Source organism: Ranitomeya imitator, chromosome 4, assembly GCF_032444005.1.
Source record: "Ranitomeya imitator isolate aRanImi1 chromosome 4, aRanImi1.pri, whole genome shotgun sequence".
Taxonomy (NCBI): Eukaryota; Metazoa; Chordata; class Amphibia; order Anura; family Dendrobatidae; genus Ranitomeya; species Ranitomeya imitator.
Genome location: NC_091285.1, coordinates 572,793,990 through 573,082,275, shown reverse-complemented (window position 1 = coordinate 573,082,275; position 288,286 = coordinate 572,793,990). Strand labels below are relative to the sequence as shown.

Here is a 288,286-nt window from a genome sequence, read left to right as displayed (position 1 = left end):
TCATGGAACATGAGGAGTAATTTCAGCCCACTAGAGCAACCAGCAAAAAGGAATCACATATCTGCAAGCTGGACTAAGACAAAAATTAAGCAAAACGTGGAACAGGAAAATCAAAACTTAGCTTGTCCTGAAGATAACAGATGCAGGGAGCAGAGGTAAAAAGACACACTGATTACATTACTAGCCGGCGAGGAAATGACAAAAAAGCCAGGTTAAATAGGAAACTCCCATAACCTGATGGAACAGGTGGACACCAGAGACCGCAGAGAACACAAGTCACCCAGTACCATCAGTAACCACCAGAGGGAGCCCAAAAACAGAACTCACAACAGTACCCCCCCCTTGAGGAGGGGTCACCGAACCCTCACGAGAACCACCAGGGCGACCAGGATGAGCCCTATGAAAAGCACGGACCAAATCGGCAGCATGAACATCAGAGGCAATCACCCAAGAATTATCCTCCTGACCATAACCCTTCCACTTGACCAAATACTGGAGTTTCCGTCTGGAAACACGAGAATCCAAGATCTTCTCCACAACATACTCCAATTCACCCTCCACCAGCACCGGAGCAGGAGGCTCAAGCGAAGGAACGACAGGTACCTCATACTTCCGCAACGACCGATGGAACACATTATGAATAGCAAACGATGCCGGGAGATCCAAACGAAACGACACAGGGTTAAGAATTTCCAAGATCCTATAGGGACCGATGAACCGAGGCTTGAACTTAGGAGAAGAGACCTTCATAGGAACAAAACGAGAAGACAACCACACCAATTCCCCAACAAGAAGTCGAGGACCCACGCGGCGACGGCGATTAGCAAACTGCTGAGCCCTCTCCTGGGACAACTTCAAATTGTCCACTACATGACTCCAAATCCGATGCAACCTATCCACCACCATGTCCACTCCAGGACAATCAGAAGGCTCCACCTGACCAGAGGAAAAACGAGGATGAAACCCCGAATTACAAAAGAAAGGAGAAACCAAGGTAGCAGAACTAGCCCGATTATTAAGGGCAAACTCGGCAAGCGGCAAAAAGGAAACCCAGTCATCTTGATCAGCAGAAACAAAACACCTTAAATAAGTTTCTAAAGTCTGATTAGTTCGTTCCGTCTGGCCATTCGTCTGGGGATGGAATGCAGACGAAAAGGACAAATCAATGCCCATCTTAGCACAGAACGTCCGCCAAAATCTAGACACAAACTGGGATCCCCTGTCAGAAACGATGTTCTCCGGAATGCCATGCAAACGGACCACGTTTTGAAAAAACAGAGGGACCAACTCAGAGGAGGAAGGTAACTTAGGCAAGGGTACCAGATGAACCATCTTAGAAAAGCGGTCACACACAACCCATATGACGGACATTTTTTGAGAGACAGGGAGATCCGAAATAAAGTCCATGGAAATGTGCGTCCAAGGCCTCTTCGGGATAGGCAAAGGTAACAACAATCCACTGGCCCGAGAACAGCAAGGCTTAGCCCGAGCGCAAACTCCACAAGACTGCACGAAAGAACGCACATCCCTCGACAAGGAAGGCCACCAAAAAGACCTGGCCACCAAGTCTCTAGTACCAAATATTCCAGGATGACCTGCCAACACAGAAGAATGGACCTCAGAGATGACTCTACTGGTCCAATTATCCGGAACAAACAGTCTTTCCGGCGGACAATGATCAGGTTTATCCGCCTGAAACTCCTGCAAAGCACGTCGCAAGTCTGGGGAAACAGCCGACAAAATCACCCCATCCCTAAGGATACCAGTGGGCTCAGAATTTCCAGGGGAGTCAGGCACAAAACTCCTAGAAAGAGCATCCGCCTTCACATTCTTTGAACCTGGCAGGTATGAAACCACAAAATTGAAACAGGAGAAAAACAGTGACCAACGAGCCTGTCTAGGATTCAGACGCTTGGCAGACTCAAGGTACATCAGATTTTTGTGATCAGTCAAGAAAACCACACAATGTCTAGCACCCTCAAGCCAATGACGCCACTCCTGAAATGCCCACTTCATGGCCAAAAGCTCCCGATTACCAACATCATAATTCCGTTCAGCGGTCGAAAATTTCCTAGAAAAGAACGCACATGGCTTCATCACTGAGCCATCGGAGCTTCTCTGTGACAAAACCGCCCCCGCTCCGATCTCGGAAGCATCAACCTCAACCTGAAAAGGAAGCGACGTATCTGGCTGACGCAACACAGGAGCAGACGAAAACCGGCGCTTAAGTTCCTGAAAGGCCTCCACAGCCGCAGGAGACCAATCAGTAACATCAGCACCCTTTTTAGTCAAATCCGTCAAAGGCTTAACAACACTAAAAAAATTAGTTATGAAGCGACGATAAAAATTAGCAAAGCCCAAGAACTTCTGTAGACTCTTAAGAGATGTAGGCTACGTCCAGTCACAAATAGCCTGAACCTTGACGGGATCCATCTCAATAGTAGAAGGGGAAAAAATATACCCCAAAAAAGAAATCTTCTGGACTCCAAAGAGACATTTAGAACCCTTTACAAACAAAGAATTGGCCCGCAGGACCTGAAACACCTTCCTGACCTGCTGAACATGAGACTCCCAGTCATCAGAAAAAACCAAAACATCATCCAAATACACGATAATAAATTTATCCAGATATTCACGAAAAATATCGTGCATAAAAGACTGGAAGACAGAAGGAGCATTAGAAAGTCCAAAAGGCATCACCAAATACTCGAAATGGCCCTCAGGCGTATTAAATGCGGTTTTCCACTCATCACCCTGCCTTATCCGCACAAGATTATACGCACCCCGAAGATCAATCTTAGTGAACCATTTAGCCCCCTTAATGCGAGCGAACAAATCAGTCAACAATGGCAAAGGATACTGATATTTGACTGTAATCTTATTCAAAAGACGATAATCTATGCAAGGCCTCAAGGAACCATCTTTTTTGGCCACAAAAAAAAAACCTGCTCCCAAAGGGGACGAAGATGGACGGATATGTCCCTTTTCCAAGGACTCCTTAACATAATTCCGCATAGCAGTATGCTCTGGCACTGACAGATTGAACAAACGACCTTTAGGGAATTTACTGCCAGGAATCAAATCTATAGCACAATCGCAATCCCTGTGAGGAGGAAGCGAACTGAGCTTAGGCTCCTCAAAAACCTACCGATAATCAGACAAAAATACCGGAACCTCAGAAGGAGTAGATGAAGCGATAGAAATCGGAGATGCATCATCATGAACCCCCTGACATCCCCAGCTTAACACAGACATTGTTTTCCAGTCCAGGACTGGGTTATGAGTTTGTAACCATGGCAGACCAAGCACTAAGACATCATGTAAATTATACAGTACCAGGAAGCGAATCACCTCCTGGTGAACGGGAGTCATACGCATGGTCACTTGTGTCCAGTACTGAGGTTTATTCATAGCCAAAGGTGTAGAGTCATTTCCTTTCAAAGGAATAGGAACTTCCAGAGGTTCCAGACTAAACCCACAGCGATTGGCAAATGACCAATCCATAAGACTCAGGGCAGCGCCTGAATCCACATAGGCATCGTAGGAAATGGATGATAAAGAACAAATCAGCGTCACAGACAGAATGAACTTAGACTGTAAAGTACCAATGGCAACAGACTTATCAACCTTTTTTGTGCGTTTAGAGCATGCTGATATAACATGAGCTGAATCACCACAATAAAAACACAATCCATTTTTCCGCCTATAATTTTGCCGTTCACTTCTGGACTGAATTCTATCACATTGCATTATCTCAGGTGCCTGTTCAGAAGACACCGCCAAATGGTGCACAGGTTTGCGCTCCCGTAAACGCCGATCAATCTGAATAGCCATAGTCATGGACTCATTCAGACCTCTAGGCGCCGGGAACCCCACCATAACATCTTTAATGGCCTCAGAAAGACCATCTCTGAATTTTGCAGCCAGAGCGCACTCATTCCACTGAGTAAGCACCGACCATTTCCGAAATTTCTGACAATATATTTCTGCTTCATCTTGCCCCTGAGAAAGAGCCAATAAAGCTTTTTCAGCCTGAATCTCTAGGTTAGGTTCCTCATAGAGCAAACCCAATGCCAGAAAAAACGCATCCACATTGAGCAACGCAGGATCCCCTGGTGCCAATGCAAATGCCCAATTCTGAGGGTCACCCCGCAGGAAAGATATAACAATCTTGACCTGCTGAGCAGGGTCTCCAGAGGAGCGAGATTTCAAGGAAAGAAACAACTTGCAATTGTTCCTAAAATTCAGAAAACTAGATCTATCTCCAGAAAAAAACTCTGGGACAGGAATTCTAGGTTCAGACATAGGCGTATGTACAACAAAATCTTGTATATTTTGAACCTTAGCAGCAAGATTATTCAGGCTGGAAGCCAAACTCTGGACGTCCATGATAAACAGCTGAGGTCAGAGCCATTCAAGGATTAAGAGGAGGAAAAAAGCAGTCAAGCTGCATTTAAGGCTAGGCAGCAAACACTGAGGAGGGGAAAAAAAAAAAAAAAAAACTTCCTCAGACTACTTTTCCTCCTACTTCAGCCAAAACGATGACCCATTTTTTCTGGCCGGCTATACAGTCATGATCCCAATGGCAGGGGATCACAAAAGGACAAGCACAAAAACAAAACAATCTCTAGGGTGATGGAACCTGAGCTGACCGCGATCCTGAACCTAAACACACAACTAGCAGTAGCCGGGGAACGTGCCTACGATGATTCCTAGACGTCTCGCGCCAGCCGAAGGATTAACTTCCCCTATAAGAAGAAACACAGACCTCACTTGCCTCCAGAGAAACACCCCACAGAAATAGCAGCCCCCCACATGTAATAACGGTGAAATGAGAGGAAAGCACATACGTAGTTATGAAAATAGAATCAGCAAAAATGAGGCCCGCTAAAGCTAGATAGCAGAGGATACAAAAGTGAACTGCGCGGTCAGCGAAAAACCCTTCAAAAAACCATCCTGAAATTACTTGAACTCATGTGCCAACTCATGGAACATGAGGAGTAATTTCATCCCACTAGAGCAACCAGCAGCAAGGAATCACATATCTGCAAGCTGGACTAAGACAAAAATTAAGCAAAACGTGGAACAGGAAAATCAAAACTTAGCTTGTCCTGAAGATAACAGACGCAGGGAGCAGAGGTAAAAAGACACACTGATTACATTGCTAGCCGGCGAGGAAATGACAAAAAAGCCAGGTTAAATAGGAAACTCCCATAACCTGATGGAACAGGTGGACACCAGAGACCGCAGAGAACACAAGTCACCCAGTACCATCAGTAACCACCAGAGGGAGTCCAAAAACAGAACTCACAACAGGCCACCAGAGTTCCGGACTGCGCTGGACTGACGCCCGCACGTGCGCAAGAGCCCGAAGGATCTGCGGACGGCGCTACCAGCATCCCGAAGGCCGGCATACAGGCGCCCTGCCTGTGCTTCCAGTGCCGGGACGGGAGTGGGTAAGTGGATCTTCTATCAACAATCAAAAAATAAAATAAAACAAAAAATACCGCCGTGATTCTAGCACAAGGGTTCCCATCAGGACAGGAAACCCAACTGAAGCGAGGGAGAGGTACCGCCCTTTTATTTCAGTAGGTTTCCTGTCCCGACTGGGCGGATCCCTCTCTCAGGTGTGCTGTCATGGGAGGCGGGAAAGTGGGGGTGCATCTCATAATCCAAATGTAGCTTACCAATAATAATAAAATCAATATGTTAATATTAATATTGAGCAGAATTACCATATTTTGCGGACTATAAGATGCACCCCAAATTTTGGGAGGAAAATATGTTTGTTTGTTTTTTTAAATAAAATGTTGTTGTGTCTTATAGTCCAATTTTACGGTAACTTACCAGAGGGAGGACAGCTGTAGTGGAGCCGGGTGTCAAAAGGCAGGGTTGCTGTTGCAAGAGGCTGGCGGTGGTGGGAGTGGGGCGATGCTGGGGGTCCGGTGCTGGAAGAAGGGGTGTCTCGGCTGTGCAAGGCTGCGGGCCCTGGGCTTTCGCAAGCTACCATAAAATTGGACTATAATATGCACCACTATTGTATTTTTTTTTTAATCCTATTTTACTCCACAAAATGGGTGCGTCTAATGGTACAGTGCGTCTTATAGTCTGCAAAATAAGCTAATTCTGCTTAATATTAATATTCACATATTTTTATTATCATTTTATATTGATATTCATTTTATCATGTAATATTAAGCAGAACTGAGTATAGTGACTAGCTGCTACTGCTAACAAATGTTATGATGCGGCTTATTGTAACATGTATTCTTATTAATAGCATCTAATAAAGCCACATCATTTACTGTTTTTATAGAGTTTATAAAAAGTAACAAATCATACTGATACATTCAGCCATTGTACCTTGATCTATAGCTCCAGACACATTAAGACGCCCCACATGTACTGCATAATGGCCGCCAGAGTACTCTAAACATAGTATGATGGACCCCACAACCCCTCACATACAGTAGTATGAGGCCCCCACACACCGTATGATTGCCCCGCAGCTTCCCCACGCAGTATGATGGACCGAACACTTCCGACTCACGGGCATCTCGCCACTGTTCACAGTAGACTATTCAGGCATGCTTTTACAAGTGACTTTTTCTCTCCAGCCCTGGATACAACATATTAACGTGTATAGAGATTATATTCATATACAATAGTATAGACAAAAGGTGGGTTGGTCAATTGCAAATAAGAGATCGGCTGCCTTTTCCTCTGGAGCAGACCACATTACTCCCTACTGCATGAGAAAATTCATAGTGTATCAAGGGATAGCACACCGACAATAGGCACAAAAACAATTTTTTTTTTAAGTGTTTTATTTTTCTACCTTCATATCCCCCCAAAAAAGTTATCACACCACGAAGTGAAATATAGCAACGTTTCGGACAACATACCCTTCGTCAGGCTAGGCATAGTGTAGTAGCTGTTTTTTTCTGACTCAAAGTCAGATTACGGGATCACCGGTAAGGCCAATTTGTGGGACGCGGCACACTCAGTCACAATTGCTCGGAGAAAAGAAGTGCACCCCGTTGTGAGCATAAACAGTTCTGCATATTCCCTTATGAGCAGCTTTCTTATACCATTTTCAGACAAAGGTAGTTCTCATTGGAAATTCCACCAGCCGACCCTTCTCACAAGCATGATGAGATTTTAGCTATTTAGTCTTTCCCAGTGTACTACCCATAACATGGATTTTTTTTTAGATCTTTTGCATATGCGATAGGAAAATATTAGACCAAATATGAAACCTTAAGAAAAATATTAAACATAATATGAGACTAATTAATACTAAAATATAGAACTTACAGAAATATTAACCCTTCTACATCGAGTACGGTACGTGTGGAATGTCCTTCTTGATGGAAACAAAAAGAAGCAAAAATGCACTTGTAGCAGTGTATAAAGGTATGGAATCACTGGTCTGTCTAGGGATCCAGAAAGAATGTGAAAATTACTATTGCAAATAGGAAAATTACCCAGTGTTACACCAAGCAGTGGATGCAGAGGAATGCGGAGTGACCTTTTTTCGTCCAAGAAGACCATTTCACACATACCTTATAACCTGAAGAAGGGTACATTACCTGAAACGTTGCTATACTTCACTTTGCACTGTAACAACCTTTTTGGATCTGTGAGTAGAAGAATAAAAAACATTAAAAAAAAATCCTTTTTGTGCCTATTCTTTATGTGCTATTGCTTTACAAACAATTAAGTTTCTGATATATTTATGCTAATGAGCAAAAGAGTAGCAATTTTTGAAACTTTTGACTTTGACTCCATATCTTGAATCTTGAAAGCCAAAGATGGATTAACAAAATACTAATAAAATAATAAAAATAAAAATTTAGATTTTTAGGAGAAAAATGGTAACAATGCAGTGACATAACAAGAATCTGCATAACTAATCATATGCTAAGTAGCTGCAAGTCAAATTTATGTATGAGATAGCAAGAGGATTGTCTACAAAATGATGGTAGTTTCATGTTCGCAGCAGTAGTGGATGGTGAGATATGGAGCCTGGAAGTCAAAAATTCAAAAGATTGTTACCTTTTTGCTCGTCGGTGTATCTAATAGACTTAGCATTTTTGAAAAATACTCCTATCGTAGTAAAATATTTTTTTTTCATGATCTAACAGCTGAAAATTGGCAAACTTGGTGTGTTGGAGAAGTTGATAACCACAAAGTACTGGTCATATTGGTTGTGACTCGACTTTTCCTGTACAGCCTTGGCTAAAAGTTTTCAGACTGACACAAAGTTTGGTTTTCACATAGTTTGCTTCTTCATTGTTTTTAGATCTTTTAGTCAGATGTTTCTATAATTTCTGAACTTCAATTATGAGCATTTCATAAGGTTTTAGTTTAAAGACAAATGTATCAAGTTTATGTAAAGACTCGATATTTTCGGTGTTGACCTTTATTTTTGAAGCCTTATGTAATTCGCCCTGACAGCTGGTCCTCAGCTTCTGTGCCAAATCCTGACTGATGACAAGCCGGTCTTACCTTATCAGTGCTTGGAGTTACCACAATTTCCGTTTTCATCATTGTATTTCCCCAGGGTCGTAGCGAGAAGTTGCTCTTGGAGGATGCTCCGATCCCATTCTTTATACGTTACAATGTTCTTAGGTACAATTGTGAGTGAGCCCCTCCATGAGGAAGCTTAAGGGTATGTTCACACGTTCAGGATTTCCATCCTTTTTTTTTCAGGACAGTTTTTTTAAAAAACTGCAGCTCTTGGCAGAAAACGCAGGTCCTTTTTTTGGTCCTTTTTTTGTCCTTTTTTGATGCGTTTTTTGATGCGTTTTTTGATGCGTTTTTTTATCCTTTTTTTATGCAGTTTTCTATGCAGAGACTGTGTTTCCTAGGAAGCTTTTTAGGGCTAAAATGGCTGAAAATACCCTACCCCTACCCCTAACCCTACCCCTAACCCTAACCCTAACCCTACCCCTAACCCTACCCCTAACCCTAACCCTACCCCTACCCCTAACCCTACCCCTAACCCTAACCCTACCCCTAACCCTACCCCTAACCCTAACCCTACCCCTAACCCTACCCCTACCCATATTCTAACCTTAGTGAAAAAAATTTTTTTATTGTCCCTACCAATGGGGGTGACAAAGTGGGGGGGGGGGTGTCATTTACTATTTTTTTATTTTGATCACTGAGATAGGTTATATCTCAGTGATCAAAATGCACTTTGGAGCGAATCTGCCGGCCGGCAGATTCGGCGGGCGCACTGCGCATGCGCCCGCCATTTTGCAAGATGGCGGCGCCCAGGGAGAAGACGGCCGGACGGACACCGGGACGCCGGGTAAGTATAAGGGGGGGAGATTAGGGCACGGGGGGGGCATCGGAGCACTGGGGGGGGCATCGGAGCACGGGGGGGGCATCGGAGCACGGGGGGGTGGGATCGGAGCACGGGGGGGCAGCCACACTCCGCCCACGCACTTCCGCCCGCTCCCCCGCACTTCCTGCTGCAGCGGTTCTGCACATCAAATCGCAGTAAAACCCGCAGATATATTTTTGATCTGCGTGTTTTACTGCGATTTTGACCTCACAATGGAGGTCTATGGGTGCAGAACCGCTGCGGTTCAGGAAGAAGAATTGACATGCTCCTTCTTTTTTCCGGGAGCTATTCAGCGCGGCTTTTTTTTTACAATTTCCGGACCATGTGCACAGTGTGTCCTGTTTTCCATAGGGTACAGTGTACTGTACCCTGCATGGAAAACAGCTGCGGAACCGCAGCGGCAAAACCGCCGCGGTTCCGCGGTAAAAAACGCACTGTGTGAACATGGCCTTACTCTTGGCGTGACACAGGACTCGAGGTAGCGCTCACCTCTTCTCTTCCAGAAAACCATTTTTCCAGAGGAAGACCTCTATTAGGCCCCTTTCACACATCAGGTTTTTGCCGTCAGGCACAATCCGGCAAATTTTGAAAAAAACAGATCCGGCAAAAGTTTTTCTTATAGACTTGTATTAGTGCCAGATTGTGACGGATGGCCTCATGTTTCATTCGTTTTTTTTGCCAGATGCCTCCAAAATTAGTTTTCTGGCGGCCAGAGAAAACGTACAGAGGAACGTTTTTACTGTCCGGCGAAAAAACGCCCAGCGACGGATCCAGCGAAAAACTCATGAAACGTGAGGTGAAATGATGGAATCCGGCGACCGATTCAGTTTTTTTTTTAAAGAAATCATGCATTTTCCATTCTGGAAAGTCTCTCTCTTGTTTGATGTAAGGCATACCAATGTCTCGGTACTGGTACTTTGTACTATATGTAATAAATCTGCTGTGCAGGGAGTTTTTAGAAGTCATGTGATGACTGGTCGGCGGAGTAGTTAGGATGGGGAGGAGAAACTTGTTCCTATTGGTGTGTCACTAATTAGTAATGTTATTTAAACCTGCTGTTTGCACTATGGTGGTATGGAGCGCCCGCTAGGACCGTGGGGTACTCAGTAGCGGGCCGGTTCTGTTCTTAAAGGGGTGGTCACAATGGCAGTGACCCGGTCTGTGGTCCTGGGCGACCAGTAAGAAGGGGTTAATGAAAATGGGAATAAAGTCTAATATAGTAATGTTCGTGACGCCATCTGTGGTATTTGGCTAGAGATGGCCAACGCATCTTAAAGGGGTCCTCTGGGCATGATGGTATGGCAGCAGAGGTGATGTAGTTCCCAACAGGTAGAACTTGGTCCACAGGGCTCCCGATGCAGTTGGTAAAGATGATAAATGGTGAAGTGCAGGAAAAAATTGGAGGACACAAGGTTGCAGTCTCTTTACCTTTTACTGATGCAGTTCAGGTACAGGTTACAGGTGGTCTTTGGAATCCGGGCAGCCTGGAAGCAATTCGGAATCCTCCTAGCCAGGTGGGGTTGGAAGCCTTCCTTACTGCACTGTATTTTAAGTTCCTTGCCCTCTGAGACTTCACACAAGGTCCTCTCTTTCTCTCTGTCCCTTTTAGGTGGACACTACCCACATGGCAGGCAACTTGAGCCTTTTTACAGGTGTCCCTTCTCGTGGTGACTCGGGGCTCTGTCTGCTGCTGTGCCTTCGGGTGTAGTGGTGGCCAGGAGACTTGGAATCTCCTGCCCGCCGGTTCCTGCTGTGGGGCATATAGTTACCCCCACAACCTCGGAATTCCGGCCTCCGGTTTCTTGCGCTTGGTCCTGGAGGGAGCTCACTCGCAGCTCCCCTCCAGTTTCTCTTTTCTCCTTTGCTTCTTCTCCCCTCACAATCTCTTAACCTTCGTCAGGCTGCATAATTTTACAACGTTAACAGTCTGCAGAGGTACAATTGTACCTTCATATATATTTTATTGAAATTTGGCCAAAATATTCTGGACCAAAACTGCAGAGATGTCACAAAATTTCAGCCCTCTACGGCTTTTCGAAAAAAAAAGTTATTGCAATTTTAAAACGGAATATTTACAATTGTACTTACTCAGCCGGACAAAGGATAAAGACTTTTCAAAAACCTGACCTGCACATCCAAACATAGACTAAGTGTGAACAGGTGCTGAACCTAGAGTCGCCAACTCGTATATACCGTATATACTCGAGTATAAGCCGAGATTTTCAGCCCAAATTTTTGGGCTGAAAGTGCCCCTCTCGGCTTATACTCGAGTCAATGTGGGTGGCAGGGTCGGCGGGTGAGGGCGCTGAGGTATACTTACCTAGTCCCAGCGATCCTCGCGCTGTCCCTGCCTTCCTCCCCGTCTTCTGTGCTGCAGCTTCTTCCTCTCTTCAGCGGTCACGTGGGACCGCTCATTAGAGATATGAATAAGCGGCTCCACCTCCCATAGGGGCGGAGCCGCCTATTCATTCCTCTAATCGGCGGTGCCGGTGACCGCTGACAGGAAGAGCTGCGGCACCGAAGACCAGGCAGAGGGACAGCGCGAGGATCGCCAGGACTAGGTGAGTATGTCATATTCACCTGTCCTCGTTCCAGCCGCCGGGCGTCGCTCCATCTTCCCGGCCGGCGCCTCCATCTTCCCGACGTCTGCGCTCTGACTGTTCAGGCAGAGGGCGCGATGACGCATATAGTGTGCGCGGCGCCCTCTGCCTGATCAGTCAGAACAGAGACGCCGGGAAGATGGAGGCGCCGGAACGAGACGCCGGGAGCTGCAATCAAGGGAGGTGAGTATGTGTTTTTTTTTTTTTATTGCAGCAGCGGCGGCGGCGGCAGAGATTTCTATGGGGCACAATGAACGGTGCAGGGAGCAGAGCTGTGTATATATGTGGGACATGCAGGGAGCAGAGCTGTGTATATATGTGGGACATGCAGGGAGCAGAGCTGTGTATATATGGGGGACATGCAGGGAGCAGAGCTGTGTATATATGTGGGACATGCAGGCGGCAGAGCTGTGTATATATGTGGGACATGCAGGGAGCAGAGCTGTGTATATATGTGGGACATGCAGGGAGCAGAGCTGTGTATATATGAGGGACATGCAGGCGGCAGAGCTGTGTATATATGTGAGACATGCAGGCGGCAGAGCTGTGTATATATGTGGGACATGCAGGGAGCATATGGCACCGTATATGGCACAGCAATGGGGCACAATGAACGGTGCAGAGCACCGTATATGGCACAGCAATGGGGCACAATGAACGGTGCAGAGCACCGTATATGGCACAGCAATGGGGCACAATGAACGGTGCAGAGCACCGTATATGGCACAGCAATGGGGCACAATGAACGGTGCAGAGCACCGTATATGGCACAGCAATGGGCCACAATGAACGGTGCAGAGCACCGTATATGGCACAGCAATGGGGCACAATGAACGGTGCAGAGCACCGTATATGGCACAGCAATGGGGCACAATGAACGGTGCAGAGCATCGTATATGGGCACAGCAATGGGGCACAATGAACGGTGCAGAGCACTATATGGGGCACAGCTATGGGGAAATAATGAACGGTGCAGAGCACTATATGGCACAGCTATGGGGAAATAATGATCTATTTTTATTTTTGAAATTCACCGGTAAATGCTGCATTTCCACCCTAGGCTTATACTCGAGTCAATACGTTTTCCCAGTTTTTTGTGGCAAAATTAGGGGGGTCGGCTTATACTCGGGTCGGCTTATACTCGAGTATATACGGTAGTTAAATAAATAAGGCAGCACACTGCAGCGCTAGAACATACAAACTTGAAATACGAAATTTGAACTGCATTACTGCACTAGAAATATGAAAAATGAGAGCGTTTAGCGTATAAAAATGGCCAATTTTATGTGTACCTGGTAGCCACTTTACGGCATCTCTCTTATACCAGGTCCTACGCTTGCCTTACCTCGCTGAGAATAAACGTCTACATCTGAATGGGTACATGTGAAACCTCTTCCTAGACAAACTCTCTCTCTCTATGGAGGGGTATTGGACCTGCTGTAATTAAAACACCTGTGGCTAGAAGGCGGAGTGCACGATCAGAAGGCTAGAGAATACATTTCAAAAACCTGACCTGCACATCCAAACATAGACTAAGTGTGAACAGGTGCTGAACCTAGAGTCGCCAACTCGTATATAGTTAAATAAATAAGGCAGCACACTGCAGCGCTAGAACATACAAACTTGAAATACGAAATTTGAACTGCATTACTGCACTAGAAATATGAAAAATGAGAGCGTTTAGCGTATAAAAATGGCCAATTTTATGTGTACCTGGTAGCCACTTTACGGCATCTCTCTTATACCAGGTCCTACGCTTGCCTTACCTCGCTGAGAATAAACGTCTACATCTGAATGGGTACATGTGAAACCTCTTCCTAGACAAACTCTCTCTCTCTATGGAGGGGTATTGGACCTGCTGTAATTAAAACACCTGTGGCTAGAAGGCGGAGTGCACGATCAGAAGGCTAGAGAATACATTTCAAAAACCTGACCTGCACATCCAAACATAGACTAAGTGTGAACAGGTGCTGAACCTAGAGTCGCCAACTCGTATATAGTTAAATAAATAAGGCAGCACACTGCAGCGCTAGAACATACAAACTTGAAATACGAAATTTGAACTGCATTACTGCACTAGAAATATGAAAAATGAGAACGTTTAGCGTATAAAAATGGCCAATTTTATGTGTACCTGGTAGCCACTTTACGGCATCTCTCTTATACCAGGTCCTACGCTTGCCTTACCTCGCTGAGAATAAACGTCTACATCTGAATGGGTACATGTGAAACCTCTTCCTAGACAAACTCTCTCTCTCTATGGAGGGGTATTGGACCTGCTGTAATTAAAACACCTGTGGCTAGAAGGCGGAGTGCACGATCAGAAGGCTAGAGAATACATTTCAAAAACCTGACCTGCACATCCAAACATAGACTAAGTGTGAACAGGTGCTGAACCTAGAGTCGCCAACTCGTATATAGTTAAATAAATAAGGCAGCACACTGCAGCGCTAGAACATACAAACTTGAAATACGAAATTTGAACTGCATTACTGCACTAGAAATATGAAAAATGAGAGCGTTTAGCGTATAAAAATGGCCAATTTTATGTGTACCTGGTAGCCACTTTACGGCATCTCTCTTATACCAGGTCCTACGCTTGCCTTACCTCGCTGAGAATAAACGTCTACATCTGAATGGGTACATGTGAAACCTCTTCCTAGACAAACTCTCTCTCTCTATGGAGGGGTATTGGACCTGCTGTAATTAAAACACCTGTGGCTAGAAGGCGGAGTGCACGATCAGAAGGCTAGAGAATACATTTCAAAAACCTGACCTGCGCATCCAAACATAGACTAAGTGTGAACAGGTGCTGAACCTAGAGTCGCCAACTCGTATATAGTTAAATAAATAAGGCAGCACACTGCAGCGCTAGAACATACAAACTTGAAATACGAAATTTGAACTGCATTACTGCACTAGAAATATGAAAAATGAGAGCGTTTAGCGTATAAAAATGGCCAATTTTATGTGTACCTGGTAGCCACTTTACGGCATCTCTCTTATACCAGGTCCTACGCTTGCCTTACCTCGCTGAGAATAAACGTCTACATCTGAATGGGTACATGTGAAACCTCTTCCTAGACAAACTCTCTCTCTATGGAGGGGTATTGGACCTGCTGTAATTAAAACACCTGTGGCTAGAAGGCGGAGTGCACGATCAGAAGGCTAGAGAATACATTTCAAAAACCTGACCTGCACATCCAAACATAGACTAAGTGTGAACAGGTGCTGAACCTAGAGTCGCCAACTCGTATATAGTTAAATAAATAAGGCAGCACACTGCACTCCGCCTTCTAGCCACAGGTGTTTTAATTACAGCAGGTCCAATACCCCTCCATAGAGAGAGAGGTTTCACATGTACCCATTCAGATGTAGACGTTTATTCTCAGCGAGGTAAGGCAAGCGTAGGACCTGGTATAAGAGAGATGCCGTAAAGTGGCTACCAGGTACACATAAAATTGGCCATTTTTATACGCTAAACGCTCTCATTTTTCATATTTCTAGTGCAGTAATGCAGTTCAAATTTCGTATTTCAAGTTTGTATGTTCTAGCGCTGCAGTGTGCTGCCTTATTTATTTAACTATATACGAGTTGGCGACTCTAGGTTCAGCACCTGTTCACACTTAGTCTATGTTTGGATGTGCAGGTCAGGTTTTTTAAATGTATTCTCTAGCCTTCTGATCGTGCACTCCGCCTTCTAGCCACAGGTGTTTTAATTACAGCAGGTCCAATACCCCTCCATAGAGAGAGTTTGTCTAGGAAGAGGTTTCACATGTACCCATTCAGATGTAGACGTTTATTCTCAGCGAGGTAAGGCAAGCGTAGGACCTGGTATAAGAGAGATGCCGTAAAGTGGCTACCAGGTACACATAAAATTGGCCATTTTTATACGCTAAACGCGCTCATTTTTCATATTTCTAGTGCAGTAATGCAGTTCAAATTTCGTATTTCAAGTTTGTATGTTCTAGCGCTGCAGTGTGCTGCCTTATTTAAAGGATAAAGACTGTCTGACTCTCCTCTCAGGTGCTGCAGAACCTCGTGTCTGCACGGCTCCAGCTCTCCTCACAGACTCTCCACTCCTCACTCAGATTCCGACTCCTACTAATTCCTCCTCCAGCCAGAATATATATAGGGAAGCTACCCTGAAACCGGGTCTAGAGCTCCCCCTTCTGGCCTGGAGTCAGAACAGTGTTGTGTGTACGTTGCCTGTTAAAGGGAATCTGTCACCTACTTTTTGATATATAAGCTGCGGCCACCGCCATCAGGGGCTTTTCTACAGCTTTCTGTAATGCTGTAGATAAGCCCCCAATGTAACTTGAAAGATAAGAAAAACAAGTTATATTATGCTCACCTGAGGTGGCAGTCCGGTCTGATGAGAGTCGCGGTCCGGGTCCGGCGCCTCCCATCTTCATGCAATGACGTCCTCTTCCTTGCTTCCTGTTGCGGCTACTGCGCAGGCGTAATTCTCTGCCCTGTTGAGGGCAGAGCAAAGTACTGCAGTGCACAGGGCTTCTTTGACCTTTCCCAGCGCCTGCGCACTGCAGTACTTTGCTCTGGCCTCAACAGGGCAGATAAAGAACACCTGTGCAGGAGCCATGACAGGAAGCAAGGAAGAGGACGTCATTGCATGAAGATGGGAGGCGCCGGTCCCGGACCGCGACGTCCATTGAACCGGACCACACTGGACTTTTTCTTATCTTTCAGGTTAAATCGGGGGCTTATCTACAGCATTACAGAATGCTGTAGATAAGCCCCTGATGGCGGTGGCCGAAGCTTATATACAAAAAAGTAGGTGACAGATGCCCTTTAAAGGGATCCTTGTCGCTTCCAGGCATGGCATCACCCTCCCTGTGAGGAAGGCAATACTACTGTAACAACCGAATTCCTGGGGTGTTACAGGTACGCCTGATGAAGACTGGTGTTTTCGAAACGTTGCTCTGTATTTGGCAGACTAAAAAGATTATTTACTTCACTCAAGTTTGGATGCCGTCTTTCTATTCTAATGATGACTAAGGTATCCAAGTGAGCTCTTTGGAGATCGGGACACTGCATCCATGTGGGTATGATGACCTGGTTCCTAGCAGTCCTTATAGAATGCTGCGAGTAACTTTCTACTTTTAAGTATTTTTTCAGATGTCTCAAACAGACTGAAGCTTCATCTGACAAATGTTGCAGCATTTCAGGGAAAAAAGTATTATAAGAGCTGCCCATGGAGCAAGTGACTGGTAGGAAAGGACGGTACGTGGCAGCTTCTCCCCACCAGCGACTAATGACTGACGGGCCCCTCCCTTGACATGCATGTTTGGAATCATCACTAAAGGGCAGCAGACATGGAGCAGCTGCCAAGGACCAGCATTTTCTACTAGTCACCTGTACGGCATGGTCCCTGGCGGCTTCTAGTGTATGCTTCTGCGTTTCAGAGTCAACCATACATGCCCAAAATCATAGCCACTAGTTTGGGCCAGATGTACCTGCTGTCAGGTTCTCTTTAACCATTATAGCGCCATTTATTCCATGGCACTTTACATGTGAAAAGGGGTATACATAATAGAAAAACAAGAAAAGGAGGAGAGACGATCCTGCCCGCAAGGGCTCAAAGTCTAAGATGTAATAGCTTAACCCCCTAACGACCAGAGGATATTTTGTTTTTGCATTTTCACTTTTGGTACATGGTAAGGCATTGCTGGACTTATCTTTTAAAGGGCTACATGTGCATACAAATAGTACAGGGGTGGGGTGGGGTGGGGGTGGGGGGGTGACAACCCGCAGATTTCATTTAAGACATTATTCACACAGATTATATTCAGTTATTTCCATACATTATGCGTATAAGATGCAAATACATCATGATTAGAAAGAGTTTTTCAAGTTCTCGGTCAGGAAGGATGTACAAATGTAGAGATTTTGCCCCTTTGCCCATATAGGAAAGACTAAGATGGTGGTTAAGAAGAAAGTTGAACATATTGGAGGCATTATAAATAAGAGATATTTCGATCTCTGACTTGCGTATGAGACTTATCTGGGTGGTCTTGGGACCACTTCATCTTCTGCAGTGGAGGCCATAAGTGAAGAAAGGTTACAGGAACAGCAAAACTAAAGAGGAGCACAATGTATATACAGGTCCTTCTCAAAAAATTAGCATATAGTGTTAAATTTCATTATTTACCATAATGTAATGATTACAATTAAACTTTCATATATTATAGATTCATTATCCACCAACTGAAATTTGTCAGGTCTTTTATTGTTTTAATACTGATGATTTTGGCATACAACTCCTGATAACCCAAAAAACCTGTCTCAATAAATTAGCATATTTCACCCATCCAATCAAATAAAAGTGTTTTTTAATAACAAACAAAAAAACCATCAAATAATAATGTTCAGTTATGCACTCAATACTTGGTCGGGAATCCTTTGGCAGAAATGACTGCTTCAATGCGGCGTGGCATGGAGGCAATCAGCCTGTGACACTGCTGAGATGTTATGGAGGCCCAGGATGCTTCAATAGCGGCCTTAAGCTCATCCAGAGTGTTGGGTCTTGCGTCTCTCAACTTTCTCTTCACAATATCCCACAGATTCTCTATGGGGTTCAGGTCAGGAGAGTTGGCAGGCCAATTGAGCACAGTAATACCATGGTCAGTAAACCATTTACCAGTGGTTTTGGCACTGTGAGCAGGTGCCAGGTCGTGCTGAAAAATGAAATCTTCATCTCCATAAAGCATTTCAGCCGATGGAAGCATGAAGTGCTCCAAAATCTCCTGATAGCTAGCTGCATTGACCCTGCCCTTGATGAAACACAGTGGACCAACACCAGCAGCTGACATGGCACCCCACACCATCACTGACTGTGGGTACTTGACACTGGACTTCAGGCATTTTGGCATTTCCTTCTCCCCAGTCTTCCTCCAGACTCTGGCACCTTGATTTCCGAATGACATGCAAAATTTGCTTTCATCAGAAAAAAGTACTTGGGACCACTTAGCAACAGTCCAGTGCTGCTTCTCTGTAGCTCAAAAGTGGCTTTACCTGGGGAATGCGGCACCTGTAACCCATTTCCTGCACACGCCTGTGCACGGTGGCTCTGGATGTTTCCACACGAGACTCAGTCCACTGCTTCCTCAGGTTCCCCAAGGTCTGGAATCGGTCCTTCTCCACAATCTTCCTCAGGGTCCGGTCTCCTCTTCTCGTTGTACAGCGTTTTCTGCCACATTGTTTCCTTCCAACAGACTTACCATTGAGGTGCCTTGATACAGCACTCTGGGAACAGCCTATTTGTTGAGAAATTTCTTTCTGGGTCTTACCCTCTTGCTTGAGGGTGTCAATGATGGCCTTCTTGACATCTGTCAGGTCGCTAGTCTTACCCATGATGGGGGTTTTGAGTAATGAACCAGGCAGGGAGTTTATAAAAGCCTCAGGTATCTTTTGCATGTGTTTAGAGTTAATTGGTTGATTCAGAAGATTAGGGTAATAGGTCGTTTAGAGAACCTTTTCTTGATATGCTAATTTATTGAGACAGGTTTTTTGGGTTATCAGGAGTTGTATGCCAAAATCATCAGTATTAAAACAATAAAAGACCTGACAAATTTCAGTTGGTGGATAATGAATCTATAATATATGAAAGTTTAATTGTAATCATTACATTATGGTAAATAATGAAATTTAACACTATATGCTAATTTTTTGAGAAGGACCTGTACATTAAAGGGTTATTCCCATAATATCACTCACCATCAGTGGCTTAAAAACCGGCAATAAAACTTGTCAAATGCAATCAAATTTCAAGATCACCCATGAAAATCTGCATTTCAGATTTCTGGTTACCTATGGATACGTCCTATAATTTTTTTTTTTTTTGACAGGTCGCACATGCTCAGTATATACAGTCATGGCTGAAATTCTTGGTGCCCTTGAAATGGTTCCAGAAAATTATTGCACTTACATGTTTTGTTACATACATGTTTATTTCCTTTGTGTATATTGGAACACCACAAAAAAACTGAGGGAAAATAGCAAATTGGACTGTATGTGCTATTCTTCTAGCAGTTCTACTGTGCAGTGATGCAGTGTCGCTCCATCCTCACTGCACAGGGTGGACATGGGCTGTGTGCCGGCGGCTATTCTCCACTGTGACTGAGCTTCTTGGCTATATGACTGGACAGAGAAAACAACTAAAGGTTTTTCCCACTAAAATCAGGAATATTGTCCATATTTGCCATAATGAGGTCTCCTGTCTATATTCCTTTATCTGTATGGCTTGTAAGACAAACTGGTTACTATGGGCAAAAAATACAATCATTTTTTATATAGTACTGGTGAAACGAAAGCTGTCCTGTGATGGGTTGCTATGGAAACAAAGAGCACACATAGGGGAATAGATCTGAAACAAATACAGAATTATTTGGTGTAGGAATATAAAGCTATACACAGGTTGGTGGGGACAGAAAAGAATTACATTTATTGATATAACAATTAATAAGATAAACTGATTAAAATGTACTTCAACCCCAGATGAAGCTATTGCGAAACGCACGTCAGATGTTTGGTGAGTGAGCCACGGTATTTAGGGAATCAGTTTTTCTACCGGGGTAACTTTTGGGCCATTGTGATCTACCCTGCCCTGTTACTTTTGATAATTTGTGTTTATTTATGTCCTCACATCTTTGAGGCGATACCTTTGCCGCATACTTTTTTCTATACAATTTATTGCTGGCTCAGCCACCATTTTTTTTTCCATGTGTCTATTTATTCTGGCAATTTTATGTTTTTTAATGATTTATTTGAACATGTGAATGTTTATATCATACACATTTAATTTTAATAGATAAAATAAACTAATCAATACATTTTGCCACACCGCTGTCTTCTCCTGTCAGGAGCGTGCAGGGAGCCTGAAGAAGCGGATACCTGTGGGAAATGTAGTGTATACTGGTCACATGGTCAGCACTAAAGGACGGAGCAGGTTATGCAGAAATGGACCTATGTAACCAATGAGTATCAGAAGACAGGGCTGATTTACTTTAAAGAGGTTACTCAGTAACAGGGAGTTTGAAGAAAAAAAAAAAAAGACTCTGGGATAATCCCTTTACGATAAGGCGAGTTCCCAGAGATTTAGGAAGAAATTTGCCTAGTCTCACAAATTCTAATTTCAAAATTTGGTTATAACTTTACCTCAAATAAAATTTTGTGTCCCTTTCTTAATTAAAGTTACATGTTAATTGGGCTGTGTTGAACTTTCGTGTTCTTGCAGCTCTTTCCGTGAGATTGTTTCTGAGATACATAATAGATGTAGTTATATATACACAGCAAACAACCTCGCGACTGGAACTACGTGTTTTGGTCCTTGAGTATATCTCCCCCTAGTGTTATCTTCCATAATTACAGCATAGTCCATTTAGTTATACTGCTAGTATTTTGTGTGATTCAAGCCTAAATTACATTTACAATATGTCCAAAAGAAAAAAAAAATTAAAAAAATTCTAAATCCCTTTAATCCCTTCGCGATCTTGGACGTATAAGAGCATCCAAGGTCAGGTCACTGCCATTGCTGCAGGCTCCGAATGTGACCCGCAATCTTTCCCTGCACATGACAGCTGATTTGATCAGCTGTCATGTGCCTCGAACAGCCGCAGAAGAATCCGAGATCCACCCACGGCTGTTAAGCAGTTAAATGCCGATGTCAATCACTGGCAGCAGTATTTAACAAGCGCCATCTGGAAGCGCGTCACAAGACCCGCCCATCGGCACCCGTTATGTATAGCGCCAGTGGGTTGTCATGACAATCAGGGGGTTTGCAGGAGACCCTGGTTCCGGTCAATGTGAATCTCCTAGGAGATCGTGATTTCTGCTACACATAGCAGTGCTTCAGCCCAGGCGATTGGATGATCGCAGCTTCAATTGTCCTACAAGGACTACTGAAGCCAGTAAAAAGAAAAGTTGTAAAAAAAAGAAAATCTAAAAAATAAAAAAAGCACAAAAGTTCAAATCCCCCCCTTTTGACCCATTCAAAATATATTTTAAAAAAATCATGTTTGGTATCGCTGCGTTCATAAATGTCCGATCAAAATATAAAGAAAATGAACCGGATCTGTAGACCGCATAACAACAAAAAGTCTTAACGTCAGAATTATGCTTTTATGGTCACGTATCAATGAAAACGTCAGCTCAGCGCACTTAGGCTATGTGCACACGTTGCGGATTTTGCTGCGGATCCGCAGATTTGACGCTGCCCAAAAAACAATTGTGGAATTGCACTCTTTTTTTGCAATTTCAACGCACTTGGAATCTTTTTCCTTTTTCCAGCACATTTTATGGTAAAATGAATGGGGCTATTCAACTGTACAACTTGTCCCGCAAAAAAACAAGCCCAAATAAGGCAATATAGCTGGAAAAATAAAGAGGTTATGGCTCTGGGAAGAAAGGGAGCAAAAAATGAAAGCGCAAAAACAAAAAACCCACGGCTGTGAAGCGGTTAAGCGAAATATGTCTGTATTGGTGACAAATTTAATATTTCACTGGAGTGAACTTAAATTTCAAACAGGATCCAGCCACTAATTAGTTAAGCCTTACGAAGGAATATGTACCCATAAGGGGACATTCACATGATGTGGTTGTAGTTTTTTTAGTAAAAAAAAAAACAAAAACTGGATGCAGTAATGAAGTTTGAACTTCCCATACGGGTCATATCTAGATTGCACAGCCCAAAACATGAGGCTGCGACCCGGCTGTGGGTCCTTATACACAACCTAAAATCATTCTACCAGGCTAAGCAGAGAGGTCACATAAGTATCAACTCATTGTAAAAGGGAACCCATAAGCGGGATTTACCCCAGTAATGCTCTGCCAGCGCAGTATTAGCTGCCAACAAAGATTTCATTATCATGCACTTATCACCGCAATTTTGAAAAAAAAAGATAATTTATGTAAATGAGCTTAACGTGTCACATTGGATGCACCTCATCCAGGCAGCCAAAAATGCCACCCCGTATTTGTAATGTTAATGCGTCACAATGCTTCAGCATATTGTCATGTGGGACAATTGTATTCTTCCAACTTTAGAGTACAACTGGAGTGAGAATTGCACCTTTTTTGTATCTTTCTAAGAAGAAGCTGGTATACTGGCAAAACGCGCGTCGGGATACGTCCTATAGTTTAGAATGACGTCAGGCAGTCAGGATCTAAATAAGAATACACAAGGCAGATCGCAGCACCTGAGCGATAAGCATTGAACAGTGTCTGGCTTACAGCAGAGATTTTACACAGCAACGTGCGTGTTTCATCCCGCTGGTAATACTCTACGTGCCATGGTACACAAGGGGAGTGATCGCGCCTGAAACAGCAGGGTTCATTCATTATCACAGCCGCAGGATATCAATACTGGGAGCGGCTCTCAGGCAGCGATCAGCCCCTTTTGGTGGTGCGCTACACAATTGGTATAATCTAAGCGATAATTTAACTTGCTCAATACTGAACGTGCGTCTTCTTAATCCACCTGCTAACACGCTATGTGTCTTGGTATGCACGGGGAGTGATCGCGCCTGAATTTGAGAGCGGTGTTTATTACAGCTGCCACAGGATATTAGTACAGATAGCGGCTTTCAGGCAGCGATCCCTCCAAATAGATGTATGTACAGTAATTTTATACACATTTTAATAAATGTGGAATAAAAGTTAAATTTTAGTTACACAATCTTTTTTTCTTTTTCTGTATTGTACTCCACATACCTTTGACTACATTTTGTAAATTGATAAAAAACAAGTGGGGCAGTGGGTAAGAACGAGATTTTCATCTGTTTGTCTGAATAACATTGATCGTCTAAAATGTGCAAACAAAACATCACAGCGACACTTTACAAACAAGCTTTCATTTGGTTTTAATATGAAAAATAAATAGTTTCCACTTTTTATTGCATCCTATTCAAAACCATAAAACAAAAATACAACCCTGTAGTAATGTCGTTCACTAGCAGCACAGCCTGAAAGATGCCTCCTGCGTGCAACACCACAGACTGCAGTTACCCGCTTGTCCCGAGAGGAGATGACTAACAAGTCACGTAACGCTGGGCTCTTCAATCCGATTGTTTCAAAGCTGTCGCCCAGGTGTTATTACAGGGGGCCGTGGGAACAACCCATCCACGGGGAACACTGCTGCCATCTGGATGGTCAGGGGGAACCAAGAACTGATCCCACTCGTGTCTGAAAAAAAAAAAAAAGGAAAACTGTGAAAATGTTGTTTCTGGACAAAAAAAAAAAAAAGTTTTAAACTTTATTTTACTTAAAAGACAGTTTAAAGAAAATAAAAAACAGCTGCTTACGTGCCTTTAAGTCCTTCACAACATTTGACGTATCTATGCATCATGGTCCGGTAGGGCTTCCCAACCAATCACGTAGATATGTATGTCATAGCGATCGTGCGTGGCACAGGAGCTGTGCCGGCACCATCGCCGAGCCCGGGGGTCTCCCCTAAACACTGCAATCCATATTAATCGCTACATTTAGGAGGCTGGGAGCCCCCTCTCCTATACAATCGCGCCCCCACAACATCGCAAGGGCCCAATTGGCGTCATGGCAACCCAAGTTAGTCATGATGAGACATGGTCTAATATAATTCTGTCAGCGCAGCACTGACAGGTATAATGCACTGCAAATTCATTATAGCAGGGATCACACTGATAAAAGTAAAAGTCCCATAGAGGTACTAAGAAAAAAAGTTTAAGAAAGTTTAAAAAGCAAACAAAGGAAATAAAATAAAAATGAAATATTATACCCATAAATATGTATTTTTATGTATAAACAAAAAAAGATACACATACACCGCTCAAAAAATAAAGGGAACACTAAATTCCCACATCCTAGATATCACTGAATGAAATATTTCAGTTGTAAATCTTTATTCATTACATAGTGGAATGTGTTGATGATGAACGTAAATCACATCTAATGTCCCAGAGAGGTCTGGAGTTGGAATGATGCTCAAAATCAAAGTGGAAAATGAAGTTACAGGCTGATCCAACTTCAGTGGAAATGCCTCAAGACAAGGAAATGATGCTCAGTAGTGTGTGTGGCCTCCATCTGCCTGTATAACCTCCCTATAAAGCCTAGGCATGCTCCTGATGAGTCAGCAGATGGTCTCCTGAGGGATTGTCTCCCAGACCTGGACTAAAGCATCTGCCAACTCCTGGACAGTCTGTGGTGCAATGTGACGTTGGTGGATGGAGCGATACATGATATCCCAGATGTGCTCAATCGAATTCAGGTATGGGGATCGGGCGGGCCTGTCCATAGTTTCAATGCCTTCATCTTGCAGAAACTGCTGACACACTCCAGCCACATGAGGTCTGACATTGTCCTGCATTAAGAGGAAACCAGGGACAACCGCACGAGCATATGGTCTCACAAGGGGTCTGAGGATCTCATCTCAGTACCTAATGGCAGTCAGGCTACCTCTGGCGAGCACATGAAGGGCTGTGCGGCCCTCCAAAGAACTGCCACCCCTCACCATTACTGACCCACTGCCAAACCGGTCGTGCTGAAGGATGTTGCAGGCAGCAAATCGCTCTCCACGGCGTCTCCAGACTCTGTCACATGTGCTTAGTGTGAACCTGCCTTCATCTGTGAAGATCACAGAGCGTCAGTGGTGAATTTGACAATCCTGGTGTTCTGTGGCAAACGCCAATCGTCCTGCACAGTGTTGGGATGTGAGCACAACCCCCATGTGTGGACGTCAGGCACTCAAGACAATCCTCATGGAGTCGGTTTCTAACCGTTTGTGCAGACACATGCACATTTGTGGCCTGCTGGAGGTCATTTTGCAGGGCTCTGGCAGCGCTCCTCCTGTTCCTCCTTTCACAAAGGCTGAGGTAGCGATCCTGCTGATTGGTTGTTGCCCTCCTACGGCACCCTCCACGTCTCCTGGTGTACTGGCCTGTCTCCTGGTAGTGCCTCCAGCCTCTGGACACTACGCTGACAGACACAGCAAACCTTCTTGCCACAGCTCGCATTGATGTGCCATCCTGGATGAGCTGCACTACCTAAGCCACTTGTGTGGGTTGTAGAGTCCGTCTCATGCTACCACGAGTGTGAAAACACAACCAGCATTCAAAAGTGACCAAAACATCAGCCAGAAAGCATTGGTACTGAGATGTGGTCTGTGGTCCCCACCTGCAGAACCACTGCTTTATTAAGGGTGTCTTGATAATTGCCAATAATTTCCATCTGTTGTCTATTCCATTTGCACAACAGCATGTGAAATTGATTGTCAAACATTGTTGCGTCCTAAGTGGACAGTTTGATTTCACAGAAGTTTAATTTACTTGGAGTTATATTCTGTTGTTTAAGTGTTCCCTTTATTTTTTTTGAGCAGTGTATTTGGTATCGCCGCGTCCAGTCCAATTCAATCTATAAAACTGGCACACTAATTAACCCCTTCAGTGAACAACATAAAAAATAAAAGCGAGGGAAAAAAAACGAACGAAAAAAATAGAATAAATGCGGTCAAAACGACTAATGCAAATAAGAATGGTATGGCTGAAAACGTCATCTTGTCCTGAAAAAAACCAATGACATAGAAATTGATTAGTGATTAGCGAGTATGCTCGTTACTTGGGTTTCTCAGAGCATGTATTCAAGCTGTCTAGCAGCCGCAAATCATGCAGCTGCGTCGACATAAAATCTCCGAGCATACCAAAGTACTCGGAGACCACCTGAGCATGCTCGGAGAAACCCGAGTAACGAGCACACTTGCTCATCACTAAAATTGATCAAAAAATGTCATGTGCCTGAAAACGTCTAATCACTTATACTGAATGAGGAACATTGTAAAAAATAAAAACAATTCTTCACCTGCTGTTGATTTGTTCATTCTGCCTCCCAAAGATCGCAGTAAGGCTCAGTTTACATTTATCCTGCACTCTACACTGAGAACTTACAATGGGGTTTCCGTGTAAATCACTGAAATATGTGATTCAGACATAACCTCTGGCAAAAGATTCCCTATAATGAGGCAGATGAAGGCATTGTGGACACCTCAGGACCTGTGATCCAGCGGTGTCCATCTTTTGAGGGTATGTTCATTCCCATGGTCAGTAAATGCTGTGGTATGGACGATGCGTACATCCGCAGCGTCCAGATTGTTTCCGCATAGTGGATGCCCACTATGCGTGCACTGATGCCCGTGGTTGCGGAGATGGACATGCGGCGTGTCTTTCCAGACCACAGCATGTCAAATCTCAACTATACAATGCATTGGAGGCGGCGATTCCACATGGTTCAATGAACACTTGCGTAATCACCTGCGTTCAACAGCTGGCAGCGCTTTGGACGCACCGGACATGTGCTGCGTCCAAAGGGCTACCAACTTTACAGACTCTGTGCACATACCCTCAAGCGTGCATAAAAGTTCGGTCGGCCAGTTAGTTTTGAGCATTTCTGAAAAGAAGGACAACGCTGAAGAGAAGCCAGACGAAGTCCAGAGTAACACTGCTGCCGCATTATCATAAATGGATCCCTCGCGGTTTCATCTGAATTACATCACTTGGAGAGTTAAAGGGAAATTCCGCTGCGCTCAGCATAGGGCGCAGGATAAATGTGATACAAAATGTTATGCAAAATGTTCCCAATAAAAGCTTCAACTCAATCCACAAAAAATACAAGACGTACGTCATCTGTAAATGGAAATATATGGGGCTTCCAGATTACAGGTAGCACAAAGGCTTTGGAAAAGCTAAATGGCTAGCAGAATTATTTAGCGATGAGCAAATGTGCTCAGATAAGTTGTTATCCGTATCTTCGGAGTGCGCTAATACTATATTGTTTTTAGATGTAGAATGAAAGCTGTCCCCGCCCACACCACCACAGCTTTCTGTGTACACTGTATATTAACCGTATAATGCCGGTTTCACACGTCTGTATATTATCGGTACTGGAGATATCTGTATGTGTAATACTTGCGGCACACTTGTGGCAACCGTGTGCCGTATCAGTACCACTTGGACGGCCTCCGGGGAAGAAGCGCTAAACTAAACGCTGTTACCCAGCGCCAGGTGCTGAAGACAGAACTCATCATTCTCCCCTAATTTCTGGCGATCGGCGCGAGCAGAGGGGAACGATCAGACTTATATTCAAGTCACCGCCATGTCACAAAGGTCCTTTGCGGCACGCAAAGCATCCCTGGGAACGGAAGCCGCCGCATGCATCACGGAGAGCCGGGAGAACTCAGGGGGCCGTCGGAAGGTAAGTATATCCATATATTTTCTTTTTTACACGAATATGGATCCCAGGGGCCTGAAGGAGAGTCTCCTCTCCTCCAGACCCTTGGAACCATCTGGGACCACTCCTTGCACCATATGCGGCGACCTCAGAGCTCCTCACATGCCGTACACGGCGTATAAGACGACCCCTGACTTTTGAGAAGATTTTCAGGGGTTAAAAAGTTGTCTTATACGCCGGAAAATACGGTAAATAAAACTCCCACAACCTAAAATTTCACTCAACATGCTCATGCCAACTGCTGGGTGCACGTAGTATCCATTCAATGCAGATGTGTCAAAATTTGCAACACATCTCCAATGCCAGTCTAGGCACATGAGGATGTGTCAGTATATAAAATGTCTAAAAGACTCACCGGATCTGGACGAGGGACACGACGGAGTGCTCAGCTTGCAGGTAATACTGACGAAATGGCTGTAGAGGTGGCAGACTGGGCAGAAACTCTAAGATAAAGGAAGACATGAGAGTGAGATAGTCCCAATACAAACGCCATCATACATTGGATACTTGTTACCAGAGATCTTTTGTAATAGAGAAGACAATACTGTTGATATAATTGCTAAAACAGACATGATATCCCATGTTACAATGCATACTTCTGCTATAATCCAACAACAGATTATTTGACCCTCTCGCTGATATTCTACGGCCTATTCACTATACAAATGTAATACTTCATTCAGGATCAGATGTGAACAGAAATTATTGTAATTATCTATTTTGAGGCAGAAAGGAAAAAAAAAAAAAGGATCCCCGTGCAAAGGGTAAGAGGCCTGACAGTAACCGACCTGCGTCACCAAACAGTATGCAGTCCAGCTCTCGCTGCTTCTGCAATGTTTTCTCCCTTTCCTTCTTCAGGCTCTTGTCCTTCGCTCTCTGCCGCTCCTCCTCTTGCTCTCCTTCCAGTATGACCCTCAGAGTCTTCTCTTCTGCGTCATATAATGCACTTCGCTTGTGCACCAGCGTCCGAAGCCTGTTTATGTGATTTGTGAATGTTTCGTCGGCGGACGGTGGGGGACAGACACCTGGAATTAAAGCCGTGGTTAAGGATCGGTTGGAACAACAGAAGCTTATTAAGTGCCGCTCAATCAAACACTGAATTAAATATTTCTACGGTGTCCTTTGCCTATCTGAAGAAAGTACTAAGGAAAGAAACTTCAAAGACCTAGATCCTCCCTACCTTTTCTTCCAGCAGCTTCTTTTCTTAATTTACGAAGCTTCTCCAAGGACTTTAAAACATCTAGCATTTTTTTCACATCATTTTGCTTCTTCCTCACCTCCCCCAGCACCCAGTCAGCGGTGGCTTTCAGCTCTCGTTCCTGCAACGAGCAAGAATAGGATAAAACAAGTCACAAGAAAAAAAAAAACCCACTGAAATCAAGAAGAGGTTTTCATGTCAACATAAAATAGGTGATGTTTGTGAAGAAAAGTCATAGTAACACAGAGGGGCAACTTCACTACTCTCTTTATTCATGGAATAACCAATCTAATCAGTTTTTATGAAGAGGTAAGCTATAGGCTGGACCACGGTGAGTCATTGGACGTGGTATATCTCGATTTTTCCAAAGCGTTTGATACCGTGCCGCACAAGAGGTTGGTACACAAAATGAGAATGCTTGGTCTGGGGGAAAATGTGTGTAAATGGGTTAGTAACTGGCTTAGTGATAGAAAGCAGAGGGTGGTTATATATGGTATAGTCTCTAACTGGGTCGCTGTGACCAGTGGGGTACCGCAGGGGTCGGTATTGGGACCTGTTCTCTTCAACATATTCATTAATGATCTGGTAGAAGGTTTACACAGTAAAATATCGATATTTGCAGATGATACAAAACTATGTAAAGCAGTTAATACAAGAGAAGATAGTATTCTGCTACAGATGGATCTGGATAAGTTGGAAACTTGGGCTGAAAGGTGGCAGATGAGGTTTAACAATGATAAATGTAAGGTTATACACATGGGAAGAAGGAATCAATGTCACCATTACACACTGAATGGGAAACCACTGGGTAAATCTGACAGGGAGAAGGACTTGGGGATCCTAGTTAATGATAAACTTACCTGGAGCAGCCAGTGCCAGGCAGCAGCTGCCAAGGCAAACAGGATCATGGGGTGCATTAAAAGAGGTCTGGATACACATGATGAGAGCATTATACTGCCTCTGTACAAATCCCTAGTTAGACCGCACATGGAGTACTGTGTCCAGTTTTGGGCACCGGTGCTCAGGAAGGATATAATGGAACTAGAGAGAGTACAAAGGAGGGCAACAAAATTAATAAAGGGGATGGGAGAACTACAATACCCAGATAGATTAGCGAAATTAGGATTATTTAGTCTAGAAAAAAGACGACTGAGGGGCGATCTAATAACCATGTATAAGTATATAAGGGGACAATACAAATATCTCGCTGAGGATCTGTTAATATCAAGGAAGGTGACGGGCACAAGGGGGCATTCTTTGCGTCTGGAGGAGAGAAGGTTTTTCCACCAACATAGAAGAGGATTCTTTACTGTTAGGGCAGTGAGAATCTGGAATTGCTTGACTGAGGAGGTGGTGATGGCGAACTCAGTCGAGGGGTTCAAGAGAGGCCTGGATGTCTTCCTGGAGCAGAACAATATTGTATCATACAATTAGGTTCTGCATAAGGACGTAGATCTGGGGATTTATTATGATGGAATATAGGCTGAACTGGATGGACAAATGTCTTTTTTCGGCCTTACTATGTTACTATGTTACCTGTAATCGGATAATAAAGGGACAATATCAGTAATATTAGGTTAATGTTTAAAGGGAACCTGTCAGCAGGCTTGTGCTCAGTAAACTACAGACAGTGTCAGGTCGGTGCCATTATACTGATTACAATGATACCTGGTGATGAAATCGGTCTTGTGGTTGTTGTTTAAAGGGAACCTGTCACCCCGAAAATCGCGGGTGAGGTAAGCCCACCGGCATCAGGGGCTTATCTGCAGCATTCTGTAATGCTGTAGATAAGCCCCCGATGTTACCTGAAAAAGGAGAAAAAGACGTTATACTATACTCACCCAGGGGCGGTCCCGCTGCTGGTCAGGTCGGATGGGCGTCTCTGGTCCGCTGCGGCGCCTCCCATCTTCATTACAAGACGTCCTCTTCTGATCTTCAGCCACGGCTCCGGCGCAGGCGTACTTTGCTCTGCCCTCTTGAGGGCAGAGGATAGTACTGCAGTGCGCAGGCGCCGAAAAGGTCAGAGGCCCAGCGCCTGCGCACTGCAGTACTTTGTCTGCCCTCAAGAGGGCAGAGCAAAGTACGCCTGCGCCGGAGCGGTGGCTGAAGATCAGAAGAGGACGTCTTGTAATGAAGATGGGAGGCGCCGCAGCGGACCGGAGACGCCCATCCGACCTGACCAGCAGCGGGACCGCCCCTGGGTGAGTATAATATAACGTCTTTTTCTCCTCTTTCAGGTAACATCGGGGGCTTATCTACAGCATTACAGAATGCTGTAGATAAGCCCCTGATGCCGGTGGGCTTACTTCGCCCGCGATTTTCGGGGTGACAGGTTCCCTTTAATCTTTATTTGTAGTTTTCAGTTAATGATACACTCATGTTTCAGGGCGGCCTGCTTAGGGGGTCTGCATGTGGTGCTCCGCGTAGATATTCATATTGTTGGCTTCTGACAGGTCACTGATCCCTCAGTGTCCTGCCCCCTATTTGACATAATGCATAGAATATTGTTGGCTATTGTGAGGCTTAGAACAAAAAAATTTTTACATCCAGCAAAATGGCACCATCAGCGGCCCCTGCACAGTAGCATGTATCTCTTACTAATAGATGCTACAGCCCAAGCGCCGCTGACATTTTGCTTGAGGGAAAAGAATTTGGCTGCAGCTAAATGGTGGCGGCGACTGCACAATAGCATCTATCGGTAAGAAATATTGTACATGCTACTGCGCAGGTGCCGCCGCCATTTTGCTAAATGTAAATTTCTTTTTTTTTCTAAGTCCACAATACTATATGTATTGTGTAAAATAGGGGTTAGATCCCTGAAGGTGCAGTGGCCTGTCATAAGCCCAAACAGATGAATACCTAAGCAGAGTACCACATAAAGACCCCCTGCAAGCAACACCATAATACAGGAAATAAATATTGAACACGTCACCATTTTCCTAAGTAAATATATTCCTAAAGACGCTATTGACATGAAATTCTCACTAGATATCGGGATCAACCTATTAAATCCACACAGGCGAAGAAATCAAACCGTAGATGTCCACAAATTACCGTAAGTTCTGTGTAATAATGAGAAATCACAAAGGGAGAAAGTATTGAACCTTTAGAAATATATTTACTTAGAAATTTGGTGATGTGTCAATACTTATTTTACCCGCTGTATATAAAAGGCGGCTACCAAATACACTCACGGACCATGTCTAAGGTCGCTAAGTGCAGAGCTAAACAATCTATCCCAACATGCGACACGGACAGCAATTTCAATGTGCACTAAATAATTTTTAGGTTGTGCGACTGCTACGAGGGGCGTTCTATTGTAACATACTGTTCGGGGTGGGGGAGGGGGACAATACCAAGTGAAGTAACGGGCTGAACTCTCACATCCCTAGTGCAGCTTGGCCCTCCAGTAGGTCATTGATGGCTCTTAAACATTTTTATTCGGTTAAATCGGACTTAAAAGAGCTGTTCTCAACATGATAAATGGTTAAAATTGCAAAGTGATTATTAAAACAAGCAACTGCAATTTAAAAAGGGATTTTTCATTTTATTCTTTACTGCATAGGCTACCGGTAGTCAATCAGCGAAGGCCGGAGTCCTAGAGCCCAGGGCCGGAGTCCTAGAGCCCAGGGCCGGAGTCCTAGAGCCCAGGGCCGGAGTCCTAGAGCCCAGGGCCGGAGTCCTAGAGCCCAGGGCCGGAGTCCTAGAGCCCAGGGCCGGAGTCCTAGGCAAGGACTGCACCACTTACCAATAGAGCTTGCAAATGCTTGAGTACCACAGCGCTCCTCCGATGCTGCAGATGCAAAACTACCTATGCTTGCTATATTGGAGATCGCACAGTGTGGGCAGCAGGACGCCTATGTCGCTGGTCTGAACTTTCTATCAAGTAGAAGTGCACCCCCATCCAAGTCCCCTGGCAAGCAGGAAGCCAGGAGTCATGGAAATGGTGCACTCCTGAAGATTTAGACAACTCCTGCTCAAATGCAGCCGAAATCTTGTATGATGATCCTATACGTCTGGATGGCAGCTTTCAGAAAGCCATGTGCCTACTGTCCATACTATATCATTGAGATGGACAGACTGCCAGTTGTACAACAAATACGCTGTATCTCAATCCAACCTATTTTCACTAAACCAGGTACCGAGAATGAAAATGAGAACTACGCAGACACCCACCCGTTTCTTCTCCTCTACTTTCTGGATACACTGCATCCTCCACAAGTCAATCTTAGCCTCCTTTTCGGCAGATCGCTCTGCTGCCTCCTTTTCTTCCTCCTCAGCTGCTTGTCTCCTGCGCTGCCTGCGAAGCCTTTTCTTGTGCACTATGTCTAATTTCCTCTTGACTCCCTGGATATAGCCTGGCTTCTCCAGCTCCTTCAGTTTCTCCTCCAAGTCTACCCGAATATCTGCGGCTTTCTCATATTCGCGTGTCCATGGCTTTCCTCCCTTGTCAAGACTTTCCAAAGCCTGGCACAATGTATCCAGCTGGGATACCAATCGAAGGGCGCTGTACATCAGCTCACGTGCTTCTGCTACCGAGGGAGCCTGAACCGCAGCAGTCTTGGCTGGAGGCTCCTTTCTCCGGCAGGATAAAAAGCTGGACAGCCAACGCACAAAGACGTCTTTATCTTCAGGTCCACCTTTCTCCATTGCACATGTCTGCCGGTCCAAACACATAAAACTGTCCTGAATATACGGGGTGGGCTGAGAAACAAATGGGCCACCAGGCTGCAGCAACAAATTTGGGTCTCTCCGTCCATCTGGTATCCCATGCTGAAAAAGAAAAGGCCCATCATGCTCAAAATTCCTACCAGCAACCATTCCTGAAGGCAGAGGACCCGGACTTTGCTGGTTTAGAAGATGGTGACGAAAATGTGTGTTGCCCAGAGCGCTAGGGACCCCCAAATCACCCTCAATAGATTCACAAAAATCAGCAGAGCCTGCCAGTGGGGGGGCAGCATAGGAAGGATTGGGGGGATTTCCATGCATTGGTGGTAAGTGATAGAAGCCCTGCTGTGGGTTCTCAGGTGTGGGTGCAGGCTGGGTGCCTGGGGCCCTGTAGGTGAAGGCGTTCGGTCCGGTGAGGGCTGGCGCCCTGTAGGTGAAGGCGTTCGGTCCGGTGTGGGCTGGCGCCCTGTAGGTGAAGGCATTCGGCACAGTAGGGGTGTTTGGAGCATACAATCCAGGCTGGGGAGCGCCACAGGACGCCCCGGGCTGCGGCCCCTCACTTTGCAGATAACTTCCCAGCTGTCCGCCACTATGAGAATACGGAGCTAATACTGGATCCGGACCTCGGAGGCCTCCGGGACACTCGCTTCTAGGTGGGGACCCTCCGGAATACCCGGGGAGCTGATCGGATAGGTGATGCGGCCCCCCTGACTGGCTTATAGGGTCCCAGCTACTTGCTCCTTGAGGACCTGCAGGTAAGCACTGCTGGGGTCTGGTGCCCAGTGGGGGCTCCGGGCCTGGATTTAGCATTATGCCAGCGTTGCCATAGTGGTCGCCAGCTCTGTGCAGGGTGCCAGGCCCCATGTCCTGTGTCCGCCCTGCCGGCACCGGAGGGTGAGGTATGCCGGGCCTCGGGCCCCCGTATGGGAACACGTCCGGCCGCGGGGGACCTCCCGGAGGCAGCGGCCCCTGCAGTGAGACACCTCCCCGGCTGTCTGCGGAAGACGCTCTCTGCTCCGGCCCGGCATCATACGGAGGCCTGATCTCCCAGGGGCCGGCCCGCTGTGCTCCGCCGCCCGGATAGTAGTCCCGGGGATGCGGCTCTCCGCTCCGTAATGGCGGATACTGAGGGAACCTCTGAGGACCCTGAGCCGGGAGGTCACCATAATGGGGTCTAGCCCACGTCCCGGTCACCGGCGGCAGCGGCTCCCTCCTCTCCATGACAACAAGGAAGCGGGCAAAGCAGCGATAGGCGGCAGCGGAATGGGCGACAGCGACACAGTGCGGAGAGGAGGAGGCGCTGCCTTGTTTCATTACAGACGTGGTCAGAAGTGACACCCGGCGGCGGGAGGTCCGCACTGCAGCTCTGTACTGTTATTACTGCACAGCATTCATTTCATTTACATTCACCACCATCCCAGTCCTCGGAGTAGCCACACAGAACTAGTGCCCTTATTGCCCCCTCACGGAACTAGTGCCCTTATTGCCCTTTCACGGAACTACTGCTCCCACACAGAACTAGTGCCCTTATTGCCCCCTCACGGAACGAGTGCCCCCACACAGAACTAGTGCCCTTATTGCCCCCTCACGTAACCAGTGCCCCACCCCAGAACTAGTGCCCTTATTGCCCCTCACAGAACTAGTGCCCCCACACAGAACTATTGCCCTTATTGCCCCTTCACGGAACTAGTGCCCCCACACAGAACTAGTGCCCTTATTGCCCTTTCACGGAACTACTGCTCCCACACAGAACTAGTGCCCTTATTGCCCCCTCACGGAACGAGTGCCCCCACACAGAACTAGTGCCCTTATTGCCCCCTCACGTAACCAGTGCCCCACCCCAGAACTAGTGCCCTTATTGCCCCTCACAGAACTAGTGCCCCCACACAGAACTATTGCCCTTATTGCCCCTTCACGGAACTAGTGCCCCCACACAGAACTAGTGCCCTTATTGCCCTTTCACGGAACTACTGCTCCCACACAGAACTAGTGCCCTTATTGCCCCCTCACGGAACGAGTGCCCCCACACAGAACTAGTGCCCTTATTGCCCCCTCACGTAACCAGTGCCCCACCCCAGAACTAGTGCCCTTATTGCCCCTCACAGAACTAGTGCCCCCACACAGAACTATTGCCCTTATTGCCCCTTCACGGAACTAGTGTCCTTATTGCCCCTTCATGGAACTGGTGTCCTTATTGCCCCCTCACGTAACTAGTGCCCCACCCAAGAACTAGTGCCCTTATTGCCCCCTCACTGAATTAGTGCCCCCACACAGAACTACTGCCCTTATTGCCCCCTCACGGAACGAGTGCCCCACCCCAGAACTAGTGCCCTTATTGCCCCTCACGGAACAAGTGCCCCCACACAGAACTAGTGCCCTTATTGCCCCCTCATGGAACTAGTGCCCCCACACAGAACTAGTGCCCTTATTGCCCCCTCACGGAATGAGTGCCCCACCCCAGAACTAGTGCCCTTATTGCCCCTCACGGAACAAGTGCCCCCACACAGAACTAGTGCCCTTATTGCCCCTTCACGGAACTAGTGTCCTTATTGCCCCCTCACGGAACTAGTGTCCTTATTGCCCCTTCATGGAACTGGTGTCCTTATTGCCCCCTCACGTAACTAGTGCCCTTATTGCCCCCTCACTGAACTAGTGCCTTTATTGCCCCCTCACGTAACTAGTGCCCCACCCCAGAACTAGTGCCCTTATTGCCCTCTCACGGAACTAGTGCCCCCACACAGAACTACTGTCCTTATTGCCCCCTCACGGAACTAGTGCCCTTATGATGTTATGGAAATTTGGTATGGATAAATCTATCCCTGTGTGTGCTGCGGCCGTTCCCAATAAGACTGAGTATTTTGAGCACTCAAGAATGGACTGTACACCATTGTGACAGAAAAGCATTCCACTGACGATTTATTGTACATACATAGTTTTATAATTGCGTATAGAAAGGGGTGGTTAGTTAATTACCATATTGTCTAGCTCCTCTGTTATTGGTTTTCTAAATATATATGGAATTTTGTGATTAATGCACATATGAATGCTGATTAAGCAACTAAAATGTAGCTCTCTGCATCTAGGACAAAGTTGAGACATCTGATCAGCACTTAATACATCTGGCGTTCTTCTGCTTTTCGGGTGTCTGGAAAGCACCGAGAAACCATCTGGCCTAGCTCATGTGGTCAAATCGAGCAATTGATTATAAACTAGCTGAGTATATATTAGCTGTGGATATATGAGTATATATGATTATAGAGGAGTCTACATTCAAGTGAGATCTACATGATATACTGTATATATTTCTATCACAAGCCCCCCTTAGATATCACTTGCCCTAATCCTAGCCTCCTGTCCCAAAGCGCTGCAACTCTTTTATGCTGCCGGTGAACTGGCGTATGCCTAGCGCATATGCCCCACTCCGTACAGCCTTTTCGCAAATGGGCGGTCAGGAGATCTGTCCCTAACGGGGGTGCGTTGCAATCATTCTCTTAGTCAATAGCATGTGTAGTGTATTCTTTATCAGGTAGGTCATCTATTCAGTCAGGCAGGGCATCCACAACATCATTCTGGCCTGGGTGTCATCCGCTTGTAGGGGAGCTTTCTTCCAATGCGATGAGTGGATCCAAGTGGGTCTTCCCTCCAGCTTCACAGAGGTTGGTGTCATCAGCGGCACTTGAAAGACCATCAAATCTCGGATTGAGTGGTGTTCTCCTTACAAACTTTTTTTTCATCAACACCCAGTCTCCTGGCTTCAAGGAGTGCATACCGGACACTGAATCTGGATCTGGCAATGAAGAAAAAAAACTTGAGAATGGATATTAGCAAGTTTCTTGGTGAGTTCAATTACATAAGCAGACAAAGTATCATTTTGCATAATCAACTGCTGAGGGAAAGAATACCCCTAACCTGGGGATAGATCCAAACAAAATTTCATATGGTGACAGCCTTTCTGGGCCTCTGGAAGTGTGCCTTACACACACAGACTTTGTTTGTCTTTTAGGCAACTTTCAACATCCTGTGTCCCATTCAGTCTTTCTACTTTCTCGCTACTCTGGGGATTGTATGGAGTGCGTAGGCCTAAGTCTGACCCTACTGCTGACCAGATCTCCCATGTGAGATTAGCTGTGAATGTGGGTCCCTGGTCATTCTTTATCACTTCTGGGTCCCCGTATCTGCACATCTCATCTCTGAGAGTAGCTTCTGTGCAGTAGTCTTTGCTGACTGGTTCCTCACTGGGAAAGCTTCTGGCCATCCTGAGAACACATCCACGACCACAAGGGCATATTCGAATCCTCCACTTGGCATCTGGATGTAGTCTATCTGGATCCTCTGGAAGGGGTACAGTAGTCAGGCAAGATGATGTATGGGAACTTTCTCCATTCTTCCAGGGTTGCATTTGCCGCAGGTCAGACAGCTGCTAGAGAATTTGGCTGTTAGGGTGGAGATCCCTGGAGTGAAACAATAAGCACCAATCAGATCATTCATCTGTGTCTTTGATCTGTGTGGGGCCCATGTGCCCACTGGACAACCATAGGGTACATGCTTCGGGGTAAATAGGGTTCGTAGTCCATTGAGTATACCCTTCCTTCTTCTTGTGTTGCTCCCTTCCGCATCCAGCATTCCTTCTTGTCCTTTTGGGGCTTGCTCTTGCATCTTTTTTAAGCAGATCCCAGGACGCCATCTGGTCAGCTTTCTTGTCTTCAGTCATCATGTAGTAGCCATCCGGCTCTACGACCTCTCCCACTTCTCCATATTGTCTTCCTTTGGCCGCCATATCCGTCATGTTATTACCCCGTACCTCTACTGTGTTCAATTTTCCATGTGCTTTGACTTTTAGTACTGCCACCATTTTTTGGAAGTTGGAGTGTGTCCAGCAGGTCCTTGATGGCTTTATGATGCTTCACGGCTGTTCCGCTTGCTGTGATGAAGTCTCTTGCAGTCCAGATGGGTCCAAAGTTGTGTGCTATGCCATGTGAGTACCTTGAATCGGTGTATATGTTCGCAGTTTTGCCTTCTGCAATCTGGCAGGCCTTCATCAGTGCTATCAGTTCTGCTTCCTGGGCTGACAGACTAGGCGACAGACTTCTGGACCACAGGATCTCTTGATTGCTGGTCACTGCACATCCCATGTGGAATCTTCCTTCATCATCTGCAAATCTGGAACCATCCACATAGAGGATCAACTCTGGTTTGGTCAGTGGCTCTTCTGCCATCTTGGGTAGTCCTGCTGTTTCCTGTTGCATGATGCTGAAGCAATCAAGGTCATCCGTCCGGAGCAAATCCAGATCCCTGAGGAAGGTATCATGCAAATTTTGATCAGAATTTTGATCTGATGGTCCATATCTGTATCCCCCTTGGGAGTGGGAGTTGAGGACTGTACATCTGGAGATGGTGACATTGTCGGGCAGGATTAGAGAGCACTAGAGGCGAAGATGCCTGGCAGTGGAGAGATGTTTTGGCTGGGTTCGGTTGAGGATTGCTGAGATGTCATACGGAGCCAGGATTTCCAATGGATGTCCAAGAATAATGTCAGCAGTCTTGTCCAGGAGGGCGTGTGCTGCAAATGCTGCGCTCATGCAGGAGGGGGCTTCCGTTGCAACTGGATCCAGGCGAGCTGAACAGTAGCCCAAAGGTCTCTGCTTTCCCCCCTGAAGCTGCGTCAGGACTCCAGTAGCAAGGCCTAAGGCCTTCTTTTTCCATCAGGTAGAGACGGAATGGCTTTTCGTAGTCAGGTAGACCTAGTGCTGGCGCTGAGACTACAGAGCCTTTTAACTTCTTGAACGAGCTGAAGGCTGCATCTGTCAGGAGGAACGGGGTTACGTTGATGCAATCATACAGAGGCTGCATTAGGACTGAGACATCAGGGATCCAGGCCCTGCAATATGAAACTAGACCAAGGAAGGCCTGTAGCACCTTTGGAGTTGTTGGAGGAACCATCTTCTCCACTGTGGTCTTCCGGTCATCTGTCAGGTGTTTCGTCTGGTGAGCAATACAGTATCTCTGGAACGTAACTCGCTTCAGACACCATTTGACTTGGTTCTTTGAGACCTTGCAGTGCTGCTCCGCCAAGTAGAGTAGGAGAGACAAGGAATGGGCTTTACGCGTGTCAAAGTCAATTGCACAAAGGAGTAGATCGTCCATGTATTGTAGCAGGGTTGCTTCTACATGTTCTGTGACCCAGTTGGTGAGGACTGTGGACATTGCTTTGGTGAACTGTGAAGGGCTGTTCTGGGCCCGCTGTAGCATCATATCCATGTGTGCTGTCCCCCCTGGTGCGTTAAGGCAAATAGGTACTGGTCTTCCGGATGAAGGGGAACACTGGAGAAAGCACTAGCCAGGTCGGTCACTGTGGACACTTTTGCTGTGGTAGGCACATTTGAGAGCAGAGTGTGCAGATTCAGCACAATTGTAGTTTCAAACACCGTGGCGTCATTCACATCTCTCAGGTCATGTACCATTTTGAACTTGGCTGTCTCTCCTTTTACAGTCTTTTTCTTGACCGGGAAAAGAGGGGTATTGCAAAGCGATGTGCAAGGAACAATGATTCCTCTTTCCGGGTAGATCTTCAGTTGGTCAGAGACAGCTTGACTCTGGGCAATGAGCAGGGGATACTGGGCCTTACGAGGATATGGAGTGCCTGGCTTGAGCGATACCCGCACTGGGGCAACTTGCAGTTTTTTCCACGTCTTGGGGTCCCTTAGACCAAAGACTTTCTGGTACTACGTCCAGTACCTCCTTGGGTAGGCCTCCGTCGGTTGTTTGAGGTTCCTGTAGGGCCGCCAGCATGATTCTTCTTGGGTCAGGGATGAAGAAAGAGTCACAGTCCCATATTCCTGGAACACCGTGGTCGCCTTCAGCTTCTGCAGTAGGTCCGCTCCCAGCAGATTAAGTGGCAGGTCCCTGACACCACAAACTGACCCAGGATAGAGTGTCCTGGCTTAGTGCACACACTCAGAGGCTTGGTGGGCTGGGAATGTCTGACTTGACCATCAATGCCCACACAAGACACAGAGGAGTCTGATAGGCAGGTAGGATCGGGGAGTTCCACATGTCTCATCACACTTCTGGCTGCACCACTGTGCAGAAGAAAAGATCTGACAACGCCATCCACTTTCCGAGTAATTTGAGGTATTGGTCCTGCAGATGGGTTTTTACATGTCAGGAGCGTAGTGTCTTGCAGACCTGGCTTGCTTGCCCCTGTCCTATGGACGGGGTACTTCACTGCCTTCTGTACTTCCTCCTTGACCTGTTTCTCTGGACCAAATCTTGAGTTGCATGGGTGCTCTGCACTGGTTCCGGAAATGGCCAAACTTGCCACTGTTGCAACACTTGACACTTCTTCTGTCTTTGTAGGGTGGTTGCGCTTTCAGGTCAGTGGTCACCATGAGGGGCCGTCTTCTGCACCCCTGGTTGGGACTCAATCCCTTTGGCTACTGTGGATAACGGCATGATGGGCACTGTAGCGGCAGCGGGGTCCGGCCTGCTAATTAAAGCTGCGGGGCCTGGTGGTAAGATGGGGCCTGCAGGTGTGTCCGTGGCGAGGCCCAGGGGTGCCATGAGACCGGCGGCCGCATCCAACCTGAGGTCTTGGGGCATTACAGGGGCTACGACTGCATCTACCACCACTTCTTCCCCCTGGTTTGACATAGCTTCTCCCCTTTGCTAACCTTATTGAGGTCGGTGTCTCCTCTTCGGAGTCTGCAGCGGTTCTTCCGGTGTGTCGCTCGGCACAGGAAAGGAGAGTGAGAGAGGAGGAGGAGAGAAAGAGTGACAGAGATACAGAAGGATAGAGAAGAGAATTCCTCCCCCCTCTGTGCAGTCTTAGAGGGCCTGGTTAGAATAATGATGCCCTCTCCCTGTAGGGAGGGACGGGACTCGCCACATACTGCGCAAAAACTCCCTATACCATGGATTCTGCTGAGAGCAGAGTGCACAGGTCTAATGTATGGGGAGGCGCTGATGGCTTAATACCTTTCCCCATTTTATACACATAAAAATCACTTCCTGGTTTGCTCACATATCTTTCTGTACCACCGAAACGATGTAAGTTCTGCTGCTACTGTATACCATGTATTAGTATTCAGCAATTTAACATCAGCTAACTTCCATTATTTTCCTTTCTACGTCATGCCATTCCACAGCTTGAATTCTGCCATTCTTATGAATTTCACATGCTTTATACCTTCTAAAATTCTTCACACACTTAACACCTTCGTGTTCTGCCACTATCTGGGGGGCCATTTTCTCATCAGGAAGTAAAAGACCCTCCTGTTGCTTGGCCATCTTATTCCCCATGGCAAAAACAAAAATGAAAAACAAACACAAAAGAAAAAAGAAAACAACAACAAACTTCAAAAAAATTGGTATATAAAAAAAACACATAAAAACAAAAAGAAAAGAAAACCTTCAAAATGTTGGTACAAGAAGTTGAACCATTAAAATTTTGATACAGGAGGAAAAACTTTGGAAAGCTTAGAAAACTTTAAAATGTAAAAAGACAGAAGGAAAACCTTCAAAAGAGTAAAAAATTAAAACGGCTTCTCTTTTTTTTTTCAGTGCTCAAACGCAGCCAGACACACATGCTTCCCCTTTTCTTATGCTGCTGTATCCAATGTCACTAAAATCATACAGTGGGGCAAAAAAGTATTTAGTCAGTCAGCAATAGTGCAAGTTCCACCACTTAAAAAGATGAGAGGCGTCTGTAATTTACATCATAGGTAGACCTCAACTATGGGAGACAAACTGAGAAAAAAAAATCCAGAAAATCACATTGTCTGTTTTTTTTAACAATTTATTTGCATATTATGGTGGAAAATAAGTATTTGGTCAGAAACAAACAATCAAGATTTCTGGCTCTCACAGACCTGTAACTTCTTCTTTAAGAGTCTCCTCTTTCCTCCACTCATTACCTGTAGTAATGGCACCTGTTTAAACTTGTTATCAGTATAAAAAGACACCTGTGCACACCCTCAAACAGTCTGACTCCAAACTCCACTATGGTGAAGACCAAAGAGCTGTCAAAGGACACCAGAAACAAAATTGTAGCCCTGCACCAGGCTGGGAAGACTGAATCTGCAATAGCCAACCAGCTTGGAGTGAAGAAATCAACAGTGGGAGCAATAATTAGAAAATGGAAGACATACAAGACCACTGATAATCTCCCTCGATCTGGGGCTCCACGCAAAATCCCACCCCGTGGGGTCAGAATGATCACAAGAACAATGAGCAAAAATCCCAGAACCACGTGGGGGCAGAGGCGTAGCTAGAGCTTTTGCCGCCCGGGGCTGTTCCCGAGTTTGGCGCCCCCCCCCCATCCCCCCCCCAGCTCAATACACACAAAGGTTACCAAAAATGGTTTTCCTGTTTTGTAGAACTTAAACTGGGCCTAATGGTGTCACCCCCACATGCCACACCTGTGACTTAATACCACCACACCATGACCAGGCCACATAGTGACCGAATAATACTACATACAAGGGACAAATACCACCGCACCATTTCCAGACCACATATTACCACCACATAGTGACTGAATACTACAATACTGATCAGTAATAAAAAAAAAACCACAATACTATCACCATAAGTGCCAGTATTCACAGGAGATCTGTACTTAGTATGCAGTGTCTGTGTAGAGGTAATACAGAGATCACTGGTGACATTATACACAGGACCTCTATATAGTATACAGTGTATAGTGTCAGTGTATAGGTAACACTGACTCACCAGTGACGTCTCTAGGTGAAGTCCTTCATCTTTCATCCAGCACAGACCGCCATCATTCCTTCCAGCCAGGACTCGTTTCTGCAGGAAATAACACAGTTATCTCGAGCTCCGCTTGCAGAACACATTACTTAATTTTTCACAACTTCTACATTACACCACATGAAGAAAAAAAGGTGATATAGTGTCACTCTGCACAGTAACAGGACCGCCCCCCATTTAAAACAGTATACTCAAAAAATAAAATAAATACATCACTGCAGTAACAATATCCCTTAATTATCCCCTATGGTAATAATATTCCCCACCCTGGCCCCGTTTATCTCATTCCTGGCTCCAGCCATATGTTGTCGTATCCTGCCCTCATGAGTATCCATTCTACCCCATATGATCTCCCCATCCTGCCCCACCAGCCTCCATCGTATCCGTCCTGCCCCATGATCCAATCCTGCCCCGTGTCTCCAATCATGCCCCGTATCTACATTCTGCCCATGCCTCAAGTCCTGCCCCCAGTGTGTCCAGCATATTACCCCCATGTTGTCCAGCAATCTGCCCCAGTGTGTCCAGCATATTACCCCCAGTGTGTCCAGCAATCTGCCCCAGTATGTCCAGCATATTACCCCCAGTGTGTCCAGCAATCTGCCCCAGTGTCCAGCCTTTCCCCAGTGTGTCCAGCAGTCTGCCCCAGTGTGTCCAGCATATTACCCCCAGTGTGTCCAGCAATCTGCCCTCAGTGTGTCCAGCAATCTGCCCCAGTGTCCAGCCTTTCCCCAGTGTGTCCAGCAGTCTGCCCCAGTGTGTCCAGCATATTACCCCCAGTGTCCAGCATTGCCCCAGTGTGTCCAGTATATTACCCCCAGTGTGTCCAGCAATCTGCCCCAGTGTCCAGCATTGCCCCAGTGTGTCCAGAAGTCTGCCCCAGGGTCTCCAGCATTGCCTCAATGTGTCCAGAAATCTGCCCCAGGGTCTCCAGTATTGCCCCAGTGTGTCCAGCAATCTGCCCCAGGCTCTCCAGTATTGCCCCAGTGTGTCCAGCATTCTGCCCCATAGTCTCCTGTACTGCCCCAGTGTGTCCAGCATTCTGCCCCATGGTCTCCAGTATTGCCCCAGTGTGTCCAGCAATCTGCCCCATGGTCTCCTGTATTGCCCCAGTGTGTCCAGCATTCTGCCCCATGGTCTCCAGTATTGCCCCGGTGTGTCCAGCAATCTGCCCCATGGTCTCCAGTATTGCCCCAGTATGTCCAGAAGTCTGCCCCAGGGTCTCCAGCATTGCCTCAATGTGTCCTGAGATCTGCCCCATGGTCTCCAGTATTCAGAGTGTCCAGCATTCTGCCCCATAGTCTCCTGTACTGCCCCAGTGTGTCCAGCATTCTGCCCCATGGTCTCCAGTATTGCCCCAGTGTGTCCAGCATTCTGCCCCATGGTCTCCAGTATTGCCCCAGTGTGTCCAGCATTCTGCCCCATGGTCTCCAGTATTGCCCCAGTGTGTCCAGCATTCTGCCCCATGGTCTCCAGTATTGCCCCAGTGTGTCCAGCAATCTGCCCCATAGTCTCCTGTATTGCCCCAGTGTGTCCAGCAATCTGCCCCATGGTCTCCTATATTGCCCCAGTGTGTCCAGCAATCTGCCCCATGGTCTCCTGTATTGCCCCAGTGTGTCCAGCAATCTGCTCCATGGTCTCCTGTATTGCCCCAGTGTGTCCAGCATTCTGCCCCATGTTCTCCAGTATTGCCCCAGTGTGTCCAGCATTCTGCCCCATGGTCTCCAGTATTGCCCCAGTGTGTCCAGCATTCTGCCCCATGGTCTCCAGTATTGCCCCAGTGTGTCCAGCATTCTGCCCCATGGTCTCCAGTATTGCCCCAGTGTGTCCAGCAATCTGCCCCATAGTCTCCTGTATTGCCCCAGTGTGTCCAGCAATCTGCCCCATGGTCTCCTATATTGCCCCAGTGTGTCCAGCAATCTGCCCCATGGTCTCCTGTATTGCCCCAGTGTGTCCAGCAATCTGCCCCATAGTCTCCTGTATTGCCCCAGTGTGTCCAGCAATCTGCCCCATGGTCTCCTGTATTGCCCCAGTGTGTCCAGCATTCTGCCCCATGGTCTCCAGCATTGCCCCAGCCCCAGACAGTCAGAAATAAAGAAAAAAAAAAAAAAGTAAAATCCTCACCTCTCCCGTTCCTAGCGCAGGTCCGGTGCAGTCAGCGTCTCTCCGGCTCTGCGACGCTCAGGACAGAGAGGCAGAGCGGCGCGCACAGTAGTGACGTCATCGCGCCCTCTGCTCTGAGACGTCGCAGAGTCAGAGGAGGCTGCAGCTGCCGGCGCCGCAGGAACCAGGAGAGGTGAGTATAGAGCGGGGGGCGGGGGCGGGGGCGGGACCCGGGGGTGGGGGGAGCTGGCCCTGGTCGTGGCGGCGGACGGCGCCGCCCGAAGATTTAAAGGGGCGTCTTTTTTTTTTTTTTTCATCTTCTTCTCCTGCAGCGCCGGCCGCCCCCAGCATTGTGCCGCCCGGGGCGGACCGCCCCCCCCGCACCCCCCTTCCTACGCCACTGCGTGGGGGGACCTAGTGAATGACCTGCAGAGAGCTGGGACCAATGTAACAAGGCCTACCATAAGTAGCACACTACGCCACCATGGACTCAGATCCTGCAGTGCCAGACGTGACCCACTGCTTAAGCCAGTACATGTCCGGGCCCGTCTGAAGTTTGCTAGAGAGCATTTGGATGATCCAGAGGAGTTTTGGGAGAATGTCCTATGGTCTGATGAAACCAAACTGGAACTGTTTGGTAGAAACACAACTTGTCGTGTTTGGAGGAAAAAGAATACTGAGTTGCATCCATCAAACACCATACCTACTGTAAAGCATGATGGTGGAAACATCATGCTTTGGGGCTGTTTCTCTGCAAAGGGGCCAGGACGACTGATCCGGGTACATGAAAGAATGAATGGGGCCATGTATCGTGAGATTTTGAGTGCAAACCTCCTTCCATCAGCAAGGGCATTGAAGATGAAACGTGGCTGGGTCTTTCAACATGACAATGATCCAAAGCACACTGCCAGGGCAACGAAGGAGTGGCTTCGTAAGAAGCATTTCAAGGTCCTGGAGTGGCCTAGCCAGTCTCCAAATCTCAACCCTATAGAAAACCTTTGGAGGGAGTTGAAAGTCCGTGTTGCCAAGCGAAAAGCCAAAAACATCAGTGCTCTAGAGGAGATCTGCATGGAGGAATGGGCCAACATATCAACAACAGTGTGTGGCAACCTTGTGAAGACTTACAGAAAACGTTTGACCTCTGTCATTGCCAACAAAGGATATATTACAAAGTATTGAGATGAAATTTTGTTTCTGACCAAATACTTATTTTCCACCATAATATGCAAATAAATTGTTAAAAAAACAGACAATGTGATTTTCTGGATTTTTTTTTCTCAGTTTGTCTCCCATAGTTGGGGTCTACCTATGATGTAAATTACAGACGCCTCTCATCTTTTTAAGTGGTGGAACTTGCACTACTGCTGACTGACTAAATACTTTTTTGCCCCACTGTATATCTGAAAACAAGTATGTCACAGCAAAAATGATAGATACCATTTAGGTTCACTTCTTCAAAAAAATGGCTACACTGTAGCACTACACAGAATACAGAAACAGGAAACTGCAAAAACTGATGTGACAGTGTGATTTACAATGGATATATCTTTGCTACAGCAGGAGGGGAAGGGAAAAAAACCTTCTCTATAGAGTTGTAGGCATTTAAAGCAGCAATACATGACATGAACAGAACTGATACAGACGTCCGGGAGATGCCCTTTTTATTATTCTGTGACACGTGCAGGCCGTTCTGGGAACAGACAACTATCAATCGCACTGGGCACACATATGCCCGGAAAATTCTACCACCCGTTCTGAATGGCTCGCCGGGTACGGGAATCTGTGGCAGCTCTCTAAGCTATCACCATCCAAGCCTGGAACATGGGACTACCTGTCTCGGGACCACCTGTCCCTCCTGCTGCACGGGAATCTGTGATAGCTTATCAAGCGATTTGACCTCTTGCCGTCTGTTACCCAGCAACCACAAACAAAACAGTCACCGTTTCAACTGTCTCCCGGATCTTATACAAACATGAAACACATACACGGCACACAGCAGACACCTTGACTTATATCCCAGGGTTTGGATACGGGCTTGGACTCTTTACACTACCTGGGAATGCAGTGGTGACCACACCTGACCGGCAAGAGTGTTGTGAATTCTGCTCTTGGGTTCCCTCCAGTGGTTGTTGGTGGGAATGCAGTTGTCTCTGACTCGCAGTCCTGGCCAGGTGTATCGGATAATTACAATTCTGACTGGGATATTTAGGTGTGCAGGATCCTTTAGCCCTTGCCAGTTGTCAATGTTTCTCTGGAAGTGTTGGATCTCTGCCTGGCCTCTCCTGCTTATCTGCCAGTTCAGCAAAGATAAGTGTCTGTTTCTTTTCCTGTGGCACACATGCAGTGTGCTTATTTTCAGTACTGTTCGTTTGTTTTTCTTTTGTCCAGATTAGACTGTGTCTGTGTTTTCTCAGTCTGGTTGGTTTCACTGGAGTTGCAGATATACGCTCCTACATCTTTAGTTAGATGTAGGAAGTTTTTTTTGTATATTCTGCTGTGGAGTTTTTGAAGGGTTTTAATACTGACCGCACAGAACTCTGTCCTATCCTGTCCTATCTAGCTAGAGTGGCCTCCTGTGCTAAATCCTGTTTTTTCTGCCTGTGTATGTTTTTTCCTCTCCGACTCACCGCCAATATTTGTGGGGGGCTGTCTATCCTTTGGGGATTTTCTCTGAGGCAAGACAGTATTCCAATTTCCATCTTTAGGGGTATTTAGCCCTCCGGCTGTGACGAGGTGTCTAGGTGTGTTAGGTACACTCCACGGCTACTTCTAGTTGCGGTGTTAAGTTCAGGTTTGCGGTCAGTATAGTGGCCACTTTCTGCAGTGAAAGTGCTCATGCAGCTCCAAGGTCACCGGATCTTAACACAAGAGGTATAGACCTGGACTTGGCACATGGGACTTTCAGGTAAGATGATAACATTTTCTTACCTTACTTATGGAGCTGCGCAGTCTCCATCCCTTGAGCCAAGGCCAACACCTCTGTCTCTCTGGTCAGCAGGGTCCCCTGTGTGTTTCATCCATTGCCTCGCGGTAGGCGCCAGATGTTATGGAAATTTGGTTTGGATAAATCTATCCCTGTGTGTGCTGCGGCCATTCCCAATAGACTGAGTATTTTGAGCGCTCATCAAGAATGGACTGTACACCATTGTGACAGAAAAGCATTCCATCAATACTGATGATTTATTGTACATACATAGTTTTATAATTGCGTATAGAAAGGGGTGGTTAGATAATTACCATATTGTCTAGCTCCTCTGTTATTGGTTATCTAAATATATATGGAATATTGTGATTAATGCACATATGAATGCTGATTAAGCAACTAAAATGTAGCTCTCTGCATCTAGGACAAATTTGAGACATATGATCAGCACTTAATACATCTGGTGTTCTTCCGCTTTTCGGGTGTCTGGAAAGCACCGAGGAACCATCTGGCCTAGCTCATGTGGTCAAATCAAGCAATTGATTATAAACTAGCTGAGTATATATTAGCAGTGGATATATGAGTATATATGATTATAGAGTATACATGCAAGTGAGATCTACATGATATACTGTTATATTTCAATCACAATTGCCCCCTCATGGAACTAGTGCCCCCACACAGAACTAGTGCCCCACACATTAGTAGTGCCCTTAGTGCCCCCACACAGAACTAGTGCCCTTAGTGCCCTCACAGAGGACCAGTTCCCCCACACAGAACTAATACCCCACACAGAAGTTGTGCCCTTAGTGCCCCCACACAGAACTAGTGCCCTTATTGCCTCTCAGAACTAGTGCCCCCACACAGAAGCAATACCCCACACAGTAGTTCCCTTAGTGCCCCAACACAGTACTAGTGCCGACGCACAGGACTAGTACCCTTAGTGACCCCACACATGACTAGTGCCCCCCACACAGAAGTAGTGCCCTTGAGATACCCCATCGTTGGGTGAGCTGATGAAATACTTCCTCGTTTAGCACCCACTCGGTCTGCTGAGAGAGTCTGCAACTTTGTTCTGGTGACCCCTCTAGTGTACCTCAGAAACGAAGAGTATGGTTTTCTCTACCCATTGATATACAGGTCCTTCTCAAAAAATTAGCATATAGTGTTAAATTTCATTATTTACCATAATGTAATGATTACAATTAAACTTTCATATATTATAGATTCATTATCCACCAACTGAAATTTGTCAGGTCTTTTATTGTTTTAATACTGATGATTTTGGCATACAACTCCTGATAACCCAAAAAACCTGTCTCAATAAATTAGCATATTTCACCCATCCAATCAAATAAAAGTGTTTTTTAATAACAAACAAAAAAACCAACAAATAATAATGTTCAGTTATGCGCTCAATACTTGGTCGGGAATCCTTTGGCAGAAATGACTGCTTCAATGCGGCGTGGCATGGAGGCAATCAGCCTGTGACACTGCTGAGATGTTATGGAGGCCCAGGATGCTTCAATAGCGGCCTTAAGCTCATCGAGAGTGTTGGGTCTTGCGTCTCTCAACTTTCTCTTCACAATATCCCACAGATTCTCTATGGGGTTCAGGTCAGGAGAGTTGGCAGGCCAATTGAGCACAGTAATACCATGGTCAGTAAACCATTTACCAGTGGTTTTGGCACTGTGAGCAGGTGCCAGGTCGTGCTGAAAAATGAAATCTTCATCTCCATAAAGCATTTCAGCCGATGGAAGCATGAAGTGCTCCAAAATCTCCTGATAGCTAGCTGCATTGACCCTGCCCTTGATGAAACACAGTGGACCAACACCAGCAGCTGACATGGCACCCCACACCATCACTGACTGCGGGTACTTGACACTGGACTTCAGGCATTTTGGCATTTCCTTCTCCCCAGTCTTCCTCCAGACTCTAATATATTGGTAATGGTGTGCACTCGAGTCTGGGACACGGAGGTGCTGGTATAACGGACCGTGTGATCCAAGTCAACAAAGTATAGAAAAATACCGCACACTCGATTTTGGTATGATGCAAAAGAGGTTTTGTGCCAAATTTATTTAAATGCAAGGTACAAGAAGTTGCCACATTGAAAGAGTGAAGGAGAGAACCCAACGTTTCAAGCCTTCCCGGGTCGTATTCATGGGGTTGCTTTGTATAGGGTCAAGTAAATATCCTGTGTCCCAAGTATATGGAGCCTGCTAGGGAAGGCTGTCACACTGTTTAAGGCTTGTTCCTAAGTGTGTTGTCAGCGGCGGATATCCCCACAGCAGGGCGCGGGAGCACCGCTGACAACACACTTAGGAACAAGCCTTAAACAGTGTGACAGCCTTCCCTAGCAGGCTCCATATACTTGGGACACAGGATATTTACTTGACCCTATACAAAGCAACCCCATGAATACGACCCGGGAAGGGTTGAAACGTTGGGTTCTCTCCTTCACTCTTTCAATGTGGCAACTTCTTGTACCTTGCATTTAAATAAATTTGGCACAAAACCTCTTTTGCATCATACCAAAATCGAGTGTGCGGTATTTTTCTATACTTTGTTTCCTCCAGACTCTGGCACCTTGATTTCCGAATGACATGCAAAATTTGCTTTCATCAGAAAAAAGTACTTGGGACCACTTAGCAACAGTCCAGTGCTGCTTCTCTGTAGCCCAGGTCAGGCGCCTCTGCCGCTGTTTATGGTTCAAAAGTGGCTTTACCTGGGGAATGCGGCACCTGTAGCCCATTTCCTGCACATGCCTGTGCACGGTGGCTCTGGATGTTTCCACACGAGACTCAGTCCACTGCTTCCTCAGGTTCCCCAAGGTCTGGAATCGGTCCTTCTCCACAATCTTCCTCAGGGTCCGGTCTCCTCTTCTCGTTGTACAGCGTTTTCTGCCACATTGTTTCCTTCCAACAGACTTACCATTGAGGTGCCTTGATACAGCACTCTGGGAACAGCCTATTTGTTGAGAAATTTCTTTCTGGGTCTTACCCTCTTGCTTGAGGGTGTCAATGATGGCCTTCTTGACATCTGTCAGGTCGCTAGTCTTACCCATGATGGGGGTTTTGAGTAATGAACCAGGCAGGGAGTTTATAAAAGCCTCAGGTATCTTTTGCATGTGTTTAGAGTTAATTAGTTGATTCAGAAGATTAGGGTAATAGGTCGTTTTAGAGAACCTTTTCTTGATATGCTAATTTATTGAGACAGGTTTTTTGGGTTATCAGGAGTTGTATGCCAAAATCATCAGTATTAAAACAATAAAAGACCTGACAAATTTCAGTTGGTGGATAATGAATCTATAATATATGAAAGTTTAATTGTAATCATTACATTATGGTAAATAATGAAATTTAACACTATATGCTAATTTTTTGAGAAGGACCTGTATTTGCCCAGCTAGGGCCTGTAAGAGCTGGCCTTTTGGACCCCCCCCCCCCCCCCGATGCTGGAGAAAGGAGACTGTCGTGATGTCCGAAAAGATCTTCACATGTTGATCTCTGAGAATGTTCTGGCACTGCTGGAGCATCTCCCTCACAGCTCTTAATTGGATGACCTTCTGCATTCTTCTTGTTCCTGCATTCTTCTTGTGTCTTGTAGGTATTGACCCTCTACTTTTGCTCCCCAGCATAGTTGACTTGCGTCGGTAGTAACCTGGATGAATGGGGATAGGATACATGGTATCCATTCCTGGAGTTGTAATCGGAGACATCCACCATGACAGAGAGGATCTGGCTACCTTCACACTTCCGTCGGTATGGGGCCCTCGCCATGCGTCGGCCCGACGGACGTTGTGAAATAAGTGAACAATGGGGGCAGCGGATGCAGTTTTTCAACGCATCCGCTGCCCCATTGTAATGTCCGGGGAGGAGGGGGCGGAGTTCTGGCCACGCATGCGCGGTCGAAAATGGCGGACACGTTGCACAACGGATGCAACGTGTGGCCATACGTCGCAATGCATCGCTAATGCAAGTCTATGGAGAAAAAAAACGCATCCTGCGGGCAACTTTGCAGGATGCGTTTTTGCTCCAAAACGACGCATTGCTACATAGGCACTTTCACACTTCCATCAAAGTAGCCTTAGATCTGTGGATATGCTCACTTTCTTATATAGTCCAGACAGATGCCTGTTCCAGGCTGACAGAATTGCTTTTTGCAGCCATCTTGAGGGGACCTGACTCCACCACACTCTTGAAATGCAAGATATCATCAATCCTAGGATTCTCAAAGCATTTCTGACCAATACCGCTCTTTTCCTCTTAAAGGATCGAATCCAGTTTCTGATTTCCCTTTTTATAAGGGGTAGAGAGGATATCCTGCGATACCAGTTGAGGAGGACTCCTAAAATAGTCTGGGCCACATGCTGGTTGAGATGATGCGTCAAGTCTGCCACCAAGAGGAGATCATCCTGGTATGGGATAACAATTATCCTGTTCTTTCTCAGGAAAGCTACCACCTGTTGTTATCTTCGTAAAGATACATGGTGCTGAGAACAGGCCAAACGGTAAACACTGGAAGTGGTGGATTATCCCCTGATATTCCAGTGGAAAACTCAGGAATTGCTGGCAGGCAGGATGAATGGCCACCTGATAATATGCGTCTCACATTTAGAGTGCACATTACTGAATTGCTCCCTATTAATGAATTAGTTGTTTTTATCGTCTCCATCCTGAATTTTTTGTAGCTGACCCACTGATTGAGGGGGCTTTAGGTTTATGATGGTAATGTATTTTCCAGACGGCTTTTTTTTAATAGAGAAAAGGAGATTTTTGTGTACTCACCGTAAAATCTCTTTCTCTTAGCCTCTAATTGGGGGACACAGGACCATGGGTGTTATGCTGCTGTCCACTAGGAGGCGACACTATGCATAATCTGAAAGTATACACCCTTGGACGGCGTCAGCCTTCGCCAGTTTTGTGCAAAAGCATTAGGAGGAACGTAACATGAATAACATAACCATGCCTATAAGAAGGCAACTATGTACGAGCTCAACCAAACAATATGAGAACTCAACAGTAACAACGGCCTGGAAGGGCAACAGGGTGGGAGCTGTGTCCCCCAATTAGAGGCCAAGAGAAAGATTTTACGGTGAGTACACAAAAATCTCCTTTAGGCCACATTCACACGTTCCTTTTTGTCCCGCGGGTTTTCCCACAGCGGATTTGATAAATCTGCAGGGCAAACCCGCTGCGGTTATCCCTGCAGATTTATCGCGGTTTGTCCTGCGGGTTCCACTGCGGGATTTACCCCTACTATTGATGCTGCATATGCAGCAATATGCAGCATCAATAGTAGTGTTAAAAATAATAAAATCATGGTATACTCACCCTCTGACGTCCCGATCTCCTGGGCGCTGCAGGCGGCGGTCCGGTTCCAAAGATGCTGTGCGACCAGGACCTTCGGTGACATCACGGTCATGTGACCGCGACGTCACCGAAGGTCCTGGTCGCATAGCAAACCTGAGACCGGACGGCCGCGTGCAGCGCTGAGACTTCCGAGGGTGAGTATACATGATTTTTTATTTTAATTCTTTTTTTTAATACAAATATGGTTCCCGGGGCCTAGAGGAGAGTCTTCTCTCCTCCACCCCGGGTATAACCCGCACATTATCCGCATTACTTCCCGCATGGTGGGCACAGCCCCATGCGGGAAGTAAGCGAATCAATGCATTTCTATGGGTGCAGAATCGCTGCGATTCTGCACAAAGAAGTGACATTGTCCTTTTTTTCCGCAGCAATTCTGCGCGTTTTTTTTCGGGGTTTTCCGCATCATGTGCACTGCGGTTTCTGTTTTCCATAGGGTAACATTGTACTGTACCCTGCATGGAAAACAGCTGCGGACCCGCAGCGGCAAAATCGCCGCGGTTCCGCAGTAAAAAACCGCATAGTGTGAACATGGCCTAACTCTGTCGCCTCATTGGGGGACACTGAACCATGGGACGTCCCAAAGCAGTCCCTGGGTGGGCAGCACACGAGGGACTGAGGAAAGAGCGACATGGGGAATAGCCATCTCAACTTCAACCGGGTACCCCGTAATAGGGGGCCAAGGAAGGAGCCATGCCGGGGGTCTCACAGGAGACCCACTTTTTGCATCTGTAATCCATCCGAAAAAAAACGAAGTAAAAAATCTTAGGTGTGCCTCCTATGCAACACTAAGCAAAAACTGGAGAAGGCTGACGCCGTCCAGGGGTGTATACTGCAGAGGAGGAGCCACGGTTAATCTTTTTCAGATTATGCATAGTGTCGCCTCCTATTGGACAGCAGCATAACACCCATGGTCCTGTGTCCCCCAATGAGGCAACAGAGTAAAGAGAATAATAATGGCCCTGTTGGATTTCTGAGAAGGGTACTGGACAGATTGCCCCGGATTCTAGTAGATACCTGACATCTCCCCAGAGTCTTTGTTTTTTTGTTTTTTTTCAAAGAGGATGGGGATTGAGACATGGTGTGGAGGTACTTGTGTGTGTGTGTGTGTGTGTGTGTGTGTGTGTGAGAGTGTGTGTGTGTGTGAATTATATTTTGTAACTTTCCCCTTCCACCGATTTTCTGTGATGGCCTGCTACCTCTTCCAAGAAAAACTGAAGACGCACCCCATGACTTCTCTGGCGTCAGGCTCTCCCTGAAGGGCCCAAAGTAAATCTGGTAACTATATTTACCTTACTTGGGGTAGTTCCATCTTCCCGTTTTACCCTTCCCCCTGACATCTGATTTCTAGGATGGATGGGGTTTGTGAAAGGAGTGATTCTTTGTGGATCTTTCTTCAGTAAAACCTTTTTTTGTCATCAGAAGCCCTCTCTAGAATTTCATCCAAGATGGGCCCGAAGACATGAACACCTGAAGACGGGATGAAGCAGTTTACTTATGGATTGGCTAGCACTTGGCCATGTTTTCAGCCAGATAGCTCACCTAGCTGAGTTAGACAAGACGTTGCTCATGGCTCCAAACCTCACAGATTCCGCCGACAACTTCTCTAGGGGTCTTGGATTTTAATTGAGCTGTTAGCTCATCTTTCCAAAGGCACATGGACCTAGCTACCGAGGTGGCGGAGATCTTGGCCCTAATGATGGCGGTTGATGCATCCCAACTTCTTTTTAGCAACCCCTTCAGCCTTTCTATCCATGGTCTTGGAGACAAGACTAATCCTCAAACTGTATTGAGGTTTTCTTTGCCACTCTGGCAATAGGAATGCCAATTTTTGGGATTTCTTACAACACTTTGACTTCCTTAGGATTGAAGGGAAGAAGAGCCTTAAAATCCTTGGGAATGAAGAGTCTCTTCTCTGTATCTCCCCATTCCTCCAAAATCATAGTGTTCGTTGACTTGAAACACAATTTCATTGTGTCAGCAGTCCTTTGAACATCTCATCCTGTACTGAGGGCACTACTTGGGTATCTTCAGTCATCATGCTACTCCACACCGCCCATAACAAATCATCAGTATTCTCGGACGAGATAAAAATACTTCTTTCCTCTCTTTTGAGGTTATCTGGGGAGGATCTTCCTCACCTTCTAGGTCTTGATAGGAAAAATAGAATTAGACCTACCGGTAATTCGGTTTCTAGGAGCCTTCCACGACAGCCTAGGAGGTTGTCTCCATATCCTAATGGGGGACAGGAAGCACAAGAGGTTAAAAGCCCCTCCCACCTCCCATTAACCAGTGACTTACAACTGATACCATAGCACCGGTTACCTTTTAGGTTCTCAGAAAAATATCCAAGAATGTCGGGAGAGAATTAATGCTGTCGTGGAAGGCTCCTAGAAACAGAATTACCAGTAGGTCTAATTCTATTTTCTCTAGTTGATTTCCACGACAGCCCAGGAGGAATGCCAACCAATTCTGTATTTAGGGAGGGACCACAGCCTGGAGAACTTTCTGGCCAAAGACTAGATCCCGGTTGGACCAGAAGTCCAATCTATAATGTTTAGTAAAGGTGTGTAGAGAAGACCATGTTGCAGCCCTGCAAATCTGCTCCATGGATGCACCAGCCCTTTCAGCCCAGGAGACAGAAGTAGATCTGGTGGAATAAGCCTTTAGGCCTGCAGGTACCACGACATTCTGAGCTAAATACGCTTCAGTTATGGCCTTTTTTATCCAGTTGGCAATGGTATTCTTCGCTACTTTTTGCCTTTGTTTCGGCCAGATAAATGAACTAAGAGATTTTGGTAAATTCTGAAAGATTTAGTTTGTTCTAAATAGTATAAGACTATGCGACGTACATCCAAAGTATGGAATCTATGTTCTTCCGGATTTGTAGGATTGTGACAGAACGATGGGAGGACTATGTCTTGTGATCAGTGAAACTCTGACACCACCTTTGGAAGAAAACATGGATCAGGTCGGAACACAATGGAATCGTCTCTAATGCTGAGATAAGGTTCCCTGATTGAAAGGGCTTGTATTTCCCCCACTCGTCTCGCAGTAGATGTGGCAACTAAGAAGGCTGCTTTGCAGGATAGGAGCTGAGAGGAACAAGAAGATAATGGCTCAAATGGAGGAGCCGTAAGGCCTTTTAGGACTATGTTTAAGTCCCATAATGGTAAAAAGATTTGTTGTTTTGGATGATGTCTTGATGCTGAGACCATAAACCTTTTTATCCAACGATGACCTGCAAGGTCTTGGTCGAAGACAGTACTCAAGGCTGATACTTAAACCTTTAATGTACTCTGCTTTAACCCCAATTCCAGCCCTTTTTGTAAAAAGTCTAATATTTGAGAGATATTAGGGTGGAAGGGGTCAGGATTACAAGGGTGACACCATGAGAACCTTTTCCAAATTTTGCTATATATAGCGTTAGTGACAGGTTTCCTGGATTTTTGTAAAGTGGAGATCACGGATTCCGAGAGTCCTTTAGCTCTTAGCACCTGGGCTTCAGTAGCCAGGCTGCCAGGTTGAATTTTTAGGGGTTCGGATGATGAAATGGACCCTGAAGGAGAAGATCGTCTGATGTTTGTAGAAAGACTGAACCATCTACTTGTAATTCCATGATGAGATGGTACCAGCTCCTCTTCGGCCATGCAGAAGCTACCAGGACAGTCGGGACCTGATCGTCTTGGATCTTCCGGAGGATCTTTGCAAGCAATGGTATTGTAGGAAATACATGCGCTAACTGGATCCTCCATGTATGGGCAAAAGCATCCACTTCCTGAGATTTGTCTCTGAGGTCTAGAGAGAAGTAAGTCTCCACCTGTGCATTCCGACTTGAAGCTAACAGATCTATGTCGGGAAGGCCCCATCTGTTCATCAATATCCTGAAAACGTCTGTCTTCAGGCTCCATTCTCCTGGTTGTAAGTCGTGACGACTTAGGAGATCTGCTTGAACATTTACCGACCCCTTCAGGTGTATTGCTGATAATGAGAGATGTTTTTCTGCCCAGCAAAAAATTCTGCTTGATGCATCTCTCAGGTAGTTGAACTTCGGACTCCCTTGGTGTTTGAGATGCGCTACAGTCGTTATATTGTCCGAGTACACTTTGACATGTTGACCTACGATTAGACTGTTTGCAGCTAGAAGGGCCTTCTCCACCACCATCAATTCTCTGAGGTTGGAAGAATTGGAGCTTTCTTTCTGATTCCAGTGACCCTGGAATGGGACTTGCGATACAACAGCACTCCAGCCTCTTCAACTGGCATCTGTTGTTACTGTCACCAGTGGAGTTTGTATCCAGTCCACACCTTTGAGAAGGTTTGTTTGGATCACCCACCAGGTTAAGGAGGTTTTTACCCTCCCTGGAGTGTAGACCCTTCTGTTTAGGAAGTTTGGATTTCCATTCCAGTTTTCCAGAATGTGCGCCTGCAGAACTCTGGAATGGGCTTGAGCCCACTGGACTGACTGTATGCAGGCCATCATACACCCTAGAAGAGACATCGCTGTCCGTAGAGTAGGGGACCTTTGTTTTTTGAAGTCTAGAACTTTGGATATCAAGTTCTTCCGGTGATCTTCTGGTAAGAAAGATTTTTGGTTTTCCAAGTTCAAAAGGACCCCCAAAAACTTTATTATTTTTTATGGCAAAGATGAGACTTCTTTAGATTGGGTACCCAACCCAAGGGTTGTAGAATGTTCAGAGTTCTGGAAACCCTCTGAGAATTTCGGCAGAAGGACCAATGATTAGAAGGTCGTCCAGGTAAGGTACTATGGCGACATCTTGGTTCCTGATATGAGATACGGCTTCCTTCATGACTCTGGAGAAAACCCTTGGGGCCGAGGAGATCCCGAAGGGAAGAACATTGTACTGAAAATGTAGAATCTTGTGATTCAACTGAACCGCAAATCTCAGATACTTCCTGGGACAAGGATGTATTGGGATATGAAAATAGGCATCCTTGAGATCTATTGTTGCCATATACGAATGAGGAGCTATCAGAGGGATGGCTGATTTTACTGACTCCATTTTGAATTTGCGGTAGGTGATGTATTGATAATCCGGGCTTGTCCGGAGGGCTTTTTTACCATGAATATATGGGAATAATGCCCCTTTCCCTGTTCGTTTACTGGGACCATAGAAATTGCTCTCGAGGTCATCAGGTCTTGTAACCTTGATATCATCAATTTTTGAGTCTCCCGAGATGACGGGGAGGTGACTCTTAGGATCCTGGGAGGGGGAGCTTCGAACTCTATAAAACGACCCTGCTGGATAACACTTAAGACCCAAGGGCTGTTGGAGATATTCCGCCAACTGTGAACAAAGTACAAAAGCCTCCCCCCTACTGGATCAGAGTCATTGCTTTTCTTGCTGTGGCTGCTGGAGAATAAGGATATTTTTGGGTTTCCCCTTGGCATAGCTCCATCTACCAGTTTTCCCTTTGCCCTTAGCCTGGGAGGGCTGAGACTGGGCGGGCCAAAAAAAACACTTTCTGGGAGGTCTCTGTTCAGGATGAGTCTTTTTCCTGTCTGTGGCTTTTTCCAGGATATCATCTAATGAAGGCCCAAAAACAGTCTCCTTTAAAGGGGATGGAGCACAATTTTATTTTTGAAGTGACATCTCCACTCCACATCTTGAGCCAGAGAGCTCTTCTGGCTGAATTTGTCTGGACTAAGGATCTGGCGGCTACACGAATAGATTCCATGGAGGAGTCTGCAAGAAAACCAGTTGCTCTATGTAAAATAGGCAAGGAGTCCAACACCTCCTATCTCGGAGTTCCCTGAGAGATGTGGTTCTCTAATTCTTCCATCCAGCGGAAGAGAGACCTGGCTACACAGATGCAATATTGAACCTGAGAGCTGAAGTGGAGGTTTCCCAGGATTTTTTGAGTAGGCTTTCAATCTTCCTATCTAAAGGATCCTTTAACTGGGAGGAGTCTTCGAACGGCAGGGCAGTCTTTTTTGTCACCTTAGCCACCCGAACATCTATTATTGGGAGTTTCCTTTTAATTGAATCTTCATCCAGAGGAAACCTGTGTTTAAAGTCTGACAGGGTGGTTTGCCGTTTCTCTGGAAGTTCCCACTCATTATTGATCATATCAATGATACTCTTATGTACGGGAAAGCCAATCTGTTTATCGGTATGTATGCCAAATAACTCATCCTGTATACTCTGAGGAACGGGTTCCTCTTTTAGCCCCATAGTATTCCGCACTGCGGACACCAATTCTTCCATATGTTCAGAAGAAAAAAGGTATTTTCTGATTTCAGAAGTTTTAGGAGGTAAGACATGCGTCATCCTCAGTTAAATGGGAAGATAAGAGCCATCAGATTCTGAGTCAGAATATTCCTGGATCTTTTTCTTGAGAAGCGATGGACCAGGTGAGGGTGGTGGTGGCGGGGCAAACGTGTCTAAAGAGGTTTGAACCTCCTGTCTAACCAAGGAACGTATCTATTCGATTAGTGTATTTTGTCCATACAGGGTTGGCACAATTTTTTCTCCCATTTTAAAGGGCAATTTTTCATTACATGTAGCGCATTTGCGTTTAGTGGTGGATTTATGGACAGGCTTGTCTCTCTGAAACGAGAGAGTATGAGAAGGTATACTAAGACCCACCCTTAAATGGGACCCGTCCCTGCCACAATTACTGGGGCTTGGGGAGCGCTGGGCTCTGCAGCTGCAGGGGAAGACGTATCCATGCTGATCAGGCTTCCCTCCGACGTCTTCTGCAGCTTTATATCTAATATATAAAGGTGTGTAGGTAGGTGTGTGTGTGTGTGTGTGTGTGTGTGTGTGTGTGTGTCCGGGATTGGCATCTGCACCGTCGCAGCTACAGCCACAAAATTTTGCACAGTCACATCTGGACCCCGAGAGCATCATAGGCTATGTTGTGAGGCAAAATTTTAACCCCACGCGTTCCAATTCTCCAAACAATTTTGCCCCTATCTACATAATGGGGAAAAAGTGGAAGGAAAAGTGTTGGAGGCGTCGCAGCTACAGCAACAAAATTTTGCAGTCACACGTCTGGACCCTGAGAGCGTCATAGGCTATGTTGTGAGGTGAAATTTTAACCCCACGCGTTCCAATTCACCAAACAATTTTGCCCCCATCTACATAATGGGGAAAAAGTGAAAGGAAAAGTGTTGGAGGCAAATTGACAGCTGCCAGATGTGAACAAGGGGGACTTAAAGAATGAGAGCGATGGCGCCAAAGAGTATATACCATACAGTTGCTAAGGTGGGGCCCCGACATGGGATACTCACCACACATGGGGATATGAGAACACACACAAAAGGTGCCACAAACTACCACGTGCTTGAACACATATGCCACCCTTAGCACACATTTCAGCACACATACACCAACCTCGCCACATAGAAGTCAAAACAAAAGTTGCCGCTCAAAACTCGCCACACGCAAAACTCACCTCATGGAAAACTTGCCACACGCAAAACTTGGAAACGCTTAAAAATTGCCACATGCACAAAAGTTGCAACACATGCAAAAGTTGCCTCACACAAAACTTGCACATACTCAAAACGCGCCACACGCAAAACTCGCCATGCGCAAAACTTGCTGCACACAACTTGCTACACTAACCTGTCACATGCAACTCGACACACAAAAAGTTACTACACGCATGTCGCCACACAAAACTCATCTCAAAAAAGTCGCTACATGCATGTAGCCACACGCGACTCAACACACACAACTTGACACATGAAACTCACACACAAGTCTGGTATTATCCTTCAAAAATAAAAATCTGATTAATAAGCAGACAAACTACAAGAGCAACAAATGTACCATATAGGAAATACGGCAGCTGTCAGTCACATGACCTGTCTATTATGTGTATATGTGAGCTAATATATACTGCCAGGGGGAGGGCTTCCTGTTGGCTGGGGATTTATCAGGCTGCCAATTTAGCTTACAAATACTGAGGTAAAAATACTGACCAAATAACGTGTGAACGAGGTCTAATACAGGAGGAGATGACACAGGTATACGCTATACACAGGAGGAGATGACACAGGTATACGCTATACACAGGAGGAGATGACACAGGTATACGCTATACACAGGAGGAGATGACACAGGTATACGCTATACACAGGAGGAGATGACACAGGTATACGCTATACACAGGAGGAGATGACACACAGGTATACGCTATACATAGGAGATGATGACACAGGTATATACTATACACAGGAGATGATGACACAGGTATATACTATATACAGATTACACACAGGTATATACTATATACAGGAGGAGATGACACAGGTATATACTATATACAGGAGGAGATGACACACGTATGTAACGGGGTCTACCAAGCTGGGGTACCTCTTTCAGTACCACCCCGTGTTTCAGGAGGTCCACTCTGCTTTTGCTAGATTCTGAATGAAGGATGCTGGCAGGAATTTCTTGATGACATGAGAGCATATAAAAGCTGACTGCTTCTCCACGTATTTCCAGTCTAAGAACACCCTTTATTTACAGCACACAGAATATATAACACAGATACACAGGGCAGGCCAATAGAAAAACAGCAGGCCAGACATACATTACAATAGCCGCAGGGGGCCGGAGCCTGCCGATATTTACTGTGGGAATTACAAACGTGGGGGAGTGTTATGACCTGATGGTCAGAACAATAATGGACCTGGTGGTTAAGAGCACACGGAATGACCTGATATTTACTGATAATAAAGGACGAGCTCTGGGACGTGGGAACTCTGCTGACCGCAATCCCTAATCCTATCAAACACACTAGAAATAGCCGTGGATTGCGCCTAACGCTCCCTATGCAACTCGGCACAGCCTAAGGAACTAGCTAGCCCTGAAGATAGAAAAATAAAGCCTACCTTGCCTCAGAGAAATTCCCCAAAGGAAAAGGCAGCCCCCCACATATAATGACTGTGAGTAAAGATGAAAATACAAACAGAGATGAAATAGATTTAGCAAAGTGAGGCCCGACTTACTGAACAGACCGAGGAAAGGAAAGGTTACTTTGCGGTCAGCAAAAAAACCTACAAAAAGACCCTCCTGTTATGAACAGGTGATTCAGAACCACAATGAACCTAGTGGTTAAGAGCACACAAAGTAACCTGATAGTTACTAACATAGGACGAGCTCTGAGACGTGGAAACTCTGCTGACCGCAATCCCTAATCCTATCAAACCACACTAGAGGTAGCCGTGGAGCGCTCCTGACAAAAACCTAGGCGCCTCGGGCACAGCCTGAGAAACTAGCTAGCCCTGAAGATAGAAAAATAAGCCTACCTTGCCTCAGAGAAATTCCCCAAAGGAAAAGGCAGCCCTCCACATATAATGACTGAGTAAGATGAAAATACAAACACAGAGATGAAATAGATTTTAGCAAAGTGAGGCCCGACTTACTGAATAGACCGAGGATAGGAAAGATAGCTTTGTGGTCAGCACAAAAACCTACAAACAACCACGCAGAGGGGGCAAAAAGACCCTCCGCACCGACTAACGGTACGGAGGTGCTCCCTCTGCGTCTCAGAGCTTCCAGCAAGCAAGAAAAACCAATATAGCAAGTTGGACAGAAAATATAGCAAACAAAAGTAACACAAGCAAAACTTAGCTAATGCAGGGCAGACAGGCCACAAGAACGATCTAGGAGAGAGCTAGACCAATACTGGAACATTGACTGGAGGCCAGGAACAAAGAACTAGGTGGAGTTAAATAGAGCAGCACCTAACGACTTAACCTCATCACCTGAGGAAGGAAACTCAGAAGCCGCAGCCCCACTCACATCCACCAGAGGAAGCTCATAGACAGAACCAGCCGAAATACCACTCATGACCACAAGATGGAGCTTGACCACAGAATTCACAACACCCTCCGCACCGACTCACGGTGCGGAGGCGCTCCCTCTGCGTCCCAGAGCTTCCAGCAAGCAAGACAACAATAAAAATAGCAAGCTGGACAGAAAAATAGCAAACCAAAGAAATACAAGCTGGAACTTAGCTTCTGCTGGGAAGACAGGTCACAAGAACGATCCAGGAGTGAACTAGACCAATACTGGAACATTGACAGGTGGCATGGAGCAAAGATCTAAGTGGAGTTAAATAGAGCAGCCAGCTAACGAATTAACCTCGTCACCTGTGGAAGGAAACTCAGAAACACCCACCAGAGGAAGTCCATGGACAGAACCAGCCGAAGTACCGTTCATGACCACAGGAGGGAGCCCGACAACAGAACTCACAACAGTACCCCCCCCTTGAGGAGGGGTCACCGAAACCCTCACCAGAGCCCCCAGGCCGACCAGGATGAGCCAAATGAAAGGCACGAACCAGATCGGCAGCATGAACATCAGAGGCAAAAACCCAGGAATTATCTTCCTGACCATAACCCTTCCACTTGACCAGGTACTGGAGTTTCCGTCTCGAAACACGAGAATCCAAAATCTTCTCCACCACATACTCCAACTCCCCCTCAACCAACACCAGGGCAGGAGGATCAACGGATGGAACCACAGGCGCCACGTATCTCCGCAATAACGACCTATGGAACACATTATGGATGGCAAAAGAAGCAGGAATGACGAAATGACACAGGATTGATAACCTCAGAAATCTTATACGGACCAATGAAACGAGGCTTAAACTTAGGAGAGGAAACCTTCATAGGAACATAACGAGACGACAACCAAACCAAATCCCCAACACGAAGTCGGGGACCCACACAGCGCTGGCGGTTAGCGAAACGTTGAGCCTTCTCCTGGGACAATGTCAAATTGTCCACCACATGAGTCCAAATCTGCTGCAACCTATCCACCACAGTATCTACACCAGGACAGTCCGAAGACTCAACCTGCCCTGAAGAGAAACGAGGATGGAAACCAGAATTGCAGAAAAACTGCGAAACCAAAGTAGCCGAGCTGGCCCGATTATTAAGGGTGAACTCAGCCAACGGCAAAAAGGACACCCAATCATCCTGATCAGCAGAAACAAAGCATCTCAGATATGTTTCCAAAGTTTGATTAGTTCGTTCGGTTTGGCCATTTGTCTGAGGATGGAAAGCCGAGGAAAAAGACAAATCAATGCCCATCCTAGCACAAAAGGATCGCCAAAACCTCGAAACAAACTGGGAACCTCTGTCAGAAACGATGTTCTCTGGGATACCATGTAAACGAACCACATGCTGGAAAAACAATGGCACCAAATTAGAGGAGGAAGGCAATTTAGACAAAGGTACCAAATGGACCATCTTAGAGAAGCGATCACAAACCACCCAAATGACCGACATCTTTTGAGAGACGGGGAGATCCGAAATAAAATCCATAGAAATATGCGTCCAGGGCCTCTTCGGGACCGGCAAGGGCAAAAGCAACCCACTGGCACGAGAACAGCAGGGCTTAGCCCGAGCACAAGTCCCACAGGACTGCACAAAAGAACGCACATCCCGTGACAAAGACGGCCACCAAAAGGATCTAGCCACCAAATCTCTGGTACCAAAGATTCCAGGATGCCCAGCCAACACTGAACAATGAACCTCAGAGATAACTCTAGTAGTCCATCTATCAGGGACAAACAGTTTCTCCGCTGGGCAACAGTCAGGTCTATCAGCCTGAAACTTTTGCAGCACCCACCGCAAATCAGGGGAGATGGCAGACAAAATTACCCCCTCTTTGAGAATACCCGCCGGCTCAGGAACACCCGGAGAGTCAGGCACAAAACTCCTTGACAGGGCATCAGCCTTCACATTCTTAGAGCCCGGAAGGTACGAAACCACAAAATCAAAACGGGAGAAAAATAACGACCATCTAGCCTGTCTCGAATTCAACCGTTTGGCAGACTCAAGATAAGTCAAATTCTTGTGATCTGTCAAGACCACCACGCGATGCTTGGCTCCTTCAAGCCAATGACGCCACTCCTCGAATGCCCACTTCATGGCCAACAACTCACGATTACCAACATCATAATTACGCTCAGCAGGCGAAAACTTTCTAGAAAAGAAAGCACATGGCTTCATCACCGAGCCATCAGAACTTCTTTGCGACAAAACAGCCCCTGCTCCAATCTCAGAAGCATCAACCTCAACCTGAAACGGGAGCGAAACATCTGGCTGGCACAACACAGGGGCAGAAGAAAAACGACGCTTCAACTCCTGAAAAGCCTCTACAGCTGCAGAAGACCAATTGACCACATCAGCACCCTTCTTGGTCAAATCAGTCAACGGTTTAGCAACAGTAGAAAAATTAGTGATGAAGCGCCGATAAAAATGAGCAAAGCCCAGGAACTTTTGCAGGCTCTTCACAGATGTCGGCTGAGTCCAATCGTAAATGGCCTGGACTTGAACAGGGTCCATCTCGATAGTAAAAGGGGAAAAAATGAACCCCAAAAATGAAACCTTCTGAACTCCAAAGAGACACTTTGACCCCTTCACAAACAAGGAATTTGCACGAAGGACCTGGAACACCATTCTGACCTGCTTCACATGAGACTCCCAATCATCCGAAAAGACCAAAATATCATCCAAATACACAATCAGGAATTTATCCAGGTACTCTCGGAAGATGTCATGCATAAAGGACTGAAATACTGATGGAGCATTGGAAAGCCCGAATGGCATAACCAGGTACTCAAAATGGCCCTCGGGCGTATTAAATGCTGTTTTCCATTCATCGCCTTGTTTAATACGCACAAGATTATACGCCCCTCAAAGATCTATCTTGGTGAACCAACTAGCCCCTTTAATACGAGCAAACAAATCAGACAGCAACGGCAAAGGATACTGAAATTTGAGTGTAATTTTATTGAGAAGGCGGTAATCAATACAAGGTCTCAAAGAACCATCCTTCTTGGCCACAAAAAAGAACCCTGCTCCTAACGGTGATGACGACGGGCAAATATGGCCTTTCTCCAAGGATTCCTTTATATAACTCCGCATAGCGGTGTGTTCTGGCACAGATAAATTGAACAATCGGCCCTTAGGAAACTTACTACCAGGAATCAAATTAATTGCACAATCGCAATCCCTATGAGGAGGTAGGGCACTGGCTTTGGGCTCATCAAATACATCCCGATAATCCGACAAAAACTCTGGAACTTCAGGAGTGGAAGATGAAATAGACAAAAATGGAACATCACCATGTACCCCCTGGCAACCAATACTGGATTATGAACCTGTAGCCATGGCAACCCCAAAACGACCACATCATGCAGATTATGCAACACCAGAAAACGGATATCCTCCTGATGTGCAGGAGCCATGCACATGGTCAATTGGGTCCAGTACTGAGGCTTATTCTTGGCCAAAGGCGTAGCATCAATTCCTCTCAATGGAATAGGATACTGCAAGGGCTCCAAGAAAAAACCACAGCGCCTAGCATACTCCAAGTCCATCAAATTCAGGGTAGCGCCTGAATCCACAAATGCCATAACAGAATAGGATGACAAAGAGCAAATCAGAGTAACGGACAATAGAAATTTAGACTGTACCGTACCAATGGTGGCAGACCTAGCGAACCGCTTAGTGCGCTTAGGACAATCGGAGACAGCATGAGTGGAATCACCACAGTAAAAACATAGCCCATTCCGACGTCTTTGTTCTTGCCGTTCAGCTCTGGTCAAAGTCCTATCACATTGCATAGGCTCAGGCCCATGCTCAGATAGTACCGCCAAATGGTGCACAGCTTTACGCTCACGCAAGCGTCGATCGATCTGAATGGCCAAGGACATAGACTCGTTCAGACCAGAAGGCATGGGAAATCCCACCATGACATCCTTAACCCCTTTACCCCCAAGGGTGGTTTGCACGTTAATGACCGGGCCAATTTTTACACTTCTGACCACTGTCCCTTTATGAGGTTATAACTCTGGAACGCTTCAATGGATCCTGGTGATTCTGACATTGTTTTCTCGTGACATATTGAACTTCATGACAATGGTAAAAATTCTTTGATAGTACCTGCGTTTATTTGTGAAAAAAACGGAAATTTGGCGAAAATTATGAAAATTTCGCAATTTTCCAACTTTGAATTTTTATGCAATTAAATCACAGAGATATGTCACACAAAATACTTAATAAGTAACATTTCCCACATGTCTACTTTACATCAGCACAATTTTGGAACCAAATTTTTTTTTTGTTAGGGAGTTATAGGGGTTAAAAGTTGACCAGCAATTTCTCATTTCTACAACACCATTTTATTTTAGGGACCACATCTCATTTGAAGTCATTTTGAGGGGTCTATATGATAGAAAATACCCAAGTGTGACACCATTCTAAAAACTACACCCCTCAAGGTGCTCAAAACCATATTCAAGAAGTTTATTAACCATGGAATTTGTACTACACGAATACTACCGGTAGTAGCGAAGATAATCTCTTTCCTCATATAATTACAAATTATTCCAGCCGTGCGTGACTACCACGTATATCAAAGGCAATTACTGCCCAGAAACAAAAAATGCATGATAAGGGGTTAATTACCCATGGTATTTGTAGTACCGTCCAGGACACGACCTCTCTCCCCGACGCGCGTTTCGCGAGAATGGATCTCGCTTCCTCAAGGGGAAGGAAGGAAGCGAGACCCCTTTGCGTTTTCGCACCATAGGGATCACACCATCCGTTATATTTTCATGCTTTATTATTGTATGTGATACTTTATAGTTCTGTGTATTTTTATATTTTTTGTATTTAATAAATGATATTTTTAATACTAAAAACTCTAGTCCTCCTATATTTAACAAATTCCACAAATGAACATTTTCAGTTCTTTAAAACATATCAAATGTTTAGAAATTCTTCTGTGCCTAATAATTTTGAACAGTGCATTTTGAGTTTTTATTCATTTTGGAGATTATACTGTAACGGGTGATGACTTATTAGACTGACTCATTTGCACCGACCATTTAGGAAAATCCGAGAAAAATGTCATCTGCATAATAATTTGGAACATAGAGTATAAGGGAGATGACAAACATGTATATACTGTGGTGAAAATGAGGGGTGTGAGGTGAAAATGAAAAGGTGTGAGTGCAAAATGAGAGGAGTGAGGGAAAATAGTGGAGTGATCGGAAAATGACAGATGTGAGGTTAAAATGACAAGTGTTAGGGGGGAATGAGAGGAGTGAGGGGGAAAATGAGAGGCATGATCGGAAAATAAGAGACGTGAGGTGCTATAACTAACCACAGATATTTACTATACCCAGGCAACGCCGGGCTCTTCAGCTAGTAGAAAATAAATGCTGCCCCAGCGCCTGGCAATTAGCCGTCCCCTCCCCCTCCGCAGTCCCAGGCAGGCGTGCGAGGATGCAGCGTGCCTCACACGCCGTTCGGAGGTCCAGAATCCCAGACGTAGTAACGCTCCTGTACAGGAGCGCCGACCCGGAAGTGAAGCGCCGAAGCACCACGTGACTTCCGGGTCGCTGAACAGCGCACATAGAAGGGGGAGACGCCGGAGAGCTCAGGGAGGCCTCCGGCAGGGGGTCGCTGGTCCGCTTTACCCCCGCAAGGGGAAGCAGGAGGACCAGGAATGCGGTCCCAGAATCCGGAGGAGACGGGAGCAGAAAGAGGAGGAAGCCCGAGGCCCGACCACCACTGCCCGGCACAAGATTAAGGTACCACTGCCAGAGCCGGCCACGTAGCGTTCCAGGAACCTCTCCATGCCCCATGGGGAACAGGAAAGACACTGGTTAATAGTAGGTGGGAGGGGCTTTTAACCTCTTGTGCTTCCTTTCCCCCATTAGGATATGGAGACAACCTCCTGGGCTGTCGTGGAAGGCAACTAGAGAAAATAGGAATATATTTCCTCCTTTGATGATTCTAAATTCTCCAATCTTGCTATTTTTAGGACGTGGAATATTGTGAACAGTCAGGGGTGGTATCTAACCAAAGTCCATGATCTAGTCCTCTTCTTGAATCATAGACAGCATGTTGGACATAAAAGAGGACTGTTCCTCTTTAAGGATCTTCATTATGCAATCCACAGATAGTTGTTTATGTGCTTTGGTAATTTAGTGTTACATGCTGGACATCTCCTTGGTTTCTTTTGAAAGGAGAAACCAGATCCAAAAAGGGGGCTCCTCTGTCCTAACTTTAAAAAAAACAAAGACCTCCAAAGCTCCAATGGGGGATTAAATAGGGCCAATGGAGTTAAGATACACTGCCCAGGATTGTTGGGATGGTGCATCTGAGCGAGCAGGATTAACTATGCACACCCAATACACCTGTAAATACCATTTTTATAGGATCTTGCCTTATCACAGGTGTTTAGGAAGTTCACCATCCGAATTTCCCTTTGTTCCATGTTGGAATGCAAGCTGCGCTGTCGAAATCCGAGGTTCCCCTCAAAACCGAAAATTTCACCCTGGACCGCACGACACATCAAAAGGGGCCTGAAAGGCATTCCACACTGGATCGCAGGATCGTGGCACTGGAAGCACAGCCTGAGGATGTAGCGTGGTGCCAAGAGCCCGTAGAGGGAAGCAGCTGTCCTCAGAAGCCACTTCCCGCTCCACAGACATGGCTGAGGGACCCCTACCAAGTGAGGTATCAGCCTGGAGCATCTTCACAGCAGGGAAGGAGAGAGATTGATACCCCCCTCCCCAGTCTCCCAGGTAAACATTTCCACCAATGTGCTCTCCTCTCTTGCCTTTGATGGTGAGGTGGAGGGGGGCTTTTAACCTCGTGTTTCCTGTCCCTAGAGGATGTGAAGGACTAACTGCTGTTGTGCCGTCATAAGGGACGTCCTGGGAAAAACATGCTTTGTTCCACCTTGCAGCCATTATTACATCGTTTTCAGCTCAACATGAAAGATTGGGTAAGATGTTCTCTTTAAAATCGTTAGAATTAAGAGTATTTTAGTGTTTCTACATTCAGATTTTATTTTTTTACATTTGTGTTTTCGTCCTATTTTTGATGTTGCTTACAAATCGTATTTTTAAAAATACGAAAGAAAAAAAAAGTAGGTGAAGGGAGGTCAATGTCACAGACTGGTCACCACCATGGGCAGGTGCAAGATTCCAGCATACTAATTCTTAGACATGGGAGTACCCGAACAGTAAGGTTCAACATCCGTACCGAACACGGACTTCATTAGGAAGTCTGTTACTGTTCGGGCTTGATTCCCGACCACCGGGTGTTTGTCACGAGCGCGGCAAACACCGCTTTTGATCAACGGTGAAATCATCCCCGCTGGTCAGATAGCCGTGGTTCCCGTGCCATCAAAAGACAGCGTGAGCGCTCAGCTTTGATTGGAGGTATAAAGTTTACTGCCGGTCACTGGTGTCAGCTGATGGGACTACTGTTCCCATCAGCAGACGCCTGCTGCTGCTAATAACAGCGAGAGCAGGAGTGGCTGATGGGAGTATTCATTAGCTGGCTCCTGCGCAGTAAATAAATACGGTAATTAAAAAAGAAAATAAATACCGGCATGACTTCCCCTGTATTTTTGATAACCAGCCAAGCAAAAGCTCACAGGTGGGGGCTGCAACCCTCAGCTTCAGCAAGGCTGGTTATCAAGAATAGAGGGGACCCTACTTCGTATTTTTTTTTTTTTTTTTTCTTAATAGCTATATTTGGGAGCAATTTTTTGGATTTTTTTTTTTTTTATACATACATACATAGTCACCCACCAATGATTGCTGTTCTTTTACACTTTAAGGACTAGACCTAAGCGGGCCTTAAAGTTTACACATTTTTCACAGGCATGCACCAGGAGCCATAAAATAGTCATGCCTTGTAGATGTAGCTTTAGAAGGTTTTTTTTTTTAGTATTTGTCAGTGGCATACACCCAAACCAATACCACATGTCATAACTCTTTATGGGAAGAAATAGAACAAACAAAAACACACAGTCTCTTACTTTAATATTTTACGCTTTTCATTTGCTAGTCCTTACTTTATTCTGTGGACCAGCACGGCTATGGTAATATCCCATTTATGTCATTTTGTTTCTGTAAAATGTCTGAAAACATTCTGTTGGCCAAAAAAAAAACAAAAAAAAAACAAAAAAAAAAAAACCACACTTGTTATGGTATCGCCAAGTTTGGAGAGTCATAACTACCATAATACTTTTCTGGCAGCAGCGCTACCCGAGAGCTTTTTTTTTTTGTTTTGGTACGACAAGATTTAGTTTTCATTGATCCCATTTTTGGGTATATATAAAACTTCTGATCATTTTTATATTACAGTTTGTGAGGGGAATCAACCAAAAAAATAAAATAAAATTTTTTTAATTTGTTTAAAGGAACAATAAGACGAACATGAAAGTCCTTCAGCGTCAAACATTTTGGCTACAGACGTTTATTCAGGTGAAAGTTATATGGAATTAACATTATCTTAGCCAAGTTTCTGTGAAATTCTAAAATCATAAAACAGGAAAAAAAACAAAACAAAAAAAAAAAAAACAACCAAACAATTAGCAGACAAGTATTTTTTCTATAACTTAAAAGCTTTTCATATCAACTCTGTCACTACTGTGGGGTCCGCAGCATGATAGAATACATTTCCAGCAGGAAATTAATTACAGGAAAAAAAAAAATCAATCAAATATGATTGCATGAAGAACCAACAATCCCTTTACTATAGAGGTTAATATGGGAAATGCAGAATTTGTAGAAGGGTTTTAATTAGACCGGCTACCAGCCTGAGAACTAGCTATCTAGAAGTCAGCTGCCAGCCTGAGAACTAGCTTTCTAGAAGCCGGCTGCCAGCCTGAGAACCAGCTACCTAGAAGCCGGCTGCCAGCCTGAGAACCAGCTACCTAGAAGCCGGCTGCCAGCCTGAGAACCAGCTACCTAGAAGCCGGCTACCAGCCTGAGAACCAGCTACCTAGAAGCCGGCTACCAGCCTGAGAACCAGCTACCAGAAGCCGGCTACCAGCCTGAGAACCAGCTACCTAGAAGCCGGCGACCAGCCTGAGAACCAGCTACCTAGAAGCCGGCTACCAGCCTGAGAACCAGCTACCTAGAAGCTGGCGACCAGCCTGAGAACCAGCTACCTAGAAGCCGGCTACCAGCCTGAGAACCAGCTACCTAGAAGCCGGCTACCAGCCTGAGAACCAGCTACCTAGAAGCCAGCTACCAGCCTGAGAACCAGCTACCTAGAAGCCGGCTACCAGCCTGAGAACCAGCTACCTAGAAGCCGGCTACCAGCCTGAGAACCAGCTACCTAGAAGCCGGCTACCAGCCTGAGAACCAGCTACCTAGAACCGGTTACCAGCCTGAGAACCAGCTACCTAGAAGCCGGCTACCAGCCTGAGAACCAGCCATCTAGAAGCTGGATACCAGCCTGAAAACCAGCTACCTAGAAGCCGGCTGCCAGCCTGAGAACCAGCTATCTAGAAGCCGGCTGCCAGCCTGAGTACTAGCTATCTAGAAGCCGGCTGCCAGCCTGAGGACACTTGGTAATGGACAACAGATGCAGCATGTTGTATTGTCTCGGTTCCGTAGTCCATGTAACATCTGCATTTAGAGCGAGTATAACTTCTTTTAGGAAGGTGCCTATATTATACCATCATGCACGATAGTTTCCATTGCATTATGTCAAGTAGTGAAAAAGAGGGGCCATAGGCACATGTAAAGCATCCATTGGTATGAACCTATGCCAATGGAGGTAAGGAAGGGGGTCAAGGTGTTACCCATATTCCTAGTAGATATAAAATATAGCATTGGTGGAGAACAGCACTAAAATCTTTAGCATTCATGTAAGATTCCAGTTCAGACATAACATTTAAAAAAAAAACAAAAAAAAACAAACAAACAAACAAACCAGGTCTCTGAACATACTTGAAATACCAACACTAATGGAAATGGAGTTAGTGATATGGCAAGACCCCCATATGTAGCCCCAACATTAGAGATGGTGTGACTCAATTCACACCCAGTCCAGAAGTCACACGGTAATCTGTGACCAACGCAGGGCTCCCGCTGTCAGGCACAAATTACCGGCATGGCCACTGGACCAGTTGATAAGCACCACCTCTATCCAACATGTTTTAGTGGTGTGCACATCTGCACTACAGAACTGTAAATGAACCACGGCTATTCCCAGTAAATTAAGCTTTAGGAAATGTTAACAAAAGGGTCCTTGTGTTATAAAAGCCCCAAATAATGTACACTGGTACTGTCTGACTTGTAGAAATGCTGCTCTCTACAGTAAAAATGTGAAGTTCCTTAAAATTAGTTTCTTGGTTTGTTCTCCCAAAAGCGAGTTTTCCCAAGTAATAAAAGTTACACTAATTATTGTGAAAAGTGTTTTTCGCTAAAGGGCAATAAGCAATTTTAACACTGAAGGAGAAGAGTGGTGAACAGTCTAATTGTTTGCTGCATCAGCCTGCCGAGACCAGCCCTCCTCCTCCACTCCAGAGTCGTACTCCTCCTCCGTCACTTCTTTATTTTGCGTTCTAAGGAGAAAAAAGTGGGAACAAATTATGTAGATTCAAGACAAATTATCCTCCATTTCATTTTCATTTCATAAATTAGAGGCAATGTAAAACACAAATGCGGAGTCAGCTTCTAAAAAAACCCCCAAATGAATACAACACAAGAAAACTTAAGTCTGTACTGACAGAATGACAGAGACCTTTTCGGCAGTAGCAATGAAGGAGTGTCATTGACAGAGAGGTGTCATAAGATTATACTTTACAGGAAACAATGGAGTGCAGCCCCCCTGGCAACGATCAGCAGCCCAGAAAGCGCAGGACTGATCACATCCTTTATATTGCTAAAAAATCATTATTGGCAGTTCATATCCCCGCGTAAAAGGGGATCTGCTACTGACAGTATGCAATTCTGCTGAGGGCCAAATGATGGTATTGATGTTCATTCTTTACAGTTTGCATCCTTAAAGGGGTCTTCACACAAACAGAAGTTCATTTTAAATCAATAGATCTTGGAATAATACTGGGATCTACAATTTGATGTGTTTAAATAAGATGTCCCTGTGCTGAGATAATCATATAGGTGTCCTTGCTGTGTACTGTGTAATGGCCGTGTCTGACCGTACAGGGACATGGTCTGATCATACCACAGCTCCTGGGCAGGGGAGGGAGCAAAAAAACGGGAGTGTACAGGCATCACAGCACGAGATCACGGCTGATTCTTTCTAGCCTAGAGCAGAACTCAGCAGCCCCTAATCTACCAGGGAGAAAAAAAAGTTTCTTATTCTGCCCATCAGTGCAGGTCCCATTGGAAGAACCTCCAAAGAAACCATGCATCACCAACTGTGGGTAGGCAATAATATGTTTTAACCCAATAACCCCTTTAATGACTACCTGCCAATTCGGTTTAGCCATTACACAAGTACTGGTTCATATTTCCCATAAAGCAGCAAGGACTTTGACTTACCTAATATAACCGGGCTCCTTTTTACCTTCAACCACTTCCTGGTCCACCTCAACACAAATTATATCAGAGTTTGGAACTTCAAACATGGGCTCAAGCAGGAGTTTTTCCTTTGAGGGAAAAAAAAAAAAAATGTTACTTTTTCTCCTACATAAAAAGACAGCAAGGTAGAGCTGCAGAGTTTAGCTTGGAGGTCACAGAGGCGCAGCTAGTGCCCCGTTACATCTAGGTCATGTGCCTGTAAACTGGCAGACACCCAACAAGGGAACAGATTGTGTTCGCTCCGACCTACCATGATAGAGCGGAGGCCTCTAGCACCAGTTTTACGTTCAAGAGCCAGTCTGGCAATAGCCCGCAGAGCGCCTTCAGTGACATTTAATTCACACTGAAAAACAAAACATGAATTACAGTGAAAAGATAAAAACGGGGGAAGGGTAAAAAAACAAAAAAAACAATATGATCAAAAGTAATTTAAAGCAAACCTTGTCCATGCTGAACAGAGCCTGGTATTGTGGCACCACGGCATTGCGCGGCTCTGTGAGGATGCGTACAAGTGTTTGTTCATCAAGGCTGTGGAGGGGCACCACTACGGGAAGGCGGCCCACGAACTCCGGGATCATACCAAACTCAATGAGGTCCCTTGCTTCCACGTGGCGCAGCAGCCGGTCCTTCTCTTCAATGTCCTGTACTGCATTCGATTCAGCACTGTTATTCGCCAGATCTGCTGCTGCAGCGGCTCTACGGCCCTTCCCCAGATTAGAGGCGATGCCGAACCCCAAATACTGAAGGGCAGAGAGAAAACAAAAGGGTAACATGAAAAGAAAGGCAGTATTAGGCTGCCGTCACACTAGCAGTATTTGGTCAGGATTTTACATCAGTATTTGGAAGCCAAAACCAGGAGTGGAACAAATCGAGGAAAAGTATAATAGAAACATATGCACCACTTCTGTATTTATCACCCACTCCTGGTTTTGACTTACACATACCGATGTAAAATACTGACCAAATACTGCTAGTGTGACGGCGGCCTTAAAGTGTACTTTATACAATGCCGGTAATATCTGCAGATGTACATTTCCAGGTAACCACAGCCTGTACATGTGCATTACCCATGTGGCACAGCATGGACTCTCCTCTGTGCAGAAAGGTCTTTAGTAGTCCCCGGAGGAGAAATCCACATCTGCCTTGAAAATAAGACTTGGCTATTTTGTCCCCCAGAAATCCTATAGAAGTATATGGATAAAGCTACACACCTATGGCTATGCAAAACCCTCATCTGTTATCAGACATGAATTCTACGTGGATGTCTCAGAAATAACAATAAGGAGGTCTGCCATGTAAGATTACACATGATTTCCTGACTACAAGGTCCTCCCGGTGATCAGAATGAGATCACCCAATTCAATTCTCTTGTCAGAAAATACACTATTTTGTAAAGCTAAAACCAGAGCGCGAAGAACAAAGAACACGTGAATGAATATTCTCTTGTGAACCTGGTTTGAAAAATAGATGTGTGTTGTACCTCCGATCACAAAGGCATTAATGGATATTCATACACTAGATGGTGGCCCGATTCTAACGCATCGGGTATTCTAGAATATGTATGTAGTTTATTTATGAAGATTTTAGAATACATTGAATACACAGGATTCGGCCGGCCACGACCAATTAGCGAAGCGTGGTTCAAATCCCGCGCCAATTCGCAGCCAGACTGCGGCTGTCGCTGATTGTTCGTGGCCGGCCAAGGAGTATATACACAGCCACGTAGTATATAACAGCCCACGCACGCAGCGTATAACACAGGCCACGCAGCGTATAACACAGGCCACGTAGTAAATAGCAATGTGGGCATCATATCCCTGTTAAAAAAAAGAATTAAAATAAAAAATAGTTATATACTCACCTTCCGTTGGCCCCCGGATCAAAGCGGTCTGAAGAATGCATTGCGGTCTCGCGAGATGATGACGTAGCGGTCTCGCGAGACCACTACTGTTATGTTTGCTAATGACAGGTGTTATGAAGGCAATCCAGAAACACAGTGTGCTTAGCGATCAGAGCGCACACAGTGATCTGACAAATACCCAAAAATACAAGAACGAGCTCTGAGACGTGGAAACTCTGTAGACTGCACACCTGATCCTATCCTAAACACAACTAAAAGCGGCTGTGGATTGCGCCTAACAACTACCTAGGCAACTCGGCACAGCCTAAGAAACTAGCTAGCCTGAAGATAGAAAAATAGGCCTGACTTGCCCCAGAGAAATTCCCCAAAGGAAAAGGCAGCCCCCCACATATAATGACTGTGAGTAAGATGAAAAGACAAAACGTAGGGATGAAATAGATTCAGCAAAGTGGGGCCCGATATTCTAGGACAGAGCGAGGACAGTAAAGCGAACTTTGCAGTCTACAAAAAACCCTAAAGCAAAACCACGCAAAGGGGGCAAAAAAAACCCCACCGTGCCGAACTAACGGCACGGCGGTACACCCTTTGCGTCTCAGAGCTTCCAGCAAAACAAAAGACAAGCTGGACAGAAAAAAAGCAACAAAAAAGCAAAAGGCACTTAGCTATACAGAGCAGCAGGTCACAGGAACAATCAGGAGAAGCTCAGATCCAACACTGAAACATTGACAAGGAGCAAGGATAGCAGCATCAGGCGGAGTTAAGTAATGAAGCAGTTAACGAGCTCACCAGAACACCTGAGGGAGGAAGCTCAGAAGCTGCAGTACCACTTGTGACCACAGGAGTGAATTCAGCCACAGAATTCACAACAGTACCCCCCCCTTGAGGAGGGGTCACCGAACCCTCACCAGAGCCCCCAGGCCGACCAGGATGAGCCGCATGAAAGGCACGAACAAGATCGGAAGCATGAACATCAGAGGCAAAAACCCAGGAATTATCTTCCTGAGCATAACCCTTCCATTTAACCAGATACTGGAGTTTCCGTCTAGAAACACGAGAATCCAAAATCTTCTCCACAATATACTCCAATTCCCCCTCCACCAAAACCGGGGCAGGAGGCTCAACAGATGGAACCATAGGTGCCACGTATCTCCGCAACAACGACCTATGGAATACATTATGTATGGAAAAGGAGTCTGGGAGGGTCAAACGAAAAGACACAGGATTGAGAACCTCAGAAATCCTATACGGACCAATAAAACGAGGTTTAAATTTAGGAGAGGAAACCTTCATAGGAATATGACGAGAAGATAACCAAACCAGATCCCCAACACGAAGTCGGGGACCCACACGGCGTCTGCGATTAGCGAAAAGTTGAGCTTTCTCCTGGGACAAGATCAAACTGTCCACTACCTGAGTCCAGATCTGCTGCAACCTATCCACCACAGAATCCACACCAGGACAGTCCGAAGACTCAACCTGTCCTGAAGAGAAACGAGGATGGAACCCAGAATTGCAAAAAAATGGAGAAACCAAGGTAGCCGAGCTGGCCCGATTATTAAGGGCGAACTCAGCCAACGGCAAAAAGGACACCCAATCATCCTGGTCTGCAGAAACAAAACATCTCAGATATGTTTCCAAGGTCTGATTGGTTCGTTCGGTCTGGCCATTAGTCTGAGGATGGAAAGCCGAGGAAAAGGATAGGTCAATGCCCATCCTACCACAAAAGGCTCGCCAAAACCTTGAAACAAACTGGGAACCTCTGTCAGAAACAATATTCTCAGGAATGCCATGCAACCGAACCACATGCTGAAAGAACAAAGGTACCAAATCAGAGGAGGAAGGCAATTTAGCCAAGGGCACCAGATGGACCATTTTAGAAAAGCGATCACAGACCACCCAAATGACTGACATCTTTTGAGAAACGGGAAGGTCAGAAATGAAATCCATCGAAATATGTGTCCAAGGCCTCTTTGGGACCGGCAAGGGCAAAAGCAACCCACTGGCACGAGAACAGCAGGGCTTAGCCCTAGCACAAATCCCACAGGACTGCACAAAAGTACGTACACCCCGTGACAGAGATGGCCACCAGAAGGATCTAGCCACTAACTCTCTGGTACCAAAGATTCCAGGATGACCAGCCAACACCGAACAATGAAGTTCAGAGATAAGTTTATTAGTCCACCTATCAGGGACGAACAGTTTCTCTGCTGGACAACGATCAGGTTTATTCGCCTGAAATTTTTGCAGCACCCGCCGCAAATCAGGGGAGATGGCAGACACAATTACTCCTTCCTTGAGGATACCCGCTGGCTCAGATAAACCCGGAGAGTCGGGCACAAAACTCCTAGACAGAGCATCCGCCTTCACATTTTTAGAGGCCGGAAGGTACGAAATCACAAAGTCGAAGCGGGCAAAAAATAACGACCAACGGGCCTGTCTAGGATTCAAGCGCTTGGCAGACTCGAGATAAGTCAAGTTCTTATGATCAGCCAATACCACCACGCGATGCTTAGCTCCTTCAAGCCAATGACGCCACTCCTCGAATGCCCACTTCATGGCCAGCAACTCTCGATTGCCCACATCATAATTACGCTCAGCGGGCGAAAACTTCCTGGAAAAGAAAGCACATGGTTTCATCACTGAGCAATCAGAACCTCTCTGTGACAAAACCGCCCCTGCTCCAATCTCAGAAGCATCAACCTCGACCTGGAACGGAAGAGAAACATCTGGCTGACACAACACAGGGGCAGAACAAAAACGACGCTTCAACTCCTGAAAAGCTTCCACAGCAGCAGAAGACCAATTAACCAAATCAGCACCCTTCTTGGTCAAATCGGTCAATGGTTTGGCAATGCTAGAAAAATTACAGATGAAGCGACGATAAAAATTAGCAAAGCCCAGGAACTTTTGCAGACTTTTCAGAGATGTCGGCTGAATCCAATCCTGGATGGCTTGGACCTTAACTGGATCCATCTCGATAGTAGAAGGGGTAAAGATGAACCCTAAAAATGAAACTTTCTGCACACCGAAGAGACACTTTGATCCCTTCACAAACAAAGAGTTAGCACGCAGGACCTGAAAGACCATTCTGACCTGCTTCACATGAGACTCCCAATCATCTGAGAAGATCAAAATGTCATCCAAGTAAACAATCAGGAATTTATCCAGATACTCACGGAAGATGTCATGCATAAAAGACTGAAACACAGATGGAGCATTGGCAAGTCCGAACGGCATCACTAGATACTCAAAATGACCCTCGGCCGTATTGAATGCAGTTTTCCATTCATCTCCTTGCCTGATTCTCACCAGATTATACGCACCACGAAGATCTATCTTAGTGAACCAACTAGCCCCCTTAATCCGAGCAAACAAATCAGATAACAATGGCAAGGGATACTGAAATTTAACAGTGATCTTATTAAGAAGGCGGTAATCAATACACGGTCTCAGCGAACCATCCTTCTTGGCTACAAAGAAGAACCCTGCTCCCAGTGGTGATGACGATGGGCGAATATGTCCCTTCTCCAGGGATTCCTTCACATAACTGCGCATAGCGGCGTGTTCGGGCACGGATAAATTAAATAATCGACCTTTAGGGAATTTACTACCAGGAATCAAATTGATAGCACAATCACAATCCCTATGCGGAGGTAGAGCATCGGACTTGGGCTCTTCAAATACATCCTGATAATCAGACAAGAACTCTGGGACCTCAGAAGGGGTGGATGACGAAATCGACAAAAATGGAACATCACCATGTACCCCCTGACAACCCCAGCTGGATACCGACATGGAATTCTAATCCAATACTGGATTATGGGTTTGTAGCCATGGCAACCCCAACACGACCACATCATGCAGATTATGCAACACCAGAAAGCGAATAACTTCCTGATGTGCAGGAGCCATGCACATGGTCAGCTGGGCCCAGTATTGAGGTTTATTCTTGGCCAAAGGTGTAGCATCAATTCCTCTCAATGGAATAGGACACCGCAAAGGCTCCAAGAAAAACTCACAACGTTTAGCATAATCCAAATCCATCAGATTCAGGGCAGCGCCCGAATCCACAAACGCCATGACAGAAAACGACGACAAAGAGCATATCAAGGTAATGGACAGAAGAAATTTGGACTGTACAGTACCAATGACGGCAGACCTAGCGGACCGCTTAGTGCGCTTAGGACAATCAGAAATAGCATGAGTGGAATCACCACAGTAGAAACACAGACCATTCAGACGTCTGTATTCCTGCCGTTCAACTCTAGTCATAGTCCTATCGCACTGCATAGGCTCAGGTTTAACCTCAGGCAGTACCGCCAAATGGTGCACAGATTTACGCTCGCGCAAGCGTCGACCGATCTGAATGGCCAAAGACTCATTCAAACCAGCAGGCATAGGAAATCCCACCATGACATCCTTAAGAGCCTCAGAGAGACCCTTTCTGAACAAAGCTGCCAGCGCAGATTCATTCCACTGAGTGAGTACTGACCATTTCCTAAATTTCTGACAATATACTTCTATATCATCCTGACCCTGGCACAAAGCCAGCAAATTTTTCTCAGCCTGATCCACTGAATTAGGCTCATCGTACAGCAATCCGAGCGCCAGGAAAAACGCATCGACACTACTCAATGCAGGGTCTCCTGGCGCAAGAGAAAATGCCCAGTCTTGAGGGTCGCCGCGCAAAAAAGAAATAATAATCAAAACCTGTTGAATAGGATTACCAGAAGAATGAGGTTTCAAGGCCAGAAATAGCTTACAATTATTTTTGAAACTTAGAAACTTAGTTCTATCTCCAAAAAACAAATCAGGAATAGGAATTCTTGGTTCTAACATAGATTTCTGATCAATAGTATCTTGAATTTTTTGTACATTTATAACGAGATTATCCATTGAAGAGCACAGACCCTGAATATCCATGTCCACACCTGTGTCCAGAATCACCCAAATGTCTAGGGGAAAAAAAAAAAGTGAACACAGAGCAGAAAAAAAAAAAAATGATGTCAGAACTTTTTCTTTCCCTCTATTGAGAATCATTAGTTTGGCTCCTTGTACTGTTATGTTTGCTAATGACAGGTGTTATGAAGGCAATCCAGAAACACAGTGTGCTTAGCGATCAGAGCGCACACAGTGATCTGACAAATACCCAAAAATACAAGAACGAGCTCTGAGACGTGGAAACTCTGTAGACTGCACACCTGATCCTATCCTAAACACAACTAAAAGCGGCTGTGGATTGCGCCTAACAACTACCTAGGCAACTCAGCACAGCCTAAGAAACTAGCTAGCCTGAAGATAGAAAAATAGGCCTGACTTGCCCCAGAGAAATTCCCCAAAGGAAAAGGCAGCCCCCCACATATAATGACTGTGAGTAAGATGAAAAGACAAAACGTAGGGATGAAATAGATTCAGCAAAGTGGGGCCCGATATTCTAGGACAGAGCGAGGACAGTAAAGCGAACTTTGCAGTCTACAAAAAACCCTAAAGCAAAACCACGCAAAGGGGGCAAAAAAAACCCCACCGTGCCGAACTAACGGCACGGCGGTACACCCTTTGCGTCTCAGAGCTTCCAGCAAAACAAAAGACAAGCTGGACAGAAAAAAAAGCAACAAAAAAGCAAAAGGCACTTAGCTATACAGAGCAGCAGGTCACAGGAACAATCAGGAGAAGCTCAGATCCAACACTGAAACATTGACAAGGAGCAAGGATAGCAGCATCAGGCGGAGTTAAGTAATGAAGCAGTTAACGAGCTCACCAGAACACCTGAGGGAGGAAGCTCAGAAGCTGCAGTACCACTTGTGACCACAGGAGTGAATTCAGCCACAGAATTCACAACACACTACGTCATCATCTCGCGAGATCGCAATGCATGGAGCGGTCACCGGAGTGTCGCGAGGAGCGGGAAAAGCCTGTTGTGGATCCGAGAACAGCATCAGAGAACATAGGCAGCATCAATAGTAAAAAGTTGGTCACACAGGGTTAATAGCAGCGTTAATGGAGTGCGTTACACCACGGCATAACGCGGTCCATTAGCGCTGCCATTGACCCTGTGTGAGCGCTGACTGGAGGGGAGTACGGAGCGGGCACTGACTGCGGGGAGTAAGGAGTGGCCATTTTGCCGCTGGACTGTGCCCGTCGCTGACAGACAGAGGCTGCGACCAATGAATATCTGCGACAGATATTCACTGGGATTTGTGGAAGGGTTTCAGAGTTATTACCACAAAGTGACACTGGTCAGATTTTAAAAGTTTGGCTCGTTCACTAAGAGGTATTCCTATCTCCAAGATCCTATCCCAATATGTAGTACATAATAATAATTATATTAGCAAAATACCTCCAATTAGAAATGTAGTATAGTTTTTCTGATTCAGGTGTCTTTCCTCATATGCAGGCACTGCAGGACCTTAGGTAGCAACTAGCTAACTGTCACTATATTACTTGGTCGTAACCATGGATACCTAAGGTTCTGCAAATGAGGAAAGACATAGCGAATCAGAAAAAACTATACTACATTTCTAATTGGAGGTATTTGCTAATATTATACCTACTACATATTGGGATGTGCTCATAGAGATGATAGTACCCCTTTAACTTAAAGGGAACCTGTCACCCCCGGGCGTTTGTAACTAAAAGAGCCACCTTGTGCAGCACTAATGCTGCATTTTGACAAGGTGGCTCTTTTAGTTATGCTCCTTGCACACGCTGAAATAAACACTTATAAAATGTGCCCCCTCATACCGTGAAATCGCCAGGGAGGCGGAACTTTCCCCCCTGGTCCTGGACACTATCCATCAGAGATGTGAGGCATGTATACAAGGTAAAGCATAAACCTCTGGATTGGGACAGACCTTTTCATTCTTCCTCCTACTGATAACCCTGTCCAGGCCGTTGAAAGCCCCAGATGCTACAAAGAGGATGTTTGTAGTGTCAACTTGAACGGTTTCACCACGGAGCTTCCTAGAGTTTTTCTCGGGGACATTGACAATGGTGCCTTCAAGGAGCTTCAGCAAACCCTGAAAGTGAGAACAAATTAGCAGTTTTATGTATTATCAAGTAGATCTAATTGTGTACATACTGCAGAACGCAGTAAAGAAACATGTCGTTTGGTAAGATGTTAGCCTTTGAACCAATAAAATCCCTGTTAATGTTTGACAATTCTGAAAACAGAAATTAAAAAAAAAGTTTACAAATGTGTCTACATGAACATACCGTATTTTTCAGACTATAAGATGCACCTTTTTCCTCCAAAAAGGGTGAATATTCATTCCTCTAGTAGTGAGCATGCTGTTCTCCTCAGTGCTGGCTCCTGCAAGCTGCCGGGCGAACACGTGTTTCCGCTACTAGAGGGAATGAATACTCACTGCTTTCCACTCCAATGGGCGGAGAGCAGTGAATATTCATTGATCTTTAATAGCGGCCTCAGTGGCAGGAGCCACAGGCTTCCTGCAGTGGCTGGGCGATCAGTGTGCCTGTTATTAAAGATCAATGAATATTCACGGCTCTCCACACCCATGGGAGAGGAGAGCAGTGAATATTTCTTCTCATTAGTAGTAGGCACATGTGTTCGCTCGTCAGCTGCAGCCAAAAGTGTGACTGCTATTAAAGAAGATGGGTATTCATTGCTCCACACACCCATTGTGCCGGGCGTGGAGTGTAGCTAGTATTCCTGCAGCTGTCCTGCTTGTAAGCAGCGAATGAAGTCACTGCCATGCGCTGATTACAAGCATAAGTCAGCTGATGACATCAGAACATGACACTGATGGAGCGGAGGGAAGGCAAGTAGAATGGTTTATTTTTTTTTTTTACGTTTTTCATTGTTTTTCTATTTTCCTTCTAAAAAACCTAGGTGCATCTTACGGTCCGAACAATACGGTAAGTGCCAATATACAACTACAAAGGCTACTGATCAGATTTACCTGCTGCACGCCTTCTCCACCTACATCCCTGAGCTGATGGATGCCAGGGACACTGCCAATCTTGTCAACCTCATCCAAAAATACAATTCCTGAATAACAAAAATTACAAAATGAATTAAAAAAAATGTGAGTAGTATTTTCTATGCCAAACTTCAAAAATTAAATGTTCTAGAACCTGCAAGACAATGAAATGAAAGCTGAAGCTTGAGCAACAGGGTAGTTAACATTGAGAAGGCGATTTAATGTCCCATGCTGAATGCCGAACATGGACTTCTCCTGGAAGTCAGTTTCAATGTTCGGAGATCCCAGAGAAGTCTAGGAGGAGAGAGGAGTGAGAATTTTACAGCTCCAAAGTTTGGTTCCCCATGGTTTTCAATGGAGTTTAGGTTCAGGTCCAAGTTTGGGTACAGCTATGGTAGCCGAACCGAGCTATGGACTAAAGTTTGGGTCGGGTATCAGAACCAGAATCTACATCAGGTCCATTTATCCCTAGTTACAAGCTCTAATTGGAAATGAGGAACTATGGCCGAAACAGACTTGGAGCAGGCGAATAGATGAGAGGCGATATGATATGAATTTACTGACAGGACGTAATAGACGCACCTTGTTGGGCCTTTTCCACATTGTAATTGGCATCTTGAAGCAGTTTGGCAACCACAGACTCTATGTCCTCTCCTACATACCCAGCCTGAGTCAGGGTGGTACAGTCACAAATGGCAAAGGGGACATCCAAACACTTTGCCAAGGTCTGTGCAAGAAGTGTTTTACCTGTAGGAGAATAAAATATAAAATAGTACCCGTACTTATTACAGTTTGACAAGCATAATTAATGGTGCTATATAAATGAGTAAAAAAAATAAAATAAATAAAGTGTAACAAATACAACATACAAAAAACCAAATCTAAATGATGATTATAACTCTGTAGTGTGATCTGATGCCATGCACTAGCTACAAGTTCAGTTAACCATGAGGGCCATTAAGTTGCCTTAGTTATGCAGACACACAGGATGTGATCAGATATTAGAATAATACAGGGCTATGATCCCTATATAGAGCATTGCATGTGCCACGTAGTATATAATGCAGAGTATTCTGTTTAGGGGCCACTCCTGGTACTTTAGATTATAGGAACGGATTTATAGCACCCACTACATACGGCCATCGACCGATAACAGCCGACTGGTGGGGGATCAGAAACCTCCACCAAGCAGAAACTGTAACCTATGCCAACAGCCCCTTTAAAAGACTTTCTTGCAGGTTTGGTGTGAGCGCTAGGACAACTACAAGTTGGTTAATACTGGCAACACAATCACCATTGTTCAAACCTTGGCAATATAATTTTATTTATACTAAACCTCATTTCCTAAGAACCGAGATTTATGGGGTAGAAAACACGCGAGAAAGCCTCTTACCAGACCCGGTCGGTCCGAGCAGCAGGATATTGCTTTTCTCTAGCCGGATGTCGTCATTGTTGGAGTCCAGCACATCACCTCCTCGCCTCTCCGGGGGCATTTGTTGGTTTACTTGCTGTTGCATAGATGCTCCCAGGGCATTGCCATGCGGACTGATCCCAGCTATCTGCAGTAGTTCTGGAGGGAGAACACACAATCTAGCTCAGTGGACTCCAATGCTTCAGATAACAATTTAACCGTGTGTTCAATCGTCAAACATTTGTGCAAAACATATCCTCTGAGCCGCAAACACCCTACGATGTGACAAGTGTTCGTGTCATCTCTTGACGTGCACAGAGAGGGACCAGGAAGAGCTGGCAGACATATTGTTAGTATGACAAGTCATGCGTGGAGAGCTTTGCATATGTCCAGACCGTCCAATCAATAAAACATCCAATATTAAGGTAAATCTTGAGTCTTAAGATGATAGTCACGTGTTTATTATAGGAAATATACCAGAACGGTAAGCTATGGAGGTAATCTGTGGCTGCAAACACACCACCTGATCATACAGTCTGCTGAGGAAGAAGGGGAACCACAAAATCCAGAGGGAGCAATGTCGCCCGAGAGAGAAGACTTACTTGTAAATCTGTACTCATCCTCCCGTCTTCTTATCTCTAACTCTACAGAGAAGGGATTGAAACAGTGACATGAAGAGATCATAAGCAACCTGCTTACAGAAAAAACAACCCAGTATTGGTAGAGGTCCTCTTCTGGGCCAGATCAGCAAGTCTACAGGAGCTACATCAATTCCTGTAGAAAGGGGAAATCTGGCCTCGGCTCCCTAACCTGTGGACACATCCATGTTGTATTAGAGGAGCACAAGCATCTCACAGCCTTGGAGAACAAGTACAAGAATGCTTATACTACGTGGTGACAATTGACTGCTGTAGGCAGAAATAGAAAAAGGACTATAACATGTAAAATAAATCAATCTCAAAACCACATTTACTGGTAACAAGTACTGCAGAGTGGTTTGGGTCTTGGACCGGTGTCCTACATTGGTCACAAATAAAGAAGTAGAGGATCTTAGTCTTTTTGTTGATCCCATTCAATAATCCTATGGGTGTGTACATCACTACTATTGGCATTACCATGTCCAGGTTTGAGCAATCAGTGACAGGGGGCTCAGACCACTACAGGTCAAATGAAAGAAAGAAAAAAGAAGGATCCTATGGATAGCATGCATCATTATGGGCAGTAGGATCTATGCCCTGTCATACTTAGGACCCATATGTTTATATCAGTATGTCTTTTTTTACATATGTAGGTCTATATATTTGTACTAGCAGTATATATGTATTTTGATCATTTCAGCAGTATTATGTTACGTGGCTCTGTGTAGCATGCAGCACCTTGTGTATTACTTATGCTATTTATGCAGTGATTGTTTTTGAACAGACCTTATGGGGGAGTTTGTTTGTGCATTGGTTTTAATATGTTTGTTACCAATAAAGTTGTTCCTTTTTGATATGTTCAATAGGTGGTGTGCGGATTTCTTTGGTGGCTTCTTTTTTCCTTCTTTCATTTGATGTTGTTATCAGCCACTTTCTTGCACACCCGTTATTTTGATATAGACTGATTTACATGGTAGTGCGCCAGCTACATTGTTGTAGACCACTACAGGTCAATAGTGCTTGGCTGCATCATATCAAAAAAACATTAAAGGGAGTCTCTCCACAGAATGACCCGCTATCTCCACCAACCCACCCCTTTTCTTTGATTGACAGTTCTGGCTTTTCCAGTACGTGGGAAGGTAAACTTAAAAAGGGATTGTCAGCACAAAATAACTGCTCAAACCAAGTACAGGCACTCGGTGCTCCATGGAAGGGTCAAGTATTTTACCATCTTCCCACCTGCTTCGTTTCCATCCATCTCCAGCTTTCTCAGGCACTATGAAGCCTGAGCTGTCAATCCAATAAGGGGGAAGGAGGAGATGGAGGGAAATTAAGGGGTGGGGTGGGAGGAAGGTGTATTTAAAATGATTATGACACTTTTCCATCCTGTTTTATAACCAGTTCTAACAGTATTTGTGCAACAAACATCACACTGAAAGCATCACTCCAGGTTTTTTTTGTTTTATTTTACTTTTAGAGTGGTGCCACTAATGGAAGTTCCATGCCCCATGTCATATACTTACCAGCTGCAGTCTTCATCTGTTCTCAGCACCGATTCGGCCGCTTTTCAGTAGTTTGTGACCTCTTGGATCTGGAAATCACAACTCAAAAGAAGTCTCAGAGCCAGAATGAACCTCTCGTAGACTTACATTGAGAGTTTGTGATCGTTACCTCCGACTTCTGGTCAGTCAGAAAATGCGGCCACAAGATAGTGAATCAGGACCGCAGCAGCACCGGGAATAGCTGAAGACTGCAGCTGGTTAAATAGAATACTAGGACCAGGGACCTTACATTAGTGGCACCCATTCTGCAACAAAATCATAAAAAAAACAAAAACAAGAGGAGGGGTGCTTTAACATTTAATAATTCACTTCTCATGACGTCTGCACACAGCAAAGTCCAGTTGAGCCAGCATGACGGAAAGGTAACAGAGGACAAACATGCCGAAGAGAAGGGGCAGAGGTTAATCAGTGTAAAAGGGCAAAGAAAAAGCATACAATACAAACAGAAGCTGCTTATGATCCAGACTGGTGTAGCAATGGAGAAGAAAAGCAAAAGCGGATGATGATATTTATACCATTATACCAGTCTGAGACTTTGTGGTCGGATGCATATATCAATACCTAGAAGCAGGACGGTGTTTGCAGAAAAGAGGACAAGCCTATGGCCTGAAACAGAGGCTGCCAGACTGAGGACCGAGCCGTCAGCATGTCACAGATCTCTCCACTACACGGAGACTGCACATCCGGAGATGACATGACCATGACTTGGCCTGAAGGCATGAGCTCTGTACAGGCAGGTACAAAAAGGAGTTTAGGCAGCTCCGCCAGATCCATTAATTGGGTGCAAATTCAAAGCTGATACCTGGTTACCAACTGGATTATCCAGTGGAAGGCAAATCCAGCTCACACGTGTGGAAAACAGGATTTTTGGTTGCTTACCGTAAAATCTGTTTCTTGAAGCCTCCATTGGGGGACACAGGAACCATGGGTGTATGCTGCTGCCACTAGGAGGCTGACACTATGCAAATAAAAAAGTTAGCTCCTCCTCTGCAGTGCACACCCCACCGACTGGCATTATACTCTTCAGTTAGTGAGAAAGCAGTAGGAGATAATGAACAAGGTTGAAAAACCATAACCACAAACTTGAGAACTGTAAACGTGAGAACAGTCATAGAACAGATAACAACAGAAACATTGGGAGGGAGCCGTGTCCCCCAATGGAGGCTTCAAGAAACAGATTTTACGGTAAGCAACCAAAAATCCTGTTTTCTTTATCGCCTCTCATTGGGGGACACAGGAACCATGGGACGTCCCAAAGCAGTCCCTAGGGCGGGAGAAAACAGACTTCCATCAGGTCAGAGGACTCGCCACTGCCGCCTGCAGGATCCTTCTGCCTAGGCTGGCGTCCGCCGATGCGTAGGTATGGACCTTGTAAAATTTGGCGAACGTGTGGATGGAAGACCAAGTTGCCGCTTTGCAAAGCTGTAGGGCGGAAGCCCTGTGGTGCACCGCCCAGGAGGCGCTGACTGCCCGGGTAGAGTGAGCCTTAATCCCAGGAGGGGGCACTCTGTTCTTGACCCGGTAAGCCTCCAAAATTGCCATTCTGATCCATCGAGCAATAGTCGCTTTGGAAGCCGGCTGGCCTCTGAGCGTGCCATCAGGAATGACAAAAAAAAGAATCCGTCTTCCGGAAAGAGGATGTTCTATCCAGATAAACCCTCACTGCCCTGACAAGGTCTAGCTTGTTCAACGATCGCTCCAGAGGATGAGTCGGAGCTGGACAAAAGGAAGGTAGAACGATGTCCTCGTTGAGGTGGAAGGTGGAAACCACCTTAGGAAGAAAAGAAGGTGGGGGTCGGAAGACCACCTTGTCCTGGTGAATGACCAAAAACGGAGAGCGGCAAGACAGTGCCGCCAGCTCGGAAACGCGGCGAATGGACGTGATGGCCACAAGAAAAGCCACCTTCCAAGATAAAACTGATAGGGAGATTCCTCTAAGAGGCTCAAAGGGAGAAGCCCTTAGAACGTCCAGTACCATGTTTAAGTCCCATGCCTCCACAGGGGCCCTGTACGGCGGGACAGCGTGGGCTACTCCTTGAAAGAAAGTCTTAACCTGTGGCCGAGAGGCCAAGGTCTTCTGAAAGAGGATGGAAAGCGCAGAGACCTGACCCTTCAGGGAGCCAAGAGCCAGGCCCGAATCCAGTCCTGCCTGAAGGAAGGCCAAAAGAGAAGGCAGGGAAAAAACCATAGGCGGAACGCGGTTGGACTCGCACCAACGGAAGTAAGCCTTCCAGGTGCGGTAGTAGATCCTGGAAGACGAAGGCTTCAGAGCTTGAATCATGGTGTGAATCACCCAGTCCGAAAGGCCGGACGCTCTTAGAACCGCGGTCTCAACAGCCACGCCGTTAAACTGAGCGACCGAGAATTCGGGTGGCAGATCGGACCCTGGGACAGCAGATCGGGCCTGTCTGGAAGGCGCCAAGGAGCGTCCGCGAGAAGGTTGACGAGCTCCGCGAACCAAGCTCTCCTGGGCCAATCCGGGGCGATCAGGATGACCGGCACCCCTTCCGCTTTGATCTTCAACAGTTTGGGAAGTAATGGAAGGGGTGGGAACAGGTAGGGCAGCTCGAACTGTGACCAAGGAATGGCCAGAGCATCGACGCCCACTGCGAGGGGATCGCGGGACCTGGAGACGAACTGCGGAACCTTCCTGTTGATTCAAGACGCCGTGAGATCCACATCCGGAGTCCCCCATCGAAGATAAATCTGATGGAAGACCTCCGGATGCAAGGACCATTCCCCTGCCGCGAGGCCCTCGCGGCTGAGGAAGTTGGCGGCCCAGTTGTCAACGCCGGGAATATGCACCGCGGATATCAACGGAACCGTTGCCTCTGCCCAAAGGAGGATCTTGGATACCTCGGCAAGAGCTAAGGAGCTCCGGGTCCCCCCTGATGGTTGACATATGCCACAGCCGTGGCGTTGTCCGTCTGGATCCGGACTGGAAGGCCCCTGAGGATCCTTTCCCAGTGGCGGAGGGACAGAAAGATGGCCCGAATTTCGAGGACGTTGATCGGCAGAGATGACTCCTGCGGCGACCAACGGCCCTGAACCGTCAGGTGGCGAAAAACCGCACCCCAGCCGATCAGGCTGGCGTCCGTTGTCACAACCTGCCAGTGAACCGGAAGGTAGGACCTGCCCTGGGAGATGAGAGGTGACGTCAGCCACCAGTTGAGAGACCGCTTGACCCGAAAAGAGAGTCTGATCGGCCGATCCAGGGAGAAGACAGACCTGTCCCACTGAGACAGAATGGCTTGCTGAAGGGGTCGTGAATGGAATTGGGCGAAGGGAATCGCTTCCAAGGTAGCTACCATCCTCCCCAGAACCTTCATGGCCGATCGGAGGGAGGGAGGCCGAGGACCCTGGAGCAAGCGTATGTCCCGACAGAGTGGATCTCTTGTCCTTGGGAAGGAAGACTCTGGTCTGACGAGTGTCGAAAAGCATGCCCAGAAAGATGATGCGCTGAGAAGGAATAAGGCAGGACTTCTTCCGGTTGACCAGCCACCCGAAACGGGCTAAGGTGTCGAGAACAATGGACAGGCTTTCGTGGGCCTGACCAAAGGACGGAGCCTTGATGAGGATGTCGTCGAGGTATGGAAATGGGACCAAGCCTCTGACTCTTAAGATGGCCATCAGCGCCGCCATGATCTTCGTGAACACCCTTGGCGCGGTTGCGAGACCGAACGGCAGGGCGACGAACTGAAAATGATCTCGTTGCACTGCGAAGCGCAGGAAACGGTGATGTCCGGGAAAAGCGTTTGATGCAGCGAAGCGACGAAAAGGCCGAAAAGAGCGAAACTGCCGTCTAGGAGGAGGGAGACGAGGCTTAGCCTGGGGGAGAAGAGAACTTGTACCCCCGGTGGCGTCCTTAATGATTTGGTCCAGCTGGGAACCAAAGAGACGAGAGCCCTGGAAGGGCAGACTAGTGAGGGACTTTTTGGAGGACAAGTCCGCCTGCCAGGCCTTGAGCTAAACGGTCCGGCGGATAGCAACGGCATTGCTGGAAGCCTGAGCCGCACAAGACGCGATATCCAGGGAGGCGGAAACCAGGTATTCACCAGTGTGGGAAATCTGGTTGGCAAGTTCCGCTAATTGCGCGGGAGGTGCCCCGTCCAGGATACCTCGCCGTAGATCCTTGGCCCATTTTGAGATGGATTTTGAAGCCCAAGTGGAAGCAAAAGCTGGACATAGCGCTGCTGAAGCCGCTTCAAAAGCAGATTTCGCGAAGGATTCTATAACTGTCGTTAGAATCCTTCAGAGATGCTCCGCCGGACAGTGGAAGCACCGTGTTGGTGGACAGCCTGGAAACAGGGGGATCCACCGAGGGGGAGACCGTCCAATTGGCGGTAAGTTCTGGTGAAAAAGGATATAACACCCCCAGGCGTTTTCCCCTCTGAAAACGTCTGGTCGGATTCTCTCTCTCTGGCCAAGATTTCCTCGAATTCAGGATGAGGAGCGAAAAATTTTGAGGGTGGTTTGGCCCGTCTAAACGAAACCCCCTGATCTGCGGGTTCCGTAGAGGGATCCTTGATGCCACAGGTTTGGTTTATAGCCCGAATGAGGTTCTGGACCGTCTCACTCATGGTGGCGATTTGGTTAGGATCCAGCGCCGAAATATCCTCTGAGGGCGCATCACATAATGCCTCGCCTGACTCAGGGGAGGAGGATCGGTGGGACACCAACCGCGGGGGAGGGCCATGCGGCGAGATGGAACGCGAAGAGGAGTCAGACCGACGTTCCTGTCTGGACCTTTTGTAGCTTAGCAAGGAGGGCTCGGGCGGCGGTTCCTGCGACCCGCTGGCCACGGCAGGGGTCTGCAGGGGTAACCGATCCAGCGCGGACACCAGGGTTTGAGATACCCGTGTTAAATCGGCCACCGATTGTGACAGACGCGGCCCAGCCTGGGATGGGGGGGGATCACTCTCGGGCGGAACAGGCGGGGGATCCTGGGCGGTGGGAACAATCGGGTTGCTGCAGGACTGACACAGCGGGGAGGACTGACCTGAGGGAAGTTTGCTGTTACAGGACGAACATGCAAAGTACGTGACTAAGGCAGAAGATGAAGAAGTAGGGGGGCGAGAGCGGCCCCCTTTAGAAGACATTTTGAGAGATCCCTGAAGATGCCAGTGGGTTAGGGGACAGTGGGGCAGAGAAGGGTGTCAGTCTGCAGTGCAGCTACTCACGGACCCGGTCCTGGAAGATGTCCCACTTGTCCTTGGCGGAGAACTTCCCTGAGGTGCTGTATTCTGCGATGCTGAGCCCACAGAAGATGCGAGCGAAGGAGCGTGGCGCGCTGCGTGAGGCACTGCGCGGGCTGCTGCTGCTGTGTGAAGCGGTGCACACCGGCCGAGAGTCCCACGAGGAAGGGGGTGGAGCCAGACGCAGAGGCGCCGGTGGGCATGGCGCAGTATGTCGGGCGGGAAAAAGCCCGCCTGCAGGAGCGGAAATGGAGAAGCCGAAAACCGGAAGTAGGCCCCGGCCGAAGCCGGGGCCTAAATTAGGGACCGGTGGCCGAGAAAAGGAGCCGCGGCGCCGAAATAGCGCGCCGGGACAATGCGGCGTGAGGAAGGCCAGAGCGATGCGCCGCAGGGGGAAGTGGCGCGACCGCCTGCAGGGCTGCGTCGCTGAAGGGAGCCGCAGATAACCACCTCCTGCAGCGCCAGAACAATGCGCCGCAGCGAGAAGCGGCGCGACAGCCTGCAGGGCTGCCGCGCTGAGGATGTGCCCAGTGTAAAAACCGCAGCGCCGGTCTGTTGTGGAAGAAAGTGCTGGCCACAGGGGATAAGAGCGCGGTGGCCTAAAAGGGGCCCCGCGCTGAGACAGAAGGCCCTTGCAGAAAAAGGGAAGAAGAAATACCGGCCGCGCCACTGGAAGATACAGGCGATGACCGGGTAAGGCCTCTTTCACACTTCAGTTATTTGGCATCAGTCACTACCGACATAGTGACGGATTGACGGATCCGTCACAATTGTTGTAAAAACGGTTCTAACGGATCCGTTTTTTTGACGGATCCGTTACTTGGGGGTTGTCTGGGAAAAGTATCTTCTTTTTGGAGCATGCGCAATTGAAAAAACGGATTGGGGCGACGGATCCGCCGAAAAAACGGTTGCGGCGGATCCGTCACCCATAGGCGCCCATTCTATGGAACGGCGGACACGACGGATCCGTCGCGATCCGCCATTTCGGCGTTGACAAAAAACGTTTCAATGTCCGTCTATTTTCAGAAAACGTCCGCCAAATTTCGACGGATCCGTCGCATGGCGGATGGAACGGACGACCATCCGTCACAATCCGTCACTAATGCAAGTCTATGGGAAAATAACGGATCCGTCAAAAAAAATTGACGGATCCGTTATTTGAGGAAAATGGCGGTTTTAGACTGACGCCAAATAACTGAAGTGTGAAAGAGGCCTAAGAGAGTCGACAAGGAGCCCCTAACAAGAAATCCCCCTATCAAAGATCTGGGATGGGAAGGGAGAGTATACTCACCTAAAAACATCCCACGCTGGTACTAACCTTGAAAAGGGTTGAGACGTCCAGGGGCTGATGGACGTCCTCGTCTCCTCAACCGACAGGCTCTGGTGGGCGAGTGGGTGGGGGACGGAGCCAGGACCGGACTTCTGAGAACGCTTGTGTGCTAGGATCTTGGTCCTGGTGAGGGATCTACGAGGATACGGGGTGGCAGTACACGCCGTACTCATAGTCCACCTTGTGGGACTACAGGTGTGACTGCTCACCCTGTATCCCTCCGGGAAACCTAAGGGTCTAATGAAAGTCCCGTATCCACCTCCTACTGACACTAAAGGTACCTTCACACATAACGATATTGTTAACGATATCGTTGCTATTTGTGACGTAGCAACGATATCGTTAATGAAATCGTTATGTGTGACAGCGACCAACGATCAGGCCCCTGCTGGGAGATCGTTGGTCGCTGAATAAAGTCCAGAACTTTATTTCGTCGCTGGATCTCCCGCTGACATCGCTGGATCGGCGTGTGTGACACCGATCCAGCGATGTCTTCACTGGTAACCAGGGTAAACATCGGGTAACTAAGCGCAGGGCCGCACTTAGTAACCCAATGTTTACCCTGGTTACCATGCTAAAAGTAAAAAAAAAAACCAAACACTAGATACTTACCTACCGCTGTCTGTCCTCCAGCGCTGTGCTCTGCTCTCCTCCTGTACTGGCAGTGTGAGCCGGAAAGCAGAGCGGTGACGTCACCGCTCTGCTTTCCGGCTCACAGCCAGTACAGGAGGAGAGCAGAGAAGCAGAGCGCAGCGCTGGAGGACAGACAGCGGTAGGTATCTAGTGTTTGTTTTTTTTTACTTTTAGCATTGTAACCAGGGTAAACATCGGGTTACTAAGCGCGGCCCTGCGCTTAGTTACCCGATGTTTACCCTGGTTACCGGCATCGTTGGTCGCTGGAGAGCGGTCTGTGTGACAGCTCTCCAGCGACCAAACAGCGACGCTGCAGCGATCCGGATCGTTGTCGGTATCGCTGCAGCGTCGCTTAATGTGAAGGGGCCTTAAGCTAAACTGAAGAGTATAATGCCAGTCGGTGGGGTGGACACTGCAGAGGAGGAGCTAACTTTTTTATTTGCATAGTGTCAGCCTCCTAGTGGCAGCAGCATACACCCATGGTTCCTGTGTCCCCCAATGAGAGGCGATAAAGAAAGTGTTTTTATGCCAGTATTCCAGAATAAGATAAAATAGCCCCCTCATCCCTTTGAGACTTCAATTGTAGTGAAGACGTGACCATAAATCACATACAGGTCAGGTACATGAGATGGATGCAGCCGCCACAGATACCACCGTAGGCATCAGGAAAGTTAACCAGCATGACTCCATGCACATACTAACAGGCCCGAGCTCACCTCGCGGGGTCAGAGACGCCTGTTTCTCCACTTCTGCTTGCTGCCTTATGTTAACTGGGATGTTATTGTATATCCGCTTGTAATGATTGTACACAGCTACGGCGAGAACCTTCTTTGCAAACGACTGGCCCACCACATATTTGTCGAGGTAGTTATAGATCTGCAATAAAATGACAATTACTCAAAAGCGAATATGGCTGCTGAGGTCATACAATGGGGGTGTTATCAGTGGAATGATAAAGTGGAGAAGTAAAAAAAAAAAAAAAATACCTCTATAAACCTAGCATCTTTTTTCCAATACAAATGTTTTTGTTTAGTTTTCTGTTTTTTTTTTTTTAGTTTATTGACCGTATATACTCGTGTATAAGCCGAGATTTTCAGCCAATTTTTTTTTTTTAGGCTGCTGCCATTTCCCATGGTGGCTTACAATTCTCCCATTCCCCGAGACCCACAAACAGATCTGGTGGTTGAGTCAGCATACTCCTGTCCCCACAATGCACTTTCCAGGTCATCCCCCCAGTTCCATCGCTCTCATTCCCTTCTTTTGAACTCCACACCATCAGGCTCTTCCGTCCTCTCTCCCTCAGGGTATGTGCACACGTCAGGATTTCTTGCAGAAATTTCCTGAAGAAAACCGGAAATTTTCTGCAAGAAATCTGCATTTTTTTCGCTTTTTTTTTTTTTTTTTAGCATTTTGCAAGCGTAATTAGCTTGCAAAATGCTAACTGACTGACAGGTTGGTCACACTTGTCAAACATAGTGTTTGACAAGTGTGACCAACTTTTTACTATAGATGCAGCCTATGCCGCATCTATAGTGAAAGATAGAATGTTTAAAAATAATTTAAAAAAATTAAAAAAAATGGTTATACTCGCCCTGCAGACAGCCGATCTCCTCAGCGGCGTCCATTCCTATAGATGGTGTGTGTGTGCAGGACCTTCGATGACGTCGCGGTCACGTGAGCAGTCACGCGACCAATCACAGGACCGCGACGTCATCGCAGGTCCTTCACACAGACCATCTATAGGAACAGAAGCGGCAGCATGCAGCGCAGAGAGGCGGGAAGACACCGGGGCCATCAGAGGGTAAGTATATAACTATTTTTTATTTTCTTTTTTTTACGAATTATATGGTGCCCAGTCCGTGTAGGAGAGTCTCCTCTCCTCCACCCTGGGTACCAACCGCACATAATCTGCTTACTTCCCGCATGGTGTGCACAGCCCCATGCGGAAAGTAAGCAGATCAATGCACTCCTAGGTGTGCGGAATCCCTGCAATTCCGCATTTTTAATGAACATGTTGCTTTTTTTTTCCCGCAATGCGATTTTTTCGCGGAAAAAAAAGCAACATTTGCACTAGAAATGCGGAATACACTGTAATAGGAGGCATAAAAAAGCTTTTTTTTTTTTTGCGTTTTTATAGCGAAAAAACGCAAAAAAACCCGCAAGAAATACTGAACGTGTGCACATGGCCTCAAAGTAGCGGTCATATACCGGCCCCCAGGGTCACCCACCCACTTCCTGGAACATTTCTCTGCCTGGCTGCCGCACTTCATGTCCTCAGAACTACCAACCCTTATCCTGGGAGACTTCAACATCCCCATAAACAGCTCCACTTCCACATCTGCATCCCAGCTTCTATCACTAACCACTTCTCTAGGCCTCTCACAGCTCTCAACCTCTGAAACACACAAAGACGGTAACACCCTGGACCTGGTTTTCGCCCGCCTCTGCTCAATCTCCTACGTAGATAACTCACAGCTTTCCCTCTCTGACCACAACATTCTCTCTTTCACACTCACAAATCCTCGCTCACCCCAGCACCCTCCTACCTACCATTCAGTCAGAAATCTACATGCCATTAACCCTCATACACTTTCAGACTCCCTACACTCATCGTCCCCAATCTCTTCTTTTTCCTGTCCTGATCTGGCTGTACATCACTTCAATAACAATCTTAGAAGCACCCTTGACCAAGTAGCTCCCCTCACTCTCAGAACCTCCAAACACAGAGTGAAACAGCCCTGGCTCACATCGCAAACCCGATTTCTCCAGCGATGCTCTAGGTGTGCTGAACGCTTATGGAGGAAAACACGCACACCAGACTTCATACACTTCAAATTTATGTTAAGGACCTATAACTCTGCCATTCACCTCGCCAAACAGACCTACTTCACCACCCTGATGATCTCACTATCCAATAACCCCAAGAAACTTTTTGACACCTTTCACTCCCTCCTCAGGCCAAAAGCACAAGCCCCTATCACAGACATTTGTGCTGATGACCTTGCCTCCCACTTTATAGAGAAAATAGACAATATCCGTCAGGAAATCCGCTCCCAATCACAAAGTTCAGTGACTCCCATCCCGCCCTGCATTTCCCCTGGCTCACTCTCCACATTCGATCCCATCACAGAAGAAGTCGTCTCCAGGCTCCTCTCCTCTTCTCGTCCGACTACATGCACCACCGACCCAGTCTCTCTCTCCAGTCGTCACAACTCACCTAACTACAATCTTTAATCTCTCCCTCTCCTCTGGCATTTTCCCCTCCTCCTTCAAACACTATCCTTACTCCATTACTAAAGAAACCCTCCCTCGACCCATCCTGCACAAACAACTACAGACCAGTCTCCAATCTCCCCGTCATCTCTAAACTCTTGGAGCGACTGATATACTCCCGCCTTACCCATTACCTCTCCACTCACTCCCTCCTAGACCCTTCACAGTCGGTTTCCGCCCCCTACACTCGACAGAAACTGCACTCAAAGTGACCAATGACCTTCTGACAGCAAAACGTAACAGTGACCACTCTCTGCTCATTCTTCTCGACCTTTCTGCAGCTTTCGACTACTCTCTTGGCTCTAGTCACTTGGCATTAAGGACACTGCTCTCTCCTGGTTCTCCTCCTATCTTTCTGACCGCTCCTTCAGTGTTCCGTTCTCTGGCTCCACTTCATCTCCTCTCCCTCTCACTGTCGGGGTACCTCAGGGCTCAGTTCTTGGCCCCCTTCTCTTCTCTCTCTCTACACGGCCCCAATTTGACAGACCACCAGCAGATTTGGCTTTCAGTACCATCTTTATGCCGATGACACAATTATACACATCCTCCCCTGACCTTACCCCCGCTGTACTACAGAACGCCACTGACTGTCTGTCTGCAGTCTCCAACATCCTGTCTGCTCTCTATCTGAAACTCAACCTCCCAAAACTGAACTTCTGCTCCCGCCATCTACTATCCTCCCTAAATCTGACATTTCCCTCTCCGTGGGTGGCACCATAATAACACCCCGGCAGCAGGCGCACTGTCTGGGTGTTATGTTTGACTCCAATCTCTCCTTCACCTCCCATATACAATCTCTTGCCCGCTCGTGCCGCTTACACCTAAAGAACATCTCTAGAATCCGCCCTTTTCTCACCATGGAAACAAAAACCCTCACTGTCACCCTGATCCTTTCCCGCCTGGACTACTGTAATGCCCTACTAATTGGCCTCCCCCTAACTCGACTTTCCCCTCTCCAGTCTATCCTTAATGCAACAGCCAGGGTCGTCCATCTGGCTAGTCATTACTCAGATGCATCCGCTCTTCGCCAGTCGTTACACTGGCTGCCCATTCATTACAGGATACAATTCAAAGTACTTGTTCTCACCCACAAAGCTCTCCACAGTGCGGCACCCCCATACATCTCCTCCCTGATTTCGGTCTATCGGCCTAGCCGACCGCTGCGCTCTGCAAATAACTTTCGACTAACCTCTGCACTAATCCGTACCTCCCACTCCCGACTCCAAGACTTCTCCCACGCTGCGCCAATCCTCTGGAATGCTCTACCCCAAGATATTAGGACCATCCACAATTTGCATAGTTTTAGGCGCTCGCTCAAAACACATTTGTTCAGAGCGGCCTATCACATTCAGTAATCAAAGTCATGTTATGTTTGTGTGTGTGTAGCCCATTCACTATCCCCATCTATCCCCCACCCCCTGAAGATGGCTGGACCATCATTGTAAATACACCATTGTAAATACACACCTGTACTTTGTATCTCCCCCACCTCATTGTAGATTGTAAGCTCTCATGAGCAGGGTCGTTTTATTTCGCTTTAATTATTGTATTGTTAACGTTGTTACTTATGACTGTTGTATTTGAAACTGTTAAACTGTAAAGCGCTGCGGAATATGTTGGCGCTATATAAAGATTATTATTATTTAGGCTAAAAGTGCCCCTCTCAGCTTATACTCGATTCATTGTCCCAGGGGGTTGGCGGGGGAGGGGGAGCGGCAGCTGTCACATCGTATTCACCTTTTCACGGCGCAGTCTCTGCTTCTCAAATTGTCTCTGGAGCCTGCAGCTTGTTCCTGTGTTCAGCGGTCACATAGTACTGCTCATTAAAGTAATTAATATGGACGCAACTCCACTCCCATAGGAGTGGTCACGTATTTATTACTTTAAGGAGCAGTACCACGTGACCGCTGAACACCGGAACAAACTTCCGGCACACGCCGGAGACCACCGGAGAAGGGACATGCAGACCATGCTAGGAGAGGCGAGTATGACGGGGGAGGGTAAGCCATGAAATATTTACCTGTCCCCGTTCCACCGCCGCGCTGTGTCTTCCCCGTTCACTGACTGACGTTCAGGTCAGAGGGCGCAATGACGTGGTTAGTGTGCACCCTCTGCCTGAACAGTCACTGCAGAGACCCGGAAGACACAGTGGCGTGCGGCGGTGGAACGGGGACAGGTGAATGCAACGCCGCTGGGTTTATACCTTGTTTCTTCGGCGTTACTTTTGGCATGTCTCTGCTTTAACCCTTGCTCATCTCCCCCTAACTTGCAGGGATACTGTAGTCTGTTACCTGTATGGATGCGGCTCAGTTCCCTGTGCTGCTGCGTAGCTGTACATGTGCTGTGATGTCTTTGATCTGCTGCATGACCACTCGCATGTGCAGTCCCTGGCTGCTGCTGTGGAAGCTTGCAAGGTCCTCTGCAGCTGGTGCACAACTTTCCACGTGTGTTCAGGCTAGCAGTCACTGCCAGGTGCCCTAAGCCATAGTGTCTGTGCTGTCATGGTTTCTGTTTGTGCTTGGGGTGCGCACGGCCTCACCTACCCTGCTTTTATTAGGGTTTGTGTGCACCTGTGTTGCTTCCTCAGCCTGTTGCTGAGGGGCAGCTCCTATATAAAACTCCCTCTTTCCTGTTGGGCATTGCCAGAGTATTGCATTGTGTTTCTGTGTCTTGCCTTGTGAGTTAGGTACTCAGCTCCCGTTCTGTCTGCAGCATGTTCTGGGAGAGCGGATACTTGTCTTCCGCTTGTTCTGGGCACAGAGTACCCAGATCCGCTTATCCTGGAGGCTGCATATCCAGTACCTGATACTGTTTGAACTGTATCCATTGTTATGTGAAGTCCTTTTGTGTCTGACACCCCGTACCCAGTGACTGAACGTCCTGGGCGCATCTTTAAAAGATGGAGTCTGGTGTTTATGCCGAGCCCTTACTATGCTGTGCTCAGCCTGCTATGCGGTGCTAACCCCGTCTTGGGTCCAGCCGATGACCTGGGCTGCCATGCCAGTGTCCCAGATGTCTATTCGTATTCCTGATGCCCAGTCTGTGCCCTGATGCCCAGTCTGTGCCCCGATGTTCCACCAGTTCCCCGGGGTCCAACCCGTGATGACCCTTGCCATCATCAGAAGTCCATCTGAGGTCGGTGTGTAATGTTCTCCTGCTGAGCCTGTGCTGCGCCTGAGGCCTGAGAGAGGCCATCCTAGCATGCCCGTGCCAGATAACCCTGGACTTCATCAACCCGTGATGTCCTCCTGCCTTCGTTTGTTATCCGGAGACGTGGGCGTGTACCCTACTCTGATGTGTGGAATCGGGATCCTGACTTCATTATGTTTTGCTATGTACTGTGTTTTCATTTAAGTGAATTTTGTTTCTTCATACCTGAAGTTGTGCGGTGTAATCTAGTTCTGCATATTGCCATCTTGTTCACATGCTCAGCTGCCACAGACCCTGCTAGCTGCGCTTCCCTAGTCTGGGTGGGTTCAGGTTACTTTATGTGGTCCAGTGGGTCCACATCGTGTTCCCATTTGGGACGCTCGCCCATGTCGTCAAGGTTTGGCGACGTGGGGGCATCGGCTCGGCGCGTTTACGGTCGCAGCCGTAACAGTGAATATCGCAAGTGCCGGTGTCCTGAGCCAGCGGGGACTCCGGCACCTGACCCCCAAAGATAGCTGGTATCCCCTCCTGCTCAGGACACTGGCACTCGGTGCCCAGCAATGAGAGGCGAGTATGTATTTATTTTGTTTTTTAAATAATCGCAGCAGCATACGGGGCATATTACTATATGGAGCATCTTATGGGGCCATCATTAACCTTTTATGCAGCATTATATGGGACATATTTTAACATGGAGCATCTTATGGGGCCCATCATGAACTTTATGGAGCATTATATGGGGCTCCTGATTCAATATGGATATTCAAAAAACACTTAACCAACTGATGTCTTTTCGCAGTTTTTTGTGGCAAAATTAGGGGTCTCGGCTTATACTCGGGTAGGCTTATACTTGTTTTTTTTTTTTTATTTCTTTAAAATACTCACCTCCAAATTCCCTACTTGTTTCATCAATATAACCAGTGCAGCAGATTACTGCCATGGGTGGCCTCAGCAGTCACTGGGTCGGGATATCATTGCTATAGCAAAAATGACAGACTGGCGAGGCACCTGGCAGCAGAGAAACAGGAGTAGGGGATAGGGGGGCAGATTTTTGCATATATACTTATTTCTACAGTATCTGAGAATTTTGTGAATTTCTTTTTACTTTCCAGACAACCCCTTTAATTGTTCAGTAAAATCTGGGCTCAGTAAACAGAACCCCTCCCCCCTTTAATCATCCATTAAGATCTAATCAAAGCTTTGCTTTTCTTTACTAAGATCTGTCAAGACACTCCCATACCCGTCACATATCACTAAGCGAAGGATAATAAATGCAAATATCCTGAACAATTGAGACTATTTTGCATAGGAATATTTGTCCCCCCTATTGCATACAATGCCATACAGGACATAGTTCTTAATCAATGGCTGATTGTCTACAGGTATATATGATTGCTATCAGTCTTACAATCAGCTGACAAGTCAATTATTAAAGGGAATCTGTCACCTAATTTTGGCCCTATAAACCGCCATCAGGGCTTATCTACGGCATTCCGTAATGCTGTAGATAAACCCGCCCTCCCCCTTCCCCGATGTAACCTGAAAGAGAAGAAAAACAAGTTAGATTATACTCACCTGGGAGAGACGGTCCGGGTCCTCCCATCTTCATACGATGACATCCTCTTCTTTGCTTCCTGTCGCAGCTCCGTTGCAGGCATACTTTATCATCCTGTTGAGGGCAGAGCAAAGTACTGCAGTGCGCAGGCATCGGGAAAAGTCAGAGAGGCCCAGCGCCTGCTCACTGCAGTACTTTACGCTGCCCTCAACAGGGAAGATAAAGTATGCCTGCGCAGGAGCTGCAACAGGAAACAAAGAAGAAGACAACATCGTATGAAGATGTCCGGGCCCGGCGCCTCCCCTCGACATCTACAGCATTCTGTAATGGGTAAGCCCCTGATGGTGGTGGCTGCAGTTTATAGGGCCAAAATTAGGTAACAGATTCCATTTAAAAGGGGTTTTCCAGTTTAATCACCTATAATGAAAAGTTATGCAACTTTCTACCAAATCGTTCTCCTTGAAAGGAATTGAAACACCTAGGTCAATTTGATTTACTGTATTTTCCGGCATCTAAGATGACTTTTTAGCCCCTAAAAATCTTCTCAAAAGTCGGGGGTCGTCTTGTACACCGGGTACGGAGCTCTGAGGTCACAGCATATGGTGCAGGGATCGGTTCCAGATGATTCCCAGGCCCTGTGATCCATATTCACGTGTAAAAAAAGAAAAAAAACAAACAAAAAAAAAAGCGATATACTTACCTTCCGACGGCCCCAGAGTTCTCCTGTCTCTCAGCGGTGCACACGGCAGCTTCCGTTCCCAGGGATGCACTGCGCAAAGGACCTGAGATGATGTCGCGGTCACACGACCGTGTCGTCACACGGGTCCTTCGCACAATGCATCCCTGGGAACAGAAGCCGCCGTGTGCACCGCCGAGAGACAGGAGAACTCTGGGGGCCGTCGGAAGGCAAGTATATCAAAATTTTTATTTTTACATGAATATGGATCCCAGGGCCTGAAGGAGAGTCAGTTCTCCTCCAGACCCAGGGAACCATCCGGGAACGCTCCCTGCACCATATGCGGCGACCTCAGAGCTCCGCACACGCAGTATAAGACGACACCAGACATATAAGATGACCCCCGACTTATACAGCGAGTATATCCCAAACTCTATATTTTAAATGGAAAAGTTGGGGGTTGTCTTATACGCCGAAAAATACAGGTACTTCCTCACAGCCGAGCTGGGGGAATCACAGCCCACATTGCCCTGCTGCAAGGACCAATAATTTTTTTCTCACAAAGGGCTCATGAGTGCACATTACTAGGGTATGTTCATACATGGCAGAACTGCAATTATTTGCAATTCTTCCCTTCATCTGAATAGGCCTTGCAGAAATCCATGCACACGCTACAGAGACAATTGTACTCATATGTAAGAAATAGGTTTGAAAAGCACAAAATCCTCTCCGGTTCAACACTGGGTCTCTGCCACTGAGGACGGTGTCTGCAGCCAATCACCGGGTCCATTGGCTATAACCATCTAGACGGCAGGAGCCGCTGAGCCCAGTTAGAGACTACAGCAACACTACCACTACAGCCGAGTAATGTAGAACAGGGCAGAAACGCAGCGCTGGGCCTGTGACGGAGAAATAAACCACAGTTTTTTTTTTGCACAACGAACTGTACATATCAGGAAAAGTTTTCTGAAAGGATATAACCCCTTTAAAAAGGTTAAAACCACACACCGGTCAAGATTTCCAACGAGGATCTTGACCTAAAACCACATGTATATGCAGTATGTTGTGCACAATGCTGAGGATTCCCCACACACTTCATATAATTCATCCACAGTTATATACCAACTAGATGGTGGCCCGATTCTAACGCATCTAACTGCATAGGCAGCATGAATAGTAAAAAGGTGGTCACACAGGGTTAATAGCGGCGGTAACCGAGTGCGTTACACCATGGTCAACGCTGCCATTAACCCTGTGTGAGCGCTGACCGGAGGGGAGTATGCGGATGCCGGGCACTGACTGCGGGGAGGAAGGAGCGGCCATTTTCTTCTGGACTGTGCCCGTCGCTGATTGGTCGCGGCAGCCATGACAGGCAGCTGCCGAGACCAATCAGCGAATGAATAACCGTGACAGACAGACGGAAGTGACCCTTAGACAATTATATAGTAGATGTCTCCTATGAGAGGTATTCGGTCTATACAGGTTTTACAAGCTAAAAAACTCATGCCCACACGTGTAGCCAATATGCGGCATATAGACTTCACCAGGTATCCACATATACATCCAGATTCATACGTGTGCATGATCGCACACCTGCAGCTTTTCATAGATATATTTTTTTGCAATAAAACTGTAAACACCCTTTAAATTCAGCTCATTTTTGCCCCCTTCATAAATAGCCAGTTGTACACATCAGCACCCGTGTCTCAAACCAATCCCAAAGACCGCATTACAGCTGGGAATATGGACTATTTGACCCTCAGGGAGTTATTCAGGGCACCTTTTTGGGTGGTGGAGGAGGTTTCTGTTGAAATGCTAGTTTCACAGCTTCAGCAGCAGTCTCGGGCTCTCGGTTTATCGATTTCTTTGAATCTGCCTCTGACAGAACGACAAAGAAGTGGTGACATTTCTCACACTTGACAAATCGGGTAGAGGCTGCAGAGAGAATAGGCACAAGGATTTAGTGAAAGTTGTCAAAGACGAGGTCACATTGTGTCAAAGCGTAAAGCTATACGAGAACTTACAGACAAACGTCTCTACATGGGTGCACAGGTCCCCACACTTCGGGCAGCGCAGCTGATTGCCACCTTTCCCTGAACTGCCAGAAGACTTCTTACCACCTCCTTCATTTACGGTTTTCTGCTCATAGAAAAAGTGCATCAAGTGAGTGACTAAAATGAAGCGCCAGCATCACAGGACAATGGGTTTCCAAACTAATTGTACCTTTCCATCGCCTGATCCATCCTTGCTGGCACTATCTTTAGAGGCAAAATACACAGTAGTCTCTGAAAAGGCTCGAAATGCTATCTTCCTCCTAACAGGGGCATCAAGAGTTCCAGGTCTTCTAAAAACAGACAGATGTCCACGACTGCAAGCAACTCCTATAAAAAGAAAGGCAGAAATCTGTCAACTTACTGTTACAAGCAACGGTTTATACCGCAACATTACATGAAGGGCATTATGAAAGGACACCAGAGAGATCAAGCAGAATCCCTCCGCTGCCACCACGTGAGGAACCCGCACCTCGCCATTACATCAGGGAGATCACATGATGTGGTCTCCTCACTTGCACCAACGTGACATTCCACACCCCCTAGGGACACGCAAGGTCAGCTTGGCACAGACACCTCCAGGGAGTGAGAGGATGTGGCACCACACTCGCTCACAAAGCCGACAGGCTCAGTTCACCAACATCATTGAAATAGAGCACTCCCAGCCTGGTATGGCTGCCAACAGTTTCTTGTTAGATATAATCCCATTAATGGACTGGGCTTATATCGGGCCAGAAACCAGCCCCGGTATCATGGAAAGTTAATCCGAAAAGCGGGCCTGTGGATTCGTGGCTCGAGATAAAAGAGCAGCCCATGGTTAGGTTTATATATTTAATGGCCTTAAGAGCACACTAGACAATACATTATATACACACAAAGGTTTCACATATACAATGGCCAGATTCGCAAATACAATAGTGGTAGGACTAAAGAAATAAGCAGTATATACAGGCGCTTCTCACAAAATTAGAATATCATCAAAACGTTAATTTCAGTTCTTCAAAACAATAAGTGAAACTCATTATATAGAGTCATACCAAACATCTATTTCAAGTGTTTATTTCTGCTAATGTCTATGATTTGGGGGTTTTCATTGGCTGTAACCCATAGTCATTATCACAGTAAATTAGAATAATTAACAAAAAAACACTTGCAAAGGCTTCTTAAGCATTTAAAAAGGTCCCTTAGTCTGTCCAGTAGGCTTCACAATCATCGAGAAGACTGCTGAATTGACAGATGTCTAGAAGGCAGTCATTGACACTCCACAAGGAGGGGAAGCCACAAAAGGTCATTGCTAAAGAAGCTGGCTGTTCACAGAGTGCTGTATCCAAGCATATTAATGGAAAGTTGAGTGGAAAGAAGAAGTGTGGTAGAAAAAGGTGCACAAGCAACCGGGATAACCGCAGTCTTGAAAGGATTAAGAAAAGGCCATTCAAAAATTTGGAGAAGATTCACAAGGAGTGGACTGCTACTGGAGTCATTGCTTCAAGAGCCACCACACACAGACGTATCCAGGACATGGGCTACACAAGTGTTACATTCCTTGTGTCAAGCCACTCATTACCAATAAACAGCGCCCGAAGAGTCTTACCTGGGCCAAGAAGAAAAAGAACTGGACTGTTGCTCAGTGGTCCAAGGTGTTTTCAGATGAAAGTAAATTTTGCATTTCATTTGGAAATCAAGGTCCCAGAGTCTGGAGAAGAGTGGAGAGGCCACAATCCAAGCTGCTTGAGGTCTAGTGTGAAGTTTCCACAATCAGTGATGGTTTGGGGAGCCATGTCATCAGCTGGTGTAGGTCCACTGTGTTTCATCAAGACCAAAGTCAGTGCAGCCGATTACCAGGAAATTTTTTGAGCACTTAATGTTTCCCTCTGTTGACAAGCTTATTGGAGATGGAAATTTCATTCTCCAGCAGGACTTGGCACCTGTCCACACTGCCAAAGTACCAATACCTGGTTTTAAAACAACAGTATCACTGGCCTTGATTGGCCAGCAAACTCACCTGACCTTAACCCCATAGAGAATCTATGGGGCATTGTCAAGAGGAAAATGAGACACCAGACCCACAATGCAGACGAGCTGAAGGCTACCATCAAAGCAACCTGGGCTTCCATAACACCTCAGCAGTACCACAGGCTGATCACCTCCATGCCACGGCGCACTGATGCAGTAATTGATGCAAAACGAGCCCGACCAAGTAATGAGTGCATTTGAACATACATTTCAGTAGGCCAACATTTCAAGCTGGTGTTCTAAAGTATTCTAATTTACTGAGAAAATGACTTTTGGGTTTTCATTGGCTGTAAGTCAATCATCAACATTAACAAATAAATACTTGAAATACACCACTGTTTGTAGTGACTATATATGAGTTTCACCTTTTGTATTGAAAAACTGAAATGAATTAAGTTTTTGATGATATCCTAATTTAGCAAGAAGCACCTGTATGCCAATTACCAGGTGATGTCAGATCAAGAGTGCCCTGGGCCGCAAGGGGGCATGAACTGCCAATTGGCTCCTAGGTTTCTCACTTTATGGATGTCCTAGGGAGCGGTTCTGGCACCATTGGATCCAACCTGGGCCCGCACTATGCGTGGGGACCAAAAAAGCCTTAGCTACCTGCTTCTACTAGGTGTTCTATGTATCTCTATACCCCTGGGTGCAAGAACGGGTCGAGTCAGGCAGGTGTTCACCATGTTCTGGGGATCTCAGGAATATACGCAATGAATGCTTAGTATTTGGATGCCTTTCTTGAAAAGTATAATGTTACAGGTTATATTAGATTTCTTGATAGGGCGTTGATCCAGGGAACTAGTCTGATTGCCGTATGTGGAGACGGGAAGGATTTTTTTTCCCCAATGTGGAGCTTACTCTTTGCCACATAGTTTTTTTTTTTTGCCATCCTCTGGATCAACATGTTAGGACATGTTAGGTTAGGCTATGGGTTGAACTAGATAGACTAAAAGTCTTCCTTCAACCTTAATAACTATGTTACTATGTTACCATGTATAGCATCCCCATAACCCCTTATGGAATCATGTTTCTAGAATGATCTTCAACAGGACTCTATATTGCAAGCTAGCCTTTGTCCTGCTCGGAGCTGCTCAAGGTGCGAGATTTGTCACTCACATCCACGGATCCCCGTTGCTGCTAGCTGAACACTGAAGGGGAGTTTTATAATCCCATGCCACATAGGATAAAAATAATTGCCATGAAATTATATCTCCAATATTCTTCATAGACATACAACACAAAAAAGTCAATTAAAAAAAAGGAAGCTTACAAAGACCAGTTACACCACTTTACGACAAATCCTAGGCATTTTGCTAATTTTTCAGCCCATGTTCTCCAGTCCTTCACAGAAGTCCCAGGTTTCCACCGAGAAATCATCCAATTAATTGGTAGCAATATACTCTATCAAGGACAGAAAGAAAATGGCAGACAAAGAAAGTGACATGATCGTCCCATGTTGCCATCTATGTCATCATTTTTGTCACAGGGAAGAACAATTAAATAATCAAACACGGGCAAGATCGTTCACATGATGTTAACCGAATGCCTGACGGATCCCAATGATTTTTGCAGTTGGTTTCCATAAATAATAAAATGTGACAGACGCTTAGACAAAAGAGGTTATTTAAAAAAAAAATCCACAAAACAAACCACACTAATGAAAATAGTCTGAACAAAATGATGGGATTCTTAACTGAATATTTTCCAGCACAACCTTTTGAGGCAATCACTACACACAAACAAAATTTATGCAACTCTCAATGAGACTCCTGCACCTGTCTACAGGAATTTTGACCCCCTTATCGTGAGCAGACTGCTCTTTGTGTCTCGGATGTGAAGGCAACTTCACCAGACTGCAGGTTTCAGCTCCTTCAACAGACATTTGATGAGATTTAGAACAAAGCTCAAAGAAGCCACGTCAGAACAGTCCGATGCTTGTCACTTAGCCATTGTTGGATGTTTTTTGCTGTGAATTTTGGGCCTTTATCCTGTTGGAGAAACCATGAGATAAGGCTCAGACCAAGCTTTCTGACACTGGGCAGCACGTTTTGCTCTAAAATGCATCGATAGCCTTAAGACTGCATTGTACCATGCACAGATTCAAGACCCCCCTGGGCCAGATGCAGCAAAGCAGCCCCAAAACATGAACAAGCCTCCTCCATGTGTCACAGTAGGGACAATGTTTTCTTTGAATATGTCATTTTTGAGTCTGAATATAAAGCTGATGTGACTTGCCAAAAAGCTAGTTTTGTCTAATATGTTCATTCTCCCAGAAGCTTTGTCACTTTGCATTTTGGCAAATTTCAGTCTGTTATGTTAAGGATTTGCTTTCAACAGTGGTTTCCTCCATCGTTTTCCCTGAAGTCCACCAAGACAACAATGGATGGTGTGTCTGATACGGAGGTACCCTGACTTTGGAGGAGTTCTCCTCTAATCTCTTTGGAAGTTGTTCTTGGAGCTTTTGTTGCCATTTGTATTATCTGTCTCTTCAATTTTCCTCTTGTGGACAGGTAATGGGAGGTTGGCTACAGTCACGTAGACCTTCCGAATAATATGTGCAACTATACACGGTCCATGTTCAGTGTGGTCAACACCATGATAACAAACATGCAAAGTAATAGAGAAACAGCATGCTATACAAAACAGGATCACCAGAAAAAAAAATTAAATACGGTACATTTTTTATTAATGCAAGCTACAAAAGGTAATTAAAAAATACAATTAAAAAGTCAAAAAAGGATTACACACATTGGCCCAAAATAGGGTGACAAGCCCTGTCAAACAGCGCATCAATGTTATTATGACCTCAATATCATATAGATTGGATCCAGGCTTGAAAATAACATTAATTACAGAATCAGATGAATGGGAGGATCAGCTGCTTGGACTTATCCGGAGGAGGAATGCAGAGTGCAGCCAGCGTGTGTATAGACTCATGGGCAGATGGCAAAAACAGAAATCAGGAGTTTTCAACGGGGTGGAAATGAAACGTGCTCTGCATTACTCCTCCGGTAAGTCCAAACAGCTGATGCTCACATGTATATAAAATGCATGCTACACACCCTTACTCACGCACTCCTGAGGAAGCCACGCTTGGATGGCGGAACGCGTTGGGCGTTATGCCCAGTCATTTGCTTTGACTTTTACCAAGATCCAGGCCACCTTGCATCTTTATTGACTAACACCACTGACATAGCCCCATGTACACAGGTACTAGCCCCCTTCTTTCATTGGAGGTTTCTCTCAGCGCTACCACCACTTTATTTAAATCGGACGTTGTGCCCTGTCATTTGCTGGCATATCCTGCATTCTAGCATGCATACAGTGTATGTGTTAGCCAAGTGACGATCACTTCAGCTATCACTTGGGATGCACTGTTGCATATCTTCTCCATATGTGACTAGTGCATGTTATTGATGTGCTGAAGCTCATGCTTATCAACTACCTGGTGGTGCCAATACCAGGATTAATGCCTTTTTAGGTTTTTTTTCAGCGCATGGTGACTTTTAGGCTTTGTGCACACATTCCGGATTTTTCGCTATAAAAAAAAAAAAAGCAATAAAACCGCGAAATAAAAAACGCATCAATTAAGCATCCTATCTGCACCGTCGCAGCTACAGCCACAAAATTTTGCACAGTCACACGTCTGGACCCCGAGAGCATCATAGGCTATGTTGTGATGCGAAATTTTAACCCCGCGCTTTCCAATTCACCAAACAATTTTGCCTCTATCTACATAATGGGAAAAAATGAAAGGAAAAGTGTAGGAGGCAAATTGACAGCTGCCAGATGTGAACAAGGGGGACTTAAAGAATGAGAGCGATGGCGCCAAAGAGTATATACCGTACAGTTGCCAAGGTGGGGCCCTGACATGGGATACTCACCACACACGGGGATATGAACACACACACAAAATGCGCCACACACTACCACGTGCTTGAACACATATTACCCTCAGCACACATTTCACCACAAATACACCAACCTCGCCACATAAAAGTCGAAACACAAAAGTCGCCACTCAAAACTCGCCACGCGCAGAACTCACCACCTGCAAAAACTAGGCTCTTGCAAAACTCGCCACAAGTGCAAAACTCACCTCATGGAAAACTCGCCACACGCAAAACTTGTACACACGGAAAAATTGCCACATGCACAAAAGTTGCAACACATGCAAAAGTTGCCTCACACAAAACTTGCACATACTCAAAAGGCACCACACAAAACTCGCCACGCGCAAAACTTGCTGCACACAACTTGCTACACTAACCTGTCACATGCAACTCGACACACAAAAAGTTGCTACACGCATGTTGCCACACAAAACTCATCTCACAAAAGTTGCTACATGCATGTCGCCACATGCAACTCAACACACACAACTTGACAAACGAAACTCGCACTAAAACACACACAAGTCTGGTATTATCCTTCAAAAATAAAAATCTGATTAATAAGCAAACAAACTACAACAAATGTACCATATAGGAAATACGGCAGCTGTCAGTCACATGACCTGTCTATTATGTGTATGTGTGAGCTAATATATACTGCGAGGGGGAGGGCTTCCCGTTGGCTGGGGGTTTATCAGGCTGCCAATTTAGCTTACTAATACTGAGGTAAAAATACTGAGCAAATAACGTGTGAACGAGGTCTAATACAGGAGATCACACAGGTATATACAGGGGAGATGACACACAGATATATACTATATACAGGAGAGATGACACAGGTATATACTATATAGAGGAGGAGATGACATACAGGTACATACTATATACAGGAGGAGATGACATACAGGTATATACTATATACAGGAGCAGATGACCTACACGTATATACAGGAGCAGATGACCTACAGGTATATACTATATACAGGAGGAGATGACATACAGGTATATGCTATATATAGAAGATAACAGGTATATACTATATACAGGAGGAGATTACATACAGGTATATACTATATATAGAAGGAGATGACATTCAGGTATATACTATATACAGGGGAGAGGACATACAGGTATATACTATATACAGGAGATGACATACAGATGTATACTATATATAAGGGAGATGACAAACATGTATATACTGAGGTGATGAGGTGAAAATGAGAGGTGTGAGGTGAAAATGAAAAGGTGTGAGTGCAAAATGAGAGGAGTGAGGAAAAATAGTGGAGTGATTAGAAAATGACAGATGTGAGGTTGAAATGACAAGTGTTAGGGGGGAATGAGAGGAGTGAGGGAGAAAATGAAAGATGTGATTGGGAAAATAAGAGAAGTGAGGTGCTATAACTAACCACAGATATTTACTATGCCCAGGCAACGTCGGGCTCTTCAGCTAGTGTGTTTGTGCGGATATATATATATATATATATATATATATATATATATATATTTTTTTTTTTATTTCAAACCTGGATCCAATCTATAGGATACTGAGATCATAACATTGATACGTGGTTTGACAGTGCGTGTCACCCTATTTTGGGTGATTGTGTGTAATCATTTTTTTACTTTTGTTTTTTAATTACCTTTTGTAGCTTGCATTAAGAATTTATTTAAATATTTTTTCTGAGGATCCCGTTTTGTATAACATGCTCTTTCTCTATTACTTTGCACACATTGTCCTCTTCATGCTAAGGAGATCCTGAATTTATTTACAGTGGTGCCCTCTGATCCCTTTCACACATACCATGATACCAAAAAGAACAAGGACTACTTTTTTCCCCATCTAAATAGGCAGAAAGACTGATTACAAGTTTGTAAACCTTAGAGGTGCCAAATACAGGACACCTTAGTTTAACCCCTTAATGACCGCCGATACATCTTTTAACTGACCTGAGATATGAGAATAGCCTCCCCATACAGGTGACAATCCAGCAGCTGTCGGCTGTACACTATAGCTGACAACTTGCTGTATCAGCCACGATCAGTACTGTCACTGTCCATATCTGTTTAACCCCTTAGATGCTGCTGTCAATAATGACTATCATATAAAGGTTTAAAAAGAGTGTGGCTTCTCCCTCTTTATCCCCATCAGCACCCTGAGATCATGATTGCGTCCTGATGTTTGTCATGGCAACTCTGTGCCAAAATAGCGGCCTTTGAGTCTGCCGGCTACACTCACCTGTTAAAAAGTCAGCGACATTTAGGTGGTAAAAATCAACTTTTTCATTCCTGTTATGCCACATTGTATTAATTCCCGAAAAGCACCTGAGGGGTTAATAAACTACCTGACCGCAGTTTTCAATATGTCAGGAAGTGTTGTTTTTAAAATGGTATCAGTTTGTTTTTGTTTTTTTTTGGGTGGGGAGGGGGTTTTAGTCCCTAAAAACATTTTGTAAAATTTCCTTGAAAAAAAAAAAATAAAATAAAAAAAAAAAATGAGAAATTACTGCTACATTTGTAAACCTCCTACAATACAATGCTAACAAAATAAAAATAACATTTTTCAAATGCTGCTGATGAAAAGCAGACATGTGGGAAATAATATGTATTAATGTTTTTGTATGGTATGACTATCTGAATTAAAGGGATAATCATTCAAAGTTTGAAAATTGCAATTTGTTTTTATATGCCAAATTTCAGATTTTTTTTATAAACACAAAATATATCAAATATATCAACCCAAGTTTACCATTATAAAGTACGTGTCACCAAAAAAAAAAAAAATATCCGAATCACTGGAATTTGTCAAAGCGTTCCAAAGTTATGATAAAGTGACACTTGTCAGATTTTTAAAATTTGGCTCTGTCACTAAGGGGTTAAAGGGGTATTCCCATCGCCAAGATACTATCCTGATATGTAGGTGGTGTTAAAATACCTCCAATCAGAAATGTAGTATCGTTTTCCTAATTCGTCATATTTCTTTTCTCATGTGCAAGCATTGCATGACCTTAGGTATCCATGGTTACGATTACCAACAGCTAGCTAATATCACTACTGACACATGCCCAAAAATGATGCACAAAAGACGACACTGTCAGCACCATTATAGTCTATGGCCTTGTTGGCACATATGTCCAAATGCCGTTTTGTGGGGAGTCTGGACGTAAGCCACGAAGGGAACAACAAACGCTCCCAGTTGGGCTAATGAACCTCTTACAGTGAGAAAGAGTCTCATGGTGCAGAGACAAGTTCACCGCAGTGAAATTCTCCCGGTGAACTGACATCGGCACTCACTGTGCTAGCAGTGATCTCACCGCAGTTCATTAGCCGAACTGGGAACGCAGCCTCAGTGAGTGGTTGTAACCTTGATGAGATCACCACTGCTTGCGGCAGCTCATTCTTCAGTGGTTCTCAGTCTGGACGGTCGCATCTTGGCACCGTCCAGGTTGAAAACCAGTGATCTCCACAGGGATCACGGCATGTGACAGAACAACAGAGAGGTGAGAGATAGTTTTTTTTTTTTAATTTCATTACAGGAGACAAGGGCTTCAATGGAATGGGCGTTAGGAGAGTATAAGGCCGGCGTCACACTAGAGAGTTTTACGAACGTATGAACGTAGGCGCAAAAACAACGCATTGAGCACGGACCAATGTTTCTCTATGGGGCAGCTCCTATCTGCCGTATATTGCTTGACCGTATTTTACGAGCTGAGAAAATCGCAGCATGCTGCGTTTGTCAGCGTACTGTGCAAAAAATCCGGCAATGGGTCATTCCATATCAAGTGACCCAATTATGAATATTTTTTTTTACCCAACGTCTTTAGATTTTTATTTATTGTTTTTATGAAGGACAATTTTAGTTAATTACAAATTAAAAGTTTTGAATTTTTTTCTTCAGTTAATTTTTTTTTTATAGATTTCTAAAGTTTTGAAAAAGCGTGGATTTTGGCCTGGTATGGCTTTACATTTTTTATCATATCTCGGGATAGAATTAAGATAAAGAGGTGGAAGAGGCATCATTTTTCTCAGAACGGTACCGGCTTTCATTTGATATGTCACAAGACTATGTTTCTTTATATTTTGTTTTGGAGAAATCAAATTCAAAATTTTGATGCACAGTTGTGAAAAAAGCGTAGGTTTTAAAATTGTGAAAACATGCATGTGTGTTACATGTATTCTTGATTATACTTGTACAGGGATTCAACTTGGGACCTATCAAATTTGTATTTTTTTTTAAGCCTTGAATCATCTGATTTTATGTTTGTGTGAGTTTCTTCCTTTTTTCTTTTCAAATTACGGTACAACTTATGGATTTCAATATTTATATGCAACAATAAAGAAACACAAAAAACAAATACTGAAGTGCCAGAATAAATACATCTTAATCATCATAACACAACTTGCTCAGCATTTTCAACCTGAATGCATTGAACAAACCAAAAGAAAAAAAAAAAAAAAAAGGTGATCACATCAAGTGTGATTTTCTAAATACAGTCTCATCCTAATTTTATGTTAAAAACCAGATTAAAAGAACCAATATTTTTACCACCTATTTATACATGTTTAGTGATATAATAGAAAAAAATTGTTACATGTCATTTATGAAGTGTTTAAGAAGAATAGTACAGTAGTTAAATCCTCGTTCTATAAAATATGAACTAATCAAACAATAGGTTTTTACACTGGCCTTTTATCATCAATGTGTCCCTTCTAGTGGGTGAAATGTCATCTTGTCCATAAGAGCTTACTAGCAATGGACGGCCTGTCATGGTGCTCGGCTCCACCTGAGTTAATATCTGATTTTTGTAACTTTTACACTGTCTGGTTTTCTTGGATACACAAAGGACGGCGCTGGACCAGAAGGTGCAGTCCGGTATTGCTGAGTTCCTGTGATGGGTTCTGCTTCCTGTAACCGAGGTTTTCACAAACTCTCCTCCTCTTCGTAGTCCTGGTTTGTACAATACATGAACTGTATGTTAAGAATATTTTTCTCCCTCCATTTGAGAAGTTGCCTGGGTGTTAAGGTACCTTCACACTGAGCGACTTTGTAACGATAACGATACCGATCCGTGACGTTGCAGCGTCCTGGATAGTGAGATCGTTTTGTTTGACACGCAGCAGCGATCAGGATCCTGCTGTGACATCGTTGGTCGGAGCAGAAAGGCCAGAACTTTATTTCGTCGCTGGATCTCCCGCAGACATCGCTGAATCGGCGTGTGTGACGCCAATTCAGCGATGTCTTCACTTGTAACCAGGGTAAACATCGGGTTACTAAGTGCAGGGCCGCGCTTAGTAACCCAGTGTTTACCCTGGTTACCAGTGTAAATGTAAAAAAAAACAAAAAAACACTACATACTTACATTCCGGTGTCTGTCGCGTCCCCCGGCGTTCTGCTTCCCTGCACTGTGTCAGCGCCGGCTGGCCGTAAAGCAGAGCACAGCGGTGACGTCACCGCTCTGCTTTACGGCCGGCGCCTACACAGTGCAGGGAAGCAGAACGCCGGGGGACGCGACAGACACCGGAATGTAAGTATGTAGTGTGTTTTTTTTTTTTACATTTACACTGGTAACCAGGGTAAACATCGGGTTACTAAGCGCGGCCCTGCACTTAGTAACCCGATGTTTACCCTGGTTACCAGGGGACTTCGGCATCGTTGGTCGCTGGAGAGCTGTCTGTGTGACAGCTCTCCAGCAACCACACAGCGACGCTGCAGCGATCGGCATCGTTGTCTAGATCGCTGCAGCGTCGCTAAATGTGACGGTACCTTTATAATAATAATAATTTTTTATTTATATAGCGCCAACAAATTCCGCAGCACTTTACAATTAAGCGGGGGCATGTACAGACAAATTCAGTACAAGTTAAGACAATTTAAACAGTGACATTAGGGGTGAGGTCCCTGCTCGCAAGCTTACAATCTACAAGGAAATGGGGGGACACAATAGGTGAAAAGTGCTTGTTATTTCAGGTCTGGCAATTATAATAAATAGGGATTTTCATATAAAGCTGCATGATCCGGTCATCAGCCCGTGTGTTTAAGTGCAATAGTCAAGCATCAAGTGCAGTTATCATGTGCATGGAGGGTGTGGAGACAGATGAATAGTAGGGTGCAGATTCACATGCAGATAATATTTGGAAGGAGGGAACAGGACAAAGTTAGTTTACAGAGTAGTTGATTTGGTAGGCTTGTTTGAAGAGATGGGTTTTTAAAGCGCGCTTGAATAGGTCGGGGCTAGGTATCAGTCTGATCGTCTGGGGAAGTGCATTCCAGAGAGCTGGCGCAGCACGAGAGAAGTCTTGAAGACGGAGGTGCGAGGTTCGGATAATGGGGGATGTTAGTCTTTAAGCTTCTACCTTTAAGCTTTGGTGTGAATATGGCCTCTGGAGGCTGGAGCTGCCGGCCTGTCATCTGCTCTGCAGTCACTGTCTACCCCTGGTCATTCTCAGTCCCAACAAAGCTTTCTCCTCTCCTGCTTCTAATACTCTAACATAAAATAATACAGTAATATCTAAAAATCATGGATTATTTGGTAAATATACACCCCACACTGTTAGACCACAGGCTGAACAGATCTGAATTCAAGATTTTCGAATTGAGACTAATAGTTTTATTTTTTAAAATATGATCCCACCACGATCCTATTTTGTGTTTTGGTACAGATGTGGCTAGGAGCAGAGCAGGCACATGTGCAGTTTTTGAAATTTTGTAATTAAAGGCTTTTTTCGGAAATGCAGTTTAAAATTTTGCATTTGCGTTTGCATGGGTAAAATATTATCAAACATACTCTTGTGATATATCTGGTGAAAGCCTGTACAGTTCTGGGTAGAATGGTGTTTATTTTGTTTCTCTATCTTTTTTATAGCCGGAGCTATGAGGAGAAATGTAAAGGCAGGCAACACCGAAATTCGCACTTTTTCCGAACTTTGAAAATCAATTAAAAAAACAAAAACAAACCATACTAGAATTTTTTCTTCTTTATATTTTGCATTCTCTGACACACTATTACCAAATAACAAAATCTCAAAAGAATTAAAAATATAGCGGTAAAAATCATTGGTACACTTGACATGGAATGACCCCAGAAAGTCTCCACTCCAGTCAGTGCCCACATAGCGTTTGAGCAGTCCGTTAAAATGACTGCGCTACACCGCGGCATAATGCAGTCCGTTAACGCTGCTATTAACCCTGTGTGACCAAATGAATAGTAAAAAGATCTAATGTTAAAAATAATAATAAAAAAAAATATTTATATACTCACCCTCCGGTGGCCCCCCCGGATCGAAGCGGTTGCCGACGCTCTGGTCTGAAGAGTGCATTGCGGTCTCGCGAGATGATGACGTGCGGTCTCGCAAGACCGCTACATCATCTCGCGAGACCGCAATGCACTCTTCAGACCGGAGCGCACGAGGAGCGTCAGTAACCACTTCGATCCAGGGGGCCACCGGAGGGTGAGTATATAACTATTTTTTATTTTAATTCTTTTTTTTAACAGGGATATGTGCCCGCATTGCTATAGACTGTGTGGGCTGCGCAATGTACAGCGTGGGCTGCTCTATACACTAAGCATACATATTCTAGAATACCCGATGCGTTAGAATCGGGCCACCATCTAGTATAATATAATTGCATAAGGGTCACTACCGTCTTTCTGTCTGTGTTGCGGATATTCATTGGTCGCGGCCTCTGTGTCATGAAAATCAAGTCGCTGATTGGTCGTGGCAAAACGCCCACGACCAATCAAGGACGGGCACAGTCCGGCAGCAAAATGGCCGCTCCTTCCTCCCCGCAGTCAGTGCCTGCTCCATACTCCCCTCCAGTCACCGCTCACACAGGGTTAATGCCAGCGGTAACGGACCACGTTATGCCGAAGGTAACGCACGCCTTACCGCTGCTATTAACCCTATACATAAACAAACATCAGTCATAAGTAACAACAAAAAGAAATGGCGACTCAACCATAAATAGCAAGAATAGGAGAACCATGAGCCAAAAAGTAGCCAAAAGTATATACCCAAAATATACACTTTATTGAAAACACATAATTTTCAAAGACATAGTATTACCATATAAGTAAAAGTGACAGATTTGTGACTAAATCCATTGGTACAATAGTAACCATGAATCACAGACCGGGACAATAACACAGTGGATTACTGACTCAAGCATGCAGCAGGCGTGCTGCCAGCAAGTGCACACAAAAGTATTTGCTAATGTCCAATCAGCCAGACTTAAGGTACCGTCACACTTAGCGACGCTGCAGCGATACCGACAACGATCCGGATCGCTGCAGCGTCGCTGTTTGGTCGCTGGAGAGCTGTCACACAGACAGCTCTCCAGCGACCAACGATCCCGAGGTCCCCGGTAACCAGGGTAAACATCGGGTAACTAAGCGCAGGGCCGCGCTTAGTAACCCGCTGTTTACCCTGGTTACCAGCGTAAAAAAACAAACAGTACATACTTACATTCAGCTGTCTGTCCCTTGCCGTCTGGTTCCTGCTGGTTTGACTGCTGGCCGTAAAGTGAAAGTGAAAGCACAGCACAGCGGTGAGTCACACAGCGGTGACTCACCGCTGTGGCTGTGCTCTGCTTTCACTTTACGGCCAGCAGTCAGTGCAGGAACCAGACGGCAAGGGACAGACAGCTGAATGTAAGTATGTACTGTTTGTTTTTTTACGCTGGTAACCAGGGTAAACAGCGGGTTACTAAGCGCGGCCCTGCGCTTAGTTACCCGATGTTTACCCTGGTTACCAGTGAAGACATCGCTGAATCGGTGTCACACACGCCGATTCAGCGATGTCTACGGGGAGTCCAGCGACGAAATAAAGTTCTGGACTTACTTCCCCGACCAGCGATCTCCCAGCAGGGGCCTGATCGCTGCTGCCTGTCACACTGGACGATATCGCTAGCGAGGACGCTGCAACGTCACGGATCGCTAGCGATATCGTCTAGTGTGACAGTACCTTTAGTAGTATAAGCGCATAGATAAGTGCTATGATAATGGCCGTAAGCTAATGTGCACACAATGCATATACAAGAAATCTAATTACCCATGTGGAGTGGAGTAGAAGTCCCGTCTGGATCCTGGTCACATACCCCAACGCGCGTTTCGCGTTCAATAGTTGCCGCTTCCTCAGGGGGCGTGGCTTAATCAAGATCTCAGTCCCATTTAAATAGTGGTCACATCCGATCATGTGACGAAGTAAAAATAGCGCGTGCGCATGCGTGAACCGCATGCAGAGCCCCATATATGCGCTCCAGGTCTCACATCCATCCAGCAGATACCGGTCATGTGAGCGGGCCGGTGCCACGCCCACAACACATGACTCAGGACCGCCGTCAGAGATGGAACCAAGTGCGAAATGAGCTCTGCGTGTGTCCAGGATCCAGTAGAGTACATAGCAATGTGGGCATCATATTTATATACTCACCTTCCGTTGGCCCCAGATCCAGGAAGCGTTTACCGACGCTCCTCACGTGCTCCAGTCTAAAGAGTGCATTGCGGTCTCGCGAGACCGCTACATCATCTCGCGAGATCGCAATGCATGAAGCGGTCACCGGCACGTTGCGAAGAGCGGCCTGTTGTGAATCCAAGGGGCTGATGGACAGTGAGTTATATAACGATTTTTTAACATTAGATCTTTTTACTATTGATGCTGTACACGCAGCAATGAGAGACTCATTTGTAGCCGAAACGTCGCCCAGACATGTGGGTTGATTAAAATCCTGCACATTTTTCCACTGAAACAATGGGGTGCTGCATCTTTTTTTGGAGATATATATATATATATATATATATATATATATATATATATACACATATACATATACACACACTAGCTGAAGAGCCCGGCGTTGCCTGGGCATAGTAAATATCTGTGGTTAGTTATAGCACGTCACTTGTCTTATTTGCCCATCACGCCTCTCATTTTCCCAATCACATCTTTCATTTTCCCACTCACTCCTCTCATTCCCCCCTAACACTTGTCATTTTCTGATCACTCCACTATTTTTCCTCACTCCTCATTTTGCACTCACACCTCTCATTTTCACCTCATCACCTCAGTATATACATGTTTGTCATCTCCCTTATATATAGTATACATCTGTATGTCATCTCCTGTATATAGTATATACCTGTATGTCATCTCCCCTGTATATAGTATATACCTGCTGTCTCATCTCCCCTATATATAGTATATACCCGAATGTCATCTCCTTCTATATATATAGTATATACCTGTGTGTCATCTCCCCTGTATATAGTATATACCTGTAGGTCATCTGCTCCTGTATATAGTATATACCTGTGTGTCATCTCCTCCTGTATATAGTATATACCTGTATGTCATCTCCTCCTGTATATATATGTACCTGTATGTCATCTCCTCCTCTATATAGTATATACCTGTGTGTCATCTCCCCTGTATATAGTATATACCTGTGTGTCAGCTCCTCCTGTATTAGACCTCGTTCACACGTTATTTGCTCAGTATTTGTAAGCTAAATTGGCAGCCTGATAAATCCCCAGCCAACAGGAAGCCCTGCCCCTGGCAGTATACAGTGGGGCAAAAAAGTATTTAGTCAGTCAGCAATAGTACAAGTTCCACCACTTAAAAAGATGAGAGGCGTCTGTAATTTACATCATAGGTAGACCTCAACTATGGGAGACAAACTGAGAAAAAAAAATCCAGAAAATCACATTGTCTGTTTTTTTAACATTTTATTTGCATATTATGGTGGAAAATAAGTATTTGGTCAGAAACAAACAATCAAGATTTCTGGCTCTCACAGACCTGTAACTTCTTCTTTAAGAGTCTCCTATTTCCTCCACTCATTACCTGTAGTAATGGCACCTGTTTAAACTTGTTATCAGTATAAAAAGACACCTGTGCACACCCTCAAACAGTCTGACTCCAAACTCCACTATGGTGAAGACCAAAGAGCTGTCAAAGGACACCAGAAACAAAATTGTAGCCCTGCACCAGGCTGGGAAGACTGAATCTGCAATAGCCAACCAGCTTGGAGTGAAGAAATCAACAGTGGGAGCAATAATTAGAAAATGGCAGACATACAAGACCATTGATAATCTCCCTCGATCTGGGGCTCCACGCAAAATCCCACCCCGTGGGGTCAGAATGATCACAAGAACGGTGAGCAAAAATCCCAGAACCACGCGGGGGGACCTAGTGAATGAACTGCAGAGAGCTGGGACCAATGTAACAAGGCCTACCATAAGTAACACACTATGCTACCATGGATTCAGATCCTGCAGTGCCAGACGTGTCCCACGGCTTAAGCCAGTACATGTCCGGGCCCGTCTGAAGTTTGCTAGAGAGCATTTGGATGATCCAGAGGAGTTTTGGGAGAATGTCCTATGGTCTGATGAAACCAAACTGGAACTGTTTGGTAGAAACACAACTTGTCGTGTTTGGAGGAAAAAGAATACTGAGTTGCATCCATCAAACACCATACCTACTGTAAAGCATGGTGGTGGAAACATCATGCTTTGGGGCTGTTTCTCTGCAAAGGGGCCAGGACGACTGATCCGGGTACATGAAAGAATGAATGGGGCCATGTATCGTGAGATTTTGAGTGCAAACCTCCTTCCATCAGCAAGGGCATTGAAGATGAAACGTGGCTGGGTCTTTCAACATGACAATGATCCAAAGCACACCGCCAGGGCAACGAAGGAGTGGCTTCGTAAGAAGCATTTCAAGGTCCTGGAGTGGCCTAGCCAGTCTCCAGATCTCAACCCTATAGAAAACCTTTGGAGGGAGTTGAAAGTCCGTGTTGCCAAGCGAAAAGCCAAAAACATCACTGCTCTAGAGGAGATCTGCATGGAGGAATGGGCCAACATACCAACAACAGTGTGTGGCAACCTCATAAGACTTACAGAAAACGTTTGACCTCTGTCATTGCCAACAAAGGATATATTACAAAGTATTGAGATGAAATTTTGTTTCTGACCAAATACTTATTTTCCACCATAATATGCAAAAAAAAATGATAAAAAAACAGACAATGTGATTTTCTGGATTTTTTTTTCTCAGTTTGTCTCCCATAGTTGAGGTCTACCTATGATGTAAATTACAGACGCCTCTCATCTTTTTAAGTGGTGGAACTTGCACTATTGCTGACTGACTAAATACTTTTTTGCCCCACTGTATATTAGCTCACACATACACATAATAGACAGGTCATGTGACTGACAGCTGCCGTATTTCCTATATGGTACATTTGTTGTAGTTTGTCTGCTTATTAATCAGATTTTTATTTTTGAAGGATAATACCAGACTTGTGTGTGTTTTAGGGCGAGTTTCGTTTGTCAAGTTGTGTGTGTTGAGTTGCGTGTGGCGACATGCATGTAGCGACTTTTGTGAGAGGAGTTGTGTGGCAACATGCGTGTAGCAACTTTTTGTGTGTCGAGTTGCATGTGACAGGTTAGTGTAGCAGGTTGTGTGCAGCAAGTATTGCGCATGGCGAGTTTTGCGCGTGGCGAGTTTTATGTGTGGTGCCTTTTGAGTATGTGAAAGTTTTGTGTGAGGCAACTTTTGCATGTGTTGCAACTTTTGTGCATGTGGCAATTTTTCCGCGTGTGCAAGTTTTGCGTGTGGCGAGTTTTCCATGAGGTGAGTTTTGCACTTGTGGCGAGTTTTGCAATAGCCTAGTTTTTGCATGTGGCGAGTTCTGCGCGTGGCGAGTTTTGAGTGGCGACTTTTGTGTTTCGACTTATGTGGCGAGGTTGGTGTATTTGTGGTGAAATGTGTGCTGAGGGTAATATGTGTTCAAGCATGTGGTAGTGTGTGGCGCATTTTGTGTGTGTGTTTATATCCCCGTGTGTGGTGAGTATCCCATGTCGGGACCCCACCTTAGCAACTGTACGGTATATACTCTTTGGCGCCATCGCTCTTATTCTTTAAGTCCCCCTTGTTCACATCTGGCCGCTGTCAATTTGCCTCCTACACTTTTCCTTTCAATTTTTCGCATTGTGTAGATAGGAGCAAAATTGTTTGGTGAATTGGAAAGCGCAGGGTTAAAATTTCACCTCACAACATAGCCTATGACGCTCTCGGGGTCCAGATGTGTGACTGTGCAAAATTTTGTGGCTGTAGCTGCGACGGTGCAGATGCCAATCCCGGACATACATACACACACATACAGATATTTACTATGTGTGTGTGTGTGTCCGTGTGTGTCCGGGATTGGCATCTGCACAGTCGCAGCTACAGCCACAAAATTTTGCACAGTCACACGTCTGGACCCTGAGAGCGTCATAAGCTACGTTGTGAGGTGAAATTTTAACCCCGCGCTTTCCAATTGACCAAACTATTTTGCCCCTATCTACATAATGGGGAAAAGTGAAAGGAAAAGTGTAGGAGGCAAATTGACAGCTGCCAGATGTGAACAAGGGGGACTTAAAGAATGAGAGCGATGGCGCCAAAGAGTATATACCGTACACTAGCTGAGGTGGGACCCCGACATGAGATACTCACCACATACAGGGATATGAACACACACAAAATGCGTCACACACTACCACGTGCTTGAACACATACCACCCTCAGCACACATTTCACCACACATACACCAACCTCGCCACATAAAAGTCGAAACACAAAAGTCGCCGCTCAAAACTCGCCACGTGCAAAACTCACCTCATGGAAAACTCGCCACACGCAAAACTTGCACACGCGGAAAAATTGCCACATGCACAAAATTTGCAACACATGCAAAAGTTGCCTCACACAAAACTTGCACATACTCAAAAGGCACCAGACATAAAACTCACCACGCGCAAAACTCGCCATGCGCAAAACTTGCTGCACACAACTTGCTACACTAACCTGTTACATGCAACTCGACACACAAAAAGTTGCTACACGCATGTTGCCACACAAAACTCATCTCACACAACTTGACAAACGAAACTCGCCCTAAAACACACACAAGTCTGGTATTAGCCTTCAAAAATAAAAATCTGATTAATAAGCAGACAAACTACAAGAGCAACAAATGTACCATATAGGAAATACAGCAGCTGTCAGTCACATGACCTGTCTATTATGTGTATGTGTGTGTGAGCTAATATATACTGCCAGGGAAAGGGCTTCCTGTTGGCTGGGGATTTATCAGGCTGCCAATTTATCTTACAAATACTGAGGTAAAAATACTGCAAATAACGTGTTAACGAGGTCTAATACAGGAGATCACACAGGTATATACTATATACAGGGGAGATGACACACAGATATATACTGTATACAGGAGAGAACACACAGGTATATACTATATAGAGGAGGAGATGACATACAGGTACATACTATATACAGGAGGAGATGACATACAGGTATATACTAAATACAGGAGGAGATGACACACAGGTATATACTATATACAGGAGCAGATGACACAGGTATATACTATATACAGGAGCAGATTACCTACAGGTATATACTATATACAGGAGGAGATGACACAGATATATACTATATACAGGAGAGATGACAGGTATATACTATATACAGGAGGAGATGACATACAGGTATATACTATATATAGGAGATGACACAGGTATATACTATATATAGGAGGAGATGACATACAGGTATATACTATATATAGGAGGAGATGACACACAGCAGGTATATACTATATACAGGGGAGATGACATACAGGTATATACTATAACAGGTGTATACTATATATAAGGGAGATGACAAACATGTATATACTGAGGTGAAAATGAGAGGTGTGAGGTAAAAATGAAAAGGTGTGAGTGCAAAATGAGAGGAGTGAGGGAAAATAGTGTAGTGATCGGAAAATGACAGATGTGAGGTCGAAATGACAAGTGTTAGGGGGGAATGAGAGGAGTGAGGGAGAAAATGAGAGGCGTGATGGGAAAATAAGAGAAGTGACGTGCTATAACTAACCACAGATATTTACTATGCCCAGGCAACGCCGGACTCTTCAGCTAGTGTGTGTGTGTGTGTGTACACATATATATATATATATATATATATATATATATATATATATATATATATATATATATATATATATATATATATATATATATATATATATATATATATATATATATATATATATATATATATATATACACACGTGGCCCGATTCTAACGCATCGGGTATTCTAGAATATGCATGTCCCCGTAGTATATAGACAATGATGATTCCAGAATTCGCGGCAGACTGTGCCCGTCGCTGATTGGTCGAGGCAACCTTTATGACATCAACGTCGAAATGGCAACCATTATGACATCATCGTCGCTGTGCCCGTTGCTGATTTGGTCTAAGGGTTTTTCTGTCTGTCTTGGAAATCCCGCGCCAGGCCTCGACCGATCAGCGACGGGCACAGCGGCGATGATGTCATAAAGGACGTAGACATCCCGCGTCTCTGATTGGTCGAGGCCGCAAGGGGCACAGCGACGATGATGTCATAAAGGACGTAGAAATTTCACGTTTCTGATTCAGTGACGGGCACAGTATCGACGATGTCATAATGGTTGCCATGGCGACGATGATGTCATAAAGGTTGCCTCGACCAATCAGCGATGGGCACAGTCTGCCGCGAATTCTGGAGTCATCATTGTCCATATACTACGGGGACATGCATAGTCTAGAATACCCGATGCGTTAGAATCGGGCCACAATCTAGTATATATAAATCTGTATATAGTGAGCTCCCTCTAGTGGTGGCTGTATAAATCTGTATATAGTGAGCTCCCCATAGTGGTGACTGTTATCTGTATGTAGTGAGCTCTCTCTAGTGGTGGCTGTATTATATATATATATATATATATATATATTATACTAGACGGCAGCCCGATTCTAAAGAATCGGGAGTCTAGAATCCATATATACTTTATTTATTCAAATGTAAGAATAATACAATTAATAAATAATAGTAAGAAAGAACAAAAATAATAGGCAGTATATGGAGGAAACACCAAACAAAAGTTCAAAATTGGTGTGAAAATGGCACTGAACCACTTCACAACTAAATATATATAGTTTTGGTAAATGGTATTATCATTTTTTTGACGAAATTCGGCAGGAGCTTGAAGAGCAACGTCACTGGGCCCGCCTCCACGCAGTAGAAACTTGCTGTGAGGTAAAAATTCAAAAATCACACCAAAATGGCGGGCGGAGTGTGTCACAGTACGGCACGTTTCTGATTGGTCGCTCGCAGCAGGCGGCAACCAATCAGACACTGGACACTGTTGACGTCACTTATCTCCGGACATTAGCTCCGGACATTAGCTCCAGACATTAGCTCCGGACATTAGCTCCGGACATTAGCTCCGGAAGTTGGCACAAATTGCAGGAAGTAGTATTCTAGGCAATTATATATTAGATTGTGGCCCGATTCTAACGCATCGGGTATTCTAGAATATGCATGTCCCCGTAGTATATGGACAATGATGACTCCAGAATTCGCGGCAGACTGTTCCCGTCGCTGATTGGTCGAGGCAACCTTTATGACATCATCGTCGCCATGGCAACCATTATGACATCGACGTCGATACTGTGCCCGTCGCTGAATCAGAAACGTGGGATTTCTACGTCCTTTATGACATCATTATGACATCATCGTCGCTGTGCCCGTCTCTGATTGGTCGAGGCCTGGCGGGATTTCTACGTCGATGCTGTGCCCGTCACTGAGCCAGGCGGCCTCGACCAATCAGAGAGGCGGGATTTCTAACGCATCGGGTATTCTAGAATATGCATGTCCCTGTAATATATGGACAATGATGATTCCAGAATTCGCGGCAGACTGTGCCCGTCGCTGATTGGTCGAGGCAACCTTTATGACATCGTCGCCATGGCAACCATTATGACATAATCGTCGCTGTGCCCGTTGCTGATTGGTCGAGGCCTGGCGGCCTCGACCAATCAGAGACGCGGGATTTCCAGGACAGACAGACAGAAAGACAGACAGACAGAAAGACAGACAGAAATACCCTTAGACAATTATATATATATAGATAATGGTGGCCCGATTCTGACGCATCGGGCATTCTAGAATTTATCTATCTATATAGCAGCCACATAGTATATAGCACAGGCCACGTAGTATATAGGAGTGCAGGATCATATTCCTCACCAACCGTTACACCGATGCCTCTACCTTGTGCCAGTCATTACACTAGTTACCCATCCACTCAAGAATCCAGTACAAAACTACTACCCTAATCCACAAAGCACTCCATGGCTCAGCACTACCCTACATATCCTCCCTGGTCTCAGTCTACCACCCTACCCGTGCCCTCCGCTCCGCTAATGACCTCAGGTTAGCATTGTCAATAATTAGAACCTCCCACTCCCGTCTCCAAGACTTTACACGTGCTTCACCGATTCTTTGGAATGCACTACCTAGGTTAATACGATTAATCCCCAATCCCCAGTTTTAAGCGTGCCCTAAAAACTCATTTGTTCAGATTGGCCTACCGCCTTAACGCATTAACCTAACTGTCCCTGTGTGGCCCATTCAAAAAAAAAAACAAAAAAACATAATTGGGTTCCTTGCATCATGTTCTCATACACTTTATGCAGTTATTAGCCCTCTGTGTCTATACTGCTACATACTTAGGAAGTTAACTCGTTCATGCAGCTTTACATGAACACCCGAGCCTTAAGGTACCGTCACATTTAGCGACGCTACAGCGATCTAGACAACGATGCCGATCGCTGCAGCGTCGCTGTGTGGTCGCTGTCCCACAGACAGCTCTCCAGCAACCAACGATGCCGAACTCCCCTGGTAACCAGGGTAAACATCGGGTTACTAAGCGCAGGGCCGCGCTTAGTAACCCGATGTTTACCCTGGTTATCAGCGTAAACGTAAAAAAAAAAAACAAAAACAAACAGTACATACTTACATTCCGGTGTCTGTCCCCCGGCGCGCTGCTTCTCTGCACTGTGTAAGCGCCGGCCGGAAAGCAGAACGGTGACGTCACCGCTGTGCTCTGCTTTACGGCCGGCCGGCGCCGACAGTGCAGGGAAGCAGAACGCCGGGGGACAGACACTGGAATGTAAGTATGTAGTGTTTGTTTTTTTTACGTTTACGCTGGTAACCAGGGTAAACATCGGGTTACTAAGCGTGGCCCTGCGCTTAGTAACCCAATGTTTACCCTGGTTACCAGTGAAGACATCGCTGAATCGGCATCACACATGCCAATTCAGCGATGTCTGCGGGAGATCCAGCGTCGAAATAAAGTTCTGGCCGTTCTGCTCCGACCATCGATGTCACAGCAGGATCCAGACCGCTGCCGCGTGTCAAACACAACGATATCGCTAGCCAGGACGCTGCAATGTCACGGATCGCTAGTGATATCGTTGTTAAGTTGGTCTGTGTGAAGGTACCTTTACACTATGGCTGGTCCGAATAACTAAAGCAATTGTTACCATCCACCTCTCGTGTCTCCCCTTTTCCTCATAGTTTGTAAGCTTGCGAGCAGGGCCCTCACTCCTCTTGGTATCTATTTTGAACTGTGATTTCTGTTATGCTGTAATGTCTATTGTCTGTACAAGTCCCCTCTATAATTTGTAAAGCGCTGCGGAATATGTTGGCGTAATAATAATAATAATAATAATAATATGTGGCTGCTATATACATACATACATATTCTAGAATACCCGATGCGTTAATATAGGCCACGCAGTAAATAACACAGCCCACATAGTATGTAACACTGGCCATGTAATATATAGCACAACCCACATAGTATCTAACAGTGGCCACGTAGTATATAGCACGCAGTATAGAACACAGCCCATGTAGTATATAGCAGCCACGCAGTATATAACACAGCCCACGCAGTATATAACACTGGCCACGTAATATATAGCACAGCCCACATAGTATCTAACACTGGCCAGGTAGTATATAGCAGCCACGCGGTTTCTAACACAGCCCACATAGTATTTAGCAGTGGGGGCACCATATCCCTGTTAAAAAAAAAAAAATTACTGTACATACTCGAGTATAAGCCGACCCCCCTAATTTTGCAACAAAAAAACTGGGAAAACTTAATGACTCGAGTATAAGCCTAGGGTGGGAAATGCAGCAGCTACCGGTAAATGTCAAAGGTAAAAATAGATACCAATAAAAGTAAAATTAATTGAGACATCAGTAGGTTAAGTGTTTTTGAATATCCATATTGAATCAGGAGCCCCATGTAATGCTCCATAAAGTTTATGATGCTCCATACAGACACTGGCCCCATACAGTGCTGCACAAACGTTACGGCCCCATACAGTGCTGCACAAACGTTACGGCCCCATACAGTGCCGCACAAACGTTATGGCCCCATACAGTGCCGCACAAACGTTACAGCCCCATAGATGCTCCATACAGACACTTGCCCCATTTGCTGCGATAAAAAAAATAAATCACATATTCACCTCTCCGTCGCTCAGGCCCCCGGCACTTTCAATAGTTACCTGCTCCTTGTTCCGGTGCGGCTCAGTCTTCTGCACCGACGTTCAGCAGAGGGCGCACACTAACCACGTCACCGCGCCCTCTGACCTGAGCGTCACTGCTGAAGATGGAAGGCGCCGGAACGAGGAAAGGTGACTATCGCGCAGCGCTCCCCGTATACTCACCTGGTCCTGGCGTTGTGCAGTCCCTGCTTCCCCGACGCCGCAGCTTCATCCTGTACTGAGCGGTCACCGTTACCGCTCATTACAGTAATGAATATGCGGCTCCACCTCTATGGGAGGTGGAGCCGCATAATCATTACTGTAATGAGCGGTACCATGTGACCGCTCAGTACAGGAAGAAGCTGGGGAGCCGGGGACCTGCAGGGACCGCACCAGGAGTAGGCGAGTATAATTTCACAGCCCCCGCTCCCCCATTCCCTGCCGACACCTGGGTATGACTCGAGTATAAGGCCGGCTTCACACTTGCGAGTTTTACGGACGTAAGAGCGCAGAAACTACGTCCGTAAAACTCGCAAAAAATACGGCACAATTATTCTCTATGCCCCTGCTCCTATCTGCCGTATTTTACTGATCAGTATTATACGGCTTTCTACGGCCGTACAAAATCGCAGCATGCTGCGTTTGTCACCGTACTGCGCAAGAAATACGCCAATGAAAGTCTATGGAAGCGTGAAAAATACGGATTACACACGGACAAGCAGTGTGACTTGCGAGAAATACGCAGCGCTGTTAGAGAGAAAAGCCGGTAATTCAGTGCGGTGTACTGTAAAATCACACTGACAGCTTACAGTAGAATAGGTAGAATAAATGTGTACACATAGAATAGGTATATAATATATATATATATATATATATATATATATATATATATATATATATGTGTGTGTCAGTGAGACACATATGTATATATATTAATATTTATTCCAGCGCTATACAGCTATATAGCGCTGGAATAAATATTAATATATATACATATATGTGTCTATAATATATATATATATTTTTTTTTTTTTTTTCTTTTTGGGACACATGGATCATTTCTATAGCGGTATGTTGGTTTTGCAAGCCTGCGAGAAAACCACGCAGTACGGATGCCATACGGATTACATACGGAGGATGCCATGCGCAAAAAACGCTGACACACCCTGCCTACGGAGGAGCTACGGACCACTATTTTCGGGACATTTCAGCGTATTACGGCCGTAATATACGGACCGTATTTTCATACGCTGAGTGTGAAGCCGGCCTAAGCCGAGAGGGGGACTTTCAGCCCAAAAAAGTGGGCTGAAAATCTCGGCTTATACTCTAGTATATACGGTAAAATAAAAAGTAGTTATATACTCACCCGGCGGGATCCAGCGAACCTCTGCCGATGCGCGCGGTTGCCGCCATCTTGCGTTCCCAGGATGCATTGCGAAATTACCCAGATCACTTAGCGGTCTAAGTCTTCTGGTCAATTTCGCAATGCATCTCTGGGACCGGAAGCTGGCGGCAGGCGCGAGCGCATCGTTGGAGTACCGAAGGTGAGAATAGCAGGTTTTTTTTTTCTTTTATTATTTTTAACATTAGATCTTTTTACTATTGATGCTGCATAGGAAGCATCAATAGTAAAAACTTGGTCACACAGGGTTAATAGCGGCGGTAACGGTCCGTTACCGCTGGCATTAACCCTGTGTGAGCGGTGACCGGAGGGGAGTATGGATCGGACGCTGACTGCGGGGAGTATGGAGCGGGCGCCAGGCACTGACTGCAGGGGAGTAGGGCGGGACTAATTGGACTGTGGCTGTCGCTGATTGTCATGGCTGCCGCGGCCGCCGCGGCCAGGCAGCTGGCGAGGCCAATCAGCGACTTGGATTTCCATCACAGACAGAGGCCGCGACCAATGAATATCCTGGACAGACAGAGGGAAGTGACCCTTAGACAATTATATAGTAGATATATATATTTGAGCCCATGGATCCATTCTATGTCCATTTTGCAAGCCACTCGCCGTAAGGATGCCATACGGATGACACAATTTTCAGAGAAGAAAAAAAAATAAAAAAATTTGCATCCTCGCGTTGAATACGGATCACTGTTCAGGAACTTTTCTGCGTATTACGCCTGTAAAAAACAGACCGTATTTCCCTGCGCAAAGTGTAACGCCGGCCTAACACTTTGTTATTTTTAAATAAAAATGGAAAAGAATTTTTTGTTTTATTTCTAATAAAAGACTTTATTCTGGCTCTGCCTTTATTTATAGTCTAATAATAGAATTAGTAATGGAGAGGGGCCTTATAGATTGCTAAAGCACAGGGTTGCAGCCCACAGCTGTCAGTTTTGCCTGGCTGGTTATCAAAGATACAGGGAAACCCACATGGTGTTTTTTTTTTTCTCTTCATTACTAAGGGTACCGTCACACAGTGGCATTTTGATTGCTGCAACGGCACGATCCGTGACGTTCCAGCGATATACTTACGATCTCGCTGTGTCTGACACGCTCCTGCGATCAGGGACCCCGCTGAGAATCGTATGTCGTAGCAGATCGTTTGAAACTTTCTTTCGTCGTCAAGTGTCCCGCTGTGGCGGCATGATCGCATCGTGTAACAAAGGTGTGCACGATATTGTATACGATGTGCGCATAGTAACCAACAGCTTCTACATAGCAAATACGTCGTGAAATTATCGGTCCAGCGTCGTGCATTGCAAAGTGTGACCGCAGTCTACGACGCTGGAGCGATAATGGTGCGATGCTGGAGCGTCACGGATCGTGCCATCGTAGCGACCAAAGTGCCACTGTGAGACGGTACCCTTAGAGCGCAGGCGTTGGCTGTTGAATGCTCCCATTGGCCACTGTCTGCTCTCACTTATTAGTGTCAGCTGTTGGATTAGTAGTCCCATCAGCCAGGGTGGATTTGATTTAAATCTAACTGATTTAAATCACTAGTCAGTAAGGCTTGATTTAAATCACTGATTTAAATCAAAGTTTCTACCTAACTGAATTTGACTCCGCAGAGGTCCCACCCTCTTCTTCACGGCAAAAATGTTACAACATGAACAGAGTTGAGAAAAAGACCTTAATCCTATTGTTCTACAAACCTATGAATACAGGATCAACCCCTTCAGTGCCAAGTCCAAGAAGTTAGACAATATGTTTCTGATTGGAGTGGAATAGATCTGCACAACACAAGAAGAATGTGAATCTAAGTGTGAGGAGGAGGAAGGGCAAGCAGGCAAGAAAATGAAAGTGAAACTTTGAGCACAATACTGCAGCATAGCCACAGACAGACAAGTCTGGATCTGTTTGTGTGTACGATCTGAGGTTTATTACATTCTTTCCTTATGAGATGACTCATCTTCATCACCACACTTCTCATGATGTTGCCTCATTCGCGCCACCAGGCCTTGCATCTCTTTGTTGCATCGTTTGCATTTTGCACGCATGCCTGCCTTACCGATAGGCGAAGGAGCTTCATTAAAATATTCCCAAACTGGGTCTCTTTTACGGCCTGCTGCCATTATAAGGAAAGAATGTAATAAACCTCAGATCATACACACAAACAGATCCAGACTTGTCTGTCTGTGGCTATGCTGCAGTATTGTGCTCAAAGTTTCACTTTCATTTTCTTGCCTGCTGGGACCTCTGCGGAGTCAAATTCAGTTTTGAGAACTGCGCAAGTAAAGCGAGCGTCTGTGATAATATAGGAGAGAAACTGCCCACTAATCCTACAGAAACCTCTGGAAGAGCATGGCATTGTGAATGTTACACATATACAGCCTTTATTCTACTGAGTTAAACAACTCAGCTTTATCTCATGATGAAAGAACCTTTGGATGGTAAAATATTTTCCTCAAAAAGAAGTTTATTGAAAAAAATCCGATTTAAATCAAAAAAATCCGATTTTTTTGATTTTTTTTAAAAAAAACATTGATTTTTATCCACCCTGCGGGCATCAGCTGACGCCAATGACCAGAGGTAAACGTTTTACCTCTGATCGCAGCTGTTGGCTCACGCTGTCATTTCACAGTGCGGGAACCCTGGCTCTCTGCCCGGGGTAATGATTTTACAGCTGATCAGAAGCACTGTTTGCATGCACATGACAGTGGCGAACACTTGACGTTTAGGCCCCCCATTCAAGCGAACGGGGTCCAGGTACTGTTCTGGTAGCTGATTGTTGTTGGTTTTTTTTAACTGTTCGGCCGGACCTGAACATTCAGGGATCTGCCATCTTGCACAATTCAGTTAAGAGGCTTTATGTGACTGGACAGCACATTCTATGTATGTTGTTGCTATGGTGTCCCATTAGTGACATCAGGGCAGGTGAAATCTGTGCTGTACAGATGTGACTCCATATTATTTATAAGGTACCTTCACACTCAGCAACTTTACAACGAGAACGACAACGATCCGTGACGTTGCAGCGTCCTGGATAGCGATCTCGTTGTGTTTGACACGCACCAGCGATCTAGATCCTGCTGTGATATCGCTGGTCGTTGCTGAAAGTCCAGAACTTTATTTGGTCGTCAGATCAGCGTGTATCGTTGTTGTTTGACAGCAAAAGCAACGATGCCTGCAATGATTTACATGGAGCTAATGACCTGTGACGACCTGTGAGAACGATAAGTGAGTAACCCTTACGTCACTGGATCGCTCCTGCATCGTTCTGGAGCTGCTGTGTTTGACATCTCTACAGCGACCTAAACAGCGACGCTCCAGCGATCTAGTTTAGGTCGGATCGTTGTCTATATCGCCGGAGCGTCGCTAAATGTGACGGTACCTATAGTCCTACTAGTAGTTTACATAACAAACAAGTCTAACAAAAAGAAAAGTGACAAGTGAGAAGCCCCATGGCTAACATCAAACATAGAACTGGATAACAGTCCTTGGCCAGAGGTCAGGGATCTTCCATATATTATGGAGACAAGCAGTGACCTTGGCCAGACAGTAATCAGCCCATTATCTCTCATTGTTCTCACACATTCAGAGGAGCCTTGGGGTTTTATATGCAATAGCCTGGTACACTGCTTCACATGTCGTATTTGTCACAGCATTTTTCTGTGTGTTTACGCTGCAACCAGATAAGACATGTCAAATACTGTCCCGTTAAGGTTTTTTTTTTTTTTTCCCCTTAGGCTAGGGTCACATTGCGTTAGGGCAGTCCGTTTAACACATAGCGCTACGGACTGCGCTAATGCAATGTCCCAAAAGGGATCGCGTTAAGCCAATCCCGCTAGCGCAGATCCCCGATCTGCGCTAGCGAGGAACGGACCACGAACGCTGCAAGCAGCGTTCGCGGTCCGTCACTCAAATGACGGCACATCGCTAGTGCACGCCCAACATGGGCGTGCGCTAGCGATGCGTTCGCCATTACTAGCAATGGCGGAGTTAACGGACTACGTTACACCGCGTTATGCCGCGGTGTAACGTAGTCCGTTAAACGGGGTCACATAACGCAATGTGACCCCAGCCTTAAAGAGGCGATTTTGTTTTTTTTGCATTTTTTCAAAGGAGAAAAAAAAAAAAAAAAACAATGTGCATTATACAGGCCTGTTTCCCATGGAAATCAATAGGAAACTTGTTCAGTTTCCTTCAGCAGGTATAGGATTGCATCAGAGGTGCTTATAAAAAAAAAACAAAAAACCTGCTGCATAAGCCTAAAAATACTCAAACACATGCACTTTAAGTCTCTGACAAGGGTTCTGATGTTACGCAGATAAGGGGCAGCTTTTTTACATAGTTACATTGGTGATGCCAATAGGACATTACTGCTGGGGCACTTAGTGGCTGTTGGGGTAAGCAACAAACCTGCAGACTGTGAGCCCTCGCGGGCAGGGTCCCCCCTCCTTATGTACCTGTGTGCCTTGTTTTTACTCATGTTTAGTTGTATTTGTCTATATTTGCCCCCTTTTCACATGAAAAGCGCCATGGACTAAATGGCGCTATAAAAATGTACAATAATAACAACATTAATGGGCACAAGGAATTGTCCAGGGGAAAAAAGTCTATGTTATGTGAAGTTGAATAGAACAAAGCTGTACGATGAAAACAAATTAGCACTTAGCCACAGGATAGGTGATAACATGCTGATGAGTGGGGGTCCGACCACTGGGACCTGCAACAATCAGCAGAATGGGGAATTCTCGGCACCCTTGGAGTGTGACAGCAGTGTGCCTAGGAGACTGTCACTCCATTCACCACCTATGGGACTTCTGTGCATTGCACATCACTTTCTCCAGCAGTCCCACAGACAATGAATGGTGCGGTGAGCGGGCGTCCGAGCTGCCGCTCCATTTGGTAACGGGAATAAATATTATTAGTGTGGAATAAAATGTCCCTACCCTGTTTCAACAATTGGTGCGGGTCTCAGTGAACGGGATGCAGGCTGCCCACGGGGTGGTGGTGGGGGGTCCACAGGCTGCCCACAGGGGAGGGACACCAGCTGCCCACTTGGGGTTCGCAGGGTGAGGGGATTATTATTATTTATTGTTATAGCGCCATTTATTCCATGGCGCTTTACATGTGAGGAGGGGTATACATAATAAAAACAAGTACAATAATCTTAAACAATACAAGTCACAACCGGTACACGAGGAGTGAGGACCCTGCCCACGAGGGCTCACAATCTACAAGGGATGCGATGCAGGGTGCTGAGGGGGGTCCGCAGGGTGAGGGGATGTGATGCAGGGTGCCGGTCCGCAGGGTGAGGGGACACAGGCTGCCCACTGGGGGGTCCGCAGGGTGAGGGGATGCGATGCAGGGTGCCAGTCCGCAGGGTGAGGGGACACAGGCTGCCCACTGGGGGGGTCTGCAGGGTGAGGGGATGCGATGCAGGGTGCCGGTCCGCAGGGTGAGGGGACACAGGCTGCCCATTGGGGGGTCCGCAGAGTGAGGGGATGCGATGCAGGGTGCCAGTCCGCAGGGTGAGGGGACACAGGCTGCCCACTGGGGGGTCCGCAGGGTGAGGGGATGCGATGCAGGGTGCCGGCCCACAGGGTGAGGGGACACAGGCTGCCCATTGGGGGGGTCCGCAGAGTGAGGGGATGCGATGCAGGGTGCCAGTCCGCAGGGTGAGGGGACACAGGCTGCCCACTGGGGGGTCCGCAGGGTGAGGGGATGCAATGCTGGGTGCCGGTCCGCAGGGTGAGGGGACACAGGCTGCCCACTGGGGGGTCCACAGGGTGAGGGGATGCAATGCTGGGTGCCGGTCCGCAGGGTGAGGGGACACAGGCTGCCCACTGGGGGGTCCACAGGGTGAGGGGATGCGATGTAGGGTGCCAGTCCGCAGGGTGAGGGGACACAGGCTGCCCACTGGGGGGTCCGCAGGGTGAGGGGGATGTGATGCAGGGTGCCGGTCCGCAGGGTGAGGGGACACAGACTGCCCACTGGGGAGTCCGCAGGGTGAGGGGATGCGATGCAGGGTGCCAGTCCGCAGGGTGAGGGGACACAGGCTGCCCACTGGGGGGTCCGCAGGGTCAGGGGATGCGATGCAGGGTGCCGGTCCGCAGGGTGAGGGGACACAGACTGCCCACTGGGGAGTCCGCAGGGTGAGGGGATGCGATGCAGGGTGCCAGTCCGCAGGGTGAGGGGACACAGGCTGCCCACTGGGGGGTCCGCAGGGTCAGGGGATGCGATGCAGGGTGCCGGTCCGCAGGGTGAGGGGACACAGGCTGCCCACTGGGGGGTCCGCAGGGTGAGGGGATGCGATGCAGGGTGCCGGTCCGCAGGGTGAGGAGACACAGGCTGCCCACTGGGGGGTCCGCAGGGTGAGGGGATGCGATGCAGGGTGCCGGTCCGCAGGGTGAGGGGACACAGGCTGCCCACTGGGGGGTCCGCAGGGTCAGGGGATGCAATGCTGGGTGCCGGTCCGCAGGGTGAGGAGACACAGGCTGCCCACTGAGGGGTTCGCAGGGTGAGGGGATGCGATGCAGGGTGCCAGTCCGCAGGGTGAGGGGACACAGGCTGCCCACTGGGGGGTCCGCAGGGTGAGGGGATGCGATGCAGGGTGCCAGTCCGCAGGGTGAGGGGACACAGGCTGCCCACTGGGGGGTCCGCAGGGTGAGGGGATGCGATGCAGGGTGCCGGTCCGCAGGGTGAGGGGACACAGGCTGCCCACTGAGGGGTCCGCAGGGTGAGGGGATGCGATGCAGGGTGCCAGTCCGCAGGGTGAGGGGACACAGGCTGCCCACTGGGGGGTCCGCAGGGTCAGGGGATGCAATGCTGGGTGCCGGTCCGCAGGGTGAGGAGACACAGGCTGCCCACTGGGGGGTCCGCAGGGTGAGGGGATGCGATGCAGGGTGCCGGTCCGCAGGGTGAGGGGACACAGGCTGCCCACTGAGGGGTCCGCAGGGTGAGGGGATGCGATGCAGGGTGCCAGTCCGCAGGGTGAGGAGACACAGGCTGCCCACTGAGGGGTCCGCAGGGTGAGGGGATGCGATGCAGGGTGCCGGTCCGCAGGGTGAGGGGACACAGGCTGCCCACTGGGGGGTCCGCAGGGTGAGGGGATGCGATGCAGGGTGCCAGTCCGCAGGGTGAGGGGACACAGGCTGCCCACTGAGGACTCTTCTGCCATGGATCCATGTTCTCTGCACACAGCTGGAGCTGCGGTTACAGCCTCACACACACAGGCCGGTTTCTGCTGACAGCACGGGGAGGTCTTGCAGCAGGACAGGGGTCTCCACAAGGCTCGGCAGTCACGTGTCCCCCCAGGCCCCACTCACCTCTGTGCAGGGAGCTGCTGATGATCCTGGCGGCGCAGGAACAGCTGTGGCCGGACATGGTGCCCGGTGACAGACGGAGCGGTCTCGGTGCAGGAAGGATAACACTGGTCTCCCGGGCCGGTGCACGGTGACCGGAGAGTGACGCCGCAGCCCAGTGGTGTCCCGGGCCCGGCAGCAGCCTGCTATGTCGTCAGCCCGGCAGGGTTCAACGACCCAACCAATCACAAACAGAGGCTAGAAAAGGTGACGGGGACGTGCAGTCGCGTTATTTGACGTCATTACGCTGAAGCTGCCAATCAACATGTGTCTAACGTCAAGAGCGTAACTAGCCGCCATCTTTACTCCTGTCAATGACAAGTAGTGACGTTCTTACAGAAAGGGCGTAGATGAGAGGAGATTCGCTCTGACGTGTCTGTGGGTTGTATGGAGAACCCCGGGCGTTCTTTGTGGACACGCGCTGCACACTTTACATCCACTTCAATGTTGCAGTGCTTAGTCTTCCCGACAGCAGTAATAATGGCGGCTTACTGGAGTGACGTCACCACTCACCCCGACCTGACCCTAAAGTCCTGTTACCACGTGGTAGAGTTGTGCCTGTTCCTTGCGCATGCGTTATGAGACGTCTGAACTGCAAACGTAATAGCTGCAAAGCATGCCGGGATGTGTAGTTCACAGCCTTAGAGCAACAGGTCTTCGTACTCCGCCAACACCAAACTGTGTGGGCGGGCTATTTACTACCCATGGTGTGAGGTATCGCGGACTTCTCTCCAGCCCTCTAATATGGCGGAATATTAACAAGTTATTGTTTTAACAACTTGACGTCACGGAGTAAGAGACTCGTGATAAACAGAACCGCAGCGAGGCATGTGACGAGTCACGTGGATAACGGTCTGCGACAACCCGGAAGTAGGAGTGTGGCGTGGAGTGTGGTACCGGGGGGAGCGGTGCAGCCGGTGCTGAGGGCCGAGGTATTTGCTGTACACAGGGGGGCGCCGCTCTGCAGGGGTATGTGCTGTACACAGGGGGGCGCCGCTCTGCAGGGGTATGTGCTGTGCACAGGGGGCGCCGCTCTGCGGGGGTATGTGCTGTACACAGGGGGGCGCCGCTCTGCGGGGGTATGTGCTGTACACAGGGGGGCGCCGCTCTGCGGGGGTATGTGCTGTACACAGGGGGGCGCCGCTCTGCGGGGGTATGTGCTGTGCACAGGGGGGCGCCGCTCTGCAGGGGTATGTGCTGTGCACAGGGGGGCGCCGCTCTGCAGGGGTATGTGCTGTGCACAGGGGGGCGCCGCTCTGCAGGGGTATGTGCTGTACACAGGGGGGCGCCGCTCTGCAGGAGTATGCGCTGTACACAGGGGGGCGCCGCTCTGCAGGGGTATGTGCTGTACACAGGGGGGCGCCGCTCTGCGGGGGTATGTGCTGTGCACAGGGGGGCGCCGCTCTGCAGGGGTATGTGCTGTACACAGGGGGGCGCCGCTCTGCAGGAGTATGCGCTGTACACAGGGGGGCGCCGCTCTGCAGGGGTATGTGCTGTACACAGGGGGGCGCCGCTCTGCAGGGGTATGTGCTGTACACAGGGGGGCGCCGCTCTGCGGGGGTATGTGCTGTACACAGGGGGGCGCCGCTCTGCGGGGGTATGTGCTGTACACAGGGGGGCGCCGCTCTGCAGGGGTATGTGCTGTACACAGGGGGGCGCCGCTCTGCAGGGGTATGTGCTGTACACAGGGGGGCGCCGCTCTGCAGGGGTATGTGCTGTGCACAGGGGGGCGCCGCTCTGCAGGGGTATGTGCTGTACACAGGGGGGCGCCGCTCTGCGGGGGTATGTGCTGTACACAGGGGGGCGCCGCTCTGCGGGGGTATGTGCTGTACACAGGGGGGCGCCGCTCTGCAGGGGTATGTGCTGTACACAGGGGGCGCCGCTCTGCAGGGGTATGTGCTGTACACAGGGGGCGCCGCTCTGCAGGGGTATGTGCTGTACACAGGGGGGCGCCGCTCTGCAGGGGTATGCGCTGTACACAGGGGGGCGCCGCTCTGCAGGGGTATGTGCTGTACACAGGGGGCGCCGCTCTGCGGGGGTATGTGCTGTACACAGGGGGGCGCCGCTCTGCAGGGGTATGTGCTGTACACAGGGGGCGCCGCTCTGCAGGGGTATGTGCTGTACACGGGGGGGGGGGCGCCGCTCTGCAGGGGTATGTGCTGTACACAGGGGGCGCCGCTCTGCAGGGGTATGTGCTGTACACAGGGGGGCGCCGCTCTGCAGGGGTATGCGCTGTGCACAGGGGGGCGCCGCTCTGCAGGGGTATGCGCTGTACACGAGGGGGCGTCACTCTGCAGGGGTATGCGCTGTGCACAGGGGGGCGCCGCTCTGCAGGGGTATGCGCTGTGCACAGGGGGGCGCCGCTCTGCAGGGGTGTCTTGCTGAGTATGAGGGGGCATGTGTTGGGCCATCCCAGAACTGTTCCACTCATTGATCATCCTCGCTGTCAAGTTTTTTTTTTAATATCTAATCTGTATCCTCTCCCTTCAGTTTCATTTCATTGCTTCTCATGTTTCCATGTGCAAATGAGAATAATGATGATCCCTCTACACTGTGACATCCCTTCAGATATTTGTGGACAGCTATTGTTTTTTTTTGTTTTTTTTTTTGTTTTGGCCTTATTTTTTGCAAGCTAAACATTATTTCTATTCCTCCCAATCTGTATATGTAATTTTCGTTTTAATTTCCCAGAATGTAGAATCTTGCATTTCTCCCTGTTAAATACCGTTCTATTAGTCGCTGCCCATTGCTCCAGCTTATTTATTGTAGATCCTTCTGAATCCTTTCTGTCTTCTCTAGTGTTCGCTTTCCCTCCTATCTTTGCATTGTCTGCAAATCTGATTAGTTTAGCTTCAGTTTCCTTAAGGTACCTTCACACATAACGATATCGTTAACGATATCGTTGCTATTTGTGACGTAGCAACGATATCGTTAATAAAATCGTTATGTGTGACAGCGACCAACGATCAGGCCCCTGCTGGGAGATCGTTGGTCGCTGAATAAAGTCCAGAACTTTATTTCGTCGCTGGAATCCCGTGGACATCGCTGGATCGGCGTGTGTGACACCGATCCAGCGATGTCTTCACTGGTAACCAGGGTAAACATCGGGTAACTAAGCACAGGGCCGCGCTTAGTAACCCGATGTTTACCCTGGTTACCATGCTAAAAGTAAAAAAAAACAAACAGTACATACTTACCTACCGCTGTCTGTCCCCGGCGCTGTGCTCTGCACTCCTCCTGTACTGGCTGTGAGCCGGAAAGCAGAGCGGTGACGTCACCGCTCTGCTTTCCGGCTCCCAGACAGTACAGGAGGAGAGCAGAGAAGCAGAGCACAGCGCTGGAGGACAGACAGCTGTAGGTAAGTATGTACTGTTTGTTTTTTTTTTACTTTTAGCATGGTAACCAGGGTAAACATCGGGTTACTAAGCGCGGCCCTGCGCTTAGTTACCCGATGTTTACCCTGGTTACCGGCATCGTTGGTCGCTGGAGAGCGGTCTGTGTGACAGCTCTCCAGCGACCAAACAGCGACGCTGCAGCGATCCGGATCGTTGTCGGTATCGCTGCAGCGTCGCTTAATGTGAAGGGGCCTTTAGCTAGATCATTTATAAAAATGTGCTGGGGCCAGGACTTGACAAGGTTTGCACCCACTGCAGCAGGTATTTTCGCCCACCCCTCCATACAGATCTTCTCCTGATCCTTCAGGTTTCACTGTAAAAAAAAAAATTGAATTTCAGCTCCCTGCAAAAATTTTCTATTGGGTTCAATTCTGGAGACTGGCTAGGCCACTCCAGGACCCTGAAATGCTTCTTAGACCGGGGTCACACTTGCATGTGCAATGCAAGAAACTTGCATCAATACCCGGCACTCGGGACCAGAGCGTTCAGCTACATGTATTTCTATGCAGCCACACGCTCCGATCCCGAATGCCGGCAGCAGTGCCCGGGTATTGATGCGAGTTTCTTGCATTGCACATGCAAGTGTGACCCCGGCCTTACGGAACCACTCCTTACAGTAGTTGCCCTGGATGTGTGTTTTGGGTCATTGCTATGCTGGAAGGCCCAGCCAGGACCCATCTTCAATGCACGTACTGAGGAAAGGAGGTTGTTGGCCAAAATCTTGCAATACCTGACCCCATCCATCCTCCCTCTTAGTACAGTGCATTCGTCCTGTCCTCTTTGCAGAAAAACACCCTCAAAGTATGAGTTTTCCCTGACCATGCTTCACTGTTGGGATGTTGTTCTTGAGGTTGTACTCATCCTTCTTCCTCCAAACCAAGGTGAGTGGAGTTGATACCAAAAAGCTCTATTTAGGTCTCGTCTGACCATGTGACCTGCTCACATGCATCTAAATGGTCATTGGCAAACTTCGAAAGGGCCTAGACATGTGCTGGTGGGAGCAGGGGGACCTTGTGTGCCCTGCAGGTTTTTAATCCACGATCGCGTAGTGTGTTACTAAAGGAAATGTTTGAGACTGTGGTGACACCTCTCTTCGGGTCATTGAGCAGGTCCTCCCATGTAGTTCTGGCAAGATTGCTGACCTTTCTTGGAATCCTCCTTACTATCTTGCATGGAGTCCCTGAGCCCTGACTGAGGGAGATTGACAGCCATCTCATGTTTCTTCCATTTTTTTTTTTTTTTTTTTTTTAACAATTGTACCAATAATTGTTTCCTTCTCACCAAGCTGCCTATTGTCCTGTAGCCCAGGGGTGTCAAACTGCATTCCTCAAGAGCCGCAAACAGGTCATGTTTTCAGGATTTCCTTAGCATTGAACAAGGTGCTGTAATCATTATGTGTGTAGGTGATTAAATTATCACCTGTGCAATACAAGGAAATCCTGAAAACATGACTTGTTTGCGGCCCTTGAGGAATGCAGTTTGACACCCCTGCTGTAGCCCATACCAGCCTTGTGCAGGTCTACAATTTTGTCCTTAAACAGCTCTGGTGGAGAGGATGGAGTTAAGTGTCTGCTGTCTTTTATACAGGTAATGAGTTCAAACAGATGCAATTAATACATGTACTGAACGCAGAGTAGGAGGGCTTCTTAAAGAAAAACTAAAGGTACACTACTGTTCAAAACTTTAGGGTCACTTAGAATTTTCCTTATTTTTGAAAGAAAAGCAATTTTTTTTTTCCAATGAAGATAACATTAACTGCTGCACCACCAGCTCTACCCTCTCCTAATGTATCCTCACCCATCCCCTGCAGACTGTGAGCCCTCGCGGGCAGGGTCCTCCCTCCTTCTGTACTTGTTAGTGCCCTTTTTTTTGCTCATGTTTATGGTATTTTGTCTATATTTGTCCCCCTTTTTTCACATGTAAAGCGCCATGGAATAAATGGCACTATAAACATTTTTTATAAATAATATGATTCAGAAATACACTCTATACATTGTTAATGTGGTAAATGACTATTCTAGCTGCAAACGTCTGGTTTGTAATGCAATATCTTCATAGGTGTATAGAGGCCCATTTCCAAAAACCACCACTTCAGTGTTCTTATGGTACTTTGTTTGCTAACTATGCAAGAAGGCTAATGGATGGTTAGAATACCCTTCTGCAAGTATTTTAGCACAGCTGAAAACAGTTTGGCTGATTAGAGAACCTATAAACCCAACCTTCTATTGAGCTAGTTGAGAATCTGGAGCATTACATTTGTTGGTTCCATTAAACTCTCAAAATGGCCAGAAAAAAAGAACTTTTATGTGAAACTCGACAGTCTATTCTTGTTCTTAGAAATGAAGGCTATTCTATGCGAGCAATTGCCAAGAAACTGAAGATTTCCTACAATAGTGTGTACTACTCTCTTCAGAGGAGAGCACAAACAGGCTCTAACAAGAGTAGAAAGAGTAGTGGGAGGCCCCGCTGCACAACTGAACAGCAAGACAAGTACCGTATATACTCGAGTATAAGCCGACCCGAGTATAAGCCGACCCCCCTAATTTTGCCACAAAAAACTGGGAAAACTTATTGACTCGAGTATAAGCCTAGGGTGGAAATGTAGCATTTACCGGTGAATTTCAAAAATAAAAATAGATCATTATTTCCCCATAGCTGTGCCATATAGTGCTCTGCACCGTTCATATTGCCCCATAGATGCTGCACAGATGCCCCATATAGTGCTGTGTGCCGTTCATACTGCCCCATAGATGCTGCACAGATGCCCCATATAGTGCTGTGCCGTTCATACTGCCCCATAGATGCTGCACAGATGCCCCATATAGTGCTGTGTGCCGTTCATACTGCCCCCATATAGTGCTGTGTGCCGTTCATACTGCCCCCATATAGTGCTGTGTGCCGTTCATACTGCCCCCATATAGTGCTGTGTGCCGTTCATACTGCCCCCATATAGTGCTGTGTGCCGTTCATACTGCCCCCATATAGTGCTGTGTGCCGTTCATACTGCCCCATATAGTGCTGTGTGCCGTTCATACTGCCCCCATATAGTGCTGTGTGCCGTTCATACTGCCCCCATATAGTGCTGTGTGCCGTTCATACTGCCCCCATATAGTGCTGTGTGCCGTTCATACTGCCCCCATATAGTGCTGTGTGCCGTTCATACTGCCCCCATATAGTGCTGTGTGCCGTTCATACTGCCCCCATATAGTGCTGTGTGCCGTTCATACTGCCCCCATATAGTGCTGTGTGCCGTTCATACTGCCCCCATATAGTGCTGTGTGCCGTTCATACTGCCCCCATAGATCTGTGCTGCCGCTGCTGCAATAAAAAAAAAAAAACACATACTCACCTCCCTTGATTGCAGCTCCCAGCGTCCGGTCCCGGCGCCTCCATCTTCCCGGCGTCTCTGCTCTGACTGATCAGGCAGAGGGCGCCGCGCACACTATATGCGTCATCGCGCCCTCTGCCTGAACAGTCAGAGCGCAGACGCCGGGAAGATGGAGGCGCCGGGAAGATGGAGCGACGCCCGGCGGCTGGAACGCGGACAGGTGAATATAACGTACTTACCTAGTCCCAGCGATCCTCGCGCTGTCCCTGCCTTCCTCCCAGTCTTCTGTGCTGCAGCATCTTCCTGTCAGCGGTCACCGGCACCGCTGATTAGAGAAATGAATAGGCGGCTCCGCCCCTATGGGAGGTGGAGCCGCTTATTCATATCTCTAATGAGCGGTCCCACGTGACCGCTGAAGAGGGGAAGACGCTGCAGCACAGAAGACGGGGAGGAAGGCAGGGACAGCGCGAGGATCACTGGGACTAGGTAAGTATACCTCAGCGCCCTCACCCCCTCACCTGCCGACCCCACCGCTACCGTGACTCGAGTATAAGCCGAGGGGGGCACTTTCAGCCCAAAAATTTGGGCTGAAAATCTCGGCTTATACTCGAGTATATACGGTACATTAGAGTCTGCAGTTTGAGAAATCGACACCTCACGGGTCCTCAACTGGCAGCTTCATTAAATAGTACACGCAAAACGCCAGTGTCAACGTCTACAGTGAAGAGGCGACTCCGGGATGCTAGCCTTCAGGGCAGAGTGGCAAGGAAAAAGCCATATCTGAGACTGGCTAATAAAAGGAAAAGAATAATATGAGCAAAAGAACACAGAGGAAGATTGGCAAATAGTGTTATGGACAGACGAATCCAAGTTTGAGGTGTTTGTATCACACAGAAGAACATTTGTGAGACGCAGAACAACTGAAAAGATGCTGCTGTTGTACTGGGATATTGTATTAGTGTTTTATTTGAGCACAAAGACAGATATTACTGTATAGGGGTATAAAACTGTATGGGGCCGCAAAAGGCTACATATCCATTGACATTGTATGGTGGTCATAGAGAGACCTTATTCCACTCTCCTGTTTTCTGACATCGCCATAAGGTGCAGCTAGAAATGTGGCGCTGCCTCAAGTTATGGAGGATCAGTTATATTGCGAACTATCCGACAGGTATGTTCACACTACACATTGAGACTTCATTTCAGTCCTCTGTTTTTTGACACTGCCATTTTCTCCAGTCACCTTCCACGACAGCAGTATCGGAGGATGTCTCCCCGCCCTAATAGGGGACAGGAAACTAGAGAGGTTAAATACCCTCCCCTTCCTGCAACCACCAGTGTTTTTCCTGTCCCCTGTGGGCATGAAGAGGTTCTGAGATAGTGCTGCCGTGGCCGGCGATCGGAGCACTGTTACCTTAATGGCCGGGCAGTTGAGGTCGGGGGCTCCGCTCTCCTCCTCCGGTTACTGCTCCCATCTCCGCATGCACTGCACGACTTGGGACCCTCCATCCCGCTCTTGCTGCGGCTCCTCGTGGGATAATACAGGGCGGTGAAGCTCTCCGGGGTCCTCCTGTAGCTCCCCGGCTCTCTCTCCTCGCTGCCGCTGGAGGCTGCGCGATGCGCACCGGAAGTGATGTGTCCGAACTTCCAGTCTAGCCTCCATGCTACGGAGCCCGCGCGGTCGGGGGAAGCCTCCAGGTAAGGCCTCTGTCTGTGTCCCTTCTGACTGGTGACTGACTGACCCTATGGACGGCGACAGATCCCTGCTCTCTGCTTCTGCAGAGCCCAGCGTTCACCCTCCTACTGTAAGTAGAGGATGAGGTCCCTTGCTGTCCAGCTTTTGTTATTAAGTGACTTAGTCTGCCTTTCTCTCTCTTTCCAGGGAGACAAGGTCCCTGCCCTTAAAAAAAAAAAAAAAAAAAAATGCCCAGCCGCAAGTGTGGTACATGTGAGACCATGCTTCCTTCAGCTTATAAGCAAAAGCTTTGCCAAACAAGCACGGATGAAGTGCTGCGTAGTGAACAGCCCTCCCTCCTGGACAGCATCAAAACCCTCATCAAACGGGAGGTCCAATCCTCTATGGCGGCCCTGTCTCGGGCCCCGACACCACAGCCTCCTCCTAAGAAAAGGAAGATGGCTCCTACTGTATCTGACTCGGGCGAGATCCATACCTCGGGTTCAGAGGACAATTGGGAGAATGAGGGTTCTACTTCCAACCCCAAAGCTGACAATCAAAAATATCTCTCTTCCGAAGATATGGAAGAGCGAATTTCCATGGTGAGGGGCACCGTGGGGGTGGAAGAGGAGGTAGCGAGTCATTCCTATTTTTCTGGTTACGTACCCTAGAAAATCACCGTTCTCAGGGCACATCTAGGGAGGAAATTCTAAATTCCCTACCATTACTTCAGAAGGCAACGGTTCCTGGCAGATGCTTCCGCTGAGTCTGTACGGGTAGCCGCTAGGTCTGCAGTTCTCTCCAACTCCGCTAGGAGAGCTCTATGTCTTAAATCCTGGGGAGGTGACTTAACTTCTAAATCCAAATTGTGTGGTATTCCTTTTCAGGGACATCCTAGACAAGCCCTCGATGACATCCTAGAAAAGGCTACGGATAAAAAGAAAGCTCTTCCGGGGCAAAAAATCTTGAGGAAACACTTTTTTCGTGTCCACCCCCCCCCCCCCCCCCCACGTGAGCAGGTCCCCAAGAGGGATTACAGGGGTAAAGGTAAAATGGGTCGGTGGAGTTACCCCAAAGGGGGTAAAGCTAGGAACATCCTTGTTCCCCCAACCCCAGCAGACCCCTGAAAAACAATGACTGCTCTCCGGTCTGAGGCCGACTCTCAGGGTTTCTTTCCCAATGGCAGGCCATCACCACAAATCAGTGGGTCCTGCGTACCATTTAGGAAGGCTTAAGGTTAGAATTCAAGAGTCCTCCTCCTCACTGTCTAACAATTACCTCCCTACAGTCTCCACACCTTCGGGGATGCCTCAATGCAGATATTCTCGATCTGCTTCAGGCAGGGGTAATCTCCCAGGTACCTCCTCAGGGAATAGGAGAAGACCACTATTCTCACCTATTTTTGGTGAAAAAACCCTCTGGGGAACACCGGGTTATTATAAATCTGAAACCCCTAAATCAGATAATCAAATACCACAGATTCAAAATGGAGTCAATCAAATCAGCAATCCCGCTGATTGGCCAGGACTGGGTAATGGCTACGTTAGATCTGAGGGACGCTTACTATCATGTGTCGATACATCCCGACCACAGGAAGTTCCTCAGGTTTGCAGTGGCCCAGAACCATCGAGCCAGCCATTATCAGTTCAATGTCCTTCCATTCGGAGTCTCATCAGCTCCTCGGGTCTTTACCAAGATCATGTCACAAGCAGTGGTCTTCATCCAACATCAGGGGATCTATATCATCCCGTACCTGGACGATTTTCTTATTGTCGCTCCATCTGTCCCTCGTCTAAATCAGGATGTGACGAAAGTCCTGGATATCCTGAAATCACTGGGATGGATTCCGAACTTGGAGAAGTCGGACCTTCATCCATCACCAAGGAAAAAATTTCTAGGAGTTCTGGACTCAAGGGAAAGAATGTTCTTCTTACCCAGGGACCGTCAGGATGATCTCGTCCACAGGATCTCTAGGTTCAGGAGCCAGAATTCTCCGACGCTAAGGGACTCGACGTCAATCCTTGGTTTGTTGACGTCCTGCATCCAGGCAGTCTCCTGGGTCCAGGCCCACACAAGAGTCCTTCAGACCCACATCCTGAGGCATTCAAAAGGACCCCAGAATGCTCTATCCAGGAGGATTCCCCTCCCCAATCACGTGAAATCCTCCCTCTCATGGTGGCTGAACTCCCAGAACCTTCAAAGAGGAGTGAGCTGGGATCAAATGCCTCTGAAGGTGCTCACAACAGATGCGAGCCAGAGAGGTTGGGGTGCCATAATAGGAGGTTCCCACTTCCAGATGTTGTGGCCCCTAAGCATCAGGTCCAGATCCTCGAATCTGAGAGAATTGAAAGAGGTGGAGGAGGCGCTAGAAGCGGCATCTGTCCTCATCCAGGGTCACCATGTACGGATAGTGTCCAACAACACAACTACGGTGGCCTACCTCCGACACCAGGGAGGCACGAAATACACAAGCCTAAAATCAACCGCTGCAAGGATTTTTTTTTTCCTGGGGAGAAAGACATCTCTTGTCCATCTCGGCAGTACACATAAAGGGGTCAGACAATGCCCAGGCGGACTTCCTAAGCAGGAAAGATTTCCATCTTGGAGAATGGTCCTTGAACCAAGAGGTGTTCATATCCCTAGTTCGGAGATGGGGAAGTCCCAACGTGGATCTGTTTGCCAACAGTCAGAACACGAAGTCGAGCACTTTCTTCTCCCTCAACCCCTCAATCAAGCACAGAGACTGGACGCCTTCTCCCATCCTTGGAAGTTTGCTCTGGGATATGCCTTCCCACCAATTCCCATGTTGCCAAGGACGTTACAGAAGATCCAGACGGATCGAGTCACAATAATTCTGGTAGCACCGATGGGGCCAGGAAGAAGCTGGTACGGCGCACTAACAGACATGTCTCTGGAAGGCCCGATACTTCTACCTCAGATAGTAGACCTTCTTCAGCAGGGACCACTGCTACACCCAGACCTATACAGGCTGAAACTGGCAGCCTGGTTACTGAGGCCGAGATTCTGAGAGCCAGGGGTCTCTCAGATGACGTCATTCAAACCCTACAAAGAAGTAGGAAACCTATAACTAACGCCATCTATGGCAAGGTTTGGAAAAAATTTTCATCCTGGTGCGCCCCAAACAAACCTGATCCATTCCATCCCAACATCGCTCAGATATTAGAATTTCTCCAAAAGGGACTGGAGTTAGGAGTCTCACCTAGCACCTTTAAAAGTTCAGGTGTCCGCATTAAGTTCCTTTTTTGATCAGGATTTAGCAGGCCACCATTGGGTTAAGGTACCGTCACACTCAGCGACGCTGCAGCGTTACCGACAACGATCCGGATCGCTGCAGATTCGCTGTTTGGTCGCTGGAGAGCTGTCACACAGACAACTCTCCAGCGACCAACGATGCCGTTAACGCAGGGCCGCGCTTAGTAACCCGATGTTTACCCTGGTTACCATCGTAAAAGTAAAAAAAACAAACACTACATACTTACCTTCTGCTGTCTGTCCCCGGCGCTGTGCTTTCCTGCACTGACTGTGAGCACAGCGGCCAGAAAGCAGAGCGGTGACGTCACCGCTGTGCTGGCCGGCGCTCACAGCCAGTGCAGAGAAGCACAGCGCCGGGGACAGACAGCGGAAGGTAAGTATGTAGTGTTTGTTTTTTTTACTTTTACGATGGTAACCAGGGTAAACATCAGGTTATTAAGCATGGCTCTGCGCTTAGTAACCCGATGTTTACCCTGGTTACCAGTGAAGACATCGCTGAATCGGCGTCACACACACCGATTCAGCGATGTCTGCAGTGAGTCCAGCGACAAAATAAAGTTCTGGACTTTCTGCAGCGACCAACGATGGCACAGCAGGATCCTGATTGCTGCTGCCTGTCAAACTGAACGATATCGCTAGCCAGGACGCTGCAACGTCGCGGATCGCTAGCGATATCGTTCAGTGTGAAGGTACCTTTAAACGTTTCATGTCATCTGCGGCTAGGATTCGGCCTAGGCTCCAGGTCCAGACCCCTCCTTGGGATCTGAACCTTGTACTAAATAGTCTGACCAGGGGCCCCTTTGAGCTCTTATCAGCCATCAGTTTAAAAATCCTGACCCTCAAGACTGTCTTCCTAGTAGCAATCACTACCGCAAGGCGTATAGGAGAGTTACAGGCTTTATCAGTACAAGAGCCATACCTAACCATAACCATGGATAGCATAATCCTTAAGCCAGACCCTACCTTAATGTCGAAGGTAGTCTGACTTCCACAGAAGTCAAGATATTGTCTTACCCTCATTCTGTCCAAATCCCTCTAATCCGAAGGAAGAAACCTTTCACACCCTGAATGTCCGCAGGGTGGTCCTTTTCTACCTCCAACAAACAGAGGGTTGGAGAATAACCAAAACCTTTTCATCCAGTAGTCAGGACGGAATAAAGGCAAGAAAGTGGCTAAAAGTACGATCGCTAACTGGATCAAGAAGGCCATCTGTCTTGCATGCTCAACCTGGGAAATTGCTCTCCCGGCATCGCTGAAGGCTCAGTCCACCCCAGGGCTGTGGAGTCTGAGTCGGAGTTAGTTTTGGTTCGAGTCGGAGTCGGTAGAAATGTACCGACTCTGACTCCAGCTTTAAAAAAAAAAAAAAAAAAAAATATTTATTTCATAATTGAATTTTATAAATGTTACTCAAATATATGTTCTATCAAACTATGCACAACAGTGATAAGCAGATAAGAACACAGCCAGTACATTTCAGCAGAATTTTTCATGTGCACTAAAAGAAATTAAGAAATTTGACCGTCCATCAAAAATAGCAGTGCAACAAGCGATTCCTCTGTATCCTGACATTGTCAGAGATGTTGCCCGAGTGGTTACTGCTTTGCCACCAACCCCAGTTAGGCTAGGGTCACATTGCGTTAGCGCAATCCGCTAGCGCTAAACGGATTGCACTAACGCAATGTTTTTAAAGGGTCGCGTTTCGGGGTCGCGTTAACGTCCCCGCTCTCGCAGATCCCCGATCTGCGAGAGCGGGGAACGGACCTCGGGCGCGCCGCGGACGCTGCAAGCAGCGTCCGAGGCGCGCTACAAAAGACCGGCGCGTCGCTAGCGCGTGCCGAAAATGACACGCGCTAGCAATGCGCTGGTACATTGCGGGCAATGGGAGCGCTAACGGACGCGTTGCATGGCGTTAATTTCGCCGCGCAACGCTGTCCATTAGCGCTCTGACCAAAACGCAATGTGACCCCAGCCTTAGTGTAGAGAGGTTGTTCTCTGCTCTCAAAATAATTAGATCAGATTTGAGGGCATCCATGAAGAAGGATCTGACAGAGGCAATACTTTTTCTGAGGACAAATTTATAGATTTCTTCTTATTAATTGCATAACAGTGTTTATTGCATATTTACTTACAAGAGTTTAGAAAAGTTTATAAAAGTTATTTGCTATATTCTAATTTATATTCTAATTGTATTCTAATAAATATAGTATTTGCTCTAAGTGGTCTGATTACTTATATGATGGTGAGAAACTGAATAAGCACAATGTTAATATTTGACAACAGTAAATTTATTGTTACGAATTGGCCATTTATGAAGGAGTCGGAGCCAGAGTCGGAACCTGATAAAATCCAGGAGTCGGAGTCGCAACTGTGGCTTACCGACTCCACAGCCCTGCTCCACCCGTTTAGTCTCGACGTCCTGGGCAGAGAGAGGGAATGCATCGTCTGAGCAGATATGCAGAGCTGCCACCTGGTTGTTAATCCATACATTCACCAGGCATTACAGGCTAAATTTCAATAGGGACCTATCATTTGTCAGACGTGTTCTGCAGGCAGTTGTCCCTCCCTAAAGAAATTAGCTGTTGGTATCACTCCGATACTGCTGTCGTGGAAGGTGACTGGAGAAAATAGAATTAGACTTACCGGTAATTCGGTTTCTAGGAACCTTCCACGACAGCACTAAATTTCCCTCCCTATCCGATATTCTTATTGGATGATTCCTGCACTTAAGTGGTAACTATTCATGCTACTGTGTCCAGAAAAAACACTGGTGGTTGCAGGAAGGGGAGGGGTATTTAACCTCTCTAATTTCCTGTCCCCTATTAGGGCGGGGAGAGATCCTCCGATACTGCTGTCGTGGAAGGTTCCTAGAAACCGAATTACCAGTAAGTCTAATTCTGTTTAACCTGACTAGCTATTACAAATACTCTAATTAGATGGGTGTGCTTGTATTTTACTGTGACTGATCAGACATACTATCATACAGATATGTTCACACTACACACTGAGACGTTATTCCAGACTTTCGTGTTCAAACATTGCTATATTTTCCACATTGGGCTACTATAGAAATGTTAATCAAATGTGAGCCTTTAAGTTGGAGCCTACCGTATATACTCGAGTATAAGCCGACCCCCCCCCCCCCCCTCCCCTAATTTTGCCACAAAAAACTGGGAAAACTTAAAGGGAACCTGTCACCCCCGTTTTTTCAGATTGAGCTATAAATACTGTTAAATAGGGCCTGCTCTGTGTGTTACTGTAGTGTTTGTAGTGTACCCTGATTCCCCACCTATGCTGAGAAATACATTACCAAAGTCGCCGTTTTCGCCTGTCAATCAGGCTGGTCAGGTCGGGTGGGCGTGTTCACAGCGCTCTTTTCTTCCCCAGCTTTCCGTTGGTGGCGTAGTGGTGTGCGCATGTCCAAGTTCCGAATTCCCTGCGCCCACGTGAAAGACACCGCGCGATCTGCGCTGTCATCCCTTTCATCGGTGCAAACTCGACTTTGGGAAAATGGTCGCCGCGATCTCTTGTGCGCACGCGCGGCATCCCGCGGCCATTTTCCTGAAGCCCCGTGCAGCAGAGCACTCCATCTGCGCACGCGCGGCCCCAGGAAGATGGCCGCCCCCACCGATGAAAGGGATGACAGCGCAGATCGCGCGCTGTGTCTTCACGTGGGCGCAGGGAATTCGGAACTTGGACATGCGCACACCACTACGCCACCAACGGAAAGCTGGGGAAGAAAAGAGCGCTGTGAACACGCCCACCCGACCTGACCAGCCTGATTGACAGGCGAAAACGGCGACTTTGGTAATGTATTTCTCAGCATAGGTGGGGAATCAGGGTACACTACATACACTATAGTAACGCACAGCGCAGGCCCTATTTAACAGTATTTATAGCTCAATCTGAAAAAACGGGGTGACAGGTTCCCTTTAATGACTCGAGTATAAGCCTAGGGTGGGAAATGCAGCAGCTACCGGTAAATGTCAAAGGTAAAAATAGATACCAATAAAAGTAAAATTAATAGAGACATCAGTAGGCTAAATGTTTTTGAATATCTATATTGAATCAGGAGCCCCATATAATTCTCCATACAGTTTATGATGGGCCCCATAAGATGCTCCATATAAAAATATGCCCCATATAATCCTGCATAAAGGTTAATAATGGCCTCATAAGATGCTCCATAGACACATTTGCCCAAGATAATGTTGCACAAATGCTGATTATAGCCCCATAAGATGCTCCATAAAGATATTTGCCCCATATAGTGCTGCACAAACCTTGATTATGGCCCTATAAGATGCCCCATACAGACACTTGCCCCATATAGTGCTGCACAAACGTTATGACCCCATAGATGCTCCATACAAACACTTGCCCCATATAGTGCTGCACAAACGTTATGGCCCCATATAGTGCTACACAAACGTTATGGCCCCATATAGTGCTGCACAAACGTTATGGCCCCATTGATGCTCCATACAGACACTTGCCCTATTTGCTGTTGCTGCGATAAAAAAAAAACAACAAATCACATACTCACCTCTCCGTCGCTCAGGCCCCCGGCACTTTCAATAGTCACCTGCTCCTTGTTCCAGCCGCCACTCCATCTTCAGTGTCTTCAGTACTGACGTTCAGGCAGAGAGCACGCACTAACCACATCACCGCGCCCCCTGACCTGAGCGTCACTGCTGAAGACGGTGCGGCGCCGGAACGAGGAGCAGGTGAATATCGCGCAGCGCTCCCCTCCCCGTTATACTCACCTGCTCCTGGTGCTGTGCAGTCCCTGCTTCCCTGATGCCGCAGCTTCATCCTGTACTGAGCGGTCACCGTTACCACTCATTACAGTAATGAATATGCGGCTCCACCTCTATGGGAGGTGGAGCCGCATATTCATTACTGTAATGAGCGGTACCATGTGACCGCTCAGTACAGGAAGAAGCTGCCGGCGCCGGGGAAGCCAGGGACCTGCAGGGACCGCGGCAGGAGTAAGTGAGTATAATTAGACAGCTCCCCCTCCCTGCCAACCCCTGGGTACGACTCGAGTATAAGCCGAGAGGGGGACTTTCAGCCCAAAAAAGTGGGCTGAAAATCTCGGCTTATACTCTAGTATATACGGTAATTTATGAGTAATCGGTTATACTAAGAACTTTTTTTACAGGTATGTTGACACTATACATTTACTTTACGCTTATGTTTTCTGACAGCCATATTTTTCAGACTAGGGTACTATAAAAATGTCAATCAAATGTGTGAGCTTGTAACGAGGAGCTGAATTTATTCTTAATGATTGGTTATACGTGACCTATCCCACGGGCATGTTCACACTACACATCAAGATCTTATTTCAGGCTCCTGTTTTCTGACCGCCATGTTTTTCAGATTAGGCTACTGTAAACAGGTCAATCTGATTTGGGAGCATTCTATGAGGAGCTGCATTCATCATGAATGATTAGTCCTACAGCGACCTTTCCTACACGTTTATTCACACCATACTTTGGGATCTTACTCCAGGCTCCTGTTCTTTGACACTGCCATATTTTCTAGATTAGGTTACTGTAAAAATGCCATTTAACTGCCAGATCTTGTAAGGTGGAGCTGCATCTATATCTATCTATCTGGTACTTCCCTCTGTCTGTCTGCAACTTCCGTAACGGAAGTTCCGCGTCGCTGATTGTTCTCGCCAGCTGCCTGTCATGGCTGCCGCGACGGACACCGTCCGATTAGTCCCTCCCTACTCCGCTGCAGTCAGTGCCCGGCGCCCGCATGCTCCCCTCCAGTCACCTCGCCTCATTGGGGGACACAGGACCATGGGTGTTATGCTGCTGTCCACTAGGAGGCAACACCATGCATAATCTGAAAAAGATTAACCGTGGCTCCTCCTCTGCAGTATACACCCCTGGATGGCTTCGGCCTTCTCCAGTTTTTGCTTATGGTTGCATAGGAGGCACACCTAAGATTTTTTTACTCATTTTTTTCCGACGGGATTACAGATGAAGAAAAGTGGGTCTCCTGTGAGACTCCCGTCATGGCTCTTTCCTCGGCCCCCTATTACGGGGCGCCCAGTTTAAGTCGAGATGGCTATTCCCCATGTCGCTCCTTCCCCAGTCCCTCGGGTGCTGGTTCGAAGGCACGGTGTGACTTTATTCCAGATTCCTGTTTTTTTTGTTTTTTCTTTTACTTTACCTTTTTTTCCAGACTAGGCAACTATAAAAACTTAAAATCAAGTGCTCCTTTTTGCAGTGTGGAGCTCCGTTTTTATTTTTTTTTCCCCTTTAAGAATGATTAGTCAAACTGGTGACTCTTACAGATATATTCCCACTGTACATTGAGACTTGTTGTCCTACTAAACAGCTGCTTTTTCCTTTTTTTCTCTTCGCCACGACAGCACCCACTGAGAGAGGGGATCCGCCCCTAGGAACAGGAAACCCTACGGAGAGATAAAAGGGGCGGTCCCCCTCGCTCCCACAGTTCTGGTTTCCTGTTCCTACGGGAAGATCCACGGAGAAGAGGATTCCCAGCCTGGACGCCGCTTGCGCAGTTTACCTGTGAGGACGCAAGGGCTCCAGGACTGGATGCAGCGTCGGGGGTGCTGATTCAGTTTTCCCCCCTCTGCTGGCAGACGTCGCGAGACCGGGTCGTGGGGTCGGTTCGCGGCGGTCTGCGGAGCAAGCACCAGGTGGTAGCGTCGCGCCGTCCTCGGCGGACACTTGTGCGGTGTGGAGCCCAGTGCATGTCCCCGGAAGTGCTGGTAAGCTTCCGGGGTGCGGAGGAGTGAGACGACGCCGGCGCTGAAGCCGGGTAACAGCGCCGGAGTACACAATATGGCCGCGACACGGAAGTGGTTAGCACTTCCGGGTTCAACAGGAAGAACATGGCGGCCCCCATGTGAAAAGGACGCCGGCGCTGCATCCCGGCGTCCAGAATGGATTCTACAAGGGAGCCTGCGGTACCTTCTCTAGAAGTTACCGCCATCACCCCTCGCAGCCATGCCAGCAGCAGCAGCCGCTCTAGGCAGAGCGGATCGTCCAAAAGGAAGCCACCTGCATCTGTGTCTCCTCCTCAGCCGGTACCTGATCGGTCAGCTTCTGGGTGAGTGTGCATCTACCCCACTAGTCTGATTATTGTCCCTCTCCCTTTATAATAGGCAAAAAGGAAAGAAAAAGCGAAACACAAGCAGTGTGCGTTATGTATCCAGCTCCTTCCGGATAGTTACACTAAAAGGCTATGTGATTCATGTATAAAATCAACGTTACGTGAGGAAGCCTCAGTCAAATCAGAGGATATAAGGGCCATGATCAGGGAAGAATTACGAGCCCTACAAAGCGTTGGCAGAGAGCCACGTATTAAGGAGAAAAAAGGATACGTTTCACCTCTATCCGATCAGGCCTCTGAGTTAGAGGAATCAAACTCAGATAGATCGCAGCAGGAGGTATCCTCAGATGAGGATCAGGATACGTGCTTCCCCACAGACAGCATTGACAATCTGGTGAGATCAGTTTGCAATACCATGGGCATAGAAGATCTTAAAGTCCCTAAAACACAGCAAGACATTATGTTTGCCGGCCTATCCGAAAAGAAGAGACCCTCTTTTCCGGTAATAACGGCAGTAAAGAGTTTGATCAAAAAAGAGTGGGAAAGCCAGGGGCAGAGGGGGTTACCACCATCCTCAAAAAGACGCTACTCCTTTAATGATGAAGAATTAGCAACATGGTCAAAAGCCCCAAAAGTAGACGCAGCTGTGGCGTCTACATCAAAGGGATCCTTACTGCCTGTAGAGGATTCAGGCTCGTTGCAAGATCCTCTAGATCGCAAAGCCGATTCACTTCTTAAAAGAGTATGGGAGACTTCTGCAGGGGCTTTTAAACCGGCAATCTCAGCCACATGCACCGCAAGATCCATGCTTGTTTGGCTGAGTGACTTGGAAGAAGGGCTGAAAGGAGGTCTCTCTCGAGAAAAATTATTGTCCTCCATACCCCTAATTAGAGGTGCCACAGTCTTTCTAGCGGACTCATGTGCCGACTCTATACGCCTGGCAGCCAAGTCGGCAGGATTAACCAATGCAGCACGTAGGGCCCTATGGCTTAAGGGCTGGAAAGGTGACCCTCAGACCAAGTCTAAGTTATGCAACCTCCCATGTCAGGGTGAGTACCTGTTTGGTACCAAACTGGATGAGATCTTAACTAAAGCAGGGGAAAGGAAGAAAGGCTTTCCAAATAGTAATAATTACCTTCCATTTTATAGGAGAGCGTTCCGAAAGCCCGCATTTAATAAAAGGAAGGAGTTTAAGAACCAGGATCGCTGGGCCACAAGAGATACAAAACAAAGGGGTGCGTTCTTTGGGAAGCGCCCTTTCAAGTTTGAAGAAAAACCCCGTTAGGACAGATCTACCTGTGGGAGGCAGATTGTTCTCCTTCGCTAATCAATGGCGGGCCATAACAGCAAATATTTGGGCAAATAACCTTATCACATCTGGGTTACAATTAAAATTTTCCCGAGTCCCTCCGGACTCATTTATATTGACTTCATTAAAGTCTCAATTACAACAAGAGGCATTGGAGCAGGAGGTAATAAATCTCCTAGCTAAGGGAGTCTTGGTGGAGGTTCCATTCCTACAGGAGGGGAAAGGATTCTATTCCCCGTTATTTCTGATTCCTAAACCAGATGGAACATTCAGAACTATTATTAATCTTAAAAAATTAAACATCTACCTAGAAAATCAAACCTTTAAAGGGAAGGTGCCATCAAAAAAAATTTTTTTTCAGAAATTGTAAAAATGTAAAGAATTAATGATTACATTTTCTTTAAAAAATATTATCATTTGTTTATAATTTAGTAAAATATGAAAAATTATTTGAAAAGTTTTGGAATTTCCACTTTTCAACACTAGGGGGAGCAGCTGCTGAAATTTCAGAAAAACCTAGTGTACAACTAGCTCACATTACTGCACTGCAGTAATTATGGGCGGAGTCTGCTGACGTGTGTGATGTCTCCTCTCCTCCCCTTCTGGGTGTTTGCTATGGGATTAGAGAGGATGATATTCAGGAACCCAGTGAGCAGCCATTTTGTTGGTGACTGCAGAGTATGGCTGCCGTCACACTATCAGTATTTGGTCAGTATTTTACCTCAGTATTTGTAAGCCAAAACCAGGAGTGGAACAAATAGAGGAAAAGTATAATAGAAACATATGCACCACTTCTGTATTTATCACCCACTCCTGGTTTTGGTTTACAAATACTGATGTAAAATACTGACCAAATAATGATAGTGTGAAGGCAGCCTTATACTGACAAGTAGACAGTCACCGAGGATGGCAGGCAGCAAGGATTCTGGGAGATATGTGGTGGAGGAAGCAGGGTGACAGCAGCACAGAGTATTTCAGGAGAGCAGTGTGCTGGTCTATAAGGGCCCCCTGTTTGGTGCGCGGAGCAGCCAGGGATTGTACATACAGAGCTGTCTTTTATACACATGGATGGACCGTCTGATCCACAGAAATCCAGGAAACATTTCTTTGGATTGATGGCCTGGTCTGATCCAGACTTTGCATGCAGACCCCATTCCCCTCCTCAGATCCTGTCTCCTCCATCCTGTCCTGGCAATGTGTGAAAGCGAGGTGACAGGCGCAGTCCGGGGTGACGCTGGGAAGGAAATGTAGCCATATAATAACGATAAAAATGAGACCCCTCTCTTCAGCTGCCTCACCAGCCTTCCCCTGACTGCACCTAACTGGAGGTCATGCTGCCCCCTCTATTACCCTAGACCCGCGTGCAGGTGCTCAGCCAGAACCACTATAGAATGGGTCCACTTTCTGAAGATAATACTGCCAGTGTTCTCACATAATACCGCCATATAGATCACACACAATACTATCAAATAGATCACACAATACTGTCATACAGTTCTCACATAATACCACCATATAGATCACACATAATACCGCCAGTGTTCTCACATACCGCCATATAGATCACACATAATACCGCCAGTGTTCTCACATACCACCATATAGATCACACATAATACCGCCATATAGATCACCCATAATACCGCCAGTGTTCTCACATACCGCCATATAGATCACACATAATACCGCCAGTGTTCTCACATACCACCATATAGATCACACATAATACCGCCATATAGATCACACATAATACCGCCAGTGTTCTCACATACCACCATATGCTTCTCACATAATACCGCCATATAGATCACCCATAATGCCGCCACATAGATCTCACATGTATTGTAAATAAAGAATCGGCCAGAATAAAGTCCTTTATTTATCTTTTTTATACCATACCGAACGCATAATCCTCGACTCCCTCATCTCCCACAACAAAAATAATAAACCACAATGGGGAAAGACACGCAGGGGGGAGAGGAGTGCATAGGAGAGGATTAGATACTGACTGCTGAGCCGTGTATCTAATCCTGTCCTGTGTGATACTGTGCTGCGCCGTGTATCTAATCCTATCTTGTGTGATACTGTACACAGGACAGGATTAGCTACACAAGACTAGATTAGCTACACAGGACAGAGGTAGCAGTGGTAGATGGTATATAGAGGCAGGCAGCAGTGGTAGATGGTATATAGAGGCAGGCAGCAGTGGTAGATGGTATATAGAGACAGGCAGCAGTGGTAGATGGTATATAGAGGCAGGCAGCAGTGGTAGATGGTATATAGAGGCAGGCAGCAGTGGTAGATGGTATATAGAGACAGGCAGCAGTGGTAGATGGTATATAGAGGCAGGCAGCAGTGGTAGGTGGTATACAGAGGCAGGTAGCGGTGCTATACAGAGGCAGGCAGCAGTGGTAGATGGTATATAGAGGCAGGCAGCACTGTTAGGTGGTATACAGAGGCAGGTAGCGGTGGTATACAGAGGCAGGCAGTAGTAGATGGTATATAGAGGCAGGCAGCAGTGGTAGGTGGTATATAGGGGCAGGTAGTGGTGGTATATAGGGGCAGGTAGCAGTGGTATATAGGGGCAGGTAGCAGTGGTATATAGGGGCAGGTAGCAGAGGTATATAGGGGCAGGTAGCAGTGGTATATAGGGGCAGGTAGCAGTGGTATATAGGGGCAGGTAGCAGTGGTATATAGGGGCAGGTAGCAGTGGTATATAGGGGCAGGTAGCAGTGGTATATAGGAGCTGGTAGCAGTGGTATATAGGGGCAGGTAGCAGTGGTATATAGGAGCAGGTAGCAGTGGTATATAGGAGCAGGTAGCAGTGGTATATAGGAGCAGGTAGCAGTGGTATATAGGAGCAGGTAGCAGTGGTATATAGGAGCAGGTGGCAGTGGTATATAGGAGCAGGTGGCAGTGGTATATAGGAGCAGGTGGCAGTGGTATATAGGGGCAGGTGGCAGTGGTATATAGGGGCAGGTGGCAGTGGTATATAGGGACAGGTAGCAGTGGTAGATGCATAAGAAAATAAAAACTCTGTACTTGCCTTCAGTCCTCTCCCAGGAAGTGCTGAGTCATGTTCAGGGCAGAGCAGTGTGACATCTCCCTGCTCTGCTCTCAACAGGTCGGCAGTGATCAGTGATTGCAGCCTGTACTGTAATACTAAGTACAGGCTGCAATCACAGCTCCTGGCTGCAGATACTCACCTCAGACCCTCGCTCCCAGCAGCAGCTTCTCCCTGGCAGCTCCTGCTATGATCGCACACTGAGCTGTGTGTGCGATGACAGAGGAAAAAAAACAAAATGGCCGCGATCTCCTCTCACAGCTGTGACGTAGCAGCCCAGGGGGCGTGCCCAAGTCACAGCTGAGAGGCAGGAGGAGCGGTCGGAGCCCGACTGTTGGCTCCTATGCCCATGGCTGCCGTAAGTGAGGTGTGCAAGTGTCGTGCCCAGACACTTACACCCACACTAATGAAAATGGCGGCCTCCAGTGGCAAAAGTAAAAATGAATAAATAAAAAAGTATTAAAGTACTACATTTACTTTTGTATTAAAAATAATTGATTATATAATCAATAATTATTAATACAAAAACTAAAATCACGGCACCCTCCCTTTAAGATGGAGTCTATCCGGTCCACCATTAAACTCCTGTTTCCCTATTGCTTTATGACAGTTCTCGACCTTAAAGATGCGTATTACCATCTACCTATTTATGCAGAGCATCAACAATATCTCCGTGTAGCGATTGTATTGAATGGGTGTGTCCGACACTTTCAGTATACTGCAATGCCTTTTGGGCTATCTATAGCCCCAAGAGTATTCACTAAACTAATGGCGGAGGTAATGTCATATCTAAGACTAAAAGACACTCTCGTAATTCCCTACTTAGATGACATCTTAGTAGTAGGAAATTCTCCTTCGCAATGTCAACAACGGTTGTGTGATATGATAGCATCTCTGCAAAGATTGGGTTGGATAATAAACTGGGAAAAATCTAGACTTATCCCAACAACTCGGCAAATTTTTCTGGGAATTATATTAGATTCTACAAGCCAGAAATGTTTCCTTCCGGAAACTAAACAAATAACGGTTGGGAATAAAGTTCAGTCGGTAATAGATAAACCCCTAATTTCTTTGAGAGAAGGCATGTCCCTTCTTGGCTCCTTCACGTCATGTATCCCAGCGGTTCCATGGGCCCAATTTCATTCGAGGCATTTGCAGTATGCAATTTTACATGAAGAAGAAAAATCTCATGGTCATTTAAATATTAAAATTTTCCTTTCTAATAAAGTAATCCAATCTGATATGGTGGCTAGAACCAAGAAACCTGGTCAGTGGAGTCCCCTGGGTAGTTAAACCCTCAAATATAATATATACTGATGCCAGTCCTACTGGCTGGGGCGCACATTTAAAAGATCATTTAGTCCAAGGATTATGGTCAGTCACGGAGTCAGACGACTCTTCTAATATAAGAGAGCTTAAAGCTATCTATCATGCTCTATGTGAATTCCTTCCGCAGCTACACGGGACACATAACAGAATTCTGTCCGACAACATGACATCAGTCGCCTATATCAATCATCAAGGAGGAACAAAATCAGGAACACTTATGTCTATAACCGAAGACATTCTAACCATAGCCGAAGAACATCTTCTGTCCCTGTCAGCGCTGCATGTCAGAGGAGTGGACAACTCAAGAGCAGACTTCCTCAGTCGTCATACCCTCCACCAAGGGGAATGGGTCCTAAATCATCACATTTTCAAAATGATAACTATGAAATGGGGTATACCCGAGATAGATCTCTTCGCCACAAGACAAAACCGACAACTAAAAAGATTCGCTTCAATGTTCCGGGCCGACAATCCCGATATTCTCGATGCCCTTCAGACTCCTTGGATATTTCAGAAAGCATACGCTTTTCCTCCTCTGATTCTTCTACCAACGGTAATCAGGAAGATAAGGGAGGACCGGGCAAATATAATCCTGATTGCCCCGTTTTGGCCAAAAAGACCATGGTTTTCCCTGCTCAGAGCCATGTCCATCTCGGATCCGTGGATCCTCCCGGAGGATCAGGATCTTCTTTTCCAGGGGCCCTTCAACCACCCTCATGTGAAGGGACTAAGGTTGACAGCCTGGAATTTGAGAGGCAGCTGTTAAAACTAAGAGGCTTCTCCGATAGTGTTATTAATACCTTGTTGACAAGTAGGAAAAGATCCACTACTGACATATATGTGAGAGTGTGGAAGAAATTTCTAGATCTCTATCCATCAGCATTGTCTAGTGAAATTCCCGTCTCCACTATTCTAGAATTTCTTCAAAAAGGACGTGACCTAGGCCTTTCAGTTAATACTCTGAAGGTACAAGTTTCTGCCCTAGGGGCCTTGTATAGTCACAATGTTGCGGGTAATTGATGGATAGCTAGATTTATTTCAGCTTGCCAGAGATCAGAGCCAGTTCAGATTCCCCAGATGCCTCCTTGGGATATTAATTTGGTCCTGGAAGCCTTAACAGGTCATCCATTTGAGCCTCTAGACTTAGCTCACATTAAATATACTTCACTTAAGACCGTTCTTCTTGTCGCGTTAGTATCGGCAAGAAGAGTAGGTGACATACAGGCGCTATCAGTAGATCCTCCCTTTATGTCAATATTTCCTGATAGAATTGTCCTGAAAACAGACCCTTCCTACCTACCTAAAATGTGTACAAAATTCCATAGATCTCAAGAGATCCTTCTTCCTTCTTTCTATAATAATCCTACAAACCAGGAGGAAGAGAAGTACCATACTTAAGTTAGTATAGCCCTTCTAACATCTAATCTGGATAGGACTAGCGCCTGGAGGAAGAGCAGGGCTCTCTTTGTTTCCTTCCAGGTTCAAAGGAAAGGATCTGGTGTAACAAAAGGCACACTATCCCGATGGATTCGGGAGGCGATACACCTGGCCTATTCATCTAAAGGGGAGAATCCACCTGAGACTGTGAAGGCACATTCCACCCGGGCGATGGCATCATCCTGGGCTGAGCAAGCAGAGGTTCCTATAGAACTCATATGTGAGGCCGCAACCTGGTCTTCTCCTTCTACCTTCTATAGTCACTATAGATTAGATCTATCTGCCTCCACTGACTTGTGTTTCGGTAGATCAGTCCTTAATACGATAATCCCCCCCCCCCCCCCCCCAAATAACTATCTCTGAAAGTCTCTCAGTGGGTGCTGTCGTGGCGAAGAGAAAACACCGGATTACGTACCGGTAATGCTCTTTTATAGAGCCACGACAGCACCCCTTCACTTCCCTCCCATTTATATATATTAGTGTACATATGAGCACTGTTAAGGGTGGTGGATTCTTGTAGTTATACGTAATTAAATTATAATAAATGATGATAAAGAATTGTCTACTAAAACTGGTGGGCGGTTCCTCGCAATCTCTGTAACCCAAACTGTGGGAGCGAGGGGGACCGCCCCTTTTATCTCTCCGTAGGGTTTCCTGTTCCTAGGGGCGGATCCCCTCTCTCAGTGGGTGCTGTCGTGGCTCTATAAAAGAGCATTAGCGGTACGTAATCCGGTGTTTTTTTTTTTCCCTCCAGGTTACTGTACTGGAATCTGTTGTCTCAGTAAGGTTTCCCGATTAAACCCCCCCCCCCCAAGGCAGACACAGCTGATAGTCTGTAATTATTCTAATATGCGTGCGCTAAGGTGACTGGTTCAGTATGACTATACATTTGGTGAATACCTCATTGTGATTAGTGATGAGCGAATATACTCGTTATTTCTCGAGCATGCTCGGGTGTTTGCAGGATGTGTTTTTGCCCCATAGATTAACATTAGCGACGCATTGCGACACATTGCCACACGTTGCAACCGTCGTGCGACGGTTGCGCCGTGTTGTGGCGGACCGCCTGGAGCAAAAAACGTTACATGTAACGTTTTTTGCTGCCGACGGACCGCTTTTTCCGACCACGCATGCGCGGCCGGAACTCCGCCCCCACTTCCCCGCACCTCACAATGGGGCAGCGGATGCGATGAATATCTGCAGCCGCTGCACCCGTTGTGCGGCGCAAACAACGCTAGCGTCGGTAACCTCAGCCCGACGCACTGCGACGGGCCGAGCCCGACGCTAGTGTGAAAGTAGCCTTATTGTTGTGTTTTCTATGAGATTTAAATACTTCATTTGTAGTCTATTATTATTATTATTAGGGGCGCAAAAATGTTTTTATATGATCTAGAACGCTACAGAGGTCCCTACATCTGACCGTCATGCTGATGGGCCCCATGCCCAAACTTTGCTTTGGGACTTTTTGACTCTACCCCACTGAGTGACGGCATACCCCTAAATACAGACGTATGTGGCGGCACCTGGCAGTATTCTTCCAGCTGCACAGTCATATGTGTTGTATGTGCAGAGCTGGGGTTTGATGCTCATCCCTTATGATAAAACAATAGTAAAATTTTATTTCCAAATTCCGTGTCACTAATTTACTCTATTCCGACGGCCGCTGTCATTTTTTTAATTTTTTTATTTATGGCCGCACTTTCACGAGTTTGTGCCTGCAGGCATCGGATTGTGTGTGACTTATGTAATACTTCTGTTTTCTGCTTCCTGTTCAGATTCTCTGCCAAGAAAATTAGTTCCCCATGTGATGCATCTGATATTTGTCCTGAATGATGCTTTGTTCTAATTTGCACTGAGAAGGCCCCAACTGCAGAGGTGAAGACAATCCCATAAAATCCAAACAGTGCAAGTAAAATCCCAGCGTTACAGGGTCTCCTTGAAGAAATATCACCAATATTCAAAGACTTTGATAGAGTAATTTTGTCTCTTTCACATACCGTATGTTGGAATATACAAAGTGCACATCCTTGGTTTGCCGCTTGTTTTGTTGTTGTACAGGGTTATTCCCAAAATAAATACATTTATAGCCTATATGAAGGATGAGGGATAACTTGCTGGTCGCTGCAGTCTGACCTCTGGTACCCCAAGGGATGTGGACATTGCGGCTCTATAGCCCTGAGAATGGGGCACTGGAGCCCAGCAGTATAAACCTGCAGCTATGGGGTTATTCTGCAGGTAAATAGCGTTATGAAGCCGCACACACTGAGAGCCCCACTTCTGGGAGGAAATTACCATAACTTTACTTCTTCTGGCAGCCTCAGGCTTTGTTAGGCTAGTTTCACACTAGCGTTTTGAGGAGCTGCGGACTTCCTCCGTGAAGCCCCGCCCTCGGCCGCACTTCCGCCACTAGCTCCGCCTACTTCTGCATGCGGCCGGCGTACCTATCTTTAACATTAGGTACGCAGGCCGTGCCGCTGTATGCGGATGCTTCCGCATGTGTCGTTTTGACGATGTGGAGAAAAAAAAATTGCTACAAGCTGCGTTCTACGCTGGTCGCCACATCGTCAAAACGTGAAACCGGCCTTATAGTGGTGCTGCCAGCCCGGATTCAGTCACCGCTCCTGAATATGGAGGACTTCCTGGCAGCAGGTTTACTAGTTTACTCAATGTTAGAACATGGTGTAAGGTCGAATGTTAACAGGGAAAACAAAGCAATGCTAATATAAATGAAGTTACTGTCATCAGGCTTCACATTCTATACAATAAACCAGTCAGCCTTGATGAGGCTGGTGTGTTTACTTTGAAAATCCATGTCAGAATGGTTGTATGATCCTCTGATGTTTCATGTGGAACTGGAGTCGCAATGTAATGGTGGCTGCGGAATGTTTTTTATTTAATCTAAGTGGGTGTTTTGAGATAGTTATCACTGGGTGCTTGTACTCTTTTACCTGTATAATGCTGCCCAATCATAAGTGGGCAGCAACACTCAAAGAAAAAAACATGCCCCACCATGGCTCAGAGCAGGTTTCTCAGTGTGTGAAATGTAGTTACACTTGTGTGTGTTGTGTTCAGGCAACTTATAATTGCTCTGCAGTGAGATCCGGGCTGTCGTTTGGTATATACTATGTCACCTCAGAGAGACCTCATCTGAAAGGTGTTGGTCATCTGTTGTTTTCTGATCACATAGGTTAGACCAGGAGATCGGGGCTGTATCCTTACATCTCACACACTGCGGAACCTGCTCTAAGCTATGGTGGGGGCGTGTTCTTTTTCTGCTTATGATTGGTCAGCATTATACAGGGAGAAGTACACGCCCCCTGTGACAAAGATCTGATAACTTTTGTGAAGTCCAAGTGGGTGCTAACTCGTTAGGTGCTAAATAGCACTCTGCAGCCACCATTATATCCTGTGTCCAGTTGAATATGAAACCTTTGGTGAAGAGTCCTATTTAAGATCATGAGGGAAACCATTACACCAACATTCTGTACATGGATTTTCAAAGTACACCAGCTTCATCAGGTCTAAGAGATCCACTTAATAAGGTATGCAGTTTTTTTTAAGGAAATGAACATATTAATTTAATTGTGTCCATTGCATTTCCTATTTTGTAATAATAGCCCATTGTGTACTTGTGTGAAACTGCTTACTCTATGTTAAAAAATATATGTATTGTATGTGTGGTGGGTGGTCCCTCCTGCAAAGCATGAGCCAGCACACATAGCGAGGCTTGTGTCTCCTGATAACTCATCACATGCCTTCTCTCCTCCCTGCAGATCTGCCTGAACTTTACTCTGCGACATGGGAGCCATCAAGATCTCCCCAGACTACAACTGGTTTCGTAGCACGGTCCCACTAAAGCGGGTATGTAGAGTCCAGTCCTATTGAGTGCTGAGTAGACAACTTATGGCACAAGCTTGGATTTGATTGTATGATATTTTTTTATGTTCATAATTTTGATTTGTGAAGCATGTCTTAATTATTATACCTATGTAGCGCCATTAATTCCGCAGAACTTTACAGACATCATCACTGTCCCACATTATAAATTCCCTATCAGGATGTCTTTGGCACGTGGCATGAAAACCAAGAACCAGAAGGAAACCCTGGCAAACCCGGGAGAACATACAATCTGCAGATTCTATATTCTAACGCAGCATAAATATAACGTTGTTTTTAATTCATATGATTTATTCTGCAAGTTTAGAAAACCTGGCTTTCTTTCCATTGCTGGATGAGTGTCTGGAGTTGTCCCTCCTTACTAAGGGTTTTGCACTTCTAATGAGTATCTAAGAAAAAAAGAGGAAATGTCTGATATGTTCTGTCCTGTTGCATGAAGAGATACAGACTTCATTGCACAATGTAGTTAGTATATGGGCATGGAAGTAATATCTGGACATGATTGCAGTATGTATGATACGTGGCATACGTTCTGTGGAAGGTGCTCAGCATTCACTTGGTTGTACGGTGTTGTACAAATATAGATCTAGCCATTGCTAATCATTAACTGCATGTGTAAGGTTAATTATTAGAACGCACCAGACACTATGATGGGAATTTTGTAGATTATTTGTGCAGTCTAAAAAAAATTCTCTTCTAGCGTATGCAAGTAATTTTTTGTATGAAATCTATATACAGTAATTTGATTGCATTTCTGAGCCTGTATGTGGATGTGCCAGTACAATTTTCAGTAATTTTACTATGTAACATAGTAACATAGTTAGTAAGGCCGAAAAAAGACATTTGTCCATCCAGTTCAGCCTATATTCCATCCTAATAAATCCCCAGATCTACGTCCTTCTACAGAACCTAATAATTGTATGATACAATATTGTTCTGCTCCAGGAAGACATCCAGGCCTCTCTTGAACCCCTCGACTGAGTTCGCCATCACCACCTCCTCAGGCAAGCAATTCCAGATTCTCACTGCCCTAACAGTAAAGAATCCTCTTCTATGTTGGTGGAAAAACCTTCTCTCCTCCAGACGCAAAGAATGCCCCCTTGTGCCCGTCACCTTCCTTGGTATAAACAGATCCTCAGCGAGATATTTGTATTGTCCCCTTATATACTTATACATGGTTATTAGATCGCCCCTCAGTCGTCTTTTTTCTAGACTAAATAATCCTAATTTCGCTAATCTATCTGGGTATTATAGTTCTCCCATCCCCTTTATTAATTTTGTTGCCCTCCTTTGTACTCTCTCTAGTTCCATTATATCCTTCCTGAGCACCGGTGCCCAAAACTGGACACAGTACTCCATGTGCGGTCTAACTAGGGATTTGTACAGAGGCAGTATAATGCTCTCATCATGTGTATCCAGACCTCTTTTAATGCACCCCATGATCCTGTTTGCCTTGGCAGCTGCTGCCTGGCACTGGCTGCTCCAGGTAAGTTTATCATTAACTAGGATCCCCAAGTCCTTCTCCCTGTCAGATTTACCCAGTGGTTTCCCATTCAGTGTGTAATGGTGATATTGATTCCTTCTTCCCATGTGTGTAACCTTACATTTCTCTATCGCCTTTCATTGGGGGACACAGGAACCATGGGTGTATGCTGCTGCCACTAGGAGGCTGACACTATGCAAATAAAAAGTTAGCTCCTCCTCTGCAGTATACACCCTACCGACAGGAAGTAGGATATTCAGTTTAGCTTAGTGTCAGTAGGAGGTGGACACGGGTCTTTCATTAGACCCTTATCTACCTCAATGTGCGTCGTTTCCTTTCAGGTTTTTCCGGAGGGATACAGGGTGAACAGTCACACCTGTAGTCCCACAATGTGGACTATGAGTACGGCGTGTACTGCCACCCCGTATCCTCATAGATCCCTCACCAGGACCAAGATCCTAGCACACAAGCGTGCTTAGAAGTCCGGTCCTGGCTCCGTCCCCCACCCACTCGCCCACCAGAGCCTGTCGGTCGGAGGAGACGAGGACGTCCATCAGCTCCGTGGACGTCTCATTCCTTCCAGGTTAGTACCGGCGGGGGATGTTTAGGTGAGTATTTTCCCTCCCCACCCTGTGGCTTCCCTGGATCCTAAAAAGGGGGTTCCTACTTAGGGGTTTTCTGATGCGAATCGCATCTCTTTTCAGCCGCGCCACTTCCGTGGATGCGGCCTCCCTGTCCCCTGTTCCGGCGCGGCTGCCTTTACGGAACACCGCGCCGCTTCTTGTCCGGGCACGCTATCTGCGTGGCCGTGCTCAGGGGAGGACATTCCCGCCTCGGGTCCTGCAGGCTTCCCACCCCCCCCCCCCTGCCCTCTATCCAGCCCCAGCCAGTCCCCTTCTCCAGACCTCGCCTACTTCCCCTTAGGCGGCTACTTCGGTCTTTTTGACCTTTTTCGTAGTTTTGCGGCATCAGATTCCTCTTCGCAACAGCAGAGGCCTCTGGCACGTTAGATAGAAGAAGGTATTCTTCGACTCACTCTTTCCTGGCGTGCCTGCTACTCCTAAGGTGGATTCTCCAGGTCCAGGACTGGAAGTTCCACCTAGGCATGACCCACGACTAGGCCCCAGCCCGTTTCTCAGACCGGGCAACCGTCTCCTGTTCCTCAGGGACGTCTGGGTCTCCTCAGTAGAGGGCGCATGGGCCAGGGCACTTGTATCCTCTAGATACAAAATCTTCATTTCACGGTCCTGGGATCGTTTTCTTCAAATCCCAACCTCCAAGAGACCCCGCTCTAGTCCCGGGTTTCTTTACAGCCATTGTTTCCCTCCTTAAATCTGGGGTAAACGTTCCCGTCCCAGAACAGGAATGGTTCATCGGTTCACAGGCTTCTCTTCGAATCTTTCTGTACTGACAGAGGACAGCAAGGTTCGTCCCAGTCCGGATCTCCATTTGCTGTACAGGAAGTTTCGTCGGAGACACTTCAGGATGATATTCCCTCGTTCAGTAATCACTTTCATGGAGGCTCAGGAATTTCGGTTTCAGGCTCCCGAAAGTCTATCCATCTTTTCCGACATTCTAACCGTTGCGGGTGGCTCATCAACAGGAAGAAGTTCTGTCTTGTTCAGCGTCTCGTATCTCTGGGCATGTTCTTTGACACTTGTCGGACCAGAGTCTTCCTTCCCGAGGACAGGATATCCCTCCTTTGTCAGGAAGTTCGCTTGCTCCAGGGTTCTCGGCCCTAAGGAGGTTTGGTTGCAACATCGGAAGCAGTTTGCCCTTCGCCCGTTTCTTTCAAGACTTCTTCAGCAGGCTATTTTATCGCAGGGTACAGGTCTGTCTTCTCCCTGCATCGTCCGATCCGGCTTTCTCCCAGGTCAAATGGTTCCTCGACTGGTGGCCGAGGTCACTTCTCTTATCCCAGAGTAGATCCTTCACAGCATATCCTTCCTTCCAGTTCCCTGGCAGGTGGTGACGACGGACGCCAGTCCGCTCGCGGAGGCGCGGGGCTTTGTCTCCTGTTCTTTCAGGGTTGTTGGTCGGTGCAGGAGCCTCCTTTGCCGATCAATGTCCTCGAGTCCCGGATCATCTTTTCTGTCTTTCCTTCACTGGGTAAGGATTCTCAGCAGCCTGCCAATTCGAATCCAGACAGACAATGACACAGCAGTGCATATGTCTACCACCAGGGGTGGACTCGGCGTTCGCTGGCCTCGGCCGAGATTCCAGGACCCTCCTTTGGACAGAGGCAACGGTCCTGGTGAGCTCCACAGTGCATGTCCCCGGCGTGGACATTTAGGCCGCCGACTTCCTCGGCCGCGAGGGCCTCGCGGCAGGGGAATGGTACTTCAGGAGGTTTCCTATCGGATTGCTCTTCGATGGGGGACTCCAGAGGTGGACCTCATGGCGTCCCCATTGAACAGGAGGTCCCTCGGGTCGGCCCAGGGTCCCGTGATCCTCTCAGTGGTGTTGTCTCTCTGGCCATTCCTCGGTCGCAGTTCGGGCTCCCCTATCGGTTCCCACGCCTTCCCTTGCTTTCCAAGCTGTCGAAAAAGATCAAGGCTGGATGGGTGCCGGTCATTCTGATCGTCCCGGATTGGCCAAGGAGGTCTTAGTTTGCAGACATCGCCAATCTTCCGCGGACACCCCTGGTGTCTTCCGGGCGGACCCGATCTGCTGTCTCAGGGTCCGATCTGCCACCCGAATTATCGGTCGCTCAGTTTAACGGCGTGGCTGTGGACTCCACAGTTCTAAGAGCGTCCGGCCTTTCGGCCCAGATGAGTCACTCTATAATCCAGGCTGGGAAGCCTTTGTCTTCTTCCAGGATCTACTATCGTACCTGGAAGGCTTACTTTCGTTGATGCGAGTCCAACCACTTTTCACCTATGTCCTTTTTCCCTGCCTTCCATTTGGTTTTCCTTCAGGCAGGGCTGGATTCGGGCTTCGCTCTTAGTTCCCTAAAGGACCAGGTTCCTGCGCTCTTCTTCCCTTTCAGAAGACGTTATCTTCTCAGCCACAGGTTAAGACCTCCCTTCAAGGAGTAGCCCACGCTGTCCCTCCGTACAGGGCCTCTGTGGATTCATGGGATTTATAGGTTGGATTGGTTGTGCTTAGGGGTTCCCCCCTTTGAGCCTCTCAGGGAGTTTTTCCTGTCAGTTCTATCTCGGAAGGTGACTTTTCTCAGGTCCATCTTTTTGATCCGCCGCGTTTTTGAGTTGGCGGCCGCTTCTTGCCGACCTCCTTTTTTTTTATTTTAAACCAGGACAAGGTGGTCACAGGCCTCTGCCTTCCTTCCTTTCTCGAGGTGGTTTTTCATCTTTCCACTTCAACGAGGACATCGTTATACCTTTCCTTTTGTCCAGCTCCGATTCATCCGGCTGGACCTCGTCAGGGCAGTGAGGATCTCCCTGGCTAGCACAGCCGTTTTCCGAAAGATGGATTCTCTTTTCGCCATCCCTGATGGCGTGCGTAGAGGCCTGCCGACTTCCAAGGCGACTATTGCTCGCTCTATCAGATCGGCAATGGCGACTATTGCTCGCTCTATCAGATCGGCAATTTTGGAAGCTTTACCGGGTCAAGAACAAGAGTGCCCCCTCCTGAGATAAAGGCTCACTCTACCCGGGCAGTCGGCGCTTCCAGTGCGGTACGTCACAGGGTTATCGCTGACGGCTTTGCAAGCGGCACCTGGTCTTCCATCCACACGTTTCGCCGAACTACGGCGGACTCCAGCCTGGGCAGAAGGATCCTGCAGGCGGCAAGTCGGTTTTTCCCACCCCAGGGACTGCTTTGGGACGTCCCATGGTTCCTGTGTCCCCCAATGAAAGGCGATAGAGAAAACAGGATTTTTGGTTGCTTACCGTAAAATCTGTTTCTCGGAGCCTTCATTGGGGGACACAGCACCCTCCCAAGTTGAACAGCTCTGTTTACTGTATATGTTTGAGTTCTTTGAACACTCTTCGAGTGTTTGAAACTGTTAATCTATGGAGCGCCGTAGAATTTGTTGGCGCTATGTGAATAAAGTTTATTATTATTATTCCTCTTTTACACGTTGCTTCTCCTACTGCTTTCTCACTAACTGAATATCCTACTTCCTGTCGGTAGGGTGTATACTGCAGAGGAGGAGCTAACTTTTTATTTGCATAGTGTCAGCCTCCTAGTGGCAGCAGCATACACCCATGGTTCCTGTGTCCCCCAATGAAGGCTCCGAGAAACAGATTTTACGGTAAGCAACCAAAAATCCTGTTTTATCATTGTTAAACCTCATCTGCCACCTTTCAGCCCAAGTTTCCAACTTATCCAGATCCATCTGTAGCAGAATACTATCTTCTCTTGTATTAACTGCTTTACATAGTTTTGTATCATCTGCAAATATCGATATTTTACTGTGTAAACCTTCTACCAGATCATTAATGAATATGTTGAAGAGAACAGGTCCCAATACTGACCCCTGCGGTACCCCACTGGTCACAGCGACCCAGTTAGAGACTATACCATTTATAACCACCCTCTGCTTTCTATCACTAAGCCAGTTACTAACCCATTTACACACATTTTCCCCCAGACCAAGCATTCTCATTTTGTGTACCAACCTCTTGTGCGGCACGGTATCAAACGCTTTGGAAAAATCGAGATATACCACGTCCAATGACTCACCGTGGTCCAGCCTATAGCTTACCTCTTCATAAAAACTGATTAGATTGGTTTGACAGGAGCGATTTCTCATAAACCCATGCTGATATGGAGTTAAACAGTTATTCTCATTGAGATAATCCAGAATAACATCCCTCAGAAACCCTTCAAATATTTTACCAACAATAGAGGTTAGACTTACTGGCCTATAATTTCCAGGTTCACTTTTAGAGCCCTTTTTGAATATTATGGCTCTTGTTCAAACTAGCCTCATGGTTTGGTGTTTTACAGGATCCATTATGCATATGACAGGTCTGTTCTAATCCATCACAGTCAGCAATGGTCTGTGATGCATCCAATTTTATCAGTTAAGGCTTTTATCTAACACCCCACTGTCCTATACTTGGCTTAAAGGCCCCTTCACATTAAGCGACGCTGCAGCGATGCCGACAACGATCCGGATCGCTGCAGCGTCGCTGTTTGGTCGCTGGAGAGCTGTCACACAGACAGCTCTCCAGCGACCAACGATGCCGGTAACCAGGGTAAACATCGGGTTACTAAGCGCAGGGCCGCGCTTAGTAACCCGATGTTTACCCTGGTTACCAGCGTAAAAGTAAAAAAAAACAAACACTACATACTTACCTACAGCTGTCTGTCCCCGGCGCTCTGCTTCTCTGCACTCCTCCTGTACTGGCTGTGAGCACAGCGGCCGGAAAGCAGAGCGGTGACGTCACCGCTCTGCTTTCCGGCTGACCGACGCTCACAGCCAGTACAGGAGGAGTGCAGAGCACAGCGCCGGGGACAGACAGCGGTAGGTAAGTATGTAGTGTTTTTTTTTTTTTTTTTTTAATTTTATTTTGGTAACCAGGGTAAACATCGGGTTACTAAGCGCGGCCCTGCGCTTAGTAACCCGATGTTTACCCTGGTTACCAGTGAAGACATCGCTGGATCGATGTCACACACGCCGATCCAGCGATGTCCACGGGAGATCCAGCGACGAAATAAAGTTCTGGACTTTGTTCAGCGACCAACGATCTCCCAGCAGGGGCCTGATCGTTGGTCGCTGTCACACATAACGATTTCCTTAACGATATCGTTGCTACGTCACAAAAAGCAACGATATCGTTATGTGTGAAGGTACCTTAAGGCTATGTGCACACGTAAGGATTTTCTTGCAGAAATTTCCTGACAAAATCAGGACATTTCTGCCAGAAATCCTCATGCGTTTTTTGCGCGTTTCTTGCGCGGATTTTACGCGTTTTTTGTGCGGATTTTTTGCGTTTTTTTTCCGGACACTCCAATTTAATGGGAAATCCGTAAAAAAATCCGCAAAAATAGTGAACATGCTACTTTGTTTTGCGGAATGCGTTTTTTTTGCGGAAAAAAACGCAAACATGTGCACAAAACATGCAGAATGCATTCTAAGGCTGTGTGCACACGATGCAGATTTGGTGCAGAAAAATCTGCTGCAGTTCTGCACTAAATCTGCATCTCCTGGCAGAATCTGCAGGTGCGTTTTTGATGCGTTTTTGGAGCACAAATCTGCACAAAAAACTCATCAAAAACGCACCTGCAGATTTCTATTATGGAGGGGTGCAGAAACGCTGCAGAACTGCACAAAAGAAGTGACAGGCACTTCTTTGAAATCTGCAGCGTTTCTGCGCAGATTTTTCTGCACCATGTGCACAGCTTTTTTTTTTTCACATTGATTTACATTGTACTGTGATCACAGTGCAGTTCTGCAGTGTTTCTGCTGCAGAAAAATCTGCTGCAGTTCTGCACTAAATCTGCATCGTGTGCACATACCCTTAATGATAGGATGCATATTGTTTGCATTTTTTTTAGCGATTTTATAGCGTTTTTATCGGGAAAATCCACACAAAAAAAATGCAAAAAATCCTGACGTGTGCACATACTCTAAAGGTACTGACTGCATGGCTGAGTCAAACAAATATGTACACTTTGACACCTGCTTGGTTTTCATATAACTCCACTCTTGTCTGGCCCTCTGAAGCCAGAGTTGTCAAAGAAAGGGGAGTGGAGATTGTGGGAAGGTATATTTAACCCCTTAATGACCAATGACGTACATAGCACGTCATGAGCAGTTGTCAAGTACATCATCAAGTGCGGTGAAATTGCAAAAAAAAGTGCAATCCCACAGCTGTTTTTTGTTTTGCCTTTTTACTAGGTTCACTAAATGCTAAAACTGACCTGCCATTGTGATTCTCCAGGTCATTACGAGTTCATAGACACCAAACATGTCTAGGTTCTTTTTTATGTAAGTGGTGAAAAAAAATTCCAAACTTTGTTATAAAAAAACAAACAAAAAAAAAACGCCATTTTCCAATACCCGTAGCGTCTCCATTTTCAGTGATCTGGGGTCGGGTGGGGGCTTGTTTTTTGTGTGAGGAGCTGACGTTTTTAATGATACTATTTTGGTGCCGATACAATCATTTGATCACCCATTATTGGATTTAAATGCAATGTCGCGGCGACCAAAAAAACTTAATTTTGCAGCAAGCTGTTACATGACTCTGTCGGTAACATAAATCTTGTTTTTGGTATTTAAAAAAAAAAAAAAAGACTTAGTAGTGATACCAGATTTGTATTTTGTTGTTTTGTTTGGCTTCTGCTGCAGTAATGGCACCGACCCGGAGAATAAAGTCGTCGCATGAGGAACGACGTAAAAAATTAAACTATTTTTGCCGTACTATTGATTTGTTCATTCTGCCGCCCAAACATCACAGTAAGGCCGGCTTCACACTTGCGAGTTTTACGGACGTAAGAGCGCAGAAACTACGTCCGTAAAACTCGCAAAAAATACGGCACAATTATTCTCTATGCCCCTGCTCCTATCTGCTGTATTTTACTGATCAGTATTATACGGCTTTCTACGGCCGTACAAAATCGCAGCATGCTGCGTTTGTCACCGTACTGCGCAAGAAATACGCCAATGAAAGTCTATGGAAGCGTGAAAAATACGGATTACACACGGACAAGCAGTGTGACTTGCGAGAAATACGCAGCGCTGTTAGAGAGAAAAGCCGGTAATTCAGTGCGGTGTACAGTAAAATCACACTGACAGCTTACAGTCCAATAGGTAGAATCTCCTTCCTAAAACCCGACATGATTTGAGACATGGTTTACATACAGTAAACCATGTCTTCTCTCCATTTTTTTTGCAGATTCCACACTACTAATGTCAGTAGTGTGTATCTGCAAAATTTGGCCGTTCTAGCTCTTAAAATAAAGGGTTAAATGGATAGGTGTCATAATTGACGCCTCTACATTATTAATTAGGCTTAATGTCACCTTACAATAGCAAGGTGGCATTAACCCTTCATTACCCCATATCCCACCGCTACACGGGAATGGGAAGAGAGTGGCCAAGTGCCAGAATAGGCGCATCTTACAGATGTGCCTTTTCTGGGGTGGCTGGGGGCAGATATTTTTAGCCAGGGGGGGGCCAATAACCGTGGACCCTCTCCAGGCTATTAATATCTGCCCTCAGTCACTGGCTTTACTACTCTGGCGGAGAAAATTGCGCGTGAGCCCACGCCAATTTTTTCCGCCATTTAACCCTTTATTTTAAGAGCTAGAACGGCCAAATTTTGCAGATACACACTACTGACATTAGTAGTGTGGAATCTGCAAAAAAAATGGAGAGAAGACATGGTTTACTGTATGTAAACCATGTCTCAAATCATGTCGGGTTTTAGGAAGGAGAAAGAAAAAGCCGGTAATTGAATTACCGGCTTTCAAGCTGGATCACTTCTATAGCGGTATGTTGGTTTTGCAAGCCTGCGAGAAAACCACGCAGTACGGATGCCATACGGATTACATACGGAGGATGCCATGCGCAAAACAACGCTGACACACCCTGCCTACGGAGGAGCTACGGACCACTATTTTCGGGACTTTTCAGCGTATTACGGCCGTAATATACGGACCGTATTTTCATACGCTGAGTGTGAAGCCGGCCTAAGGCTCTGCTTACATTTAGGCTGCCGTCACACTAGCAGTATTTGGTCAGTATTTTACCTCAGTATTTGTAAGCCAAAACCAGGAGTGGGTGATAAATGCAGAAGTGGTGCATATGTTTCTATTATACTTTTCTCTAATTGTTCCACTCCTGGTTTTGGCTACAAATACTGATGTAAAATACTGACCAAATACTGCTAGTGTGACGGAAGCCTTATCCTGCGCTCTACACTGAGCACATACACTGGGGTTTCTGTGTAAATCTCTGAAATACATGATTCAGACCGAACCCCTGACTAAAGATTCCCTATAAAGAGGCAGATGGAGGCACTATGGACGCTGTTTGATCTGTGATCCGGTGTGCATAAAAGCGCGGTTCGCCACAGTTGTGTGCACTTCTTAAAAGCCGAATAGAAGCCACACAGAATCCAAAGTAACTATTGCCCCATTAGTGAATGGATACCTCTTGCATTTCATCCAAATCACGTATTTTGTAGATTTAGATGGAGACCTTCATGTAAGTGCTCAGTGTAGAGCACAGGATAAATGTTTTCCAAAATATTCTGTACCCCAAAATGCCACCAATAAAAGCATCGACTAAACCCACAAAAAACAAATCCTCAATCAGGTTCATAATCTAACAGAAATATAGGAGGCATCCACATTGCTGATGGCTCTGTATATGGAGTCCACAAACTAACCTAATGAAAATTTGTTCTCCAAGAGTCAAATCCTTCTTCCCTCTCAAGTCTGTGTGGCCAAACAGTACTGTACATCCACATAATGGGTATTGCCAGGTTCAAGAGACATTGTGTAACAAATTATGTGGTCAATTTTACCAATGCAAATGTAAAATCGAGAGCTAAAACATTATAGTTTTAAAAATGTACTTTCTTCACTGCTCAATGTTATAACATTTTGTGAAACACCTGTGGTGTCAATATGCTCACTGTACCCCTAGGTGATTGGATTAGGGGTGTAGTTTGTAAAATGGGGTCATTTATGGGGGATCCTGCTGTCCTGATACTTCAGGGGCTCTGCCAATGAGACATGGAACCCTCAAACCATCCCAAGAAAATCTGCACTCCGATATGGTGCATATTCCTTTCTGAGGTTTCTGTGCCTAAAAAGTTTCACAGCCCAATGTTATACAATACTGTGAAATTCTTGTGGATTTAAAATGTTCACTGCACACCTAGAGGATTTCTTTGACGAGCAGTTTCCAAAATTGGGTCTTTTGTGGGGGTTTCTGCTGTGCTGGAACCTTGTGTCACATATGGAGAGCCACCAATCTATTCCAGACCATTTTTGCCTTCCAAAAATCAAAGTGTTCCCCACTTTCTAAGCTCTGCCGTGTTCCCAAACAATAGTTTGAGCACAAATGGGGTATGTGTGTACTCACTACTCAGTAGAAATGATTTGCTAAATCATGTAATTAAATGCTGAATGAGAACTTGCATGTGCAGAGCGGGTGTTAATGGTGGTTATGGGGCAGCAGGATAACCTGCACATGCAAGTTCTCATTCAGCATTTAATTACAGGAATTAGCAAATCCTTTAGACTTTAGCACTTCATAACCTATGCACTTTAAATAGGCATTCTTGATTCATATGTATTCATGTGTATAGACATATGCATAGGCTCACCGTGGTTTAATATTGGTAAGGATTCCCTGCTTTTGAGCTTAGCAGCCTCTGGTATTTTGATTGTATTTTAATGCCTTTTTTATATATATTGAATAAAATTTCTTTTTATGGCATTTATACTCAGTCTGTTCTCTATGGTAGTTTTCCACCACTTATGGGATATCTGCGTACTCAGACGTAATTACCCAACGAATTGTATGGTGCATTTTCTCCTATTACCCTTGTGAAATTAATAATTTTGGGCTAAAGCAACATTTTTGTAGTGAAAAGTAAAATGTTCCTTTTTTTTTTTTCTTCCACTTTTTTAATTCCTGTGCATCTAAAGGGTTAATACACTTTTAATGTGATTTTGGCCACTTTGATCGGTGCAGTTTTTAAAATGGTGTCACTTTTGGGAATTTTCTTTCATATATGCCCCTCAGTCACTTAAAATGTGCTGTAGTCTCTTAGAGAAAAAAAAAATTGGGAAATTTTGGTTGGATAAATTGCTAATAAACTTTTACCTCTTCCTAAACTTCAATGCATCAGTAATGTAACTCTATGGGGCAAAAACGCATCCTGCAAACAACTTTGCAGGATGCGTTTTTTCCCCTAAACGACGCATTGCGATGTATTAAAAAAAAAAAAACGCCATTGTGAAAGTAGCCTAAAAGAGCCACCTTGTGCAGCACTAATGCTGCATTCTGACAAGGTGGCTCTTTTAGTTCGGGTCCCTGGCACTGCTGAAAGAATTGTTTTTGAAATTTGTCCCTCATACTGTGAAATCGCCACGGAGGCAGGTCTTTCCCGGCTAATCCAGACGCTTCACAGCCGTCAATCATGGCCTTGCACGCCGGGCGCCGCCTCCTCCTCTTCCTTCATTGGCGTTCCCAGCGCCTGCGCAGTTATTTTTTTTTCGGGCATGCACGGTTCCGCTGTCATTTGAACTTATAGCGCCGGGGACGCTAATGAAGGAAGAGGAGGCGGTGCGCAGAGGCCATGATTGATGGTTGTGAGACGTCTGGATTCGGGGGGGGAAAGACCCGCCTCCCTGGCGATTTCACGGTATGAGGGACAAATTTCAAAAACGATTCTTTCAGCAGTGCCCGAACTAAAAGAGCCACCTTGTCAGAATGCAGCATTACTGCTGCAGATGGTGGCTCTTTTAGTTACAAATGCCTGGGGGGGTGACAGGTACTCTATAAGGGCTTAAAGGGAACCTGTGAGCAGTTTTGGCTGATAAAAGATATGGCCATCACCTTTCAGGACTGGTATACAGCATTCTATAATGCTGTGTATAAGCCCCCAACCTGCAAGAGAAGAAAAATAACTTTTATTATACTCACGTGTGGGGCGGTCTGGTACAAGGGGTGTCACTGGTCTTGTCCAACACCTCCCTTCTTCTTGCGATGCCGCGCTTCTGCTTGCTTCATGTGGATGACGCGTCCCTTCATCATCCACAGTGTTCTCGGCATCGCGCTCCTGCACAAGCGTACTTATCTGCCCTTTTGAGGGCAGAGCAAAGTACTTCAGTGCGCAGGTGCCGGGCTCTTTGACCTTTTCTGGCACCTGCGCACTGCAGTACTTGGCTCTGCCCTCAACAGGGTAGATAAGTACGCCTGTGCAGGAGCGCGATGCCGAGAAGACTGTGAATGTGTCATCCACATAAGACAAGAAGGAGAGCGTCATCTCAATAAGGAGGGAGGCACCAGACCAAGAAGAGCGACACCCCTCGGACCGGATCCCCCTCCCTCCCCCCGCATGTGAGTATAAAGTACCGAGTGTTGGTACTTTAGTTTGTACAGTCATTCTGTGCCGACAGTCCCTTAAAACTATTGTGATGCCCCTTTTATGATTATAACTTTAACCAATGTGACGTCACACTTGTGTTTTTTTTTTTTTTTTTTTTTTTTTAATTTGGTTATTGCTGATCCATCGTAGGAGCAGAATAAAGAAATTAAGCGAAGTGATAGATCCCTGCCATAGTGGATACCAGCAATGGCCGATGGCTCCAATCGACTTTAAATGGGCCTGTTGGGTTTTCATCATGGCTCTGAACCGAGCCTCCAACACAAATGTGAAGAGACTAAAGGTACCGTCACACTGAACGATATCGCTAGCGATCCATGACGTTGCAGCGTCCTGGCTAGCGGTATCGTTCAGTTTGACACGCAGCAGCGATCTGGATCCTGCTGTGACATCGTTGGTCGGCGCAGAAAGTCCAGCACTTTATTTCGTCGCTGGACCTCCCGCAGGCCCTGCGCTTAGTAACCCGATGTTTACCCTGGTTACCAGGGGACTTCGGGATCGTTGGTCGCTGGAGAGCGGTCTGTGTGACAGCTCCCCAGCGACCAAACAGCGACGCTGCAGCTATCGACATCGTTGTCGGTATCGCTGCAGCGTCGCTTAGTGTGACGGTACCCTAAGGCTGCGTGTGCACTGATACTTAAAAGTAACAAACAGAAAAACTCAATAGGGATGTGACAGATGAGCCAAATATAGGTGGCACCTTAAAATGAGACGGATACCCTCAGGTACATATGCCATCTGATTGCTCCAACAAGTACAAAATGTATCAATCTTATAAGATAAGAAAAAGTGTACTAGAACCAACATATGGTAACCACAGGGGGGCTGTATGCCACAACTGAAAGAGGAGCAATACAATAAGTGTAAACTAAGATGACCTGTAAACCTTACCTGAACGGTACCTGGAGCTCAAAGGTGCCACCGTCCTGTGCCTCATTACATTTTAGCTAGCAGAGATCCCTTCTCTTTGCTGTAACTAACCCCAGATAGGCTATATAATAATTGCTACGGTGGTAGAGGGGAAATGGCAGCGTCAGGATGACATTAGTGACTTTACCCAAATTAATATACACTGTCCTAGGATTTTTAATGACAAATTTGCTTGGCGATTTATTGATTCATCATCTTCTTTTTGTCCTGTCCTTATAAAAATATAAGTCCTGTTGGTGAAATATAAAGGTCATTCTCTTTTTGTTTCAGATCATTGTGGACGACGATGACAGTAAAGTTTGGTCTCTGTATGATGCTGGTCCCCGAAGTGTGCGCTGCCCCATTATATTTCTCCCTCCAGTCAGCGGCACAGCCGATATCTTCTTTCATCAGATCCTAGCGCTGACTGGTTGGGGATACAGAGTTATTGCTGTAAGTACTCCTCTGTGTTGGCGCTGACCAGTGCCTAGGACGCAGGCCTCTCCACACCTTCTGGTACATGTTCCTAATCTTCATATGACATGAACGTTTAGTCCTCTTATTCACCTACATCCTCCAGTCGTCATATCTACATGTTTACACCACTTTTCTGCCTCTTTCAGCTTCAGTATCCTGTATATTGGGATCATCTAGAATTCTGTGATGGATTCAGAAAGCTTCTTGATGATCTGCACTTGGATAAGGTGAGTCTACAGGTTTAAAGGACTACTGGTAGTCATTTTGACTACTTGCACTTTTTATTTCTCTTCTGTGACTACCTTTTTCGGAATTCCGGCTTGAGACTCGGTTTTCTTCAAATAGGATGCGAAAAAAGATTTTGTGACAATAAATAATTTTGGTGAAAAAATTGCGCGTTTTTTTTTCTTTCAAAATTTACCTTTTAACTACTAAAGGTAGTCATTTTGACTACCTACTATATTTTGCTGTACTTTTGTCACTAAATGTTGCTGTAAAGTTTTGTGCATAATTTTTTCACTGTATCTTATTTACCCTGATGTTCATATAGATGTAGTTCAATTCAGATGTCAACTTTTCACATTTTCCTTGTGTTACCTGGTTATATTACTGTGTAATGCTGAACTGAAAAGAGCTTGTTTGTAATACTGTAGGCTCTTATCTTATGCTAAAGAAGGGTGTTGGTTTTTCTCTGGTCCTAGCAGTAGACAGTAGTCTGGATAGTAAAGGTACCTTCACACTAAACGACGCTGCAGCGATCCAGACAACGATCCGGATCGCTGCAGCGTCGCTGTTTGGTCGCTGGAGAGCTGTCACACAGACAGCTCTCCAGCGACCAACGATGCCGGTAACCAGGGTAAACATCGGGTTACTAAGCGCAGGGCCGCGCTTAGTAACCCGATGTTTACCCTGGTTACCATCCTAAAAGTAAAAAAAACAAACACTACATACTTACCTACCGCTCTCTGTCCTCCAGCGCTCTGCTTCTCTGCTCTCCTCCTGCACTGGCTGTGAGCGCCGGTCAGCCGGAAAGCACAGTGGTGACGTCACCGCTCTGCTTTCCGGCCGCTGTGCTCACAGTGAGTGCAGAGAAGCACAGCGCCGGGGACAGACAGCGGTAGGTAAGTATGAAGCATTTGTTTTTTTTACTTTTAGGATGGTAACCAGGGTAAACATCGGGTTACTAAGCGCGGCCCTGCGCTTAGTAACCCGATGTTTACCCTGGTTACAAGTAAAGACATTCAGCGATGTCAGCGGGTGATCAGCGACCAAATAAAGGTCCTGATCATTCCCAGCGACCAACGATCTCCCAGCAGGGGCCTGATCGTTGGTCGCTGTCACGCATATCGATTTCGTTAACGATATCGTTGCTACGTCACAAAAAGCAACGATATAGTTAACGAAATCGTTGTGTGAAGGTACCTTTAAAGTGGACCTGATACATGTTGCCCAATCTGTGGGCAGCATGTATCCTAAATGGCTGTGATCGTACAGCCAGTGGACATGTAACTTTGAAATGCTGCATCTTTTTACAGAAAAACATACTTTTAATAGCTGCTGGGGACGCTGTACATTAGTCACTAGTGGTGGCTTCTTCCCACCCACTGACAATGACTGACAAGCCTCTGCCTATATGCACATGTAGGCAGAAAGCTGTCAGTCACTGTCAGTGTGCGGGGAGAAACCACTTGGGACTCGCCTGTACGACTAGTATTGGTCCCTGGCAACTACTAAAAGTATTTTGTCTCACAGCGTTTCAAAGGCAAACATACATGGCTGTACGATCTCGGTCATGTATCAGGCTGCACGATTTTTATTTTTTTCCTTAGGGACCACATCACGTCTGAAGTGACTTTGAGGTGCCTATGTGAAATAAAATGCCCATTCTAAAATTCAAAGTCCTCAACCACATTCACAAAGTTTATTGACCCTTCAGGTTCTCCATAGGAATTAATGCAATATAAAAGGAAAAAAATGAAGAACATTTTTTTTCTTTCTGTAAATTTACTTTAGCTCCAAACTTTTTATTTTCACAAGGGTAACAGGAGAAAATGGACTGTATATATGGAGGAAAACTACTGTTTAGGTGCACAACAGGGCTCAGAAAGGAAGGAGTGACGTTTCACTTTCGGAGCTCAAAATTGCCTGGAATCTTTAATGGACACCATGTTGTGTTTAGAGAGCCACTAATGTGCCTAAGCAGTGGAACAACCCCATTTTGGAAACTAGACCCCTCAAGGAATGTATCTAGATGTGTGATGAGCACCTTGAATCCACAGATACCTCACAGAATTTTATAATGTTGAACTGTGAAAATGAAAAAAATATATACATATATATTTTTCCCACAAAAAATGTTTTAGCCCAAATATTTTCATTTTCACAAGTATAGCAGAAGAAAATGTACTCCAAAATTTGTTGTGCAATTTCTCCTGAGTACACTGATATATGGGGATATGTGGTCGAAAACTACTTTTGAGGTACAGTGCAAAGTTCAGAAGAGGCGTCATATTGGAGTTCAGGTTTTGCTGGAGGGTGCCATGTCACATTTTCAGAGCCCCTGAAGGCCAGAACTGCAGAAACTCCTCCCATAGGTGACTTCATTTTACAAACTATACCCACTCAATGAATTCATCTAGGGGTGCATGTTGACACCACATGTGCCTCACAGAATTTTTTGCAATTGGGTGGTAAAGAATAATTACATTTTTACCACTAAAATGTTGCTTTAGCCCCTAATTTTTAAGAGCTAATGGGGAAAAAATAGTCCTCCGTTTGTTATGCAATTTCTCCTGAGTACGCCAATGCCCTAAATGTAATTGAGAAATACTTTTCAGGCACCGTGCAAAGCCCAAAAGGCAAGGCGTGCCATAATTTAGTGCAGATGTTACTGTTCTGGTTTGCTGGTGCAATGACCCACTGGCAGAGCCCCTGAAGTGCCAGAACAGCAGAAACCTCCACCCTCCTCCCTTCATAAGTGACCCCATTTGACAAACTAAGCCTCTCAATGAATCCATCTAAGGGTGCAGTGATCATATTGACACCATAGGTGTGTCAGAAATTTATACCATTGGGCAGTGGAAGAAAAATTACATGTTTACCACCAAAATGTTTTGTTTGTCACAGACTTTACATTTCACACAAGAAGTGGGTAAAAATGGCATCCATATTTGTTCCACAATTTCTACTGAATGTGGAAATACCCCAGATGTGGCTGTACAGTACTGCTTGGCTATACGGCAAGACTCGGGTGGGACAGCGCGCTATTTGCCTCTTGGAGCGCAGATTTTCCTAAAATACTTTGCGGACTCAATATACAGAGCCCCTAAGTGCAAGAAGAGCCGAATCCCCCCTCAAGTCACACAATTATGAAAATCATACTCCTTTGGCAATTTATCTGCAATTGTAGTGATGATTTTGACTCCATGGGTGGTTTCCAGAAAACAGCAGTAGTGAAAATTGCAAACTGCCATTGTAGTGACCAGTACACTGTAGTGACCAGTTGTGCCCAGCTCATGCTTCTGGAGACACGCACCCGTAAATTAGGCTGACTCTCATCGCAACAGGAATGCCAAACGTGTGGATGCGAAGTGTGGTTTAGGCACACTGGGGCTCAGAAGGGAGGAGGGGGGAGCACTGAATTTTGTCTTTGGGTGGAAGGGGGGTAAGGAGCCATAGTGTTTTTCCTGAGCCTTTGTACAACCAGTGATGTAGGACACCCCCTTTCCCCCCTATATTTTTGTTAATAGATAACAGACCTGAGCGGGGACTTGCTTTTTTTGTGGATTGATTTGAAGCTTTTGTTGGGAAAATTTAGGATCATATTTATCCTGCGCTTTACACACTGTCAAAAATCCCAGTGGCAAGATGTAGAGCGCTGATAGAGACTTATCCAAAGTGACTTGCAGCTGCAATTGCCGCAAAATCACGCTCCACAAAGTGCTGGCTTAAGGGGAGTGAATAGTTATGCACACTGAAATTTAGTTGTTTTGTCCTATTTATTTGCTTCACACAAAAAAAAAAAGAAAACCAAATGGTCACATTTGTAGGCATTAACTGATGCGAACCCTAAAAAAACAGTGGAACTCCAGGTTGTGGGGTTGCAAAACATAAAATCCCGGGATTGGGGGTTAGGGGGGAGAGTTGGGGTGAATACTTTTGCAAGCCACTGTAGGTGATAAAAAAAAAAAAATACAGATTATCATTCCTGTCATGCCATTAATTCCTGAAAAGCACCTTGTAAGGGTTAATAAATGCCCGTTTTCAATATGTTGAGGTACGCTGTCATAAAATTCTCACTTTTCAGTGTTTTCCAATATATACATCGCCCAAAGCCACTTTAAATCTGAATGGGTCCCTTAAAAAAAAAAAAAGTTAATTTCTTACGAAAAATGAAAAATTGCTGTTAACTTTTTAAACCTTTTAACATCCTAACAAAGTAAAAGAACATTTTACAGATGGTGCTAATGTAAAGCAGACCGTTTTTAACGGTTTTGTTTGGTGGGAATCTACAGATTAAAGGGATAATCATTCTAAGTTTGAAAATTGTTAAATGTTTTACATATTTATAACTTTTTTTTTTTTTTTAATAAATGCAAGATGTCAACCCAAATTTAATATTAAAATAAAGTGTTTTTTTTTTCGTGACAAATTATAATCTCAAATTCACTGGACTATATTGAAACATCCCAGTTATTGGAACATGAACTAACACATGTCAGATTTGAGAATTTGGCCTTGTGACTAAGGGGTTAAAAAGAGTTTTCACTAAAGCATGAAAAAAAAATTTTTAAGCTTGGTGATGTGATTTTTGTAAGCTTAGGCACTTTCTTTTCGGTTTAAAGTTGGGTATGTGCAGCCCCATTGTACTACTGTGAAGAGCGCACCATCTAGGATTTTTTTGGACATTTCCGGTATATAGATTCTCCTATAGTACAGCTTTCAGTTGAATAGTCGTTCGTAATTTTTAATTTAGAAAAAAATTTTTGTCCTGTATGTATAAAAATTATTTACAGTATTGTGCAAACTTTTTAAGCAGGTGAGGGAAAAAATGCTGTAAAGTAAGAGCTCTCGTGAATAAAAGAATCAATGGTTTATTTTTATCAATTTAACAAAAGGCAAAGTGAATGGGAAAGGGGGAAAAAAAGAGAAATAAAAAATCAACATTGTTTCCGCAAAAAAAACGCATCGCGGTAAAAAGCAGCATGTTCATTAATTTTGCAGATTTTTTGTGTTTTTCCCGCTAATTAATGAATTGGGGGGAAAATGCGCCTGCATCCAGGGACCCCAGCCCAGCTGCGGGCTCCTGTCGGGGCCGGGGGGAATGCAGGCAGGCATGGTACAATAGAGACACAAGGCTCCCTGCGCCCTGCATCTGCAGCAGCACCAGCTCTATGCTGCCTCAGGGGGACCCCTCACAGGGCCCCCCCTTTCGCTTATAGCCTCACCGCTATCCTGCCTTCAAATCCAGGGGGGGTACGGTTCAGATCCGACCCCCTCCCGGACTTCCGCACCAGCCTGGAGCCTTTCTGGGCATCGGGCATCTATTTTAGGCCGCAGCTTCGGCCTAGCTGAAGCTGCCGCCTCCTCTCCGCCCCCCAGCCCGCCCCCCGGATCACAAATATGACACTCTACAGTGTCACAGAGGGGGCGGATCGAGACAGAAAGGGCGCGCTTTGCCGCCTTTTTTCCTCAGCTCTCCGCCACCTTCTCTCCCTGCCTCTTCTCCTCGGCTGCCATTTCTACTGCAGCGAGGATTAACCCTGGATCTCCCGGTTAGCAGGACCAGGCCAGCCAGTCTACGGGGGGCACAGGACTGTGGTTCTTCGGCGCTGGACTCAGAAGCAAACTGGTAGGGTAGGATCACATCTGGGTTGTTTTACTCGGCTGTGAATCCATATTCCCTATAAGGCTCCCCTATAGGTTCCTCTGCATAGCTACCCCTGTAAGGTGCTAGCCAGCCCTTTTGCACTCTGTGCACATTGCCTGGCTCAAGGTCCAAGAGAACCAGGCAGGACTGCTATTATGCATTCTGCACAGCCTGTGGGACCGTTCTCTCCAGCGGCAACACGTACCCGCACTGCCAGGGCTGCACTCAGACTACTGTGTCGGAGCCCTAAGAGGCCCCTGCTAATGCCTTAAGGTACCGTCACACTAGACGATATCGCTAGCGATCCGTGACGTTGCAGCGTCCTGGCTAGCGATATCGTCCAGTGTGACAGGCAGCAGCGATCAGGCCCCTGCTGTGATATCGCTGGTCGGGGAAGAAAGTCCAGAACTTTGTTTCGTCGCTGGATCTCCCGCTGACATCGCTGAATCGGCGTGTGTGACACCGATTCAGCGATGTCTTCGCTGGTAACCAGGGTAAACATCGGGTTACTAAGCGCAGGGCCGCGCTTAGTAACCCGATGTTTACCCTGGTTACCATCGTTAAAGTAAAAAAAACAACCACTACATACTTACCTACCGCTGTCTGTCCCCGGCGCTCAGCTTCTCTGCTCTGGCTGTGAGCACAGCGGCCGGAAAGCAGAGCGGTGACGTCACCGCTCTGCTTTCCGGCTGCCCGGCGCTCACAGCCAGAGCAGAGAAGCACAGCGCCGGGGACAAACAGCGGTAGGTAAGTATGTAGTGGTTGTTTTTTTTACTTTAACGATGGTGACCAGGGTAAACATCGGGTTACTAAGCGCGGCCCTGCGCTTAGTAACCCGATGTTTACCCTGGTTACCGGCATCGTTGGTCGCTGGAGAGCTGTCTGTGTGACAGCTCTCCAGCGACCAAACAGCGACGCTGCAGCGATCCGGATCGTTGTCGGTATCGCTGCAGCGTCGCTTAGTGTGACGGTACCTTTAGTGTCTAATGCCACGCCGGAATGGGTCCCACAGATGTCGCAATCTATGACGCAGTCTATAGATAACCTAACCTCCACATTGCTTCAGGCTCTGCAGAGTCATGCCTCGGCTATGACCGCTACCCAGCAAAGGGAGAGCTTGACCCAGGGAAAGGACGACCCTAGCACATCCACGTCTAGGTCAGGACGCAAGCGGACCCACAGGTCACTTTCATCTGCGTCATCCCATAGCACATGGTCATCCCCTGCTAGTGAGAGACACCATAGTTCTAGGTCATCTAGACCGTCTCCTTCCAGGGACAGACAATGCAGATCTCCGCAATCCCCGACCAGAGAAGGCCTCTGCCCCATCTCACCCAGCAGGGGACGCCTCAGTGATACACTGGATTCGGAAGGCATCTGTGACTCCGAATCAGACAAGGAAATGGAGGGGTCCCTGATCCCAATCCCTCCTAGCAATACAGCGCTAGTTGAGGACTTAATCTCTTCCATCCATCGGGTGCTGGACATTTCTGATCCGCTACCAGAGGCCCCAGAACACAAGATTTCCTTCGAAGGACCTCTGAAGCCGCCTAAGGTTTTCTCTAAGCACCCAAAGTTTAAGGTGATCTTTAAAAAGCAGCTTTCACAGCCTGAGAAAAAAGTCGCTAATCGCAAATATCTGGAGGCTAGGTACCCCTTCCCACAGAAGGATACCAAGGAATTGACAGACCCACCCGAAGTGGATCCCCCAGTCACTAGACTAGCAGCACAGACCCTCCTTTCACTGCCAGATAGCTCAACCTTCAGGGATGCAGCAGACCGGCAGGTAGAACGCATGGCTCATTCAATTTTCGAGGCTGCAGGGGCATCCCTGGCTCCTGCGTTCGCTTCAGTTTGGGCTGCCAAGGCCATTTTGGCCTGGGCCAAAAATTTACAAGCTGGCCTCCAAGCATCCGCTCCTGAGCTGTCGGACCAAGCGGTTCAAATAGCAGTCGTAGCAGATTACATGCTTCATGAAGCTCTGGATTCAGCAAGGGGTGTAGTGGGGATAGCATCAAACGCCATCACAATTCGGCGTATCCTCTGGCTGCGGGAATGGAAAGCGGACGCAGCCTCAAAGAAGTCCCTCGCGCACCTCCCCTACCTCAGTGGGCGACATTTTGGTGAATAGTTGGACACAATGATATCCAACGCCACCGGGGGTAAGAGTACCTCTCTTCCCCAACTGAAACCTAAGCGCACTTACTAGAAGCGTAACCAAACTCGATTCTGATCCTTTCGAAATTCTTCGGGTTGGTCCGTCTCGCGTCCAGCACAAAATCGTAACCGTTCCCCACGCAGGGACAACTCATGGTCGACGCAAAGGTCGGACAAGACCTGGCAGTCAAAAGCAGCCCAGTCTAAGCCCAGAGGAGGAAAATCTCAGACTTTCTCCTCATCATGACTCGCGGACTCCGGAAGACACCATACCCGTAGGCGGCCGACTTTTGCTCTTTCATCAAGTCTGGCTGCCTGTTACAGAAGACAGGTGGGTCAGGGAACTAGTGTCTTCCGGATACAAGATAGAGTTCACCTCCAACCCACCGGACCTATTCTTCCTTTCTGTCCCCCCAAAACCACCAGCCAAGGCTCGAGCCTTACGACAAGCGGTCTCCTCGCTTTTTCAAGCAGGAGTCATAGTACCGGTCCCCACGACCGAGGTTTCTACTCCAATCTATTCGTAGTCCCCAAGAAAGGAGGCAGTGTGGGGCCCATATTGGACCTAAAACAACTCAACAAATATGTACGGGTCCGTCACTTCCGCATGGAGTCTCTTCGGTCCATCATTGCGTCCATGGAGAAGGGAGAATGTCTCGCCTCCATAGACATACAAGACGCATACCTGCATATACCGATTGCACCTGCCCATCAGAGGTTTCTCAGGTTCGCAATCGACCAGGACCATTACCAGTTCGTGGCTCTCCCGTTCGGACTCGCCACGGCTCCCAGAGTGTTTACCAAAGTCATGGCAGCCACCATGGACGTCCTGCACTCCAGAGGCATAGTAGTCGATCCATACTTGGACGATCTACTCATCAAGGTTCCCACCTTCAAGGACTGCAAGCTCAGTGTCTCAATTACAATCGACACGGAGTCGCATGGGCTGGTTAGTCAACTTACAAAAGTCATCACCAACCCCGAGTCAGTCTCTGACCTTCCTGGGAATGCTATTCAACACCTCCAGGGGTCCTTCCCAAGGACAAGGCACTGGCTCTTCGCCTAGGAATTCGCACCCTCCTCCGCAAACCCCCTCGATCTCTCCGGTTTGCCATGAGAGTCCTCGGCAGGATGGGAGCAACAATAGAAGCCGTCCCATTTGCCCAATTTCGCCTCAGCCCTCTCCAACTAGCCATCCTCAAGTCCTGGGACAAAAACCCTTTCTCTCTCGACAGGGAGTTCCAGCTAACGTCATCAACCAAGAGGTCCCTGCACTGGTGGCTCAAGCCAACCTCGCTAGCAAAGGGGAAATCCTTTCTCACAGGTCAATGAAAGGTTCTGACCACCGATGCGAGCCTGACGGATTGGGGTGCAGTGCACCTACACCACAGGGCAAGTGGTCCCCAGTGGAAGCGACCATGTCCATCAATATCCTGGAAATTCGTGCCATCCTCCTGGCATTGAGAGCCTTTCATCGCTTACTGGCAGCCTCTCACATCAGAATACAGTCGGACAATGCCACGGCTGTGGCATATGGGAATCACCAAGGGGGCACCCGCAGTACCCAGGAGATGCGAGAAGTGTCACATATCCTCCACTTGGCAGAGGACACAGGGTCGGTTCTCTCGGCGGTCCACATTCCAGGTGTGGACAACTGGGAAGCAGACTTCCTCAGCCGACAAGAAATAGACTCGGGAGAGTGGTCTCTCCATCCCGAAATTTTTCGCCAGATTTGCCATCGCTAGGGGACCCCGGATGTGGACCTAATGGCATCCCACTTCAATGCCAAGGTCTCCAACTTCTTGACCAGAACACACGATCCGCGGTCGCTCGGAGCAGACGCTCTGGTTCAGGACTGGATCCAGTTCCAGCTTCTGTACATTTTTCTACCTCTCCCCCTGATATCCAGGGTGGTGAGGAAGATCAAGCAAGAGGGAGTTCCAACCATCCTAATGGCACCGGACTAGCCCAGACGTACATGGTACGCCGACATCGTACAACTTACAGTAAACGCTCCCTGGCGTCTCCCCGACCGCGCGGATCTTCTATCACAAGGCCCGTTCTACCACCATAATTTAGGGGCTCTCAATTTGACGGCGTGGCCCTTGAGACCTGGGTTCTAACCCAGGCAAGGCTCTCGCCGGACATCATTGGAACCATGATCAGGGCACAGAAACCAGCCTCTGCCAAGATCTATTACCGTACCTAGAAAGCTTTTCTTTACCTGGTGCGAATCTCGTGGCCAGACTCCACTCCCTTATCCTTACCCAAAGTACTTTCTCCAATCGGGTCTGGAGGCCAGGCTGTCCCTGGGCTCGCTTAAGAGCCAGGTGTCAGCCGTCTCAGTGCTTTTTCAAAGGCGCATTGCTACCAAGCTGCAAGTAAGGACTTTTCTTCAGGGGGTTTCCCGATTTGGTTCCCCCTACAGATGACCACTAGAAACGTGGGACCTCAGCCTGGTCCTGACAGCATTGCAGGAACCACCCTTCGAACCCCTTAAGGAGGTCCCGCTCCGCCTTCTATCCCAGAAGGTGGTTTTCCTGGTGGCAATCACCTCGCTACGCAGGGTGTCTGAACTGACAGCACTCCTGCAGACGTCCCTTCCTGGTTTTTCACCAGGACAAGGTAGTTCTCCGTACGGTCCCATCCTTCCTTCCGAAGGTGGTGTCCCACTTCCACCTCAATGAGGAAATTTCACTGTCATACTTTTGTCTGGTCCCGGTTCATAGAGTGGAGAAGGCTCTGCATGCGCTTGACCTTGTCAGGGCATTGCGTATATACAGTACAGACCAAAAGTTTGGACACACCTTCTCATTTATAGATTTTTCTGTATTTTCATGACTATGAAAATTGTACATTCACACAGAAGGCATCAAAACTATGAATTAACACATGTGGAATTATATACTTAACAAAAAAGTGTGAAACAACTGAAAATATGTCTTATATTCTAGGTTCTTCAAAGTAGCCACCTTTTGCTTTGATGACTGTTTTGCACACTCTTGGCATTGTCTTGATGAGCTTCAAGAAGTAGTCGCCAAGAATGGTCTTCCACCAATCTTGGAGTTCCCAGAGATGCTTAGCACTTGTTGTCCCTTTTGACTTCACTCTGCGGTCCAGCTCACCCCAAACCATCTAGATTGGGTTCAGTATGCCTTCAATTTTGAATAAATCCCCAACAGTGTCACCAGCAAAGCACCCTCACACCATCACACCTCCTCCATGCTTCACGGTGGGAACCAGGCATGTAGAGTCGATCCGTTCACCTTTTCTGCGTCGCACAAAGACACGGTGGTTGGAACCAAAGATCTCAAATTTGTACTCATCAGACCAAAGCACAGATTTCCACTGGTCTAATGTCAATTCCTTGTGTTATTTAGCCCAAACAAGTCTCTTCTGCTTGTTGCCTGTCCTTAGCAGTGGTTTCCTAGCAGCTATTTTACTATGAAGGCCTGCTGCACAAAGTCTCCTCTTAACAGCTGTTGTAGAGATGTGTCTGCTATTAGAACTCTGTGTGGCATTGACCTGGTCTCTAATCTGAGCTGCTGTTAACCTGCGATTTCTAAGGCTGGTGACTCGGATAAACTTATCCTCAGAAGCAGAGGTGACTCTTGGTCTTCCTTTCCTGGGGCGGTCCTCATGTGAGCCAGTTTCTTTGTAGCGCTTGATGGTTTTTGCCACTCCACTTAGGGACATTTTCAAAGTTTTCCCAATTTTTCGGGCTGACTGACCTTCATTTCTTAAAGTAATGATGGCCACTCGTTTTTCTTTACTTAGCTGCTTTTTTTCTTGCCATAATACAAATTCTAACAGTCTATTCAGTAGGATTATCAGCTGTGTATCCACCTGACTTCTGCACAACACAACTCATGGTCCCAACCCCATTTATAAGGCAAGAAATCCCACTTATTAAACCTGACAAGGCACACATGTGAAGTGAAAACCATTAACAGTGACTACCTCTTGAAGCTCGTCAAGAGAATGCCAAGAGTGTGCAAAGCAGTCATCAAAGCAAAAGGTGGCTACTTTGAAGAACCTAGAATATAAGACATAATTTCAGTTGTTTCACACTTTAAGTATATAATTCCACATGTGTTAATTCATAGTTGTGATGCCTTCAGTGTGAATGTACAATTTTCATAGTCATGATAATACACAAAAATCTCCTTTTTGTCAGGAAATTTCTGCAAGAAATCCGCAAAATTAATGAACATGCTTTTTTTTTTTTTTACCGCGATGCGTTTTTTTCAGCGCACAAAAATTGCGGAATGCATTCTAAATGATAGTATGCATATGTATGCGTTTTATCGCGAAAAACTGTGCAAAATCCTGAACGTGTGCACATACCCTTAGTGTGACCACCATTTGCTTTCAGCCGGCATCAGTTCTACCAGGTATAACACATTTTTTGAAGTAACTCGACGGGGAGGTTGTTGCACACATCTTGGAGAACTAACCAGTCAGTGATGCTGAGATCAGGACTGTGGAGACCTCTCATCACTTTCAAGACTGACTCCTTGTTCTTTACACTGAAGATGGCTCTTTAATGACATTGGCCCGATTTCATCAAAGCTTTTATGGCAGAGTTCTGGCTTAAAAAGCTTTGGAAAGTCTTATAATTTTGGTGCAACGGCAAAAGTGGATGAGATGGAGGCATGGCAACCTCTTGTCCCTAGCTCAAATTAAATTTGTGGTGGGCACACGGAAGCTCATACCACTTCTCAGTCATGCTGGATTCATTAGGAGGCATGCACCTCTTACTGAATCAGGAGTGTGTGGCTCCAGCATGCTCTCATCGGAAATCGGCATGAAAAAGGCCAGTGTTGATGAATCGAGGCCAGGAAAATCCTACTAGAACAACGGAACTTTATATGGGGTTAATCAGAATCCCTGTAAATGATGGCGGCTGTCCACTAGCTGCTATTTAACATGAGGTTAAATGTGATTGACTAATTCCAAACACAACCACATCCCCAGTTATAAGCGGGTGTTCACACTTATGCAACCACATTGTTCTAGTTTTCTTATTTTACCCCTTTTTCCAAATTGTTTTATTTTTCAGTTGATTTGTACAGATTACAGGTGACATTAAAGGTGGAAAAAGTTCTGAAATTCTTTTTGGTACGATATTATGGTCCTTTTACTTCCCATTATGCTTCTTCTTTTTTTTTTTTCTTCTTTTGTCACTCTTATGCAGCGATAGTAGTGACTCTTGTCAGTCATGTATTCAGGGATGGTCTTATTCTCTCCAATTTTTCCCTTGGTTGTCTTTAAATTGTAAGTTGGAGGCTGGTAGATGATTGATATGCCATTATTTTACTAATCCTCAGTCTTTCTCTTATTCCCTTTTGTGTAGGTTCATATATTTGGTGCATCTCTCGGTGGTTTTCTGGCCCAGAAATTTGCAGAGTACACACACAAGTCTCCCAGGGTCCAGTCGCTCGTCTTGTGCAACGCCTTCAGCGACACTTCCATTTTTAACCAGACTTGGACAGCAAACAGGTTACCATAATTTACTGCTTTCTTTAGTGGAATATTGCACACAACCATCATGTCTCATGTCTCTTTTTTTGTTTGTTTTTTGCAGCTTTTGGCTAATGCCAGCATTTATGCTTAAGAAGATTGTCCTGGGAAACTTTTCTTCTGGCCCTGTGGATCCGGTAATGGCCGATGCCATTGATTTTATGGTGGATCGGGTAAGAGAACAAACCTTTTAACCAAATAAAAAAGTTACAGCCATTTTGGCCATCTCCCAATAACAACTTTTGTGGGGTTGTTATACAAAGCAATTGTAGGTAATGATTAGAACTGTATAAGCCGTTATTTTCCAGCCAGAACTAACTTTCTGGCTTTAGTTATAACTAAAATAGTGTTTTATTGGTTAAAGGGGTTGACCACTACTTTCAGTTAACCCCCAATGTATCCCCCTGAGGCCCCTAATGAATTTTCTAAATACCTTATTTTGCCATTTCGCCCAGTAAAGGCTATGCAGACAGCTGAGGGCTGATATTCATAGACTGGGAGGGGGCCATGGGTATTACCCCCTTCCCAGGCTACAAATATTGGCCGTCGGCTTTCCCCCTCTGGCGCAGAAAATTGCGCAGGAGCCCACGTCGTTTTTTATTTTTTTTTAAACTGAAACCTATTGTTCACATTAACCCCTTTCTCCCAGCTGACGGAATAGTACGTCAGCTGGCAGTATACCCCACTTTGAGGTGGGCTTCGGCGGTGAGCCCACTTCAAAGCTGCAACATGTCAGCTGTTTTCAATTAAAAAAAAAAAGTTTACATGATCCCTAAACGGCGTAGCAAGAAAAACAAATCAAAAGCCAAAATTGTCTTTTTTGGTCGCTGCGACATTGCATTAAAATGTAATAACAGGCGATCAAAAGAACGTATCTGCACAAAAGTGGTATCATTAAAAACGTCAACTCGGCACGCAAAAAAATTAGCCCTCACCGGACCAGATATCTCAGAAAATATAGACGCTACGGGTATCGGAAAATGGCGCAATTTTATTTTTTTTAGCAAACTTTGGAATTTTTTTTCACCACTTAGATAAAAAAGAACCTAGACATGTTTGGTGTCTATGAACTCATAATGACCTGGACAATCATAATGGCAGGTCAGTTTTAGGCTGTGTGCACACGTTGCAGATTTTGGTGCAGAATTTTCTGCACAAAATCTGCATCTCCTGGCAGAAAACGCATCTGTGTTTTTGCACGGGTTTGATGTGTTTTAGGTGTGTTTTTTGCGCAGTTTTGATTGTTTTAGATGCAGTTTTTTTGCAGTTTTGATACAATTTTGGTGTGGTTTTGATGCAGTTTTTGGTGCAGTTTCAATGCATTTTTTATGCGTTTTTTATGCAGTTTTGATGCAGTTTTTAGGTGTGGTTTTTGCGTGGTTTCGATGCATTTTTTTAAATTCGTTTTTGTGCGTTTTTGAAAGCTAAATAAAGATGTATTATTGAACAAAAAAAAGATTTGTGATGTCATTTTTGTCCAACCTCCTCTTTTACATTTGTCCAACCCTCACTCCATTACACACACAGACAGATAGATGATAGATGAAATGGATAGACTGATCTACATATAGATAGATCTATAGATGCATACATCTATCTATTCATATATCTATAGATCTATCTGGATAGATATATCTATTGATAGATGTATGGATAGTGTAGTGTGCGTGACCACTGTCCGGATTACATCCGGATTAGCTGCAGATTGGATGCTGCGTACTTGTAGTCCCATCGGATGATGCCCGCACACACCCGGACAGCCCCGCACACATACACAGTCACCGCCCACACACTTCCCTCCTCCCAAACTGCAGCGTTTCTCGGACCCAGATCCGCAGCAAAACTGCAGATCTTTTTTACATCTGCAGTTTTGCTGCGGATGTGCCCGACTCAATGCAAGTGTAATGATGCAGAAACGCTGCAGTTTGGCACAAAAGTGACATGCTGTGGGAAAAAAAAGCTGCATTTCGGTGCGGCTTTTTCCGCAGCATGTGCACAACAAGTCTGCGGCTCCCATAGACTTACATTGGTTGTTGTGCGCTACACTGCGGATTTGCTGCAATTCCGTGCGGCAAAAAACGCTGCAGATCTGCAATCAAATCCTCAACGTGTGCACACAGCCTTAGCATTTAGTGAACCTAGCAAAAAAGCCAAGCGAAAAACAAGTGCGGGACTGCACTTTTTTTGCAATTTCATCGCACTTTGAATTTGTTTCACATTTTCTGTTACACGACAACATGGTAAAACCAATGGTGTCGTTCAAAAGTAGAACTTGTCCCGCAAAAGATAAGCCCTCACATGGCCATATTGACGGAAAAATTATGGCTCTGGAAAGAAGGGGAGCGATAAACGAAAAAAGCTCCAGGGGTGAAGGGGTTCAGAAATATGGATATGGACATATCTATGGAAATAGACATATGTATCCATCCATCTGTGTGTAATGGAGTGTGGGTTGGACAATGTAAAAGAGGAGGTTGGACAGAAATGACATCACAAATCTTTTTGAAGAGAGGAGGGAGGTGTGTTTTGGAGTGGGTGTGGTAAGTTCGGGCTTAGAGGCCAGTGCAATGCATCATGGAACTTGTAGTATTAGAGCACAGTAAGTCAGGAGAAAGGAAGTTGTCGATTAACCCCATGAGAGCTGGATCCAGCACTGAAGATGTGCTGCTACAGCATGATAAAAGGTAATATTGCTAAAACAAACAGTGTCACATAATAGCAAAAAAAAAAAAAGTTATTGTAGTGGACAACTTCTTTAATGGAAGGATATAGCAGACACTAATATATTTTCCACCTGATGGTATCTCATTCCTGTAGGATCGTTATTGGGGCCTGTGTAGATATTTCTTGATGAACAGGCTTGTGATGTACAAAGCACAATTGTGTTTTTCTAGCTAATGACTTCTGTATAATAATAATAATAATCAATTCCTTTCTTGTTTCCTAGCTGGAGAGTCTCAACCAAAGTGAGCTTGCATCTCGTCTCACCCTAAATTGCCAGAATTCGTATGTGGAGCCACACAAAATCCGAGACATCGCAGTCACCATAATGGACGTAAGTGCTCCGTGCTCCATTTTATCAGCAAAATGTAGCTTTCTACGTCATCTGATTATCGTGTGTACTACTTTTTGAGGGTTTTTTTTTTTTTTAAAATGCTTTATTTTTCTTCGATGGAAACATGGAGCAGCCCAAACTTTACAGTGTAATGCAATGAGCAGTGCCAGGCTGAGCGTTGTAGTTCCTTTAGCCTAACTTTTAGCACCAATTAGATAGAATGCCTCGCATAAGCGATTAGCTGGCAGCGAAATCTTTTTGCGTAACTAGTAATCACGCACATCAAGTACATGGGACGGCATCGCAAGAAGATGGAAGGTGCCGGACCAGGACCTGCGACTCCCATTGGACCGGACCGCACCCAGGTGAATATAGTAAGTTATTTCTTTCTCTCTTCATTGGGGGACACAGGTAACTTTCTTCTCTTGCAGGTCGAATCGGTGGCTTATATACAGCATTATAGAATGCTGTATATAAGCCCTGAAAGGGGGTGGCTTTAACTCGTATCAGCCAAACCTGGTAACAGGTTCCCTTTAAGAAGCCCTCCTACTCTGCCCTCATTACCTGTATAAAAGACTCCTGTCCACATAATCAAATTCCAACCTCTCCATCATGGCCAAGACCAAAGAGTTGTCTATGGCCAAGAGCTGCACAAAGCTGGGATGGGCTCCATGCAAGTTTTGGCTCGGGGGGTTAATGATGATTCTGAAAAAGGTCAGGAATCTGCCCAGAACTACACGGGAGTACCTGATCAATGACCTGAAGAGAGCTGGGAAAACGTTCAAAATCGGCTGTGTATCAAATAGATATTTTTTCCCGCTGTATATGATGAATTTTAAGGTAAAACCATATGCAAATTGCCTCTTCTGAGAAAAAGAGGACTTAAACTCTATAGCGCCACCTGTTGGCAGTAGCGATCCTTCAAGTCACAATCAGCCCTTTAACGAGTCTTGCAATATGACTTAGGATAAAAGCCAAATCAATATCTCAATTCGCAGACACGGTGTTTCGGGCTGTTGGCCCTCGTCAGTGCGAAGCATGAGAACTGATTTGGCTAGGTGAGAGGCTCTGGACTGGGAAGAAGAGGCTGGGGGTGCTGGGGGACCCACTGCCAGCACCCCCACTGCTAATGTGAGAGGCTACTGTGTCCTACTTTTAAATGGAGCAGTTTTTGCCCCTCTATCCATGGTCTTTGGGACTGCTGCAGAAAACAAAGTGGAATCTGGACCAAACCCATGGACATTGAATGCCACGCCATATAAATGGAGGTCTCCCAGCTATCAAAAACTTGTCGCATATTTTGTAAATGGGGAGTATTTTGTAAGTGTTGGATCACCCCCCCCCTTTTTTTTTGTGTATGTGTCTTTCTGTTGTTTATTAGATTGTGCCCCAGCTGTTGCCATACTCAAATCCTCAGAAACACTGCTTTTCTGTATCGCCTTTCATTGGGGGACACAGGAACCATGGGTGTATGCTGCTGCCACTAGGAGGCTGACACTATGCAAATAAAAAAGTTAGCTCCTCCTCTGCAGTGTACACCCTACCGACAGGAGGTAGGATATTCAGTCTAGCTTAGAGTCAGTAGGACACGTCGTTTCCTTTCAGGTTTTTCCGGAGGGATACAGGGTGAGCAGTCACACCTGTAGTCCCACTATGCGGACTATGAGTACGGCGTGTACTGCCACCCCGTATCCTCATAGATCCCTCACCAGGACCAAGATCCTAGCACACAAGCGTGCTTAGAAGTCCGGTCCTGGCTCCGTCCCCCACCCACTCGCCCACCAGAGCCTGTCGGTCGGAGGAGACGAGGACGTCCATCAGCTCCGTGGACGTCTCATTCCTTCCAGGTTAGTACCGGCGGGGGATGTTTAGGTGAGTATTTTCCCTCCCCACCCTGTGGCTTCCCTGGATCCTAAAAAGGGGGTTCCTATTTAAGGGGTTTTCTGATGCGAATCGCATCTCTTTTCAGCCGCGCCACTTCCGTGGATGCGGCCTCCCTGTCCCCTGTTCCGGCGCGGCTGCCTTTACGGACCACCGCACCGCTTCTTGTCCGGGCACGCTATCTGCGTGGCCTTGCTCAGGGGGGGACATTTCCGCCTCGGGTCCTGCAGGCTTCCCAGCCCCAGCTTCAGCGCGGCCCTCAGTGGCTCCCCTGCTCCGGCCGCTGTATGCGGCCGTTCATTTCCTTTCAGCGCGGCGGCTTACCAGCCGCCGCATCGCTTCGGCCCTCTGTGGCTTCCCTGCTCCGGCCGCTGTATGCGGCCGTTCATTTCTTTTCAGCGCGGCCGCCGCATCGCTAATCGGGCCCCCTGCAGCTGCGTACCTCTGGCCGCTTACAGCGCCGCGCATCCTCAGCGTGGCGGCTTGCCAGACCGCCACACTGCTTCGGACCGGCGGCTGCGCTACTCCCGCCGCTGTAGGCGGCCGCTCACCTATCGCCTTCTGCGGCGCACTGTTCACCGCTGCGGCCCTTCCATGCCGGTCACCGATCGCTAATTTAGGCCCCGGCTTCTGCCTGGGCCTACTTCCGGTGCCGGACTCCGCCCCCTTTCTTCTCTCATCGGGCGGGCTTTTCTCCCGCCCGACATTTTCACTGCGGCCCGCCTTCTCTCCGCCCACTGGCGCCATCTTGGGACTCCTTTACATGCACCTCTCCTCCACAGACATCCGTCGCCACATCTCAGGAGCCCATACCGCGGTCACATCCGCAGATCGGTCCAATTTGCGGCAGGAGCCCATACCACCCTCCTGCCTAAAAGACGACTTCTTACCGGAGGCCCATCCTATCAAGCTGAACAGCGTCCTCCGGATCCCGTTTTTCGTCTACCGTGAGTAGCTCTGCTCTGCAGACTGACACTCCCCTCTGCCCCCCCCCCCCCCTGCCCCCTATCCACTCGGGCAAAAAAGGGGGCCATTCTCGTCTTCCTACTCCTGCAGCAACCCGATTGTGCCCACCGCCCAGGATCCCCTGGCCGATCCGCCCGAGAGTGATACCCCAATCCCAGGCTGGGCCTCCTCTCCATCTCAATCGGTGGCCAATCTAACACGGGTGTCTCAACCCTGGTGTCCGTGCTGGATCGGTTACCCCTGCAGACCCACGCAGTAGCCACCGGGTCGCTGGAAGCTCCGTCCGAGCCCTCCAAGGCTAGCTGCAAAAGGTCCAGACAGGAATGCCAGTCTGAGTCCTCTTCTCGCTCCATCTCGACACTTGGTCCTCCTCTGCAGTCGGCGTCCTCCCGATCCTCCTCCCCTGAGTCAGGCGAGGCTTTCTCTGATACGCCTTCAGAGGATAATTTGGGGCCGGATTCGAACCAAATCGCTAACATGAGGGATATGGTTCAAAGCCTCATTGGAGCGACCAATCAGACCTGTGGCATCAAAGATTCCTCTACGAAACCCGCAGATCAGGCGGTTTCGTTTAGACGGTCTAAGCTACCTCCCAAGGTATTTGCTCCTCATCCTGAATTCAAAGAGCTTCTGTCCAGAGAAAGAGCGAATTCGACCAGACGTTCTCAAAGAGACAAGCGTCTTGGAGTCTCATATCTCTTTCCTCCGGATCTCATTGCCAACCGGAATGAGAGGCGTTAGAGAACGACCTCTCCCCCTGTGGATCCGTCGGCTGCTAAACTTGCCACCAACACAGTCCTCACGCTGTCCGGTGGGCGGCTCTGAAAGATTCCATCGATAGGATCATGGAATCCTTCGTGAAGTCGGCTTTCAAAACTGCCGCATCATCCCAATGCCCAGCTTTGACTTCCACTTGGGTTTCGAAGTCTGTATCCGAGGGGCTAAACAACTCCGTTGGGGCATTCAAGCTGGAGCTCCATCAGGTCGGCTGGTGGAACTTGCCTCCCAGATTTCTCACGCCGGGGAATAATTTGTTCCCTGGACGTCGCGTCTTCTGCCGCACAGGCGCCCAGTAATGTTGTTGCCAGCTGTCGCACTGTTTGGCTCAAGAGTCATCAAAGAAGTCCCTTACGAGCCTGCCTTTTCAGGGTTCACGTCCTTTTGGTTCCAAGCTGGACCAAATTTATTAAGGACGCCACTGGCGGCACCAGTCCCCTTCTCTAGACCTCGCCTACTTCCCCTTAGGCGGCTACTTCGGTCTTTTTGACCTTTTTCGTAGTTTTGCGGCATCAGATTCCTCTTCGCAACAGCAGAGGCCACTGGCACGTTAAGAGAAGAAGGTATTCTTCGACTCACTCTTTCCTGGCGTGCCTGCTACTCCTAAGGTGGATTCTCCAGGTCCAGGACTGGAAGTTCCACCTAGGCATGACCCACGACTAGACCCCAGCCCGTTTCTCAGACTGGGCAACCGTCTCCTGTTCCTCAGGGACGTCTGGGTCTCCTCAGTAGAGGGCGCATGGGCCAGGGCACTTGTATCCTCTAGATACAAAATCTTCATTTCACGGTCCTGGGATCGTTTTCTTCAAATCCCAACCTCCAAGAGACCCCGCTCTAGTCCCGGGTTTCTTTACAGCCATTGTCTCCCTCCTTAAATCTGGGGTAAACGTTCCCGTCCCAGAACAGGAACGGTTCATCGGTTCACAGGCTTCTCTTCGAATCTTTCTGTACTGACAGAGGACAGCAAGGTTCGTCCCAGTCCAGATCTCCATTTGCTGAACAGGAAGTTTCGTCGGAGACACTTGAGGATGATATTCCCTCGTTCAGTAATCACTTTCATGGAGGCTCAGGAATTTCGGTTTCAGGCTCCCGAAAGTCTATCCATCTTTCCCGACATTCTAACCGTTGCGGGTGGCTCGTCAACAGGAAGAAGTTCCGTCTTGTTCAGCGCCTCGTATCTCCGGGCATGTTCTTCGACACTTGTCGGACCAGAGTCTTCCTTCCCGAGGACAGGATATCCCTCCTTTGTCAGGAAGTTCGCTTGCTCCAGGATTCTCGGCTCCCCTCCTTTCCGATCGGCCTTAAAGGCCCTAAGGAGGTTTGGTTGCAACATCGGAAGCAATTTTCCCTTCGCCCGTTTCTTTCAAGACTTCTTCAGCAGACTATTTTATCGCAGGGGACAGGTCTGTCTTCTCCCTGCATCGTCCGATCCGGCTTTCTCCCAGGTCAAATGGTTCCTCGACTGGTGGCCGAGGTCACTTCTCTTATCCCAGAGTAGATCCTTCACAGCATATCCTTCCTTCCAGTTCCCTGGCAGGTGGTGACGACGGACGCCAGTCCGCTCGCGGAGGCGCGGGGCTTTGTCTCCTGTTCTTTCAGGGTTGTTGGTCGATGCAGGAGCCCTCTTTGCCGATCAATGTCCTCGAGTCCCGGATCATCTTTCTGTCTTTCCTTCACTGGGTAAGGATTCTCAGCAGCCTGCCAATTCGAATCCAGACAGACAATGACACAGCAGTGGCATATGTCTACCACCAGGGGTGGACTCGGCGTTCGCTGGCCTCGGCCGAGATTCCAGGATCCTCCTTTGGACAGAGGCAACGGTCCTGGTGAGCTCCGCAGTGCATGTCCCCGGCGTGGACATTTAGGCCGCAGACTTCCTCGGCCGCGAGGGCCTCGCGGCAGGGGAATGGTACTTCAGGAGGTTTCCTATAGGATTGCTCTTCGATGGGGGACTCCAGAGGTGGACCTCATGGCGTCCCGATTGAACAGGCGGTCCCTCGGGTCGGCCCAGGGTCCCGTGATCCTCTCACAGTGGTGTTGTCACTCTGGCCATTCCTCGGTCGCAGTTCGGGCTCCCCTATCGGTTCCCACGCCTTCCCTTGCTTTCCAAGCTGTCGAAAAAGATCAAGGCTGGATGGGTGCCGGTCATTCTGATCGTCCCGGATTGGCCCAGGAGGTCTTGGTTTGCAGACATCGCCAATCTTCTCGCGGACACCCCTGGTGTCTTCCAGGCGGACCCGATCTGCTGTCTCAGGGTCCGATATGCCACCCGAATTATCGGTCGCTCAGTTTAACGGCGTGGCTGTGGACTCCACAGTTCTAAGAGCGTCCGGCCTTTCGGCCCAGATGAGTCACTCTATAATCCAGGCTGGGAAGCCTTCGTCTTCTTCCAGGATCTACTATCGTACCTGGAAGGCTTTCGTTGATGCGAGTCCAACTGCTTTTCACCTATGTCCTTTTTCCCTGCCTTCCATTTGGTTTTCCTTCAGGCAGGGCTGGATTCGGGCTTCGCTCTTAGTTCCCTAAAGGACCAGGTTCCTGCGCTCTTCTTCCCTTTCAGAAGACGTTATCTTCTCAGCCACAGGTTAAGACCTCCCTTCAAGGAGTAGCCCACGCTGTCCCTCCGTACAGGGCCTCTGTGGATTCATGGGATTTAAAGGTTGGGTTGGTTGTGCTTAGGGGTTCCCCCCTTATAGCCTCTCAGGGAGTTTTCCCTGTCAGTTCCATCTCGGAAGGTGGCTTTTCTCAGGTCCATCTTTTTGATCCGCCGCGTTTTTGAGTTGGCGGCCATTTCTTGCCGACCTCCTTTCTTGATTTTAAACCAGAACAAGGTGGTCCCAGGCCTCTGCCTTCCTTCCTTCCTTCCTTTCTCGAGGTGGTTTTCATCTTTCCACCTCAACGAGGACATCGTTATACCTTTCCTTTTGTCCAGCTCCGATTCATCCTCTGGAGTGATCGTTGAACAGGCTGGGCCTCGTCAGGGCAGTGAGGATCTCCCTGGCTAGCACAGCCGCTTAGCGAAAGATGGATTCTCTTTTCGCCATCCCTGATGGCGTGCGTAGAGGCCTGCCGACTTCCAAGGCGACTATTGCTCGCTCTATCAGAACGGCAATTTTGGAAGCTTTACCGGGTCAAGAACAAGAGTGCCCCCTCCTGAGATAAAGGCTCACTCTACCCGGGCAGTCGGCGCTTCCAGTGTGGTACGTCACAGGGTTATCGCTGACGGCTTTGCAAGCGGCAACCTGGTCTTCCATCCACACGTTTCGCCGAACTACGGCGGACTCCAGCCTGGGCAGAAGGATCCTGCAGGCGGCAGTGGTGAGTCCTCGGACCTGATGGAAGTCTGTTTTTCCCACCCCGGGACTGCTTTGGGACGTCCCATGGTTCCTGTGTCCCCCAATGAAAGGTGATAGAGAAAACAGGATTTTTGGTTGCTTACCGTAAAATCTGTTTCTCGGAGCCTTCATTGGGGGACACAGCACCCTCCCAAGTTGAACAGCTCTGTTTACTGTATACGTTTGAGTTCTTTGAACACTCTTTGAGTGTTTGAAACTGTTAATCTATGGAGCGCCGTAGAATTTGTTGGCGCTATGTAAATAAAGTTTATTATATTATTATTATTCTTTTTCTTTTACACATTGCTTCTCCTACTGCTTTCTCACTAACTGAATATCCTACTTCCTGTCGGTAGGGTGTACACTGCAGAGGAGGAGCTAACTTTTTTATTTGCATAGTGTCAGCCTCCTAGTGGCAGCAGCATACACCCATGGTTCCTGTGTCCCCCAATGAAGGCTCCGAGAAACAGATTTTACGGTAAGCAACCAAAAATCCTGTTTTAGATCTCATGAACATGCTTAATAAATGCAGAATTGTTCTTCCCTTGTGCAGGTATTCGATCAGAGCGCTCTCTCAACAGATGCCAAAGAAGAAATGTACAAGCTGTTCCCTAATGCCCGGAGGGCCCATCTGAAAACTGGGGGTAACTTTCCATATTTGTGCCGGAGTGCAGAGGTCAACCTCTATGTGCAAGTAAGCGGCAGTCTTCAGTGTGCTCTGTGTTATACTACTTGTAGTAACGGTTTAAAGTCCATCTAGTTCTCCCACAATGTTGATCCAGATGAATGGAAAAATCCAAAGGACTGAGTATAATTTGTTCCTTTTTAAGAAATAGAAATCCTCCCTGGCTGTAATTTTGCCAAAAGCATAAATCCCTGGATCAGGGAAACCTCTCTAGTAATATCGTAACCATACCTGGTAAAACTATAACACTGAAAAGTCAGCTCTTCATGATTTGTAACGTAGACTTCATAGTTTTCTGGTTTGTCTTTTCCAGATTCACCTACGTCAGTTCCATGGCACCAGATATGCAGCAATAGACCCGGTTATGATGAGTGCAGAGGAGTTGGAGGTACAGAAAGGAAACCTGCAGCCAAGTGAAGAACCTCAGGAGACTGAACCTTCAACTTAAGACAAAAAAACAGTACTCTTGTTCCGCAGGCCAGGCTGCATTTACTAAAACGTATTTCAAGAGGATGTGAGGAGGAGACCTTACCCCTCTGCCACTTTTAGGAGTTCCGAAATCTCTAGGGTGGTATGCATTAGAGACATAACTGCTCGGAAAGACTCATTATTGAACCGGATGATTCAAAATGATTCCAGTTTCAAGATATACATCTGTTCTGGACAAGGCTGCGTTACTTTTTCTCTTCTTATGCTAAGAGAATATCTGGTTTCGGTCCTCTAAAATAAGGAATGGATCCTCGAACTGATGTGTAACCAATACCAAGCAGTATCTTGGTAATTCTGACTGTTAGACTAAGTAAATATATCTAGTCCTCCGTAATTAGTCATCTCACCCCCCCCCCCCCTTGTGCTGAGACTTTGGACCAATTCCAGTGTTGTTAATCCCCAAAAGGGTGCTTACAATGGAACATGTCAGAATTATAAAAATGGCTGCCATGGATGTCCTGTTCATTTTAAATGTTCAGTATTGTCTTTCATCCTGTAGAGTAGTTAATGTTAAATGTGTTAATATTAAAAAAAAAAAAAAACATATTAAAGAGAATGTCAGAAGGTTTATTCTTTCCAATTGGAAGGCTCCATATAATAGGGGGACTTTGATTCCACTTTCTGAACATCATGTAGTCGTTTTGATAAAATCACTTATCTGCTGCAGCTCTGCTAGTCTTCTCAATGGTGAGCATTGTATAACCTGCCCACGCCATTGATTGACATTGTTCTGCCGACAATGCATGGTGGGTGCGGGGATAGGAGAAGCTCATCACGAAAAGGACTAAAAGAGGTACAGTAGATAAAGCAGGGATATTACCAAAACTACAGCAGGGAGCCCAGAAAGTAACAATAAATCCACATACAAATCATTGCAGTATATTGCTAGGCAATAAGAAAATAATTCCAATCAAGGGCAAACAATTGTAATGTCTCTATGCCTTCTTACAGGTAATAATGTATAATACTGTGAAAGGAAAAAGACAACTGACTCTGACAGCCGATCTTCAGGACACGTGGTGTCCATACAGGTCCAGTGCCTTATTTCTGCTCCTAGATTGCCTACTCTTTGTACTCCTGTTTCAGTTGTATATAGTTTAGCTGTATATTACATGTGATGATTCTGTGTTTTGTAATATGGATTTTCTTTCTTCTGTACATTTTCTTTTGATATTTAAAGTGCCAACGTCCTTATGTCTGACTGGAGAGGCTTCCGCGGAGGATACAATGCCCAGCTTTCGATAGACTGTGTGTGAATAAAGCAGTAATAGTATTATGTGTTTTATGTTGATCCTGGCTCATATCCTTTCTGAGGCTCACGTTTTCCTCTTCATCTTCAGAGCCTTATTTTAGGTGACCCACATTTACTTAATGCCCATCTATTAGACAGCCTAAATTTGGTTCAGGAAGTCAGAAGATGCGCCAGACTACACAGTGTAGCGTGCTATGTGTTAACATTGGCACAGCATAATAAATGTTGGATATATTACCTCTGATGCCAAGGGCGGTTTTGGCTGCGGGTCTCCTCGCATAAATGCAACAGCCTCTTATATGCCTCTAACGGTGTAGAGCCCTACGATTGGTGTTGGTGTACTGTATACCATTATTTCTTGTCTATCAGCTGGCACAGACCAACAATCTGCCATGATTAGATTTGCCAAATTCACTCCTACTTTTCTGTCCAGAAATCAAAAGTCGCAACGGTTTTTTTTTTTTTTGACCATGAACTCCATCCAGTCCACTCCATCTTCCCCCCAATTGATATTTTTCTTTTTCGAGCGTCAAATGTTGCACAAATGTTAACCTGTGTGCAATATTCATGAACACTCTTATACCATTTTGAAGAGTTTGACACTAAAAACCACAACGAATGCCACAAAACAGAAAACCGGTGACTTTAAACCACAAATGATGAATTGAGCCCTTTTTGTAGGATCCAATAAACTACCGTAAGTTCCCACAATGAATAGTGGAGGTTTTGTTGATGCAGATTTTCTTTTATTGCTGTGTCATTATTATTTTTATTTTTTTGTTAGTAAAACTGCTTTTGTTTTGGAAACTTGCTCTTATATAGCTTTGATAACACTTCCTTGATGATCACGTGCATATTACTTGCATTTTTAGTAAGTTTCAACTAACATGCATTATTTTTTTTTAATCTGCAGGATTTCTGTACCTTGTTCAGGTCTTTTAGGAAATTCTGCAAATAAAACCAATATTTACTAGTGATGAGTGCAAGTGCTCGTTACTGGACTTTGTCTAGGGTGCTCGGGTATGCACTAGTATCGTGGATGCTCGAGTGACCCGTTCGACAGTCGCCGCTGCCGCATATAGACTTGTACCCATACAGGTACCTGGGAATCTTCGTCTTCCACAAAATGTACCCAAATACATGAACCAGAAACGTGTGGATTTAGCATATGAGCCTCTTGTCAACGAGCCCATCGTCATATTATTTAATTTGTTAAAATTTACTTGATATTTTTTGTTAATAAAATGAAAGATCATGTGATTTAAAGTTGGATTGTAGCTTATTTTAATGTATTGTAAGGATTTTAAGGAATAATTACCACGTTGTCCCAGGCAGGGTTTACTCTTTATCTGATGGGATTCATTATAGATTTTGGCAAATATATAATTTATCATCAAACATAATGATCCGCTAGGCAGATATTAAGCTGCATGCTGAATCAAAGAGTGCTATGTTTTTTTTATAAAAAGTTATAATTTTATTAACACATACAAAACAAATACTAAAACAATGCCTCAAAACCATAAGAATCAATTATATCATGGAGATAGGCGTAAATAGAATTGTAATATTAATAGGAGAGCACCAGGTAATACACATATACATAAATTCGTTAAATTTGGCAATGGAGCATGCTAGAAACTACTACCTATGAATATTAGATTTAGGTGCCTATTATCTGTTGCACAATATTAATAGTGTAAAAAATATTTACGGTGTATATACATCCGAATATCAATTTAATAAGATATATACATAATTGAATATTATTCTAAAAAAAAAAAAACCCCATAAGGGTATATTACAGCATTGACAACAGTTAATGTGCACAAAAAGTTATTCACATAATTCAAGATAGCCTAATTACGGTTCAATTGTATCAAAATCACCAATGCTTTATAGCTGCAATAAGTATTCAATCCACAGCTGATATTTAATGTGTAAATTCAATTACACGCACTGCCAAATGGTACTTCAATTGCACCATCAAAGAAATCAGTGGCTTTGACCTAAAGCTAAAATTAGTGCCATAATAGCTATACTCCGATTATATACTCAGAACAATTTGCTGTAAATGTACCCTTATTGTCATATGGGAAAACATCTATCTACTCGGCATAACCAAATTTGGCAGCGCAACAATATAACAAACGGATTCAGATGCTATGCTAAGCTCCGATTATATACTAAGAACAATTTGCTATAAATATGCCCTTATTATCCTGTGGGTAAATATCTATCAACTGAGCATAACCAAACTTGGCTGCGCAACAATATGACAGATGGGTTCAATTATCCCATGACCGGTGCCGAAAGTGATAGCTACCGTGAGCCAACACTGCGACACCGCTAAACAGCCTAATTACAAAGAGCCACTGATAAGTATACTCTGTGCCGAAACTTGATGTAGTACAAATAATAAATGCTGTCAAGCAATGTATGAACCATCAATACAGCAGGTGGCCATCCGTGTATAGCAGAGAACTAATGCGTAAAATAAATGGTCTGAAACAGACCTAATTGCCAAGCAAACAATAATTTACATGCATCTATACATGTCTAAGTACAGGGTAAGTAAAGACCCCTAAATATACGTATTACCTAATTGCCGGGTGCTCTCCGTTTCCAGCCGCACATGGCACGCCACTCTCCACCAAACCCCCGGGGGGTTTCTCCGTTTCCAGCCGCACATGGCACGCCACTCTCCACCAAACCCCCGGGGGGTTTCTCCGTTTCCAGCCGCACATGGCACGCCACTCTCCACCAAACCCCCGGGGGGTTTCTCCGTTTCCAGCCGCACATGGCACGCCACTCTCCACCAAATCCCCGGGGGTTTGGTGGAGAGTGGCGTGCCATGTGCGGCTGGAAACGGAGAGCACCCGGCAATTAGGTAATACGTATATTTAGGGGTCTTTACTTACCCTGTACTTAGACATGTATAGATGCATGTAAATTATTGTTTGCTTGGCAATTAGGTCTGTTTCAGACCATTTATTTTACGCATTAGTTCTCTGCTATACACGGATGGCCACCTGCTGTATTGATGGTTCATACATTGCTTGACAGCATTTATTATTTGTACTACATCAAGTTTCGGCACAGAGTATACTTATCAGTGGCTCTTTGTAATTAGGCTGTTTAGCGGTGTCGCAGTGTTGGCTGACGGTAGCTATCACTTTCGGCACCGGTCATGGGATAATTGAACCCATCTGTCATATTGTTGCGCAGCCAAGTTTGGTTATGCTCAGTTGATATTTACCCACAGGATAATAAGGGCATATTTATAGCAAATTGTTCTTAGTATATAATCGGAGCTTAGCATAGCATCTGAATCCGTTTGTTATATTGTTGCGCTGCCAAATTTGGTTATGCCGAGTAGATAGATGTTTTCCCATATGACAATAAGGGTACATTTACAGCAAATCGTTCTGAGTATATAATCGGAGTATAGCTATTATGGCACTAATCTTAGCTTTAGGTCAAAGCCACTGATTTCTTTGGTGCAATTGAAGTACCATTTGGCAGTGCGTGTAATTGAATTTACACATTAAATATCAGCTGTGGATTGAATACTTATTGCAGCTATAAAGCATTGGTGATTTTGATACAATTGAACCGTAATTAGGCTATCTTGAATTATGTGAATAACTTTTTGTGCACATTAACTGTTGTCAATGCTGTAATATACCCTTATGGTTTTTTTTTTGTTTTGTTTTTTTTTTTTTAGAATAATATTCAATTATGAATATATCTTATTAAATTGATATTCGGATGTATATACCGTAAATATTTTTTACACTATTAATATTGTGCAACAGATAATAGGCACCTAAATCTAATATTCATAGGTAGTAGTTTCTAGCATGCTCCATTGCCAAATTTAACGAATTTATGTATATGTGTATTACCTGGTGCTCTCCTATTAATATTACAATTCTATTTACGCCTATCTCCATGATATAATTGATTCTTATGGTTTTGAGGCATTGTTTTAGTATTTGTTTTGTATGTGTTAATAAAATTATAACTTTTTATAAAAAAAACATAGCACTCTTTGATTCAGCATGCAGCTTAATATCTGCCTAGCGGATCATTATGTTTGATGTTATATTCGAGTGTTGCCCATCCCGAGTTTGTGGTTATGGGTCTGGGTCATATGTTGAAATATATAATTTAACAGTCAATTTATAGACTGCCCTTTTTTCTTACACTAGATTGTGATGCTGAAAAAGTAGATTTCCAATATGTGAAATTTTTTTTTTTTCCCCCACACCAATGACTGCACCAGAAGAGGAGGTTATGTACCACAAGTGGACAGGAAGCCTGGAGTGAACAAAGCAATGTCCATGTCCTCCTTCTGTGGTGTCCTGTCTGGAGGAACCTCGGGCATGGAGCCCGTAAGGCAGGAGCACGCACCTCTACGGTAGGATGAAGCTTCCCCCAACTAGCAGGGACTGCAGAGAGTAGATCAGTCTAATTGGATGTAGAAGATCTTTTTTTTTTTTCTCTTCTTGAATTTTAAAGCGGCAAATGTTATTTGCAAAATTATTGTAATAGGATAATTACCGTTGTATTGCAACCTTCCTGCAGAGGACATGTGCTTTGTTCTGTACAGGAGATATGGTGTATGACTACCAACTGTGAATATAAAAACACCGACAGTCACTTCCAAACAGGAAGACAAATGTGAACAGGTGCAATCTAATAGCCACGCTATATACAGCTCTGGCAAAAATTAAGAGACCACTGCAAAATGTTCAGTTTGTCTGATTTTTCTCTTTATAGGTATATTTTTGAGTAAATTGTTCTTTTAGTCTATAAACTTCTGCCAACCTGTCTCCAGATTTCCAAGCAATAAATGTTGTATTTTTTTCTGAAAAGAAGAAATGGTCAAAATTACAAACAAAAAACAGTGCTTTCAGACCTCAAATAATGCAAAGAAAACACAAAGAAAAAAAAGGTTCATAATCATTTAGAAACAACAATACTAATGTTTTAACTCAGGAAGAGTTCAGAAATCAATATTTTGTGGAATAACCATGATTTTTAATCACAACTTTCATGCGTCTTACATGCTTTCCACCAGTCTTTCACACTGCTTCTGGCGTAAAAATGTAAGCAGGTCTTCTTTGTTTGATGGCTTGTGACCATCCATCATCTTCTTGATTACATTCCAGAGGTTTTCAATGGGGCTCAGGTCTGGAGATTGGGTTGCCCATGACAGGGTTTTGATGTGGTGGTCTCTTAATTTTTTCCAGAGCTGTATAACTAACAAATTAAAACTGCACTCTGGAAAGCTACAGTATATAAACATTGCATATATGAATTTAAAGCTGCATTACTGTTTTAGAAAAGAAGTCAAAAAATGAAGTTACGGTACTTAGCACCTAAATTGGCCAATTCATGGGTGCCCAATATACCTTTTTTTTTTTTTTTTTTTTTTTTTACTTATTTTCTACCAACTTTGAGGAGGTGGGGAGCAAAGTCTATGTGCTGACACCTAGCAGCCACAGTTGGCGGAGAGCAAGAGCAGTGTCTGCACAACACTTACTGTAATTACGATGCTGGGAAAAAAAAAGTGCTGGGCAGGAGCAGCTATGGGTGTGCAATCACTATGAAAGCGCTGGGCAGGAGTGGCTCTAGGCTTCTGAGCGATGTGCAGGAGCGGCTCTGGGCATCCAATCTCTGTGAGGGCAATGGTCAGGAGCAGCTCTGGCCATACAATCGTGGTGAGGGCGCTGGTCAGGAGCAGCTCTGGCCGTACAATCGTGGTGAGGGCGCTGGTCAGGAGCAGCTCTGGCCATACGATCGTGGTGAGGGCGCTGGTCAGGAGCAGCTCTGGGCATCCAATCTCTGTGAGGGCAATGGTTAGGAGCAGCTCTGGCCGTACAATCGTGGTGAGGGTGCTGGTCAGGAGCAGCTCTGGGCATCCAATCTCTGTGAGGGCAATGGTCAGGAGCAGCTCTGGCCGTACAATCGTGGTGAGGGCGCTGGTCAGGAGCAGCTCTGGCCGTACAATCGTGGTGAGGGCGCTGGTCAGGAGTAGCTCTGGCCATACAATCGTGGTGAGGGCGCTGGTCAGGAGCAGCTCTGGGCATCCAATCTCTGTGAGGGCAATGGTTAGGAGCAGCTCTGGCCGTACAATCGTGGTGAGGGCGCTGGTCAGGAGCAGCTCTGGCCGTACAATCGTGGTGAGGGCGCTGGTCAGGAGCAGCTCTGGCCGTACAATCGTGGTGAGGGCGCTGGTCAGGAGCAGCTCTGGCCATACAATCGTGGTGAGGGCGCTGGTCAGGAGCAGCTCTGGGCATCCAATCTCTGTGAGGGCAATGGTCAGGAGCAGCTCTGGCTGTACAATCGTGGTGAGGGCGCTGGTCAGGAGCAGCTCTGCCCGTACAATCTCAGTAAAGGGTGCTGTGTAGACAACACTGCTGTTCTCCTCACATTGGCTGCTATAAAGAAGGCAGAGTGTGAATTTCCTCCCTCTTCTCCCATGTGTGCCTTTTACAACGGCTACAGACCGCAGTCCTGATTTGCCCATAGCCGTTCCTGTATACCGCTCTCTGGCTGTAGCATCATTATAATCACTGAGTGCTCCTTCCACTGTGGCAGCTGGTAGGCAGATTGTGCACCCTATGAAGACTGCTCTTCACGCTACTCCAATTTGGTAGATCTGTACACCAGGTATGAGGTACTGCGGTAAGCAGTTGTTCCAGTACAATTCTCATTTGCTTTTGTGGAGTGGATTGCTGCCTGAGCGCCATGACCCGACTTGTGACCTCTTTCCGCTTGGCTCAGCCTATTCCCATGAGTACCTTAGGACAACATGGCAGATATGTCATACACAAATACACAGCTGGGCTCCTACTGTATCTCCTAGAATTGGTGTCCTCACTTACACCAGCAGTTTAACCCCACATATGCTGTTCTCAATGACTGACACTCCCTCATTTAGCCCATTGGCACCGCGATCATAGGATGCAGATGGTTTACTATGCGGAGATCTGTTTGCCATTCACTGCAGCCTATCACATTTCGGTGTCTTAATAGGCCGCCTGTTAAAGCCTAGTAGAATAAGGTATGGTTTGAACATATAAAAAGTATATTTCTGTAGGCACTTGGGGCTGCCATTTTATTTGCTAGTGTATAAGTGTTTGTGCATTAACCTTTCTATTTTTGAAACCATTCTTACTTTGCAGCATCCTCCCCTCTTCCTAAAACTTTTGCACAGCACTGTACATATATTTGGGAACGCCAAATTGTGTAATGGCTGTGTCGGACCGTGCAGAAACATGGTCTGATCATATCACAGCTCGCGGGTGGTAGTTAGTATGCAGACATTGCAGTAGGGGATCACAACTGAGTCTTTGAGGTAAATATAGTTTAAAAACAGGCAGGGATATATTTTACCTCACAGAAGGAATCGGCTGTGATCCTGTCCTGTCTGTATACTTCTTTGCATCCTTGCCTGCCCAGGAGATGTGGTATGATCAGACCACGTCCCTGTACGGCAGGGGTGGGGAATCTTTTTTTTTTTTTCTGCCAAGGGCCATTTGGATATTTATACCATCCTTCGGGGGCCGTACAAACTCGGCCCACAAAGTACATCCTGACTCTGGCACTGGTTTCAGGATGTAATCTTTCATTGCATGCCCTTCAGTGTTCAGTAGTGAACACTGCATGTGTGTGCTAACAGAGCAAGAAGAAACTAATGAGCTGGTTGTAATCAAAATACACCTCCCTGCTCGGGGGCCTGATACAAGGTCATCAGGGCCGTAAATGGCCCTGGGGCCTGAGATTCCCCACCCCTGCTGTACGGTCAGACACAGCCGTTACACAGTACACAGCAGGGGCACATTTATAAGATTATCTCAGCACAGGTACATTTTATTTAACATCCAGTTGTGGAAGTTATTATTCCAAGATCTATTGATTAAAATTAACTTTATTCGTGGGAAAAACACCTTTAAATATTAGATACCGATATCTCAGAAAATATACATGCACCGACACCAATTAATGCAGTGTGACATTCCTTTGTGTAACACTAAAGCCAGTGCCTTTCATGGTTCCCCCTCCATGCAGGGACGCCAACATACTTATCGCCCCAGCCACGTCGTGACCTCCAGGTCTCCTGGTCACCTTCATGCTGCACAGGCTTCCCAATGGTCCTTGTGTGGCCAGGGCCTGAACCCTAAAGCCACACTGACGATACCCGAATTTTGTAACTCTTTCTACTAGAACTTGCACCTGTGTCATTCCTGGTTCGTGTTCCAGAGTCTGTACGGTCAGAACCTGTTTCAGTATCCAAACCCAGACGTCTGTGACTCCATGTCAGTGGTCCGAGGATCCAAAACCTGTGTAGTCTGAACAGAGTATGAACCCTCTCCTGCCAGTTACTCAGAGAACCATCTGTGTCAGTGAGACCGACCCCTGGGCTCAGGAGTGGTACCTGGCGGCTACCTGCAGCTCAAGCCTGACTCCACCATCAGGATCTCCTGTGAACACCAGGTAGCTGCTAAGCTCATCCCTCTTAGATAAGCCTGGTCCTGTAGCACAGTGGGTCCATGAACCACATGCGCCACCTGCGTCTTGTGTGTCTGAGAGACAAACCGCTGCCAGAAGTACAGGGAGGGACAGCGTTTGATGGATCGTGCTGTCTTCTCTCCTTGAAGTCAGGAGAGATGGCTGATAGCCATCTTTAGGCTACAAAATCAGTTTTACTGGAGTGAGAACAGATTGAGAGTAAAGGTACCGTAACACTAAGCGACGCTGCAGCGATACCGACAACGATGCCTATCGCTGCAGCGTCGTGGTTTGGTCGCTGGAGAGCTGTCACACAGACAGCTCTCCAGCGACCAACGATGCCGAAGTTCCCGGGTAACCAGGGTAAACATCGGGTTACTAAGCGCAGGGCCGCGCTTAGTAACCTGATGTTTACCCTGGTTACCAGCGTTAATGTAAAAAAAACAAACACTACATACTTACCTTCCGTGTCTGTCCTCCGGCGCTCTGCTTTCCTCTGCACTGTCAGCGTCGGCCAGCCAGAAAGCAGAGCGGTGACGTCACCGCTGTGCTTTCCGGCTGGCCGGCGCTCACAGCCAGTGCAGGGAAGCAGAGCGCCGGGGACAGACACGGAAGGTAAGTATGTAGTGGTTTTTTTATGTTTACGCTGGTAACCAGGGTAAACATGGGTTACTAAGCGCAGCCCTGCGCTTAGTAACCCATGTTTACCCTGGTTACCAGTGAAGACATCGCTGGATCGGCGTCACACACGCTGATTCAGCGATGTCTGCGGGAGGTCCAGCGACAAAATAAAGTTCTGGACTTTCCCCAGCGACCAACGATCTCCCAGCAGGGGCCTGATCGTTGGTCGCTGTCACACATAAAGATTTCTTTAACGATATCATTGCTACGTCACAAAAAGCAACGATATCGTTATGTGTGACGGTACCTTAAGTCTTTAAAAAAAAACTAACATGTTTGATGTAATAAAATACTGTAGTGATCTTTATAGAGTTTTAAATAAGAATAGTATAGGACTCGACTTTAGCTCTTGTTTCTCCCTGGTATTAGTTTACTCTGTGCTCCTGAAAACCAAATGAGACAACCCCCTTAAGTAATTCTGATGCTTCCTTGCTTGCTGGGAGCAGGGAATTCGTGATGGTTGAAGGTTTGGCCAAGGGCCTGGCTTTGCCACTGGACTTAACGGTACACACTCAGACACAGCTAGTAGAGAAGGCTTTGCTTCTGTAGCATTGCAGGAGCGGAGGATCTGGCAAGCTTCAAAGCAGCGCCTACAAGCTCCATAGCAAAAGGCTTGCTCTTTGCTTAGGAGTCTCGCTACCTCTCAGAGACTGTAGAGTTGGCTAGTAATGTTGGCAACGAGCAGCAAACTATTTGGGAAGAGCCATTTTTACAAAGACTGGAGTATTATTACAGAACTACTACTATGAAAACGCAGTGATGTGAATATTTCTTACAGGTCAATTTCCGCATAACTATGGTACTCCCAAAATAAATTCTAATAGTATGGCTTCATTTTCATAAACCATCAGAGTAAAGTCATAAGGACAAAAGTATTGTATTTTCTAAACAACCCCCTAAATACAGTTGATCAAAAACAATAGTAGATGCTGGTCCAGCGCCAGTAGCCACATCAGTAGTCCATGGCCTCTAGAGTAAAGCACTGTGTACCTCCTAATCCCTGAGGAATTTCCATCGCCTCTTCTGACTAGTAGGCCTGTAAATCAGAAGAGGCGCTGGGATGGCGCAAGTAGGAGATTCATAGTGCTCTGACCTAGCAGCAATGGACTGAAGACATGGCCACTGGACTAGAGTTCTGCAAATCTTTGGGCTCAACTCTAACCCTAAACCATTCTTTTTATTGAGGTTTGAAAATCCCATGTAATCTCAGCTGGCTGCACGTCCTATGACTACTTGGTATTCCCAGCTTACACAACCTGCAAATCGCTATAATGAGAAAAATCAAGATTCATATAGTACATAGCAGGATGTGTGAATATAGGACACAAGCGTTTGTCAGGGTATGGTTTATTTAACAGAATGACACTTTGTACAGAAAGAAAGTTTCTTTATCTATACGCCTTGGCAATTTAGCTTTACAATGATTAACCATCATCCCGCCAATAAAATGTACAGGTCTCCGTCACATAATGATTTTTCATGGTGCAGCATTTTTTTTTGCATACACCTGAGACTGCGCCCCTTCAGCAGGACACGCCAGTGGTGCAGCTTAAGTGATGGAAGCAGGACCCCTCTTAGTGAGCAGCACCGAGGTCTGCGGAATGACCCCTCTTAGTGAGCAGCACCGAGGTCTGCGGAATGACCCCTCTTAGTGAGCAGCACCGAGGTCTGCGGAATGATAGAATATCTATCTCATTAGTAGAGATCTTGGTGGAGTTGACAGAACCATTGTACTTTGGCGAGTTTGTATACTAGTGCAAGGTAATATCACAACATATAAAAATAATTGATATTTCTTCCATATTAGTCTTCTAGAATTTTAAAGAAAACAGTCAAGTAGCAGTGATGAACAGCAAGGGTATAGATGAAGCACTCCTAACACTATAGACCCAACCCTGGGGTGGACTGGACCACTACTGATCCCTTCACTGACAGCGTGGGCGAATACCTTCAAGTGCACTTCACCATTGGAGTAAAAAGTCACAACAAACGCCTGCTCACATATGCTTAGAAGCCATCGGATTTGATAGGAAGAATAGAGCAGGATGCCCAACCTTCTGCTTGTCAAAATGAAGGAAACCATGATGATGCCCCAACAGATCTCATGATCAGCCAATGTCAGGGATCTTTCCAGATGTTACACTGCATGTGTGAACATAGCCCGAAGCCTCCTGCTAACGTCTGTATTATGTCTGCACTGGAATACAGCATGGGAAGAAGATGTCGACAAACACAGAAATCCCAGAACTATAGGGTCGTGAATGGTGTTGTACAGTTTACATGGACACAGCTCTGTTCTTCATTGTTTGGTTGCTTGATTTTATCATTTGAAGGGTTTTCAATTTATAGTGACAATTTATTAAATGCATGCATTTTTGGCTAAAAATCTTAATTTTTTTTGTAATTGGATTTCATTAAAAATTTTATTTCATATGTTTTGTATTGATTTTTTAAATAATATAACAATTACTATTTAAAGGGATAAAAGAAGGATGGGAAAAGGAAGGTATACTTTAATAGGGAATTGGGATATTAAACATTTTGCCCCATTTGCCTTCTGTAGCCTGTGTTACACGACCCATCGCTGGCAGCAAAATGCTGTAACCATCCGTCAATGAATGGTTCTGAAAGTGTAAGGGGAAAGTTTGGGACTCATCACTTTCTGAGCTCCTCCTTGCTGATTTATGACCACAGACCACATCAACGTTGAACATGCAAAGAAACAAAGAGCTTGTAAAAGTCAAACAGTACAAGATTTTTTAAATTAAACCAAATTGTGAAACTGATTTTTAACGCAGAAGACATGCACTTAAGTAAAAAGAAAAGTTGTCATGAGATGGACAACCCCTGTAATCAAACCTGGGGTCCACTCTAAGGTCTGTCTTTAGCAGATTTACATTAAAGCATTGACAACTTGAATAAATTAATGACAAGTAAAACTTCATACAATGGGAAGCTAAACACATCTCTTACATATTGCATTGCGTAAGGTAATGATTTTACATCTAGAATTTTATATATTGGTTTCACTGATGACAGACGGTATGTCCATGCATGTTCTGGAGTAAATGGTCTGCCACGATCCACTGAGCTCTGCTTAGGAAGTATTTGCATAGTGTCAGCACAGAGTCAGGAGGCTCCGTGAAAGCACCAAGTGATTTTTGTAACGTCTGGCACTATGGCTAAGTATTATTCAAGGCAGTCTGGACTCCTGCTATCTGCAGTTAAAAATACATTAGAAATTAGATATTTTTATATCAAATAGCATTGAGTCACAAATACATGACAGATCCATAGGATACCGAGTAATATTCTGCACTTAATGCTAGAGCAAGTAATTATGGATAATAGGGCAGAATATCACTAATCCTATAGAGTATTATATAAATAAGGAATAAAACTGAGGAACTTCTCCTTGTGTAATTTCAATATATCAGACTTATTTTCCACACATTTCCCTCTATATTACAACTTACCTACCCTTTTTTTTGCTGCAGGCAAAAACCACAACTATGCTTTACTTATTCTCCCTGGGTCCAGCAATATATCTCTGGTGATTGCTGCAGCCGCCTACGCATAATCACAAAAAACACAGCGCTGCAGCCAATCACTGAGCTCAGTGCTGCACCTCTGTCGATGTCATGGCTGCAACCAATCAGTCCTGAGAAGATAAGTAAAGTGCTGTGTTTTTATTACCACCAACTGAGCCAGGAAGCAAACATCAACCCCAAGTCAAATGTGGTCTAAAGGTACCGTCACACTCGGCGACGCTGCAGCGATATAGACAATGAGCCAATCGCTGCAGCGTCGCTGTTTAGGTCGCTGTAGAGACGTCAAACACAGCAACTCCAGAACGATGCAGGAGCGATCCAGTGACGTAACGGCGACTCACTTCTCGTTCTCGCTGGTTGTTAGCTCCATGTAAAACGTTGCTGGCGTCGTTGCTTTTGATGTCAAACATGACGATACACGCCGACCTGACGACAAAATAAAGTTCTGGACTTCTAGCTCCGACCAGCGATATCACAGCGGGATCCAGATCGCTGCTGCATGTCAAACACAACGAGATCGCTATCCAGGACGCTGCAACGTCAGGGATCGTTGTCGTTCTCTTTGCAAAGCTGCTGAGTGTGACGGTACCTTAACTTTACAATTTTGACATTTAAAATTGGACTTGGGATCTTTTCCAACTTTGGTACTACTGTCACCTAGATTGGAAAGGAACCTTAATGCTCCTCTAACATCTGTACAACAGCCCAGAACTTGTCATACTGTGTCTGTCTGAAACCTAAAATTAAGATTCAATATTTGAGCAGAGCAAAAAGATTTGTACTACCATATTCCGGCGTCAAGTTCCGGAATCAGTGGCAGCTGGACCAGTACAGTGCCAACGTCCTAGTCTGGTACTCGAAGAATGCCAGCATCCTGGGCGTCTCTCGCGATTGCCAGGTCCCCACAACATCATTACAAACTGGACTCTGGAAGTGGGAATCTCTTTGCTTATCTATTGAATACATTAAAGTGAATGTCCACTCCTAAACATCATTGTGTTTTTTCATCCAAACATGTCCAAATTTATGTTTGCTAATTTCTCTTTATAAAGATTGCAGCTGCGTTTTATCATTAGAAGTTTCTTAATTCACCAGAAAGGGCAGAAACTAAAGGAATCGTTAGATAAAAGTCATCTGAACCGGCAGATTTCAGCAGGCCGGAACGACCATCTGATGATCATGGAGACCTCTTGATTCTCCAACAGATGACGTTGGTGAACAGAAGATTGGGTAGTTGTAAGTCAACAGCCAATCCTTTTGTTTTCAGGGCAGATAAGAGAAGTTTGGCAGCAGCTTTCTCCTCTCTCCCCATTGCAAACACATAAAAGCTCAGCCAAGTCCAGCTCTCAAGTGTACATGGAAGATAGGAGAGACCCAAGTGGTTAATAATGGCACCATGACTATGGGCCGTGCTTTGCGGTCATTACAGTAAGACACATGAAGGCTGCGGCCAGCGTTTGGCTGCAGTGGTCATGTGCTGAACTGCTTTCAAACATAGATCGGGGGGATCGACAGAACATCTTCACTGGATTGGTGAAGGAAAAGATTTGGTTGTACAGCACGTGCTGCTGATTTTTTATTTTTACATTTTTATATTTAACATGTTGGCAAACTGCACCCACCACTAGAGGGAGCTAAGTGGCGCAGTTATGCATGAAATGCCCCATCATTGTCTAGGTGGCGCTATAGGAAACCAGCAATTTATTATTTAGCTCTACACCTATGCAGGAGATTTGGAGGGCTGTACCAGAAAATAACCCTCCGGCAGCAATAGAGATATAATAAGAAAATGATCAGTGCATTATTCTGGATCTAAAAATCACAGTGATGAGAACAGGCGAAGATTCACTTTAACATAATTCTGGCTCACAGTGAAGCATATAGTATAGAGTAAGAGAGGATAGTGGCAGGAGATTGTATACACTAACCTGATAAATGCTATATCTTCATTACAAGTAATAACTCGTCAATATAAGATATCCACTTTCTGTATCGTAAAGAGGGTTGATCCATTCATCTTAATAAAATGCTTTAATGACTTATATAAAATGATTTAAGTTTCTTTAAGAAAGGTTAAAAAGAACAATTATTACAAAGACCTTTAAATTTATCACAAATCTACACAAATATTGTGGCACGTGTAGGAATCAGTCACCCTGCCCGTCACTTCACGCCTGCAGTTCAAGCACATAGAAAACACTCAGGAGTAGAAAATCACCCAACGCCTCGCTCACACAAGTGTGCTGTAGGTAAAAAACTTCATTCACCCTGGGCATACAAAATGGAATTACAAAATCTGATTTTGGCAAAGGGAGTCCACATTGTAGCCCCAGTATTGCACCGGTGATGTGCTATGCATATGTATATGAAGAAGACGACCTGCAGCGGTGTCACAATTTAGGACGGCGTCCCATGCTGAGCATAGTAGGTGTCCTCCTCCTGTGGGATGTCTCCTATGCTCAGGTTGGCTTCCTGAATGGCACGGCAGGGGTTGTATTTGGATGGAGAATCAGCCCTTGGTGTAATAGTGCTGTAGACCACGCTGTAGCCTGTATGCAGGTAGTGGGGTCATTCCTGAACGATGGTTACATGGCGGCACAAGTCTTTGGGGAAGAATCCTCAGCATTCGCCTTTTTTCTGATACTCTCTGTGGATAATGAATAAATGGATCAGATGAGTTTTTATGGGAAAAACGTATATTACTTACCGGTAATGTGTTTTTACGGAACCCATGACACCACCCTTATATCGCTGGCGCGGTCATGGGTGACAGGAAAACACGTATATAACTTACCGGTAATGTGTTTTTAAGGAACCCATGACAGCACCAACGATATAAGAGTGCTGTCATGAGTAACAGGAAAACGTTAGATATTTTAATGGCAGGTCTAATTTATTTCTATTATCGCGACTACTGCAGTCATATCCTTGTGCTATCTTATACAAGGTAGAACCAAAATCAAATTCAGTAATGGATAGACACAATGTGGCCTCCTTATCTATGAATGAAGAAAGAAAATGATCATCAGAGATGGATAATCCCCTACTTGTTACAAATTGCCCCCAGCGTTCAGTGTTAATCTATCACATTACGGTATGTGCATGCGACGTCCGCTTCAGGCAGGCGAAACTGCTGAGCTTTTTCAAGAGGAAGACGCCCCAAGAAACGCAGGTTTTTTTGTTTTTGCAGCATCTTTAATAAGTAATTTCTGTACAATTTTTGAAAAGTTTTTGACCTTTGGCGGTACTTTTTAAGCAATTCACTGGTAATTCTGTGGCTTTTTTTTAACCATCGTTTTCAAACTTTTTTTTTCTTTAACTCCATTCAATAATAAAGAAATGACTTGCGTTTTTTCAAGCAAAAACACTGGCAAAACATAGAATCAATGTGGTTATTTCCTGAGGACGAGACTGGAGTACCTCAAACACGTAGATCCACACCACAGAATAAACAAATGCTTTTATTTGATCGATTCTCAGTTGTTCTCTGTGGGATATTGACAGCAGCACAATAAAGTTGTCCATCACCTTCTACTGACATAATATTCTAAGCGCACAGAATGATTGCATTAATGATTGCTCGGTGCATGTAGAATGGTGGTCCGCAGGCTAAAAGGGCCAAGAAACGTTCACCAATTTCCTTACAGTTTAAGATTTTACGGTGTAAACCCGGCATAGGGATCTGGAATTTGGTTTACTGCGTGAAATAAAAGATGTGCCTTGGTCCCATGTAGAAAAGAAAGGATCACTAAGCATCACATGTAAAAACGATAATATTAACCTGCTAGATCTCTCCTCCCAATGCCAACAAGCCCTTCAAACAATCCTTTCACTGGGTTATCGCCAGCCATAACTACTCCATGTAACCAGATCAGCAGCATCCGATGTCCATGGTCCCTGTAGCTTTTGGTCCCTAGGACAGAAAGATCAGGTACAATCGGTGTCCTACGATAATTGATGTCTATTATTACACATGACAATTCATGTATACAGGAACTACATTGTGCATGCGTGCCTTTTAGTGACTCTGACTACGAGGAGAACATTGTGCATGCGTGCCTTTTAGTGACTCTTTGACTACGAGGAGCTGATCTACCCGGCAGCAGCCACTACACAATGAATGGAGTGCAACGCCTTTTAATGTCTACATATGGCTGTCAACAGAGCCAAGAACTGCTCATCTGTATAGGTGCTGGGTATTTGTACCAGCGCAGATCATTTACTGGTGACTTATGAGGATCAGACGTTAATATGAATCTCATTTCTTTTAATCTTATTTTAAGGATACCATAAATAGTAGTATATATATTGGCATTTTCTAAGTAGCAGGGATTGTACCTGTCCACTGCTGGTCTATTGCCCGGATGTGAGCATCTGTGAATTTCCAGTACTGGGCCAGCTTTTTCCACTCATTTGGTTTTAGGTATTTCGTTGCAAGTCTCCAGATAACAGAGCGGATATGCTGAGTCTCAAGACGGTGGTCCTGTCTGAAGGTCAAGTGTCTGGCCACCCAGGAGTCTGAATCACTATTCAAATTGTCCTGTCAGAGAGAACACAAGCAGAGAAATCAAGCTGCGCCTACAAGAGATAAGGGAATGTAGACTGCTCTGGCACGGACAGGGACATGGGACACATTCTAGTGGTACCTTCTCCCATTTGTAAAATCGATCTGCCTTGATAATCATGTCTGCCAAGTTGATGTGATTCCCTCGTGCAGCTACATCAAGGGAGGTCTTTCCTTGCTGGAAAGTGAAGAACAATTGTAACACGGTGGCATCTATTTATAGTCCATCTTCACGTAAAACTAAGGATCAGCACTGTACCTTGTCTTGTAACTTCAGATTCACTCCTGCAATGAGGATCATCTCTGCCATCTCCTGACGCCCATGTTCTGCCGCTATGTGGAGAGGAGTTTGCAGCCTCTGGAGAGACAGAAAACATTTTCTAGACAACAATAATATAATAAAGACAGTAATAAAGACAATCTTCCAATTGTCCTATCCACCAGAAATAATGTGGACACGGAAACATTTCAGACTAATTCCTATGCAGTATTAGTTTGGGTGTGGCACACATGGACAAGGTATATAAGGGTTTGCAAAAAGTTCAAAGGGGTTGCCCAGTCTATAGAGAAGTTACTGATGACCCATCTGTTGGATCGGTGATCAATATGAGGTTGGTTGGGGTCAGATATACTCACCGATCAGTGGAAAACAGCTCCTACAGAAGCAATAGAATGAACAATAGAAGATGTTCTGCAGTAGCTGGCAGCGGCTGCTACACACTGAATAGAGCTGTCCTTAGTAGCTACGCTCAATTTGTTCACATTCGGTGCCCACCAGAGGCAAGTTCAGCCAAATAGTGGTAAAAAAAAATAATATACTCACCTCCCCCACCAACACTGTTCACGTGAGGTCGACGCTAGATCTCGCAGTGTTCACGTGACATTACAATCACTCCCACCTGAATACAAAATACTAGGGATGGTCTGACCGCTGTCTCTAATGCCATGTCCTCCCTCTATCTGAAACTGAATCTCTTAAAAACTGAACTTCTCATGTTTCCTCCATTGATTTTACTATGGGTACTGGGAGATTTAAGAAGGTGTTGTCCTAGTAGTGGACAGCGCCTCTAAAGGCGTGGGCAGATCAGTGACATACATAATGACCTCCGGCCTATACACAGACCACTCTTATCTCTTTGAGTTGAACATTTACCAGCATTTGTATCATGGAGAACTGTAGTCTACAGGGTGCATGTCTGCAGGTAGACATATGCATAAATAGCATTTATGAACTCTTAGTGCCTGTTTTTGACACGTAAGTCTGGCGCTATCCTTTGTTTGAACCTTTAGCCACAATTTTATGCATTATCATTTCACAAAGCATTACATTTTGATGAAAAGACACATGTAGGTGCCCATGAGTGATATGTGCAGGCTGGCATTTCACAATGTGCCAGGTGCCTACTTGGGTATAGGGGTACAACTTGATTTTTTTCCCCTTATTTAGTAAGAGTGAATGTAATTTCATTAAATATAATAGAAGCACTATAACAATGCGGCCCCTCCTAGATGTCATAGTCATTCACAGCATAAATAACTTCTATGACGCTTACATGATCTGTAATATCCAGGTCGCACTCGCAGTCAATGAAAAGCTTTACCATGGAGAGAAAGTTCTGTAGGACGGATACATGAAGCGCGGTGGCCTTTTGCTAGAAAAAGAATAGCAGCTATTAGTGGATAAAATGGTGAAAAGTGATCTAATCTTTGCATTCTGGTATAGGACATTGTGGTCCATCCAATTGTAATAGCTATGTTGTGTTGAGACAATCCCCTTAAAATCGTCTTTTTATACTATCAAGTTGCCAAACTGATAAGAGGTTAATTTGCAAGACAACATGACAAGTCTGAGCAACACGGCATCTTACATTGTTCACTGCATTAATGTTAGTTCCTGCGTCAATCAGGATCCTGGCTATGTCTTCAAATCCATGGAAAGCAGCATAATGAAGAGCGTTCATTCCCTTCTGTGAACCAATAAGGAAGGATTGTATTACGGTAATCTAATTTATAATAGGCAACTCAAAAAATGGAGAATAAGAGGGATGGCGATTATACAGGAGGTCATCAGAACAAGAAACAAGGGATAGATTAGTCTATATGATAAGAGCGGAGTGGACAGAATATAACTCCAGTACTGTATATACTCAAGTATAAGCCGAGATTTTCAGCCCATTTTTTTAGGCTGAAAGTGCCCCTCTTGGCTTATACTCGATTCATTGTCCCAGGGGGTCGGCGGGGGACTGGTAACGGCAGGAGTGGATGCTGTGACATCATACTCATCTGCTCCCGGCGCGGTCTCTGCACGTCCTTGCTTCTCAGATAGGAAGAGCTGCCAGTACCGGAGTCTGTGTTCAGCGGTCACGTGGTACTGCTCATTAAAGTAATGAATATGGACGCGACTCCACTCCCATAGGCGTGGAGCGCATATTCATTACTTTAATGAGCGGTACCATGTGACCGCTGAACACAGGAACAAGCTGCCGGCGCGCGCCGGAGTCCATCGGAGAAGCAGGGACGTGCAGAGACCGCACCAGGAGGGGGTGAGTGTGACGGGGAGGGTGAGCCATGTGATATTCACATCTCCCCGTTCCACCGCCGGGCTGTGTCTTCCGCGTCATCTGGCTGTGACGTTCAGGCCAGAGGGTGTGAAGACGTGTTTAGTTCACGCCCTCTGCCTGAACAGTCACAGTCAGAGAACCTGGAAGACAGAGCGGCACACGGCGGTGGAACGGAGACAGGTGAATATTGCAAGTGCCGGGGACCTGAGCCAGCGGCGACACTGGCACTTGGCCCCCATAGCGCGCCGGTCTCCCTTCCTGCTCAGGACACCGGCCCCTGGCATCCAGCGATGAGAGGAGAGTATGTCTTTTTTTTTTTTTTCTTTTTAAATCACAGCAGCAGCATATGGGGCATATTATTCTATGGATCATCTTATGGGGCCATCAACCTTTATGGAGAAGCATATGGGACATATTATTCTATGAAGCTTCTTATGGGGCCATTATTAACCTTTGTGCAGCACTATATGGGGCATATATTTTGTATGGAGCATCTTATGGGGCCCATCGTGAACTTTATGGGGCATCTTATGGGGCTCCTGATTCAATATGGATATTCAAAAACACTTAACCGACTGATTTTTCAATTAATTTTACTTTTATTAGTATCTATTATTTTTGAAATTTAGCAGTAGCTGCTGCATTTCCCACCCTAGGCTTATACTCGAGTAATTAAGTTTTCCCAGTTTTTTGTGGCAAAATTAGGGGTCTCGGCTTATACCCGGGTCAGTTTATACTCGAGCATATACGGTAATTCACCATTCCTTGCAGTCAGTAAAACATCAATTCATTGAACTGCAAGGTCTAGCTGTGGTCGCTTCATACAATCCATACTAAATTAACCCTTTTAATGGTACAGAGAAAAATATACAGGAAAATGTGCTTGCAATGCATTAATATACACGATTACAGTGGCATTTTATATTGAAAAACCACCCACAGTTAGGGCATGCGCTTCTGATAGAAATATCTGTAATTTAATTGTACTTGTCGATTTTCAACTCATGAACCTAACATTTATATAAAAAAAAATGATTTGCTTTAAACATATTAAATTTTAAAAAAAGCAGATAACCTCATTCTCATATTTTAGAGCCACAATTCTCTATCAGTTTGCTACTTCTGCAATTGGCTTACATTATATTTAATGGCATAAATATTTTCACCCACAGTGTTGCTCCACTTTGACAATGCATATTTGAACCAGACATAATTTAGAAGACCCCGTCACACATCAGTGTCTCCAGACATCAGTGTGTCCGGTTGGTGTGGTGACAATTTTCACACGTACTGAAGACCCTTGAATCCGTAGACATATTCAAATCTATGGGTCTGCACACATGTCCGTGTGTTCCCATGGACGTGTCGGTTTTTTATCGGCACCATGATCCACAATATGTCTTGCACACGTGCACAGTCCCAAGCTAATAACACAAGCCCTCGGCCACCCCAGAAATGGCGCATCCATTAGATTCTGGCGCTTGGACTTTGCTTTTTTCACTTGCTCTAATGCATTGGCAAGCGGGGTAATAGTATTGGGGTTGATGTGAGCTGTTTTATGTCCACTGATATCAAGCCCAGGGGTTAGTAATGGAGAGGTGTCTATCAGACACCCCCATTACTAACCCTGTATTCAAATAGTAATAAAGAAACACAGAGAAAAGTCCTTTAATTAAAAAAAAAAAAAAAACACTCTCCGACCACCTTTTAACCTTTTATTCCCATAGAAATCAAAGTTCTAGTAATCAATCTGCCATAATTCCATAATGGAGAGGTCCCACGCTGATCCCCAACTTTGCCACATCAAGATGGTGTGGTGAGCAATGACATCAGTAACGTGACCACTCACCACGCCAGCCAGAAACACAGTGAGAGTACCGTGAGAAATTTCCGGCTGCAGTGGCAAGCGGTGATGTAATGTAAGTTTACCGCCAGTCACAGGCAGCAGTTCTCACAGTAAGCTCAGCACAGTATAACTTTGATTTCTATAGAAATAAATGGCTAAAAGATGGTTAGTGGTTTTTTTTTTCAATTAAAGGACATTTCTCTACGTGTGTCTTTATTACTTTTGACTACAGGGTTAGTCATGGGGGTGTCTGATAGACACCTCTCCATTACTAACCCCTGGGCTTCAGCGGGCATAAAACAGCTGACAGCAACCCCAAAACTATTACCAGGGCAAGTGGGAAGAGCCGAGGCTAAGCACCAGAATTGGTGCATCTAATGGATGCGCAATTTCTCGGGCGGCTGAAGGCTGGTGTTATTAGTCTTCGAGTGTGCCAATATCCTTGGCTGATTCCCAGCCTATTTATATCAGCCCAAAGATTTCTGTTTAGCCTTTGCCAGTTATTATAAATATGGGGGACCTCACGTCATTTTTTGGGGGAGTCTCCATTTTTAATAACCAGTAAAGGCCAAGCAAACAGCTGTGAGCTGATATTAATAGGCTGGGAACCTGCATAGCTATAGGCACCTTCACAGAATAATAATACCAGCCCCCAGCTGTCTGCTTTCCCTCAGCTTGTTAGTTAAGTTAAGGGGAATCCCAAGCCGATTCTTTAATTTATTTAATAAGCGCTGTTCACAGACGTCGGTTGTCAAAGTCAACTCATCAGCATCACCTGGTTGCGCTTATCGCAGGAAGACCAGGCAACGATGAGAGTTGGATTCAGCACCTGGTGCCTAGGTACACCACCAACTGTAAAGTTTTTCCCAGACGCCTGTACGTGTCACACTGATGGTGCACAGGAACTTCACACAGATGTTACACACGGACACGGATAGCACTGGTACTGTTTTTTCCCAGCAGCAAAAATATCAGGACGTGTTAAAGAGGCCTAAGGCTGTGTTCACATGCAGCGGCTGCAATGTTTGCAGAAAAGAAAGTGGTTTCCCTGCAAAATTAAGTGATTGTGTAGAGATCATTTTAAAGTGGTGCTGTGGTTTTTGGCCACTTCACGGAAGTAGTACAGTTGCAGACTGTAAGTGCAGTCTGTAACAATTATTCATTACTAGATGGTGGCCCGACTAACGCATAGGGTATTTAGAATATGTATAGTAGTATATAGCACAGCCACGTAGTATATAGCACAGCCACGTAGTATATAACACAGCCACGTAGCATATAGCACAGCCACGTAATATATAGCACAGCCACATAGTATATAGCACAGGCCACGTAACAGACAGCCACGTAGTATATAGCATAGCCATGTAGTATATAGTGGCCACGTAGTATATAACACAGCCCACATAATACATAGCACAGCCCACGCAGTATATAACAGGCCACGTAGTATATAACACAGCCCATGCAGTATATAACACAGCCCACGTAGTATATAACACAGCCCACGTAACAGATAGCCACATAGTATATAGCAGCCACGTAGTATATAGCACAGCCACATAGTATATAGCACATGTAGTATATAACAGAGCCCACGTAATATATAGCACAGACCACGTAGAATATAGCACAGCCACATAGTATATAGCACAGCCACGTAGTATATACTGTAGCGGCTACGTAGTATATAGCAGTCACGTAGTATATAACACAGCCCACGTAATATATAGCATAGCCCATGTAATATATAGCACAGCCCACGTAATATATAGCACAGCCCACACAGTATATAACACAATAGGCCAGTAAGTCTAACCTCTATTGTTGGTAAAATATTTGAAGGGTTTCTGAGGGATGTTATTCTGGATTATCTCAATGAGAATAACTGTTTAACTCCATATCAGCATGGGTTTATGAGAAATCGCTCCTGTCAAACCAATCTAATCAGTTTTTATGAAGAGGTAAGCTATAGACTGGACCACGGTGAGTCATTGGACGTGGTATATCTCGATTTTTCCAAAGCGTTTGATACCGTGCCGCACAAGAGGTTGGTACACAAAATGAGAATGCTTGGTCTGGGGGAAAATGTGTGTAAATGGGTTAGTAACTGGCTTAGTGATAGAAAGCAGAGGGTGGTTATAAATGGTATAGTCTCTAACTGGGTCGCTGTGACCAGTGGGGTACCGCAGGGGTCAGTATTGGGACCTGTTCTCTTCAACATATTCATTAATGATCTGGTAGAAGGTTTACACAGTAAAATATCGATATTTGCAGATGATACAAAACTATGTAAAGCAGTTAATACAAGAGAAGATAGTATTCTGCTACAGATGGATCTGGATAAGTTGGAAACTTGGGCTGAAAGGTGGCAGATGAGGTTTAACAATGATAAATGTAAGGTTATACACATGGGAAGAGGGAATCAATATCACCATTACACACTGAACGGGAAACCACTGGGTAAATCTGACAGGGAGAAGGACTTGGGGATCCTAGTTAATGATAAACTTACCTGGAGCAGCCAGTGCCAGGCAGCAGCTGCCAAGGCAAACAGGATCATGGGGTGCATTAAAAGAGGTCTGGATACACATGATGAGAGCATTATACTGCCTCTGTACAAATCCCTAGTTAGACCGCACATGGAGTACTGTGTCCAGTTTTGGGCACCGGTGCTCAGGAAGGATATAATGGAACTAGAGAGAGTACAAAGGAGGGCAACAAAATTAATAAAGGGGATGGGAGAACTACAATACCCAGATAGATTAGCGAAATTAGGATTATTTAGTCTAGAAAAAAGACGACTGAGGGGCGATCTAATAACCATGTATAAGTATATAAGGGGACAATACAAATATCTCGCTGAGGATCTGTTTATACCAAGGAAGGTGATGGGCACAAGGGGGCATTCTTTGCGTCTGGAGGAGAGAAGGTTTTTCCACCAACATAGAAGAGGATTCTTTACTGTTAGGGCAGTGAGAATCTGGAATTGCTTGCCTGAGGAGGTGGTGATGGCGAACTCAGTCGAGGGGTTCAAGAGAGGCCTGGATGTCTTCCTGGAGCAGAACAATATTGTATCATACAATTATTAGGTTCTGTAGAAGGACGTAGATCTGGGTACTTATTATGATGGAATATAGGCTGAACTGGATGGACAAATGTCTTTTTTCGGCCTTACTAACTATGTTACTATGTTACTATGTTACATGTCATGCAGTATATAACACAGCCCACGCAGTATATAACACAGCCCATGCAGTATATAACACAGCCCACGCAGTATACAACACTGCCCACGCAGTATATAACACAGCCTACGTCAGGGGTGCCAAACTGCATTCCTCGAGGGCTGCAACCAGGTCATGTTTTCAGGATTTCCTTGTACTGCATAGGTAATAATTTAATCACCTACACACATAATGATTGCAGCACCTTGTGCAATGCTAAGGAAATCCTGAAAACACGCATGGTTTGCGGCCCTCGAAGAATGCAGTTTGACACCCCTGGCTTACGTAGTATATAGCACAGCCCACGTAACACAGACAGCTACATAGTATATAGCAGCTACCTAGTATATAGCACAGCCACGTAGTATATAGCAGCCACGTAGTATATAACACAGCCCACGTAGTATATAACACTGTCCACGTAGTATATAGCAGCCACGTAGTATATAGCACAGCCCACGTAATATATAGCACAGCCCACGTAATATATAGCACAGCCCACGTTATAGCACAGCCCACGTAATATATAGCACAGCCCTTGCAGTATATAACACAGGCCACATTGTATATAACAGCCCACGCAGTATATAACACAGCCCACGTAGTATATAGCAGTGTAGGCACCATATCCCTGTTAAAAAAAAAAAAATTAAAATAAAAAATAGTTATATACTCACCCTTGGACGTCCAGCGAAGCTGTGCTGATGCGCGCGATGCTGCCGCCAGCTTACGTTCCCAGTGATGCATTGCGAAATTACTCAGACGACCTAGCGGTCTCGTGAGACCGCTAAGTCATCTGGGTAATTTCGCAATGCATCACTAGGAATGGAAGCTGGCGGCAGCATCGCGCGCATCGGAGGATGTCGGAAGGTGAGAATAGCAAAATGTTTAATTTTATTATTTTTAACATTATATCTTTTCACTATTGATGCTGCATAGGCAGCATCAATAGTGAAAAGTTGGTCCGGGATAGGGCGCACACTGGCACTGACTGGAGGGGAGTAGGGAGTGGGCACTAACTGGAGGAGAGTAGGGAGGGGCCAATTCGCGGACTAAGCCTGTCGCTGATTGGTCGCGGCCTACCGGCCAGGACAAATCAGCAACGCGGGATTTCTGTTACAGACAGAAAGACAAACAGACAGAAGTACCCCTTAGACAATTATATAGATAGATTAGAGTTGGGCAAAAGGATTTAGTCTAGTGAATGCTGTGATGTTTTACACGCGGACTGAAAATGCATTGAACAAGGCTTTATTAGTAGTGATGAGCGCAAGTGCTTGGTACTGGAGTTTGCCTGGGATGTTCGGGTATGCACTTAGTATCGTGGGGAGTCAAGTGACATGTTCGCGCTCTATGTTTCACGGCTGTTAGACAGCCACAAAAAATGTGGGGATTGCCCATGTATGTCAGGCTATCTAACATCCGCAAAACATACGGCTGCAGGGACTTGAACATGTCACTCGAGCCTCCGCGATACTCGTTGCATACCTGAGCACCCTAGGCAAACTCGAGTAACGAGCGCTCATCATTATTAGTAATGAACAGACTTCTAGAGTTTGAAACAAAAGAGAGATTTTTGGTTCTTACCGTAAAATCTCTTTCTTGGAGCCTTCATTGGGGGACACAGGTAACCATGGGTGTATGCTGCCTGCTGTCACTAGGAGGCTGACACTATGCAAATAAAGAGAAGTAACTCCTCCCCGACAGTATACACCCTCCGACAGGCACCAGGCAACTCAGTTGGTGCAAAAGCAGTAGTAGGAGCAAGTATAAACAAACTCAACCTATGTACCAACCCAAAACAACAGCATGTTGGCCAACACGGTACAACCTAAAGGGAGGGTGCTGTGTCCCCCAATGAAGGCTCCAAGAAAGAGATTTTACGGTTAAAGGGTCACTGTCACCCCCCTCCAGCCGTTATAAACTAAAAGAGCCACCTTGTGCAGCAGTAATGCTGCATTCTAACAAGGTGGCTCTTTTAGTTTTAGGTTCAAGTATACCCCAAATAAAGCGTTTTTATACTTAGCCACAATTCCTGTCTCTAGCCAGGGAGGCGGGTCCTCACTCCCCAGCTCTAACCGCTCCTCTGCCGTCACTCCAATCTTGCTGCACTTTTGGCGCTGCCCCCTCAGCGCTGTGTACGTTTCAAAACCGGCGCCTGCGCAGTGTACTGCTGTGCTGCGCAGACGCAGTAAGCTATGGCCGTCTGACGTCCGAGCCAGGCTTGCAGACTGCGCCTGCGCGGGCATTGCGGCCAGCCACCTTTGGAATCCCTGCCCCGCACTGTGTTATGCATTATGCACAGTGCGGGGCGGGGATTCCAAAGGTGGCTGGCCGCAGTGCCCACGCAGACGCAGTCTGCAAGCCTGGCTGGGACGTCAGACGGCCAGAGCTTACTGCGTCTGCGCAGCACAGCAGTACACTGCGCAGGCGCCGGTTTTGAAACGTACATAGCGCTGAGGGGTGGTGCCGAAAGCGCAGGAAGATTGGAGTGACGGCAGAGGAGCGGTTAAAGCTGGGGAGTGAGGACCCACCTCCCTGGCTAGAGACAGGAATTGTGGCTAAGTATAAAAACACTTTATTTGAGGTATACTTGAACCTAAAACTAAAAGAGCCACCTTGTTAGAATGCAGCATTACTGCTGCACAAGGTGGCTCTTTTAGTTTATAAAGGCTGGAGGGGAGTGAGAGTGGCCCTTTAAGAACCAAAAATCCCTCTTTCTTTTTCGCTTCATTGGGGGACACAGGTAACCATGGGACGTCCAAAAGCAGTCTCAAGGGGGGGATAATATGCAGAGAGAAGGAGACTCAGGTCGGCCGGTGAGAAACACCCGCCTGCAGAATCTTCCTACCCAGGCCTGCGTCCGCAGAAGCCTGAGTGGGCACCTTGTAGAACTTTACGAAGGTGTGAATGGACGACCACGTCGCGGCCTTGCAAACCTGCAAGGCCAAAGCTTGGTGGCGAACTGCCCACGAAGCTCCCACAGCCCGGGTAGACTGAGCCCTCACCCACGGAGGAGGCTGTTTGTCATGGGCACGATATGCCTCCACAACCGCTGAACGGATCCAACGAGCAATTGTGGATTTGGAGGCGGGGAGCCCCTTCCGACGACCTTCCGAGACGACTAACAGGGAATCAGACTGGCGAAAAGAAGCAGTTCTGGAAAGATAGATTCGGATAGCCCTGACCAAATCCAACTTGTGAAGAGATTTTTCCAAAGGGTGAACTGGGGAAGGGCACAAGGAAGGAAGGACGATGTCCATTGATGTGAAAAGCCTAAACTACCTTTGGTAGAAAGGAAGGAACCGGCCGCAGGACCACTTTATCCTGGTGTAGAATCAGGAAGGGAGAACGGCAGGACAACGCCGCCAGCTCGGAAACTCTCCTAACTGAGGTGATGGCGACCAAGAAGGCCACTTTCCAAGAAAGAAGAGAAAGGGAAATGTCCTGAATAGGTTCAAACGGCGCACTCTGGAGGGCACCGAGAGGTTGAAATCCCAAGGCTCAACCGGAGGATGGTAAGGAGGTGCTATATGGGCAACACCTTGAAGGAAGGTCCTCACCTGGGGAAGGGAGGCCAGGTCTCTTTGAAAGAGGATGGACAATGCTTAAACCTGACCCTTCAAGGTACTTAGGGAGAGGCCTGAATCGAGACCCGCTTGGAGGAAACCAAGCACTGAAGGAAGGGAAAAGACCATAGGGAACAAACTGTTGTCATCGCACCAGTGGACTAAGGCCTTCCAGCATCTATGGTAGATACGCGAAGATGCCGGTTTCCTAGCTTTTATCATGGTTTGTATGACGCTGTGGGAAAAGCCTGCGTCCTTCAGGACCGCAGCCTCAACGACCATACCATTAAATTCAGAGACCGAGAATTCGGGTGGAAGAGGGGCCCTTGCAATAGAAGATCCGGACGGTCTGGGAGTCTCCAGGGGACGTCCAATAGCATGTTCACTAGCTCCGCACACCAGGCCCTCCGAGGCCAATCTGAAGCTACTAAGAGAACGGGAAGCCCCTCTGACTTTATCTTTTTTATGACCCTTGGAATCAAGGGAAGAGGCTGAAACAGATAAGGCATCTGAAATTGGGCACACGAGATCACGAGGGCATCGCAGCCGACAGCCATCGGATCCCGAGACCCGGAGACGTACTGGGGAACCTTGTGGTTTGTTCGGGAGGCCATTAGGTCGACATCCAGAACGCCCCACCTTTGACAGATTTGGTCAAACACGGCAGGTAGAAGAGCCCACTCGCCCGACACGAGCCCCTGACGGCTGAGGAAGTCGGCTTCCTAATTGTCCTGGGATGTGGACGGCCGATATGGAGGGAACGTGGCTCTCCACCCACCGTAGAATCTTTGCCACCTCCTTCATGACCTGCTTGCTGCGAGTTTATGTAAGCCACAGCTGTGGCGTTGTCCAACTGAATGCGGACCGGTTTTCCCGTGAGGAGGGACTGCCAGCGGAGAAGGGCCAGGAAGATTGCCCTAATCTCCAATAGGTTGATCGGGAGAAGCGTCTCTTGAACATTCCAGCGGCCGTGAGCTGCGAGATGGAGAAAAACCACACCCCACCCCTGGAGACTGGCGTCGGTGGTGATGACCTGCCAGCGGAGGGGGAGAAATTACCTCCCTCGATGAATGGAGGTGGACAGCGTCCACCAAGTGAGAGATTGCCTCACATTGAGAGGGAGACGAACTGGACGGTCTAAGGACAGAGGGCTCCTGTCCCAAGCGGACAGAAGGGTCAGCTGGAGAGGGCGACAGTGAAATTGAGCATAAGATACTGCTTCCATGGAAGTTACCATCTTTCCTAAAACCCTCCTGTCGAGCCATAGAGGTAGAGGGGCAGAGCACTTCAGAGCCCTGATGCGCTGTCAAAGGGACATGAACTTCTCCTTTGGGAGGAAGACCTTGACTTGAATGGTGTAGAATTCTATGCCCAGAAATTCTAGGCGTTGGGTTGGAATCAAGGAGGATGTCTGCTTGTTGATTATCCAACCTAGACAGACTAGCGTGTCCAGAGCGATCTGGAGACTCTGGGCGCAGTCCCGGCGAGATGGACCCTTGACCAGTAGGTCGTTGAGATAGGGGATTCTTATAATCCCCTTCGATCGAAGGATGGCCATGACCGTCGCCATTACCTTCGTAAAGACCCTGGGGGCGGACGCCAGGCCGAATGGGAGAGCTGTGAATTGATAATGTTGCTCTTGGATCGCAAAATGAAGGAACCTCTGATGCTGTATACAAACAGGAATGTGTAGGTACGCATCCTGGATGTCCACAGAACACAGAAATTCTCCCGATTCCATGGATGCGATCACCGAGCGCAGAGACTCCATCTTGAAGTGCCAAATCCGGAGGTGATGGTTCAGCTGCTTGAGGTCTAAAATTGGGCGGAGAGAGCCGTCTTTCTTTGGAACCAAGAACAGATTCGAGTAAAAACCCGAAGAGAGGAAGAAACGTCTTCCTGGGGGGCGAAGAAAATTCTATTTTATAGCCCGAAGTGACGATCTCTCTGACCCAGGCGTCATCGACCAACGATAACCAGGCCTCTGTGAACAGAAGAAGTCTGCCTCCCACCCTAGAAAGATTTCCAGGTGGGGGTGACCCATCATTTTGAAGAAAATCTATGGCCGTGAGATCCGGAGGGCTTAGAGGAGCGGCTTTTAGCTCTCCAGTGAGGGGTAGGCCTGAGGACAGGTTTTTTACATTCCCCTTGGTGGTAGACCGGTCCTGTTGAGAGGCACCACCAGAGGTGAAGGACCGAAAGGAGCAAAAGGACTGCGGTCCCTTCCTACTGAAGGGACGTCTAGGCATAGATTGAGGTAGTGCTCTTAGTGGCGTCAGAGATCATTTGGTCCAGCTGTGTGCCAAAGAGCCTGGAGCCCTGGAAAGGCAGACTAGTGAAGGATTTTTTAGAAGCGGGGTCTGCGTTCCACGCCTTCAGCCAAAGAATTCGGCGAATGCCAATGATGTTGCTGTTAGCCCTTGCAGAGCAAGCGGCCGCATCCAGAGAGGCATTTAAGAGATATTTTCCTGCGTAGGCAATCTGATCCGCTAAATCCGCAAGCTCCTCTGCAGGAGCCGAAGCTACAATGCCTCTACGCAGGATCTTGGCCCAGGCCGAAACAGCTTTCGCCACCCAAGAAGAGGCGAAATTAGGACAGAGAGAGGCGCCAGAAGCTTCAAGTGCTGATTTGGTTAGAGTCTCAATATCCCTGTCCGTGGGGTCCTTTAGAGACGCCGCGTCAGAGATAGACAACACAGTCTGCGAGGATAATCTAGACACAGGCGGATCTACTTTAGGTGATTCGGACCATTTGTTGACAAGGTCTGAATCAAAAGGGTATAAAATGTCCAGACGCTTCCTTCCCGGAAAGCGCTTACCGGGATGTTCACAGTGTCTAGAGGTGGTGTTCTCAAACTCTTTGTGGTTGGGAAAAACTCTAGAGGGACGTTTCATCCGTTTGAATGAAACAGAGGTCCTGGGAGGTTGCCTCTTCCTCCTTAAGCTCAAGTGTTTGAATAATAGCCGAATAGCTGCGTTCTGGAGGTCTGATCTGCATCCGAGTCAGACTCCGACTGAGAAGCTAAATCTGACCCAACGTCTGCCTGCGAGGAGGGGGGAACGGGTAGGGAGGGGTATTCCGGCTGACGCAGTGTGATTTGATGAACTTGATGAGGATCTAGACAGAGTCCTCTTCCTGGATCTGTTCTCAAGTCTGCCCCTGTGAGGGTCTTGGTCAGGTGTGAGCAAATCGCCGTGAGAGGCGTTCGTGGCACTGGTGGCAGTAGTTAGAAGCGGAATACGTTCCAGGACCTGAACCAGGGACTGGGACACTTTTGTCAAGTCAGACATAGCAACAGCCCACTCCGGGGGAGGAGGAGTGCACTCATCCCCAGTATTAGGGACTTCCTGAGGTACGGACATGGCGGAAGGACTGCAGGACAGACAGAAAGGGGACGGCTGGCCTGAAGCCCACTTTTTCTGACAGGTGACACAAGCGTAGTGAATCACCGTGGGGATATAGCTGGGGGCCCCTGGAGGGTTGGGCATAGGTAGGGAGTGAATGATACCTGAAGCAGGTTGCCAGCAGGTGAAGCTGCTTAAGGGAGTACAGGCCGGGGAAGAAGAACAGCAAAGCCTACCAGACACCAGGCGCAGCGGCAGTGCAGGAACCTGAGTCCCCCGCTTAGAAGAGGTCCTCTTGGCCACGCGACGCGACGGAGATATCCCACCAGAGGCGTGCGGTGCTGTAAACAGGCGTGCAAATAGAGCGCGCCGCAAAAAGGGGGCGTGGCCGGCCACAAGTGAAACCGACGGCCTGATAGGTTGTTGCAGAAAGGAGGCGTGGCCCGCTGAAGAGAGACGGACTGGGAAAGCTGAGGAGGGGGCGTGGCTTACCGGAACGACGTCTGCCGAGGAGAGAGGCAGAGAAAAGCGCGAACTGCGGTAAACAGGCGCTAAATTTGAATAAATGGCGTCCGAAGGGTAAAAAGGTACCGGCGGCGAGTGCTGCAGAAGGGGGAATGCTGCGGCTGGCTGGCGGGCAGGTAGCTGAGAGGAAAGAAAATCTTGTACCTGAATGAAGAGCCGTCCCTGTAGCCAAGGATCACGTCAAGAGCCCTTGGAGGGTAGGCAGGGTCTTGGAAGAGGGGGATCCTCCTTCCCACGCCACGCAGAAGATGCCGTCAACCCCTTAAAAGGGGGTGAGGTCACTGTAGATGACTACCATCTTCCTCTCAGCCCACTCCGAGGAGAGGGATGAGGAGGGAAAACGGGCAAGGTCTGGCCACCGAAAAGGTCACCCTGAACACCCATAGGGGTGACAGGGAACGAAGTCCTGCCCAGTGGGTCCGAGAGGGTGCGATGCGGGAGATACCACATTGCTCTCTCGGCCGCATAATGTAGGGAAAACAGGGTGAGAAAACTGCATCCTGTTACCCAGAGAAGAGGTCTGAAAAATAAAGGGAAAATGATTAATAAACACACAAAACCCTGTAAAGGAAAGATAAAGCGGATCTGGTGTTAGATCCAGGTCTGCATCCTACAGACACTAAGCAAAAACTGAGTTGCCTGGTGCCTGTCGGAGGGTGTATACTGCCGGGGAGGAGTTACCTTTATTTATTTGCATAGTGTCAGCCTCCTAGTGACAGCAGGCAGCATACACCCATGGTTACCTGTGTCCCCCAATGAAGCGAAAAAGAAACCCTATTTTATTAAACAAAAAGAAAACAATAGATTTATTTGTAAAAGCTTTGTTATGCATTATATCACTGAAGGAAAGCTTCACCTCTGTTTGCATATTGACGTCACATCCAGCTTCCAAGAGAATCCGGACACAGTCAAAGTGCCCCCCTTCTGTAGCAAGATGTAAGGCGGTCAGTCCTTCCTGTTCATCAATACAAAACATCAAATTATGAAGCTTGGGTTGACCCATCACAACTCATAGGAACGCTGGAATAAGGCATGCAACGCATCTAAAGGATAGCAATCCTACAGCAGGAAGACACTACTGGAACTGTGCAATCAGACTTATCGTGTATGTCTGCATCCATACACTAATGCATTTCTGTATCAGACTAGGTCACATTATTCCTGTGGGTATCATGTAAGGGTGCGCTCACACTGCGTTCTTCGCCACATTCAATGGACCCATCAGGGATTACATCAGAACCCCCCACAAAACGGGATTCGGGTGTATGTACCGATGTGGCTATTAACTATAATGATGCACGCGGAAGGAGTCACCATGTGCTCTGACGTGCATCATTTTCAGGAGTATACGTTTAATGCATGAGGACACCCAGAAACAGTCTATGTCTGGATGAACGCCTTAGTAGGCGTATACACCCGAAAATGATGCATGACACGGTGACTCCACTGGTACCATTATAGTCAATGGCCCCATTGGCACATATGTCTGAATCCCGTTTTGCTGGGGTTGTGAAGAGACCACTGAACATGGCGAAGACCGCAGTGTGAAAACACCCTTACACTTCTGACTTGTATGTGTACTGTGTATATGCTTCACATGGGCTAGTCTGCATGACAACCAATAAGGATATAGTCCCCATCGCCAAAAGTTTGGTGCCCTAAGATTTTATATAGAGATTGTATAGAGATATGCAACATGCATCTTCAGCCTATCAAACTCTACTTCTGTAAAGCCCTCTCCACCCACCTGGTTTTTCCCATTGAGCTCCACTCCGATTTCAACGATTTTCTGTAGAACTTCCATATGGCCATTCTTTGCTGCCAAGTGCAGAGCTGTGTTGTCCTCCTGCAATACAGAAATGTTACTGAGGGTGATCTAACAATGTGAAAATATAACTAAGGCCACATCCATATTACGGCCACAGTTCCCAAACCTGCAGTTATTTTATTCACACTTGACAGAGTCCTATGGTGATCCAAGCTGAGCACCATTACAGTCCAGTTATCATGGTCTGCGACATTAATGTCGATGTCACTAAATAAGTCTGCAATATGTTATAGCTATGGAGGCATCAGAATACATCAGTCACCGTAGTGACAGTGGAAGCTGGAGTAGTGTTCATTAGTCTCACAAGTAAGGCTAAGTACAGTACTGTGCACATAAGATACAAATCGCCTCTGCAAAAGGAAAGAGGACATTAACTCTTGTGCCACCTATTGGAAGTAGCAATCAAATATCGACCTTTTAAAGGGAACCAGTCAGAAACTTTGACCGCCTTCCAAACCATTACTATGATTGTGTAGCCCTTTAAAAGATAAGTCCGTCGATCCATTTATGCTTTTTCCAGTTGCCTTTTGAACTTCAGTCTGGAAGTGTAATGGGGTGTGACGATGCACTTACAGCTCCTTAGCGTTTGCTACATTCCCAGCTGGCACCACCCTACCATAGCTAATTTACAGGTCAGTGGCCAGTGTACCAGAGCAAACGACCTGTCAATCAGCCAGGAGAGGGTGCTGCTAGTTTAGTAATACAGAGAAGGCTAAGGCGCTGTAAGTGCATTGTCATTCCCCAATGCACTTCCAGACTGAACTTCAAAAACACTATTTCTCACTGCTAGAACAAAGCTTTGGGGTCATAAAGGGATCGACTGTGTGAACTTTTCAAGAGCTACATAATCATGGGAAAGGGGGATGTGAGACAGTTTCTGATAGGCTCCCTTTAACCCCTTCACCCCCCCTACCCCAAGCCACTTTCACCTTGATAACCAGGCCAAATTTTACAATTCTGACCACTATCCCTTTATGAAGTTATAACTCTGGAACGCTTCAATGGATCCCACTGATTCTGAGAAAACTTTTTCATGACATATTGTACTTCATGACAGTGGTAAAATTTATTCGATATGACTTGTGTTTATTTGTGAAAATATCTGAAATTTGGCAAAAATTTAGCATTTTAAAACTTTTAATCCTTGCGCCCTTAAACCAGAGAGTTATGTCACACAAAATAGTTAATAAATAATATTTTCCATATGTATACTTTACATCTGCATCATTTTTGAAAGATATTTCTTTTGTTAGGAACTTAGAAGGGTTAAAAGTTGATCACCAATTTCTCATTTTTCCAATAAAATTTAGAAGACCATTTTTTAGGGACCACCTTGCATTTGAAGTGACTTTCGGGTGCCTATGTTACAGAAAATACCCAAAAGTGACACCATCCTAAAAACTGCACCCCTCAATGTGCTCAAAACCACATTGAAGACATTTATTAACCCTACAGGTGCTTCACAAGAATCAATGCAACGAGGAATGAAAAAAAAAAATGAACTTTTTACTTTTTTTCACAAAAATTTTACTTCAGCCCCAGATTTTTTATTGCCCAAGGGTAACAGGAAAAAATGGACCCCAAAATTTGCTGTGTAAAAGGACTTTTACTATAGAACGTGGTCAGTGCCACCCTTCATTTTTTCTACAGCAGTCAAACCAGAATCTCCAATTGTAGACACTGTGCAACGCAGGACAACTGGTTTTGCCGTGAGAGAAACATTACCCCTTAGGCCGGGGTCACACTAGCGAGTTTTACGGACGTATGAGAGGCGCAAAAACTACGCATTGCACACGAACCAATGATTCTCTATGGGACAGCTACTATCTGCTGTATATTTTTCTGCCGTATTTTATGGGCATAAAAAATCGCAGCATGCTGCGTTTGTCAGCGTATTGCGCAAAAAATCCGCCAATGAAAGTCAATGGGGGCGAGAAAAATACGGGTTACACACGGACCATCAGTGTGACTTGCGAGAAATACGCAACGTGTTCTATAGAAAAGCCGGCAATTCAGCGCGGTGTACAGTAAAATCACACTGACTGGTTAGAATTGGCCAATTTATGCGCTAAGAATCATTTCATCTATTACTGTGAGTTTTTATGAAAAAAAATTTTTTTGAAAATATTTTTGAGAAGTATAATTCATATTGAATATTTGTCTGTGTTTTCACATGGCCTAGATTCATGTATATGTGCTGCTGTGTTCTTTTTTATCTATATGATGCAGCTTGTACGTGTTCACATTTTTTTCTCTAGTTACTGGATGTGGCTGCATCCAGACTGATCTTGCACTTCTCCCATTGACCTTGCAGGTGGCAGTTATCAACTCTACCTGCCCATAAATTGTAGGTTTAGCCCAGAGTGACATGTTTTGTCCATAGTTGTAGGTTGGTGGCCCAAAAGTGGCATGTATGGTAGAGTAACATAGTAACATAGTAACATGGTTAGTAAGGCCGAAAAAAGACATTAGTCCATCCAGTTCAGCCTATATTCCATCATAATAAATCCCCAGATCTACGGCCTTCTACAGAACCTAATAATTGTATGATACAATATTGTTCTGCTCCAGGAAGACATCCAGGCCTCTCTTGAACCCCTCGACTGAGTTCGCCATCACCACCTCCTCAGGCAAGCAATTACAGATTCTCACTGCCCTAACAGTAAAGAATCCTCTTCTATGTTGGTGGAAAAACCTTCTATCCTCCAGACGCAAAGAATGCCCCCTTGTGCCCGTCACCTTCCTTGGTATAAACAGATCCTCAGCGAGATATTTGTATTGTCCCCTTAGGACCCATCAGAGGGAGATCACCTTGCCATGGTTGATGGGCACACATGAATTGGCCAATTTATGCGTTAAGAATCTTCATTTCATCTATTACTGTAAGTTTTTATGAAAAAAAATTTTTTAAAAAAATTTGTGAAAAATATACCAGCTGCGCCCCTGCTGGTATAACCTCAGATGAACTCGAGCGTGAGAAAATATTCAGAAAAATTCCCACGCTTGAGTTCATCTGAGGTTATGCCAGCAGGGGGCGCAGCACCGCAAGTCTAGGTAGCTACTTTCCTCTGCTTTCCATTAATTCCCCATTTTTTTCAGGCAGGGGCGGCTGCATTAGCAGGTTCCTGCTTGTAAAATTATTTAACCCCTTCTGATGGATTTCATGCGTGGGACAAGACTGAACAACGGAAGGTATGGGATATTGTTGTTTTTTTATTTTAACTTTGTTTCAGGTGACAAGGGTCTTCAATTGGATTGAGAGTATAATAAACTAATACAACACCCTTTTTTCCTAATGTGTATTTTATTAACCATTTACTACTATTGGATTAATAATGGATAGGTGTCTTATTGATGCCTCTCCATTATTAACCTGGCTTAATGTCACCTTACAATAGCAAGGTGACATTAACCCTTTATTACCCCATATCCCACCGCTACACGGGAGTGGGAAGAGAGAGGCCAAGTGCCAGAATAGGCGCATCTTCCAGATGTGCCTTTTCTGGGGTGGCTGGGGGCAGATGTTTTTAGCCAGGGAGGGGTCCTATAACCATGGTCCCTCTCTAGGCTATTAATATCTGCCCTCAGTCACTGGCTTTCCCACTCTGGCAGAGAAAATTATGCGGGAGCCCACGCCAATTTTTTCCGTGATTTAACCCTTTATTTTAATAGGTAGAGTCCCCATATTTTGCACACAGACACTTGGAACATTATTAGTGAGGAATATGTTAAAAAATAAGGGATATGAAATGGTTTACTGTATGTAAACTATGTCTCGTATCCTGTCGCGTTTGGGAAGGAGATAGCAAAAGCCGGCAATCGAATTACCGGCTTTTAATCTATCTAGTGATATATATATACACATATAGATACACATACGAAAAAAGGGAACAGCACAATGTTAACTTATCTTCAGGTGCAGGGCCCCAGGATGACAGTCCATGTATTCAAATGATTCAATATAAAGCAAAAACGAGGCAGCACTCCATATTTTCAGTATTTAACCTTGCAGGATTTAATCAACCCACTGTTCAGGGCGACGTTTCGGCTCAGACTGAGCCTTTCTCAAGCAATGGGTGGTACAAAAGAGTGCATATTTATAATACTCCCACCTTTAAAGCGAACGGATCTCCCAGTCCCGAAACACTTTCTAGAATTTAACCATACTGAAAATGATTTGAAATGCAAGATTATTGATGCAGTCCCGGTACAGAGGAGAGGGGAACAGGGAATTGATCCTTAAGAAGAAGGAACTAAAATGGATCTACGAACTGAATACCCTGAAACCAAATGGCCTTAATGTGGACTTTAAAATTCATACAGTTATGTAAAGTTTATGGTTATCTATGGTATATAGTTCTTTGTTTAGGCTGTATAATTGGAGGACCTGGCTAAGAAGGGGTATGTTTACCCTTCTGTTGTTTTTATTTTAATTGTTTCTGTTATCCCCTCTGTAGATCCAGAACAAATCTGTGGGGGAACATGAACGCAGGAGGACCTAAAATTTCTTTTTTTCTGTAAATGTTTGGTTTTTGTTAAATACATTTTTTTTTATATAGATTTTTTTCAAATATTAAATATTTCATATCTACTGTGCAATTGTCCTGAGAACAATAATAAAATAATTGGTGAAAAGTAATAACATCTTATGAAAAATTATTTCCTACAAGGTATTATATTCTTATGTAAATGGTGGTTGTTGGCTCAGATAATGGAACTATAAAGGCTAAGGTTGGCTACTTGATAGTTGTCCTAATTGCAACAGCTGACCTATATGGGTTAACTGGGGCATCTGGGCACTATGTGGCGCCCGGAGACAGCCTGAATAAGGTGCCATCCGGGTTGTCAGGGTATGCTAAAAACCTACCTAAAGTCTATCTATTGGACTGTCTATTAGTATAAGCCACAACATCATACCATATGTAGCGGATTATATAGCTAATTGTGGAGTGGGTAGACTGGTCTGTGATCAACTAGTCTAATACATAGGAATTGGAAGCGCTTTAGTCCATGCCACTTCCAATATGGTGCTAAGGCGCAAGCGCATGGCATTACAGAAGAATGTGCCACTCATAATATGGTGTCTAATGGCGCTAGTGCGCAAGCGCAAGACAAAAGTATCGGCAATCTCCTACTGCCACTCATTACATGGCGTCTATTGGCGCTAGTGCGCAGGCGCAAGGTAAAACAATCGGCAATCCCTTATTCGGGTCTATTTGTTCTCCCGGACATGCGCAGTTAGAACTAATAGACGCTAAGTACAGTGAATGGCGTCCTCCATGCGGCACATGAGCCCCCACAGTATAAAGTAAGTGTTTATAACAACTATAAATGACAGATATTGAGCGATCCTGACAGGGGGATATTTGTTTACAATATAAGCACATAATAGCACTTAGCACCTTATACTGATATATGACAATGAAAAGTAATTCAAGCACTTTATGATATGAATCTTAATTGATCGAAATTCTTATTGGCTGTAATTATTGGTGGAAGTATTATAAATATGCACTCTTTTGTACCACCCATTGCTTGAGAAAGGCTCAGTCTGAGCCGAAACGTCGCCCTGAACAGTGGGTTGATTAAATCCTGCAAGGTTAAATACTGAAAATATGGAGTGCTGCCTCGTTTTTGCTTTATAGTGATTATATATATATATATATATATATATATATATATATATATATATATATATATATATATATATATATACACATACATAAATATATATACACTGTAAATATGTTTTCGTGAATATTTGAGTCCATGGACCCATTGTATGTCCGTTTTGCAAGCCGGCGAGAAAATCTCGCTGTGCGGATGCCATACGGATTACATACGGAGGTTTACATGCGCAAAATACACTGCCACACCCTGCCTACAGATTACATACGGATCTCTGTTTTGGGAACATTTCTGCATATTACGCCTGTAAAATACGGACCGTATTTCCCTACGCTGAGTGTGACCCTGGCCTTAGACCACCGATCAGAGGCCTCTGACCCATTAAACCAACATGCTTTGCATTGATGAGGGGCAAAAACTCCAAAACCCATGTCTGCAAATGCACTTTCTGGTTTGGCTACTTAAAACAGGTGGCACTAGAGTTCCTGTTCTCACTGAAGAGGTGATTGTCAAACTTAAAATTCCCAGGGTCACATTGCATGGCCTATAAGACTTCTTATGTCAACTTGACACTCTATATAATAAAAATAACCTCTTAAACCCCTGTGCACATAACTGAACACACTGGAAAAAGCTGCAGGTTGCACGTTGCTTATAACATTAGAACAATCTACTAATATCAAAAGGAAAAAAATACATTTTTACATTTTTGCTAGTAGTGTATATTTTAATATCAATACATTCAAAGTGCCTATGTTGTGGAAGCAAAATAGGGGGGGACTAAGAGATACATTAGTGTGGTACATCATGGCCATTAATGAGGTAGAGGTAAAAGGTCTGACACTTCCACAGCACTCCATCCCTGCAGAAGCAAGACTCCGTTTCCTCTTAAGTTCATGCTTTCTTCCCAGATTTCTACCCGTAAAAAGAAATGTTACACGCATAAGTGAGTCCAAATTTCCTTGTAAGAAACAACAGATTGTGTAGACAAAAAGTACAAAACTGGTATTGAGCATGATGTAGAAACAGAGACCCTGACTCCAGTGACGTATCACTTACTCGGCTGCTTGCTGTAGTTTTGATAAAAATCACTATTTTATCTGCTGCAAATCCAGCAGTTCTCTGAATGCTGATCTCTGTGTAACCCCACCCACACTATTGATTGTCAGCTTTCTGTGTACACTGTGCATAGACAGAAAGCTGAGAATCGGTAGTGGGGGCAGGGTTATACAGAGCTCATGGATATGGAGGACTACATAGTAGTGGGTTTACTAGTCTTCTAGTGATAAAATCACAGCTTTCTTTTTCTAGATAATCAAAACTACAGCCACCACCTCAGTAAGTGATGCATTACTGGAATCTGGGTATCTTCCCCTACATCATGCAGCTCCTACATTACCGTATGTGACAAAGACCTTGTCACAGATTCCCTTTAAGACTTCAAAATATCCACCACATATAGGTGATGTGAGCTGAAGTGATGGTCTCAAAGCCCCCCCTAGTAACGTAGAAGACCATGGTTCCCCCGATTTACCCACTAACCAGACTCCCTCCATATGCCGGCTTTAGGAGATTGTCACATACGTAGGACATTATGTATTATATCTCTATGCAGGTCCATCTCATAAGCACCTGGTGTATCACAGATTTCACTGTCTCTTTATATTCTAAATTTGCTCTCATTTCTTAGAGACTGCGGCATTATCTGTACATTGTGGGTTACGCCAGGTTTAGGGGGCCTTAAGACCACAGTTCCAGCTCACATCACTTATATGTGAGTGGATTTTGTGTGGTTTTGGTTTCGTTACCTGTATGTGGGAGTTTGCCTTGTCACATGTACATGTAATAAAATCGATATCTATTTATTAGGTGCGCCACCATTTTTTTTTGTATTGTTTTTTTCTCACTTCATACTGCAATCCCTGTATTCTGCTTTGCAGCGAATCATTTCTACTGAAGATCTTTTTTTTGCTGCATTATGATTAATGCAAATACTATCGTCATAATGAAAAAGAATAATCCGTTGTCTTAGAATTGCGATCAACCTGTCTGATTCATTGTTCGGATACCTTGTCCTTTAGGCTATGCTGACAGCCAGACCCTATGAGGAATTCCACCACCTCCATCTTCCCATGCTCAGCAGCCAGGTGAAATGCCGTCCTCCCCAGCTAGAAGAGAAGGAAGAAGTGTCTGTAGTAATACAGATTGTTTGGATTTGTGGATTTTTTGGGGACAATGGCATTCGTATTAAAAAGCAGCATGTTCCAAGTATGGCAATTTTTTCTTCAAAAACCTTACAAATGTTAAGAAAATACACACTGTTTATAGAAAATTACAAAAAATGTAGGCAAACAAGTGTGTAAAATTGAGCCCCGAGAGCTATTACTGCTCATCTAAAAGCCTTGATTTACTGCTTCGTGGCCTACAGAGGCGCCATACCCTGGCACGTGGAGTGCCTCATGTAATATGGACCTGTTGGCTCTCTGTGTGAGACATCATGTCAGAACTGGACTTATGAGGACATTCCTCCCACACGGAGTGTAATCTTGCCTACACTCTCTAATCGGGCTTGTTCTCATGTCAGATTTTCTCGTACAATTGCTGTCCGTGATAACAAAAGTTCGATTGTGACATGTCCGATTTTGATCTTATTGTCGGATGAAAAATCTGCAATACAATGCAACCCTATGGGTCTGGAAAAAAAACAAAAAACTGCACTTGGATGACAGAATGGGGTCCAAATTTCAAGGACTGTCAGAAAGGAGAAGGAGGAGATACTTTTTTCCCACTTACAAGAAAAACTGATAACACTCGGCCACACTCTGAGTCAAAATAATTCGGTCAGTTTTTCTCATACATGGAAAATACTGACATCTGAATGAGCTCTTAGAAGAAAATGCTTCTGCCTTAAAGGGACACCGTCACCTGAATTTGGAGGGAACAATCTTCAGTCATGGAGGCGGGGTTTTTGGGTGTTTGATTCACCCTTTCCTTACCCGCTGGCTGCATGCTGGCTGCAATATTGGATTGAAGTTCATTCTCTGTCCTCCATAGGACACGCCTGTGCAAGGCAAGATTACCTTGTGCAGGCATGTACTACGGAGGACAGAGAATGAACTTCATTCCAATATTGCAGCCAGCATGCAGCCAGCGGGTAAGGAAAGGGTGAATCAAACACCCAAAAACCCCGCCTCTATTGCTGAAGATTGTTCCCTCCAAATTCAGGTGACAGTGTCCCTTTAAGACATTTCTGCTTCTAGACTACAATGGTTTCATGGAGTAAAGGTACCTTCACACATAACGATATTGTTAACGATATCGTTGCTTTTTGTGACGTAGCAACGATATCGTTAATGAAATCGTTATGTGTGACAGCGACCAACGATCAGGCCCCTGCTGGGAGATCGTTGGTCGCTGAATAAAGTCCAGAACTTTATTTCGTCGCTGGACTCCTGCTGACATCGCTGGATCGGCGTGTGTGACACCGATCCAGCGATGTCTTCACTGGTAACCAGGGTAAACATCGGGTAACTAAGCGCAGGGCCGCGCTTAGTAACCCGATGTTTACCCTGGTTACCATCCTAAAAGTAAAAAAAACAAACACTACATGCTTACCTACAGCCGTCTGTCCTCCAGCGCTGTGCTCTGCTCTCCTCCTGCACTGGCTGTGAGCGTCGGTCAGCCGGAAAGCAGAGCGGTGACGTCACCGCTCTGCTTTCCGGCCGCTGTGCTCACAGACAGTACAGGAGGAGTGCAGAGCACAGCGCTGGAGGACAGACGGCTGTAGGTAAGCATGTAGTGTTTGTTTTTTTTACTTTTAGGATGGTAACCAGGGTAAACATCGGGTTACTAAGCGCGGCCCTGCGCTTAGTTACCCGATGTTTACCCTGGTTACCGGCATCGTTGGTCGCTGGAGAGCGGTCTGTGTGACAGCTCTCCAGCGACCAAACAGCGACGCTGCAGCGATCCGGATCGTTGTCGGTATCGCTGCAGCGTCGCTTAATGTGAAGGGGCCTTTAATACTCTGACCTCCAGGCCTGCAACTAACACTGGATTTAAACAATTGGGAGATAATTAGGTCAGGCGTATTCCTACTAACATTTGTTCCCACCTATCAGATTCTTTAAACTGGCGGGCAACCACCCTGATGAACAAGCTAGACACACATTCACTGGGGGCTATGATTTTTAACCAGCTTCAAAAACATTGTTCCAGGTTGGAATGAACTTTCAAAGCAAATACACCAATCGCTTTAACAATGTATTCACTTTGTATTGTGAAATTTGGTGATCCACTTTCAGAAAAGTAAAAGGAAGAATACGAACAACTAAATGTCCTTGTTACGTGTGACCTACATTTCCCAGAGCCCACATGTTCTACTATTCGACACATGAGTACAAGGGTTGTCAACAGTTCTAGCAGCCTGCCATTTACCAGCATTAATGCCGTTGTCCATTGCAGAAAATATTCTTTCTTTGACGTAAAACATTGTTTAAACACCGGCAGGAAAATGTTTTACCTCACAAAAAGAATCAGCTGTAATCCTATACTGTGCTGTCTGTATACTATTTGGCTTCCTCCCCTGCCCAGGAGATGTGGTATGATCAGACCACGTCCCTGTCCGGTCAGACACGGCCATTACACAGTACACAGCAGGGGCACATTTATAAGATTATCTTAGCACAGGAACATTTTATTTAAACACGTCCATTTGTGGAAACTATTCCAAAATCAATTGATTCAAATTAACTTTTGTTTGTGGGAAAACACCTTTGAACCCCTTTACCCCGAAGCCGGTTTTCATCTTCCCGACAGGCCAATTTTTACCATTCTAACCACTGTCACTTTATGTGGTTATAACTCTGGAACGCTTCAACAGATCCTAATGATTCTGAGACTGTTTTCTCGAGAAATATTGCACTTCATCATAGTGGTAACATTTCTTCCATATGACTTGCATTTATTTGTGAAATAAATCAGAAATCTGGTGAAAATTTTAAACTTTGAATTTTCATGCTCTTAAATCAGAATTATGTTACACAAAATAGTTAATAAACATTCCCCACATGTCTACTTTACGTCAGCACAATTTTGTAAACATCATTTTTTTTTTTTTATGAAGTCATAAGGGTTAAAAGATGACCAACAATTTCAGAATTTTACAATAAAATTTACAAAACTAAGAAAAAATTTTAAGGACCACATCATATTTAAAGTGATTCTGAGGGATCGAAATGACAGAAAATACCCAAAAAGGTGTCCCTTAAGGTGCTCAAAACCACATTCAAAAGGCCTATTAACCCTTCACGTGCTTCACAGGAACTGAAGCAACGTGGAAGGAAAAAATGAACATTTAACTTTTTAGTCACAAAAATTATCTTTTAGCCCCAATTTTTTTATTTTCACAAGGGTAACAGGAGGGAATGGGACCCTCAATTTCTCCTGAGCATGCCCCATATGTGGGAGAAAATCATTGTTTGGGCACACGGTAGAGCTTGGAAGGGAAGGAGCGCAGTTTGACTTTTTGAACGCAAAATTGGCTGGAATTGAGAGTGGACACAGTGTCGCATTTGAAGAGCCCCTGATGTACCTAAACAGTGGAACACCCCCACAAGTGACACCATTTTAGAAACTAGACCCTTCAAGGAACTTATATAGATGCGTGGTAAGCACTTTGAACCCCCAAGTGCTTCACTGAAGTTTACACAGGCCGACTGGACACCAGATTCTCGTAACATACGGCCTCATGAGGCTTCAGGTATGTGGTTTATAGAGCAAGAGGAACTAAGCTATTAAGTTGTATATATTTAATCAGAAAAGTAGGTAGTGTTTGTAAAAATATACAAAAATGATTACAAAAGTGGACAAAACCGTACAATATACACCGTGCAAAGAAGGAAAAAGGGTGGCACTCACCATCCCATAAAATTCACTTTATTGAAGTAGCTTGAAACATCCAGGGCAGGGGAGTCCCATGTGGAATATAATGGATGTCGCGCATTTCGCGCATCTGCGCTTCTACGGGACCCATAGAAGCGCAGATGAGTGAAACGGCCGTCGTCCATTGTATTCCACATGGGACTCCCCTGCCCTGGATGTTTCAAGCTACTTCAATAAAGTGAATTTTATGGGATGTTGAGTGCCACCCTTTTTCCTTCTTTTCCCTGACTATTTGACTACTTTTTTCATTTGGATTGGCACTCGAGAGCCTGGGCACGGATGCAGAAAGCGTTACTGACACGGTCAGGTGCTCCAACACAGGTGCTGCAGCAGTGCATATTGCTTTTGTTGCTCTGATTGTGGACTCGGTACAATATATACAATAAAAGGGGATACCAAAAGAAAAGTACTAGACCTGAACTCAGATGGGGTTGGTCAAACAGATGCAGCTCAGGCCCCACAAAATGAACAGATCTTCAACCTTCAGGATATCTGCCCCACTGGGGGTCCCAGGCAGGATATTGATGCTATATTTCTTATTTTGATTTTAGCGTTCAATAAATAGTAAACAGAGCATATATTACTTTGGGGCTGATCAGCAAGCTACACTGCAATACCAGTACATACATTGTGTTCGTCTTGGGGCCAAGTTACTGAAAATATGCCTCTTCTATCTAATATTCATAACTGAAATGCAGCTCAAAAGAGTCTACTTGTAGTTCTTTTGAATATACGATGCCTTTTCTACCCAGGAAAAATAAGTGTCACCTCGCAGACAGTCTTGTGCAGACTTTGTGTCTGCTCTCTATCGGATAACCCACTTCAATCATCTGTTCGCAGCAGAGGGTCGTAACTGAACAAGGGTCATGTGGAGTGTTTAGAGTGGTGGCTATTTTTCCCTTTACAATTATGATGAATCCATGCTTTAATCCTCAATATGAGGGTGACACATTCCCTCTCAAGAGATGTCTTGGTCCCACTGTACCCATTTTACCATTACATCTATAACAATATTGGATGATTTTACCTTGAACAGTTGATAATAGGTAACTACATGGATACATTTTCATAACAGAAAAGTTCTCTATATATCCTGACAGATTGCTAATTTTCAAATCCTACAGATACATGGTATAGTCGTCTCTATTTTGCGATTCTAGTGCATGAGTCCCTTGTCACAACTCTGTTGTCGGGTGCCGCAGGACCAGGGGCTCCTTCCCTGTTTCTAACACTGTTCCACGATTACTTCTGATGATGAATACACCACGGGCATGTACCTTGCCTTAGCTGCTAAATCCGCCCTCAGTCTGTACCCTTCCCACACCCAAAAAAAGAGGGGAGTAGTAGTGTACTGTAATACACCAACGAGACTAACAAGGGATGAACAGGGATGAAGGAAAATACCAACAATACAAATATACTCACACAAACAACAGAGGTATGCACTGGGGAGTGGAGGATGGGACAAAATCGAAGTAGGAGAAGAAGGGGAATTAGCACACACCCAAAACCTAGCAGCAGTCACAGACAAAACCAACAAACACTTTCTCAATTAACAACCACCAATTAACAACCTCAAGCCATGCAGCAAAAGCGATCTCTGACAATGAGTGCTTGCCAAGGCCCAGATTACATAGGAGATGGGAGTGGCTAACAGTGAACAGCTGAGAGCCTTAATGCAGGAAGGCTTCCAGGAGCTCATAACTGAGCAGATTAACTCCTGAACTGCTAAAAGAAACCAGCACTATGCAATATGAAGGTGAAGTGCTTCTAATCAGTGCAGGAGTAGGAGAAATCAGATGCTGCGATCTTCTGGCTCCTCTCTGTCGCAGTAAAACCGTGACAGCACTGTTATTTCAAATGACAAAAACAAGGGAGAAATGTAGCAGACATTGTGCAGGAAAGCCTACCCAAACAGTGGTTTGTTTGGCAGCAATCTACCCAGCTCTCCCATACACAATAGCCATTACTATGCTGAGATATTCTGTGTTCTCTAGGAGAGAGCCGCTGCTAGACAACTCTGGCAGTGGCTTATCTCAGGGACAACAAAAGGTGTGCCAGTCCGAAATCAGACAAGCAGGATCCATTACGTGGACAACCTTTTCTCAATCCACACATTTGCTCCCAGTAAAATAATTACAATTATATAAGGCGGGGAGAGCGAAGCGGCTGCTGACTGGCCACAGGAATCACGATTCCCAAAAGAGCAGACACCGACCACACTGGAACGGTACCAGCACTGGAGGTGAATATAAGGGAAGAGTCAGATGGTCATATAACTATGACAAGGATCGCAAAGCAATGCTCGGACTGACCATTGGCTCTCCTGACCAGAGCTTGACAGAACGTTCCTGGACAGCAGTCATTTAACGCTGTGCATCAGGCAGTGTGACTGGAACCTCGGACAATTATCATGAACAAGTGTTCTTAGTTTCGAGTACCTCTCAGTATCTACGCAGCACTAACCATATAAACACAATACATACATCAATCATTACTGACTCCACATTCCACAGCGAGGTTTGTGTAGGTTACCATCACAGAAGCATACACAGAGCTATTAACTGTCACACTTTTGCCCATTTAGATTTCACGGTCATTTACTCCTTCCTTGAATGGTGCAGTTTTGGTGCACTGAATTCCAGAGTTTATAAGGAAACACTGCAAACATTTCGTGCAAATGTCCGAAAAGTCACACAGCATTTATAGAAGTCAGAGCAGAGAGGCAAACTCATATCTCTCCAATCATATTTCATACAGTGGTCTGGGCGAAAACATCTATCTACGGTTATTATATAACTACCTATAACTACCTGAGCACTAACTGCACGATAAAAAAGTAACATAAAAAACTAACTAAGCTTCATGTGATTCATGACCTTTTTCTCTCTCACAAGCTTGCCTTCCTCGGCCTCACAGAAACATGGCTAGTACCCTCTGACACCGCCTCCCCTACTGCGCTGTGTTAATGCGGCCTCCATTTCACCTACACCCCTCGCCTCGGCAACAGACATGGTAGAGGAGTGGGTCTTCTCCTTTCTTCTAACTGCACCTTTATCCCAATCCCAACTCCACCCTCCCTTATCCTCCTCTCTTTTGAAGTCCACTCTGTCCACATGTATTCTCCTTCCAACCTCCAAGTGGCCATCATATACCGACCTCCGGGACCGACCACTGCCTTTATTGACCAATTCTCCACCTGGCTTCTTCACTTTCTCTCTGCTGCCATTCCCACCATCATCATTGGTGACTTCAACATCCCCACTGATACCCTTTAGTCAACAGCCTCCAAACTTCTGCCCCTTACTTCATCTTTTGGACTTACTTAGTGGTCCTCCGCAGCCACCCACACAGACGGACATACATTAGACCTGGTCTTCACCAGTGTCTGCTCTCTATCTAACTTCACCACCTCCCCTCTCCCTCTATCCGACCACCATCTGATCACTTTCTCATCCCTGTTCTCTTCACCGGTCACCCATGTCCAGCAACATGCGCACCCCCCCAGAAACCTTGCACACCTAGACACCCACACACTCTCTGACTCTATCCTACTACTGGCATCCATATCCTCACTCCACGACACAGACAGTGCCACTGCTTTCTACAATGCCACTCTCGCCTCAGCTACTGACACGGTTGCCCCTCTCGTTCATTGCAAAGTGTGATGTATCAATAGACAACCCTGGCACAATAACACCACTAAAAAGCTCCGGAAAGTGTCCAGGGTTGCAAAGCGGCGTTGGAAGAAAACACATTCACAAGACTACTTCACTACATTCAAACAGGTAACACTCGCTTTCAAATTTGCTCTCACCTATGCTAAACAGGCCTACTTCACAACCCTAGTATCTTCCCTATCCTACAACCCCAAACAGTTATTTAAAACCTTTAACTCCCTCCTCCGCCCAACACTGCCCCCTCCAACCTCCCTCATCTCTGCTGAGGACTTTGCCACACACTTTAACAATAAGATCGACCAAAGAAGGCAAATCTTCATTGTTCGACCACCACAACCCTTTTGTATACCAGACCAATGCCCAAACCCCATAACCTCCCTATCCAACATCACTGAAGGGGAGCTTAATTGTCTCCTCTCCAAATCGCACCTTACCACCTGTGCGCTTGACCCCATCCAACCTCCTCCCCAACCTCACCGCCAACTTCTGGCACCTTCCCTTCTGCTTTCAAACAGGCCACAATCACGCCTATCCTTAAAAAGCCAACCCTCGATCCAACTGCTATGTCCAGCTATCGCCCAATATCGCTGCTCCCATTCACTTCCAAATTCCTAGAGCAGCACGTCCACGCTGAACTTTCCTCCCACCTCTCATCTAACTTGCTCTTTGACAATCTACAAACTGGTTTCCGCCTCCATCACTTCCTCCTTTGGCATCAAAAGACCTCGCCCTATCCTGGATCTCCGCATACCTTTCCAACCGCACATTCAGCGTCTCCCACTCCCACACTACCTCCTCATCCCCCCCTCTCTCTGTTGGAGTCCCCCAAGACTCTGTTCCAGGACCCTTACCCTTCTCAATCTATACACTTGGCATGGGACAACTCAAAGTCCCATGGATTCCAGTACCATCTTTATGCTGATGACACTCAGATCTACCTCTCTGGCCCAGACGTCACCTCTCTGCTGTCCAAAATCCCGGAGTGTTTATCAGCCATATCCTCCTTCTCCTCCTCTCGCTTCCTCAAACTCAATGTGGACAAATCTGAACTCATCATCTTTCCTCCATCTCATAGATCTTCCTTACCTGATCTATCGCAATTAACGACATCACGCTTTCCCCCGTACCGGAAGTCCACTGCCTCGGAGTAACCCTTGACTCTGCCCTGTCCTTCAAACCGCACATCCAAGCTCTTTCCACCTACTGTCGCCTCCAGCTCAAAAATATCTCCAGAATCCGTCCTTTCCTCAACCGTCAATCTACTAAAATGCTTGTGCATGCCCTCATCATCTCACGCCTCGACTACTGCAACATCCTTTTCTGTTGCCTCCCTGCTAACACCCTTGCACCTCTCCCACGCCTTTCTGTGCGCCGCTGAATCATGCTGTACATAAGGTCCACAGCCATAATAGGCACCATATACCATCACAACTGAATTTCTAGGATTATTAGCCCCTGGATACTACAGGGACATCCCTTCCCTTCTCTTGAGTTCTGCTCCCATACTACACCTGGATTCAGCAACCTATGAGTAAGACGCGGGAGGGGTCGAAACGTCAGTAATCTGTGTCGCATATTATTTTTCCAGTGTACATATGTTATCTGATTGATTTTGTGCATATTAAATAAATTGTTCATTTCTGAAAGTGATTTTTCTCGTACTTTAAAACACGGACCGTCGTTCGTCAGTAATTTGGCTCAGAGTTTCATCAGTGTAAGTTTTGACCATCAGTGATTTTCACTGTCGAAAAAAATAAATAAATGTGAAAGCTTCTCCTAATCACTACATGGTTAATGACAGACAGCGTATGGACTGCACACTGACACTGATATCATCCATGTGCTGTATGCAATTTTCACAGTGCTGTATGCAATTTTCACAGACCCATAGACTTGTATGGGTAATTTTCATCAGAGACGCAGATCAAAAATGTACACGTCTCTGACTTTTATGGCAAATGGTCCACAAAAAAAAAAACCCTAAACATGTGAACAGTAAAGGTACTGTCACACTAGACGATATCGCTAGCGATCCGTGACGTTGCAGCGTCCTCGCTAGCGATATCGTCCAGTGTGACAGGCAGCAGCGATCAGGCCCCTGCTGGGAGATCGCTGGTCGGGGAAGAAAGTCCAGAACTTTATTTCGTCGCTGGACTCCCCGTAGACATCGCTGAATCGGCGTGTGTGACACCGATTCAGCGATGTCTTCACTGGTAACCAGGGTAAACATCGGGTAACTAAGCGCAGGGCCGCGCTTAGTAACCCGATGTTTACCCTGGTTACCAGCGTAAAAAAACAAACAGTACATACTTACATTCAGCTGTCTGTCCCTTGCCGTCTGGTTCCTGCACTGACTGCTGGCCGTAAAGTGAAAGCAGAGCACAGCCACAGCGGTGAGTCACCGCTGTGTGACTCACCGCTGTGCTGTGCTTTCACTTTCACTTTACGGCCAGCAGTCAGTGCAGGAACCAGAGGGCAAGGGACAGACAGCTGAATGTAAGTATGTACTGTTTGTTTTTTTACGCTGGTAACCAGGGTAAACATCGGGTTACTAAGCGCGGCCCTGCGCTTAGTTACCCGATGTTTACCCTGGTTACCGGGGACCTCGGGATCGTTGGTCGCTGGAGAGCGGTCTGTGTGACAGCTCTCCAGCGACCAAACAGCGACGCTGCAGCGATCCGGATCGTTGTCGGTATCGCTGCAGCGTCGCTAAGTGTGACGGTACCTTAATAGACAGTAATTGGTATGTGCTCTGTCCGTGAAAAAGACAAATATAACATGCATTTATGGGTAGCATAGTGGCTCAGTGGTTAACACTGAGTTCTTGCACCACCGGGGTCCTGGGATCATATCACACCAAGTTCCACATCTGCAAGGAGTTTGTATGTTCTCCCCGTGTTTGCGTGGGTTTTCTCTGGGTTCTCCGGTTTCGTCTCACACACCAAAGACATACTGATAGGCAATGTAGATTGTGAGCTCCAATGGGGACAGTGATGATGTCTGTAAAGCGCTATGGTATTAATGGAGCTATAGAAGATAAATAAATATAATGTATGCGACTCATGAGTACCCGAACGAGGTCTAAAAGTGGCCATGCACCTTGGATGGCTGGCTGACAAATGTCATCCTATCTCTACCCCACCTACTCCCAATGTAAATGACCGTTTGGCTTTACAGAGCTTCATGTGTTTCCAATAGGAAGACATGGGCAAGGGCTTAATTCTGTGGGCTAATTCCATCGATATCGGTGGGTTTGTTTGGCTTTAAAGGGAATCTGTCACCTGAATTTGGAGGGACTGGTTTTGGGTCATATGGGCGGAGTTTTGGGGTGTTTGATTCACCCTTTCCTTACCCGCTGGCTGCATGCTGGCTGCAATATTGGATTGAAGTTCATTCTCTGTCCTCCATAGTACACGCCTGCACAAGGCAAGATTGCTTTGCGCAGGCGTGTACTATGGAGGACAGAGAATGAACTTCAATCCAATATTGCAGCCAGCATGCAGCCAGCGGGTAAGGAAAGGGTGAATCAAACACCCGAAAACTGCGCCCATATGACCCAAAACCAGTCCCGCCAAATTCAGGTGACAGAGTCCCTTTAATTAAAAGTGTGGAGGCCATAACTGGAACATGACTAAAGGTACCTTCACACTAAACGATATCGCTAGCGATCTGTGACGTTGCACCGTCCTGGCTAGCGATATCGTTCAGTTTGACACGCAGCAGCGATCAGAATCCTACTGTGATGTCGTTGGTCGGGGCTAGAAGGCCAGAACTTTATTTGGTCGCTGGCTCTCCCGCTGACATCGCTGAATCGGCGTGTGTGACACCGATTCAGCGATGTCTTCGCTGGTAACCAGGGTTAACATCGGGTTACTAAGCGCAGGGCCGCGCTTAGTAACCCGATGTTTACCCTGGTTACCATCCTAAAAGTAAAAAAAACAAACGCTTCATACTTACCTACCGCTGTCTGTCCCTGGTGCTGTGCTTCTCTGTACTCACTGTGAGCACAGCGGCCGGAAAGCAGAGCGGTGACGTCACCGCTCTGCTTTCCGGCCGCTGTGCTCACAGCCAGACCAAAGAAGCACAGCGCCAGGGGACAGACAGCGGAAGGTAAGTATGAAGCGTTTGTTTTTTTTACTTTTAGGATGGTAACCAGGGTAAACATCGGGTTACTAAGCGCGGCCCTGCGCTTAGTAACCCGATGTTTACCCTGGTTACCAGCGAAGACATCGCTGAATCGGTGTCACACACGCCGATTCAGCGATGTCAGCGGGAGAGCCAGCGATCAAATAAAGTTCTGGACTTTCTGCAGCGACCAACGACATCACAGCAGGATTCTGATCGCTGCTGCGTGTCAAACTGAACGATATCGCTAGCCAGGACGGTGCAACGTCACAGATCGCTAGCGATATCGTTTAGTGTGAAGGTACCTTTACTGTTCATGGCTTGCTGATTCTACTACTATGCTGCCCTCTTCGCACACAATCCTTCCTTTACATTGCTTAATGAAGGCATCTCCTGAAACGCTCTGTGCTGCAAAGAACATGTGCCTCTATGATTCTCTGAAGGTTGGATCTATTATCCCACTCAGAGAATACACAAGTGAAATGGAGCCAGCTAAAAAGAGACAAAATATAGGAAGGCACACTGCCTCATACTTAAAAATGCTTTTTGATGGGCACACTGCAATGAGCACCTGTATTTTCAGCACCATAGACTGTGAAGTCCCCTGTTCTGGCGATTGGTGGGGATCTCTGTGGTCTGAAACCTTCAACGAACAATTAACAGTTATCCAACAGATAAGTGTTAACTTGCTTACCCCTTAAGGCAGTAGTATACATTTTCTACTACTGGACAACCCTGGCTTAATCACTTGAAACCCCCATTTAAAATAAAAACAACCCATTCTGCTGATCAGCTGCAGGAGTCAAGTAACATGAGGTCATGTGACCTGTCGGGAATAGCAGAGCCGACATTGCAGGAACAATGCTGCCGTGGAAGAATAGTTGTTTTTTTTTACTTTGCATGGGGCCCTGAAATGATAAAGCATGCACTGCCTAGTAATTAGTAAACAACCTCTTTAGCCATTTGAGTTTCTTTCTATTGAATAATAACTAGTGTACTGTGAGATGCACTGGCAGACACAGACAGAAGTGGGCCCCTGTGCGAGAACAGTATATGGGCCCTTAGCAGTCCAATAGTTTATCATAATGTACAATTTCACCTGCTTTAAAGGGGAGAGTGGCCCCCTTACCTCTTGGGCCCCTGTGCAACTGCACAGGTTGCATCAATGATATGTCCGCCCCTGGTGAGATGTAATGTGAGGTGATGTGTCCCGTGCAAGAGCTTTGTAAATGAATCTCTCTGCTCAGAGGCCGGGGCGTGTTATACTGCAGATCGCCCGTCAGTACCGGCTGATGATTCTTCTCATAATACAATTTGTGCTTTGAAAACAATCACATTCCCAATAAATTAGTTGTAGGTGGAAACCACCGGCATAATGGCCCTTCAAACTTTCACAACTGGTCTGTCCGGATCCTAAACTGATAAAGACGTTATTGGCCTACACTGACAGCCACTATAACAACACCTCTAGGCCAAGAATACTATAATCATTCAGCAGTTTGGGACATTGAGCCATCAGTGACCCCCAAGCACATGATGCCAGCTGAATCCGCTGATATCGATGGGTTTAGCCAACGGTTAATATGTATGGGGGCACTGGCCGACTAATAATCAGGATAGATGTCGATCACACACGTCTGATTTCGAACTGCCAATCCCAAGGTTTCCTCCAAGATAAGCTGCCGGCCTTCGTGTCAGTCGCCAGCTTTCTCATAGAGAATACTATGTCTCTACCATGTCTCTAGATGTCTCCAGACAGACCATCCACACTTCATTCATGGTTGATGTAATAGTCATAATATTAACTAACAAGCCAGGCTATCCTACTTACCTTATCAGTCTTATCTAGCTTGATGTCCTCCAGATCTTCCATAATAAACTCCATGACTTTGATGTGACCTCTTTGGGCTGCGCATTGGAGCAAATTTAGGCCATTCTGGAAATTCAACACATACAACGATTAGTACAGTATATGACAATGTGAACAAATCATGTACGACAATGGAAGTTTAATGCTGGCCATAGCCACGACATCTGACGATTGTCAGCCAAACCTTTCGGCTGTAATCTGGAGCGTAGGAAACAATATCATGGTGTTTAAAGGTACAAAGCATCTTTGTCTCTGTATGGCCTTACATCATCGCCTAAAAAAAAAAACTGTTAGAAAACTCGTATTTCGTATTACATGGCCATCCTAAAACAACTTACTGTACGTTGTTGTTTGTTTTTACGTATAAAATCTATGGCAATCAGATATTTTTCATATCACAATCTGTATTAAAAAGAAAAAAAACACAAAAAAAATAGAAAAATAGAAACTTCAGCTGCGTATAGAGGTGTAACCTACGATTCTAATACTGCCTGGGATAATAAGACTTCTGAAAAATCTTCTGTAAAGATCAGGGTGTGTGTGTCTGGAAAAGCACCAAGTTTTGTTTTTAATATAGATAGTAATATAAAAAAAATACATTAAGAAAAATGCATTTAAACACCAAAAATCTGATTTAAACAATAGGCCAATTTCTGATGAGATTTTCTCTTTAAAATTATAGATTCATTCCACTTTTCCTTGTAATTTACAAGGAAAGTTCATATTTTATTAGCCAGAAACAATATGAAACACAGCAGGTATTATATAGCAAGCATACACTTGATAATGGCTCCATGGAGGAGCTGAAAAGTAGCATACCTATCTCTGCTAGGCTTGGCTAAATAAATCACAACTCTTTCTCTTTTTTATGCTTGGTTATTTCAGCATCTGAGTCAAACAATAGAAGCTCTGCGCCCACCTGAGAAGGGATTTTTCACAATGCTGCTTCCTCCTCTCTTTGTCTTATACAGTATCTATATTGAAACCATGGTAAAGGTCATATTTCTCAACTTTATTCTGTTAAGCAAAGTGCTATACAAACCTTTTTTTTCGGTAAGAAACCTCTAAATTCTGCACTCTTACTCTAGCAGTCAGCCGGTGGCCATACTGGCGTCCTTCTCAGCCGGTGGCCATACTGGCGTCCTTCTCAGCCGGTGGCCATACTGGCGTCCTTCTCAGCCGGTGGCCATACTGGCGTCCTTCTCAGCCGGTGGCCATACTGGCGTCCTTCTCAGCCGGTGGCCATACTGGCGTCCTTCTCAGCCGGTGGCCATACTGGCGTCCTTCTCAGCCGGTGGCCATACTGGCGTCCTTCTCAGCCGGTGGCCATACTGGCGTCCTTCTCAGCCGGTGGCCATACTGGCGTCCTTCTCAGCCGGTGGCCATACTGGCGTCCTTCGCAGCCGGTGGCCATACTGGCGTCCTTCGCAGCCGGTGGCCATACTGGCGTCCTTCGCAGCCGGTGGCCATACTGGCGTCCTTCGCAGCCGGTGGCCATACTGGCGTCCTTCGCAGCCGGTGGCCATACTGGCATCCTTCGCAGCCGGTGGCCATACTGGCGTCCTTCGCAGCCGGTGGCCATACCGACGTCCTTCACAGCCGGCGGCTATACTGGTGTCTTTTACAGCCAGAGGCCATACTGGCGTCCTTTGCAGCCGGTGGCTATACTGGTGTCTTTTACAGCCAGTGGCCACATGGGTATCCTATAGCCAATAACTACTAGCTTAATTGTAGGGTGTAAAATTGTGTAGTTGGAAATAAGGCTCCATAATACAAAAGGAAGATGTATGAACACTTCACGACTCAGAGAAACGAGAGGTACTTTTTGAAGCCCTTTCAATTTTCTTGTCGTGTGATGAACACATGGCACATCGAATATTACTGAAACTCACCTTGTTTTGACAGGTGATTTTGGCTCCAGCATTGACAAGGATATGAAGAATCTTAAGATGTCCGAACCATGCTCCCAGTAGTAAAGCATTCATTCCAAACTTGACCCAGAATAAAAGAAAAATTAGAAATCATCCAACATACATAGATGTTGCCCAGTTTTACTATAGTATATACGTTTGGCATGGGTTTGGAAAAGAGCAATATCCCAGCTCTAATTAGAGAAAAATGGGAAACAGTCTTCAATTGATTTATACACGGAAATGTAGTAAGTGAGCTCATTTATTACTGTTTATGATCACCACACTTTGTAAGGTGCACCAAATGTATTTATTTTTTTGCTAAACCTCACAAATTTTTGCAAAAAACAAAATCTAGAGTGGTGCAAAATGTCAAAAAGTTGTAAACTTTTTTTTGCAAAATACCACTAGTGCCAAATTTTAAGACATTTTGGAGACAGATTTTTTTGGCCAGGTGAAATAATAAATTCCCTCAGATCTGTCACCCGGACAAATTTCCACTTTTCCAGACAGAGCAGATACATACACAGTCTTCCTCATCCACAGGAACATCATGCTCCAAAAGCAGCTTGACCGCTTGCTCATGTCCTGCACCTGCTGCCCAGTGTAGGGCTGTCCTATCTACCTGAAACATAAGGTAAGAAGACACAGAGAGACTATGATAAAATGTCTGTGAGGCCTAGAGACAGAAGATTACAAAGACCAAGTGTCAAAGTGAAGAAATTGACAATCCTGACTTGGTGCCTGCAGAAATCTTTTGTGGTCCTGCTCCACCCATCCAGGACACTGGATTTCTCGGTTATTACAGCTTCTTTCAGCTACGAAGTATGGAATAACACACTTCACAGTTATGAATGAACGGTTGGCTGAGAGGTACATGCTCCTGCACACGCACAGGGCGGTGACGTACAATTCCTTACACTAGGCTTCCGTGAACCTTGACAATTTTCCACATGCTATAAAATCAGCACTTGACGGTTGGGGTTTAGGCATGAAAAGTTGTTTAAAAAATTCTCACACCCCTTGTTATTGTGGAATATGTATTAAAATGAGTGCAAGTGAAATGAGAAGCAACCAGATTTCAGCTTTCACCTTCCAGAGCCCCTTTCAACAATGAAAGCAGTAACTTAACGAGCTACTTTGGTAACTGGCCCACTTTTTACTCACATAGCCGATGCATTCATAGCAAACAACTGTAAAATCAATACTCCGAAAATAGTGTGGAAGGGGCATGGTACCTACACTGTTCTTGGCTCGGACATCCACCCCTTTCTTCATCAGCTGGAGCATCTTCTCAGTGTTGTTGGACTTCGCTGCAATATGAAATTCTTGCTCAGAGCGAAGCACTGAAACAAAGCATTTGCCAAGAGGTCAATGCCACAATTTTCGGTTTGTTTCATATCTGCGTATTCTGGGCGTTCAATTTAATCAAAGGAGGAAAAAAAAAGAAAATTATGCTACATTCATTATATAAAATACACTAAAGCCACCGAACAGAACCCCAATAATGTGATAGGGCCTGACTTGCTTACATCTTCTTGTCTTATTGCCAGACATAGGCAATATTTGATGCGGAAGTGTGGAAGCTGTTTTAGCAAGAAAGGGGGGACCAACCCCATATTAATGACTATGGATTTACAATGGAATGTCATAAAAGCCCCTGTAGGTATAATGCAGGAGCGGACATACCATTGGTGGAACATGTGCAGCCACAGAAGGGTCCAAGAAAGGGACCCAATTCCACCTCAAAAGCAGATGAAATTGTGAATATATTGTTCTTATACAGGGGCTCTCTACTGTCGGTGTCCAATCCTTGTATAACGTGTAGTTCTCCTATTACTTTTTTCCATGTAGTGTATACGCTTCACAAAACAAGCCCTATTTCTCACTGTAAATATCTTCCATTTCCATTGTCGAACGTGTATTTTGCAAATGGCCAAGATTGAAGCCCATTAGGAACGATCGTTACATGCCCCACAGTGATGATTTCTATGCCTATAAACCTACAGTGAAATATTGGATTCATTCACTCCTGGCACTTTACAACCTTAACTACCTATAAATTGTGATTGTAAAAGCAAAGACTCAGAAAATGCTGGATCAATAAGGCAATACTATTGAAGGATTTTATCTATCTCTTCACCCTTTATACCTGGACTCATTGTATACTGCTGGTCATTTCAGCACTGGTAAGAAAGAATAAAATGTGCCTCAATGTACCATGTTGGTTTCCATCAGGCCGTTATACCACGCCACTGCTGGGCTCGGAGACGCTCTTCCTTTCTACAGTTCTCTAGTGTCACAGTGGCCAGTGATATCAATTAGAGCTGACGGGCTGCCATTGTGTGTGAGGGCTCGAGGGCATACAGGAACGAAAAATAGGAAAAAGAAACACAGCCCTCCTCAGTCAGTGCACACCTCACCCCTCCACAACAGAATCATCAGGGGGCACCAGACACACATGAAATAGCGCACTGACAGCATTTACATAATAGTATCACCCATTTTCCTGATTCAATCATTCTATTAGGGCATAAGGACATCATAAGGAATGAGGGTGCCTTTTCCACTGTTAAGCTAAGCTGGCCATACACATTAGGTGTATATTGGTCGAGGCCAGCACAGTACCTCATCTGTATGGGGTTCTCCTGACTCTCCCCGATAGAAGACGTCTGGGTCAACGAGGAGCAGACGTTTTCTACTCCAATTGCCCAGTTTTGTTTTTGGAGAGACAAAGCATACACCTTAGACAACACTTGTATGGCAAACAGCCATTTTCCACCTTATTCACACACATGCTCATCTCAACCAAGAATGCATGAGTTGTTAAAAGGGTTTTCAGTTTTCAATTTTCTTAATGCATATTGGCTTCTGCTAGATAAATTATTTGCACACAGAACAATCATTCAAGGGCTTTTCCCACAAAGCTAATTTTAAGCAACATTTTTAAGTCTCGGTGTCTGACTGTGAAGGAACATGGTCGGATATATCACGGATCCTGGGCAAGGGAGGCAACCGAAAACAAACTAAAAATGGGATACAGACTTGACAGCACGATATCACAAATTATTCTTTTAGGTAAAACATTGTTTAAAAACAGGCAGGGAAATGTTTTGCCTCACAAAAAGATTCCTTTGCTGTAATGTCTGTATACGCATTTCCTTCTTCCCTTGCTAGAGCGGTGATCCCCTGCTGTAATGTCTGTATACTCTTTTGCTTCATGCCTTTGCCAAGGAGCTCTGATCTCTCCTGCTGTAATGTCTGTATACTCTTTTGCTTCATGCCTTTGCCAAGGAGCTCTGATCTCTCCTGCTGTAATGTCTGTATACTCTTTTGCTTCCTCCCCTGCCAAGGAGCTATGATCTCCTGCTGTAATGTCTGTATACCCTTTTGCTTCTTCCCCTGCCAAGGAGCTATGATCCCCTGCTGTAATGTCTGTATACTCTTTTGCTTCTTCCCCTGCCAAGGAGCTGTGATCCCCTGCTGTAATGTCTGTATACTCTTTTCCTTCCTCCCCTGCTAAGGAGCTGTGATCCCCTGCTGTAATGTCTGTATACTCTTTTCCTTCCTCCCCTGCTAAGGAGCTGTGATCCCCTGCTGTAATGTCTGTATACTCTTTTCCTTCCTCCCATGCTAAGGAGCTGTGATCCCCTGCTGTAATGTCTGTATACTCTTTTGCTTCAAGCCTTTGCCAAGGAGCTCTGATCTCTCCTGCTGTAATGTCTGTATACTCTTTTGCTTCCTCCCATGCCAAGGAATGGTGATCCCTGTTTGTCCTGTCTGTATACCGTTTTGCTTCCTCCCCTGCCCAGGAGATGTGGTATGATCAGAACATGTTCCTGTACGGTCAGACACAGCCATTACAAGGGAAAACAGCAGGGGCACATTTATAAGAGTATCTCAGCACAGGATTATTTTTTTTATAACACATCCAATTGTGGAATTTATTTTTATTCCAAGATCTAATAATCCAAAAATATTTTGCTTGTGGGAAAACCCCCTTAATGATCATTCCATGTGCGTGGAATTGTGGTCAGCCTGTTTAAACTGGCTATTGAACGACTGTTCCACTTGCTCAATCAGACTCCATATACACGGAGGTATTCTTCTGGATGAGAACACAAACACAGAGTCTGATAGAGCCTGTATGCATTTATAGATCTCCAAGAACCACACAGGTTCAGTATGCTACATGATTGCTTAGATTAGGGAAGAATAAACACGAGATCTGTGCAAAAGACAACATCCCTGAATGGCCACATTTCCTTATCTAGTTTGCACTTTATTTTTAGCGGAATTGTTACAAGGGAAATTCCATTCCTGTGCCAACAGAACAGGAAGTGCAGAGCCAGTCACTCAGCATCCTGTCCTGACCGTACAGACGTGAGCTGCTGCCAATCACTAGCTACAGAAGTGACTGGAGGCTGTGGTCATCAACTGGCTGCAGCAGTCAAAAAGCTGCCCGACACCTTACACTCTCTCTCCCCCGAGAAAGCTGGGAGATTGGTGAGGGCTGAGGTAGTGTTCAGAGAGACAAGAAGCGGTAAGGTGTGATTTATTTAAGAGCCTTCTGCACGAATATTTGAAGAAAAATAAATAAAAAATAAATCAGGTGAACACACCTTTGAATATTTCTTCATGGGTGCACATGTCTTGAGGTGCATCTACTCTTCCATCTCCGCTCCTGGGAACGGTTGTTTCCTGATTACCTGCCTGTCTAAACAGATCAACATTCACCAAAAAATAAAGTAGTAAAACACTTTCTTGTCAGGGGGAAATTATTTTTAGGCTTGTCTAAAAATCATCACTCTCAGCAGCACAATGTCCATTTTAAAAAGATGTGATTCATACAATTATAAATAGAGGGAAAAAATGGGGTGAATTCTCTACTACTAGAGCTGCTCGGCTGCTGTTAGGGATGCAGAAGTATAAGCACAAGGTCAGATGGGTTAAAAGCCCCCTGAAGACTTTCTTTGACCATTTCTTTGTTTATGGTGGATTTACAGGTATCAATTATTGGAGCAATTAGGACGTTTCACCGCGATTGTAATGGTAATTGCCTGGTGTTCAAACATAGAACCATCAGCAAATGATGCTAGAATAAAATTGATCTGTCCTATATTAAAATCATTGCTATCGTTATTATCTTACTTTTCCTAATAAAAAACATTACGGTCAAATTAGTGCACACATAATTGTGAGACATGAATGCATCTGTAACATCTGCATATTAGCTCCATAGTCTTATAATTACCGTAGGTTTTTTTTTCACTTCTAAGGGTAATTTCATGCACAGTGAGTTTTACTGCATTTTTTATTTCTTTAATATCAAAAACAGCTAACAAAGAAAAAACTCAGAAAAAATACATACCACGAGATACGGCCTTCCCAAAACCCTGTCTGATGACAAATGCACACTTAGCAGGATGCAGCAGGCCTCCATCCTTAGGGTATATGTCCACGTGCAGTAAACGCTGCGTGTTTGACGCTGCATAGGGACGCAGCGTCAGACACGCAGCGTCCAGATGTTACAGCATAGTGGAGGGGATTTAATGAAATCCCGTCTCCACTATGCATGGTAACATTTTTATAGTGCTGGGCAGCCCGCCTGTTAATACAAGGGGCGTCATCAATAGGTTGCATACAGACACTGTGCACTACACTTATCAGTGTGACTGACGTCCTATGTGAGTTATATCAATGTGCATTTTTTCTGCTAGGCAGACAACCCCTGCAATGTTTGGTTGGGGTGGTTGTTTTTATCAAGTAGTTTGCACCTGTGCCGCTCCTAGCCTTTAAGGATGGAGGCCTGCTGCATACTGCTAAGTGTGCATTTGTCATCAGACAGGGTTTTGGGAAGGCCGTATCTCGTGGTATGTATTTTTTCTGATTTTTTATTTCTTTGCAGCAAAAACCGCTGTGATTATGTGCTGAGATATGAGTCAATAGACTTGTATTGAAAATTGACCTCCGCATCTGCGCTGCTCCATGGAACACTGGAGCTGCAGAAAGGTCCCCGACAACGGGAGCGACGCTGGAAAACAAAGGTGGGCAGGGGAATTACAGTTAAAGCACCACTCCAGCGGTGCTGTAAAAAAATAGCGGAGTGGTGCTTTTAGGAATGTGCACGCAGAGTTTTTTTGGGATCAGATTTAGTTTAAAAAAATTAAAAAAAAGACAAACTGCTTGAAAGACTCTTCCCATTCATTTTAATACTATTTCTTGGTGTTGTTGATATATAGAGTTTTCAGACTGCTTTTTTCTCCCTGCTTCAAGTTTGTAAAATGCATGGAATAAATAAAAGTATATATCACTAGCTTGGTAAAAAAGAAAAACTGAAGTGGTTTACACTAGAAATACTAGCAGTTTTTGAACAGCTCAAAAAACATAGCCTTAGGCCTCATTCAGATATCCATGATTTTTCACATACGCAAAAGGGGTCCAAGATTCATCCGTGCTTGGATCCGAGCGCCATCAGTGTTTGGTCAGTGTCAGTTTTTACCGTCAGTGATTCATCAATGATTTTCATGTTTGGATGACAAAGCTTCTCCTCTCTTCTGCAATGTTATTCACGGACTACACACAGATCCCACCACGTGCTGTCAGTGATTTTCACGGACTCTGACTATTTTCATCCGTGACACGGATTAAAAACAGACGTGAATAGTATCATAGATTATTAAGATCAACTAATCAGAAGAAGTATCGGTGAGACCAGGAGGTAGGAGGAGGTTCACAGGGCTTTGGTGCGGCGACCATGGATTACCAATGTGACTGCTGCACCACGGTCCCTAGATTTTTTGTTTTTTTTTGCTCTACTTTTTACAGGATGTCCCTAAAGTCCGGACACATAGGCAAAAAAGTGCATATTTTTAAGAAATGAAATGTATTAACATTTTATTCAACTGGATTATTAAATACTAGATGGTGGCCAGATTCTAACGTATCGGGTATTCTAGAATATGTAGGTAGTATATAGCACAGGCTACGTACTATATTGCACAGTGACTTAGTATATAACACAACTGACGTAGTATATAACAGAGCTACGTAGTATGTAACACAGCATACGTAGTATATAGCAGAGCTACGTAGTATATAACATAGCCACGTAGTGTATTGCACAGCTACGTAGTATATTGGTCAGCCACATAGTATATAGCAGAGCCACATAGTATATAACATAGCCACGTAGTATATTGTAGAGCCATGTAGTATATTGCACAGCCACGTAGTATATAACACAGTCACGTAGTGTATTGCACAGCTACGTAGTGTATTGCACAGCTATGTAGTATATTGGTCCGCGACGTAGTATATAACATAGCCACGTAGTATATTGTAGACGCACATAGTATATTGCATAGCCACGTAGTATAAAACAGAGCTACATAGTATATTGCACAGCTACGTAGTATATTGGACAGTCACGTTGTATATTGCCCAGCTGCATAGTATATAGCACAGAGATGTAGTATATAACAGAGCCCACGCAGTATGTAAAACAGCCCACGTAGTATATAGCAATGTGGGCACTATATGCGTGGTAAAAAAAGACTTAAAAAATAAACGTATACTCACCTTCCGAAGGCCCCTTGAAGTCCTGGCCCCTGTGTGCGGTGCACGCGGCAGCTTCCGGTCCCAGGGTTGGTATGAGCGCAGGACCTGTGATGCCGTCGCGGTCACATGACTGTGACGTCATGGCAGGTCCTTCTCGCATAGCATCCTTGAAACCTGCCGCTTGCACTGCCGAGGACAGCACGCGATGTCGGAGGGTGAGAATAAGCCGGATTACTCACCGGTAATACTCTTTTAGTGAATCCACGACAGCACCCTACAGGAGAGAGGGATCCGCCCCACAGGAACAGGAAACCTACAGAAAGATAAAAGGGGGCGGTCCGCCTTTCCTCCTCAGTTTTGATTTCAGAGTACCCGGAGGACCGCCAGCATTAGGCAAATATAATTTATTTCATTTTCAAACTCATTTGCTCATGTATGATTAAAAGAATTTTACTCAATAGTTAGTACTATATTAACCTAGGGAGGGATGTAAGAGGGTGCTGTCGTGGACTCTCTAAAAGAGTATTACCGGTGAGTAATCCGGCTTTTTACCCCTCGCCACAACAGCACCCTACAGGAGATCTTTCAGAGACCATCACCTAGGGGGGGGACTACCGTGCTGAGGACAGTCCTGCCAAAGTCTAGGTCAGAAGTTGACGATAGGTCAAGCCTATAGTGGTTATAGAAAGTAGAAGGATCTGACCAAGTTGCCGCCTTACATATAGTTTCTATTGGGACGTCTCCTCTTTCGGCCCAGGAGGATGCCATAGCTCTGGTAGAGTGCGCTGTTATGCCTTCCGGAGGGTTTTCTTCCATTTTTTTTTTTCTTTTTTTTTTTTGTAGCGGTACTGCGCATGCGCGAACTCGCGCCACCCCCACCGCTGATCTCGGCCTGCTTACCCCGGAAGTTTAGCATCTACTTCCGGGGTGAACTTACTAATAGCGGACAGCGCTCGCGGTGCGGCCTTCTCCGGACCGCCATGCAGGGAACTCCTGCCACTCACCCTTCCACCAGGCGAGGATCACGCTGGAGCCGCCGCATAATGCAGATGCCGGGCGGCTTTCTCCGGACCCGGCCATCTGTATGCCTCCCAGACGAGGAGGGAGCCGTCTAGCGGAACTCCCCCGACGCTGCTTCCAGGCTGCAGCCCCTGCCGTTCCGAAGACACTGCACAGGCGGCGTACATGCCTAGGTATGTCTGTAGCTTTTTAGCGTCCTGTCGTTCCCGCAGGAACAGGAAACCTAAACTGAGGAGGAAAGGCGGACTGCCCCCTTTTATCTTTCTGTAGGTTTCCTGTTCCTGTGGGGCGGATCCCTCTCTCCTGTAGGGTGCTGTCATGGCGAGGGGTAAAAACCTTTTTTTTTTTTTTTTTTTTTTTTTATTATTATTATTTGTAACATTAGATATTTTTACTATTGATGCTGCATATGCAGCATCAATAGTAAAAAGTTGGTCACACAGGGTTAATAGCTGCGTTAACGGAGTGCGTTATACTGCGGCATAACACAGTCCGTTAACGCTGCCATTATCCCTGTGTGAGGGCTGACTGGACAGGATTATGGAGCGGGCACTGACTTTTTGCGGCCATTTTGCCGCCGGACTGTGCCCGTCGCTGATTGGTCGCGGCAAAACAGCCACGACCAATCAGCGACTTGGGATTTATTTCCGTGACAGACAGAAAGATAGACGGAAGTGACCCTTAGACAATTATATAGTAGATTGGATTCTTCAATATGATTTCCATCATTTGCGATGCAATGATTGATGCGCTTTACAAAATTCACGTGAACTCGATGTAAGGAATCCACATTGCCGTCATCTTTAACACATTATGAGTAAATCAAGTCTGTAATATTTGTGATTTTCATTGAGTACATCTCCTCTAGCATACCCCAGAAAAAAAGTCAAGGGGACTAAGGTCAGCTGCATGAGGAGACCACTCCTTGTCATCATGTTCTCCAATCCCCAAAAATTGTAATTAAAAGGTATCCGACACCAGGAAATACGCTATAAACCTGCTGTGACGACAGAGCTTTGTATCTTAATTAACCAGACATCCATTTTCAGTATGCCAAGAGGAATAGACTTATCTATATATTGACTTTTAAATTTGGGTGTTTCTTCCTGGTTGGTCAAGAAAACACAGACTTTTGTTCGTGTAAGCCCGTAATATTGACATTTGATGTAACATATTGTGCTGTTATCCTAAATGACTATTGGTGTTTGCTGATTGTATGTTGTCCAGGCCACCTAGTTTGTTGGCTTGCAAAACAGAGGAGGAAAAATTATGCAAATAGATTACATAATCAAACAGTGCCAGTTGGTCTCATCACCATTTTACCCCTTTATCTGTGAATGCTGACTTGAAGGACATTTGTTAACTATAAGTATATACCTCCATATACAGATATACTGCCAGACATCTGAGAGTTCCAAAGATCCAAAGAAAGACTCTCTACATGACAGCAGCCAGGACATCATGGCTTCATCATGAGGGACACAGATTTGTCATTCAACTGAATCTGGACGCCAGCTTACGGGACAACGGCCCCAGAGGAAGAATACAGATGTGCTCCATTAACCATCCCGAATCCATTCATACATTTGGCGTACTCAGGATTTGAACCCCCGGGTCGCCTGAGCCCTAAGGATACGTTTGTGATAACTTAATGCATGAAGATGTTCGCAGAAGCCAGGTTGTGACTCTCTGGTTAACTGGGCTTGTACCTGAATGGACCGTCATCTTCCTAAGCTTGTCGTTACCTTCTCTCGGTGCATGCCACAGGTGGGGTAGTTGGCCCTGGAAGCTGAAGCCAGGTTGTGACCCTCTGGTCAACTGGCTTTTACCTCAATAGTCATCTTCTTAAGCTTGTCGTTACCTCCTCTCTGTGTGCGTTCCACAGGTGGGGGTAGTCGGCCCTGGAAGATTTAAAGTCACAACTTTTCTTATCCCGTCAAGTAGAGGAAGGGTAAGAATCTGTAATGTGCACCATCGTGGGTATTTTGCTGGGACTGTTCTATTCGTTATCTGCCCGTTTTGTCTTTCAATAAAGTAGTGCCACACTGTTTAACCCTCGCCCTGTGTTGTCTGCGTAGATTTACACCCGCGGTAAAAGGAGCGCAGGCGTTCGGTGGGATGGTCCATGCGGTTTCGGCCAGCGGACCTGGGCACTCGCTAACATCCAGTGTCTCCACACCTGCAGATATGTGGTTAATCTGCAGGTTAATAGCAGTACGTAGGCTGGTTTCACATTTGCGTAGGGCAGAGCTGCGGAGGGCTGCGTAGTTCCTCCATTAAGCCCCGCCAACTGCCGCACCTCCTCCATTCAGCTCTGCCTACGTCGGCATGCGTCCTGTGTACCTATCGTTAACATTGAGTACGCATGCCATGTGAATGTATGCGGAAGCCTCTGCATGTGTCGTTTTGACGCTGCGCCGAACGCAACATGTTGAATTTTGTTGCGGTCAGCGCACTGCCAAAACGACGCATGCGGAGGCTTCCGCATTCATTCGCATGGCCTACTTACCCAATGTTAAAGATAGGTATGCAGGACGCATGCCGACATAGGCGGAGCTGAAAGGAAGAGGTGTGACAGTGGGCGGGGCTTAATAGAGGAACTACGCAGCCCTCCGCAGCTCTGCCCTACGCAAATGTGAAACCAGCCTAACCTGCCTGGCTGTCATGTCGGATGCTATTCACACTAGGGCGTCCGACAGACAGGGGTAATTCCACATTTGTCCACTATACGCTCAGTGGCGCTGGCTAGATTTTATCCAGGTTATCCAGGGTTAATCTGGCTGGTAATCTGGTTGGAGGCTGGGTCACGCCCGTGGCCTTTAAATAGTCATTCTGGACTTTGGGCGTCACCAATTATAGCTTGTACATTTCAAAAAGGTTCAGCACCTGTTCACAATTAGTCTATGTTTGGATGTGCAGGTCCGGTTTTTGAAATGTATTCTTTAGCCTTCTGATCGTGCACTCCGCCTCCTAGCCACAGGTGTTTTAATTACAGCAGGTCCAATACCCCTCCACAGAAAGAGAGAATTTTAGTCTAGGAAGAGGTTTGACATGTACCCATTCAGATGGAGACGTTTATTCTCAGCGAGGTAAGGCAAGTGTAGGACCTGGTATAAGAGAGATGCCGTAAAGGGGCTACCAGGTACACATAAAATTGGCCATTTTTATGCGCTAAACGCTCTCATTTTTGATATTTCTAGTGCAGTAATGCAGTTCAAATTTCGTGTTTCAAGTTTGCACGTTTCAGCGCTGCAGTGTGCTGCCTTATTTACTCAATTGTAGCTTGTGTCTTGTGCCTGGTGATCTCGGTCTGGAGTGGTGGTCTAGGAGTTGAAGTATCATATCTGGTGGTGTATTATCCTTTGTCATATTTCTCCTTCCTATATTTGTGTTCATTTTTGCCCTGTGCACATTATAGTGTTTTCCTGTGTGTCTGCGGCGTGGTGCGTTTTTAGTTTTCCCTGTCTGTACTTTCTGTGTAGGTTGATGTGTGGTCTTATCACTGGGTGGCGGGTGGAGGTTTCAGCATAGGGCTGAAACAGGAGTCCGGGTCAGGCCTGGCGGCCCAGACAAGCACACCATCAGTGTAAATTCTGGGAGAGGGACAGACAGGGTTTTCCCTAGTCTGAGGGATATCGCAGGGGCCCGGGAAATCAGCTTTAGTCTACCCTATACCCCCGTGACACTGGCGCTGGCATGTAGCCGAACGCTGCGGGGAGAAAATTAACTTTATTCCGGTGTTCCGGTTTCAGACATGGGGTTCGGCGCCGGTTCAGTCAGGCTCTGAGTCTACAGAGCAGCGGCGGCTCAGACTGACACTGGCTTTACATTGAGGCCGGCTGTCAGTCGGTGGTCTGGTGACAGGTTCCTATTTGTCCAGATTTTAGGGACACCCTGTATATGACTCAAACAAAGAGGAAATATCCACAAAGAAGAAGGAAATGTAACAGGAGCTTTTACTGTAAGCCCGCAAGGGCAGGGTCCTCGCCCCTCTGTATCAGTCCGTCATTGTTAGTTTGTTTACTGTATGTGATATTTGTAACTTGTATGTAACCCCTTCTCATGTACAGCACCATGGAATCAATGGTGCTACATAAATAAATAATAATAATAATAATACCTTCATCAGAGCAGACTGGCAGCTACAAACATCTCACCTCAGCCGCCAATTACACATGACATCATTGATTGTTCCACTAATGATTGTTAGCTTTCTCTAGACCCAACAAGCCGACAGTTACCATAGTGAAGAGAAACATGACTGTAAAATTTCCAACATTGCGCTAAGTATAGCATTATGCTAATGAAAAGCCAGATTTAAGTAGCGAATGTAGGATAAAGAGACAGAAAACTGAAAATAATCCCAGGACTGCAGAGGTCGTCAGATCACATGTTTGGGACATTCACTTTTAGTAGAATCCATTGCTTCAACTTACTGTGTAAAAGACGTTAAAGGGAACCTGTCACCCCATCCCCCCCAGGCGTTTGCAACTAAGAGAGACACCTTGTGCTGCACTAATGCTGCATTCTGACAAGGTGGCTCTTTTAGTTCTTGTTCCTGGCACTGCTGAAATTGAAATTTGTCCCTCATATCTTTTAAATCTCCACTGGGGCAGGTCTTTCCCCCCTAATAGAGACGCACCACAGCCGTCACACATGGCCTCTGCGCGCCGGCTCCTCTTCCTTTATTAGCGTTCCTGGCGCCTGCGCTGTAAGTTCGAATGACAGCGCAACTGCACATGCCCGAAAAAAAAAATAACAGCACCGGGGACGCTAATGAAGGAAGCGGAGGCGGCGCCCGGTGCGCAGAGGCCATGAGTGACAGCTGTGGTGTGTCTCTGCTAAAGGGGAAAGACCTGCCCCCGTGGCGATTTCAAGGTATGAGGGACAAATTTCAAAAACGATTATTTCAGCAGTGCCAGGAACAAGAACTAAAAGAGCCACCTTGTCAGAATGCAGCATTAATGCAGCACAAGTTGGCTCTTTTAGTTACAAATGCCTGAGGGGGGTGACAGGTTCCCTTTAAGGAATATATATCGGGATACATACACTCTGTTTGGAAATGCTGCAAATTGCACTAAATTTGGCATATTAAACACTTTTCTTTCCCTTACTCAAGGCTGTCATATTGCACCACTGTTAGTGGCAAGTTTATATATATAAAGGTCTTTAATCTGTCAGCAGGATTTATCCCCTCCCCTCCAAAAAATATATATATTTTTACAAGCATGTAGCTCTTTCAAAGACAAGTCCAACAATACCTATAATCAGTCCGTTCCTACTTTACTGAGAAATCAGTGTCTGAATATGCAAATAAGGGTGAAGTGCTATAGTAGATCTGAAGCCTCTATTCTGAAGCTCTATTTTCTGCCCAGTGCCACTCCCTCCTGCTTAAAGGGACACTGTCACCTGAATTTGGAGGGAACGAGGCGGGGTTTTTGGGTGTTTGATTCACCCTTTCCTTACAAGGGTGAATCAAACACCCAAAAACCCCGCCTCCATGTCTGAAGATTGTTCCCTCCAAATTCAGGTGACAGTGTCCCTTTAAGTAATGTCTCATTTACCTGAAGTCACACAGCATAGAGGCTGTCAGTCAAGCAGGAGCAGGTGGTGCTAGGTGAGGAATAGAGCTGGAGTGACAGAGGCTTCAGATAGTTCTTCAGACTCATTTGCATATCAATTCAAATGCTGATTTCTCAGTAATGGGGGAACAAGTTGTTACCTACGGATTAGTGGGATTTCAACCGCTGGGACCTGTACTGGTGGGCAGAACAGGGAACATATATCCCTGCTACTATAGTGTGTCGGTGTGCATGCTTGATCTTTCCTCGTTGGCATTTTTCCAGCAGTCCCATTGAGAATAAAGAGGCGGTTGAGCATCCACATTACCGCTCTATTCTACCAGGGATGAAAATTCCCCATTCTGTTAATCAGTGCAGTCCTAGTGGTCGGACCACCACGATAAATAAGTTATTACCTTTCTTACGGATAGATAACTTGTTTTCACGACACCACCTCTTTAATTTTGCAAACTACACCTGTACCTGTCTAAATGTTCTTCAAAGCGTATATCAATATAGTTTAAAAAATAAAAAAAGGAATAGTAAATTTGTCACGCCAGGTACTCTATTCTGTGCACATAAATCCCTCAAACTGACCGAAAATTTGGTGCATAGGATCACAGGACCACCAGCAAAAGAACAGAGGGAGCAGAGCACGTGAGGGGATTCACAGATATGCACCCCCCAATCCCAGCACAATGGGGAACCTGCATACTGCTTCATTTTCCAGGTGTGATGGCGGACCACCACATTCCTATGTGACACACAACTGAGGGAAACACCATATACAGGATTTAGCACTGTAACAAGTGAGCAATTATCAAAAGCTGAAGGAAGTCTAAATCCCTGCCATTATACTGCAAACACTGGAGACAAAATCTAGCTGAGGCAGGAAAGATAAAATACTGCTGGTCCAACAGTCAGTTACTACACTGACGTTTTTAGTATGGAGACGATCAAACACCAATGGACATGAAAAGATAGGGGCCAGGAGTTTGTTAGTAGGTACGGCGCTGCCTGGCTTCTGCATGCCAGTGTATGAAATTTAGATGCATCCACGGTGGCAGACTGAAAACCTAAGATTTAATGCAAGGTGAGAAAAGCATGTTCTTATCTCTTCCACGACTTATTCCTGCGATCTGGAACGGTAACGTCCTTAGTGCTGATCACATCATATACATCCAGAGTGTCCATAAAAATGCTTCAGGGGTACACTGATAGCATGCAATATCCCCCAGAATAAACACATGTATGAGTGGGATGGAAGGTTATCCTCTATCAATAGGACACTAATCATTGGGGAGTCCAGACCGCGGGGACCCAATCATGCAAATGGAGCTCTGGAAGCTGGGAAACAGGTCCTCCATCCTAAATGCAGATGTGCCCCCTCTACCTCGCTCCATTCATTATCTATGGGACTGTAGATACAGGAATGACCCCTCGGAATAGCGCTGCGCCCCTTAGTTGTTGGGGGACAGGTATAAAACTAATGGAAGAGAAAGGAAGCTGACAACAACCAGTCAGATTCCGGCTCTCATTTCTGTGCAGTCCTCTGGCAGATGACAGCTGCGTCCTGATTGGTTGTTACGACTACTCTTCCCATGCTCCAGCTCTTGTAGATGTGCCGCAATTCACACAACATATCGCGACAGTCAGGGCGCAATATTCCCGGCAGTGCAAGTACCAGCATCGTTCTGCAGCATGCCTCCGTCCTGGCAGCTGGGGATAGTTGGTACCCGCCAGGCTGAGGCTGCGGACAACTCGGGGAAGAGTGGCAGTGATGCGCACAGTGATGCCAGGATACCACCCACCCTGCACCGTGCCCGCCACTTACAGATCTCATCATCGCAGAGCAGTGCACTCTCCATCCCAGAGCCGCCTCAGCTCAGCCTCATCCCGCCGGGCGTCCCCGCCAGCCCTTCCCCGGGCAGCCTGCACCCTCCGGGGGAGAAGCGAGTCAGTGCGCAGGAGCTGCCGGCCGGTGACGTCACGGGAGGGGCACGGGCGGGGAGGAGCGGAGGCTCCGGCCACAGTCACTGACTGACAGCAGCTCCTGCAGCCGCGGCGGTCACTGACAGGACGTGTGCGCACAGTGCAGCGCCCCCAGCGGACGGTACCTGCTGCAGCCTGTCCCCTACTGACCTCCTCACCTGTGGTGACCCAGAGGTGCTCCAGTCTCACCGCTCTTATCCCTGCTACACGCAGCCCTGCAAATGCCATCATTTCTATACACGGCCCCACAATACCGGCATTATATGGGCACAATGCCATTATGTGTCCTGTGGCTGGTAGGTAATGTAGAGCGCCGCCATCATTTCCCTGCCATTTGCCCTCTGATGGGTCTAGTATGGTGTGGTTACTTTCAGTGGTGGTCCGCCTCAGCTCAGGGGTAGGTGTCTCACATTTAGGCTGCCGTCACACGTTCAGTATTTGGTCAGTATTGTACATCAGTATTTGTAAGCCAAAACCAGGAGTGGGTGATAAATGCAGAAGTGGTGCATATGTTTCTATTATATTTTTCCTCTATTTGTTCCACTCCTGGTTTTGGCTTACAAACACTGATGTCAAATACTGACCAAATACTGCTAGTGTGACGGCAGCCTTACAGACAGGATTGCTACCAGGAATTTCAAGGCCCCATACTGGCAACATTTTCCACAGGAGCTCTGTATATAGTGTCAGTGTACAGGTAATAAAGTGATCACCAGTGACATTATACACCGGAGCTCTGTATATAGTGTACAGTAATATAGTAATCACCAGTGACATTATACACCGGAGCTCTGCATATAGTGTACAGGTAATACAGTGATCACCAGTAACATTATACACCAGAGCTCTGCATATAGTGTACAGGTAATACAATGATCACCAGTAACATTATACACCGGAGCTCTGCATATAGTGTATAGTGTGTTATGACCTGGTGGTTAGGACAACAATGGACCTGATGGTTAAGAGCACCTGGAAAGACCTGATAGCTACAAAAACACAGGACAAGCTCTGGGAAGTGGAAACTCTGCTGACCGCAATCCCTAATCCTATCACACACACTAGAAATAGCCGTGGATTGCTCCTAACGCTCCCTATGCAACTCGTCACAGCCTCAGAACTAGCTTGCCCTAAAGAAAGGAAAATAAAGCCTACCTTGCCTCAGAGAAATTCCCCAAAGGAAAAGGCAGCCCCCACATATATTGACTGTGAGTTAAGATGAAATCACAAACACAGAGATGAAATAGATTTAGCAAAGAGAGGCCCGACTTACTGAACAGACGGAGGATAGGAAAGGTAACTTTGCGGTCAGCACAAAAACGTACAAAAAGCCACGCAGAGTGAGCAGGGAAAAAAAAACCTTCCGCACTGACTCACGGTGCGGAGGCGCCCCTCTGCATCCCAGAGCTTCCAGCAAGCAAGGCAATATTCACAATAGCAAGCTGGACAGAAAAAATAGCAAACAAGAAAATAGCAAAGAGGAACTTAGCTTCTGCTGGAGTAAACAGGAAACCAGAACGATCCAGGAGCGAACTAGACCAATAGTACAACATTGACAGCTGGCATGGGACAAAGATCTAAGTGGAGTTAAATAGAGCAGCCCACTAACAAATTAGCCTCGTCACCTGTGGAACGAAACTCAGAAACAGCCACCAGAGGAAGTCCATGGACAGAACCAGCCGAAGTACCATTCATGACCACAGGAGGGAGCTCGACGACAAAATTCACAACAGTATTCCCCCCCTTGAGGAGGGGTCACCGAACCCTCACCAGAGCCCCCAGGCCGACCAGGATGAGCCAAATGAAAGGCACGAACCAGATCGGCCGCATGAACATCAGAGGCAAAAACCCAGGAATTATCCTCCTGACCATAACCCTTCCACTTGACCAGGTACTGGAGTTTCCGTCTCGAAATACGAGAATCCAAAATCTTCACCACATACTCCAACTGCCCCTGAACCAACACCGGGGCAGGAGGATCAACGGATGGAACCACAGGCGCCACGTATCTCCGCAATAACGACCTATGGAACACATGGATGGCAAAAGAAGCTGGAAGGGCCAAACGAAATGACACAGGATTGATAACCTCAGAAATCCTATACGGACCAATGAAACGAGGCTTAAACTTAGGAGAGGAAACCTTCATAGGAACATAACGAGACGACAACCAAACCAAATCCCCAACACGAAGTCGGGGACCCACACAGCGTCGGCGGTTAGCGAAACGCTGAGCCTTCTCCTGGGACAATGTCAAATTGTCCACCACATGAGTCCAAATCCGCTGCAACCTATCCACCACAGTATCTACACCAGGACAGTCCGAAGACTCAACCTGCCCTGAAGAGAAACGAGGATGGAAACCAGAATTGCAGAAAAACGGCGAAACCAAAGTAGCCGAGCTGGCCCGATTATTAAGGGCGAACTCAGCCAACGGCAAAAAGGACACCCAATCATCCTGATCAGCAGAAACAAAGCATCTCAGATATGTTTCCAAAGTCTGATTGATTCGTTCGGTTTGGCCATTTGTCTGAGGATGGAAAGCCGAGGAAAAAGACAAATCAATGCCCATCCTAGCACAAAAGGATCGCCAAAACCTCGAAACAAACTGGGAACCTCTGTCCGAAACGATGTTCTCCGGAATACCATGTAAACGAACCACATGCTGGAAAAACAATGGCACCAAATCAGAGGAGGAAGGCAATTTAGACAAGGGTACCAAATGGACCATCTTACAAAAACGATCACAAACCACCCAAATGACCGACATCTTTTGAGAGACGGGGAGATCCGAAATAAAATCCATAGAAATATGCGTCCAGGGCCTCTTCGGGACCGGCAAGGGCAAAAGCAACCCACTGGCACGAGAACAGCAGGGCTTAGCCCGAGCACAAGTCCCACAGGACTGCACAAAAGAACGCACATCCCGTGACAAAGACGGCCACCAGAAGGATCTAGCCACCAAATCTCTGGTACCAAAGATTCCAGGATGCCCAGCCAACACCGAACAATGAACCTCAGAGATAACTCTACTAGTCCATTTATCAGGGACAAACAGTTTCTCCGCTGGACAACGGTCAGGTC

General features: G+C 46.0%; 4 protein-coding genes across 10 annotated transcripts; 1 reads left to right on the top strand and 3 right to left on the bottom strand.

Annotated features, from left to right (window-relative positions):
- Positions 1-23,814: 23,814 nt before the first annotated feature.
- Positions 23,815-35,336, bottom strand: PDCD7 (programmed cell death 7). The gene is made up of 5 exons (XM_069766342.1): positions 33,599-35,336; positions 29,405-29,543; positions 29,013-29,249; positions 28,580-28,667; positions 23,815-24,153 (listed from the first exon to the last, which is right to left on the bottom strand). Exons 1-5 carry the CDS (start codon positions 35,309-35,311, stop codon positions 24,027-24,029), a joined length of 2,304 nt encoding a protein of 767 aa, XP_069622443.1. The 5' UTR covers positions 35,312-35,336; the 3' UTR covers positions 23,815-24,026.
- Positions 35,337-72,506: 37,170 nt separating this feature from the next.
- CLPX (caseinolytic mitochondrial matrix peptidase chaperone subunit X) lies at positions 72,507-141,233 on the bottom strand. Of its 4 annotated transcripts, XR_011320819.1 has the most exons (15): positions 140,963-141,172; positions 107,067-107,224; positions 106,868-106,982; positions 106,624-106,778; positions 96,906-97,065; positions 87,434-87,475; positions 86,814-86,990; positions 86,003-86,167; positions 85,400-85,488; positions 84,332-84,496; positions 76,060-76,359; positions 75,870-75,962; positions 75,581-75,687; positions 73,471-74,637; positions 72,507-73,131 (listed from the first exon to the last, which is right to left on the bottom strand). XR_011320819.1 is itself a non-coding variant. In XM_069766339.1 (14 exons), exons 1-14 carry the CDS (start codon positions 141,018-141,020, stop codon positions 74,547-74,549), a joined length of 1,875 nt encoding a protein of 624 aa, XP_069622440.1. In that variant the 5' UTR covers positions 141,021-141,233; the 3' UTR covers positions 72,507-74,546. The 4 variants fall into 4 exon arrangements, 2 of the variants coding, with proteins under 2 accessions (XP_069622440.1, XP_069622442.1); XR_011320820.1 differs by lacking the exon at positions 87,434-87,475; XM_069766339.1 differs by having other exon boundaries at positions 72,507-74,637; positions 140,963-141,233.
- A 354-nt stretch (positions 141,234-141,587) lies between these two features.
- SPG21 (SPG21 abhydrolase domain containing, maspardin) lies at positions 141,588-212,962 on the top strand. Of its 2 annotated transcripts, none has more exons than XM_069766337.1 (9): positions 141,588-141,930; positions 170,677-170,764; positions 185,522-185,683; positions 185,854-185,934; positions 199,090-199,235; positions 199,321-199,429; positions 202,204-202,311; positions 209,824-209,964; positions 210,269-212,962. In XM_069766337.1, the coding sequence occupies exons 2-9, from the start codon at positions 170,702-170,704 to the stop codon at positions 210,401-210,403; spliced, it is 945 nt and encodes a 314-aa protein (XP_069622438.1). In that variant the 5' UTR covers positions 141,588-141,930; positions 170,677-170,701; the 3' UTR covers positions 210,404-212,962. The 2 variants fall into 2 exon arrangements, with proteins under 2 accessions (XP_069622438.1, XP_069622439.1); XM_069766338.1 differs by lacking the exon at positions 141,588-141,930 and adding an exon at positions 168,679-168,877.
- Positions 212,963-222,231: 9,269 nt separating this feature from the next.
- Positions 222,232-285,190, bottom strand: ANKDD1A (ankyrin repeat and death domain containing 1A). Of its 3 annotated transcripts, none has more exons than XM_069766334.1 (15): positions 285,045-285,190; positions 270,312-270,415; positions 269,596-269,694; positions 269,052-269,150; positions 267,121-267,225; positions 253,614-253,712; positions 245,836-245,934; positions 244,945-245,043; positions 230,884-230,982; positions 230,569-230,667; positions 229,275-229,373; positions 229,098-229,193; positions 228,790-228,991; positions 228,233-228,364; positions 222,232-227,098 (listed from the first exon to the last, which is right to left on the bottom strand). In XM_069766334.1, the coding sequence occupies exons 1-15, from the start codon at positions 285,076-285,078 to the stop codon at positions 227,037-227,039; spliced, it is 1,527 nt and encodes a 508-aa protein (XP_069622435.1). In that variant the 5' UTR covers positions 285,079-285,190; the 3' UTR covers positions 222,232-227,036. The 3 variants fall into 3 exon arrangements, with proteins under 3 accessions (XP_069622435.1, XP_069622437.1, XP_069622436.1); XM_069766336.1 differs by having other exon boundaries at positions 269,596-269,690; positions 285,045-285,097; XM_069766335.1 differs by lacking the exon at positions 253,614-253,712 and having other exon boundaries at positions 226,050-227,098; positions 285,045-285,182.
- Between the last annotated feature and the right edge of the window lie 3,096 nt (positions 285,191-288,286).

What these genes read in the sequence shown, in the direction of transcription:
- PDCD7 (XM_069766342.1), bottom strand. Translation starts at nt 35,311, where the DNA reads ATGGAGAGGAGGGAGCCGCTGCCGCCGGTGACCGGGACGTGGGCTAGA. An exon ending in AGAAGCTGCTGGAAGAAAAG is followed by an intron (nt 29,250 to 29,404) that starts GTAGGGAGGATC and finishes CTTTAATTCCAG; the next exon opens with GTGTCTGTCCCCCACCGTCC. An exon ending in GTGTCCCTCGTCCAGATCCG is followed by an intron (nt 24,154 to 28,579) that starts GTGAGTCTTTTA and finishes TTTTTTTTTCAG; the next exon opens with ACACGAGTGGGATCAGTTCT.
- CLPX (XM_069766339.1), bottom strand. Translation starts at nt 141,020, where the DNA reads ATGTCCGGCCACAGCTGTTCCTGCGCCGCCAGGATCATCAGCAGCTCC. An exon ending in CAGCAGCTCCCTGCACAGAG is followed by an intron (nt 107,225 to 140,962) that starts GTGAGTGGGGCC and finishes TTCTTTTTATAG; the next exon opens with GAGTTGCTTGCAGTCGTGGA. An exon ending in GGATGAGTACAGATTTACAA is followed by an intron (nt 86,991 to 87,433) that starts GTAAGTCTTCTC and finishes TTCTCCCTCCAG; the next exon opens with AACTACTGCAGATAGCTGGG.
- SPG21 (XM_069766337.1), top strand. Translation starts at nt 170,702, where the DNA reads ATGGGAGCCATCAAGATCTCCCCAGACTACAACTGGTTTCGTAGCACG. An exon ending in GCACGGTCCCACTAAAGCGG is followed by an intron (nt 170,765 to 185,521) that starts GTATGTAGAGTC and finishes TTTTTGTTTCAG; the next exon opens with ATCATTGTGGACGACGATGA. An exon ending in CAGACTTGGACAGCAAACAG is followed by an intron (nt 199,236 to 199,320) that starts GTTACCATAATT and finishes TGTTTTTTGCAG; the next exon opens with CTTTTGGCTAATGCCAGCAT.
- ANKDD1A (XM_069766334.1), bottom strand. Translation starts at nt 285,078, where the DNA reads ATGGAGAGTGCACTGCTCTGCGATGATGAGATCT. An exon ending in CTGTGGATGAGGAAGACTGT is followed by an intron (nt 269,151 to 269,595) that starts GTATGTATCTGC and finishes TTCTGGGTCAAG; the next exon opens with TTTGGAATGAATGCTTTACT. An exon ending in AATAGACCAGCAGTGGACAG is followed by an intron (nt 228,365 to 228,789) that starts GTACAATCCCTG and finishes TTTCTGTCCTAG; the next exon opens with GGACCAAAAGCTACAGGGAC.